Consider the following 288,358-nt stretch of genomic DNA (forward strand, 5'->3'; position numbering starts at 1 on the left):
CACATACACACAGGAAAGCAAAACATTTATATAAATAAAATAAAATTTTAAAACTAAGTTTTTGAAAAATAAAATATAATAATAAAATAGAAAAAAAGAATTTGGGTGTGGGCTGGGCAGTGGTGACACATGCCTTTAATCCCAGCACTCAGGAGGCAGAGGCAGGTGGATCCCTGAGTTTAAGGGCAGCCTGGTCTACAGAGTGAGTCCAGGATAGTCAGGGCTACCCAGAGAAACCCTGTCTCTGAAAAAGAAAAAATTTTAAAAAAATATGACTATACCATGAAGTCTTATTTAGCCAACAGTTTGCTATTGAATCATAAAAATATGGAAATATTAAAATTATATTTTAGTAGGGTTAAAAAAAGACACAAGTTTTTTAAAAGAAATAAAAAAGATCATCCAACTGAGGATGATCAGCTTAATGACTATTCTGGGTGGAGCTGACTACTTGAAAACTAGTCTGTATTCAGTTACCACCTTAAATCTCTGTGTCCGGACTGGGTCTGCCCCTAGAAATGAGAACAGGAGACCACACTTCCTCTGTATCATCTTTACGGCTAGTGCTGGCCTGGCTAGACTTCCTGCTTCAAAGGAAACAGTGTGTGTAGCGGTAGGGGCAGGGTGCCATTCGGCCTACTTACAGACCACACCTTGAGACCTATGAAAACCTTTTACTAATATTTTGATAGAGAAAGCTGCTGAGCTGAAATTATGGAGTGCAACATCTCACAAGAGCATCCTCTCTGCCACATCACATTCACTCTCTCTGAGCTTACTTTGTATTCTTGACAATTAAACTTCACTCAGCCTATTTGCTAGCATTACATACGATGTGTATCAATTTCAGCCACATTTTACTCCCCCAGTGGTGTTGGGGATAGACTCCCAGTCCTCGTTACAGGCAACCAGTCCACTGTCAAACTACACCCCTAGTCCCTGGATCACATTCCCTTTCTAACCAATGATTTTTTTCTCCCATGAGTCTGTGAACAATTCAGAATAACTGCAAACCTCAAGGAGTGTATTTTGGGTACAACACCTTCTTTAAAAAACAAAAACAAAAAGCAAAAACCTGTCTTTTGTGGCTGGAAAGATGGCTCAGTGGGTAAACTCACTTGCCACCAAGCCTGATAACCTAAGTTCCATCCCAGAATCCAATCATGGAAGGAGGTAAGTGACTTCTGCAGGTTATCATCTGACCTTCGCATGAATGCTGTGCCGTGCAAGTATATTTTTGACTCAAAAAAAAAAAAAAAAAAAAGATTGTGTCTTGCTGGCTGTCACCAGTGCATGCTTTTAATGCTTTTAATTCCAGCACTCAGGAGGCAGAGGCAAGTGGATCTCTGAGTTTGAGACCAGCCTGGTCTACAGAGTGAGTTCTGGGACAGCCAGGGCTACACAGAGAAACCCTGTCTTGAAAAGCAAAAACAAAAACAAAACAACAACAACATTATGTCCTGAGCTGGGAATGTAGCTCAATTGGTAGAGTGTTTGCCTAGATTGAAGGAAACCTGGAGTTCAATTCCCAGCACTCCATAAAACCAAGTGTGATGAGACATGCTTGAAATCCCAGCATGGCAGGTACAAGCAGGACGGTCAGAGGTTCTGGGCCATCTTCAGCTACATAGCAAGTTCAAAGGCAGCCAGGGATACACAAGATCCTATCTCAAATCTTGCTCCAATTTGTCCCCCAATCTTATGGCCTCAGAAAGGTGAATAAGAATAGTTTTTGGAGCAACTAAGTGAGTTCCAGATTAGCTGGGGCTATAGAGTGAGACCCTGTTTTTAAAAAAGAATGCAAAAGCAAAAGCGTAGAACGGGGTGCTATGGGTCCAAAGGAAAAGACTCAGACTTTCAAATGGGCCCCTCTGGGTTAGCTCAGTTCCTAGACTTGTTTCAGCGCTCTCCCTTTGGAGCTCACAGTATGGCAGAGCACTTTTATTCTTCACAGGGAGATTCTACGCTTGCCATTTTAGAGATATGCCCTGACACTTACCTCTGAGTCCTGTGCCCTACCTTCCCCAAGGAAAATCAGCTTGAACCTAAACGTTTCCCCATATCTTCATAGTTCTATCTAAACTAACAGAACACAGAAACCCCAGCATAACCGTTCAGTTTGGGGACTCAAAGTTTTACCCTTTTGTGAAACCTTTGCAATTTAAAATCCCCCTGTGCTGAACACACACACACACACACACACACACACACACACACACACACACACACAGAGAGAGAGAGAGAGAGAGAGAGAGAGAGAGGTATGTGTGTTCATGCATACATTTTATGCATACACACATGAACATGTTTGTGTACATGAAAGGTGCATGTAGAAGACTATCCAAGCATACCTATACACACAAGCATATGTGTACACAAATACTACCCTTCCAAAGCCACTAACCTTACACCAGTGTCAATAGCATAACCCATAGACTTTAAGTTGAACTTTCCAAGCTGAATGTGGGAGTGGGAGTAGGTGTGATCCCAACACTACACAATGAGTTTGAAGCCAGTCGGGGTACATGAGACTCTCAAATAAGCAAAAAAGAATGAAAAACAAACCAACAAACAACATCAACAAAACCCTTTAATCAGATCCAAATCTTAACATTGAGGTTTCTTCCTAATTGATCTCTAAGAAAGCAGAGGAAACTTCCTTTGTGGTATTTCTGTACAGATCAGCCCTAAAAACAGCCACAGGATTTATGCTTTCATACACACCATCAGTAGGTAGAAAATAAAACCCTACTTTTTCTAAGAAGGATCGTTATATAAATTTGTGATTGTAAGCATATAAAATACAACATATAAACAAACAGTAAATGTTCTACCTATTTATTACATATACCCCCTGCCGTGGTCACTCCCCAGGTTATAGTAACATTACCACCAAACAGAATATCCCCTTATTCTCATATCAATACCACCTATTTCTCTATTCGCCAAAACGTGTCTCCATCAAACACCATTACAACCAAAAGACTAGTCCTTTTCTCAGAACCTCCCTCCTTCCCTTCACTCTCTTGGATAGTTATTTCCAACTATCAGACATCTTCCTCTTAGGTACATTTGGGATCTATTTCAAACGCACCACAACTCAAATGGAATTCAAGGCATTCCCCTAGCTTGCTTCTTCCTCTGGTTAAGAACATCATTTATCCAACACATCCACTTAGGCGTCCCTGAGAATTACGGTCAACATTCCTTGCCTTCACTCTTCACATCCCCAAATTCCACAAGTTTCACGAGCTCAGTTTCCTAAAACACTCAAGACTATATTCTCACTGTCCCTAATTTTTTCCAAAATGAATAACAGCTGCCTTTGGCTACATTTCAACCTCCCTCATCTTCCCACAGCCTGCTTTCCCCCTAAGGCATCCTTCTACACTCCTTCCACTGTCATTCAAGATACTTAAACACATCAATGCAGCCTTTAAAAAGCCCGGGTTTCCCCCTGAGGCCTACAAAAGCCCGCTTTCGAATGCTAATGTTCACACATTGCCCTTCTTTATTTAGTCAACCTTTCTCTGATATGCAGTCTTTTCTGATGTGTGAAATGCACACTTCCAATCTTTGCTTAAGCACCCCCCCCCCCGTCTTCTTTGAATATTCCCAGTTTATCTAAATTCTCTTGATAACAAAAGCTCTAAAACACCTTATTGTGTACTTCCAAGGGATCAGCAGGAAGCTAACTTTCACTAAGGTGTTTATATGCACTATTTTAAGTGGAGGAAATCCAAGCAATTTGTACAAGATCATATTTTAAGCAGAAAAACAGTACAGTTCTTGTGTTTCTCACTCAACCCACGAGCCGCACACTCGACACGCTGGCTTCGGACTGCAGCACGCCACTGAACTCAGTCACGCAGTGCACCGTGTGTACTTTTGCCCAAGACGCTAACACCAAATAGTTGACCCCTTCGTGGGTCGGTTCAGAATTGCTCAGGTATATCGATCGCTTCATCTACTAAATGTTTTAGTTAATGAGGAAGCAGAGAAGGTGACTTAGAGGTTCTAGGTGAATACATTGTTTTTGTTTTTTTTTTTTTCTCCAGCGAGCTGGCAGAGACAGGAAGTGTGTGTGCACATTCCACGTTTCCTGTCTTTTCCCGTTAGGCCATTTTGACTGTAATTCATTTAGTTGTTGCAGAGTTGTGCCTCTTATCGTCACGGGAATAATGAGTGAGCGCTGGCCCGAAATATCCACATTACCGGTATTGGTGAATGTAAGCCACACGTTTGTTTTGCTTTCTCTCATAAGCTTTTCATTTTGCCATGGGCCTCCCCTGTGTGGAGGGCCGTATCCCCGGGGACCACCACCACCACCACCCCCGTGGAAGTTTCGGATTTTTTTTTGCTCGGATTTCTAGTTCTGCAAACCCAGAACTAGCCAAAGGCGCCCTTAGCGCACAAGGCCGACTCGGTCACGTCCGGTCCCTGCTCCAGTGGCGGGAGCGGGAGTGCGAGCGCCGGGGCCCCCCGCGCGGGGCGAGCAGCCTGAGCTCACTGTGTGGGGCCGCGTGGGACTGGGGCCTCCCCACGGGGGCCTCCGGGAAGCGGGTTTCCGCGGGAAGGCCGCGCGGGCGGGAAGCGTGCCCACGAGGCCGACGCAGCCGGGGCCTTTCGTAGGCCCCGCCAGGCCGCGTGGCGGGCGCTGTCCCGGCGCGATGGTGGCCCGGCCCTGGAGGCTGCGCCCCTAGTTCTCCGCCATGCAAGTGCGCCCTAGGGGGCATTTCCGGTGTGTTTTTTGACACCGCAGACCCTCGGCCACGAGGCCGGCGTGCACGCGAGTCTTCCGGCCCGAGGGTACCACGCGAGCGCGGAGGGCCGCGGGCGTGCCAGGCCCGGCCCCGCCCCGCCCCGCCCCCGAGTAACGGCCCTGGAAGCCCCGCCCCTCCCTATGGTAGCGCCCCGGGGCTGTGCGTGAGGCGGAGCCCCGCGTGGATCTCGCGAGATCCGGCTTGGCGCCGTGACCTCCATGTGGGAGCTCCGGCTCTATAAGTAAACAGTCCGCGCGGGGCCGAGACATGGCCTCGTCCTCGCGGTGAGGCGGAGGCGGCGCGGCCAGCGCTCTGGGCGGGTTCCGGTTCCCTTCCACCTCCCGGCCGCGCGGCGTGGGGCGCCCGCCCGTCCTCCTCCTCGCCCGCGCCGCGCCCGCGCTCGCCGCGGCGCCGCGGAGGACCGGAGCAGCGTCCCGGGGAGGGAGGCGGGGGCTGGGGGGGGGAGGGAAAGGCGGCGGGGGCCGGGCGGGGCTCGGCGGCCCGAGCCGAGCGCAGGGGCAGACAAAGGGGGCCGGACCCCTGTCCCCGTGCCGCCGCGATGTGGATCCAGGTCCGCACCATCGACGGCTCGCAGACGCGCACCATCGAGGACGTGTCTCGCAAAGCCACCATCGAGGAGCTGCGCGAGCGGGTGTGGGCGCTCTTCGACGTGCGGCCCGAGTGCCAGCGCCTCTTCTACCGGGGCAAGCAGGTGAGGCGCCCCGCGGGCAGCCAGCCCGGCGCCCCGGGGCGAGGCCGGGTGTCGGGGCGCGGGATGCGGGGCGCGGGATGCGGGGCGCGCGGGCCTGCGGCCGTGAGGGCGCCGACTACAGGTGCGCCTAGCGGGTCGGAAGGCCGGGGTGCGTGGGCCCGAGAGACCGATGGAGCGGGACAGCCGCCCCCGGCCGAGCGTGCGAGCTCCCCGGGTGCCTCTCTTCCCGCGCTTGCGGGGAATCGGAGCCAGGAAGGGCAGGCAGCGGGGGCTCGGGGCAGCCATGCGGGGGCACCGGAGGGACGAGCTGGCATTCTCGACAAGGCTGAGTCGACCAAGGACTCGCTTCGCTTCCCTGCCCCGGGCTCCCAGATAGGAGAGGAAAAAGCGAGGCGCCTTCCGCCTGTTCCCTCACTGGAAGGATGTGAGCACACTGAAGATTCGAAGGATCGCAGAAGGCTTGGCCCCTTTCCCTTGTTGCCAGTGTCAGACTGGGAATTTAAGAGTTTGGAGACCTGGGTTGAAAAGAACGATGTTGGTAGCCGGAAGTCGGGTTTGAATCTGTTGAGTGTAGGGACATTACCTCCCACCTTTGAGTGTCCCCGACGTTCAGGCTTTTAAAATTCATCCTTCAACATAACCAACAGTAACTCTAGAAACAGAAAATAGTTTTGGGCCCCAAGGGGCATCTCCGTTAATTTTAAGTGTGGCCCTGCCTGATCAGGATAAGACATTCCTATCCGTTAAGTCTCAGAGTCTGTGATTATATATCCAGACCCATCTTGTTTTGTTTTTTTCTTTCTCTTTTTGCCTTTGTTTTTGTGTTGTCTTTAGTCTACTGAAAAGTTGGCATCTTGTAGTCGATAGACCACAGTTTGGCTTCAATCCTGAGGTTTGAGTTAAATGCAATTCTCTGATTTGGTGGAAGTAGCCTATAAGCCACAAAGGGTTTGGAAGGAATATTTTTGTTCCCTTCACAGGTTTACAACTTCTAAGACTGGACAAACATTTCAAAGTAACGGATTATATACACTGGGAAAGGAAAGGCCAGGATTTTGTTTTAGTGTTTGGAGGGCCTGTCCTGTGGAAAACCTATAACACTCTCTGCTCTTGTTGTAGCCAGTTTTATATTGATTCTTTAGTGTTTGACTAGTAGAGTTCACTTTACAGGAAAGCTTTGTTTGTTTTTTTTAAACAGTTGTATCTTTAGTAAATGCTATACAGCATTGTATTATTGTGCCTCAGGTGGCTGATAACTTGTCCTTTTGGTTATCAGTGAAAGCTAAGTAGTCACATCTGGATTTTCCAAGTAGTAATAATACTGTACATTGATTCCCAGGATTCTTGGGCGACTTCAACACGATCTAGAAATAAAGGGTGAGAATATGTTCGTGGGCAACACTCCCAAAGTATAATAATGAAATAATGCTAAAGTAAGCTCATGTGGATATCTTAATATAAAGGGAACATTTTAAATTCAGTACTTAGAAAACAGGCTTTCACTAATATCAGAAAATGCTTCCTGGTTGAGGATTGATAGCTTCCCCCCCACCCCCAGTTAATCACTCACTACTTCCCTCTCCCCAGCTGAATAATGAACCAGTAAGGATGAAAAATAGAATTTAGGTGCCAGCCATTGACTTGGACACCAAAAAAGGGAAAACATTGCTCCGGACTATTTACTTTTTTATGAATGACAGCTAGTAGCCAGGGCAGTGGTTATCATCTCCTTTTGTCTTTGATACATTTGATGGAGATAGCAAAGTGTGCTTGTAGCAGGCAGATAAATGGTGCCACAGGGCTATCCATTTCCTGTAAAATGAGTTTATATTTAGTAGAAAAGAGCTATCCTTACTCAAGATGTTTATATAATGTTAGAAGTAAAACAGATTTACATAAGCTGGGCACTGTATTCCCAGCTACTCTAAAGGCTGAAGAGGATCACTGGAGCCCAGGATTTAAAGGACCAGGGTAACACAGTGAGACCCTGGTCTGAGCAAAAAAAAAATTACCATGTATCCAATTTTAGTTTGCCCCAATTTGTTATTTTTGATGGTTCGGTAGTTTAACCAAATTTCACAGGAACCCCTTTCTCCCCCAGGAAGGGTTCTTCTGTCCCCTGGCTGTCCTCACTCTGAAGATCAGGCTGGTCTCTAACTCAGATCCCAGAGATCTGCCTGCCTCTGCCTTCTGAGTGCTGGGATCAGAGCACCTCCCAACTTCACAGGAAATTTTTATGAACATCCGTGACTTTGAAATGAACTTTGAAGGGTTAGCTTCCAACTAGTTACTCTATTCAAAGTGTGCTTTCTGCATTCTCAAGGCCAACAGCATTAGCTTTGCATGGGTGCCTCATAGTGGTCTACTGAAGAAGAATGTGTGGTTTACAAGGTCTCCAGGTGCTCTGTATACAAATGAAGTTTGAAAAGCAGTGCAAGGAACTCCACTATTTTTTTTTTTTAAATGTGTATGGGTGCTTTGCACAAATGTACAACTTTGCACCATGTGCATGCCTGGTTGCTGCAGAGGCTGGAAGAGGACATTAGGGCATCAGATCTGGAACTGAAATTAGAGACATTTGTGAGCCACTATGTGGGTGCTGAGAATTTTGGTTCTCTGGAAGATCACCCAGTGTTAACCACTGAGTGAATCTTACTCATACACACCACACACCAAGCTTTGATCTTTAAATCTTTGAATTTAGAGCTCCTGTGATTTCTAAAGGAATTCCATTTCCCTGCCTTCTCTTGTCATCACTATTGGGATAGCCTTAAATAGATTATAGATATGGAATATGAACCATATTGGAAGAAAAACTGGACAGTTGATACTCGCCTCCATATTCTCTTTTTTTCACATGGAGTAAAGAAATGAAAGTGTTTGTCTATTTAAAGAACGTGTATGTGTATTTATATCTATTCTGTGACTGATAAATAATAGTTGCAATGTCCTCAACTTGTACCCTTAGTACTGTGGAAATTATTTCCCCTGTTGCTTTTTTGGCCACTGCCAGTTCATCTCCCATCCCCCTTGGTTTCCCTTGCATTGTTATTGCAGCCTTTCCTATTTCCTGGAATTTCTTCTTTAACACAGTAAAAATTCAATAGTATATTTTAACAAAGTCCTGACCATTTCTTTTTCTTCAGAATTGAAAATCTTGCTCCTTGAATTTCTCAAGGCGATTCTGAACTGTTTACTTCTATGAGACATTAATGGACTACAGTTATATACTTTAAACTATAGGTATTTGTAATTTCTAGGTCAGGGAATGTAAAACTTGTTCTACTTGGGATTCCTTTTGGCCCAAGAATTTTTTTTTTTTTTTAAAGACTGGGTTTCTCGGTGTAGCTTTGTGCCTTTCCTGGAACTCACTCTGTAGCCCAGGTTGGCCTTGAACTCAAAGAGATCCCCTTGCCTCTGCCTCCTGAGTGCTGGGATTAAAGGCATGTGCCACCACTGCCTGGCTTGGCCCAAGAAATTTTTATGCAACCCCGGGTATATAAGTATTGAAAATAGGTATGCTAGTCAAATATACTACTTATAAATAACAGTTCATTTTGAAATTATCAATATTCATATAATCTTATCATTTGTTAAAACAAAAGCAATTTTGCATGTTTACTAGATGGATATGCTTATTTTTATATAAAGAATTAAATCTTGAGTTTAATATTTGATACTGCAGGGCAGAACAGCTCAACATTTTTCAGAGTTTTGATTTTATAGTTAATGATGAGAATGCTGCTTTGCATAAATATATGGTACAAAATGACAAGTATGTCTAGGGCACTTCTAGAAAATGTTGGAAATTCTGTCTTAATCATAAATTCATTCAACACTTTAAAATGAATCAGGTCAATAATTCAGATAGAAGTCTTTAAAATCAGACATTTAAAGAAAAGAACAGCATAAAGACTGATTTGATGTTTACTTGCTGAGGAATGATGGCAGGAAAATACTGAATGTTACTTTTCTATAGTTAAGCCATTCTGTTCCTACAAAAGCAGAAAACCTTGTAGGTACAGTAAACAGTGCAGTTCATGACTTAACTGGCTTTGAGTCTGAACGAGGGTGTTCCAGGTAGTGTTCTTTGGCGCTGTATGTTACTACGGCATGCACAGTACAAAGTGCACGTTGTATTTCAGAACCCAGGCTGCAGTGGAGTCACTGCTATGCAGCATGGACTTATGACAGAGACACCTCAGTTTTAGACTTAACTTTTTATTTTGAATTAGTTTTTGGACATTGCACATTCAAAAACATTTACTATGATCAGTTTTTTATGTATGTGATATTCCTTTCCCCCATATTCAGTTTTGGGACCCCATATGGACTCACAACCAACAGTTTAAAAACCTGGATTCTAGATGACCTCATCCCTTTCTCCCTCTTTCAGAGCATAATTTGAGTAACAAATAACTTTAGATCTGCATTTTTATTAAATGTGGAAGAATGTAGTCTAGGTAAATTATTCCAGCATTCTTAATAACTCTTTAAAGAACATGAGACGTTACTGAATAAAACTGGGTCTATGCAGTGAAAAATAGTGACTTTTAAAAGAACTGGAATGTTGCTTATGAAATAGGAATGAGCGTATAATCTCTGTCTCTCTGTGTGTGCAAGCTATCATGAAGAAAGATGACTTTCTTATTAGTTTCTTGCCTTGATATGCTTAGTGTTTCACTCTAACTTTAGATGTTACTTTTCCTGTCATACCATGTTCAGAAAGCACCGCTGAAAGCAACTTAAAGTCATTCTTGGCAATTATTTGGTAGAAAGTAGTTAATGTTTGTAGGAGTCTTCACTCCTAAGGTCTCTGTGACTCTTGTGCCCCAAACATTAATTTTAAAAAAATGTGTTGGAAACATCTTCAATTCATAATTATTTACCATCACCACCCTTCTTTTTTTTTTTTTTTTTTTTTTTTCGAACGGTTTTCTGTGTAGCTTTGCCTTTCCTGGAGCTCACTTTAGCCAGGCTGCCCGACTCACGAGCCCTGCCTCTGCCCCCGAGTGCTGGATTAAGCGGCGCCCCCCCCCACCCCCTTCTAAAGCTAAGTCTCACTATGGGGCCCAAGCGGGCCTTAAACTTGGGATCTTCCTGCCTCACCCTACAGAGTGGAAGAATTATCTGTATGTTCCACAATATTTATCTTAATTTTACTTTAGTGTCTTGTCTGCTTTATTTTTGGGAATGGATTACTAGTACATTTGGATGTTGTATGCTATTTTAGAGTTTTGATTTCTTAATTTTAAAATTTTAAAGCAATTGTCATAATGTTCATTACATTGTCTGTACAAATTTGTACATTTTTAACTCTTTCAGAATTAGGGTGGTTTTTTTGGCTATTGAAAAATGTCAAAATGAAGGTATAAATAAAATTTTCTTTTTTCTTTTTTTAACCAAGCCTTGACTTTTATTATTTAAAAAAGCTGCATATTTATTTAGCTTTCTGACTGTACTTGCACATTCAACATTTTCACAGCAGTTTCTCCTGGATAAGGGAAGCCCACTTGATCTTGTCATGGACACATTTGGCACACGTAGACCCACCGTAGGCCCTGCTGACGTGCTTCTTTGTCTTAGACATTTTCATAAGGACTTTTGGTCTCACAGCACGAACCCCTTGAGGTCTGCCCGGGCACACACCACATGTGGATTTAGATGCTTTCCCAACCTTGGTATGAAAGTAAACAATCCTATTGCCAGTGGTTTGAGACAGCTTAGTTTTGTTCAAGGCTGTATTGTAGGAAAGTCTACGAGGGTATGTCAAACACTGAACCATTCTGAGTGCCTCTAAGCACTGTCCCTGGAAGAGAAAAGGCCATATTTTGTTCTTTTGAGTGTTTCCTCTCCTTCCCAGGGAAGGTTTAGGACTAGAAGAGTGCCTTTTAATTATTTTTACATTTATTTATTTGTGTGCATGTGCCATAATACATGTGGAGAATTACTTGCAGGAGTCAGTTCACCATGTGGATCCTAGGGATCAAACTCAGGTCCTCAGGCTTGGCAGCCAAACCTTTACTCTATAAGACATCTGAAAGCCCCCCCTCCCCTTTAAAACAAGTTAAAAGTTTTAATGTAATTTTATAATATTCTTCCCTCCCCAAAGTCCTTCCAAATCCTGTCCTAGCCTCCCAACTTTAAATTCTTTCTTAAAAAGAAAAACCCAGTACAACAACAAAATCCTCCAAGAAAACAAATAAAACTACATTCAGAAAGAAAAAAGAAATACCAAACTGTAACCAAATAAAAGAACACACACACACACACACACACACACACACAAAAAAAAAAAAAAAAAAAAAAAAAAAAAAAAAAAAAAAAAAAAAAAAAAAAAAAAAAAACTGTGGAGTCCATTATATGTTGGTCAGGTACTCCTGAACATGAGGCCTGTGCTGGAGTGATTTGGAGAAAACGATTTTCCTTCTCCCAGCAGGTGTAAGTTTTCCAGTTTAGTAGTGAAGCTTTGCCCTAATAGCTAGGTTTTCCATTCATTCATTCATTCATTCATTCGTTTTTTGAAAATAAAAAAAAATTAGAATAAGATAAAACAAAAACTATCACATCAAAGTCAGATGAGACAGACCAATAGAAGGAAGGGTCCAAGAATAGACACAAGTCACAAGGGTCAGAGACCTACTTGTTCATATACCTAGGAATCCCATAAAAACACTAAACTGGAAGCCATAATATATACTCAGAGGACCTGGTGCAGGCCATGTACATGCTGCTTCAAGTCTCTGTGTTCATATGAGCATTGATCATATTGATTTAAAGTGCCTTGTTTCCTTGGTGTCCTCCATCCCCCACTGAGCTCTGAGGTGGGATGATTTGATGGAGACATCCCATTTAGGGCTGAGTGTTCCAAGGTCTCTCACTCTTAATAATGTCTGGCTGTGAGTCTATATTTTGTTCCCATCTGCTGCTGGAGAAAGCTTCACTGATGATAGTTGAACAAGGCATTGGTCGATGTATATAGCAAATTATCATTAGGAGTCATTTTAACACCACTTTTTCTTTCCTTTTTTTACACCAGCATTACTTGGTTTTACCCTAGGTCTCTGGGCTATCTAGTCTCAGGTTCTTGCTCACCTAAGCAGTGTTGGGTATGGGTTCCATCTCATGGAGTGCGCCTTAAGTCAAATCAGATATTGGTTGATTACTCCCACAATTGCCACCATTGCCCTAGCATATCTTGTGAACAGTACACCATTGTAGATAAAGGATTTGTGGCTGGCTTGGTGTTTATGTTTTAAATATATTAATATGCCTATTCATTTGAAGGCTTACTTGCTTACTGCCTTTGGGTATTGAGTATGTGGGGTGTGTGTGTGTGCGTGTGCGTGCGCGTGCGCGTGCGCGTGCGTGTGCGTATGTGTGTGTGTGTGTGTGTGTGTGTGTGTGTGTGTGGTGTTGTTGAGGATTGAACCCAGGAAGAATACTGCCTTTGAGCTCCTCTGGTTAAACATGTTAACTAAGATGTGAGATAGTGCCTAGTTTAATTCCTCAATCCCTCCACCGGGAAGGTTGTGAAATTCTTGATTCCTTGTTCTGTCTAACAAATGTCAATACTTGTAACCTGTAGAATTGTGCTAGTTATGGTCTTAGGTCTTCCACCTAAATAAATCTAACATTAGTGAGTTAATAATTAAAGGACAGATGTCCTTCTCTGTAGTTGAATTCTTAAATATTATGTTATTTTATTACACAGTCATGAATGGTGATGGATATTGCATATAAGAATGGTGAATACAATGCTTAAACTGATATTTCTGAAGAAATGGTAGTTTTTATCTTTGAGGAGTTTAATTTTCTTATGTTAACTGAAATAGTCAACTGTTAATACATTTTTTGAAGAAACAAAACAGAAGATCCCTATCTTAATTAGGGTTTACTGTTGCTGTGAGGAGACACCATGACCATGACAACTCTTATAAAGAGAACATTTAATTGAGAGGGCTCACATACAGTTTCAGAGGTTCAGTCCATTATCGTCATGGCAGGGAGCATGGTGGTATGCAGGCAGAGGTGGTGCTGGAGCTGAGACTGCTACATCTTGCAGGCAACAGGAAATCAACTGACTCACTGAGCGGTATCCTGAGCATAAGAAACCCAAGCCCACCTTCATAGTGACACACTTCCTCCAACAAGGCCATACCCACTCCAACAAAGCCACACTTCCTAATAGTGCCACTCCCTCTGAGATTGTGGAGGCCAAATACTTCAAACTACCACAAGTAGTTTCCTAGATTGCTGTAACAGAGTACCAGAATGGTATGACTTAAAACCATAGAAATGTATCTCAGTAGTGGTAGTGGTAATAATTCAAGGTGTCATCAGTAGGAAAGTGCTCTCATAGCTAGATCTAGGGGAACTATCTTCAGTTTTTGGGAATAGTGTTTTTTAGCTTGAGGTTGTTAATCACTTCATTTACACGACTTTCTCTTCTGTCTCTTCCGTTGTCCTCCTGCCCTTTTTGTCTCTCCATGTTTGTTTTTGTAAGGACACCAATCAGACTAGATTAGAGGTTCACCTAGTGATCCCAACTTATATTTATTACCTGTTTAAAGCCCCTGTTTCCAAACTGGGTCACATTCTGAGGCATTAGAGATAAGGACTTTAGCATGTAAGTGTTTAGAAGACCCAAATCAATCCATAATGATAGGCTTTGAATTTCTTTAGTCATGTGCTGTCTTGGATTACATCTAAAGACCCTATTTCTAAATAAAATTAGGTTCTGAGGTAAGCTGCTCCCTTGGTGCTGGAAATGGAGTCCCTGAGTCTTATATATGTCAGGTAGGGACTCTACCACTGAGCTACACTCTCAGCCCTCTGAAGTACTGTGGAATAGAACTTCCAGTGTATCTGAATGTATCTTTTGGGAGGTGGGGGTGGCCGTGACAGTGGGCACAGATTAGTTCATAACCTGAATATATGGGTGAGTTACAAGATAATTTATGTGCTGTTTATCCTAGATTACTTTGTGACAAAAGTTGCTAATATTTGCAGATGGATAGAATCATAGAGAAATGGAATATAATGTAATTGGGATATATTTCTGATTTGTTTTTCAAAATCTTGCTTCACTTAAAAAGAATTATTAATTGTGCTTCAAAAAGATAAAGTGCTTGATAACTATTATTACATGCAGATTGTGAAAAAACAAAAACTGTTTTCAAAATCCATTTTCCCACAGTTGGAGTGGATTTAGTCACTGCTGATTAAAATAAAATGTGTTGAGAGAGCACCAGGTGTCATATAATCCTAGCACTTGGAAGACAGAGAGGATCACAGGTTTGAGGCTAGCCTGGGCTGTATAGAGAGACTGAAAAAAACTAGAAGACAACAACAAAAAGTAATAACGTCAGATGTAGTTTTAAGAGTTATTTTTGGGGAGTGGTTACAGCATGAGGTTGCAGCAGCTATGATACAGTTTTTATTTTAATGGCATGTAGTTTTACCTGTAGTTGATTTGGAGTGGTTCTTAAGAATTTATTGAGGTCCAAAGAGGGCGCTGATATTAGAAGGCATAAAGTAGTAAGAACCATTTCAAGATTAAGTTGTATGTAGTGTTGTCAATTTTAATAGTTTATCTAGAATATTTGAACAAACTAAACATGTAGAAATACAAGGTTTGAGATAAGCACTTCAGTATAGTTTTCTATTATTCTTTTTCTAGTTGGAGAATGGATATACTTTATTTGACTACGATGTTGGACTGAATGATATAATTCAGCTACTAGTTCGTCCAGACTCCAGTCTTCCTAGCACATCTAAGCAGAATGATGTTCAGGCTAAACCCTGTTCTAATAATCAGCCTAAAGTAAAGAAAACAGCAAGAGGAGGATCTTCCAGTCAGCCATCTACATCAGCTCGCACTCGTCTTATTGACCCTGGCTTCGGACTATATAAGGTATGTTATCTTTCAGACTTGTTAGTTGTGAGAATACAAATGTCTGTTCTCTTCAGGATACATTGAGTAAGTAAGCATCGATTTTCATTAAGTAAAGATTGCAGCTGTTCATATTCTGTCAAAAGTAGTCCTTGAAAATTTACCATGGGGCTGGGGATATAACTTAGCAGGTGAGTGCTTTTCTTACAGCTATGAGACTCTGGGTTTGAGCCTCAGCACTATTAGGAAGAAAAATTACTATAGTGGAAAAATGTAAACTGTATAATATGTACAGTTCAAAGAATAATAAAACAAACATACCTGTGTATTTCCACGCAGGTGAAGAAGTAGAATGATACCAGGACACTTTTTTAAAGGGTATTGCTTCCCTCCCCCATCTCCCAAGGGAATTACTTACAGTGACTTTTGAGTGCAAGTTTTCTTCACTACTTATATATGCATGTCTGTTTTTCTGTATAGCTGAATCTCTTCATAATGAAGTTCTGCTTTTCCTTGACATTGATGTTTCTTAGTATATAGTTGTAACATTATTGCTTTCTACTTCAACATGCTACCATATGTCTAGTATGTATTTATTAGATGCCTGGGCAGTGTTCCAGCTTCAGTGTTTAACAATGCTGTTTAACCCATATATACTCTGGTACACATACTCTAGAATTTTTTAAAATTCTATTTTTTTTTTTTAAAAAGGATGCTGATGATATACTCAAAGTGTGCTGCCAAGATTTTTAGGTTGTTTCATTGGTTTATTTGTCTATCCCTGGGCCCATGCTATTCTAAGGTCGGTAGCTTTACAGAATTTTTTGATAACCTCCTTTCTCCCATTTCTCACATGTAATGCCTCTTTAAGGGTTTCTTGGCTTTATGGTGCTCTATAAAACTTGCACTAAAAATTGTTAGAATTCGCTTGTATAAAACTACAAAGGACCTTACTGACATTTCAATGGAGATTGCCTCTGTAGATCAATTTATAGAATTAAAATGTTTACAAGTTTTTAAATTCATTGACACAGATCTCCATTAGTTTATGTTTTTGATACCTTTTAATGAATGTTTGACTTATTTCTGATAACTGTTTTTTGATGCTATTTAAATGGTCATTCATTTACTCTTACATAGAAATTCAGTTGGCTTATTTATCGACTTTTGTACCCAGAGTTTTTCAAATTCTGTCAATAAATTGAAGGACAGTTTTGTTTCATCCTTTCTGGTCCTTATAACTTATTTTCCTTCTGAGATAAATGGGTAACTAGACATAGCATTTCCAAGATTAAAAATTTGTTGGTGAAATAAATTAAGAAATAATTAGAAATAATTTAGGATCTGTGAAAAAATGTAGTCAAGAAAATTAGTAAAGAGCTGTACTTCAAGGGCAACTGCACTGGTGAATTGTTTTAAACATTTTAGGAAGTAGACAATTCTGATGTTACATGAATTGACCTACAGCATAAAGAAAGAAGGAAGCTCTTTATTGCTCCTTAAATTAAGTGAAGTACTATTACTAAAACATGACCAGAAGCAATTTGGTATCATAACACTGTTTGAAACAGTTTATATTTAACAAGTAGAATCAAGTAGAATTCTGATTATGTATTAAAAGCTATCTTGACAAAATATGATTTGTCAGAAAGCAGAGATAGTTAATTATTAGGAAATACTTTAGTATAAATTCAGTATTATAGTAAAATAAAGAGAATTTACCAATATAAAATATTTCCTCATCTAAATGCAAATTTGAGTCCATTCATGATTTTAAGTAGATAACATAGACGAATATGTTAAACCATACTTGGCATCATGTTTAGTAATAAAAAAAAAGCTAGAAATAGCCAGTCAGAAAACCAGTTAATGGGTCAGCATGGTAGTATACATTTGTAGTCCCAGCACTTTGCAGGTGGATGTAGGAAGTTCAAGGTCTTTCTGGGCTACATGAGACCAGCTTATGGGGGATATAGAGAAAGGATGGAAAAGAAAGCTAACCAAACCTGCTGTTACTTGGCATCTCTGGAAGTGCTAGATCAGTGAAGCAAGTGAACAAAATCACCATGAAAAACAAAAAAACAAACAAAGTCCCTGTTTATTGGGAAAGCTGGAGAAAATAAATGTTTTAAAACATGAATTATCAATAGGGTAGTCATTTTCAAAGCTAATATTGTAATACTAGTAGATTTCTTTGCTATACTTTATTATTGGGGCAAAGTAGTGCCATAAATTGTCTTCTGTCCTTTCTTCTCTTATTTTCTATCCTTCTTTCTTTCCTGTATTCTTTTCAATAAGTATTTCTTGGAGAGCACACAGTGTAAATTTGCTATTCCAGGTGCTGTAGTTAACATAGGCAAGCAACTTACGGAGATTTCAAAAGAACTACTTCTGTTGTATTTAAAGCACTAAAAGCCAACTAGCCATTTTGTCTGACCTATCCTTTCATATCTTGTAGACACCCATCTTAGTTTGTTTTCTTTACTAATAATACAGTAATGCAGAACAAGTAATGTGTAGAGAGGCTTATTTTGGCTTATGGTTATAGTGAAAGGTTAATGAGCTGCATCTGGTGATGCCTTTCTTGCTGGTGGTCCCCATGTGACAAAAAAAAAAAAAGAGACTGTGTATGTGATCTTTTTTGCGCTTACAAATTAAGCATCCACATTTATTATGAGAAATGGGTCTTGCTATGTTGCCCAAACTGTCCTGGAACTTCTGGGCTCCATTAATCATTTTGCTTCAACCTAGTCTTGAGTAGTTTGGACTACAGACACCATGTTTGATTGAGTTTCTATATCCTTCATATCTCACCTTGTGAGGATTGAACTCTAATACCAGCTGTAGAGGGGCAGACCATACTCAGACCACTAAGTACTAATGTTCTATATTCTTTTTTCATATTGTTACTTTTAAAGTGGACTTATTTAAAGTTTGTATTAGTTAGGTTTTATTGCTGTGGCCCAGTGCCTAACAAACAATTTAAAGAAGAAAGGATTTATTTTAATCCATAGTTGCAGGAAGTTTAGTCCATGGTTGCTTGGCTCTGCATCTTGACAGAGCATCATGGCTATGGGAAATTGTAGTAGGGGAGTTTCTTTGCTTATGATAGACAGGGACCATAGTAAAGTAGGAAATGTTGAGTTGGTAGAACCCAAGTGACCTGATTTCAAAGATGCTCCAACACCTAGTTTTTGGAACCTCCCTAAAGAGTGCTTTGAACCAAGAGTTCAACCACCAATGTAATGGAGGCATCTCATATCCAAAGGCTCATGGCCATCTCACAATTATGAATCTTTCTCCATTCTTTTAACAGTTCCAGCATTATTCACTAATCTTAAATTCAAAGTCTCCTGTGATATCGAAGGTGAAAACTTTACTGTGAGTTTTTGTCAGGTTAAAAAAAAAAAAGCATACTTAATACAGAGTAATCATTCCCACTTCAATGGGAGGGACAGAAAACAAAGGATTAGACTAAAGCAAGACCAGGACCCAAGGGTGCAAATATTGAGTCCCATAGCTTCATATCTAGCATATGAGGCACGTGATGTCAGCAGGTGAGCTGCCGTGGGCTTGGACAGCCTCACCCTTATGACTTTGCCATTTGGAGCCCACATGACTTCTCTCTGGTGACTTTACTAATCGTGGCTTTCTCAGCACATGTTAACGTTGATTGCATCTTCAATGCCCTGGATTCGTCACTGAGGCTTAGGTTTTACTCTTGCAGCTTTATGTATTGTTCCCTTGAGTTGCCTGCATGAATCATGCTCCTGCCACACATTAACTGACTTCCAGGCCTTCTTTTGAAATCGTGTTAGAAGCTTCTGCCACTTTTGCATTCTAGATCTCTGTAAAATCACATGGGCAATGTCAATGTCAAGGTCTGACACCAACTTGAGCAGTTGCTAAGTCTCCTTTGTCGGGGCTGCAGTGGCTTGGATTGATGAATGTAGGGAAATTCTTTTCTAGATGGCTCATCTTGGTATATGCAGGTTATCCTGGAAGTACTCTTCTACCAGAGGAAGATTTTTTTAAAGAAATTAAAATGGTGATATCCATTTAATCTTCAATGGGTGAAGTATGACCAATTCCTAACCTACCTTTAAAACATCTTTTCTATTGTCCAAGTATTTGCCTCCTTTTTAATGACACTAATCTAGCTATTCAGAAACGATGTGTTCCTTAGCCTCAGCTTTAAGCAGGCTTTTTCTGACCAAACTGTAGATTTTCTCAAACTTTTTTGCTCTAGTCAGTCTCCCTGAAAATTCAGCTTTCCACAATTGCTAGAGAGAAGGCTCAGTGGTTTGAGAGCACTTGCTTTTGCCGAGGACCTAGAGTCTGTTCTCAGTACCCATATGACAGCTTCTGGCATCTGTAGCTCCAGTTTCAGGGAATCTAGCTCTTTCTTCTGGCCTCCATGAACACCAGGCATGCACACTGTGTGCTTGCATGCATGCAAAACACCCATACACATAAAATAAAAATAGATATTTTAAAACGTTCAGCTTTCTACAAGTCTTAGGTCATGGACATGTGTGTGAGAGGTGGGAGTCTAGTCTGCATAATAGGCATCACTTCTGGTCTTCTAAGCTTATTCTAGAATTGCCCATTAAGTTGAGCCTACAGCATTTTAAAGCTTCTCTTGTTGGTGTCTCCAAACTTCCAAATCTCTCCCATAAACCAGTTTCAAAGGCTTAGAGTGTAGTCACATCAGTAAGCCCAAAAATTATCTGGTATGAGAGAAACAAGACACACATTCTGTAATGAATTTGAGACTAAAGAAAGTAGAAGTTTTTAATATACCACTCTGCAGAAAGAGACACCAGCATAGAGAAAAGCTAGTTCTGAAATGGATGTGCTGTGGGATGTCTTTCTGTATGCTGTGAATATGTGTTGTTCTCATTGGCCAGTAAATAAAGCTGTTTTGACCTATGGCAAGAAGGCTTACAGCCAGGTGGGAAATCCAAGAATGATAGAGAAGAAAGGCAGAGTCAAAAAAGAAATGATCCAGCCACCCAAGAAGGAAGATGTATGAAAGTACTGATAAACCACAAAGCCACGTGGCAAGACATAGATTAATAAGAATGGGTTGAATTAAGTTGAAAGAGCTAGCTAATATAAGCAGGAGCCATAGACCATACTGTTTCTCATTAATAAGTGTCCGCAGGTGGAAGAGATTTATCCAGACCCCTGGGCGGGACTGGAGAAACTTCTGGTTGTATGAATGGCCATGCTGATTTGGTACTAGACGGGGTTTGCCTTAAGGTTTCTGTTGCTGTAAAGAGACACCATGACCATGGCTATGCTTATAAAAGAAAACATTTAATTGGGTCTGGCTTACAGTTCAGAGTTTTAGTCCATTGTCATCATGGCAGGGAGAATGGTGGCATGCAGGCAGACATAGTGCTGAAGAAGAAACAGAAAGTTCTACATGTGGATCACCAGGCAACAGGAAGAGAGAATGAGCCACTGGGCCTGGCTTAAGCTGAAAACTCAAAGCCCACCCCGTGTGACACACTTGCATCAACAAGGCCAGACCTACTCCAACAAGGCCATATCTCCAATAATGTCACTCCCAATGAGTCTGTGGGGGCCATTTTCATTCAAACCACCACAGGGTTTATTTTTTTAAGTTATCTATTGTTTAAAAAAACAAAAACAAAACACAAAAAACAAACCTCCTCTCCTTTCCCAAAAGGTTGGTACTCCAGAGAGTTAGAATCTTTACATTCCTCTAGCATTAGCCAAACCCCTTCCCAAATTCTCTATCCCATTGGTTCAGGATGTGAAGTCATATTGAATATTCATTCTCAGTCTGGGGCTTGAGATTGTCCCCTTTACTGACAATGGACTCTGTAGCTAGAGTTTTCCTGCCTTGCCCACAGTCAGGACAAATCTTTGTCACCTGTCAGTCCCACAGCCGCTCAGACCCAACCAAGTAAACACAGAGACTTATATTGCTTACAAACTGTATGGCTGTGGCAGGCTTCTTGCTAACTGTTCTTATAGCTTAAATTAATCCATTTCCATAAATCTATACCTTGCCATGTGGCTGGTGGCTTACCGGCATCTTTACATGCTGCTTGTCCTGGCGGTGGCTGCAGTGTCTCTCCTCCTCCTTCCTGTTTCCCCAATTCTCCTCTCTCCTTGTCCCGCCTATACTTCCTGCCTGGTCACTGGCCATCAGTGTTTTATTTATATAGAACGATATCCACAGCAGGACTCAGTTGTAGCAGACTGCCTTCAATTTTCCAGCTTATAGAGTTCTAAGACAAGCACACACTAGTTTCCAGCTAGGAAGAGAAGGGTGTAGTGTCTCCTGCTTATCTGTAACTCTTTGATGGGTTCTGAGCCCACTTAACTCTGAAAATGGATTGGAATTCTTTACTTACTATGTGGTACCATATTGTATTGGTTGTTTTTCATTGCTCTGACCAAAGTACTTTAGAGAACAATTTAATAAAGAAAAGGATTTGATAAGTTTTAGAGGGTTGGGCCTATGCCTGCTTGACCCCACAAGCTTGATCAGCCATTGTGGCTGTAGGAATCCTTGGTGGAAGAGATTCTTTACCTCATGATGGACAGGAGCCAGAGTATGGGGATCAGTGTAGTTGGACTTTCCTTTGGGCCACCAGCTCACAAATAACAACATGGAGACTCATTGTTAATTATGAAATGTGGACTATTCCTTCACATTGTGTGGACATATGTTGTTATGATTGGTTTCATAAAGAAGCTGATTGGCAGTAGCTGGACAGGATAAGGTTAGGCCAGAGAACTAGACTAAAGACACTGGGAAGAAGAAGGGTGAAGTCTTGGGAGTCATCAGCCAGACACAGGAAGCAGGACGAGTACAAAATGAGGTAACAAGCCATGAGCCACATGGTAGAACTTAGATAAGAAATATAGGTTAATTTAAGTTGTAAGAGCTAGTTAGTAATGAGCCTGAGCTATTAGCCGAGCATTTATAATTAATATTGAGTCTCCTTGTGGGTTATTTGGAAACTGGTGGATGGGAAAGAAAAGTCTGCCTACAATGAAAGCTTGGGCTTAGCTTACTAGGTTTTTCCCCAGCTAGCTATTATAACTTAACCTGTTTTTATTAATCGATGTTCTGCCACATGACTCAATGACTTCTCTTCTGTACCATTATGTCTGACTTCTCCAATGTCTTGCTGGTATCTTTCATGCACCTAGATTGATCCCAAGTTCCTCTCTTTGTCCAGAAGTCCAACTTATTTTCTCCTGCCTAGCTATTGGCCATTCAGCTCTTCATTAAACCAGTTAGAGTCACATATCCTCACACAGTGTACATATCTTCACACAGTGTAAATTAATATTCTATAGCATTCCCCCTTTTTGTCTAAATAAAAAGGAAGGTTTTAACTCTTACCAGTAAAATTATATATAATAAGAAAAATTATCAGGTAAGAATTACATTCACAATTTCCAGTCCATTTGTATTTGACAATTTTGGAGAAAATACTCGATTTAATCTATCCTATCTTGGTGAGTCCAAAGTGTTGTACCTAAACCACTTTCTCTCATAACTTGTATTATCATCGTAAAAATATCTTTTTAGACCTTGTAACATCTTAGATAACAACTTAAGCTTTTATGTTTCTTAACCTTATTAACTTTACACCTACTTTTGTGATTTTTTTTTTTTTCTGAATTTGGTAACAAGGAAAACAACTATAACTATCTAGTCTTTAACCCCATCAGAGACCTAAGAATGATATAGTATTACCTGGGTAAACAGGAAGTGCAGAGTAAACAACTTCCCAAATTATAGAAATGACAAAGATAGCTGACTGCCTGGACAGTCACCCAAGGTGCCTCTGCAACATTGGGGCATCTGTCTTCAGCCTACAGGCCTGGAGGCAAGGGCAATTTCTTGCCCAATAGCTAGCTTTGCCACATAGAAAGCAAATTTTATATGGAGATTCTTTGATATCTATCATCCTCTACTGAAGTAGATTTGTGCTGCTAGGAACAGACGAGTCTCACTATCATGAAAAGCCTTATGTTATTAAAACATCTTAAATGATTATTCTGTAGGTGTCTGAAGTGTTTGAAGACCATCTGTTTAACATATATCTCTGTTTAATCTTGAAAACACACCTAACATGACTACAAGTTTGTTAAAGATAACTACTAACCTGCATTTCTTAATTGTCCTAAACAGTTTGTAATAATAGCTTTTAAGGACTAGAACTTTACATTACGTTTTTAAATGAGCAGATTAGGCACAATACCTTAAACAAGAGTAGAAACATATATATAGTATGTTATAACAAAAATAACCTTGAATTGGTATCGATATACAAAAGCCCATACCAGTGTAAAATATTTGAGACTAGTAGTTGCATTTTAGTCTAAAAGTAGATTCAGTAATCTAGCATTTTATCCTATCATTCCCATATCCCTCCTTTTCAGAAAGAGATCCCTGAATCTAACCTACTTTTGTTTAGTTTTTTTCCCCTGACCATTACCAATAACAACTTGATAAACAATGATAAAACATCCATAACCCAATGAATGACCAAAGACCACCTTCCCCACCTCTTGGGAATGTGGGTATTGTGTTCTTAAAATGACTTCCTGCTGTCTGGAGGTGACGGCATCTTTAGGGAACCCTGAGAAAATTGAGATAATGGTCAAGTCCTGGGAGAGCTAGCTATATTATTTTTTGTTTAGTCTCTGTGTGATGGGAAAGTGCAGAGCTTATTTGAAGTCCTAGCTGGAGTAGTCTATGAGGCTGGACCATCTCAGTTCGCAGCTTTGAAGTTGTTCTGGATGCAGAATTTTGACGAAACTGCAACAGAGGCATTCTTAGAGGCTAGATCACCTGGGCTATTTGTCTTCATTGGTGTCTGGTCCTTTTGTTCTAAAAACACACAAACTTTTAAAGGTAACTCACACATCTGCATTAACACAAGTATGGGATATGCGGTATGCATAAATCAGGTAGAGATGTTTTTTGTTCTGTTTGAGTGGTTAAAAGGCATCTGTCAACTTTATAAGTTTGTTTGGACTGTATACCCAAACTGTCTTGAGGACTCTGTAGCCAACAAGATTTATCATGTCTCATGCAGTCTCCGAGTTGTTCCCATGTTGAGGGATCAACATGTATGTTACTTGTCTTGTAGTTTTTCTTGTTTTTTTTTTTTTCTTCATGTTTGCAACCAAGATTTTTCAGGAGGTCTCCCCCAATCAAATCTGATCTTTACTAAATTTGAAGAAATCCATAGCTTTTGAAAAAAAAAAAAAAAAAGGCAAAACCTCTCCCTCAATGCAACATATTTCCTGACTTCCATTCTGAAATTAAGACATTCTTAAAATACATTGGTTTAATTTTGCATTCTGCCCCCGCCAAAGAATCCATTGTCTCAGTAGCATTTGCCCTTCACTTATCAACATTCAAAAAATTTAAAGTCAGCAAAGTAACATACAGGATCCAGTTGCTCTACATATTTCCCATCCTTATGTGGTTTTTTAAAAACAGCATATGTTACTTTACTCTTTCTTTAGAGATTTTATTTTTTTTGAAGTATTTATTTAGTTTATGACTGTCTATATCCATTGTTTGTTTTTCTTTCTTCAGCACCTATGTACATTTCCAAGCACACTGTAACCTATTCAGAGGTTTTCTCAGCCTGGACTTTTTTTTTCCCTCTGTGTGTTTACCCAGTACCTCAAGTCTCCGCTTAGCACATTGGGCTGGTGGCTGGCTTTACTCCCTTTGTGCCTCTGTACCCTGGAAGCCCCAAGCCTAACCTGAGAGACCATGATCACCAGGTGTTTGGAACTTTTTTCTCAGCTTTCTCAGGCCCTATGTGGATTTACTTTCTGCGTGTTGGACCCCAAATGTAGTTGGACTTTCACAAATAACAATACGGAGACTTATTGAGACTTGTTAATTATGAAAGTTTGGCCATTATTAGTTATGAAAGTTAGGCTTTCTCCCAACTAGCTCTTAAAACTTAAATTAACCTGTCTCTATTGATCTATGTTCTGCCATATGGCTTGGCTACCTCTCCTCTGTACTGTATGCCCGACTTCTTGAGTGTCTCACTGGCATCTCTGGCACACCTAGGTCATCCTGAGTTCATCTCTTTTTCTCTCTTGCATAGCTATTGGCCATTCAGCTCTTTATTAAACCAGTCACAGTGACACATCTTCACACAGTATGAACAGATACTCCGCAACAGACAAGGTATAATGCTCTGAGGTACATCCTAAGTGACCTGCTTCCTTCAACTGAAGTTCACAGACTACCTCCCAAAGTAGTGCTTTCACTTTGGGACTGACTAAGCATTTAATACATGGGTCTTTTGGGGTTATTTCATATTCAGACCATAATAGTCATGTAGCTCAGGACATAGCAGTTTTAGGTTTATAGTAAAATAACAAAGATTGTACAGACAGTTCCCATATACCATACACACAGTCCATCCTGTTATGTCTTATATCAGTATGACACATTTGTTATAACAAGTGAACCATATTTCTATAGGTTTTGCTTAATATCTTTTTTTCTATTCCAGTCTCCCACCCAGGATATGGCATCTTACCTCCTCGGGCTCTTGGCTGTGACACTTTCCTAGACTTCCTAATTTATGTATTTATTTTGAGACAGGGTCTGTCTGTGTACCCTTTGTTGACATGGAACTCAGAGATTCATATTACTTTGGAAACTGTAAGGGTTGCTCAAGAAGTTTTTGTAATTTGTCTCTTTCAGGACGTTATTTTTCTCATCAATGGACTAGATTTGTTTTTAGACAAAGTTTACAGAAGTGTAAAGTGCTATCTTCATCATATCTCATTTAGGGCTGGCAATATTAACATGCTGTTAAATATAATTTGGATTTTGCATCAGGAGTTTAATTTTGCTAATACTGTTAATGTTAATCACCTGGCTGAGTTACTGTTTTCTCAAGTTTTTCCACTGTTAATTTCTCTTTCCCTTCTATTTCATACTGAACTCTTTGAGAGGGAGTCACTATGTATAGCTTATGTTGAATATAGAGGGAGTTGTGTATTTCATTTGAGGACAGAGTATAAAGAAAAAAAGAATTTATCAACATGGGAGATTTGTCTTTTCTCACCTATTTATTATATTTTGGTCATTTTTTAAAACATGGCCCTTGTGTCTCCTTATTATACTGTTATTGTGAGGTTTCTTTCTGTTTTCTGGTACTGTAAGATGTTTCAGAGTCACCTTGTGTATTTCCTGTAACAAGACATTCTCTAAGAGGCACTGGTTTGTCTTCTCTCTTTTTCCTTCCTCCTCCTCAGAGTGTACATATGTGTTTATGTGGGTTTGTATGTACATGTGTGTATATGTACATATGTACATTTGTGTATTGAGGCCAGAAGTCAGTGTTGGGTGTATTTCTCATTACTTTCAACCTTATTTTGTAAGACAGGGTCTCTCACTAAGTCTAGAGCCAAGTGGTCTAGTAGGCTGACTGGTGGCAAGCATGCAAAATCTACCTGTTCCTGCCCCATGCCAAGCACTGGAGTTACAAGTGCCTGCCACCATGCCCAGCTAATCTTATGAAATTCTTAAGTAGAATAGTGCTCCAATATTAAATAAATACACTTGCCATAATCTAAATTTACATGTGTAGTGGTAGTTGGAAACAAACTACTTAAAAAAAGGTTAGGGAAATGTTGCCTAGTCAAAATTATAATAAATTTTTAAATAATCATTTTAAAAGTATTTTTTAATTATGTGTTTTTTATTTAATTATGTATGTGCAAGCAAGCATGCATACATGTATGTAGGCTATAGATTGAGGTAGGGTATCTTCTTTAGTAACTATCAACCTTGCTTTTTTGACTCACTGAACTTGAAGCCCACTGATCCAGCCAGACTCCCTGGATCTAGGGATTCATTTATTTCTGTGCTCTCTCCCCACACTTCCCTACCCGTGCTGGGGTTACAGGCATGCACCACTGTGTGTGGCTTTTCATAAGGGTTTTAGGCATCAAAACTTGGTTTCTCATGCTTGTACAGCAACTACTTTACCAACTGAGCCAATTTCTCAGTCCCTGTGGGTGTACTTGTTCCTTGTTCCTGGGTTATCAAAAGACTTGAACTGAGCAAGGAAATTTTAAAAAAGAATATTTTGTAAATGTATATATTCGCACATACTAATTTATATAGATATATATCTGAATACATGTCACTATTGAAGTCTGCATTAAACTTTAATTATTACCTTTTACCTTTTTAAAAAAGAATTTTTATTTCTATTTTATGAATATGAATGTTTTCTTGCATGTACGTATGTGTGCCATGTGCATGCAATGTCCACTGAGGCCAGGAGACAGCATCAGAAACCCTGGAACTGGAATTACAGACTGTTGTGTAGATGTAACCAATCGTCTTATTAAAATAAGAAACACAGAGCCAATGTAAAAGAGAAAGCCGAGAGGTCAGAGCTCAGAGATAAATTCTTACCTCCTGCAGTGCTCCTAACTTCCCTGAGAGAGCTACTTTCTGTTTGTCTGTGTTTAAATAGTCTTTCTGTTCTGCCTTCTCATTGGTTCTAAACCCAACCACATGACTGCCTCATCACTGCCTGTAAGTACCGCCCTCCAGGTCTTAAAGGCGTATGTCTCCAATACTGGCTGTATCCCTGAACACACAGAAATCTACCTAGCTCTTCTAACCACCACGCTCTTGCTATGGCTCTAATAGCTCTGACCCCAGGGCAACTTTATTAACATAAAATTAAAATTACATTTCAGTACAAATAAAATATCACCATACTGTTGTAAGCTGTCCTTTTTATATTAAAAACCAGAACTGGATCCTCTACAAGCACAGGAGTGCTCTTAACTGCTGAATTGTTTCTTCAGCCCCCTTCTTAACCTTTTTTTCTCCCATAGAGGGGTGGAATGATAGAGACACCATTATAGGCTTTTTTTGTTCAGTTGTTTTTCAGTTGTGTAAAAACAGTTTATAGCTGAGGCTGGTCTTAAAATCCAGATCCTCCTTCCTCTCCCTCCTGAATGCTGGTGTTACAGATGCACATCATCACACTTGGTCAGAAGCTGCTGCTTTTCAAGGCAGTGAAGAGACAAACTTACTTTCATAGAAGAAACAGTAATCATTTATGTACTTAACAGTTCTTTTGTTCTAGCAGACTTCTGTTCCTCTTTTCCAGATTACCGGAGAAGAGCTTCATAAGAAACAAGTTTGCTTGGCAGGTTTCTCCTCTTACTTTCCATGTTAATGCTTTGACTGTCAACTAGTTTGATGGTTTTGAGATAGTCTTCACTATTTGGTCTAGGTTGGCCCTGAACTTGAAAACCTTTTGCCTTATCACGCTTAAGTTTGGTGTTACAGGCTCTTTGTACCATTGTCTGGCTTTATTTAATGGTTCATATATTTTATGTTAATATATAATATAGCTCCTAAGTATCTTAACTTTGTTACTACATGGTCTGACCATTTGGGGCAAAAAGAGATTTCACTGTCAAAGCTCATTTCAAATTCTAGTTAAATTGTTCATTAGCTGTATTAACTTTTACAGGGCAATTTACTCTAGTTTTTCCATTTAGGAACAATGTGGACCTAGCATTTAACTCTAAATAGGCTACTGTGGTATTCATACTATTAATATTTTAAAATTGCATTTAATTAGCAGAAGCTAATGAGTTTGTTTTCCTTTTCAGTTTAAAATGAAATTACTATTAAGAATTGTTGAAATTTTGTCTAATGCTTTAGAAGTGCTTATTTCTGGATAGTTCATTTAATCCATGAATATTTGTATATTTAGTATACATTTGTTTAGGTATTAGGGACAGAGAAGTAGACAGATGATATTTTGCTCTACCTCCTGAGAATTTAATTGTTAATTTTTGTAGGTAAACTGAAAATACTTTTAAATGCTACTACTTGGGACTAGAAGGGTGGCTTAGCAGTTAAGAGTACTTGCTGATTTTGCAGAGGACCTGGGTTTGGTTCCCAGCTCCCACTTGGTGGCTCACAGCCATCTGTAACTCCATTCCAGGAGGTTCTGACACACTCTTCTGGTCTTTGTGAGAACTGTATGCGCGTGGTGCACATAAAGACAAACAGGCAAAGCACTCATACATACAAAAGTACACTTGGGGAAAAAGCTGTTACTTTTTTATTATTTCTGAATTTCTTTTCTTTAATGAAATTTTGATGAGTTAGGAAAGTACCTGGGCATGGTGGCCTTCACTTTTAATCCCAGAGGTAGAGGCAGATGGATTTGTGAGCACAGCATAAGGTTGAACTGGTCTACATAAGGAGTTTCTGGCTAGCCAGGGTTATGTAGTGTGAGAACCTGTCTTCAAAAACAAATAAACAATTCAGAAGCTTCCCATATTCTTGAATATGTGTGTGTGGGGGTCTATATCATTTTCTTTTGTAAGAATTTTTTTTAAGGGGGAGAGGGTGACAGTGCTAGGAATATAATCTAATACCTTGCATATTTTTAGGTTCCCTCTTTTCAGTGTACAGCTCTCTATAATTAAAAGTGCTTTGTGGCTTTCCCCTCTTCCTTTTGACTTAGATATTGTTTGGACCAGAGGAGCAGGTGAATTTTCAAACTAATTTTAAAGCTGGCATGAAGTTTTCATTACTCAGCATCATTATTTCATTGCCTTATTTGCTAACCTTGAGTAATACATGATCAGCCTTTCAGTTTGCTGCATGTTGCTGTGAGGAGCTAGTTATTACCAATCCTTTTTGAAGAACCTGGAGCTGTTTGGGTAGGAGCGAGGATTCATTGTACATGTATCGAATCACTGAAACTAGGTTATGAATACATTTATTTTCTGAAACATGGTGGGCCTTTGATAATTGAGTTGGTTAATTTATTTTGATTTGTGAATAAGGGAAGTTTCTATGATTCAAGTATCTTTCTATCTTTGAAATAGTTGTCATCCAGTCCAAATGATGTGTATAAAATGCTAAACACTTAAATTTAGCTGAATGTCTAGTAATTAATTTTTTTGCATGTCATTTTGTTCACTGGGAAATAGAGAAAAAAGGGAAATGATAAATAATCTATGTAAAGGTGTTGATGTTTTAGTATATTCTGCCTCTATTTTTCTATAGTACAATGTAGTTATGAAGTTGAATAGTAACATGCAAAGAACAGTTTATTGAAATACTATAAAGTAAATATTTCTAAACACTACCCAAATGATCAAACAGAATAGCATACCCCCAAGAATTCCCTGTGTTCCTTTTCCTAAGTGTAACTTCATATTCTTAGAACATTTTCTTTTTCTTTTTAATTATATATACACACACACACTCAGTTGTATATCTGTGTTTGAAGTAAGATAACTTGAGTCCTTGGGAAGAACAGTGAGTTCTCTGCTGAGCCCTCCTTCTCAACCCTAACGCCATATTCTTTTCTTGAAACTGTTACCCAAACATCTATCGTAGTCTTTTCTGTGGTCTTTATACAATTTTTAACAGCTTACTAACATTGAACCTGTTTATGCAATCCTAATTTAGCTGTTTCTGAGTTTTATGTAAATGGAAGCATATTGCATTTTTAAAATTTGTATTTTCAATTAAATATTATGAGAGAGTCATGTTTAGAGTTGGAAAAACCCATGTTCCCAACTTCACTTTATATGTTTTGAGCTCTATGTTATACCGGATGTATGTGTATGTTCATGTGCCTAAGTGCAGGTGCCATGGCACGTGTGAAGGTCGGAGAACGGCCTCAGGTGTTGGTCTTTCTTTTCTGCCTTTGAGATAGTCTTCTTGCTGTTCACTGTTACATACTTCAGGCTGGCAGGCTCACAAGCTTCTGGGAGTTCCCTTGTCTCTGTTTCCCATCTTACCATAGGAGCACTGGGATTACAGCTCTGTGCTACTGTGCCAGCTTTTATATGGGTTCCTGATATTCAAGCTCAGGTCCTCATGCTGGTCTCATAGGTGCTTTACTCAGTGAGGCATATCCCTGGCCCTTCACTCTATGTCTTTTGAGGACAAATGTGTTTCATGTCTATACTTTATTGTAAAAACAGCAATGATTTCATATTATAATTATTAAAGGAAGTACTTATATAATCAAAAATTGCTAATGTTTACTGAACAGATGATGGAAAATAAGATTGCCGAGTTTTAATGAATCAGTTTTATATGCTGATGCTTAGTGAAAAAAGACAATCTGTGCACATTACATGCCTACTGGGTTGGAATTTCTCAAATGCATTGATAGGTATGTTTTAAAACTTCAAAAGTATGAGACTGGGACAAAATAACTTTTTCAAGATTATACCTTTCAAAGATGTGAATGCTGATTTATCTGCAGAACTGTGTTTTACACAGAACAAAGAAAGTGTTTAGAAATGTATCTGGTGGTCCGAGCTACTTGGGAGGCTAACAGGATTGTAAGTTCAAGGCCAGCCTGAATTTTACATCACAAGTTTCAGGCAGCCTGGACGACACAGTGAGATCGTGTTCCCCTCCATTACCCTCAAAGACAAAGAAGGAAAAAATAAAAAGAAAACAAAACAAAACAAAGAGTTAGGCCTGGTGGTCAAATCTGTAGCCCTAGGTGTTCAGGAGGCTGAAGCTAGAGAATTGGAAGTTCAGTGCATGGGCACACAGTGAGGAGGTCTTTTTTCTAAAAAAAAAAAAAAATGTAATTATGCAGTTCAGTAGTACGGTACCTGCCTATATGTGTAGGTTCAGTGCCTAGTACCAGCGATGCATTCAGAGAAAGCATTAATCCTTCTAATACGTGCTGTTTTGTATTATCTAAGTTTTAGTTACCTTGCTTCTCATGCTTCAGTTTTTCTATCTTTCTTTTAAAAAGTTAGTGGTTTTAATTAAATATCAAATATGGGTGGCTTTTTCTATATGTGGAGATTATATATGTATGTGTGTATATATATTTATATTCATATATGTGTATATATGTGCTTTTGTGCTTATTTTCTATACTTTGAGACAAGATCTCAATATGTAACCCAGGCTACCTTGCACTTTTTGTTCCTCAGTACTGACAGAACTTGTATTTTAGGCACATACCATCGTCATGCAGAGTTTATACTTCGCTTTGAATGTTTTCTTTCAAAAGAAGGTTTATTTGTGATCCCTTTATTAACACACATACACACACTGGCTTTGATCATCTGAACAAGAAAGTAAGTTTTGGGTTTTTTTTTTTTTTTAAGCTTTTTATGTCTTTGTCTTTCAAATTGCAAATGGACATGTATGCCTTTTTTCTTTTTTAAACCTCATGGGATTACAAGTGTGTACAACCACACTGGGTGCTTACAGCTGTATGTTTGTAAGAATTAAGGCCAGCTCTAAATTTACAGGTTCATGTGAGTGACTTTTCCACTCCATCCCAAATTCTAGTCCCAAACAACTCTGTTCATTTCTAACATACAAATTTGTGGAGTTTTTAATTATATAAAATATTGTTCATTTTTTTTATATTTTGGCATTTGTGAAAAAACCTTACTGGCTGGGGAGAGACTCCCTTTCCTAGGACCAGAGAATTCCTTTCTTGTTTTGTGAATTCCTAGAAATAATCAATACATTGTCAGAAAGCATGCCTTTCATATACAGTAGAGTCCGTATCCTAATCACCCCTCCTTTCTCTGAAACATACTTTAAGACAGTATTCTTCTGTTCTTATCATTTATGGCATGGTGTTAGACAACTAGATACCTCTCCAATAGCCTGAGGCCCATTGTGACGCATTCATACTTGATAATCTTAGATCATTTGCCCTATCTCTCTTTCCTTGCTTTTTCCCAGAGTAGACATAGTAAAGGCACTGGGCTGTGATTGCTCCTAGTTTTTTTCTACCTCTTGACCAAACCTGCTGCTTTGCCTCTGTGGCCTTGAATTGAAATTTTTTTAAAATAACACTTAACATCTCTATTTTGCATTTTAATACTGTAAATTAAAATCATGTGGCTATACTTTGAACACTTATACTCCTACATTATCTTCCTCTTTTTGTCATGCTGTAGCTTCATGTTTTGAAACGGGGTCTCACTATGTATCTCAGACTGGCATTGTTCTTCCTTAGCCTCTCTTGGGCTGGGGTTACAAGAGCATGCTGCCAGATGTCTCTCTTAAGTTTTGCCATTCTCTTCTCATTATTTTGGTCTTCATTCCTACTAAGTTACTTGGAAGAGTATCATGAAAGTATTCTGTTTTTATATTGATTTTGTCTTTTAATAATTTTCTGAACTGTCATCAAAACACAGGCTCTGCAAGAGTTTTACTTCCTGCATGCAATTTAACCTATTTAAACTTCTCTGTAGCAGGTCTACGTATTTTATAATATATTCAGAATTTAAAAGCACTGCCAGCTACCTTTTTATATGCATTATTGTTGTAAATGGTTTGCTATGGTGAATAGGATAATAAAACTTCAGTTTCTAGCTGTAAATGTAGATTTTTCTCTACTCTAATAACAATCCCTATCTTTATGAACGAATAAATTTTGTTTTAAGTTATCTAAATATTCTATCTGCTGGTTTTTTAAATACTGCTAGGTGAATTTTAGCATTTCATTTTGACTGCTTACTTATCCATGTAGTAATATAGTAGTATAATGTAGTTTATAGCCTTTTTTATTTCTTTCTTTTTTTTTTTTTGGCTTTATTTTGGTTTTGAGACAGGCTCCTCCTGTATAACCTAGGCTGGCTTTGAACTTAGGGTCTTCTAGCCTAAGCTTCTAGAGTGCTAGGATTACATGTTACACTATCCCGCCCCACACTTGAGGCTAAGGGTGTATTTTTTTTACTGCTGTTGTTTTACTGTCAACCATATACTATATTCCCTGTTAGAATGATACAGTTGGTGTGCTAAAGGAAACACTATGTTTTGGCTTACTGTGAGTGAATACTTATTCTTACAAACTTGAGCATTGGTTATTTTTTTGTTGTTGTTGTTTTAGCTCTGTTGCTTACAAGAGACTGACTTTAAATTTGTCAGTTACAATTGTGGAAGAAATAAGTCTCTTATTCATTTAATATATAAATCAATTTATGTAGTGAATAGCATGTTCCATCTTTGATTCTTTGTTATACCTAACCTACTGGACCATTAGTAGTAACGGTGGTGGTGGTGGTGGTGGTGGTGGTGGTGGTGGTGATTATTGTTTCTCTCCCTTGGCCTCCCTCCCTCCCTCCCTCCTTCCCTCCCTCCCTCTTCTCCTTAAAGCTTCATTCTTATGTTGTATTAAACCTTGTCTTTCAAACTATTTCATTGCTCCTGTATTCACTTTGCATATTGCCTTTGGTTGAATATTGCACCAAGATGCAAATTACTGTTTGACTTACTTGTACTTTCTCCTTTTTATGTCAGCTTGGTGATTTGAAATTTAAGAGTGTGAGTGTGTGTGTGTGTGTGTGTGTGTGTGTGTGTGTGTGTGTGTGTGTGTATGTTTCTGAGCTTATCACTTAACCTTTGAAATTTATATTTACGTACTTTGTCAGGTTTAACAAGTTGCTTAGTATTATGGTGAAACCCACACTTTATTTCAGGGTCAAGATGCTTCAAATATCTGGATTTACATCTTGTTAGCTTTTGCCTACAACAAGCTAATGATGCCTTTGTTTCTTCATAAAGTCATAATTGATAGGCTCATTATGATTAGGCAGACATAAGTAAAAAACATTACATACTATCTGACACATGTGGATATAAGTAATAATAGTAATAATAATATTTTGGATTTTCGAGACAGTGTTTCTCTGTGTAGCTTTGAAGCCTGTCCTGGAACTTGCTCTGTAGACCAGGCTCGCCTCGAACTCACAGAGATCCACCTGCTGGGATTAAAGGTGTTCACCACCACACCCAGCGGGTATAAATTTTTTAAGACCATACTTTCCAAGCTATACCATCTGTATTCTAGTTTGCTTTCTGTTGCTGTGATAAAACATTGATCAAAGCAACTTGGAGAGGACAGAACTGATTTGACTTACACTTCCAGGTCACAGTCTGTTATTGAGGAAAGTTGGGACAAGAACTCAAACAGGAACTAAAGCAAAAACCATGGGAAAAGGCCACTTAGACTTACTTCTAGCTTTTTCTCTGTTAGCTTTCTTTCTTTTTTAAAAAATTTATTCTCTCATGTTACATCCCAATTGCAGTTCCCCTTCCTCTCCTCCCAGTCCCACCCCATCCCCCAATCTCCTCCCCCTCTTGTGTCCTTAACCCCCCTGGCTCCTATAATCCTTCCTTCCCCTTTCCCCCAAGACTTCTCTGAACTCTACCTAGTGTTTGGCTGTGGGTCCCTGGATCTGTTCCCATAAGTTGCTGGATGAAGCCCCTCTGATGATGATTGGGCTAATCACTGATCTATGAATATAGCAGAACATAATTAGAAATCATTTCATTGACACATCTATTCATTCATTCATTCATTCATTCATTCATTGCCAGTCATGTTTGGTCCTATCCTAGGACTCTGGGTTATCCAGCTTCTGGGTCCTGGCTCTACAGGCGGTGTCAGGGTTGGGCTGCTTCTTCTGGCATGAGTCTCAAGCTTGACCAGTCACTGGTTGGCCACTCTCTCAATCTCAGCACTACCCTTCTTACCCCAGCACATCTTGCAGGCTGGACAAATTGTAGGTCAAAGGTTTTGTAGCTGGGTTGGTGTCCTAGTCTCTCCACTGGAAGTCCCTCTATTATGAATCATCCTCATAGATTCCTGGGAGTTCCCATTGCACTAGGTTTCTACCTCACCCCGAAATGCCCCCCAAGTCCCATCTTCTCCCTCTCTTCCCCAACCTGATCTCTCCTATTCCTGTCCCCAGTCCACCCAAAATATCTATTCTAATTTCCCCTTCCCACAGAGATTTGTGTGTTCTCTTTCTGAGCCCTCCTTGTTACTTACCTTCTTTGGGTTTGTGGATTGTTCTGCTAGCTTCTTTACATATCCTATACCCACCTATCTAGAGATAGTGCCTCCCACAGTAGGCTGGGCCTTCCTACATCACTCATCAATCAACATTTCCATAGGCCAATCTGATTAAAGCAATTTTTGCATCAAGTTTCTCTCTTCCAGGTGACTCTACGTTGTGTCAAGTTGAAAATAAAAATTAGACAGCACTATCTGTTAGAATTATATTAAGTAGTCTCTTTTGCTTCAAGGGAAAGCTAGATTGATGAGATGATGATCATGTATTGGCAATTTCAGGTTTTCTTTGTAAGGACTGTAACAAAGCAAAGTTCAAGAGATTTCTCTCCTTTTACCTGAAAAAACAACAGCAAAAAAAAAAAAAAAAAAAAAAAAAATCCTCCGCCACTTACCAATGTCCTCACATTTTAAAAATATTTTGTTTGCTTGTTTTCAGAACATCCGAAGTTTCCCCTCCCTCTGCTCCTCCCAGTTCCTTCCCCCACTTCCCCTCCAGATCCACTCTGTTTCCTTCAGAAAAAAAGCAGGCCTCCTAGGGATATCCACTGAACATGACACATTAAGATACAGGCACATACCCTCATAACAAGGCAACTCAGTAGGAAGAAAAGGGTACCAAGAGCAGATGCAGATGAAAGAGTCAGTGATACCCCACTTCTACTGTTAGGAGTCCCACAAAACACCAAGCTAGCAACCATAACATATATGCAGAGGACCTAGTGCAGACCCATGTAGTCTCTGTGATTGTTGCTCCCGTCTCTAGGAGCCCTTATCAGCCCAACTTTGTTGATGTCTGTGGGCCATGTTCTCCTGGTGTCCTGACCCTCTGGCTCCTACATTTCTTCCTCCCACTCTTCCACGGGTTTCCTTGAGTTCTGAGGGAATGGAGATCTCCAATTTGGGCTCTCTCTTTCTCTTGGCCTGATAATTTGGCTGTAGGTTTCTGCAACACCTGACTTCTCATAGAGACTGTAAAAACCAGAAGGGTCTGAACAGATGTCCTGGAGACTGTAAGAGACTACAGATTCTGGCCCAGACAACTATAGCCAGCAAAACTTTTCAGTCACCGTAGAAGGAAAAAATAAGATATCCCATGATAAGTCAAATTTAAACTATTACAAATCCAGTCTAGCAGAAGGTAGTAGATGGATTTTTTTTAAACCTGCCTCTTTGTTAATTCTGATATACATACATTTTAATCACTGTTTTCTGTTTGTAAAAGTCGTTGGTTAGGTCTGGATCATTACTGGAAATCTTATGTTTTATAATTCTCTCCTTATGTTTTAATCTTTGTTCTCTGAAGTGATAAATGGAATATTTGCCTAGTGAGTTACTAATCCATGGCAGAACTTTTTCCAATTTGTATACGTTAATTTAGCAGACTCTTGCCATTGATCTTTATGAATAATACTCTCATTTTCTATAATTTCAATTTCAAGAATAATTCTTATTTTCACTTAACTTCTTGGACTGATTGTGTGAGTTATTTTGGGGGTTATGAGAAAATTAATAGAACAAATTGATGTCTTAATAACTAAAAGTGCTGGTTCTCTAATGGCGGCGTTCTTACTGACTCCTGCGTACATAATTACTGTTTTCAAAAGTAGAGTGTAGACTGGGCATGAAAGAATTAAAACATCTTCATCGAAGGAAATTGGGAAGAAGTTCAACTTTTATATTAGTAAATACCAACATTAAGATAGTACAATAAAATCTAAAAAGAATAGCTATGATCTAATCTATAAGCATTTCAAACATGAGTAGCAACAAATATTGTTTACCATAATAACTCTCAAATAACTTGAGTTATATTAAAGTTTTTGAAGCAGTAGATGAAATTAAGCTTCATTAACTAATTTTAAACTTTTTTTAGGTAAATGAATTGGTGGATGCCAGAGATGCCGGCCTTGGTGCTTGGTTTGAAGCACATATACATAGTGTTACTAGAGCTTCTGATGGACATTCACGTGGCAAAACTCCACTGAAGAATGGCAATTCTTATAAAAGGACTAATGGAAATGTAAATCATAATTCCAAAGAGAACACAAATAAATTGGACAATGTACCCTCTACGTCTAATTCAGACTCTGTTGCTGCTGATGAAGACGTTATTTATCATATCGAGTATGATGAGTAAGTGCTCATATTATTGAGGACTTCATTCATGTTTTCATGTATAGAAGCAAAGCTTTGCATTTCAAGATTATTTTGAATAGTCTTTCTGAAGAAATTATTTAGAGGTCATGTTCAATCTTTTTGTTTCTGCTTATTTGGTCATTGTTACCCAACAAGTAAGGGCCCTTTAACTGTCTGTCATCTCTGGCTTATAAGTGACTTTGTTTTTATCATCCTACTATTGGCTTATATTAGGACTTTCAGATTTCTCTTTGTCTGTTGGTTATATTTATATCTTAGGAAGCATTTTATAGCATATATTGTAATAGATATTAGAATGAGGCAAAAATATAGAAACTGCTTTTTATTAAGATAATCTACATACAGATTACTCATTTGAAGGAAGTAATTCATTGCTTTTTAATATGTTTGTAGGATTATGCATTACCACAAAGTTTAGAATTTTTACGTCACTCTTACCTGAAAATAAGAAATCTCATATGCATTGACAGTCATGCTCCAGTCTCCTCTAAATACAGTTATGTTCTGAAATACTATGATGGAACTTGGCCTTGAGAGCCCAGATTCTAGCACTAAGTTTTCTTATTGAAAGTTGTGGAACAAAAGTTATTATTTGGATACACTTAAATATTAAGCACACAGAAAATTCTTGCCACATACTATGAGCTCAAATCTTAGAATGAGTATGCATTTTTCTAGTACAAATTGGTTATAAGAAAACTTAGAGGCAGTTGGAAAGATGGCCTAGAGGTAAGGAGCACTAACTGCTCTTCCGGAGGACCCAGCCTCAATTTGCACATCATCAACTATAGTCCTCCAGCCTCAATTTGCACATCATCAAAACAGTCTCTAACTATAGTTCCAGGACATCCAAGGTCCTCTTCTGGCCTCGGGGGGGTGGGGGTGGGGTCAGGAAATCATGTGGTACACAGATACACATGTAGCCCAAACACCCATATACATATGATGATGATGATGATGATGATGATGATGATGATGATGGTGATAGAATTTTTAAAAAGGCAACAACTTGGCAGAAACTCCAGGATATCTGGGAGCAAAAGTATAGATACCTTTAATCTGCTTTTTTGATACTTGTGGTTTTGGCTAACCTACCAATACTACTTATATCAAATGAGACCTAATACTGCCTTTAATCTAGTCCACGGTAGTAGAACCAGTAGTGAGAATGCATATAAAGATATTGGCCTAGCTGGAATTGGCAATATTGGTGAATTGATGCTGGTATAGAAAGGTTCTAGAGTCAGTGAACTAATGATAAGCAGTCTCTGGATTTAATAAATGCTGTGGCATAGAACATGGAGACACATTACTAAAGTAGTAGACTTATCTACTGCCAACAAGTAATGTTTAAGTCCTTGAGAGAGTTTTAAATTTTAAAAAGTTTTTATGTGTGGGGGTGTTTTGCCTGTATGTATGTCTGGGCACTACTTGTGTGCCTGGTGCCCAGAGGCCAGAAGAGGGCATAGGGTTCTCTGGAAATGAGTTACAGACAGGGAATTCTGTCACTAGTGTCTGCTCACCAATTGAGAGGACCGCTTTTTTGGTCCAAGAGGTGGGGTTTTCATTGGGGATGGACTTGAGGAGAGGAGAGGCAGAACAGGGTGCTCTATCCTTTTGGGGCCCGGAATCGTCGGTGGCAGGGTTTTTCTGCAGTAGCTTACAACCTGCCTCAGGTTTTTATCATATATTCTGTTCTTTAGTTTTATAATAAATACATGTAAAAGAAATCAGTAACCTGTGACACCCAACGTTTGGCCTTGCTAAACACGCAAAAGCACGTCCACTTGGACTACTGTGCACCCTTCCACCAACCCCTTTGGCCTGCTTTCCTGAGTTGGGGGAGAGGGTTCTCAGGCAGCTCAGCTGGATTTGACCTCTGCTTGTCTCAAGACCCACTCAGGACTTGGAAGTTTGAAGCTGCTGCCGCCAGCTCACAGGCAGCAGGCAAGAAAAAGAAAGTCAAGGTGTTTGTAACATAGCCATGCCCCTTGAGCCAGTTCTGCCTAGCTGGTTGACCAAATGCCCCCAACCCAGTCAGTCACCATGGGTAGGCACCAGCCTGAGGGCAGTCAGTGTATAATAGAGTGGTGAGTCAGTGCAGCTTGCCTTGGTGCCACACTTGCTCTACCTGCTGGTCAAACATTGTCACTACATCTGAATACCATTGCACAGCCCAGCATTGGCTCCACCTCCTGGTCAAAAATCATCACTACATCTGCACAACCCAATCCCGAGGAACGGAACTGGAACTGGTAAGACACTTGGGAACTTTTAAATGATAAACTAGGTTATTAAATACATAAATCAATTAAAATAAATAAATAAGAATTTTTAAAAAGAAGGTGGAAAAGAGAATCTTAAAACTTCCCCATGTTAAAAGTTGGGAATATAATGCAGGGAATCAGGACCCTGTTCACTGCTCCTATGGATGGGATGCAAATAGAAAAACTTAGCTGAGATTAATACAATGTCAGTCATAATTATTTATCAGCCTGGTAATTATATTTTAACCTTAAAATGTTTGATAACTGTGCCTTATATGATAAATTGACTGATAAGATATAAGCGTTAGAAAAGTCTATTATTGATAATATACAAACTATACAAATAATTACTAAGGAAAATATAACAATTTTTACTGATAAAAGCTTTAGAAATATTTACATTTACTAATAAAGAAGAAAAAAAGACTCATAACCTGCAAACCTTAGAAAAACTTACTGTTCAAAATATACAAGCCTTAGAAGGTACAGGGCTACTACTGAAAATACGCAAACCTTGCAAGTAATTACTAAAGAGAATAATACATTTTTTATTGATAAGATAAAAGTTTTAGAAATATTTACAGATAAAGAGCAAAAAGGTGACTGGTAATATGTAAACCTTAGAAAAACTATTCAAAAAGATAAAAGCCTTAGAAAAGATTACTACTCATAATATGTGAGCCCTACAAATTACTGAAGAAAATACCATTTTGACTGAAAAGTTACAAGCTTTAGAAAAATTTATTAAAACAGATAATTAAAATACTTAAACACAGAAGAATTTAGAGGAAAACCAACCTCATCGGTACATTATGAAATTAGATTGGAGTAGCCCAAGGTGATTAGAAAACCAACTTTAATTTATCCATTTACCATTCAAGTATGACACCAGATGATAGGTATCCATCCCCAAGGGTATTCAGAAGTTAACTGGGATCCTATAGAAATGTTAGATTTGAAGAGATTTAAGGAAGAAATAGTTCTTTCTGGCATGCATTCACCTTCTGTGAAGCAGATGTTAAATTCATGGACCACTCAGAACAGAATTATTCCACGAGCCTAGAAAGATTTACTTACAGCAGTATTGGAAGCTGGTCTTCAGTTACAATGGAATATCTGGTGGAGAGCTGAAGTTAGGGCAGTAGAACAGCAGCAGGGTAGGGTGAGAGGTTATGAGATTTCCCAAGATCAAATCCTTGGTGAGGGCTGTTGTGCTGAAGTGGAAAGACAGATTACATTTGATGATCACACCTTGGCCCTCTGCTGTACAGCAGCTTTGAATGCTTGGGACAAGATTCAAGAATCAGGAAAGAGGACTGAGCCATTTACTAAAATTATACAAGGCCCTATAGAAACTTTCACTGAATTTGCAAAGATTGACTTCAGTTGTAAATAGAATATCAGATCCAGAAGTTAGACGAATATTAATTGATTCTCTGGCTTTTGAAAATGATAATTCACAGTGCAAAAGGGTAATTGTGCCTTTAAAGGTAAGATCAGCACCTAAAGAGGAATGGATCTGCTACAGTCACTATTGAATCTCATAACCATGATGATACTTGGATAGGAGAGGTAATTTCTAGTCTTGAAGAAAAATAAAAATGTCAGCTGTTTTAATTGTGGTAAACAAGGTCTAAAAAGGGACTGTAGGCAGGGAGTTCCTAGAAACCGTATTTTTTTCTAGAGATAACCCAAACAGAAGGCCACAGCCTTCAGAGTATGCAGTAGGCGTGGCAAAGGCTGACATTGAACCGATGAATGCAGATGAACAAGTGACCAACCCTTTGCCATTGGGAAATGCCTTGTGGGGGACCTCTTGCATGCCCCCATGTCAAATTTGGTTCAGTCATTTCCTGTCTCCACGGGGGAACTCCTCCACAGAGCAATTAAAGGACCTAATCTAATGCCTACATTAACAAAACAAAACAAAAACATACTGCTCTGGATGACAGAACAGCTTTAGAAGATAAAACAAAAATTTCAGGGGAAACCATAAAACAAATGTTTTGGCAAACTTCTATAAACAGTCAAAGACCAAAGTTAACAATACAGATAAAGGCATTAAAATCGAAGGTAAACACAGAGGCAGATGTAACTATAATCGCACGAAATTCTTGGCACCTAGTTGGACTTTTCAGGAGGTAAACACTCAGCTTCTAGGTATTGGAACTTTATCTCAGGTGAGACAAAGCACAAGATGGGTCGGTTGCATAGGACCTGAAGGACAGAGAGGAAGGTGAAAACCATATGTGTCCAACATAACTGTGAACTTCTGGGGACATGAGTTACCACAGCAGTGGAAAACACACATCAACGTTCCTCCAATCTCAGAAACAAACTATAAAAGAAAGAATGCTTCAGGGAGAAGTATTTAAAGGTATTCTTTAGAGCAGCCACAGACTGTTCAGGTTGTACATAAACAGGACACAACAGCTGGTGATCGAAGGTGCCAAAAGCCCTGCCTTTAAAATGGCTAACTATTTTAATAAACTTCTCTGGGTGGAACAATGGCCTTTGACATCAGAAAAGTTGCAGGCATTAGAACATCTGGTATAGGAGCAACTAAATGCTCAACATATTGAAGAATCAACCAGTCCTTGGAATTCTATATTTGTCATTAAAAAGAAATCTGGAAAATGGAGAATGTTGACATACTTGAGAGCCATAAATAAATTCAACTGATAGGCTCTCTACAACCTGGAATTCCCTTGCCTTCTCTATTACTTAAAGCATGGTTTATTATAGTGATTGATTTAAAAGACTGTTTCTTTACTATACCTTTACAAAAACAGGACAGAAAAATTTACCTTCATGGTGTCTACTTATAATTCACAGCCTGTTAAAAGGTATCAGTGGAAAATTTTCCCACAAGGGATGTTGAATAGCCCTACCTTGTGCTAATATTTTGTACAATTTCTATTCGAAATAATTTGTGAACAGTTTCCTCAATCTTTAACTTACCATTATATTGACGATATTTTACTAGCTGATTCAAACATAGATACCTTAGAAGAAATGTTTAAGGAAGTTAAGAAAATATTGTCTTACTGGAGATTGCAAATTGAGCGTGAAAAAAATACAGAGGAGATTCTGTTAATTACCTAGGATATAAAATAGGCTTACAAAAAAATTCAACCACAAAAAGTATAAAGCAGGAAAAGTCAATTGCGGACTCTTAATGACTTTCAAAAATTACTGGGAAACATTAGATGACTACGGCTCAGAAGTGGATTAACAACTCAAGAAATAAGTAATTTATTTCAAACCTTACAAGATGGCAAGGTCTTAAATAGTCCAAGAAAACTATTGGCTGAATCTGAAAGAGAATTGGCTCTGGTATAGAAAAAAATTACAGGATGCTCATGTGGATTGCTTGTATCCAGAGCTTGATTGTATCCTAGCTAGCTTTCAACTATTCTTCTATTGGGATTCTTATGTAGAGAGAAAGTAATACTCTTGAATGGATACTTTTACCACACAAACAGAGTGAAAAATTAAAGAAAGACCTGTTTAATAAAGGTTTCTGAATTTATTTTAAAAGGAAAATTGAGACTTCATCAGTTAATAGGAATAGACCCAGCAGAAATTGTGATACCTTTTACTAATGCTAAAATTTCCTCTTTATGGATAGAAAATGAACATTGGCAAAGATCTTAAAGTAATTTTTTTTTTGGGAGAAATTAACAACAAATATCCCAAAAGCAAGAGACTTCAATTTATAAAAAGAACAAATTGGGTCCTTCCTCACATTGTGTGGAGAACACCAATATCTGGATCCTCTACATTCTTTTATACTGATGCAAATAAATCAGGAAAAGCAGGTTATAAATCAGAAAATTTAAGTAAAGTGGCCCTTGTGATTCTGTTCAAAAGTCAGAATTATATGCTATTCTCATGGCATTGTTAGATATTTTTCAGAACCTCTTAATATAGTTACTGACTCTCAGTATGCAGAAAGAGTTGTTTTACATATTGAAACCACTGAACTTATTCCTGATGATTCAGAGTTAACTTTGTTATTTATACAATTACAGGAAATAATCAGGGATAGGTATCATCCCATAAATATAACACATAATCAAATCCCATATAGGTCCACCAGGTCTTCTAGCACAAGGTAATAATGAGATTGATCAGCTATTAGGAAATGTGCTGGAAGCCTCAAGAATTCCACAAGAAGCCCCATGTTAATAATAGCAAGGGTTTGAAATAGGAGTTTTCTACCACTTGGCAACAAGCCAAGGAAATTATAAGGAAATGTCCTACTTGTTCTTTGTATAACCAGACTCCACTACCTGCAGGAATTAACCCAAAGGGTACTCAAAGAAATGAAATTTGGCAAATGAATATGTTTGATTTTTCAGTTTGGAAAATTAAAATATATACACCATACCATAGATAACATATTCAGGATTTTAGTGGGTAACTGCTTTGAGTTCTGAAAAGGCTGATTCTATAATTATACATCTGTTAGAATTTATGGCCATCATGGGAATATCTGTACAAATTAAGACTGACGATGCTCCAGCATATGTCTCTAGTAAAATGAAACACCTTTTTTTTGCATATTTCAACATAAAACATAGCCGGGCGGTGGTGGTGCACACCTTTAATCCCAGCACCCGGGAGACAGAGGAAGGTGGTGGATCTCTGTGAGTTCGAGGCCAGCCTGGTCTACAAAACGAGTTCCAGGAAAGGCGCAAAGCTACACAGAGAAACCCTGTCTCGAAAAACCAAAAAAAAAAAAAAAAAAAAAAAAAAAAAAAACCCATAAAACATATTACAGGTAATACCACACAATCCTACAGGACAAGCATTTATAGAATTAATCTCACTTTAAAAGATATGTTTTGTAAACAAAAAGGTGTAATAATGATCCCCAGAGACAGATTACACAATACTTTATTGACTTTAATTTTTTTTAATGCTAATGAAAAGGGAACAAACGCTTCAGAGAGATATTGGATAATAGAAAAAAACCACTGAACTAATCAGCCAGTATATTGTAAAGATGTGTTGATTTCAGAATGGAAACCAGGTTGTGTATTATTTTGGGGAAGAGGTTTTGCTTTTGTTTCCACAGGAGAAGAAAAGCTATGGATACCATCAAAATTGAAGATTTGATTTGCCTTGCTTAGGAGAAGTGCTAGTTCACAAACTGATATGATGATTCAACCTCATGAAAAGGAAAACTCACCTAATTAGGGTCAGGGCAGGGTTTTGTTTTTGTCTTTCCAGGAAAATAAAAACATCTACCTGAGGAATCTAAAGACCTTTGGACAAAATGAAGCATTGAAAAAAGAAGAGAGAACCATCTGAAAAGGAATAATCTGGCCTAATGGTACAGATTATTTCTCGACATGAGACATATCTGTTCCTAGCGGTACCCACTGATCTACTTCAGTGGAAGATGATAGACATCAAAGGAAGTCCATAGGGAGTTTGCTTTCTTTGTGGCAGAAGCTAGCCATTAGGGCAAAATACTGCCCTTTCCTCGACTGCTAACAGTACGCTGTCCAAACTGACAAGCAGGACACAAATGTAACTGCTGAACTTTGCCAAGACAGGGTAGGACAGTCCTTCAAAATTTCCTACTTCTGAAAAAACGTCTGTCAGATATGCTAGGCCTATAGGCCAAAGATGGATGCCCCAATGTTGCAGAGGAACCTTAGGTGACTGTCTAGGCAGCCAGCTGTTTCTATTTCTCATATTTTTTTGGAAGTCTCTTGCTTGCACTTCCTGCTTATTCAGGTAATATTATTTCCTTCTCAGGTCTTTGATGGGGTTGAAGACTAGACAGCTACAGTTCTCCCAAATCTTGGCAAAATTGTATTAGGTATAAAACTTCGGACTCTTCAGAAGAAGACAGCTAATGGAGTAATCTCTATAAATTTGTCAATTACTTATGAACTGACATTGCAAACGTATTTCTTACTTGATAATTGTTCTTGTATGTAGTTTCATTTTTGTTAAAGTTACTACCCTCCCTTTCTATTTGGATAATACTTGATAATAATTCTTACTACATATAGTTTTACTATGTTAGACAAAAAGGAAAAAATGTTACAGGAATTTTGTCACTGGTCTGCTAGCCAATTGAGAGGAGGGTTTTGGTTCAAGAGATGGGCTTTTCATTGGAGATGCATGTGACCTTGAGGAGAGGCAGAGCGTAGGGTGCACAGTCCTTTTTGAGCCAGTAAGTGGTGGCGGCGGCCCGGCCTTTTTGTAGTTGCTTGCCACCCATCTCAGGTTTTTACTTTATATTTTGTTTTTTAGTTTTATAGTAAATAAATATAAAAGAAATTAGTAACAATAGACAACTACCTGTGAGCTGTAATGTGGGTGCTGGGAATTGAACCCAGATCCTCTGGAAAAGCAGCAAGTACTCAATCATTGAGTTACCACTCTAGCCTGGAGTTTTACATTTGATAACTGAAAAAATAACTTAGAACACTGCTACCTAAGATTTTATTCTGTCTAATAAATTATCATTTGGCAGAGAGTATCTTGCAGGCATAGATAGGAATAGGACCTGAAGCCTTAACCACAAAGTAAACCAGTGTTTATTCAATTTTATAATTTTAGAGGTCCTGGAAGATGGTTTAGAAATAACACTATCCCAAAATATCATAAGACCTGTGCTTTAGTTTGTTTTTTAACACAAAACATAAAAATCTTCATATTTTTTAGCTGAGTTTTTTTAATATTGAAATTATTCTTGATTAGAATTAATGCTAGAAGTGAGTCTAAATTAACATGCAAGTTTACAGTAAATCTTACATGATAGAATTAAATGCTTCAACTCTGGCAACTTAAAGATAATTATATCAGAAACTTTTATCAGAAATTTTTACTTACTACATTAAACTTTTGTGTTTTTGTTTGTTTGTTTTTTGGTTTTTTGGTTTTTTCGAGACAGGGTTTCTCTGTGTAGCTTTGCGCCTTTCCTGGAGCTCACTTGGTAGCCCAGGCTGGCCTCAAACTCACAGAGATCCTCCTGGCTCTGCCTCCCGAGTGCTGGGATTAAAGGCGTGGGCCACCACCGCCCGGCTTAAACTTTTGTTTTTAACTGCAGATTTAACTTTTGAGTGCTGCAGTGTAGGTTGGACAAGTGCAATAGAGCTGACATAAACTGATTTAACACAGAGGGAAATTTAACAAAGGAACCTGCCTTTGGAATTCTTAGCTGATAAGCATTCTTTGTTGCTTTAAAATTGAATCACTCAAAAGTTGTTTTGGTTTTAATTAATTACTTTGGAGGCAGAGTCCTCACACTTCTGGGTATGTGATCCAGAATGCTAGGGTTACAATACCTGGATGAACAACTTCCTACTCCCCATAGTGGAGGTTGGGGGTTGAACTTAGGGACATGGGCAAGTATTCTACTATTGATGTAAACCCTCAGCCCTTTGAAAAGCTATTTTTATAATAAAAGTCAGATTAGCTATTATCAGACCACATGTATTCTCAGTCATTGGTGTTTTCAAAAATTCTTTCGCTATAATTTTAATATATATACATGGCTAACAACAACTGTATTAGATTAATAGGTTTTTTTTTTTAGACAGGGTTTCTCTGTGTAACTTTGTGCCTTTCCTGGATCTTGCTCTGTAGACCAGGCTGGCCTCACACTCACAAAGATCCACCTGGCTCTGCTTCTCGAGTGCTGGGATTAAAGGTGTGCGCCACCAGCTTGTTTTTGTTTTTTGAAACAGGGTTTCTCTTGTGTAGCCCTGGCTGTCCTGAAACTCACTCTGTAGACCAGGCTATTCTTGAACTCACAGAGATCTGCCTGCCTTTGCCTCCCAAATGCTAGGATTAAAGGTGTGCTCCACCACCTCTCAGCTAGACTAGTAGTTCTTAAAGTATGATCTCTCACCATGAGCATTAGCATCACTTGTTATAAATGTACATAATGGTCTCAATAAAACATAGTGAATGAATCTCTAGGGATGGCCTGGCAAAGAGTTGAAGTCTTCTGAGTAGGTCTATGCATGTTAAATTTGACAACCACTTGTTGATGATTCCTTTGGACCCACCCTTAGGCATTGTTCTCAGGTCCCTGATACTAAAGAGAAATAAAGGAAATGGTTACTATATGACTACTTATCTAATGTAAATAGATTTTATTAAAGGCCAGGAGGAATATGAATTATCCCCTAAATCTTAGTGTCTGTTCTTACTTTAACATTTGAATTAATGATTTTTATCTTTAAGTGTGCTCTGACCAGTTTCAGGATTCTACCTGAATTATTCAAAAAGAAACAAATTAGCAATAGTATCATACCAAGTTTATGGCTATACTAGCACCATCAAACTTTTGAGATTATTAGTTTTTTTGAGATATTTCATACAAACAAGCCTAGTCAAAGATGTTTTTGAAAATGTCTTGCTCCCATTTCTCTAGTCTGGGATTACAAGGGTATACCACTGCACACCAATCTCTTAACTTATCAACAGTGAACTAGGAATTTATGTCAGACAGACCAAAAAACTTCAAATTGTGACAATAGTTCTGGTTTTTATAAACAATAGTAGAATTATTTATTATAAGACATACTTAAAAATTACAGTTATTTGTAGTTTGTTGTCCCGAATGAAGCATGTTTACAAAAATAGCTATTAGAATTATCAATGCTATGAATACTGTTAGTGTATTAAGTATTTAGTGGTATCTTCAGTAAAGTGGATGTTTACTCTGCAATAGGATGGCAATAATAGCTTTTAAACCTACTCAAATTAATGATGTGAACTGAAGTATTACAATTATAGCAGTTGAGAAGTTTGCCAGAATAATGGTGTAAGTCAGAATTATTAGTATGTGAAGCATACAAATCAACATTTTTATTATACTAGACGGCATCAGGACTTTTTGAAATTTTATTTTTTTTTTTTATATTTTCAGTGTGTATGTATGTGTGCACACATGCTTTGGTAGGCAGTGGTGTCAGAAGGAGGTTGGGTCCTTTGGAGTTGGACCTAGAGGTGGTTGTGAAACGCCTAGCTTGAGTGCTGGAAACTGAACTTTTGTCTTCTAGAAGAGCAGAAAATACTTTTAACTACTGAGCCATCTCTCCAGGCCCCAGTTTTGAGGCAGGGTCTCATGTAGCACAGGCTGGTCTTGAACTTGCTTTGTAGCTGAAGCAGGCTTAAATTCCCAGTCTACTTCCCAAGTGCTGGGGTTATAGAAATGTACCATTTCCAGGTTCACATTCTATAATTTTAGAACAAGGTTTAAGCCTCTATTATTTACCAAAGTAACTGACATCAGATATTCTTTTGTTTATGAGGAGACAGTAATGGGTATAAAGATGTGTTATATGTATACTGTTGGTGTTTTGAATATGGAGGCCCACAGAGGTTTCCTAGTGAGAACTTATTCAGGGTCTAAGAATCTGAGCTTGTTTTACCCAGCAGGCATGCATAAGGGGATGATTTGATCATGGGCGTTGTTGCCAGGTATTTGGAAGGGTCTACACTTGGCTGTGCAGTGTGCTTTGATCCTGAAAGGGGGAGGTCTTGTGCCCTGCCCCTTGGCATTGTTATAAAAAGCCCTTTGGAATAAATGGAAGAGTCCGTTGGGTAGTGACCCAAGCCCCCTGGAGCCATCCTGTGTTTCTGTCTTTCTTGTCATCCAGCTCTCTGTCTAATATTTCTTATCCCTTTCTCTTCCTAAGAACCCTAGAAAAGGTGGGATAGGTAGGAGCTGACCACAGACCCCTTATGTGTCAAAATTTTTTTCATAATATGTAAGTGGTCACATTGAAATTGGGGAGGATACTTGGTTTCATAGGAATTTTGCATTCAGTAGAAGTTGTATCAGTGTGTTCCTGGAACTTGGAAGGTCCACCTGTACCAGCCTCCTGAATTCTGGTATCACAGGTGTGTGATACTGAAAATCTCTGGTCTATGCAGATCATAAATTTTTGCTCATTTTCAAAGTTGTATTTATCCTAATATTTTTCATTCAATTAAGGTATAATATGCTATGGATAAGAATTATTGGAAGAATTAAAAAATGGAGGTTAATTGTAAACATTAAGAAGGAATTGAAGCACTGCTTGTTATTGCTCCCAGTGTTCATTACCATATTTAAAGCTATTCTCAGCCTGTAGTGCATGCCTTTGAGCAGTCTTATGTACGGCTACTGCATATAGAATCTGGTGAGTCAGTTGTGAATAAATCAAGAGGTGGTTTTAGATAGAAGTAACTTCTATAAAGTAGCAAAAAATGATTTTTTGAGTATTGATACTGTGATCTTTTAAAAATTAAAAAAATCTTGACAAATACAATGATTTCTGGATTTTGATAGAGAGCTTTTTCTTAATTGATGTTTGTTGTGTTGATCTTGAGTATAGGGAGTTAGAATCAGTTTTTCTTCTTGTTTATTACTAATGTGTTTACCAAAGATTTCCAAATATATTTTTCTAGTCTTCTATGAATTACAAGGCTCTGAATGGATGATAATCAAAAGGATACTGGGAGACATTAAATGTACGTGTGACATTATTATTCCATGCATTATTAGAGCACTTGGTACTCATAAAGAGACTTTATACATGAGTTGGCTTTGACGTGGCAAATAAACATCATTTCTTTACATAAGTGTGTCTTGCAAAATGGTCAGAAAAACTATATTTTATCCAAATAAAGTGTTTAGTATCTAAGTTCCTGAGGGGATCCTTTCTCATACCTGTACTAGATAGGCTTTGGGAAGGCCCAGAAATCTGTTCTTCAGATAGAAGCCCCAAGGGCTTATTAAATATACAAAGCAGTATGTATTATATTATATAATAAGCTGAGTATTTTGTTTGAATTACAAGTCTTCGGTTTATTGGTAAGGTTTTGTTTATTTTTTAATTATTTGAGACGTCTATACAAACATGTCTTGATAAAAATCAACATTCCATTCCATCCCTCCAACTTCTCCCACATCTGCACCACATTTACCTCCTAAGTTTATGTGTTCTCTCTCTTAAGCTCAGAGCCCACTTAGCGCTGCTTATGTGTGCATAGGTATAAGACCATCTGCTGGAGCTTGAGTAGCTTCTCGGGCTGCTTCTCTGAAGAAAAATTTACTTTCCTTCTCCATGTGCCCATCAATTGCCAATAGTTCTCATTCAGTGGTGGGACTTCATGGCCCCTCCCTGTCCACACTAGGCTTTTTGCTGGCTTGATCTTGTGCATGAATTCATAGCTGTTATGCATTCATGCAACGGGCTTGTTATGTTAAGCATATACTGTTCTGCTGTGAATATCTGTTACTTTTGGCTCTCACTTTCATCTTTCCATCCTCTTCACTATGATAACTCCTGTGCTTTGGGGAGGAGATTGTGATAGGTACATCCCATTTAGAGCTGGGCACTATGACAGTCTTACTCTCTACCTCTTAACCATGAGTTAAGTCTCTGTGAGTCTCTGTATTAATCACCATATGTCAAAATACACTTCTCTGATGAGGGACGAGAGATGCACTTATTTATGGTGTAAAGAGAAGAACTTGGGCTAGAGAATGTAGCTCAGTGTTAGTGTTTACCTAGTGAGCACAAGGCCCTGGGTTCAGGGTAAATCTATGAGTTTGAGACTGGCATGATCTAAGGAGGACTTCCAAGAGAAGAACTCAAGGCAGTTTAATATTGTGTACATTAAATAGAATAATATTTACTTGTTTTAAAACTTAACCATTCTTACTTAATTTCCTCCTGTAAGCATCTACTTGATGTATGTCTTTTTTCTTATAACTTTGAAAAAATACCTAACAATGGAATGCTCTGTCTTTTTAAACAATTGAGTAAACTTGGGTTATTTTGGTAAGTATTTTAAAATATTATATTTTTGGTTTAGATATTTAACCAAGTTGTGTTTTTACCTTTATAAAAATAGCAATTCATCATTGCTGATGTGTTTGAAAATGAGATGTATTGCCATATATAATTTGTAAAATCCCAATATAAGCAGTCCTAAGTAACCTGTTGTCTGTAAGCTCTAAATTTAAGGTGCAGGACATCATAATATTTTGTTAGAATATGAAATGTTTTCTTTTTGCATGCAGCTTGACATTAAAGATTTTCTAAACTAGAACATGCCTAAGATGAATGGTGTCCTTATTTAATCATATTTCCTCTGGGAAGCAATGTTTTGAAGAAATGGGGTTTCATTGGTAACTGCCTTGTTTAATAGTTTTTTGAGTCTTGGAATTTTTAGCTTACAAGCCACTTATTAAAATGAAGTTTCAGTATTGAATGCAAACCTGTTTCCATTTTCTTGAAGTAGAATTCTGTAGACTCTATTAATCAATAGCTATTAGTTAAAATGAGTTTATTTTAGTTGATAAATATGTCATTTAGTTAAGGATAATTAAAAGTACATACTCTGAAGGGTAGCTCAAAGAATTTCTTTACATTTGGGGCAATACAACTTCATTGGGAAAACTTCAAGCTTTTGGTTTTTTTAATGCTTATTGGAAATTTAAATCTCATAAAGTGCCTTAAAATCCAGGATTTACTAACTTGGACCTTTGGAATAATGCCTTGACTTCTATTTCTGAGAAACATTTAGGTTCTTCCTCTGATAGGAGTAGTGATTGGCCTCTTGGTACAGTAGTAAGAAAAGTTGACCTTGATCCATTGCTCCAGTTCCTTATGAATACATTCTATCATTTAGAAGTTGTTCAAGCTTCCATTTTCCATAGAGTAGTTGGTGTCGTTTATACAATCAGTTTTCATCAGTATAATTGCTGGAAGAAATAGCTGTCCGGACCAATTTGCAGTAACCTCAAAACTTACTGTTCCTAGGTTAGCAGTTGCCTACCCTTTATCAAGTTCTGGTATAATTAAAAGTTTAGCTACTTACAGATATTTTACTTGATATTTTAAGAACACTGATGACAATAGTTTAAGTATATTCTTAGCTCTGTATGGAATTCTGTTTCCACAGATACAGTTTGGATATGGCTTAAGTTTGTTACCCAGGGAGTCATGTGGTTGGCGCATATTGATTTTGAAAGAGCGAGAGATGTTTTGACCAAGCCTTTATAGGTTGGAAGATACTTTAAGTCTTTAGCTTGATTGGAGGAATGCCCTTGAAACATATTATGGGACCTAGTCCTTTGACTTCATATTTCAAGATGGGCTCACTTACTCTCATACATGCTGTCTCCATTGTGCTACATCACTGTGACAAATCTACTGTTATCTCTTCACTAGAGAGAAATCAGTGGAGCCCAACTGATCTTGGACTATGAACCCCAAAATACAAATTAAAAATACTTTTTAAACTTTTCTTTATGAAGTTATGAAACCTCAGCTGTTTTGTTACAGTGATGCAAAACAGACTAATGAGTTTACCACCTAAGTACTTAGGTCAAGGATTCTTAAGAGGAATAGCATAATCAAAATCAATTTCAGATATAGTAATTACAATGTATAATACTTGATTAAGAGACTTTGTGCTGAAGAAATAGCTCAGAGGTTAAGAACAGTTATTACTCTGGCATAGGACCAATGTTTAGTAACCAACACTCACAAGATGACTCAGAACCATACATAACTCCATTCCAGCCAGGTTGCCCTCTTCAGGCCTTTCAATACTACCTGCACATGGTCCACATACATACATGCTGGCAAAACACTCATATACATGAAATAAAAATATTTTTAAAAGGTCTTAAATTATGTAAAAACATTTTATTTTACTTAACGTGCTGAACATGTTATTCTTCAGTGTGTTATATCCTAGGTGTCGTAAAGTGCAAACAAGCTACCTGCTTCTCACTGAAAACTTGGCGTTTACCCTGTGGGTGCTGTGATAAAATATTTACAATTAGAGTACAAGCTAGAAAGTGGTGTTTTTGTGATTTTGAAGAGGAGCAGTGGGAGAAGCGTAAAGTGATCTTCAGAGTAGATGCATATGATTAGATTGTCAAGGGTGTGTGGTAAGGAGAAAAGACTCTAAAGATAGATTTTAAAAATTATGGGTATAGTGGTACTTGGCAGTTCCAGTACTTGGAAGTCTGTGGGCAGAAGGAGCATGAATTTGTGGCCCAGCTGGGTTACATAATGAATTCCAGGCAAGCCCAGACTACTGCATTAAATGACAAATAGGTAAATATTTCCAATTAAACATCCAGAGAAAGATGCATCAGGATTTTTTGTTGTTGTTTAGTTTTACCTTTTCTGTACATCCCTAGAAGACAGTAAAAGAATAAGTAAATAATCCTTTTCTTGTGAGGGGAGAGAAAAGAGAAAGCACAAAAATTTGAAAGCTAAGAAGGGTTGAATGGCCTTAGATGTTCTTTAGTGACCTTAGTAGAAACCCTGCTTTTATATCCAAAAAAGAATTCTAATGAGCTTCAAGAGTTGAGTTAGCTGATAACCATCACCCATAGTGCTTTCACAGTGTTTGAACCAAGTTTTGCTCTCTACTGGTGTTCCCAGGTGGTGACTAATTGGGACAACTTCTGGGGCCTGGTAACATTCCAAAGAAAGCTGAAATACATGGACTAGAAACTAACTGGCTTTGGAGAACACTGGAAAGGCTCAGGCATTAAATTTACTGGGTACTTTGGAAGTAGGCATGTGAATGGGACCTGGGATTATTGATGTGGTTAATTTTGTTAGTTTAGCCATTTCTACTGTGTTGTGTTTAACCCAAGGAAGGTGTGAGAGTGTATAAGAAATGTATTTGACCAGCAAAACACGGAAGGAGATACCACCATGAAATATTGGAATTGGCACAGGCCATTCAGATTGGAAAAGACAACATTCTAGGAAAGGAATTTTGAAGATACCAAATGATAATTTGTAGAGAATCTTTAAAGAAAAATAAGTTTTATAATTGGCAGAATCTAGAACACTAAGTAAGCATCAACCAAGAAGAAAAGTTACCAGAGAGAAAACAAAAAAATCGAATTAAGCTATACTTTATTACTTAGCTGTGAATACTATTAAGTCAACGTGTTAAAAATACTGACTTTAAAAGCCACATGGTATAATGTGCTCATAAGAACAAGAAGTTTGTCAGCTTATGTTTAAGAGTATGGGGTCAAAAACGATAAGCTTGAAGCATCTGCTTATCTTGTTTTTAAATAAGTTATTTTACTTCTGCACTTCATCTGCAGGATTAGGATAAAATGACTACTTTCTCTGTCATGAACTATTATAAAAATATATATCCATATTAGAATAACTCCTGGTGTGTGCTATGTAGAAGATATGAGGGAACAGGAAATTGAGGGATAGAGTAACCATCTGAAATTACAGAGTAGCATCTTATTTGAAGATGTGGAGATGGTTGGGAAATGACTTTGAGGATGGAGGTAAAACTCAGTGGTAGATTGCTTACCTAGTATGCCTAAGGCCCTGGTTTGAAATTTTCTTAAGCATCTTCCTCGTTATGTCCTACAAAAAAAATAAATAACTAAGAACTAAAAGCAATTGCCTAAAGGAAAACTTGTAGAAGTCAGATTTGTGATGGACTGGGGCAAAAAACTGCTTGTCCTTATAAGCATTGAATGTTAGCACGAATTTTCTAAAAATGTGGAGAGTCTTTGTGTTTATATTTTTAACTTGTAGTGTTTTTGTTTTTGTTATAGAAATCTGTAAACAGATTGGCAAGTTGAGAGAGCAACAATGAATTGTTTAACTTCAGGCATTATCAACTCATGGCCAGTTTTGTTATTATCTGTAACTGCATACTGAGTACCAGAGGATTATTTTGAAGAGAGTCACAGTTTAAATCATTTGAGGAGTAAATGGCTTTAAATGCAGCTGTAGTGTCCTTGGTGGGTACACTGCTCAGAGCTCCAAGAAAGAATTCTACCATCAGATTCAAGAAGTTGAGTTAGTTGATAACGTTCATCTATAAGTATAACATTTAACCAAGGTCATACTCTTTCTGAGCACAAGAAATTCTAGGGCCTCTGGTTGATTTCTATACCTGCGTTCAGTATTGGTTTGGCCAAGACTTCCCCAGGTCTCCAAAACCTTTCATGTCCGAAACTCCCCTTTTCCTTTCTATACAGTTGACCACAATCATGGTCTAAAGGCCCTTAATGCCTAGTTATGATACTTCTCCATATCTTTAGAGCTGTCACCTTCATCTTTACATCTGCTTCCCAAAACATCAGCCAACAAAATATGTAAGAATGATTCTTCTTAGCATTTTCTAGGAAAGAACTGACATCAGCTCTCAGACTACGTTCTATAAAGGTCTATAAATATAATATAAAAAGGTCTGTTTATAGATTTTTAGGAGAATTTAATTTTTTAGTACAATTTAAGTTGAATACATGCTTTCTCCCCAATATGCTTTGGAATTTTGATATGCACTGAGAGACCCATATGGCCATCCTCTAATAACTATGTACACTCTAATGTGTTGACATGGTAAAGTATATTTTGCATGTTACAGTCTGGTTGGAAGGAGCATATCCTGTGTGAAACAGGATCTTCAAAGCTTGAATCTGCTGTGTCTTGTTTCCTTTGGTTGTAGGAGATCATAGCCATCAATGGGCTGCGTTCTGAGGAGTTCTGTGAGTCTGGTGAATCACTTGCCTATGAGAACCCTAACACATAATGTATAATCACAAATCCTGCACAAAGCCTGGTGATCACAATAGGAGTTAAACTTACCCATGTTCAGAATTCCTTCCTATGTAAAATAGGAGGTCAGTTGTTGGTACATGACTGTAATCCCAGCACTTGGAAGGCCAAGACTTGAGGATTGCAAGTTGATGAACAGTTAGTTTGAGCTGCAAAGTAAGGCTTAGCTCAACTTAACAAAAACTAGCCAAAAAGAAGAAAATCTTTGTTTGAGATCTTTAGTTTTTCCAAAATGTTTACATTCTGAGTATGTACGTTTTGACAAACCTAGACATATGGAGGGTGTTTTTGCTATTGAAACATGCTTTTTTGCTAATTTTTTTTTAAATTCAGACTGATGAATAACGTTACGGTATCAAATTATAACTTTCACATTATAGCTGAAAAAATAATCCCATCTGATGCAGAAACTTTCATCTTAAAAGGAGGCAGAAAATGAATTCATGATTTAAGAATTAAAACATCTAGTTAGCTGGGTTGGTGGTTCACATCTGTAATTCCATTATGAGTTCCAGATAATGTGGACTACAGTGAGACCCCCATCTCTAAAAGAAAGCAAATCTAACTTCTTCATTTTATATACTGAGGAAAGTTCTCACTCGAGTTATTTCTATATTCGGGTTTGGCCACTGAACTAGAAGAAGAGAACTATGGATGCAATGGGCACTTGTCAAAGAAGGCTCCTTTAGGGTTGTTTTTTTGTTGTTGTTGTTTTTGTTTTTTATAGCTGTATTAAGCACCTCAGAGGTCCTAAAATGTTTAGTTTTTAAAACTACCAAATGAGGCACTAAGTTCATGTTTTTATGGATGAGGAGTAGTCACGGAGATTTAGGATAGCTTTCCCAAGGGTACACAATAGCAGAAACCAAATCGGAACTCTAAACCCAGGCAAGGTAAAAAAGGAACCTATTTTGAATGAAGACCCAAGGATAGTAAAGAAATAAAAACTTGGGTATGTGCGTTAAAGGAAAGCCACTAAAAACAATACGCCTTGGAAGAGAACATAATTGAAGGTGGTAGGGGGATTTAAGGCTGTAAATGCTATTTCTCTTCTGAGGAGAGTGTGAGAATTTCTTCATGGGATTAAGACATGAATAAATTCCCAATGCTTACCTCTGGTTCTGTATCAACTACCTTCTCTTTCCTTTATCAGAACTGTCTGGACAAGGCTTTCCTTCCATCATTTACTGTCTGAACAGAGGGTAATTATTTGAAAGGTTTGCCAAAGGGAATTACAGCATTGAGGATAAATGGACCAGAATGTCTCTGGGGCCCCCACAATACTGGACTTTTCCTCGTCCAATTAACTGAAACTTGGAGAACTGATTAAGCTGGGTTAGTAAAGATCTCATACATACAGTGTTGGACTCATTGAAGGCAAGTCAGATATGTTGTGAGAGTCATGAGCTTGCATAGCCCTTGTTTGATTTGGAAGAACCACGGCAGTTGCTGGGACAGCTTCTGACTTCAGATCAGCTGGAATCTGAACACGCTACTCTTACTCGGCTCAAGGCCAGGTTTCTTCCCTTCATTTCTGCTTGCTTGCTTTTTGGTTTTGGTTTTGTTTGTTTTCAAGACAGGGTTTCTTTGTGTAATAGCTCTCACTGTCCTAGAACTCACTTTGTAGACCATGTTGGCCTCGAACTCAGAGACCCTCGTACCTCTGCCTCCTGAGTGCTGGGATTAAAGGCACGCACCACCACCACTGACAATTTCTGCCTTAGTAATGCTGATTCCCAAGGATATAATGAATATTTTTGCATTCGTATAGGATGTGGTTAACTTGACTGACTGAAAGGATTTGTAAAATTTAATGTTAAGTCTCACTTCCTGAATTCCTTACTTGGGCCTGAAGTATAGCACGAGAATGTGTTTTGTAGTGAGTTTGCAGATGGTGGTAAGACCCTACTTTGTATACCACACTCTTAAGAACCATGGCAGTGTGGTTCATCTCCGTTGATTGAACATTTTAGTAGTGGAAGTAGGCGCTACTCATTTCTTTGTAATCAATAATGCACAAAGGCTGCAGCAGGATCTAATTTTATAGAAGCCAGGGTGTATTGCTTGATTGCCGTCTTTGGCCTGATGATGTCAACAAGTTGGAGTTAAAAATTTTTTTTTTTTTCAAGACAGGGTCTCTCTGTGTAATTCTGGCTGTCCTAGAACTCACTATGTGGCCAGTCTGGCCTCAACTCAGATCTGCCTGCCTCTGCTTTTCAAGGACTGGGATTAAAGGCATGAACCACTATGCCAGGCTTAAAATAAATCAGAAAGCATTGAGGTCAAGGATTATGTTAGGTGTCTCCCTTGCCCCCATGGTTCTACTTCCTGCTACATATAAAATTGTGGGGTTTTGTTTATTTGATTTATTTATTTTTGGTCTTAAGCATTACTACATTTAAGAACAATAATTTTAACAGGAATATTTTCCTGGGGAAGTGGAAGCTGCTGGGGCATGCTAGCTAGGTTCATGAATGAAGCAAATTATGACACTTGATGAACTGGCTCTAAGATCAGGGAGAAGCTGACATCGAGGCTTGATAAAATGATGGTGATAATTTAAAAATTCTTATTTTTATTTTATGTGTATGGGCATTTTGCCTGTATGTATGTCTGTGTACTGTGTATATGCTATGTGCTTTGTGCTCATGATCTCAGAAGAGGGTGTAGGGTCCCTTGGAACTGAAGTTGCAGGCAGTTGTGAACTGTCATGTGGGTGCTGGGAACCAGACTCCTCCTTAAGAGCAATGCTCTAATACAGCAGTAAGTGTTCTTTGTGGCTGAACCATCTCTTCAGTCACTATTGACTTTATTTATTTACTTATTTAATGTATTTATTTCATGTGTATGGATGTTTGTCTGCATGTATGTCCCTGTACCATGTGTTTGCCAGGTGCCCACAAATACCAGAAGAGGGTGTGGGATTGTGAGCTGCCCTGTGGGTGTTGATAATTGAACCCAGGTCCTCCGGTGCCCTTAACTGATGAGGTATTTCCCAGCCCCCATTGATGTAATTCTTAAGTATGAAATGAGTTTGTGTTTTAAATACTCTATCTCTTAGCTAATGATTAGCATCTTCCTCAGCTTTTAAGAAGAATTCTCTGGTAATTAAAATCATTAGTGCTTATCATTTAAGTATCAAGAATAATACAGCGTCTCTTTTAGAATATTATAACAGTAATAAATGGCAGGATACGTTCATTACATAAAGAAACCCCAGGGTTTGGAGATGTGACTCAGCAGTTAAAGAGTGCTTTCAGCTTTTCCAAAGAATTTGGGTTGTCAAAACTGCCTGTAGCTTGAGCTCCAGGGGATATGATGGCCTTAGCAGGCACACATGTGGTGTATATTCACACATGCATGTACACACAAAGAAAAATGAGTCTGGAAAGAAACTCCAACTTAATATGATGATGGATACAGAACATGGGACGTACACTCTGAAAGCCTTGAAAAAAGGCTCCTGTCCAAGGCTTAGTTGAGTTGTGGAGCGAGTTTATTTATGTTCACATTTATACATATCAGCCTGTGAGTGTCACAGTACAGGTGAGAAATGTACCCAGTAATAACAGATGTTGTTACCTGTATATGTTTTAAGGTATAGTCCAGGCTGATCTCAAATTCATTGTCCTGCCTCCATGTCTTTAGTCTATCCTACCAGCATGTGCCACCACCACCACTGGAAATTGTACTTTTTCCTCTCAACTCTGCAAATTAGGTCTTTCTATACATTGCATACAATTTTAGCCTCCTGTGAAAATAATTCTGAACTCTGTCATGTGGTTTCTTTTCCTGTTCCCTCAGATATCCAGAAAGTGGTACACTAGAAATGAATGTTAAAGATCTTCGACCACGAGCAAGAACCACTTTAAAATGGAATGAGCTGAATGTTGGTGATGTGGTAATGGTTAATTACAATGTAGAAAATCCAGGCAAAAGAGGATTTTGGTATGATGCTGAAATTACCACACTGAAGACAATCTCAAGGACCAAAAAAGAAGTTCGGGTGAAAATTTTCCTGGGGTAAGGTTCTTGTCACTAATACCATTTAGTTATTCAATTAGAAATGTAATTCTCAGATGTGAAGCACATATTCCTATTAAAGAAGATGGAGTTAAAGAGAAATTTCCACTTTATAAGAGAATATTTTTATAAAGTCTTGAATTTTTATTAAGACCTAATGTATCTTCATCTCTAAGGTTAAAGATAATTTTGGATAATTTTAGAGAAGCCTATGCTTCCTAGAATTCTTTGTTTGTTTGCTTTATTGAGACAAGGTTTCTCCATTATAACACCTCTGGCTTTCTTGGAACTTGCTTTGTAGAACAGGCTGGCCTCAAACTCACAGAAATCTGCCTGCCTCTGGCTCCCGAGTGCTAGGATAAAAGGAATGCACCACCACAACCCAGCTTAGAATTATGATAATATAATATAATGTAATTCTTACAATAATATACAAAAAAAACACTTAGGAACCATGTTAACGTATTCGCTGTAGATAACAACTTAACCTCTTTTCTAGCTTGTAACTTTGCAGGATTTTCCTCAAGTGATACAGTAGTAGGCATTGTCTCATAGAGAGCTTTTACAGCTGGGAAATTACTACTGCTACCCCTCTCCCTGCTTATTTTTTTTAATTTACTGAATAATCACTCAGTTGCCTTTTAAAAAGATAATATGTAGTAAGGAGTTTCTAAATTTTCCTTATAAACTCTTTCTATGTACATTTCTTTTCTTTATAATGAATATATACAAGATTTGATGAATTGAGCAGTGAGAATTTAGCATGACATTTACAGATTTTGCTTAAGAGAGTCAAATTGAAATAATTTTATGTTTTATTTAACTGGATTAGTGGCAAAAGGTGACAAATGTGGGAGTAAGCAAACATTTATTTGTGATCAGTAGAAAGCAAGGATGGATAAAGCACAGCCCACTAGCTGCTTGTGCATGTAAATAAAGTTTTACTGGAACACAGCAGCGCCCGTTGATTATTATCTACACTGGTTTTGTACAAAACAGCTTTGAGGAGCTGCAACTGAGATCGTCTGGCTGCACAGCTTAAACTGCTGATTGTCTGACCCTTCATGAAAATAGTTGCTAACCATGAGATCAGGATGAAGACTGTTGGAATGTGCTGAAGAAAGCTTTTACTTTATTGTTTTCATATTAGAATATTAGAATCAAAGCTCATATTTTAGAAAACAGATTTCCGACCTTTGTACAGAACTACAAATGTGATTGTTACTCAAATAAGGATGTAATTGAATTTATAAACAATTTAAAATTCAGATGTATATACAATTCTGAAGAAACCACCAAAATAACATGACTATATAGGGAACCTTATACTTGGATTGTAGGAAGTATAAAAAAGGGTGTGTACAACAGGAGATAACAAAACTCATAGCATTGAGCTTTAGAAAAAGAAATGATCTGAGATATGATGGTGCATACCTTTAGATCAGAGCACTGAGAGGCATAGGCAGAAATATTTCTGAATTCAAGGCCACTCAGGGCTGCATAGTGAGACCCTGTCTCAAAATTAATTAATAAATAAATAAAATTAAAGGAAAAGAAAATTTTTTTAAATTTTAAAAAAGTTTTTAAAAGATCTAAGTGACCCTCAGTTAGAAAATTACATTGGTGACTAAACTAAGGATGAGTGGAAAGACGGACAGGCAAATTGGATTAGTTTATCAGTGACATTATAGCTTTCCCAACCACAGAACACTACTAAGTTCTTACTACTACAAGAGTTAGGAAAATAAGAGTAGTAAAAGCAAGGATGGTTTGGGGATAGGTATTTATTTCATAGTTAAAAGTCTTCCTAGAGGCTTGAGAGATGTCTTAGGAGCACTTTCTGCTCTTGTAGAGAACATGAGTTTGGTTCCCTACGCCAACATAGGCATCGCATAATCAGTATAACTGTAACTCTAGTTCCAGGGAATCCAGTGCCCTCTTCTGGCCTCTGTGAGTTCATGCACACATGTAGGTTGTAGAGTGTCTTTAATTTTATCACTTAAGAGTGATAACTTAAGTGGTCACCATTCCCTGGGAATGCAAATGTCAAAACGAAGACTGAGAAGCGTTTGAATAAATGGCCAGTGTTTTTAAGCAATTGCAAGGAAGAAAAAGAGGATATGAGAATTTGTAGATTATACTTAGTGTATGGGTGAAATTATTCCATATGTTTAGGGAGGTAGACAACAACAAGACTACAGAAAATTAAGGTAAGTGTAACCTTGAGAAGATGTAAAGAAATGATTACTTCTGAGGTAGTGTGACAGTTCTGTCTGCTGTCATCACTGATGACAACAAAGGATATGTTCCTCACAGTTGCTTCAGTTATCCATTTACCTGTATAGTTTTCTGTACTACATTTGATATTAAATTTTTAATAGAAAAGGTAAAGGTGGAGAAAGTCTTAAGTAAATCGATGCTACTTTCTCTTAAAAAAAATAGATGTTGTAGAATTCACTACAGGAGCCAAAAGCAAATAAATAAAAGCCTTAAATCTATGTGTACCTAATAACATGTCTTCCAAATACAAAGCAAAAGCTATGATTAAAAAGGATAAACAGGGCTGGACAAAAAGCTCAGTGGTTAAGAGTACTTGTTGCTCTTGTAGAGGACCCATTTGAATCCATTCCATGTCAGGCAGCTCACAACCTTCCTATAACTCCAGCTCTGAGGGGATTCAGTGCATCTAGCTTCTTCAGGTACCTGTATTCATGTACAATACTTACACAAACCCTACACATTCACATAATTAATAATATTTTTAAAGGAGAAACAAGTTCACAGTCATAGTAGGAAACTGAAGAATTTGCAAATAAATATAAATGAAGTAACTGTGGCTTCATATTGAAACGATACCTAATAAAGGACACCTTATTTTTGCCTAGAAATATTAGAAGTATAATTGAGTCTTATTTTAACTAACAGGAGAGAATTTTACATAGTCTTTATGCTAAGTCTATAAGACAGATTCTTTTTACCAGATAATCTAATAAAGCCTCTGACTTTCTTTTTTCCTAATATTACTCTGAAGTTATTATTTTTCTCTTATGAAAATTTTGTTTATTCTCTTGATTGAGAAGGAATACACTATTATACTTTGAGATAAAAAAAAATCTTCTATGTGAGTTCCTTTTTGTCCTTAAGAAAGTTTAAAGATAAAATCAAAGTGAAAAGAAAATGTGAGAATGTTATGACTTGGAATTTATTGAAGGAAATTATTGACCCCTGACTCTATTTAAAATTATTTTCCTCAATCCATGATTTTTTTGCTTTTAATTTGTTGAGACTAGGTCTCTCTGTATAGCCTTGGCTGTCTTGGAACTCACTCTGTAGACCAAGCTGGCATGGAACTCAGAGATTCATCTGCCTCTGCACACACACACACCCCAGTACCAGGATTAAAAGTGTATGCCACCACTGTCTGGTGCCTGGCCCATGTTTGAATTCTCACAAATAAAGAATTTATTTGTTTTTATAATAAAGAAAATCTAGTCCCATTTCTGTGTTTGCAAGCACATTTGTTTCACTGGCCGTTTTAAACAACACATATATTAAGATTGAAAATAACCTTGATACCATTTGAGTTTAGGAAAAATGATTGGGTGCTCAGTTTCTACCAACACACTATAAAGGTTAAAAACAGTATTGAAATTAAACGTTATATATTCAGTCCTGAAAGCATACAATATGTGAAACTAGAAGATGGTGTTTCATATTAAAAATGAAGATACTATTAAATATTGTAACACAAATCTATAACTCAGTGGTATCCTACACATAGAAATTATGACTGTATGTAGAGCCTTTGCATACAATGGTTGAAGGGGCTTTATACTCAACTCCTACCTATATGTTTCCTTTTAACAAGATGTTTTCTGTTTAACAGAAATGAGAAGTTATTGCTGAAGTTACATATTACTTTGAGGATTAACTACTACTAAAAACAAAAGACCAGAATAATTATAATAGCTATAAGCTTAGTCAATTTATATTTTGGAAAAATGAATTTTCACAGTGACTTATAATTATTATTTTCACATAATTTAAATTTTGCTGATAGAAATTAATGTTTCTTCCTCTTTTTAAACAGGGGTTCTGAAGGAACATTAAATGACTGCCGGGTGGTATTTGTAGATGAAATCTTCAAGATTGAGAAGCCTGGAGCCCATCCTATTTCCTTTGCAGATGGAAAGTTTTTAAGTATGAGTTTCTCTTTTAGGCTTAGTCTCAATTTGCTGTGTAGTGGAAAGTTAGTTTTATTGACCAATGAATTACTTTACAGGAGTTATAAAATAGTGGACCATACAAATTTAGTTCCTTTTAAGGATGCTTGTAGTAAGTTATTGTTGTTTGTAAAATGGTCTTTCAAATGCTTATCCATGTGTGTTCTTTTTTTAAAAAAAATATTTAAAATTATTTATATATGTGTGTCCCAGTGTGCATGTTTATGTCAGAGAACTACTTTAGGAAATCTCTTTCACCTTGTGGATTCTGGGATTTGAACTCAGGTTGTCAGGCCTGGTAGCAAATGCCTTTGCCTGATGAACCATCTCACTAGCTCTCTGTGTGCATTACTACCAACAATTTCTCTGTGTCCTTATCCATCCTTAACATCAGAGGCCTAAAGGCTCTAGTGTTGTTGTTTGTTTCTTGGCTCTTGTGAGGGGGCCTGCCACCCTGCTCCCAAATAATCACACACAGAGGCTTATTCTTAATTATAAATGCCTGGCCTTAGCTTGGCTTAGTTTCTAGCCAGCTTTCCTTAACTTTAAATTATCCTATCTACCTTTTGCCTCTGGGCTTTTCCTGTTCTCTTACTTCTGTACATCTTACTCTTATACTGTGGCTTGCTGTGTAGCTGGGTGGCCTCCTCCTTCTCTGGCTCCTAAATCTCCTTTCATTCCTCCATCTCCTTTTTTCCCCTGTTTATTCTCTCTGCCTGCCATTCCCACCTGTTTCTCTCTCATGCCTTGCTATTGCTGTTCAGTTCTTTATTAGATCATCAGGTGTTTTAGACAGGCAAAGTAACACAGCTTTACAGAGTTAAACAAATGCAACATAAACAAAAGTAACACACCTTAAATAATATTCTACAACATTCTAGGATATTAGATAGTACCTCAGTGAGTTCTTTGAACTTCCCATGGGAATGTTGATGGACATATTGGGAAATCTGTGAATCAATAGGCATATAATACAATTGATGGCAAAGATATATACTGTTCCTATGTTTATTGCCATTACATCCTGCCTCCCACACACGCTGGTTTACTCATGGGCTCATTTCATGAATTTCTGATTTGAGTAAGTCGGGTCTGAAGCATTTTGCATTTCCTTGTTCTTTTTTTTTTTTTCAAGTATGCATGTGTATGTGTATACATGTGTGTTCCAGCACAAGTGTAGAGGTTAGAAGACCCTTGAAGTTAATTCTGTCATTACATCATGTCGGTTATGGGGATTGAACTCAGGTCACCCAGCTTGTCAGCAGATGCCTTTACTTACTAAGCCATCTCTCTAGCCTGCAGCACTTATCAGATCTCACCCTGGGTTATTCTTTTTAGTACATTTTTTCTTTTTTCATTTAAAAAATAAGTTTTATGCTGTTTCAGTGGCTTTTTCTTTATGAGAATAATAGATACAAAAAGATAAAACTTCTAAAATTTGTTCTTTGTAGGGAAAAATGACCCTGAATGTGACCTGTGTGGTGGAGACTCAGATAAGAAATGTCACATGTGTTCTTGTCATAAATGTGGAGAGAAACGGGATCCCAACATGCAGCTTCTGTGTGATGAGTGCAATATGGCGTATCATATCTACTGCCTGAGTCCACCTTTGGAGAAAGTCCCAGAAGAAGAGTACTGGTACTATCCTTGGGTTTAGTCTTTTTTAATTATTGTTTTTCTACAAATAAACTGATCTTCTAAGAGTGGACCTTACCCTCCCTCCCTCTCTCCCTACTTCCTTCCTCTCTTTACTTTTCTTCAGATAGTTTCTTATGTAGTCCTGCCTGATCTGGAACTTGCAATGTAGACCAGACTGGCCTCAAACTGATAGAGATCTGCCTACATATGTCTCCCAGGTGCTTGGGATTCCAGGACTGTGCTGCCAGGCCTGGCTAGACATGAATTTCTAAAGCTACATAGTACATTAAAGTCTTTAAATGTCATAGGTAACTGTCACTTAGCACTGACACCTGATCCATTTACTGTAATAACTCTTGAGTTGGGTTCTGATTTTATAGTTTTATCTTTCTGGTCATACTCTGGTATGGAATCATTCAAAAGTACAAATTTGATTGTTAAGCCTTTGCTTCAAAGGCCTTAAGTTGTCTTTAAAGGAACTGGAATGCTATGACTTAGTTGTTTTTCAGTCTATATGGCATACTACATCTCTTCCTTATTTCCCTAAATACCCTACATTCTAGCCAGATTCAGTCTCTTTCAACTTTTTTAAGTAGTATTCTTTTCTCTGTTTTCAGACTTGAGTCATTTTCTTCTTGGAAGCATTTTCCTCTTATGCTAGCTTCAATATAATATTCATCCTTTAGTTTTTACTTATGTCTAGTCAGCCTTTATATTGGCTCTCTATCCCTAGTATGTTGGATTTACTGTTATGTTCTTAGTAATTAAATACTTAATATATACTAAGTGTTTTATATTGGATATTGTATCTAATCTTATGGAGTTCTTAAATAGAACAAGGTTCCAATATTAAATAAATATACTTATCATTATCTAAATTTACATGTAGTATGATGTTACCAAGTAGTCTTTATTCTTTTTTATTCCTTTAAGGTATTGTCCTTCCTGTAAAACTGATTCCAGTGAGGTTGTAAAGGCTGGGGAAAGACTCAAGATGAGTAAGAAGAAAGCCAAGATGCCGTCAGCTAGTACGGAAAGCCGGAGGGACTGGGGCAGGGTAAGAATGAAACTCCCTCTCATTTTCCCACTAACATGTCACAGTAAAGTGTTTCAGTAGTGGTAGTATAAAAGATTAAACCATTTAATTGGTTATATCAGTGATAATTAAATTGCATAAATAATGATTTTATTGATCCAGTTATTTCATTCACATCTTATGAGAATAGGAAATCTTCAAAATATTTTCCATAATTGATTTCTCCAACATCTTATTTTGTGATTTATAGGGAATGGCTTGTGTTGGTCGGACAAAAGAATGTACCATTGTCCCTTCAAATCATTATGGACCTATCCCTGGTATTCCTGTTGGATCAACTTGGAGATTCAGAGTTCAGGTATGTTTTGAAATTGGCTTAATTGAAAGGGTAAAATTTGTATAATTAAAATTGAATTAATACTAACATTTGTTTTAAATTACAAATGGGTCGCAATTAAGTAGCACGGGACATTTCGTTTGTTAGAATGAATTCTTTTCCCAGACCGGATCAGACAGACGAGCAACCATTAGAGTGAGGTGTCATTTATCTTTGTTATCACTTGGCTTTATTCTGTTTTGTGTAGGTACTGGTAAGCTTTCTCTTTTAGAAAAATTTAATATTTAAAAGAATTTTATATTATAAGTTCTTATTTAATGTCATTAAACTTTAGGCTTCATTTCTAACATTTTTTTTTCGAGACTTTTCTTGAATAAATACTAAGCTATTGAGGCAGTTAGTGCCAGTTAAATCCACTACTAAAATTCTTCACCTTTCCCCACCTCTTCTGCCTCTTAATTCTTTCCATCCCTTCTTGGCAATGTTCCCTGAGTCTTGGAATGCGTCATACAGATGACTTACTTATGGCTGGACTTTTAGCAGTCATTTGTTCTCAGTGCTTTGGCCATGAGGAGTGTCTGCAGTGAACACTGGCCACTGCAGAAAAGAAACTTCTATGACAGAAGCTGACAGCAATAATCTTTGGGCATAAATATAGCTATTTAGAAGGCAATTTGATGGGTAAATCATATCTGTGTGGCAAAACAACAACAGCAGCTTCTCTGGTAGGGTCTTTGACCTCCCTAGCCATTATCTTTTGACCAACTTTATAATGTCAAGAATTACTGTTTTCTAATGAAATCCACAGCTCGCCTAAACTGCTAGTCTAGTCTTGCTAGCCAGCCTATTCTAGGGGTTCCCTATCTGCCTTCTGAGGCAGGAGTTAGAGGCAGGCCACTATACCTACCCAAACATTGGTCTTCTTGCTTATGTGGCACTAAGCCATCTCTACAGCCCAACCAAAAATTACCCATATGGACCATTCTGAACCATGTATGGTGGCTCAAGCCTGTGATCCCAGCACTTGGAAGGCAAAGGCAGAAGAGTGCTGCAAGTTCAAGACCAGCCTGACATATAGTGAATTCTATGCCAGTCATGGCTACTTTGTAAGACTCTGTGTCTAGAAATAAACATATGAAAGGATCATTCTGTTTATGATAGAATGGTTTTGAAAGGAACAAAACCAGACAGTGTAGAAGGGTCTGTTAGTGTGCAGGTCCCAAAGCAAGATGTGGGACTAGAACTGGGGAAAAAAAAAAAAAAACCTAGGACTTTCAGGATTTATTTGGGAAAACTAAAATGAGAAAGCAGACTCTAGGTGAAACATGATTGGGCTGTAGAGTTTAATAATAAATACGAAAGCATTTTGTAAAGCTAACTCAGTTGTTAACTCATTTATTTTACACAATTTCATACATACATAATTTACTTTGATCATATTTTTCTTTTACCTGATAGGTGAGCGAAGCAGGTGTTCATAGGCCTCATGTTGGTGGCATTCATGGTCGCAGCAATGATGGGGCTTATTCTCTTGTCCTGGCTGGAGGATTTGCAGATGAAGTTGTAAGTAATGATATGATCTTTAGAACTTACCTTGATCATTTCATAAAGTACAAAATTTGTACCTAAAATATATATATATAAAAGCTGTCCTTTTTTAGTATAGTTTTTGTTGAAGTGATTGGTTCTGTATGGTATAAGATTTAGAAGTGTCTACTTTTTTACATATGCTAGTTTAGCCTACACAGTTGACAGCTAATTAATATGAAGAATGTATATACTCTGTGGAGCTTATTTCTTTTAAAAATTAGGCCTATTTTGAAATAATTGCAGTTTCACAATTAATAGCATTAGAAATGATATCCATTCTCTCCCAAGAGTAGTGCTTTGCTGAATTATTTACCAGACACTGTCATAGCCAGGATTTTGACTACGACAGTCAGGATGCGAAATGTTTCTGCTTTCACAGTTTCTGTTATTATATTGTCCTCAGGCCCTCTAACTGCTGATAACTGCTAATCTGTTTCCTGTTTGTATAGTTTTGTCACTTCAAGAATTATTATGCATGGGTCATGTAGTTTGTAACTTCAGCTATAGATTTTTTTTTTTTTGTGATTCAGGATGATTCTCTGATGTGTACTAATAGTTCATTCCTGTTTATTTTTGAGTCCATGGTATCAATATATCACCCTTTAACCGTTTACTATTTACCTATTGAAGAGTACCTAGTTTAATTTCGGTTTTTAACTGTTACAGATAATACCATAGTCAACGATTGTATATAGTGCTTATGTCAAGAAGTAATAATTTCTGGGTCATACAATATTATGTTTGTTTTACAGGCATGGTAAGAGAGTATTGTGAGATAAATTAAGGCTGTATCTAGATAGCTTTGAACCAATAATTAGGTGGGGAAGTGAAGATGAAGTTGCTGGTCTGTGTGATTAGGTTGATTACAGGAATTGGGACAACAGTCTATTTTTAGGTAGCTCCTTTAGCAGATTGGGAGGTAGAGTAGAGATTGGAAAATTGTGGAGTGGGAATGTAGCTCTGTGGTATAGTACTTGCCTAGAGTGCACAAGGCCATGGGTTTGGTACCAGGGTTGGGGTGTGGGAAATTCTGCTACTTGTGGTGGCAGCGTCATATCCTGGAGCGGGTACAGTTTTGTGTGCACTCTCCCTAGGCAGCAGCCTTGCTCAAGCTACTTTATAGCCCCAAAAACACAAGTCTAGGCTGACCTTTTTTTGTGTGCCATAGTGGAAAGCTTTTGTTGGCATAATGATTGAAATACAAAAATGTTAGTGGTATGGTGTAGAATTTTAACCATTATTTGGTTTTTTTACTACTTGAAGAATGTTCAGAATTATTTTTCTTATTCTGTTTTAATCACTGTTTAGCTTAGATTGTGCTTTTTCTGCAACTTGCTCACTAATTTTACTTTATAGCACTCATTATTATAACTTGAAGACTTGGTTGTTATGAATTTGGGTATTCTGAAGTCAAACCAGATGCAATGTGAAAGATTGTTTCTTATCAGTTTGGAAAGTATTTTAGTAGAGCATGGTGGCACATTCCTGTTATCCCAGCACTGGGGAGATAGAAGCAGAAGAATCAGGAGTTCAAGGTCATCCTTAACTACACAGTAAGTTTGAAACCAGCCTGAGCTTTGTCTCAAAAACAAAAAAAGATAGGAAAGAAGAAAGAAAAGTGCTCTGGGCCATTATAGATGTATTTGTTTATTAAAGTTCCTTCAAATGGAATACACAGTATAGATTAAATTTAACTCCTTATTTTAAAAAAATGGAGCCCTTACACATCCCATTATCAAATGTGAATAGGGTTTGGGAGCTAATAGAAGCATTTGTTCATTGTGGAGGCCAAGCTGGTCCCCTAGTTGAAGTCTCGTTTCTTTCCTCCCTTGTCTCAGTGCTGGGGTTACAGTGTGTACCACCATGCCTGTCTCATCAAAACACTTAGGAAGCACACAGTCTGAGTTAGGGGTGAATCAACGAAAAAGCAGTATGGAAATAGGCAACCTTCAAAAAAGTAGGAATTTAGTAGAAAAAAACATCCTTGTGGCAAGTTCATCTTGATTTTACAGTAAAAAAAAAGAATACTGGGCTATTGGGTAGAGGCACTTACACCAGACCTGGCATCCTGAGTTTGATTCCCAGGACTCACATGGTAGAGGGAGAGAACTGAATTTTATAAGACTTATATAACTCTGACCTATACATGTGTGCCCCACCACCCAAACAAATTATAATATAATTTAAATTTATAAGTTATAGTATAATTTAAAAAGCCAAATAACTACCCAGCTAGTATTGTTAGAATAAATTATAGACTGATACTTTTCTTGAGTTATTTTGAGTTTTGAATCAGCTAAGTTTTGAATGAGCATATTTATCTAATTTAATAGATATTAAATACTGCATTTAATTTTCAAGTTATTTTTCAGGTTTCTTTTTAATAATAGTAATGCTTATTTTTTAAACCTGAGTGTACCATGGATGAATTCATAATATGAAATATGGAAAAATTACTATGCCATTATAACCATAAGGTGAAGCTTTTGTGTAAACTTAATTTATAAAATTTATTTAATGTCCAATTCAAAATTTGAATATTCATCAGAAAAATTCCATATGGTATAGATGACTGCCAAGAATTCCATCATGAAATGTTTCTGAAAGTGACACTATTCATAAAGAACCTGCAAACTATTTGTCAGTTACTACTGAATTAAATAAAATGTTTCTAACCCATAAGCCCTTACTTTGTAAAATGCTGTGGATTACTTAGGTACATACACACATGAGAATAACTGTGTTTGAAGATGTTGGAAACTAGAACTTTGAAGCAAAATCTTTAGATCAAGTGATAAAACTTGAAAGTATACTACACACATGATTGTATTTTGCTTTATTTTGGTAAATTCTCTGAGAAACATGTCAATAACATCTTAACTTAATGTTCTGACTCTAAAATGAAAATTAGTGAAATTATCCTTAGGTTTAAGCATCTCACTGTAAAAACAATCTTTCCCTGTAGGACCGAGGTGATGAGTTCACGTACACTGGAAGTGGTGGTAAAAATCTTGCTGGTAATAAAAGAATCGGTGCACCATCGGCTGATCAAACCCTGACAAACATGAACAGGTGCTGTTCTAAAGGCTCTGCAATCTATGGTTAGATCCTGTCAGTATAACTTGGTATTTAAGTTATAGGGCAGCTCTTCAACTAGGAGTTAACATGAAATTAAAATTCCATTGGTTAATTTTTTTATACTGTTAATTTTTAAGTGGCATTATTCCCCTCCGTACTTGATATATGCGCTATACATGATGAAACATGTTGACACCTTTGAAAGAAGGGAACCTATATGATTTAAGTGAAATTGAAGATGAGGTGGCATGTTTAGTGAGTGCCCTGTAAGTCAAAAGCTAAAGTGATGCTGTCCTCAACACATTTATCTTTTTTTGTGCAAATTTATTTTAGAAGTGACTCACTAATGTGAAATAGCCTAATGAGAATAGGTGAGTGAACTATTAGGTAACTTAAATCAGTCTGCACTCCAGGCACTTTTAAGATTTATATTAATAGTGACTTCTAAGTTAGTTATAAAAGTAATCTTTTTAACTATAATACATTACAGTCACATTGCATTGAGTTTTAATATTTATGGCATCCTTACTACCACAGGATATAAATTTTAATTTCTAAGTAATTTATTTTGTAAATGCATGCTGATGTTAACAAAATAACTAAAACCCTAGCTAGCAAATATAGCTTTATAACTTGTCATAGTAAAAATTTTGTGAACTATATAAAAGTTAAGAATTTTTATGTCCTATAAAGAGTATTTTGGCATTGAATAAAAATGATTATTTTTGTACTTTGAATATAAAGCACTAAGTTTTAAATAGTGTCCCTTTATTTTATTACCATGTCAAATATACCAGTATTATTTCAAGACTTTATTGCATATCAAGTAACATAGAATCTTGTGTTCATATCCTGTATATTATTTCTGACAGTAGGATTATTTTACTGAACTAGCAGAGGAGACATGTCAGATTTGCTGGTGAAATCTCATTCCTGAGATAGGAGTATAATCCTTTGCTGTCCTTATCCTACAAAGAAGGCGACTCTCTAAGAGGAATAACTTTAGAAGTCAGAAATAGCTTAACACATTTTTGTGAACATGCATCTTAAATTAACAATGGCTTAAGTTGTCATGTGTAAGAATTATATTTTTTGATACAAGACTCCGCTTTAGTGAAACGTGGTATACATGGATAATCTAGTAAGTAATATTACAACCTCCTTAGAAAATAATTGGCAACAATAAAAATGTTTGCTGTTAAAAAGATGATTGTAAAAATGAAGTAGATTGAAAACTATTTGGAATAATTGGCTTGTCTTATAGACCTTAACATCTACTTGATTACTTTAGACACTTAGCTGTGTGTGTGCCTTTTGATTATGAGTCTTCTAAAGAAACATGAAATCTTTAAACATAAAAAATGGAATGAAAGGACTTCAGCTTGGTCCCCAAACATGCACTCTTTACCAAGCAGTGTATGATACAGTTCATTCTTTCTTCTCTGCTAAGAGGAATTTTGACACTTTCTTGCTTCTGAGCAGTACCTATTTCTTCCCAACTCTTCTGCTTCAGAAGGTGAAGAGATCATCAAGGTATCCCATCTGTTCTTTATGTCAGGGCCATCTGAAGCCATTGGTTGCTAGAGTTTTATATATAATAATAAAAGGACTTTATTGCTTTTCTTTTGCCTTGTTTCATACTTCAGACTCTTTTTACAATTTTCAGGAGTCTGTATACTTATATGAAGCCAAAAGTGATTGACAGTGCCATGTAGTGATAGCAGTAATTATGATTAATGGTACCTGTGAATGTTAAAGTATGTCACTCAGTGATATGAAGGTATTTATTCTACCTCTTTTAAAAGATGAGTGATCATTTGCTATATTTTTAATATTTAAAAATTTTATTTTATATGTATGGATATTTTTCCTGCATGTTTGTTTGTGTGTGCCTTGTGCCTGAGGAGGCTAGATGAGGACAGTGGATGTTGTGAACCATGATGGCTATATTTTATCCCAGCTCCTAGTGTTTTAAAATGTCTGCCCTTTAGGTAAAAGAGAGAACTTTAGCAAACTGAGTTTTCAGCACATCTGGAAAAGTTCCTCTCCATTTACTTTGAGAAGATGACTGTGTTTAAGAGATCCCTTGTCAGTAGGTCAGTGATAGTCTTGAGATTTTTTTTTTTTTTTTAGTTTGAGCCTACAAAAAAGAAATATAGCTAAAAAAGCATTTTGTATTATATCTGATTTTTATCAAGTTGGCTGCTTATGTGCATGTATATTTGTTTGTGTCCCCCCCACCACCATTTTTGTTTTTCAAGATAGGGTTTCTCTGTATAATCTTGGCTGCCCTGGAACTCACTCTGTAGACCAGGCTGGCCTCAAACTCACAGAGATCCACTTGTCCCTGCCTCTTGAGTGCTGGGATTAAAGGCGTGTGCCTTTTTTTTGGGGGGGGGGGGGGGAAGAAGGCCTCTTATTAGCCTGGAATTCACCAAGTAGGCTACACTGGCTGATCAGTAAGCCCCAGGGATCCACATGTTTCCATTTAGCAGCACTGGGATTATAAACACATTACACCAGTGATTTTTTTAAAAATACACCATTTTCATCAATTTGAACATTGCATACATGACACAGGTGTTTGATCACACTGGCTTCCCACTCTCCCCATTAGCATCTCTTTGGTTCATCCTGTTTTACCAAATCCTCCCAGTGCATGTTAGTCCCATTTATGCTGCCCACACACTCGGGGTTATGACCTGGAAGTTTTAATGGCGGTTCTAGGAACCCAAGCTTAGGTCCTCCTACTTCTAAGGCTGCAGTTCACCTACTGAGCCAACTCAGCTTTTAACCCTTATGTGTTAGCAATGTTATTCTTTCACTGAGGTTAGGAAGTAGATGTCTTAAAGGAGGATCCCAACTTGAGTAGACTGTGCTGTTTTAGAACTAGATATTCCTCAGAAGTTCTCATAACCTCTAATGTAGTCACTGATTTTCCACTGCCTGCTGAGGGCAAGCTTCAGCCAACACATTCTCCTTCCCGCACAACGTCCCTCCTTGGCTGTGTATCATCTATAAACCACAACTATCTCAGGGAACCTAATCTCTTCACTGTCATGATTTCCCTGGCATTTTGATGCACTTAAATTTATCCTTCTGTGGAGGTCTTCAGAGAATATGCTCTGGTCACACTTGTTCTTAATATCCTTTAGACTTTTCAGAATTTCTACTGTCTGGAATGTGGAAAATCTAGAAAAACTATTTGTACCTTGCTGACAAATTTATTTTTCTGGATTTCTTTCTACATTATTCCAGCAATTTACCTCATTTCATCAAAAATTAACTGTTAAAGCAATCACCTCCTTTAGTTTCCCAACGTTCTCCCCTTTCTCAACAAACATTATTTTAAGCAAATTCCATGTATTTCTAGTTATTTTCTATTATACGTGGCACAGATGTTATTACTTTCAGAAGAACCCTACAGGCTATCTGAGAACCAATCCCCTGGCTTGGGGGTGACATCAGAAAACTGATTTGTCTTCTCTGCTGGTGGGGGAAAGCATAATCCTATTGTCTGGAATAATATGGAAAGAATCATAGAATCTTAATCGTCAGGTAAGGCAGAATTTACCTTTTAATTGAGCTAATGACTCAATTATGTACTTGAGGAAAGGTTGCTTGGTATAAAGACTTTGTTTTATCTATTGTAGGGCATTGGCCCTAAACTGTGATGCTCCATTGGATGATAAAATTGGAGCAGAGTCTCGGAATTGGAGAGCTGGGAAGCCAGTCAGAGTGATACGCAGTTTTAAAGGGAGGAAGATCAGCAAATATGCTCCAGAAGAAGGCAACAGATATGATGGCATTTATAAGGTATACCTTGTCTCTATCTGGCATGCCGTCTCTTTGGTCATTCTGGGTCTTAAGACAGGGAACTACTTTGTGTGGGCTAGAGAAAGGATAGGCTAGCTAATTCAGTTGGCATTTCTACTTCTAGAAATGTGTAAGATAAATGAAGTGAACTTTAAGATTTTGAAAAAGGGCTTTGAAGTTCCTAAGGCAGAGTTCTAATTTGGGTCCAGGAGGTTTTCTTTTTGTTTGTTTTTTGTTTGGCACTGATGGGGCTCTAACCCATGGCTTATACACACTAGGCAAGCACTCCACTCTAGACCCAAGAGTTCTGTATTTAGTATATAGTCTATATGACAAAACCATTTAATTTCACCATTATTTATCTTGGCTACTATGTATCTTTAAAATGTTTTTAATTTTAATAATTAACAATAGTTTTTCAAGGCAGAATACATAACATTATAGCATTAAAAATGTATTCGTGTCCTTAGATACAGAATAAACAAATTAGCTGCCACCATTTATCTCCACCTAATTTGCAGAATTCTGTTATTTTGTTACTATGTTAAATTTATAGTATTATATCCTTATGTGGGAACTATCTTGATAGGAAATAAGCTCGTCACAATGTGTTAATAATATTGATTTATTTACTGTTCTTAAAACAAAGCAAATCTTCTGAAGTTGCATTTAATTATAGCAGATTTATTTAAACTACTAATATGATGGTATTGTGGTTAGTCTAAACTTTAGATCTCAATGTAATACTGAAATATTATGATATAGGTAGTGAAATACTGGCCAGAGATTTCATCCAGCCATGGCTTCTTGGTTTGGCGTTATCTTTTAAGAAGAGATGATGTCGAACCTGCCCCTTGGACCTCAGAAGGAATAGAACGATCAAGGAGACTGTGTCTGCGACTGCAGGTTAGATCTCTTGGTCTGTAATGCTCATGGTTAGGAGAATGTACAGCCATCTCTGGGCCTTTAACACTGTACACAGAGCAATTGTCCGTAGACTATGAGAGGTAAAGAGTATATAAAGATACAGAAGGAAACCAGACAAAAGGTGGCCTCTTGGGTATCACACTACTGTGTGACCATGCTGGGAAAAAGCTGGACTTGTCAGTGAAAAGCAGAGTGTATATATATATATAATATATATATATATATATATATATATATATTGCTTTTTAAGTTTCTTAATTCTTCTCTCATGTATTACATCTCGACCAGTTTCCCCTCCCTCCATTCCTCACAGTCTCTCTCTCACACACATCCCCTCTTCTCAGATCCACTCCTCCTCAGTTTTTCTTAAAAAAAAAAAAAAAGCAAGCCTCCCAGGGATATCAACCAAACATGCCATAACAAATTACAATGAGGCTAGGCGGGGCAACTCACTAAGAAGAAAAGAGTCCCAAGAACAGGCAAGAGTCAGAGACACCCACCCACTCATCCCAATCACCAACTCTTAGAGAGTCCCACAAGAACAGCACAAACTGAAGCACCAAACTACACAATCATAATTTTTATGCAGAGGACCTAGCTCTGACCCATACAGGCTCCCTGATTGTCAGTTCAGACTCTGTGAGCCTCTAGAACCCTGTTTAGTTGATTCTGTGGCCCGTGTTCTTGTGATGTCCTTGACCCCTCTGCCTCCTACAGTCTTCTGTAGGGTTCCCCTGGCTCTGCATCTCTCCCATTAGTTGCTGGATGAAGCCTCTCTGATGACAGTTGGGCTAGGTACCAATCTATGAGTATAGCAGAATATCATTAGGAATCATTTCACTGCCTTTTTATTTTTTTGTCAATTGTGTTTGGCTTCTGCTTCCTGGCTCTCCAGGCAGTGTCATATGTGGGTTCCCTCTTGTAGCATGGACCTCAAGTTGGACCAGTCATTGGTTGGCCACTCCCACAAGTTCTGTACCACCATTACCCCAGCACATCTTATAGGTAGGACAGATTGTAGGTCAAGGTTTTGTGGCCGTGTTGATGTCTGAGTCCCACTGCTGGGAGCCTTGCCTGGTTATAGAAGGTGGCCAGTTTGGGCTCCTTAGCTCCCATTGCTAGGAGACTTCACTAGGGTCACTCTCAGATTCCAGGGAGTTTTCATTGCACTAGGTTTCTGCATTGCCCCCTTCATGCCCCCCAGTTCCAGTCATCTCTCTCAGTACTTTCTCTTCCACCCACTCCCACCACCTGAACCTTCCTGTTCCCATCCCTACTTACCCCCAGTACCCACAAAAATCTATTCTGTTTCCTGTTCCTGGGAAGATCCATGCATCTCCCCTTTCCCCTTGAGCACTTCTTGTTAGACTCTCTGGATCTGTGGATTGTAGTATGAGTATCCGTTATTTAATAGCTAATGTCTGCTTATGAATACATAACCATGTTTGTCTTTCTGGGTCTGTGTTACTTCTTTCAGGATAATATTTTTTTTTTTCTGTTTCCATCCATTTGCCTGCAAACTTCATGATGCTGTTGTTTTTAAGACCTGAGTAATACTTCATTGTTTAAATGTACCACATTTTCTTTATCCATTTGTTGGTTGAGGGACAAAGTTGTTTTCTAGTTTCTGGCTATTATGAATAAAGCTGCTATGAACATAGTTGATCAAGTGTTCTTATAGTGGAGCATCCTTTGGGTATATGCCCAAGAATGGTATAGCTGGGTCTTGAGGTAGATCAATTGTCAATTTTCTGAGGAACTGCTATATTGATATCCATAGCGGCTCTACAAGTTTGCATTCCCACCAGCAATGGAGGAGTGTTCTCCTTCTCACATCCTTGCCAGCATGAGTTGTCACTTGTGTTTTTGATCTTAGCCATTCTGACAGGTGTAAGATGGAATCTCAAAGTAGTTTTGATTTGCATTTCCCTGATGGCTAAAGATGTTGCATGCTTGTTTGTTTCTCAGCCGTTTGAGATTCTTCTGTTGAGAATTCTCTAATTAGAGCTGTATCCCATTTTTAATTGGACTTTTTGTTAGTTAATACCTAGTTTCTTGAGTTCTTTATGTATTTTGGAGATCATCCCTCTGTCGAATATGGGGTTGATGAAGATCTTTTCCCATTCTGTACAAGTCTGCTGCTTTGTCCTATTGATGCTGCCCTTTGCCTAACAGAAGCTTTTTAGTTTCTTTTTTTTTTTTTTTTTTTTTTGGTTTTTCGAGACAGGGTTTCTCTGCGTAGCTTTGCGCCTTTCCTGGAGCTCACTTGGTAGCCCAGGCTGGCCTCGAACTCACAGAGATCCGCCTGGCCCTGCCTCCCGAGTGCTGGGATTAAAGGCGTGTGCCACCACCACCCGCTTTTCAGTTTCAAGAGGTTCCATTTATTAATTGTTCGTCTTAGTGCCTGTACTGTCTCGGTGTTCTGTTCAGGAATTTGTGTCCTATGCCAGTGTGGCCAAAGTGTTTCTCCACTTTAGGTTCAGTGTGTCTGGTTTTATGTTGAGGTCTTTGATCCACTTGGACTTGCATTTTATGTAGGATGATAGATATGGATCTATTTGCATTCTTTTACATACTGTCATGCAGTTAGACCAGCACCATTTGTTGAAGGTGCTTTCTTTTTTTCCACTGTGTATTTCTGGCTTTTTTTTTTTTTTTCTCAAAAATCAGGTGTCCATAGGTGTTTAGATTTACATCTGGGTCTTTGATTCTATTCCATTGATCAACCTGTCTGGTTTTATGCCAGTGCCATGCGGTTTGTATTACTATAGATCTGCAGTATAGCTTGAAATATGGATGTTCTTTTATTGTACAGAATTGTTTCAGCTAGCCTGGCGTTTTGTTTTTCCATATGAAGTTGAGTATTATTCTTTCAAGGTCTGTAAAAAATTGTGTTGGAATTCTAATGGGGATTGTGTTGAATCTGTAGAGGAAAAGCAAAGTATTAGTTTGGCACTTGAAGTATGTTTTGGTAGGGGAAGGTAGAGTTATGTCTCATAGGAATGCTTTGCTTTTTACTCTTCTCACTCTCCTCATTCCTTTTCTCTCTTCCCAGCAAATGTGCTTTCCTACCCTGCTACCACTTGAGTTCTTTGTCTTTTCCCCCTTAGCACATGCTTTCATGTAAACCCATAAGAGGTTTATGTGGATGTGGATGATGTAGCTGCATTCCCCTAAACCACCTATGTGTACTGGACTTTGTTCCTGACTTGATTTTCAGGGTGTGGTTTAAATCATCTCTCATTGTCCCTGTCTCTGTTCTGCTCATGAAGCCAGCCAGCATTGTTCTTTCCCTTGGTTCTGCCCACACTGCATGTGGAGGCTGGACTGTGGCCAGTGTCTGAGCACCCATGCAGGTGAATGTGTGTCTTTGAGTGCAAGTCTGTTTTTGTTTTTCTTATCTTTTTAAACTCCTGGAAATAATTCCTTAGATGAGACCCATCAGCTATTACAGTAACTAAAATAATTCATTCTATGATTTTTTTTAATTTGCCAAATCCATTTTGGAAGGTTTTTTAGATCCCAGTGTTGGTCAAATTGATTAGAGGAACCTGAGTAGAATTATGAAAATATATCTACTATGATGGGTTAATAATAATGTGTTGAGACCCAGAAACACATTGAGCTTTAAACATGGGCATTATCACAAAGTCGTCATACCTTCCTTCAAAAATAGGTGAAGAGGTAGAATAATACATTCTACCTATACATCTAACCTTTAGGTCATAGAAAGTTTAATTTAGTTACATTTGATTTTCTGAAATCTCCTTCCATTCCATTGTTTTGGGAGATGAGAAATCTGGCGTTCAGTTTTTTATTTGAGATTGAAGCCACAGTTTTCATCTTGTCTTTGAATATTATTTTCTGTGCTCCATGTTTGATCCCCACTTCATATCTAATTTTTCTTTTTTTAAAAATTTTCAAGTCACCAACAAAGCCTGTGAAGATTTTCTTCTCTTAGACCCAAAGATAAGATCATCAAATTAAAAAGCATTGTAACAATGCAAGCTGCAAGGCTTTAAGCAGAATTTGAGATTTCAATTGTCTTTTGCCTTTGAATTCTTTAAGTGTATATTTGCTTTATATAAATTAAGTATGGAGAATGTATAGACAATTTCCCCCTCCCCTCTAAAACTTTCCCATCAGGATGTGGAGCCTCCACCCTGTGAAATTTGAATCAGCATTGTTTTTTTACATCCCTCCTCAGTATCCAGCAGGTTACCCATCAGATAAGGAGGGGAAGAAGACAAAGGGACAGTCAAAGAAGCAGACTAATGAAACCACCAAGAGGCCAGCTTCTGATGGTAAGTAGCAGTATAGAGCATGCATGTTAATATCGCATTTTCATGAAGAGACAGAAAGAGAGGCTAAATTGAGGGTTTATAAACAACTATAAAAATAGGATTAGTCGGGCGGTGGTAGTGCACGCCTTTAACCCCAGCACTCGAGAGGCAGAGACAGGCGGATCTCTGTGAGTTCGAGGCCAACATGGGGCTACCAAGTGAGTTCCAGGAAAGGCGCAAAGCTACACAGAGAAACCCTGTCTCAGAAAACCAAAAAGAAAAAAAAGGGATTGAGGGGGTGTTTGTTTGATTTTGTTGTTTCCTGAGGGGATTGGTCTCTTTAATAGTGTCATAACCATATCAGCAACAGGTAATTATCCTAGATTCAAGAGGATAGTGCTCCATGTGCTCATCTTCCTTCTAAACATCACTGGTATCAGTGAACCTTTGTTACAGTTTCTAAGCAGAACTATGTAAGTCTACTGACATATTTTATAAATAAACCTAGATGAGTGTCCAGGTGCCTCCAAAGTGTTGAAGACATCAGATTCAACAGAAGCAGTAGAAGCCTTCCAACTCAGCCCTCAGCAGCAACGCCTAATCAGAGAAGACTGTCAGAACCAGAAGCTATGGGATGAAGTGCTGGCATCTCTTGTAGAAGGACCGGTATAAACTTTTTCTTAAATAATAATGTTCTGATATTAAAAATGGAAATAATGGTTTTCTCAAGTCATTTCAAACTGTATCTTATGTAGTTTTCTAATTCATTTCCTCCACCTTTCAGAACTAACAGGGGTCAATAAATTTAAACACCTGTAAATTTATTTTAAACTTCTAAGATATTAGTTTTTAATCATGAACTAATAAAACTTACATTGAGGCACTTTTGGGGGGGAGAATTTTCAGTTGTAAAAATCAACTGAATCTAAAACTCAGCAGAAAGATTTTTGCTATAGTTCAGAGATATCTAATAGTGTAAATCTTATAGTTTGTATGATTTTCAAAACTTGTATGTTCAGCTTTAAAGTAAACCAGTCGATCTATTTAAATATTTTTCATTCATGATTGGACAGGTGGCTCCGTGCTTAAGAGCTTGTAGTACTCTTGAAGAAGACCCAAGTTCAGTTACTAGCAGAGGTTGAGCAGCTCACAACCACCTGTAATTCCATCTCTAGGAGGACCATTGCCCTCTTCTGGACCCCTTTGGGCACCTGCCCTCACATATGCACAGATACCCCACCTTACATACACATACACATATACGCATAATTTTAAAGATTTTTAAATATTTTTTTTTTCTTCTTGATTTTGTAATCATTAAATTTTAAAGTGAAGCCTGCCTGGGGGTACATGCCTTTAATCCTAGAACTCAGGAGCCAGAGACTTGTGAGTTTGAGGTCAGCCTGGTCTACAAAATATTGAGTTTCAGGACAGCCAGGACTACATAGAAGAGACCCTGTTTCAGAGGGGCTTGGGGAGAGCTGATAAGGTTAATGTGTGGATTTCATGTTAAGCTGAGCTCACCAAATGCAAAAGCTTCAGATGGGAGCTATCTACTCCTTTGGTTTATTGTATCTCCTGTTTTGTTTGTTAATTTGTTCTCCTGTGTATGATGTAGTTTTATATCCTTCCTTCTAAAGTAGGATGGTGGTAGCTGTGAGTGAGCGCTAGGTATATTGTATTTTGCCATCTCTTTCTGATTTTTCTTTCACTGTTGCCTTTATTTCCTTCTTTTGCAACAGCTAAAGTCTCCTGTGTCTGAAGGGAGTAAAGTAAGGGGTATCTGCCTCTCATCTAGCCTGAAGGGACTCCTGGGATTGGTTTGCCTTTTTGGTTGAGAGGTAGTTAACATTATTGCATTAAGCTTATTAGAAAAGGTGATCAAATATTGATTGGCTTTATGTCAGAAATCTCCATTGCCTGTAAATGTGATTGATGTCTTGAGTGAGCCTTGATAAAATAAGGCTTAGATTTTTTTTTTTAATAGCCTGAGTATAGTGGTTTTGTTCTGTGAAGGGTATTTTTTTTTTAGGCAAGGGACCCAGATATGAAGAGAGAGTGAGGTTGGACTCATTTCCCTCAGCCACACTTAAATACTTCAGTTGTTATTCATGACTTAGGTTAACAATTAGATACTCCTGGTTAATGGTAGATAACATCAGTGAGCTCTCCAGATAAGGATGGACATGGGACAAAGTAGCAGATAATATTGCTCTGGGAAAAGCCACCTGTAGCTCGAATTCTTATTGGTCTTAATAAAATCCCAGAGTCAGGTGTCAGGGTAAATGCTGAAAGATCAGAGAAGTAAAAGAGCCAGCCAAAGTCAACCTCTTACCTCCATGACTTCTCAGACCAAAAAGGACTGAGCTCCTGTCTCCTCCCGCCTCATATTCCCCTCTCTGCCCAGCCATTTCACTTCCTGTCTCCACCTCCCTAGTGCTAGGATTAAAGACAAGTGCCTCCCAAGTACTGGGATCAAAGGCATGAGATCCCAAATGCTGGGATCAAAGACAGGAACCTCCACCACTTTGCTCTCTCTTTTAGACTGGATCAATCTTGTGTAGCCCAGGTTGGCCTTGAAATATGGATCTTCCTGCTTTCTCCTCCCATGTGCCAGGATTAAAGGTGTGTGCCACTACTGCCTGGCCTCTGTGGTTAACTAGTAATTAGCTCCGCACTCTGATCTCCAGGCAAACTTTTATTTGTTAGAGCATAAACAAAATATCACCACAGCCACCTGAGTTAACATGAATGTGTGGGCATGGATGTCTAGTTCTTTTTTTTTTTTTTTTTTTTTTTTTTTTTAAGACAGGGTTTCTTTGTGTATCTTTGCACCTTTCCTGGAACTCACTTGGTAGTCCAGGCTGGCCTCAAACTTACACCACCGCCCGGCATTTCTTTTTTTGTTTGTTTGTTTGTTTGTTTTTATTTTTCGAGACAGGGTTTCTCTGTGTAGCTTTGGAGCCTGTCCTGGAACTCATTCTGTAGCCCAGGCTGGCCTCAAACTCACAGAGATCCACCTGCCTATGCCTCGCGAGTGCTGGGATTAAAGGCGTGCACCACCACCGTCCGGCCGATGTCTTGTTCTTAATAAGATCTGACATGTCTGCATCCAACTGTTATGACCTGACAGCTAATAATTACTGTGAACATGTAGTGGCATATTCTTTTAATGTATCACATTAATGGCTTGTTTGTAATTCACTTAACTTTCATAGTCTTATCTTAAAATACCATTTGGTGTCAAGACATCTTTTAAAGTGTAGCATTTGTTGATGTTTTAATTTGAAGAGTTTATAAATTCTATTTTTGTTAGTAAAAAGGAGAAATCTTAAAGAATATCTATTATTACTATAAAAACCAAATGGATGATCACCTTTATGACTGTTTGAAAACCACCCTTTTCAAATTTAAAAGATAACAAACAAGCCAAGCATGGTGGTACATGTGCTTAATCCCAGCACACAGAAGCAGAGGCAGAGGCAGGCTGATTTCTGAGTTCAGGCCAGCCTGGGCTACATAGGGAGACTATTTTTTTTTGTTGTTTGTTTGTTTGGCAATGTCTGGAGACACTTACATTCTTTTTTTTTCTTTCTTTTTTTTGTTTGGCAATGTCTGGAGACACATTCTTTTTTCTTTCTATATATATATATATATACACACACATATATTTTACAATACCATTCAGTTCTATATATCAGCCATGGGTTCCCCTATTCTCCCCCATCCCACCCCCTCCCTTTACCCCCAGCCTACCCTCCATTCCCACCTCCTCCAGGACAAGTCCTCCCCGAGGACTGCGATCAACCTGGTAGACTCAGTCCAGGGAGGTCCAGTCCCCTCCTCCCAGACTAAGCCCAGTGTCCCTGCATAAGTTCCTGGTTTCAAACAGCCAATTCATGCAATGAGCACAGGACCTGGTCCCACTGCCTAGTGCCTCCCAAACTGATCAAGCCAATCAACTGTCTCACCTATTCAGAGGGCCTGATCCAGCTGGGGGCCCCTCAGCCTTTGGTTCATAGTTCATGTGTTTCCATTCATTTGGCTATTTTTTTTTTTTCAATAATTGAGTAAAACTGAAATTTATTATATGTCACAGTCGTCCTAGGGACCTCCATGCTATATATATAGCCTCTATGGTTCTATGGGTTGTGGTCTGATTGTTCTTTATTTTATATCTAGAATCCACCTATGAGTGAGTACATACCATAACTGTCTTTCTGGGTTTGGGTTACCTCACTCCGGATGATTTTTTCTAGTTCCATCCATTTGCCTGCAAATTTCATGCTTTCATTGTTTTTCTCTGCTGAGTAGTACTCCATTGTTATATGTACCACATTTTTTTCATCCATTCTTCCATTGATGGGCATCTAGGTTGTTTCCAGGTTCTGGCTATTACAAATAGTGCTGCTATGAACATAGCTGAGCATGTATCTTTATGGTATGAATCAGCATTCCTTGGGTATATGCCCAAGAGTGGGATGGCTGGGTCTTGAGGTAGTTCGATTCCTAATTTTCTGAGAAACCGCCATACTGATTTCCACAGTGGTTATACAAGTTTACATTCCCACCAACAGTGGAGGAGTGTTCCCTTTGCTCCACATCCTCTCCAACATTGGTTGTCATTGGTGTTTTTGATCATAGCCATTCTAACAAGTGTAAGGTGGTATCTCAGAGTCGTTTTGATTTGCATTTCTCTGATGATTAAGGATGTTGAGCATTTCTTTAAATGTCTTTCAGCCATTTGTAGTTCTTGTTTTGTGAATTCTCTGTTTAGCTCTTTAGCCCATTTTTTAATTGGACTGTTCAGTACTTTGATGTCTACTTTCTTGAGTTCTTTATATATTGTGGAGATCAATCCTCTGTCAGATGTGGGGTTGGTGAAGATCTTTTCCCAATCTGTTGGCTGTCTTTTTGTCTTATTGACTGTGTCTTTTGCCCTGCAAAAGCTTCTCAGTTTCGAGAGGTTCCATTTATTAATTGTTGTGCTCAGGGTCTGTGCTGTTGGTGTTTTATTTAGGAAATGGTCTCCGGTGCCAATGCGTTCAAGAGTACTTCCTATTTTCTTTTCTATTAAGTTTAGTGTAACTGGATTTATGTTTAGGTCTTTGATCCACTTGGACTTGAGTTTTGTGCATGGTGACAGATATGGATCTATTTGTAATCTTTTACATATTGACATCCAGTTATGCCAGCACCATTTGTTGAAGATACTTTCTTTGTTCCATTGTATAGTTTTGGCTCCTTTGTCAAAAACCAGGTGTTCATATGTGCATGGATTAATGTCAGGGTCTTCAATTCGATTCCATTGGTCCGTATGTCAGTTTTTATACCAGTACCAAGCTGTTTTTATTACTATAGCTCTATAGTAGAGTTTGAGGTCAGGGATGGTGATGCCTCCAAGGGTTGCTTTATCGTATAGGATTCTTTTGGCTATCCTGGGCTCTTTGTTTTTCCATATGAAGTTGAGTATTTTTCTTTCCAAGTCTGTGAAGAATTGTGTTGGGATTTTGATGGGGATTGCATTGAATCTGTAGATTGCTTTTGGTAAGATTGCCATTTTTACTATGTTAATCCTACCTATCCATGAGCATGGGAGATCCTTCCATTTTCTGATATCTTCTTCAGTTTCTTTCTTTAGAGATTTTAAGTTCTTATCAAAGAGGTCTTTCACTTGTTTAGTTAGTGTTATTCCCAAGGTATTTTATATTATTTGTGGCTATTGTAAAGGGTGATGTTTCTCTGACTTCTTTCTCAGCCCTTTTATCATTTGGGTATGTTGTACTTTCATTTTCATTGAATTCTAGGAAATCTTTAATTTCTTTCTTTATTTCTTCCTTGACCCATTGATGTTTCAGGTGGGCATTATTCAGTTTCCATGAGTTTGTGGGTTTTCTATAATTTTTGTTGTTATTGAGGTCTAACTTTAAGGCATGGTGGTCTGATAAGATACAGGAGGTTATTCCAATTTTTTTGTATCTGTTGAGATTTGTTTTGTGACCAAGCATGTGGTCAATTTTTGAGAAGGTTCCATGGGGTGCTGAGAAGAAGGTATATTCTTTTGTGTTAGGATGGAATATTCTGTAGATATCTATTAGGTCCATTTGAGTCATAACATCTGTTAGGTCCTTTATTTCTTTGTTAAGTTTCAGTCTGGTAGATCTATCTTTTGTTGAGAGTGGTGTGTTAAAATCTCCCACTACTAATGTGTGGGGTTTGATATGCATTTTAAACTTTAGTAGTGTTTCTTTTATGAATGTGGGTGCTTTTGTATTTGGAGCATAAATGTTTGGAATCGAGACTTCATCTTGGTGGATTTTTCCCGTGATAAATATGTAATGTCCATCCTGGTCTCTTTTGATTGATTTTAGTTTGAAGTCTATTTTATTAGATATTAGGATAGCTACACCAGCTTGTTTCTTAGGTCCATTTGCTCGGAAAGCCTTTTCCCAGCCCTTTACTTGGAGGTAGTGTCTGTCTTTGGAGTTAAGGTATGTTTCTTGTATGCAGCAAATGGATGGGTCCTGTTTTCTTATCCATTCTGTTAGCCTGTGTCTTTTTATAGGTGAGTTGAGACCATTGATATTGATGGATATTAATGACCAGTGATTGTTAATTCCTGTTATTTTTTGTGGTTGTGTTGTGTTGTCCTTCTGTGGTGTATGTTGGTGTGGGATTATCTATTGCTTGATTTTTCATGGATGTGTTTAGCTTCTTTGGGTTGAATTTTCCCTTCTAGTGCTTTCTGTAGGGCTGGGTTTGTGGACAGGTATTGATTAAATCTGGTTTTATCCTGGAGTATTTTGTTTACTCCGCCTATGGTGATTGAGAGTTTTGCTGGGTATAATAGTCTGGGTTGGCATCCGTGGTCTCTTAGTGTCTGCATGAGGTTTGTCCATGATCTTCTAGCTTTCATAGTCTCTATTGAGTAGTCTGGTGTTATTCTGATGGGTTTACCTTTATATGTTACTTGGTCTTTTTCCTTTGCGGCTCTTAATATTTTTTCTTTGTTCTGTGTGTGGGAGACCTTTTTTCTAAAAGGAAGGAAGGAAGGAAGGACACACACAGCTAGGGTAAATAGGAACTAATGAAGGCTCTTGAAGATGCGGGGCATCATTTGATTATGTTCACACTTGTACTTCACTTTAAATAAATATTATCCCCTAGGAAATACAGGATTGGAAGTTGAGGCAAAATAGTGCAAAGCATCTGAGGAAGATAATAGGTTTCTTATAACACTGGACACTAGAGGTATTGCCTAGTGCTGTTTTAGTTTGAAAAATAAAAAACAAAGCCAAACATTGTAGCTTATTACAGAGAAAGACTGACCAGCTAATCCATGTCATTTGCTGAAATCTGCAGTGGAGCTTACAGAACCAAAGGACACAGCACTGATTGGCCTTCTGATGAGCTCCCTGTTGGCAGTTGTGTTGACAGTGCTGGGCAAGTGGTGTACCACTGAACTAGCCTTCCGTGGGCACGTGGGGTGTGTGTCTGTCTGTCTGTCTGTCTGTCTTAGTGTACCTCTGGAGGTCAGAGTATAACTCACAGAAGTTGGTTCTCACCTTACACCATGTGGTTCTCAGTGGTGAGTCTCAAGTTGTTAGCTCGACATGAAGCTCCTTTTCCACTGACCATGTGGCTGTTTCAGACTCTCCCATCCCAACTCCTTTAAGGCAAAAATAGCTGCTCATGGTAGCACATTCCTGTTATCCCAGCACTCAAGAGGTAGAAGCTGTAACTGTGCAGAAAGGAAGACTAGTTTGCGGTCTGCTCTGTATTAGGAAAGACCTCTCTTGGTTAAGCACAACACCCAAAATAAAAGAGGAGCAAACAAAAATAAAGTAGTTGCTATCACTAGACTGGCAAGTTTTGAGGGATGTCGATGGAAGTTTCCTTAGTTTCTTTCATTTAAGTTAGTTTATCTTAGGAAGTCACTACTTGATTTTCTTAGTAGGAAGCATATTGAATGTGACAAAGATTTCCTGTCATCATTTAGAATTGATTAGTATGTTTGAGCTATTAATCTTTTTTTTTTCTTTCTTTCCTTCTGTTGGGCACCACTGTAGAATTTTCTGAAAAAACTGGAACAATCTTTTATGTGTGTGTGCTGCCAGGAACTGGTGTATCAGCCTGTCACGACCGAGTGTTTTCACAACGTCTGTAAGGTATGTACAGTGCCACTTTCCCTGTCGGTCTGCCAGCACAGTAGGTGCCACCTGTTTTAGCATGTGAACAACCATTTTCCCATGAAGGATAGTTACGAGCCATTTATTAGCTAGAAAACTTTATTTACATCTTGATGGTAAGTGCAACTTAAAATTCATAATAACAGTAATTTTCATACATATAGTTAGAGTATTTTCCTGTGCTTGGCACTGAGGAAGGGTAAAAGTGAAGGATAAGACACCATAATGCCGCCACTCTTCTCTCTGTAATAGTGAGTATGTGTTTTACAGACAGTATTGCAGACTGAAAGAGTTACATATATTTTATAAGAAGTCCTTTCTGGCAGGATGCTCAGGTGATTGACTGAGCTGTCAGTGTACTTGAAGACGAAAATCAAGGTTAGCCAAGGCAGGTTAGAAGCTTTCTGAACCCAAGTGTGATTTTTGTGTGCTGATCTAACTTCAGAATTTTAGTTTCCTGTGTGAAATGGAAACATTGTCTACATATGTATTCATGCCTAACCATGTCAGCAAGCTCTGGATTTAGTAGAACTAAGCATACTTCAGAGGACCTATTATCTTTAATGATTTGATAATGTATTTTAATTCTGAGGAGCATAACCTTAATTTTTTCAGGGTTCTTTCAGGATTAAATCCAGCCTTACAGGTTAAGGTAGTGGGAACCATGCCTGCTCTTCAGCACTCACTTCACTAGATGAGGAAATGGAAGTGTAAGCTCCTTGAGTCATTTACTTGACATCTTAGTCTGTCTAAGTAAAGCTATGACGGTAGATGGTGCGGTGCAGATTCGGGCCTTCAGAACTGGTCATCCTACACCTTGCTCTTGTAGTGAGCACTAAGTGTCTAGTTTTTATTAAGAACCTAACTGGTGAGTGATTGTCCATATAATTGTAGCTGTTTTCTCCCTCTTTCCTTGTTTTCCCTTGTCCCCCTCCCTCCCTCCCTCCCCCCCCCCCCCTCCCCTCATGTGTATTTTCTTTTGTTTTTACCTTAGGATTGCTTACAGCGCTCCTTTAAGGCCCAGGTTTTTTCCTGTCCTGCTTGCCGGCATGATCTCGGCCAGAATTACATCATGATTCCAAATGAGACGCTACAGACTCTACTTGACCTTTTCTTCCCTGGCTACAGCAAAGGGCGGTGATCTGCGTGCTTCTGTGTTGTTCCTGGTGGCTTTTGGACAGTATCAGTCTAAAATGAGTGGGGAGGGTTAAAGCAATGCTGGACCACGTCTCTCATCTGGAAGCAGCTGCTCCTCTTTCCCACAGCCATCTTCCTGTGTGTGTAGTAAGAGGCCCATTCTCAACTGTCTTTTAGATTTCAAAAAGTAGTTCTTCTCTGTAACAACTCATCTTAATGAATGAAGAGTCAAAGCCTCCACTGTAGTTGATGCCCAGTTTATGATTTATTTTGCAACTACCTCAGGACAGAAAAGATTTATGGGGGTTTGAAAAATCATTGACTAATAGTTAAATGAGATTTTAGCTACACACTGCCTCCCAAATATTAGTTGTGCCTGTTTCTTGTAATTTGCTTTTCTAGGAAAGAAGACAGATGAGATTGTTGGAATGAACGCAGCTTCTGTGATATGCATAATACTTTTTTAATGTGTCTATTTCCATCACAGTGTGTTTTACAAGAACAGGTTCACTTTTTAACTCATTTGTGATCTCCATTGTGGTTTTTTTCTGGTGTTTTATGCAAATTGACTACTAATGACTAATGAGAACAATATGAATGCATTGTTGCTGCATTAGTGTAATGTGGTGTGGGTTTGCAGTGACAGAGGTGTCCGAAGCTCTAGTTGTAAATGTTTATGAAAAGCCACATCTGTCGTAGTCTGGCCACTTTTAGTCATTCTTACTAGTTGTTTCCATCTGCAGATTATGAGGGCTGAGCTGACTTTGGAGAAGATTGAAATTGCTTCACATTGTGATCCTAAATTTTATATTCACTATATTCCTTAAGAGTATTCCTTAATAAATATTTTATGATCAGACAACGGCACATTTAGCTTTACTTGTTTACATTCTTCTGACTTGTTCTATGGAGTTTTGTAAGTCAGTTTTTGGCTTTCATTGTATCTTATTGAAATACTTTACTCTGATTTTGGTATGAAAACTAGAATGAAGTCTGATATACAGTAAAGACACATTTCACCTTTGGCTTAATTGTAAATGGGGATATTTTTCAAAAGAACATGCTGGTGTTCTATGATATGCAACTACTTCTTGAAGATTTTCATTAATTTTTATTTATGGGTATATATGTGTTCTTGCATGTCTGTATATATACTTTGGGCATGCATGCATGTGCCCACAGAGACCAGAAAAGGGCATCACATCCCCTGGAACTGGAGTAACAGGTGATTAGGAGCCACCCAACGTGGATGCTGGGAACTGAACAGCATGTGCTCTGCCTTGCGGAGCTGTCACTCCATCCTTTGGTATATGCAACTTTTATCTTCCGTTTTTTTCTTAGTATTTTCAGTGCTACTTCATATTTCAGAGGTGAGACTATTTCAGAAAGTGGGTCAAATACACACAGATGTTTACACACATCTATTGTCAACAATTTATTAAGTTTTTATTAATGAATATTATTTAATATTCAGTATGAATGTTGAAAGTTGTATTATCCGCCCCCCCCCCTTTTTTTGAGACAAGGTCTCCCTATGTATCCCTGGCCAACCTGGAACTCACAGACATCTGCCTACCTCTGCCTCCTGCATGCTGGGACTTACATATTTTTATGTGTATTAACATAATCCTTCCAACCATTAAGATGCAGGTATTATTAAGCCCACCCTTGTTTGTGCAGTAGACTGGGGTAACTGCAGTTCTAACCTGTACTTTCATCCTGTGTAGGCTCTCACCTCAGGATAAATGGAAAACTAATTTTTGTTTTTTGCTTTACTTCATTCAATTCAAAGTAAGGTTCTGGGGAACACAGTGTCATCATTAGCTGTTAAAATTGCCAACAGAAAGGAGTGATTATTGCATACCCTTTCACATGAATCATTAATCAAGATGCCCCACTTGTGTGTTAGGGGGTGCATTTTCTCAAGTGAGGTTCCCTCTTCCAAAATGACACTAGCTTGTTGTCCTTTCTATTGGCAAATTGAATAGCTTGTTTGTCTCTTATGGAGAGTATTTTCTCACTGTCTTTTGAAATAGCCTCTTTTAATCAATTAAAGCATCTAGATTTTTCTGTCTGGGGAAGCTTTAATATTCCTCATAGTTTCTGTGTTGTGAAGCATGTTGACTCTACCATTACCCCCATCCTTTATGCCAGACTTACAAAGAATGTTTGCATCTGGGCCTGTGGCTGCTCAGAAAGCTGGCATCAGTGGGGGTAAAACCCTCAGCTGCAGCACCACGGGGGAAGTCTGCCTTTTTCTAAGGATGACTGACCACTCCTGGGCCTCTGCATATCACCCTGTTCTCTAGGAGTTCGTGACTTCAGTTGTCACATAAAAGCACTTTGATCTCACCAAGTTTTTTGTTTTTGTCAATGATCTTTCAAAGCACCTTCTATGGCAAATGAAAACTGTCATATTCAGAGGTACACACATGCTTTTACGAGTGCAATGAAAGTTCAGTGCACAAGACCGAAGCCGCACTCAAGTTTCTCTTGTGTCTGCTGTGAAAGCATGTGGCCTGTTAATTGCACCAGTTGATTCCTTTCATGCAGTTCCATTAAAAAGCTCTTTAAATTTGAAGATTGTTTGCTTCCATGGAAAGACATCCCACACTATCCAGGGGCTTTGATGGATCCCCTTTCTGCTCCTCACCTCCCACCTGCTCCAGAGCCTCCACTCCCTCGTCTGCTCAGAACTCTCCTGCCATTGTTTCTGTGGACTTGGTCCAGTGTTTTCTCCTATGTGGAACCACAGTGCAGCTTCCCTACTCTTAGAAAGGGTCCTGGATTAACACACTTCAGTACTTCCAAGCCCAGCCTCTTGGATAGACCTGAGTGGGGGTGCCCATCAGTGCTCTCATACCATTGAGTTCTATTTATTTTGTTTACTAGAATAAAGCTCTAGATTTTCCACAAAGGGCAAGAGGTCAGATGAGTCAGACATGGACTGAGGTGCTTGTGATAACACTGCTCTCTGCTGAATAAGGACCTGTGGGGCTGAGGCGATGGCTCAATTGGTAAAGGTCCTGACAAGCAGGCGTGAGGACCTGAGTCCTCTGGAACCAATGTAAAAGGCCACGATGGCAGCATGCACCTGTGTCCTGGGGAGAGGAGGAAACAGGTGGCTGGCTGGCTAGCCTAACTGAATTGCTGAACTTTATGATTAGTGAGAAACCCTTCCAAAAAATAAAGCTGGAAAACCATAAGGGAAAGATCCATGACATCTGCCTTTGTCCTCTACACCTGCACTCATATCTACAAGTACAAACAGTAAAAGTGATCCAAGAAGCTATGAAAACAGGTCTTTAAGTTGTGTGACAGGTTGAATATACACCAAAGGGCAATAGGGTGGCATTTTATTGGTGGGATATTATTAATGTAGTTATCAATTTCATCTGGATCCTTTGCTACCCGGACATAACAAATTAACCTGGGCACTTTGTATGGATTAAACTCACCACAGGAACCATAAATGATACGTGGAGCCAGGCAAGCAAGGTAACTGTTGACACTGTATGGTCAGTGTCACAGACTGTGTGTGTGTGTGTCTGTGTCTGTGTGTAGTGTCTGTGCTGTATGTGTCTGTGATTCCTTGATCCGAACCTCAGAAAGTAGGTATATGTCTTTAGAAAGTAAGGAAATGAGATTCATAATACACAGATTGCTCCTTAAATAGGCTTCAGCTTTCAGAGCAGTTTCAGGTTTGCAGGACTGAGCAAGAAAGTACCCTGAGCTCTGCATCTGGCTCCCTTCCATGCCCTCAAGTCCCTCTGCTTTTATTACTTCATTAGTGGTATTTTGATTCCAATGGATGAACAAATATCGGTTCATTCCTAAAATTCATAACACTAAGGCTCATCCACTTCAGATTCTGTTCAAGAAGAATTATAAGCTCTCTCTAATGTTCATTCCAATTTGCTTACTTATGTTTGCATGTTTTGCTTTGTAGTGCTAGAGATTGGACCCAGGGTCTCAAATGTGCTGGTAAAGGCTCTGGCACTGAGCTACATGCACAGCCCAACATCTCACAATTAAGAAGTTAATTTTTAACAGAGAAACAAGGCATCTTCTTTGATGGGGAATAAATTGAAGTGTTTAATGGATTTGTACAAATATTCCCCTTGGCAACAGTGATGTAGAGGAAAGGGTTGGGCTACCAGGTTGCCTATCAATGTCACCCACTATCATTTAAAAAACACTGCTTTTATGGAAAACCTTTGCCAGTTCTTGGCACCAGATCTTGCCTCCTACCACATTTTCTGAGCATACCTTTGTTTGAGTCATTAGAGAGAAGAAATCTAATTCTAAAATAGCAGAGATTTTTTGCCCTCCCTGAGAAGTGGGGGAGGCTTCAGGGGACATGCTTCTAAAGATGCATGAGGCAACCCCTGGGAGACACTTGAATAGGGACTAAGAGTGTGTCAGGGTCCTCAGGAGGAACAGAACAGACAGAATTATGAAAAGGGATTCATTAAATCAGCTTATACAGGAGAGCTGGGTAGTCTCAATGACTACACTGGAGAGGCCAAGAATCTGTAGCTACTCAATGCAGTCTGCTGCTGAAGGCCTGTAGGATTCCTGGAGAACCACTGGTCTTTAGTCTTTTGTGGAAGACTGAAAGAAGTACTGGATGGCTGCAGCCAAAGCCACAAAGCAGATGGAATCACAGGCAAGGAGCTTACATGGGCAGGCAGAGTGGGACTGCTTCACATCTGGGCTGCTGATCAAAGGTGTTGTGCTGTGGAATAATCCTCTTGTACACTGTAAGGATTTGTCACTGGAATTGGTTTAATAAAATGTTGATTGACCAGTAGTCAGGCAGGAAGTATAGGCAGGGTGACCAAACTAAGAATGCTGGGAAGAAAAGCTGAGTCAGAAGTCACCAGCCAGATGCAGAGGAAGCAAGACAAGAATTCTCTACTAAGAAAGGTACCAAGCCATGTGGCTAAATATAGATAAGAATTATGGGTTAACTTAAGTGTAAGAGCTAGTTAGTAATGAGCCTGAGCTACTGGCCAAGCATTTTTAAATAATATTTAAGCCTCTGTGTGGTAATTTGGGAAGCAGCTGCTGTGTATTTGGGAGTTGCTGGTGGGACAGAAACTTCTGCCTTTAGTGTTGCTATTACTCCTTTCTGGAAATACCCTCAAAGACCTGCCCAGGGACAGTGTCTTAGTTGATTTCTAGATCCAGTCAAGATTAACCATCACAAAGAGTAATAAAGGTGACATGAAGTAGTCAGTGAAGTCAGAAATCACATTATTAACAAGGGACACCAGCAAGGAAAAAAGTCACATGATCATAAATCTTAGGGTACCCTACACTTAGCTAGCATTGAACAATTGGTCCTTTAGTCCCTTGGGGTTTCTTTGATGATCCCGGGGCCCTTGTCACCAACACTGCTCTCAGATCACTGCCTTCTGGATTTAGTTTTCAAAGTCAGGGCTTTGGGACATTCATTCATGTCTCCAGCATCCTTAGCCATGTCCCCAGGTTTGGGCTCATGCATAGTGCCCTTCCAATTGTATTACTTGGTTGGAGATAATGAACCTGGTGGTGGTGTTTCCCTGACTTGGTTCAGGCAGGATTGAGCCTAACAGATCAAAGTGCACAGTGAGTGTCAATACCTTATTTGGAAGCAGCTATGGAAGCTTCTGGATCTCTTAAAGCAGTATAATTCACCTTAAAGGGCTGAGGATGTCACTCAGAAGTAGAGGGCTTGTCTAAGACAAGGAAGGCCTTCAGATCCCCAGGATTCTCCTGGCCCACCCCACCCTATACCACAAATTGGCATAAGACTGACAAAAATCCAACCTCTGAAGACTCATCCATTGAAGACCTATGTTCTAGAAAGATCTCTATAAGCAAAGAAAGATGAAATACAGTCTTACCCAGAAGAGGGGCATGGTATATCCAACGGCAAAATACATATTTTCTTGGCCACATAGAATTTAAAGGGTCCCTTTCTGGGTGCAAAATCACTCGAGATAAGTAGTTTGGGAACTAAAACATCAGCTCTTTGGGTGGTCTGGAGAGCATTGGGCTAAACACTGAATCAGGTATGCTTCCAAGCATATGGAGTTCATTGTTTCCATTATGAGCCAGGGCCCTCTTGGGTCCTTGTATCCTTTAAGATGAGGACCATGAGACAGAGGGATGGCCAGTTCATAGGACACAGGCACAGGCCTTTTAGAGACTCCTGTCTAAAACAACTCAAAGACACTTCTACACAGCTTTGTACTTTATTTTTGCAACTTTTTATTTATGCAATTTTACTGTACAGCTAAGAATAGCTGGAGGGCTAAACTTTAGGATGTTTTACCAGAATAAACAAAAACTGTTTTTAATTAGGGGCACATTCTACATGAAGCCAGAGGCTGTCTTTAAGACTTGGTGTTTTTGCACATAACTTAGAAAGATCTGTTCACAGCAGACGTTGTAAGTACTGGTTTCTATGGAATGAACACAACATAGGAAGCCCTCGGTGCTAAGAATGCTGTTGATGACTGCTGTTCTCAGGGCACTTATTCTATAAGGCAGAAAGACAAAAAACTGAGTAACAAAAATAGTTTTTTAAAAAGAGGGAACAAACTGCGGAGATAGAAAATGAAAAGTTGCCCATTTCTCAGGGATTCAAGGAAAACCTTCACGAGGTACTGAGGGAACAGGAACCAAGACAAGTGTGGGGGCTGGGACTTGAGGGGGCAGTGCTCCAGGTGGAAAATCCCCTGCAGGCCAAGACCCAGAGGTGGGAGAGGACCAGCAAAGCATGAAGCACATGAGGCATGATCCTGCAGGACAAGTGGTCACCTGTGTTATGTTCAGAAAACAAGTAATAGATGGCCAGCTGGGGAAACGGCCTTAGCAACCAACCACAAGCACTTCAGCGAAATAGAACACTGCTTTTGGCTCCATCTAATTTTCACATGCTGGTACTTCGGAGAAAGGACCATTGTGCTTGGATGCTCGCCTATGCTCAGAAAATGGTTTCCTCCTTGGGAAAGGCAGTCTTCAGGTTTGCTTGTTGCCATGGCAGTGTGAATTCCTGCTTGGCTGACAGGCACCAGAACTAGGTTCAAATGCTGGCTTTTTCTCTTACATCAAGTGTGACCTCAGGCATCTTGGCATATTTTGTGAGGATCAAATGTGACATTAAGGTACTTAGTACCTGAGAAATGCTCAATACCTCTTATTTATTAGTGGAGGGGGAAAAAAGGAAACCAGGGACTCCATTGCTTTGGCCCTGTTTTAATTAGGCTAAAACAAGTTGTTCTATATGCTTTTTATGTGGGAGATTATGTGGACGCTTGCACAGAATTCACAAGAGCACACAAACCTGCTCAGGTCACTAGCTAGCATGAAGCTTAGTGGTTGAGTAATTTTTGCGGTGAGCTACCTACAAGGAGGCAGAGAGCATCACAGCAACATAGTAGCTGTCAGGTAAGAGCATCATAAGTGATTGCTATTTAAAGAGCAACTTATTTGTGGCAGGTAGGCTAGCTGCCCACTGCAAACTCATCCTTTCCCTTTTCTTGATAAACATTTCATCTCGGGCAGCAGCATGCCCAAATAGAACTCTCCATATTCCCTTGTAGCAAGGAGTGAGGTTCTTGTTAAAATGTAAGCAGAAGTTACTGGGTGGAACTGTTTGGAAAGATGGAATACGCCTTTTGCTTTTTTTTCTCTTCGTCTAGCTGGCATATGTGATACCTGGATATAGAGCAGCCATCTTAAGGTCATAAGGTGTGGACTATATGCAAAAGATGCGGGAGAACATGATTGAAGGGTTGGTGCATCCAGAATAGCTTGGCCCTGGCAATCTGACTGAGGTGACAAAGGAATGGACAGTCAGGCAGACAGACACACTGGCTCGGGGGGCCATGCTTGTTCTGATGAAGTGGTACCAACTACATAACAACCTGGAACTTCAAGTTTACTATACACAGCATGAGAAGGAGTTAGTTGTCTCAACAGGAGATCTGCGTAGGGAACAGTCTCGGATTACAGTCACCCAGGAAGAGTAAGCTGTGATCTCTAGTTTCTACACACACTACCAATATGTGCACAAGGACAAGGAACTCGGCTAATTCCCTGAGCTTGGTTGGCATGGATAAGGCTTTGTCAGTTCCCAGCAGTCTGACGCACTGGTCCTTGTCAATAACACACATTCACTTAGGACTTCATCCACTCAGGACCACCAGTCCTTGGCTTATCGACTCTGGACTTACTACCAATGAGTCAAAGCTATGTGAACTTACTCTACAAGTTGAGGTTAAATTACAAATGGCCCATAATGAAAAGGGCCAGCATGGCCTTCTCTGGTAAGCAGGCATCCAAACTGTCTTCAGCCAGTCAAAAGCAAGGGTAACAATGTAAATGTAGCTGTTGGATTGGGTGCTCTCACTGCCCTTCAGTTCCCTCTGAGTCTGGGGCATCATGGGTATAAAAATAAAATGGGAAGGCATATTCAAATTCAGTTTTATTAGAACACTAATAAAGTGGATAAAAAAAATCCACACAGTGAAAGGAAAACACTCAGAAATGCTATGACAGATCAGGCACATTAGTGAGGAAGAATTCTTCAGTGTATACAAAATGTAAACATTGGCCCTGGGATTTCCCAGAGGGCACAGTCCACAAGGACTTATTTGGAACAAAAAGAATGTCTATCGAATTCCCAGCATAGGCTCTGACCTCTGCAAACTTCTTGAATTAAAAGGTTTAAAATTGCTAGCACACCCCAAAGTTCCTATTTATAAAACTAAATGGCTCCCAATCAAGGCAACAGGAACAGCAACTGCCTTACAGCAGGTAGCTACCACTCACCATGCTGTGTTTACATTACCTTGAAAGATTACCAAAATATACAGCATATAAACCTTCTGTTTGAGCCATGGGCAGGAGAAGAAATATCCTTGCTTGTCAAATGCTCCAGAAGGAGACTTCAAATCAGTCCTTTGAACTCAGGGAGGAAGGACTAAGAGGAGGCCCTTTTCTGTTCAGAAAATGGAGACTCATAGACCTCCATGCGTGGGCAGGTGCAAACCAGGTGCTGATCTCCATAGATGTCATCGATCCGAGCAATGGTTGGCCAGAATTTGTTCTCTGGTTTCACAAAGGGCTGAAATGGAAAAGATGCAAGTTCTGGGATGTTCTGAGTTTTCCTTTGGGGGAAAGGAGGATGCAGCAATTGATGTTCCCACAGCCCAAGGCACCACTGGCCCAACAAGTGCTAAAAACCACATTTTTCACAATTTCAACTTTCGAATCTTGTGTTTTTACCTCTGGAACTAGAAGGAAAGGAAGGGGGCTGGAATGATAGCTCACTGGCTAAGAGCATTTACTGATCTTGAAGAGGACCTGGGTTTGGTTCCCAGTACCCAGGTAGCTTACAACATCCTGAAATTCAAGTTCCAATGAATCTGAAATATCCTTCTCACCACGACGAGCTTCTGTGTGCACAGGGTGTACACACACACACACACACACACACACACACACACACACACACACACCTTTAAAAGAAAACGATCACACAAGTCCACCTCCCTGCTGGATGCAGGAGGGAGCACACTGCCCCACTAATCAGGATTGCTGCTAATCCCCTGCTCCTGTGGGTTCCCAGGCCTGTGACTGATGCCCTGAGGGAGCTCAGGTGACCCTCGAAGGCCAAGTCTTTCCCTGTTCCTCATCACAGTCCACATTTCACCTGCCGTCCCGATTCGCTTTTTATTATGAGACCGTAGGAGGGAGACCCTCAGGGGCAAGGGGGCTATGATAACACCATGGTTAGCAGAATTCAGTTTGGAGGACTTACCAGTGGAAATGCTGCCACCTCTCTAGAATAGGGCCGATCCCAGTGGGAGGATGTGACACAGGTCAAGGAGTGTGGAGACATCTGGACAGAAATGGTGGCAGAAGGTCAGGTCAGAACAATGTGCCACCTTCTCCCACACCTCACCCCAAGCACAGAGCTGATGGAAGCCCACAGAGAGGAAGCTTCTGTTTTGGTTGATCTGGGGAGTGGGTGGAGGTGTTAGTAAAATTTTTATGAGGAAATACGTCAAACAGAAAAGCTGGATAACCTACTGAGCATATCTACCACCCAGTAAGAGCAAATGAGCATTTCCCCCCTAAGAATCACATTTGCTTCACCTTTTCAAGTAAAATAGCAGGCACAGCTGATGCTGTCCACATGCGCACTTTGCCTCTCCATCCCCATCTCCACCCATGATGAACACTAATCCTGAACCTGGTGACTACCATTCCCGCTGTTCTTATACCATGCACGCAGAGCGTAAGTTGGTACACTTGACGATGTAACATCATCCTATGAGGAGTATTCTCCCTTCAGTGCAGTATTTCAAGCAAGGTCCTTGCCTTCTAGCGTCTCCACAATGCACCTCCAGCCAGGTAGTTCTGAACATACCCCAGCATCTCATTCTCTGGCTTATAGCCATAAAGATGCCACTGCTGTCCACCATGTGTTCTCAAGCCGTCTCCTCCTGATTAATGTTTACACTGAACCAGAAACATGGGCCACGAAAAGTAATGCATTTTGGAAGAGGTTGGGGGAAATGTTGAACTTTCCTCCACATGGGCCATAAGCACTGCAAAACTCCCAGGCTGAATCAAATACCAGTTAGTTTGTTCTCAGGTTGCTGTGCCAACACAAAAACTATTTCTACAGGGTGCTCAGGAAGGAAGTGAACAAATTGTACCAGGACACACTCTGACTATACTGTACCAAACAATGATCACTCCCCAACCTGGTAGCCTCCTTCCTCCACTCCCTCCTTCACAATCAGCTGAGTACAGGCGGAGTCCACAGCTCCTACAACCAAGGTCCAACCGACTAACCGCCACTGTGCTGTGCCATTCAAGAAGATACAAACAGCTAACTGCGTTCCTTGTATTTGTCTCATGCTAGGCAAGAATCTAATCTTCACAGAGAGTTCAGGAAGGGTCAGCACACTCTTCAGGTACCACTTTCAATTCTGTGGGATGCTTCAAATAAATCACTAGCACCCGTGTACCTTCAGGGGGTTGACCCTAGGGTCAATGCGGCCCTCCTCTATGTCGGCGATTTCTTGCCGGATGCTGATCATAGCGTCACAGAATCTGTCCAGCTCTGCCTTGTCTTCTGACTCAGTGGGCTCAATCATGAGAGTCCCTGCCACAGGCCAGGACATGGTAGGGGCATGAAATCCTGCAAAAGGAGACCAGAAGAATGTGTATAAGTCAAAAGATAAAAAATTACCATTTTTTAATATGGCATTTTACAAGGACAAGTATTGAAGTGTTAACAGGCCATCATGAGAAAATTGAGTGGGATTTTCATTTCACTTGGTGTTTTAGAATCTTTCTAGACTGAAGTTGACACTCAGCTGCAGAGCATATGCTTAGCATACCCCAGGTCTTAGGTTCAAACCCCAGTACCTCAGAAGGAGGAGGAGGGAGAAGAGGAGGAGGAGGAGGAGGAAGAAAAGCACCGTTTTATAATGGTGTGTTGCAAAGAAGAGAAACAACCTATCAAAATGTAATGAGAAGGCAAACAAATGTCACTGTCCCCATTGGCCATGTGAAGAAACGAAGACTTGGTCAGTACGTGTAAAACTTTTGCTGTTTTCTGAACACAGTATAAACACACCTGAAGTTTCTATATAAGTTTGCATTTGTAAGATGAGTAAGAGTCAAAAAGAGATTTTCCTGGATAAAAGAACACAGCTTCCCCTCATTTCACAGACAATTCTGTGGGCCTGTTTTGGTGGATAGAACTAGAGATTGAACCCAGGGCCTTGTTCATGCTCATGTAGATTTCCCATCCCATCTCTGAACTGACTTCAAGATGAAACATGGCCCTGTTGATGCACCTCCCAGAGGATCTCGCTCCAGAGAACAGAGGTTCCCAAGTTCTGACAGGTCTTATCATTACACGGGATGCTATTGTCATGCCTCCATGCCTTAATCGACTAGCTTCCCGATATTCTTTCAATAGAAATATTCAAGTACACAGGTATTTTGTATCAAGGTAACCACATAGCCCTATAGATTCTTCAATGATGTCTGCTTTATCACACATCCATCCATCTTATTTTTAAAAACTGTTTATGTGTACTTAGCATGTCTGTGAGTGTACCTGTGCATGTGTGCGCGTGAGCGCGCATTCACACATGCGTGCGTGTGCCTGCCTTTTGGGAATTTGCTCTTAATCCACCATGTAGGTCCCAGGGATAGAACTTAGAGCACCAGGCTTAGCAGCATGAGTCTCTACCCACTGAGCCATATTGCCAGTACCATCTTATTTTTTATGTAGTTCAAAGAACACTGCACCTATCAGGACACTTCATTTTGTAAGCAATTCAGAATGTCCATCAGTAACTCAAAATCAATATTCATGCATTCTGTAATAAACCTCACAGTGAAATACACAGATCTTAGCTAAACCATTTAATGGGCTTTGACAAAAGTATACATCTGTGTCACCTAACCAGCAAGGAGTTGTTTTGTCCTTTAAAGCATAAACTGATTCTATTACCCGTTAAAATCTGTCCTCAATTCCTTATATGGGCAAATTTAACCCATATTCTACTTTAGTGATTCCCACATCTGGAACCATTCATACCTGGAACCATCCACATACTATTCTAGAAACAGATTCCTGGGTCTTGACCCTAACTCAGGAAGGGAGGTGCCCAAGGTAAAGCCTGAATCTTAAAAACTCTTGGCAGATAGAGATAATTTTGAAAAGTTGGTCCCAAACTAGGGTGCCCCAAAGGCTGTGAAGGCGACTGCATAGAGTAGTTCCTAAGAGTACAGGTGACTAAGCTCCTCTGAGATTCCGAGTTGTCAGTGTCTCAGTATACATGGCTGTTTATTCAATGTCACTTAGGAATATATGCTATGTGCTAGGAACCTGGACAATTCTGGGCTTTGGACAAGTGTAGAAATTTTTCCATCAAACATCAGAATTGTGTCAAGGTCAAGAGACGTGGTAGGACTTGAAAACAGTGGTAGTAACTTCAACGGCCACTTTTCTCAGCGCCTCCTCTCCCTGTGCGTGTGCTGCGGTTAGCTGCGTGACTAGACAACATATCCAAGAACTGCATGTGCTGCTCCCAACTGGCCATTACTCAGCCCCTGGCCAGGAGGTGAGCCAAAAGGAACGGAGGGGGGCTGCTGCTGTCAGCTCAGAGGGGTGCCAGGAAGAGACAGTGAGGAACCGATTGCTAATTTCATTACTAATCACTTTCTCTGATATTCCCGTCTATTGTGTGTAATTCTGCACAATATGATCATCCATTTATGCGGAGTCATGTGTGGACCTCTCATTAAGATGCATCAGGAAAACTGTAAAATTTCCCAATCCACATGTCTTCTTAAAACATGTCATTAAGGAGCTGGAAAGATGACTCAGTGGTTAAAAGCACTTCCTGCCCTTGCAGAGAACCTGGGTTCAATTCCCAGCATGTAGTACCCATATGGTATCCATATGGTGGCTTACAACCAACCACCTGTAACTTCAGTTCCAGGTGATCTGATACCCTTTTCTGACTCTGGCCTGGGCACCCATGTGCTACACTTACATACATGTAGACAAAACACAAACACGTTGGGGGAAAAGCCATTAACTTCAGATAGTGCTCCACATGTATTCATAGTCAGATGGATCAATTAGTAGAGTACTCGCTGTGCAATCCTGAGGACTGAGTCTGGTCCCCAGCACCGACAGGCACAGTAGCACTCATCTGTATAACCTTGGAGCTAGAAGACAGAGAAATGGATCCCCAGAGCTTGTTAGCCAACCACCTGAGCCAAATCGGTGAGCTCCAGGTCCAGTGAGAGCCTGCCTCAAAAGTCAAGTGGACAATAACAAAGGAAGACACCATGCCAACTTTTGGCTTCCGCATGCATGTGGACACATGTGCAAACAAACACCCATGTGCACATAAGAACTTGTACTCATTCATACACCATAAACACATATAAAAGCTAAAGACACCTTCCCTCCCCCATTTTTGAGAGCTGAATGTAGCTGGAAGTTTCTCCTGCCCTGCCCAGCCGCAGTCGGGACAAATCTCTCCCACCCACATCCCACAGCCTCTTCAGAGAAAGGAATGTGCAAAGATGTGCAAAATACAAGGCTGCATTTCATCTCTGGAAGCAGCTGCAACAGCCACCCTCATGCCACCCGGCTCTCCACTGGTGCAGGTGACTTGTTCGGATCTACTGCCCTCCTCACTCTACCGGCTTACCTTTTCACAAACTGTTTCCCGGGCCCAGGAGAGGAGTGAGGAGTTATTAGACAAAAGGCAATCGCAATCATTTTCTTTGGGATTTCAATTTTTTCTTGAGACAGGGTTTCTCTGTGTAGTCCTGGCTGTCCTGGAACTCACTCTGTAGACCAGGCTGCCCTCAAACTCAAGAGATCCGCCTGTCTCTGCCTCCCCAGTGCTGGGATTAAAGGTGTGTGCCATCACCTCCTGGCTAGGATTTAAATTTTAACAAGACATCTTGACTGTTTGAGGTTCCACAAGATGCACATGGACACCCTTTGAAGGGCAAGAGTGTGTAACCACAGGGGCAGTCAGTTTTTTACTGTGATTTTTGAAGGTGGTCAGTAAGTCCAAATTCCCCACTTATACCGGGGTTAATTTATCAGGTTTTTGGACCTCCATTTGTGCTTCCAGGAAATGGTCCATAATCTATAGGAACAACTGTGTAAATGTCAAAAGCCACTTACCATAATCCTGGAGCCTCTTGGCAACATCTACAGCCTCAATATTGGCAGACTTTTTGAAGGGTCTTGTGTCCAAAATAAATTCATGAGCCACATACCCTGTTGAAGAACATGATGTCAGCTGAAGTTCAGTACCGACTTGTTTCACTCAAGTGAACAACTAAACAATTCAGCTCTTTATGGAGGTCGATGGGGACCAAGAGTCTAAGAGAACTTGAGAAGGTTATGGTTGGCAATGAAGACTTCATTTACTCTATCACACATGTGTCTGATTTTAGTTCACCACACACCGGCGAGCCTGGCGATGGATGGATGGAGGGAGATAGGGGGTATTACTAGAGTGCTGAGCAGGAGATATCCAGAATTTTTATTCTGAAGACCTAAAATCTATTTGAAACAGTTAAACACAATCCTGATCCTTTTTTATACAGATTCTTTCTAAAGCTAAAATTCATGGATGAATGCAGCAGCTTTACTTTCAAAGTTCAACAACTTCATCAGTAACTACATGTCAATAAACATATATTCACAGGACACATGCATAGTTTTATGTGATTCTTCAGAGTGTCAAAGGCTACAGACCAGGAATTAGAAATAAGCTCTGCTAGCCAGATGAGGTGGTGCCTACTTATAATCCTAGCACTAGGCAGAGGCAGGAGGATCACACATTTGAGGCTGTAGATCAAGACTTTGTCTTAAGACAAAACCCAAAAAGAAAGAATAGAAGCAAGAGAAAGAAAAGAAAGAGTTCGGAGAAGGGGTGGGGACACTGTCAATCAATCAACAAGCATCAATGAGACCGAACTCTACGGTGGTCAGTTCCCTTCGGCCTGGTTTACAAACAGACTGCTCTTCTAGACCTGTCAGAAGCTACTGAGGACCCAACCATCAAGAACAAACTAGGGATGGTGCTGGAGAGATGGCTAAGCAGTTAAGAGCATTTCCGGTTCTTCCAGAGGACCTGGGTTTGGTTTGCAGCACCCATGCCAGGCAGCTCACAGCTGTCTGTAACTCCAGCCCCAGATCATCTATTACCTTTTTCTGGCCTCCGAGGGAACTGCCTTCTGCAAACCCTACACTCAGGCATACACACATATACATAATTAAAATACTATAAATAAAATCTTTAAAAGAATAAACAGTGAAAATAACTCATCTTTAATAACCAATCGTCATTCTTGGGAGCTTCCCAAATTCTACAACCCACCTGTTGGTAAGTTTCCTAAGTTGGTTTTTATCAGCCTAGGAAGACAGGCCAGTGGGTAAGAATACTTATCACACGAGGACCTGGGTTCAAATCCCCAGCACCCATGTAAAATCTGGGCACAGCAATGTATGCCTGTATCCTTCATCAGGGGTGGCGGGTTGAGGGGAAGTGAGGGGGGTAGAGATGGGTAGTATCCAAGAACTCACAGGCCAGCCAGGCCAGCATTGAGATACCATCTCAAGGCAATAAGGCAGAGAGCGACAAAGAAAGGTGCCCAACATCCTCCTGAGGCCTCCCTGTGCATGTGCCTGCCTACCCACACACAGGGTACATATACAGCCCCAGAAATACGCACATCAACCCTAACCAAATAACCTGCTTTACCGGCTCTCAGCCAACAGTGAACCTATTGACAAACTCCAGCCTTCAAAACTAACTCCAGTCGCTAACAGCCCCTGAAGGCGGGCTGAACCACTCTGATATATATACATATATGTATATGTATATATATATATATATATGTGTGTGTGTGTGTGTGTGTGTGTGTGTGTGTGTGTATGTATGTGTGTATGTATGTATGTATGTATGTATGTATGTATGTATATAATTGTGGTGGTATTCTAATTGTACTGAAATGTGATTTTGATTGTATGTTAATAAATAAAGTTGCCCGGGGGTCAGAGCTATTAGAGCCATAGACAGAGTGTGGCAGTGGTGGCGCACGCCTTTAATCCCATAGATCTCTGTGTGTTCAGGGATACAGCCAGCATTGGAGACATATGCCTTTAAGACCTAGGGGGCTGTACATTCAGACAGTGACGAGGCAGTCATGTGTTTGGGTTTACAACCAATGAGAAGGCAGAATGACTGGAAAACCGACTTACACACAGGAAATAGCTCTCTTTCGGGAAGCTGGGACAGCAGGAGGAAGGGTGAGATTTTAGCTCTGAGCTCTGACCTCTCGGCTTTCTCTTTTACATTGTTTCTGTGTTTCTTATTTAATAAGACTGTTGGTTACATCTACATATAATGGATCAATACATGAATTTAGTCTTTAAACTCTAGTCTGAAAACAAGAGTATGAGACTGTGTGACTGCATATCTGAAAACTGCCTATTTTTAAAATATGGTTTCTAACAATAAGAAAGACCTTGGTTAACAATGAGACTCAAAACCAGAAAGGTCTATTTGTGGGTGAGTAAACTTAGAAAAATGTGCCTAACAGAATAACCATTCGATGGCGGTTTGAGGAGGAAAAAAAAAAAAAAATCACAAAAATCCCTGAGAGCTTCTCAAGTCCTAATTTCAGGATTCATAGTGCCCAGGGTCAGCCTTTGCCATTTCTCTTCTGCCTGCTACCCTGGGCACTGCAACACCAGCAGGAAGATGGCTAGTGATGTTTACTGTTCTGAAGGGCATGTGGCTAGCCTGAGGCTGGGAACATACGTCAGCAGCCGAGGAGTCATTTGTTGGCAGGCCCAGAGGAGACTCTCACAAGCAGAGATTCAGTGGCAATAGCTGAAAGTCTATCTGACCAAGCCAACCCTGTCCAGCATGGCTAAACCCAAGACTCCCATCTACAGGGCCACCACCACAGACAAGTGGTTTGGGAAGAGCTCTGTTCCAAAAATGAGGTTCAGATGTTATTTTCTAAATGCACACTCTCATCCTGTGGTGGTATTCTAATTGTACTGAAATGTGATTTTGATTGTATGTTAATAAATAAAGTTGCCCGGGGGTCAGAGCTATTAGAGCCATAGAAAGAGTGTGGCGGTGGTGGCGCACGCCTTTAATCCCATAGATCTCTGTGTGTTCATGGATATAGCCAGCATTGGAGACATATGCCTTTAAGACCTAGGGGGCTGTACATTCAGACAGTGACGAGGCAGTCATGTGTTTGGGTTTACAACCAATGAGAAGGCAGAACAACATACTATAAAAAAAAACGAACAGACAGGATATAGCTCTCTTTCGGGAAGCTGGGACACCGCAGGTGGAAGGGTGAGAGTTTAGCTCTGAGCTCTGACCTCTCGGCTTTCTCTTTTACATTGTTTCTGTGTTTCTTATTTAATAAGACGGTTGGTTACATCAATATCATCCAAAGAGCATCCCTCTCTTTTAAGAGGCCTCAAAGACATAGCATTTAAGCTTGGGGACTCTCAGAGGTGGGACCCCAAGATGTCCTTCTTTCTTTGCAGACTTCAGAGAAAGATGTCCAGATGTGGCATATGATAAGTTGGGGCAATAGCGGCTGTCTCCTCTAGGCCTAACCAGGACAGTAGCTAAGAGTGTGACAGACACTACGTCAGAGGAGCATGAAACGGGAAGAGGACGGGGATGGGAAGATTGGAAGAGCCACTAGTCACTGAGGAGTGGAACAATAGCATCTTCTGAACACGACAGGACCATCATGAACTCGCAGCGGCTGTGGATGCTTGCACAAGACCTGCAGAAAAACAAAGCAGCCCACATGCCTAGCTCAGGAGGCTCCTCTCAGTCCAATGCTTCTGGGAGGGAGTCTGCGGATGTGGTCCCTGGTAGGTGAACTGCATAGCATTGTGTGGCATCACATCTGTGCATAAACTGGACTTGTTGAGTTGCTGGTGGGGTGAGGGGTGGGGGTCAGAGAGAATAAAACAACCCAAACTTGGGAGGAGGTAGGAAGATGAGGGTAAATTTGGGGGAGGAGAGGAGTTGGGAGTGAATATGGTCAAAATACATTGTATATACATGTATGAAATTCTCTTAGAATTAATGAAAATATTAAATTATATTATAATAAAAAAGAGGAGGGTGAGACATTAGGAAAAGTAAAACGACGTGGCCTGTCTCCAGTGGTGACTGTCTTCAGAACAGCATGGGAATGCACCACAGAGGCTAAGATTCTCCAAGCTCCCCTTGAGAACACAGCCTGGGCTACTTCCACAACAACCTCAGAGACTGCCTCAAGATGCTGGAACTAAGTTACTTTTGGAAAGCCTTGATGGTCAATCAAAGAACCTCCTAGTTCTTCGGTGGTAAACTGAGACAAAAATAAAAACCTCCTCACTTTTTCCTGGGAATGAGGTCAGGCACTCTGGGCCCCTGGTCACAGCATGCACCAGCCAGCCAGTGAGGCCACTGCTCACTTTCAAAGGAAGTACCACCTGAAAACCTTCGGGGACAGGAATCCACAGCTCTTGGTTTGCCCATGATGAAAAGCAGATAGAAACGTCAGTAAAATGCTGATATGTTAGCAAAGTCTCTACTGACAGGAAGGCTCTTCAGAACACATTGTGAACTCAGCCCAAAAGACGAGATGCCTGTTAAGTGTGACAGTTCTTTCTCTCAATACCATCTTTAATCGCAGCACTGAGGAACCTTAAGACAGATCAATCACAAGGTCAAGCCTGCAGGAGCTACACAGTGAGACCCCACATCAAAAGCAAAGCAACAAAACCAACGAACCAACAAAAAACCCTCCAAAACATCTAACAAAAGAGACCGACCAACACCACCCACAAAACAATAACCCTACCTAAAGCAATTCCTTTTTCTCTTCTTTGTAGCAGAACAACTACTTGGGCAGCTTCTCTCCCTAACCCTTGCCCGTCATATCCTTGCTTGCTTCAAAAGCCACTAGCCTAGACCGTGTAGTTAATATTTCAATTCCAGAGAACCAGCTCATGCTGGCAAGCCTGGAGTTCATTAAAATGATTGCCTCACAGGCATCTGTAATTCCAACGTCTGATTTAGGGATAGTAAATATGATTAAGACGAACACTGGTCTTCTAATAGGGCCGCTGGACACGTTAGAATACAATGTGATTATTGAAAACATGGCTATTTTGAGTCCCCAGAAGGCACAATGGTGCTGGTTTCTCAGGCTCCAAAATATGAGATTTCAAATTGTGTAACAAATGTGTTTAGTGAACCAACATGAGCCAATGTTTGGTTTGACGAACTTTGGGATTGAGAAATCAAGTCTATAATCACCAATTCACTTCAGTGTGGGATGAGAAATGATACTTGCAATTTTAATTCTGGGGTAAAATGTCAAAACAAATGGAAATTTCATCCATCTTTTCATACTTTAAATCCCACAGGATGGGGTGAGGCTCTGCCCAAAGCCACTACATAAATGCTAAGAGTATGGTGACATCTGACCTTCTCTCATGGGAGCCAACCACCCCCATTCAGTTTAATTCACATTAATTCCTGCTTTTAAAACTAGACTTTGCAATCAGTGAACATATTAAAAATTGCTAAATTATGCAGCTTAAATGAGTAAACTATCTGAAAAGGTATACTAATTCTATCTCAGTAATGCTGCCAAAGTTAAACATAATATAAAAAACAATTAAGGGCTGGGATAGCTCATTGGTATAGTGCATGCCTAGCAACCATGAAGCCCTGGGTTCAAAACCTAATACTGCCACCAATAATTAATAGAGAAATCAAAGAAAAACTAAAGTATTGTAAATTAAAACAATATTATCTTTCATTCATGAAACTGGCTCCTATGCCACATCTATACAGGCGTCCTCAGAGGTCACATGAGGGCATTGGATCACCTGGAACTGGAATTACAGGTGGTTGTGAGTTGCCTAACCGGGGTGCTGAAAATTCGGCTCAGTACCTCTGGAAGAGCAGTAAGTGCTCACAACAGCTAAGCCGTCTCTCTAGCCCCCTACTTGGTTCTTACTTCTATCACCTATCACTTCTAGGTTGGCTTTGTTCTCCTACCTCTTGGTACCTCTGATGTAAGCCTAGATGTTTACCCAACACACTGCACTAATGAGTAACTATGTCCAACTGATTATACTTCCAAGAACCCATTACTCTCACCTCCTTGACAATTTTCAGCCTTTTAATGAATCTAATCATGTCTCTCCTCAAGCTGGGAAGCCTTTAATGGCTATGGTATGACTCAGGAGTTCTAAGTCTAGATTCTTCTGAGACCTTCAAGGCACCAAGCTGTCTTTTCGACCTCATGTCATTGGTCCACTCTCCTCCTATCCCACTTCAAATCAAGCACACCCGACAGGAACTCCTCTTGACCTGGCTGGTTCCTGTGTGTTTGCACATATTAAATAGCTATGTCCTTTATCAAACTGTTCCACCCTGGCTCTGCCCAGGCTAAGTGGCTCGACTCTTTGAGACACCTTTATAACACTGTGAACGATCGGCTTGTGGCGTTCATGTGAACATCTCTCTGTATAATGTAGGCCCCTTGCCGAAGTAGGCTGTGTAGACAAGGCTGGGATAGCCTTGTACATAGTAATGAGTAAGTTGGCTATATTTCCAAGAATTCTACATTTTCCTTTGTATATGCTAAGAAATACAAGCCTCCCTCCCACCTTACAAAATCACATCTACATTAGGCATAGTTTGCTTATAGGGACAAAAATAGAAAAGAAAGAAAAAATAAAATCAAAGAGTTGATACTTGCCTCTTGCACCCCTAAAAAGGACTCTGTAGTGTTTTTCTAATCTCTTGGCCATGTAGTTGGCATTTAAAATAGCAATTTCTGTGGCTTCTTTGAGGCCCTTTCCTCCCATCATCTGCAACAAAGAGAAAAAAAGGGCCATCAACCACTGAACTAAATGGTAAAGTGAATGGTCAAGATACTAAGCAGATACCCCAGTTAAACTCATCCAAAAGAATTCACCAGCTCACCACCACTGCAGATTGAAAATGAATGGAAAAATTCCAGGAAGGAGATCTGTCAGTCTACTCTATGATAAAATAATTTTTGTTCTTTAAGCACTAATTTTACTTGGTTGTTTTTGTTTGGGGAGGTCATAATAACAAAGCAGGGCATAGCTGACTACACACCACTGCTATCTAAAGAGGAAAATGAACTGTTCTTTAGGTTAGAAGTGTTGCAATGTTTATTTTTTGTTTACTATGAATTTGAGATATAATGACAATTCTGAGGAATCTGATGAGATCTTGGTCAAAATCCATCACATCAGTTTTGTGTGGTTTGCCTTTTTATTGTCCACAGTGGGGAACATAAACAATATTCATGTTCATGTTTGCCAACTGCCAGATTCAATCTTTTCTTATGCTGGTGGTTGAGTCCCTGCTGTCATACAAGATAAAAGTCACTAAGAGCAGAGGGTTTAAAAATCTAGATTACACCAATGTTCATGACTGAGGGACCTCACATCCAAGTACATAAATGAATAAAACAGTTGGTACGAAGTCCAAAGTGAAGAGAGAAGAATGTGGGCCCAGGTTAGTCAAAGTAGGCTTTCTAAAGAGAAAGCTGAACTTTACCATAAACTTGAAAAAGTGAGTACATGAGTGGAGGTTAGATCTGTAAAGGGGAAACATGCCAAATGAGAGGACCAACAATAACCCAAGTGTGGGAAAGGCAAGTGACTGTCATCTGGAAGTCACCACAGCAACATGGATTGGGACCTCACGTTCTAAGCCTTTGCTTTGACATGGACTTGGTCTAGCCAACTGCTGCCTGTTGTGCTGCATGTCAGAGGTACCCAGCACCATTCTGGAAACGCCGGTGGTTCTAAGCACAAGTCTACATCAGTTGGCTTTCATTTGTTCGCAGTGAGATGGGGCCAAGGCACGCGCTGGTGAGACCAGGGAGTGAAGGTAGTAGGAAGCCAGGAGGGGCATGTGGGGCATCAGGGAGAGACTATCCTTAAAGAGTACCCACAGGGGATTGCAGAGGGGAAGGGGAAGAAAGCTCCAGCTTGTGTCAAGGGGAGAAATAACAGCCTGAAATAAAGCTCAAAGAAACACTAACGACTTACTTCGTTTTGAAACTCATACTCTGTCTGGTATTCTAGGCGTATGGCCAAAACAGCCTTAAGGGCCTTTATTTTCTATATGTAAGAAGCCATTTCCAGCCCAAATATGTTTGCATAAATCACGCATATTTACAGAACCCCTGGATCAAAGGGAACTGGGGATTTGGTTATTTGCAAAGAAGCAGATTTTTTTTCTCTTTTCTTTCATTTCTCTAGTTTGCAAACAACTTGTATGACGTTTTAAAGGCAGCTTCAAAGCTCCGAGGTACAGAACTGTTGCTCTTGCTTCCAAGAAACTTTCCATTAAGAATCATAAATGAAGCTGGCCATGCATGGAGACACATGCGTGTAAAGCCAGCACTTGGCAATATAGACAGCTGGATTAGGTGCTCAAAGACAGCCTTTATACATGTGACCCTGTCTCAAAAAGAAAACAAAACCAAGAAGGGGGGACAAAAAAAGAATCATAGGGCTGGAGAGATGGTTCAGCAGCTAAGAGCATTGGCCGCTCTTCCAAAGGACCCTAGTTCAATTTCCAGGACCCACATGGTAGCTAATGCCTACCTGTAATTCCAGCCCCAGGGGATCTGATGCAGCCAAAAGACAGCATAGATATGGTGCACAGATATACATGCAGACAAAACACCCACACAATACAATACACAACGTCTCAAAATATTATTTTAAAAGGAATCAATAAATACCAGCCAGCCACGGTGACCCATTCATGCCTATAGTGCCATACTTAGGAGGCTGATGCAGGGCTACAAGCTTGTGTCCAGATTGGACTGTATAAGGAGACTGTGTCTCAAAATAGAAAATAAGCTTTAAAAAAAGAAGAAGAATCATAAATGCCACAGCATTCACTAACAGCCAGCTAGCTCATAGTTACCCAGCACAATTTGTATAGCCGGGTTTGGGTTTTGTCTCATCAGCGGCCACCCTTCCTTTAACAAAGGCCATTGGCTAGAAAAAGCTGCTCTAATTAGCAACTGAGCAAGAGTGCCTATCCACAGACTTGACATTCTAGGAGGTGGGCAGACCAGTCTTAACAAGCTGCATAAAATCAATTCTGCTTTGAGTGTTTCCGTGGAGAAAGACAAGGGGGTGGGGAGTAAGCCTGAAGCCCAATTACCCCTGAAAACACAGTTCCCCAGGCCCCAGAGTGCAGCGCTTTGGAAACCACCCCCTCCCCCCAAAATTTCCCGTTTCTTATCTCATCCTCCAAGCCGACAAGAAATACAATGGGAAGTGAAATGCACCCTCACATGTACCCCAGGATTTCAGCAAAGTGTCATAACAACTATGTGCATGGCTTTTTGCTGGTGGCGTTGTCTGAATCTGACAGGAAACCACATGATGTGGCCAGAACATGCACATGACTCATGGAGCTTAGTTGTGTCTGGAAAAATGTAAACCCATCACGAGAACCCAAAGGAACAGATGAGACAATTTTAGATGGCCTTCTAGAGGATTTCTTCCACCTCAACATTGGCAGTGACCCCGGTCACCAGCAGTGTTCACTGGCTCCCACTCCCAAGTCACAGATTCCTTCACATTTTTAACCCCTCTGAGAAAGTATCAGGCCCCACTTCTCCATAGCAACACAGGTTCCCAGGCCTCACCTTAATATAAGCCCATGAAATGGGCAAGATGGAACTGGAGCCCCACGGAGCCGCACTGACAGTCCCCACTGGCCAGGTGTCTTCATTTGGTTTTATGGAAACAATGGGATGACTGGGCAGGAAGGGAGCAAGATGCTTCTTCCTGTGTTGGTTTTAAAGTCCACATTGAAGTGATACACAAAGATACAGTTGAACTAAAGGGGCAGGTTCTCCAGGAACTCTGTTCTTAGTAGGGGCACACTGATGGTGGTAGGGACCTGACCCTTCTAGGGACTTACAAGAAGTTAACAGCTAAGGCGAGATCTCTCAGTTTCTTCCTTCCTTTTTCTACTACCTAACAACTTCCAAGAACTGTGGTGGAGGACAGGGCAGAGGTGGCCCACAGAGGTCCCTCATAGCAAACCCCACATCTTTCTAAGCTGTCTACTGAGTATGGAAAGTTGCTGAAGAGATGCCCTGGGCACTCCACTTGGAGGCTAACACATGAGCATCGCCCCATTTCACTTCCTCTGAACCACCCAGGACACTCATTCACTATACAGAATACAAATCAAAAGGAAAGGCAAGAAAGCCAGGCCCCCAGCAACCCTGAACACTGCCCTTCCCGGACCACCACCACACATTCTGAAAACTCCAGAAGAGCCAGGTGGTGGTGGCACATGTCTTTAATCCCAGCACCTGAGAGGCAGAGGTAGATGAAGCTCTGTGAGTTCAAGGCCAACCTGGTCTACAGAATGAGTTCCAGGACAGTCAGGGCTGTTATACAGACAAATCCTGCCTGGAAAAACCTAAATAAATAAATAAAAAAGAAAGAAAACTCCAGAAGCTCTGGATAAGACTATTCTTACTATAGAGAGGAAGCTATCAACTGCTAAGAAATATTTCTCTAGTAAACAGTGACTTCATCCAATTATCTCTAATAATAAAGTTTGTTTCCTCCTTACTTATCACAGATGTAATAAAGATTAAAGCTGTAAGGAGTTATGTGCCTTTCATCCAATTCACTCTCAATATTATTAGCTATATATGTATATATATAAAGATAAAATATGTGTGTGTATATATCTATATCTACACACACACACACACACACACATATATATACATATATACACATATATAAAGGAAACAAGTTCAAATAAATAAAAAGCTCTTGGAAATCTAGGTGCAACCCTCTGTGACATTTACAGGAACTCACACTCCAGCTCTGACCCCTCATACTTTAGAAAAGTCCCCTGCTCGTGACTGTTAATAAGCTTGCTTGAGAACTCGGTGAGGCCAGGTGAACACGGTGAATCCTAAGACAAGTTAGCACTTTTCTTTGGACACACTCTAAAACACACTCTGGCCCAGCTCTGCACCCAGCTGCTCGAAGTGCACTGGATGTGAAGGTATTCTTGATACTTGAAGACTCGGGTGGGAAGAATGACAGGTTTGGGGTCATCCCGCTTCCAAAACACGATCCTGAAGCCAGCAAGCCCACAACTCACACTCCGATGGGCCCCATGCCAGGGCCACCTCCTCCATGGGGAATGCAGAAGGTCTTGTGAAGATTTAGGTGAGAGACATCAGAACCAAAGTCTCCAGGACGGCAGATTCCCACCTACCCCGAAGGGAAAGAGCGGAAATAAATGGCAGAGCTTGGCAAGGCCCTCCCGGTAAGGGGAGGGCAGCTGTTCTGTGCTGTTTGTCTCCCCAGGAAAGGAAAGGAAAGGCAGAGCCACATCCACAAAGTTCACAGAGGAGGCTTCCTAGGGAGAGTGAGATGGCCCAGTGGATAAAAAGGTGTTTGACAACCTGAGTTTGATCCATAGGACACACGTAACCAAGGATCGGAAGAGAGCTGACTCCTACAAGTTGTCCTTTGGCCTCCACACGTGCGCGCGCGTGCGCGCGCGCGCGCGCGCGCGCACACACACACACACACACACACACACAAAGTAACTTTAACATATCAACAAGAAAAGGATTCCTAAAAGTTCTGCTGTCGGCCGGGCGTGGTGGCACACGCCTTTAATCCCAGCACTTGGGAGGCAGAGGCAGGCGGATCTCTGTGAGTTCGAGGCCAGCCTGGGCTACCAAGTGAGCTCCAGGAAAGGCGCAAAGCTACACAGAGAAACCCTGTTTCAAAAAAACCAAAAACCAAAAACCAAAAAAAAAAAAAAAAAAAAAAAAAAAAAAGTTCTGCTGTCAACCTGGCCTCTCACAGGCAAAGTGACTGTGGTTTCTATGGAAACAGCAACTGACCATTTAGCCCCATTCAGATTTAAGATGCGTACTTGGGCAGACTGTACCTAAACATCTACCTTAAGAGGGAGGAGAGGCAGTGTCCCTAAGCCTGAAGTTAGAGCACGTTCATTCTATTGAACAGGCAGCTTTTACAGTGTCAGTACTGTGAGGGACCCATTCCCACTTTTTCCCCCAGAGTACTCTTGAGGAGTGAGGGATAAGAGATGTAGGTAGAAATATAGAGAGCGGAGAGACAGACAGAAACACAGGATGACCTTCTGTCTCTTCTAAAGGGCTTAAAAGGAATGCCAAGGGGTGAAGCAAAAGACCTCCCCCTAGCACATCCAAGTACAGATCCTTCCAAACACCTGGTAATCATGCCCATGGTCAAGCCATCCCCTAATGCAGCCCTGCTGGGTAAACCAAGCTCAGAGCTCACTAGGAAACCTCTGTGGGCTCCCACACATCCTCTGGCCAATTCAAGGCTGGGTATTTATTATGTGCATAGTAGATGGCCTAGAGCAGTGGTTGTCACCCTTCCTAATGCTGGGACCCTTGAATACGGTTCCTCATGCTGTGGTGAGCCCCCCAACCATAAAATTATTTTCATTGCTACTTTGCAACTGTAGCTGTGCTACTGTTAGGAGTCATAATGTAAATATCTGATTTATGATCCCACTGAAAGGGTTATTCAACCCCAAAAGTTCATGACCCACAGCTTGAGAACCACTGGTCTAGAGGCTGCTGAACTGAGGAAGTAGGAGTAAGGCTGCCAGTTTTCCTGAGACAGTTCAGATATCTAGCTACAATATTCAGCTGGTAATCCTGCCACTTTGACTCTGGACAGATACCTTTGCTTTAGGCTGCTGAAGCAGGAGGCTATCCTTGGATGACACTAAGGAATGAAATTAGACTAAAGAAGGAGAAAGGTAAGGGGGCAGGTGTTCACGTTACATAGGCCCTCAGTTACTCCTGCAACCCAGGTAGGCAGGATCGAATCCCTTGGGGTCCTGGTGAAGTCAAAACTTCAGGGCAAGTGGCTTGTCCAAGGCCCATGGGAGCCTGGCATCTATTGTGGCCAGAACTTGGCTCCAAACTCCATCAGCTAGGGAATCAGGAGACCCTGCCCAGTAACGTCCCCAGAGGAACAGCACTCCCGACAATAAACATACTCATCCCTGGTGCTGCTTTGGCTCAACCTTTGAACCTTGTCCACCCCATCACCTCCTCTAGGACCTATAATCCCGGTGGAATTGCAGTGCTCTGTGAGAAGCTGGCAGCTTGAGTGGTGAGCTTGAGCAGCCTCATGGCATCACCTACAGCCCTGGGTTTAATTCCCAGCATCCCAACAGAGGAAGAAAAGGGAATGAGCAGAATCCTGGGTCTGAATTCAGTGTCGTGTATTAAAGGGGACTCTCAAGAAGCCAGAGAGAACGGTTTTCCTTGCTGGGGATCAGTTTAGGGCCTTGCTTTAAAAGTCAAGACAAAGCTGGCCTAGAATGCTGGCTCAGCAGTCAAGAACATGTACTGCTCTTGCAGAGGACCTGAGTTCAGGTCTAAGCACTCACACGGTGTTTCACCACCATGTCTAAACTTCAGTTCCGGGGGATCTGATGTCCTCTTTTGATTTCCGTAAGCCCCAAGCACACTGTTGCACATACATACATTCAGGCAAAACATTCATACTCATAAAAATTGATCAATCTTTAAAAAATTGAAATAAATAAATAGAATGTCATTATCCATTTTCTCAGTGTGCACTAAGTGTCTGCACCTGGGCATTCATATTTGCCCCGTCGAGGTAGACCTGTCCTCCATGTTGGTGAATAAGGGCGCACACATCACTGATAGTCTCTTCGAACACACCATTGGTAGATGGATACGTGATCATGATGGCGGCCAGGTTCTCTTTGTGTTTATCCACCTGTGGGGAGAAGAGTGATGGGAGGAAGTGATCCTTTCTCAGCCAAGCCTTTGCTTTTTATTTTAAACGATTGGGGAAGGCAAAGTCTTGGTGGTTGAATTCTTGACAACATCCGCATCTACAACAGTGGATAAAAGGGCAGTCTGTTGCTCCTTCATAAATCGTCCCAAAGTTGCAGCAAGGCTTCTCAGGGTTTTATCTGTGGTCCAGATAAAGACACCAAGCTTTGGATGTGGCCTGGCTACTTCGCCTAGGATGCACAAAGCCCTCGGCTTGCTCCTTGTACCAAATAAAAAACTAGGCATAGTGGAACACTTCCATAACCATGGCATCCAGGAAGCTGGGGTATCCTTGGCTACACAGCAACTCCGAGGGTAGCATGGGATACATGAGATTGTGTCTCAACGAAATTAAATAAAAAGCAAGAGATTGCTCAGATTTTTGGGTGTTTTGGGTCCAGTTCTGTAATATGGTTCTGCTTTGGTCAAGCCACCTCATTAACCCCGGAGTATTGGGAGGGTAGGGGAGGTGTCCCTGCACATGGTTAATCTTCCAGCTAGCCTTTCTGGTTTTTTGGGGTGTACATTTTCCTGCCTTTCTTCCAACAGACTCTTGAGAAGTGTTTTAGTTTTGATAAAAATCTCCCCTACAATGTTGTGTTTTGGAGACAGGTTCTTATACAGCTCAGACTGACTTCCAGCTTTCTGTGTAGCCAAGGATAGCCTTCAACTTCTCGCTCTCCTTTGAAGTGTTGGTATTACAAGTATGTGCTACTAGGCTAGCGGTTTTCAACCTTCCTAATGCTGTGTGACCCTTTAATACAGTTCCTCATGTTGTGGTGACCCCCCAACCATAAAATTATTTTTGTTGCTACTTCATAACTGTAATTTTGCTACTGTAAACAACATAATGTAAATATCTGTGTTCCGGTGATCTCAGGTGACCCCTCTGAAAGGGTTGTCTGACCCTTTCTATGGGGTCGTGACCCACAGGTTGAGAACTACTGTACTATACCTAGTTCTCTCACTTTTTTCTCCCCAGAAAGCAATTGTATAAACAAAGGATAATTTCTAGTTCAGGGTAATGTGGGAGGAAAATTAAGTCATATTCCATATATTCTATATTAGACAAACTTAATAACTATAGTTAGTGACCCAGAATATTTGTGGCCAAAAAAAGGCAATGGAAGGGGAGGATGGAAAAGATGAACAGGGCTGTGTATTTTCAGTGTCCTATTAAAGGCTTTTGCGTAGGTTCTCAGTACCCATGCCTAATAACCCTGACAGAATCACATCGTTATTCCACCAATTTCCCTTCCACTTAAGATGCAGCCTCCAGCCCACTGGTGGAAAACAGATACGGTTGCTAGGCAACCTCTTCCTGGAGGTTGAGAGACCGGGAGTGGGGGTTGGTGTTGGAGGAAGCAGGGTAGAATGTTGCCTGGAATCCAGCGCAGCAGGGCCTGGACAGTTACAAAATCCGCATGCGTCGTGCGTACTTTCGTTCTCCGCGCAACTGTGACTGACCGTGAAGGGAGGACAGGGAAGCGGCCCCTGCAGTCTTCTCACTATGATATCACAGTGAATACTTCATTTACTACAGTTCAAGTGGAAGAATCAGGGTGCGGAGGGGTCTGTGAAAAGGCCCTTCTATCTTCGAGGGAAGGAGGGGGATAGCAGACATGGCCAGTTTTAATTGGGGATCAAAAACACAATTGCTTTTTATTTTTCTCTTTCCCTTAAAGAGATTGTTGGGCTTTTTTTTTTTTTTGGACTCTTTCCCCATAGACCCATTCAGAGGAGGAATTGTTGTCTTTCATTAGAATACAAGAGAAGACAATGTTTACACCATCCATCTACTTCCCCTCTCCCATCACCATCACCTGTGCCTTCCCAGCCCAGACCTCTCCAATCTGTGGAGGGGAGAGTGAGTACCATGGCCTTGAGGTGAGCAGCATCGATGTTCCCGTATCTGTCCACCTCCACAGGCTGGATCTTCATGCCCGCCATGTAGGCACTTGCTGGATTCGTTCCATGGGCTGACTTAGGAATGAGACAAACCTTGGGAACACAAGGAAGAGAGAAAGAAAGAAAAATCATCAGTGTTTCAAGTTGGAGGAAGTCTCCTAACATGCGTAACACACATATTAGGCGCCTTGTGTTTTCACTAAAGCTGGCCACTAGTGCCTTGAAATCTGCTGTCATCAGTGCTGTTATTGCAAAACAGTGTCCCCAAGAGGAGTTTCCATTTGAATCCCCAAATACTTTCCTAAAGATGTCAGAATGCCTTCCCCTATCCAGACCACAAAAGACAGCCTGTGCCTTTTCTAACCTTCTCTTGGGTGTAATGTATGGAAAGCATCTCTAAGAATCAAGATCAGAAGTTGAACTCTAGGACTCCAATGCCACATCACAGCTTCAGTGGTGCTCCTAACTGAACCAGGACAGACAGACAGATGACAACGACAGACATACCCCAGGGCTCCCTAGGTCAACACAACTGTGCCAACACTTACTGGGTGCTTACTCTGCTGTGAATGATTTGTGTGAGGATCAGAAACTCTGGGTGGAAAATGATCAACACCTGTCCTGTGCCCACATGACTCAGTCCTTAATGACACTAGCACACAGAGAAATAAATGCCTACGATCCACAGAACAGTAGGTAACTACAAAATGGGCCATGGCGTCAGTGGACAAAATGACAGTGTCTCAAGACTACAGATGACACTAAACCAAAAGACCTGGTGGATTTTGGTCTTGGCTTTCAGTGCTGGGATGAACATGTTGTGCAGCTGCTCTACCACTGAACTGCATCCCCAGTCCCTTGACTGGATGTTTTTCCTGGAGCAGGAGTAGGTAGAGCATTGAACCTAGGGTCTTATGCATGCCAGGCAAGCCAAGCACTCTACCACTGAACTGCAGCCCCACAAAGGATCTTGATGGGGGGTGGGTAGATGGTAGGTCCAGGGCTGCAAGCCCGGGTTCCTACCTCCGTTCCTCTACATCATGGTGTGAGTACAGGAAACTTGCAGTTTGCAGATCTCAGGGAGAACCATAACAGAACAGGACAGGGCAGAAGTTCCCCAATAGAACTCAAGTGGAGAAGCCAGCCTACTTTGAAAATCACAGAACCAGTATGGCAACTCCTCTGGAGAGAGCTTATAAAAATGGGCTTCAGAAGGAAAAAATGTGGCTTCCGGCTGATTCCTCCAAAACAGTGGTCAACTTAAGAAAAACATGTGTGCAAACACACACACCAACCCATATACAGACACACAGATATACTCAATACACAAACATACACTCAAATACACAAATGCACTCACAGAAACTGGAGAAGAGGACTGGATAAATGGCTCAGCAGTTAAGAGTAGGTACAGCTCTTGAAGGCAGCCTGAGTTCCAATGCCCTTGCTAGCTCCAAGGATCAGATAGCTCAACTCTGTAGGCACCTGCACGCGCACACACGCACGCGCGCACACACACACACACACACACACACACACACACACACACCATCCCCATCAGAACTTTAAGCAAATGGCAAATGGAATTAGTTTCCACTCTCCTGTTAACTGACTAAGCTCCTTTTAAATTGCTATAAGTCATATACTGTGTAAGCTGAACTTTCTCACTCCTTTTCTATGTTTAAACACTTCTTTTATGTGGTTAAACTTTTTTTCCCCCTTCATTTATCAGGACCAAGGCTGGAGGCATTATCCTTTCTCACAAGTTATTTTTATTCTACATCTGAGGATGAAAGTAACACTTTAGGACAGAATATTGATAAAGAATGGGAAAGGAGGATGTTAAAAATGAATACAAAGTATTCCCAGTGGGTCAAAATTAAGAATTCATACAAAGGGTTTGCCGAAACCAAAATAAGAGCTGAAAATGTCAACTGTCCTGTGTTTAGGTGAGTAACATTCTCCCAAGTTTTTCATGCCCAAGGCCTGGGAACACCTGGGGTTAGCTTCTATGGCAGAAGAGACTGTAAGACCCGGAGGTGAGAGGATTATTCTGCATTTGGATTTTCAGCTGTGCCTAAGGGTACTCACAGGTATCCATCATAGGGAGCTGGCGCTAGAGGGAGGAGCTGTGAGGGACAAAGCAAGAAGAGGCCATGAGCCCAGGAGGGAAGGCAACAGGTCCTCCCTTGCTTGGCTTAAGGAAAGCACTCTGCCAACACCATGAAGACAGTTTCCGATTCTGGCCTCTAGCTGTAGGACAGTCCCCAAATGCTGCCACAGACACTAAGTTTACAGTCATTTGCTAGAGCAGCCATGGAAAAACAATCCTACCCTGGAACAATGGAGAGAGGTACTGTAGATACGCTTGTGTTCTGTGGAGTCTAACCACCTTAAGTTACTTCCCCTCACTTTAAAATCACAGTGTTGTGCTGGACACAGAAGTATGAGGACCCAGGTTTGATGTTTTCTTCAAGCCTTAGACTCTAAGGTGAACCTAACTATGGTACGCTTATATCCTTTAGGAGGATGCTTGTCCTCACTTCCAGGAAGCTTGGTGTAGACCACAGATTTCATCCCCAAAGAACTGCTGAATGTATGACAAGTTAAAACTTCTGTGTTTTACCAGATGGTGGTGGCACACGCCTTTAATCCCAGCACTTGGGAGGCAGAGGCAGGCGGATCTCTGTGAGTTCAAGGCCAGCCTGGTCTACAAAGCAAGTTCCAGGACAGCCTGGGCTGTTACACAGAGAAACCCTGCTCAAAAAACAAAAAACAACCTCTTTCTATAAAAAACCTAGTCTCTAGTCAAAACACTTGAGTTGAGGTTTGACCAGCAAAGTGAGATTAGCTGTAAAGTGCTTTGTGCCTGGCACAAGGTGACTGTTAAATATGTTTACTAAATAATTTATTTTTCCCACATTAAACTATGAATCATGAGCTTGGGCATTCTATTTCAGGAGCCTCCTAGACTTGACCAAAGAACAAATGTGAAATAACTTCCAAAAGCAGCTTGAAGGCAGAGAACCATCGGGAAGCTGGGCAGTTTTATAGCACATAACATCTCCAACTCCTTTTCAAGAGAGAAGGATATGTTCAACTGAGCTCCATTAGAGCCTATTGTGTGAGAGCAGCTGCCTTAGACATCACTAATGTGGAAAATCTTCTCTGGCTATTTGAACAACAAGTCATTCTTTTCTTCTCTAAAAGGGGGCTTGAATTAAAACTGTTTGGTCTAAGAAGGATGCCAGTGTTTCCAGACTGTTCAGTTCTGTTGTGTTTCTGAGCTCAGCAGCTGGGGGGCTTCCCTGCCTTTCTCCTCTTACTGTCCAGTGTGCAAGATGGTGCCAGGGAAGATGTCACATCCAGGACATGGGGAGTACAGAAGGAGGATTGGGATGTTCAGACAGGGAGTGAGAGCCACAGACAGCCAATCACCGAAGATGGAGGGCTACCCAATTCAGAAGATCCCTCATTTGGAGTTTCTGGCGTGGTCCCCAACTCCTATATCAAAGCAACTATTTCCAGGTGTCAGAACACAGAAATAGGTAAATTTGAGGTTTGGAAAGTACCAGAGAGGGGAAAGAATCTGAATTCTGGCTGGCCCTTTATCACAGCTTAGTCATGGGCCTTCCACAGACACTGTCGGTGTGGGTTTGGTGCAATGCTTCTTAACCTATGGGTCAAGACCCCTTTGGCAAACCTCTGTCTTGGAAAAATATTTATATTATGATTCACAGCAGTTGCAAAATTCCAGTTATGAAGTAGTCACGAACAACTTTATGGTCGTGGGTCAGCACAGCATGAGGAACTGTTAAAGGATCTCAGCATTAGGAAGGTTGGGAACCACTGGTTTGAAGGTTTCTGTCAAGCAATGGCTCTGCGGTGTGGGTAGCCTCACAGTGAGACTTTCGAGACCCAAACACACAACAGTGAAAGAGTCAATGACAAGGCGCTCCAAGGCTGATGATGGGTATTTGGGAACCATGAAGGAGCCAGGAGTGGGTTATCTGGTATTCTGTCACTGGACATCTCAGCTCCATAGTTCCCTTTCTAATTCTCTAAGGCTCTGAGGTCTAAGAACATTCCTAGGTCCCACTTTTTCCTCATAGTTAAGAGATGAAAATCTCAAGAAAACTGAGTGAACAAATCCAAATTCGAATATCTGTCTACTGTATCATCAGATCTCGGGCCACCACACTCCTCCCCTGTGCATGCCCAGGGTCCAGGAACTTCTGAATTCATCAATGGCTTGTTTCAACAACTGTTAAAAGTCAGTTCGATGACAGGTATGATAGAACACACTTGTGAACCCAGCGCTTAGGATACTGAGACAAAATACTTGCAAGTGCAAGGTCAGCCTGAACTAGGTTCTGAGACCCTACCTCAACTCATATGCAAACCAATCAAAATGTCAAAACAAGGCTAGCCTCAACTATGTACTGAGACCCTACCTCAACTCACATGCAGACAAATCAAAATATCAAAACAAGGCCAGTCTCAACTAGGTTCTGAGACCCTACCTCAACTCATATGCAAACCAATCAAAATATCAAAACAAGCTGGGCATGGGCTCAGAGAGAGAATCTCAGCACCTGGAGGTGGAGGCAGGTGGTCGAGGGAGTTCAAGGCATTCTCAGTGGGACAGAGTAGGAGGCCAGCCTGGGCTATATATGTCTGTGATGATGATAGTAAACAAACAAAACAAAAATTGTTGATACATTATTGTACATTATTGCCCCAGTGTGGGAAAGGCCTGAGTTCAATCACCAGCACCACAGGGGGAAAAAATTCTATTCCCAATGGGAAGACACAGGGAGATAATATTCCTTCTCCATTTTTTTCCAAGGAGGAAGTGAAAGTTTCAAAATTCTTCATTGCAAAATCCAGACTAGCCAGAAAATCCCTTCAACTTCAAAAAACTCAGAAAGGACCTGAGCTTGGACTACCACTCACTGATATTACCTACTTAGGTAAGAGCCTTCTGGAACTCTCCTGGAATGGTTGGGGCCTTTGCCTGCTCCTGACACCAACCTCACAGCTGAGTAGAAACACTAGCACAGAGCTGGCCTCCAAAATGGAGAGACCAGGAACAGAAGCCTCCTTTGGCCATAACTAGAGGCTTTGGTTAGATCACAACTTCTGGGAACCTAGTGGTCACCAGCTGGTCCCCAGAAAAATCTGAGAGGAGTCATTTCTGCACACTGGATCCCATGCCCTAAGCAAACAGTGTAGCAGAAATGCATCTGCTCCCCATCATGGTTGTTTAGAGCTGAGAACAATCCCATGGGGAACATATTCATTCAATGGGTATCTTTTGAGGATACATGTGACCCAGACCATGCTCAAAATTGCTACGGTCTTAGGCCCAGGGCTAGGGCTGAGCCAAGGAGGTGGACAGCACTGGTAATGATCCTGCTGCCCGCCTCCCTCTGCTCCCTAGAGAGCACTCCCATGGCCAGCTGGATGACTCCATATGCTGGGTTTGCACAAAAGCCTTTTATGTCTGGGTGTTTTCCATTGCAATGATTATGTGGGATGTCTTGGAGTCAAGGACCATGATGGTCAGTTCACAGAAATGTGTTTCTTGATATTTGCTTCCTTGTTCACTTCCAAGAAGACTGGAAAGGCAGATCCCACAGAACAAAAGGGACCCTGGGATCTGAGCCTGTGACCACCCACAGGGAGCAAAGCGCCCCCTGCCCATGCTCACCGTTCTGTGCCTCTCTCCTTTCTGGTCTAAGTATGCTCTGATAGTGGCCAATCCAGCGTACTCCCCTTGGGCTCCACTGCAAAGACAAGAAGAGTCAGGGCTGTGATCTCACTTGTTCTTTCAGTATTTACCAGATACCAACTACACGTTAAGCAGCCATGGTCCTAGGGTTCATTCAGTATTTACCAGATACTAACCATGTTAAGCAGTCATGGTTCTAGGGTTCATTCAGAATTTACCAGATACCAACCATGCATTAAGCAGTCATAATCCTAGGGTTCATTCAGTATTTAGAGATACTAACCATGCATTAAGCAGTCATGGTCCTAGGGTTCATTCAGAATTTACCAGACATTAACCATACGTTAAGCAGTCATGGTCCTAGTTCATCTAGGATCTTTACTAACCAAAGGAGGGGGAGTTGCTTATCAGCTCAGGACATTCAGACAGACCTGGTTTTCCTAAGGGAATCTGACTGGTAAAATATAAGGAAATATAAGGAACCCATTACTCAGCTTTAACAAGAGGGAAATTTTGAAATCGTAAGAAAATATAAGGATTAGTTTATGGTAAATCTCATTTTTAAACACATGTTTAATTAAACCCTTTTATGCTGAACTAAGCAATTATAAAACAAAGCTCAGGCTCATGTTTCATTAGCTCAAACCAAAATGTATAATTCAAAGGAAAGCTATTTTAAAATCATAACTGCAACAAAATGATCACACCTAGAATAATAAAAATTTTTCTAATATTAATGGATACTGAGTCAGACAAAGGCCACACTATCTCCACAGCAACTTTCTGCTGTTGCCATGGTATCATCCTTGAATCTACATAGCCACTAGAAGCTCGAACATTATCTTGTAGGCACCACTTAAAGAGCATTCTTAATGACTAATGTTCCTGTGAGCCATGTTGAGTCAGCCGCAAATGGGTCAGTGTCCTGGGACGCTGAAGCAAGGCGCGGGAAATGAGCAGTAAGTCTCTCTGTTTCACTCACAATGCTCTGTCCTCCACTCTACACTCCCTGAGATCTAGCCCACCACACCCTCATTTTACAGCCAAAGCTGAGCTTAGAGGGCCACTCATGGGCTAACAGTGACTGATGGACAGTTTAGAATGGTATCCGCCCGTGTCAAGGAGACACAGGTTTCCTTTGCAAACAGAACTGCTCTTTGAGCATGTTAGTGACCCCAGGGCTGAAAGTCACAAGAGCAAACTCCAGGATGGGGGCATGGACTGGGGTAGAGTGCTTGCCTGGCAAGTTCGAGGCCCTGTGCTCAGTCACCTGTGAGGGGTGGAGGCATGCAGGGAAGACAGACAGTGACTGGCTAAACTGGGGGCTTTAGTTAAATGCAACAAAACAAAACAACATGTCTGCCAAGAGCCAAGACACCTAGCAGCTGTCCCCCAACACTGAGTCAGCTTTACCCCCTCTGCTTTTCCACGGGCAAAGGCTATTCATTGGCTTTATGGACTTCTGAACCCAAAGTACTAGCACACAACACCTTTTATTATTGTTGTTGTTATTTGTTTTTTTGTTTTTCAAGACAGAGTTTCTCTGTGTAGCCTTGGCTGTCCTGAAACTTACTCTGTAGACCAGGCTGGCCTTAAACTCAGAGATCTACCTGCCTCTGCCTCCCAAGTGCTAGGATTAAAGGCGTGTGCCACCACTGCCTGGCTGATGCCTTTTATTTCCAGAACAAGGAAATGAACATCTCACTATGAAAATCGCTGTCATCACTCGTTACATGGTCCCCCTGTGCTGCTCTGTCATCTCCTCAATGGAGATTAAAAACCAAGCAGATATCATTGAGTGGTGAGGAAATCACACAAAGAGTGTATCATCCAATCCTACCCATTCTTCAACTTGTCCAACTTTACAAGCCTTCCCAAAGCCACCAGTCCAACTCTTCGTCAAGGCCATCCCAGCCCCAGTCCTGTGCCTTTTATATCAATTTCTTCTACTAGCCTCGAGCTGCCTAGGCTACCCTCAAATTATATCAAGCCAATTCTCATGCTGGAGCTTTCAGCACAAGGTCCTTGTGCTAGACTGTGTCTCCAGATCCTAATGGTTGACTTCTTTTCATTATATAGGCCCCCCAAAGGCTATCCTTGAAAGCAAAGTTCTTGTCCACTTTGTTCTTAACTTTATTTTCTGTGCCAAGTATGCTGATGAAAAGGAAAAGGATGTTTGATAAACACTGACTGTTGAATGACTAATCCCCTTCTTTCAGCACACTCTTATTGCAGGGGCTAGAGAGAGAGTTCAGCAGTTAAGAACATTTCTGCTCTTTCCAGGGGATGGTTCAGTTCCCAGCATCCACATTGAATAGCTTCTAATTGCCTAAAACACATCAGCTCTGGGGCGTTCTGATACCTTCTTCTCACTTCCTTGGGGGCACACACAGACACACACAGACACACACACACACCCTTTAAAAAACAACTCATTTCATCTTACTTCCCATGCTCACATGACCTAAGGTCAACCTGCACACCTACTGCACATGGAAAGTCACTGTAGTGCCCACACGGTGTGCCTGCCTTATCTCAGCTAACCCAGACCCTTGCCAGCAGGATCTGGGTTTAGAGTTCTGTGCATTCCCCTACAAAGAATCTAAACAATTCTATCTTTATGAGGTGGCTCCGTAATAAACCCTCAGGAGATTTGTTCCAAATAGAATTCTATCCTTCAGCCCAGGCAAGTCACATGCAAGTCATCCTTTTGTGAGAGCCAAAGTTACGTTTTAAGTTTTAATTACTGTGCCTAAGAGACCCATGAAACAAATATGCCTTTGATCTGCAAGCCTCTTGCCCAATGACAGATAGTTCCTGAAATGCTGGAGGCTACTGTTTGTGGGCGATAACAAGCTACATGTTTTTCATGCTCCTAAACAAGTTTGTTTGATTCATCCACATTGATGTGCTTGATCACATACGGGTGGGAAGTTTGCAGGATGGAGGTATGTCAGGATGTATGCTTGCCACTGATTGACATGATGGGAAATGCAATGAATTATGGGTTTCCCTTCTTAAGTGGCCACAAGCTGTGATTCTGGACAATTTCCTGGGAACCTGGGTATGGACCTGGCCAGAGCCCATCCACCTGGCCAGTACTTAATTAAAGCTTGCTTCAAATCTGGCTTTAAACTGTGGTAGTGATCTTTTTCTTGATCGGTGGGATTAACACTTTCCCCTGTAGAAAAGGACTTTAAAAAATGTATAGTGACCCTCATATCCTGGAGGTAATCAAGAGCTGTCTAACTGAACTGAAGACCTGCCCAACAGGAAGGAAATCATGCATGATACTAGAAACCTGGATCTTGGGAGAATCTACAGCTGCCAAGTGACTAAACCAGCACAATCCCTACTACATTCTCAACACTCATCCTTACACCCCAGATACATGTAGCTTTCACCCCTCATCAAAGAAGCTTCTCTTTATGGCAGATGGAGATCACTGGAGAAAACCACAACTTGTCAACATACAAAGAACAAGAGATCATAGGTGCCCAGCCTCAGTGAACACATCTACAACCGAAAGCTGGGAAGACTGAGGAAGAAGGGCAGAAAGACTTGATGAGGAGCAAGAAAACTTGTGTCTCCTAGAAATGACAGGGAAGCCACACCTACAATACCTCAACAATATGGCTGCATAAACACGAGATGAACAAAGACAACACCAATAGACACGCTAACATGGAAGGGGAAATTTCTTATGGGACTCCTCTCCTAGACAGAGAACTACAAGCAACTAGTCTTCCCTAGGGATAAGCTCCCTTGTTAGTTATTTAACAGAAAGAAGTCAGTCTTGAAGTCATATACACACCAACCACACTAAACAGACTCAACAGATTGTGTGTGTGTGTGTGTGTGTGTGTGTGTGTGTGTGTGTAACAAAGAAAAAAGAGGACATGAATTTGAAAGGGGTCAAGGGATGAAAGGAATTGGAAAGAGGAAAAGTGGAGGGGACGATGCAGATATATTAAGAAAACAAAATTCTTAAAAATGTATTTTATGTTTACCCCCAGCTTTTTCTCATATCATCCGCTCATCTTGTTTTGTGGCAGAGTCAGCCAAGGTATAGTTGAGAATGGAAAGAAGAGAATGGGAGATGGTGGGAGGGGCCAATGAGTTAAAGAGGAGCTTGCCACCAAGCTTGATGACCTGAATTTGAGCCCCAGGCCCACATGGTGGGAAGAAAAAGAGAATCGACTCATGCGGATTGTTCTCCAACCACATGGATGCTGTGGTACATGTGTCCACACACATAAGCTTTCTCATACACAAATCAATAAATAAATATAAGTTTTTTCTTTTTTCTTTTTTAAGATGACATTGTTTGGACCTAAGAGCCAGTAATCCAATAGGAGAGCGCTATGTGAAAGGCTGGAAATGCTGAACGGTTTTTGCCTTAGATATTCTTAGTATCAGCTGGCTCGTCTAAATATCGCAAGTATGTTTGAATGCCATGTGAAGCTTAACTACAAAGGACTCGTTAAACAAAGTCATGAGTGCCATCTTTTGGTGAGAAAGTATTATGAAAAATGCACATCTGTATAAACCAGGCAGAAGCCATCAGAAAAGTATCTCATGTACAGGGAACTTCAGACCGTCGTAGATTTAACATCTATTTGAAATGAAAAGCTAAGGGCCTGGAGCTGCATGGCAGGCTGCAGGAAGTGATGTTTAGGGGTGGCAAGCCTTAGACCCATCGTGCTGAGTGAGCAGTGGCTTGGGCTGTCTCTGCGGCCACTCAGAGGGAGGAGTGGCTATGTATTTTCCCTGTTTGATGCACAATGAAGGGCAACCAGTGGAAAACATCATCTAAAACTAATATGTATCCTTCCAAGAATCCCTAAGAAAATTCAGTATGTTAGATGAAGCCGGAATAACTGATCAAGAACCAAAGAGCTGGCAAGAGGCTGGAGTTGAGGAGACCCCACTGTTCTTCAGCTAACTAAAGCCTCCCTACCCAGGTGTATGGAAGCTGGTGTACAAGTACAGCTAGTCAGTGTGTGAGGAAAACCTCAAATAAAAAATAACAAATTGTACACAGAGACAGGGAGGCAATTCATTAATAGCTAAAATGGCTTTTCCTAAGAGTGGAACAAAAATGTAAGACTATGTAAAGCTCAATGATTTTTTTTTTATTAGAGCCCCCTTGTCAGGAATTCTGGGTGAAAGCTTGAGATTTAGAAGTAGCTGCCACATACTCTATGGTGGTATTCTAATTGTACTGAAATGTGATTTTGATTGTATGTTAATAAATAAAGTTGCCTGGGGGTCAGAGCTATTAGAGCCATAGACAGAGTGTGGCGGTGGTGGTACACGCCTTTAATCCCATAGATCTCTGTGGGTTCAGGGATACAGTCAGCATTGGAGACATATGCCTTTAAGACCTGGGGGGCTGTACATACAGACAGTGACAAGGCAGTCACGTGTTTGGGTTTACAACCAATGAGAAGGCAGAACAAAATACTATGAAAAGACGGACAGACAGGATATAGCTCTCTTTCGGGAAGCTGGGACACGGCAGGAGGAAGGGTGAGATTTTAGCTCTGAGCTCTGACCTCTCGGCTTTCTCTTTTACATTGGTTCTGTGTTCTTATTTAGTAAGACGGTTGGTTACATCTACAATACTCAGCTTAGTTTTATCTCCGTTTGTACATTTAGTCCTTCCTTGTGTCTAAAGAAGAACATGATGTTTAATTTCATGGACACTATAGAAATTTCTCAAATGAAAGCTGCTTTGGAATATCTGGAGAAAGGTGACACTCCAGCCAGTATTTTTATGAAAAATATTTCTACATATTACACACACACACACACACACACACACACACACACACACACAGGAACATAGAACTCAGGAGTGGAGAACACACTAAGCGGCAGCTGTCCCCAGATCTCCCACTGGGTCTCATGTTGCCCAGACTGGCTTTGAACTCCTGCTCCTCCTACTTCCATCTCCCAGTGCTGGGACCGTGGGAGTGCACCACCATGTCCAACTCAGGATGTTGCGGGTTTTTTTTGTTTTTGTTTTTGTTTTAAAGATTTATTTATTAGGTATACAGAAGAGGGTGCCAGATCTCATTATAGATGGTTGTGAGCCATCATGTGGTTGCTGGGAATTGAACTCAGGACCTCTGGAAGAGCAGTCAGTGGTCTTAACCTCTAAGCCATCTCTCCAGCCCGGATGTTGCATTTTTTATGAGTCAAAAGGTATTAGGAGTTAGCAAGTACCGCAGTGGTAGACTGCAGACTTAGAATACATGAGGCCCGCAGTCAAACCCAACACCAAAAAAGACAAAAAAAAAAGACAGGTATGGTATCATACAGCTTTAATCTCAACATTCAGGAGGCAGAGGCAGAAAGATCTTTATGAGTTTGAGGCCAGCTTGGTCTACATATTGAGTCTCCAGGCCAGCCAAGAACTACATAGTGAGATCTTATCCCAATTAATTAATTAATTAATTAATTAAAGAGTTTAAAATATTCCCTGAAGAAAAGGTTATATAATAGACTATAAAAGTTAAAAAGCTGAACCTGACCTGGTGGCTCAGGCCTAAAATTTCAGCATTTGGGAGATTGAGTTGAGAAAACTGCTATAAATTTGAGGCCAGCAAGACCTTGTCTAGATTTAAAAACAAACAGACAAAAAATCCAAAGCAAAACAAAAACACCACCAACAAAAAACCAGTAATAGATTCTGGGGAATCTGCCTCCATCTGACTATAGGAGCCCTGGGTTGCTACCACGTCCTCATGATGGCTCAATAGGCCCTTGATCATCGACCCATCTTCCCAACCCATTTGCACTTTCTCTTTTCAAAAGCAACTGTCTTAGTGAGGGTTACTATGGCTGTGGTGAAACACCCCGACCAAAAACAGATTGGGGAGGAAAGGATTTGTTTGGCTTACACTTCCACGCCACTGTTCATCGCTGGAGGAAATCAGTACAGGCACTCAAACAGGGCAGGAACCTGGAGGCAGGAGCTGATGCAGAGGCCATGGAGGGGTGCTGCTTACTGGCTTGTTCCTCATGGCTTGCTCAGCCTGTTCTCTTATAGAAGCCAGGACCATCAAACCCAGAGGCAGCCCCAACCTGGAATGAGCTGAGCCTTCCCCCATCAATCATTCATTAAGAAAATGCCTTACCAGCTTGTCTATAGCTTGATCTTATGGAGGCATTTTCTCAGCAGAGGCTCCCTCCTCTGTTGACGACTATGCCTTAGGTCAAGTTGACATAAAAGCAGCCAGCACAGGAACTCCCTCAGCTTTAGAAGTCAAATACACTAGCAATAATTTCAGCTTGTTTCACCCTGTGTCCCTGAGAGACATACTTCTTGTTTCTGTTTGCCTTAAACATTGTATCATAATTCGGAAACCAAAGGTTTCTAGAGTGAATTTGTTCTGTGCTATTGAGTGATTTTTAAGAATGGCAAAAAGAGTTCTGGGAACAAGTCGAAGCAAGCCATGCTGGGCTCAATGGGAAATGGAAAGGCAATTAAATATTATTAGACTTTTCTTGGCCAGGCTGTAAATGTCCCCTGGGTTTATACTTTAAGGAAATAAATGGAAAAGCAGGGATTAAACAAACAAATAGGATTAAAAAGACAAAAAACAAAAAACACGTTGTAGTCAAGGTTGGCCTGTAATTCACTATGTAGAGCCATGCTGGCCTTGAACTCACAGAGCCCACCTACCTCTACCTCTTGAATGCTGTGGTTACAGGTGTGTGCCACCATGCCCAGCAAGGATAACTTGACATTTTTGCATTTAGCATCTAAATTCCAAGGAAGCAGAAAAACCAGTGATGACTTTGTTAGTATTATACAAAGTCAAAATTTATGGTTATTATGCTCACTCATAGATTCTGTGTGGATAGTTCTGATACAAAATAAAAACATCTAAGTTGATGTACCATGTTTCACTTTCAGAGCGTCCTGTGTGACTTGGGAGGCTGGGCCTGAAACATCTGTAATTTTGCATGGTTTCACCTGGAACATTCTCCTTTGAACTCAGAAACCTGAGTTCAAGAGAGGCACTTCTCTCTAAGGAAGCCCAAGGAACATCAGGAAGAGGTCCATATGGTGAAAAAAACCAAGGCCCTATTCAATATTTCTCTTCCAGACCACACATGATCACCAAATTTTCCACTATGTAAACGAGGCCACCTTGGACTTCTGGCCATAACCCTCCAGTAGAGTCTAAATGCCCAGTCAACTTAGAATAATACGTAGTAATAAATGATAAAAATAGGATACATAGAAACAACAATTTTCGAGCTGGGCGGTAGTGGCACACGCCTTTAATCGCAGCACTCAGGAGGCTGAGCCAGGCGGATCTCTGTGAGTTTGAGCCTGGTTTACAGAGCGAGATCCAGGCCAGGCACCAAAACTACACAGAAAAACCCTGTCTCGAAAAATCAAAAGAAAAAAGAAAAAAGAAAGAAAGAAAAGAAAAGAAAAGGAAAAACAATTTGCTTTTTGGAGGTGGATATTAGATAGCTCCTAACAAGAGGAAACAAAATCCCTTACCTGTTAGGCTGAAAAGAGACTTGGTCATAACCTGTGAGCTCACACAGATCCTTCTCCAGCTCTTGGAAAAGCTGCTGGTATCCCTGGGCTTGGTCCAGAGGCACAAAGGGGTGGATGTTAGCAAATTCTTTCCATGTGATGGGCTGAAGAGCAAGAAGAGGAACATAAGCACGTGTACACTGTAAAAGTAACAACGATTTTAATAATTTTGGTAATGACAATATACCAACACTAAGAATGGCACCAAGGAGCCAGGGGCTGCCAAGGCACTTAAAATATATATGCATTCAGTTTCTCTGCACAACCTAAGGAAATAGGAACTATTACTATCTACATTGTACAAGTGGAACACAAAAGCCAAGAAGAAAACTCACACAGAAATCCGATTCTATCTATCCAGGAGCAGAAAGGTCCCAGAACAGACTTATTGAAGCAGTGAGTTTGGTCCAACTCTTACATGTGCACACATGCATACATATCATTTTCTTTTCACTGAGCAGAACCAGACATGAACAGAAATGCCAATAGGAAAGATCTCCTTCCTAACACAGTCCCAAATCAGTTCCTTTGCTTGAAACAATTCGCAATATCAGAATAATCCCAAGAGATAAAAGGAATATGTTAGCTCTGCTGAAATGATCTTGGCCTTATAGAGATGAGCACATCTCACAACACCATGTTAATCAAACTCCTGTTGATGCAGATAATGAATTGAAACCTCAAATCTCATCCTTCTGACACTGTGACTGGATTTACAGAAAGAGGTATGTATTTTTTGTCTGTTTGGGTTTTGACATGAGAACCCAAGGTACTGCCTTTGCCTTCCAAGTGCTGGGATTACAGGCATGTGACTGTCAGAAGTTTACTTTAGCCCTTCAATTTTTCTCTCTGTTGTTGTAACTAAGAGGCAAACCATGGATGCCTGGCAAGTGTTCTACCACAGAGCCAACCTCCAGCCCATGCTTAGCATTCTTAAGTCTGCCTTGGAGGCTAACTACAAATTGGTAAAAATAGAAGTTTTTTAATAGCCCAGATTTAGAAAACAAAAAATAAAAACTAGTTACCTGTTTTAATTTAAAAAAAAAAATTAATTTTACGGAGTTGGCAAGTGAGCAAGTGATGCAGTTGCCTGATGACCTGACTTGATCCCTGGGCCCACACAGTAGAATGAGAGAACCATTGTGCATTGCAGCATGCATGTACACACACACACACACACACACACACACACACACGCACACGCACACGCACACACACGCACATGCACACACACACACACACAAAACACACAACAAAACCATAAAAGATAGTAATAGCAATAATAATCTTATAATAATCTTACATAACTGGGCATGATAGACATGTTTGTAGACCTAGCTATTTGGGACCCTAAGCTGGGACAATCACTTATATCGATGGCTTTAAAACTATCATGAGGTAAAACTTTGATGGTAAGAAGAATAAGTTTTAGCCATAAATTTTGTTGTTGTTTTGTTTTGTTTTTTGAGGCGGTTTCTCTGTCCTGAAGCTTGATTTTTATACCAGATTGGCTCTCAACTAAGAGATTTGCCTGCCTCTGCCTCCTGAATGCTGGGATTAAGAGCATGTAGCACCACACCTGCTTTATCCATAAATTTAACTGATTAAGTTGTGAGAAATATCAGAGTCTCTGCCATGACTGCAGAATGGCAAAGTAAAGGATCATTAAAGCACATAGACACAGTCCAGGGAGGTTTTTTTCATCCACTTCTGTACAAACTGGAAATCTGCCCCTAAGTATCCGCTTCGTAGACAAGACCTACTTACTGTGAGTTCGGAGGCGCTATTGAGTTTCATGGTGCAGGATCCCTTGAAGAAACAGAGCCAAGAAGCATCATCACATTAATGACCATCTATAGCCCATCTCTCAACCCTCCCACCTCCCCACAAGGCACTGCTTCTTTCCCCTTGCATTGTATTTAGATACGATGCACAGGAGGACTCGGGATGGGGCTAGTGCAAAGAAAGGCCACAAACAGCTACCAATGGAATCATGCTGTGAACAAGGGAAATGTCTTTGTTTTCTAGTTTCTTCATATACCGGACAAGGTTGGTTTCTGAGTGATAGCTGTGAACATAAAACATAAGGTCAGAGCCATTGAATTAGAGTCAGGCTGATCCTCATACAAAATAAGGAAGGAGTCGTACCCCAAAGCCATGGTAATTGTATGTCATAGGGAAGGGCAGAGACTCCAGTGGATCTCAAAGCACACCTGGTACAAGAAGCTACCTTTAAGAAGGAGAGAACCCTGGGAAGAGGCTGGAGTTCCTGAGACCAACTTCAGCCTAGCAAATACATCTGCAAATTCCCCTCCCCATCACAGCCCCAGCACAGTGGAGCGGCCACAAGACAAGGTATGCTTGGCTCACATGAGGGATGGGTTCTATCTGACATGGATATATTAGTGAGCCTGGCTGAGTGGCAATAACCCAGGACCTAATGGTCAGCATCAGAAGCAACACCCTCCCAGGCTCCCTGGTTCATTGCCAGGACACAAAATGCAGAATTCATTGAAGCCACACAAACCTGTTGAACACCTGATGTGTGAGAAATGGGCTGCTTCTCTTGAATGAAGACCCCAGAATCCCTCTCCTTTCCTCTCCCATGCTCTCAGCTACCAACTCCTACAAGAAAGACCGTGGAAACTGAAGGACATGGCATGGCTAAGCTTCCAGGCTAGATTAAAAATCCAAAAATAACATATCAAGACATTCATTTAAAAGCCAAACTAATTGAACACTTAGAAGAAAATAAAGGCACAGATATACAAGACCTATGATTTAGCAATGGTTTCTTGTTCTTTGTTGTTTCTTGTTTGAGACAGGGCTTCACTATGTAGTCCTGGCTGGCTTGGAACTTGCTTTGTAGATAGGCTGTCTCTGAACTCACAGAGGTCCACCTGCTTCTGTCTCCCAAGTGCTGGGATGAAAGGTATGCATTGTGCCACTATGTCCAGCTTTAACAATGATTTCTTAAATACTATAACAAAAGCATGAGCAGCAAAAGCAAAAAAAAAAAAAAAAAGATGACCTGGGTAGGGGGCATGTAGGTCTTCGTGCTCACAGCCATGTACTAGAGAACCTGAAATGTTAAGCACATAGGGCTGTTCCTTCAAGGGAAGCAATGTAAAACCTGTTTTCTGCTAGGAAGGCTGGAGCAGATGGGCTTTCTAGCCTGGTGACTTTCGTGTGCTATCCTCACTGTCTTCATGGCTGGGGACTTTTCCAGCACTAGACCCTCTTCCAGATCCTTATTGTGAATTTGTTTTTCTCAATAAATCATAAGCAAATCTGTTTTTCTCAGTTAAATTCTAGAAACTATCTTTATGGACTTTACAAAGAGTTTCGATGTCATCACATAGGATCTGTATTTAGCTTAATTTGCTCCTCAAGGAGATTTATGCATTCTTTGTTGTATACTCAGGATTGAGTTACTCATCACCAGAATAATGTTCACCATATTGTGCTGTGCTTAAATACGCCTAAAATAAACTACTTGGGGTCACACTCCCAAAGTGTGAACCAAAGTGGCAGGAGCTGAGGAGCGTTGAGTAGTCAACGTGCCTTCTTGCCTCCCTCGGTTCATCTCTCTGCTGCCGTGAAGGTCACAGAGATCGCTGCAGACTTGTATTTCACTAACACTGTAAACATTCGAGGGGCTGAGTTCGTAGCTCCTTTGGCAGAACGCTTCTGAAGCATGCAGGAGATCTGCATTCTGTCCACAGAACAGCACGAACTGGAGGTGTGGTACCCACCTACAATCCCAGTACCAGGGAGGCGGAGGCAGGAAGATGAACGGTTCAGTCTTTACGAAGAGGGAGAGATGGCTCAATGCTTAAGAGCACTAGTTGCTTTTCCAGAGACCAAGGTTCAGTTCCCAGCACCACATGGTGGCTCACAACTCTCTGTAACTCCAGTTCCAGGGAATCTGACACCCTCTTCCGACCACATATATTCATACAGACAAGGCACTCACATAGGTGTAAAATAAAAATAAATAAAATCTAAAAAAAAAGTTGTTCAATTGTTGGTTACACTAGACTTTGTCTCAACAACAACAACAGCAACACCAGATTAAAATCAGAACATTTGAGTTGTGGGTGTAGCTCAGGACCAGATCACTTGCCTTGTGTAATAAGCAAGGCTCAAGTTAAAAACCTAGTACACTCCGCCTGAAGAGCAGCAACCAAGAGCTGTAAACGAAGAGCTATAGCTCAGTAGTCAAGTCCTCACTTGTCCAGTGTGTGTGAGGTTCTGAGTTCAATAATTAGCATAAGGGAAATAAATAAGCAAAAATAAAAACATTTGTTCATCAGTGATATTATCCAGAGAGCCAAGAAGCTGCTCAAAGAAAGGGAGAAAACGTATGTGAATCTTAAGGATTTTCTATTTAGAAGATCCAATGAAATGTATCCTCTTCCCTCTCTCTGCTAATAGCATCATGAGCAGGTTTGTTTTAGTTGACCCAAACTAAAGTCACTTGGGAACAGAGAATCTCAACTGAAGAATTGCCTCCATCAGATTGGCTTGGAGGCAAGTCTATGGGGCACTTTCTTCAATGAGGATTGATGAGGGAGGGTCTGGCCCATGGTGAATGTTGCCACACTGGGCAAGAGGGCCTGGATTGTGTGAGAAAGCAAGCCAGTAAGCAGCGTTCCTTCACGGTCTCCATCTATATTCCTACCCTGAATTCCCTCGGTGATGTACTGTGCCTTCCTGCCCCTAACTTGCTTTTGGTCAGAGGGTGCCATCATAGCAAGAGAAAACAAATGGAAATACAGTTTGAGTCTCGTATTAATGACTCCAGAAACATCCCTCAGGTGCGTACAGGTCAATAATCTCAGGGAACACTCAATCCAGTGTTCATTCTATGGGGGAAGGAGTTTACTTGATCCTATTTAATTAATAAAATCTGTCATTGGGGGAACATTGTGAAGCTTCTTAGTAGTTTATAATTGGTATCTGGTATAATTGGTAGCTGAATAAGGTTCTCAAAAGAATCCAGACAGCCACAAATCACCACTCAGTACTCTGGAAGGTATTTCAGCTTCTATAGTAAAAGCTTTCTTTCATTGGCTCACTCAATAAATATTCCATAAAGTCATATCCATGCAACAAGCCATGGAGAACGTGTGTAGAGTGCTCTGGGTGGGTCTTCCCAGAGGTCTAGGGAGCCACTGGCTTCTCTCACTTCAATCCTATGGAAGAGTAACCCCATGCCTTGCTCATCCCTAGTAGGCCACTGCTGTGGAAAGCCACTCAGTCATGCAGAACTGCGTCAGTGTTGCAGGACTATCTCTCCTCCTGGCCTTTATGGCTGTTTCCCCAGGACAGCGAGGACATCTGAACCCACCCTCCTCTTCTATCACACCATCTTAATGTATAATAACTCACCCTCAAATTTCAGATCTTAGTGTAGGAAATTGATCCAAGCCCCAGTGAGAAGCTGATCTATTCTGCTCACAGTTTCCTCACAGACCAGGCTGGATTTTGTGTCTGGCTCCTCACTGGTCTATACACTTGGTGGAGGGAGGAATCGTGTCTGATTTGCCACCATAACCTCAGGGCATAGCGTAATACCTGGCACATATTACATCCTTGAAAATTACTCATTAAATGAGTGAGTATAATAAATTTCCCAGAATACAATGTCACAAATCTTTGTATTGAAGTCAGGGTGCCGCATCACTGATAATCCACCTGGCCTGGATGTACTGGCCTCGACAGGGTCTGTTAACAGTGACTTTTAGCTATCAACAGTCACAGGAAGAAAGGGACAGGCAGTGCCATAATTTGAACACGGGGCTGGCCATTGCCACACTTGACCCTGTTCTCACTCACATTCAGCCCACAAAAGGCAGAGCAGAGCCATCCTGGACACCACATCTAATAATCATTATGAAGACAATGCAGTCTTTACTTACTGCGGAGGACTCACAACCAAAGATCCACAGCAAATCATCCAGATCCTTCTCAGTGACTGTTTCATCCAAAGAAATGCCAAGCTACAGAAACAAAAACCAAAAGGAAATCATCCAGACCACCAAGGATAACTATAGAAAATGCCAAATTGGGAGAAGGTTCTGGTCAAAGTCCTCATCCACTCTAGAACACAAGGGTATAGTTAGGATCACATTGATCTCTAAGGGAAAGTGACTAGATCAGTCTCCAACTTGACAAGCTTTAGAGTTGGGCAAGCCACCTGTGGACACTAACAGTGCCGAAAGTCTTGTAACTTCTTTGGGGGACATGGCCTGAGAACAGCATGAACAGGTTCTCCTGGAGGCAAGGCCTGGAGAATTTAACCCATTTTTGGTAAGGCCAATGGATAGTTTGCTGCATAAATCTGCTCATGACCCCAGGAGCATGTGAGCTACCTGCTCTCGTTGCTTTCCTTATACAAATCATATTGCTGGCTGCCTCTAGTTTTACTTTCTCAGAGGTATGAATGAAATGGCTACTGCATTAGGAAAACTTCTCCCTGGTGAATCTCCTCTGGGTGAGTCAGAAGGGATGTTGTTAAAAATATGCAGTGGACCTGATTCAGCTGCTAAGGTTTTGAAGTTTCAAGTGTGACCATGAATTTGGGATTCTTAAGAACAGGATGGTACCTTCTAATGCACTTTGTGACTAATCTGAAAGAGTGACAGTAGTTCATGACATTACAAATTTGCATAACTGTTCTGGAGAGAATGATTCTAACCACAAGAGTCTAGGAGAAATGCAAATGAATAGATGATATCGAGAGTTAATGGGAACAGTCTGAGAACAGGGAACGAAGCAGAATCCCAGGAAGCCATAGTGCCCTCTTTCCTGATAGCTGAGAGGAAGAGGACATAAAAACAAGAAATACACAATGCCAACTATTAAGAGTAAGCTTTTAGGTTATGCAGTTTACAGGATGATAGGAGAAAAACATGGTATATCCCCCATAGGAGATAGAATAGTATAGAACGAAGAATGAATTGATTCAGCTTTGGCGGATGAGTCAATCGTGGGAGCTCAGATTTGACTAGAGGTAAATATTAACCACTAGAAGCAGAAGTCTCTTTCCCTTTGCATGCCGCTGGAACCGCACACGCTGCCCGCTGAGCACCCTGTTCCGCCTGTGGGTGTGCCTGATTAGAAAACGTCCTTTGGGGCTGGCTGTGCTGCTTATACGTCTAATCTGGAAGCTACGAATCAAGTAGGTAATGATTCCCGGAGGGAAAGTTGGGGGGCGGAAGGGGAATGAGCTGAGGGAACAAACTGGAAGCTATTGTAATTATTATTAGAAACTGAAGGAAACAGATCTGATTGTAAAACTGTTCATGCAAACCATTGAACCTGTATAAATGAAAACGGTGCAGGCCATCCAAGGCCACTTGTTTGAAACAGGTGGTCAGAGTTCTACTCATTTCACCGACTTCGCGCATCCGTCCCAGGTCATCGGACCCGTTAGGATCAAGGCTCCCAGCAGTCTGATGACGTCAGGATGCTCCCTTAGGAACTAAATGTGGTAAGCTTTCTCATCATTTAACTCACTTTGTTATCTAACTTAGAGCCTTAATCATGAACAGTCCCCACATAAAAAAAAGTCTTGGGAAAAGCAGAGGATAACTTATTCGTCTTTGAAAAAGTCACAGTACAAGTCGGAAATTAAAAAAACGTTACCAAAAAATAGGCTCCAAATCCCTAGGGTTGTTAAACAAAATGGAAGGCGTTTCATGAGAGAATCCAGGAAAGCTCAAAGAACGGGTCAGAAGTACTGAGCAGCTGACTCACTGTGCCATCTTCGAAGAGCCGAAAGTTGATTTGCCTCTGGGCTGCTCTGCCCAACACCTCCTTCACTGAACAGCCACACCGAACCTTCAGAGTGTCAAAGAAGAGGTCATGCTGCAGCTGGTGTCCGGCTCGTCTGAGACCTAGACAAGACAGGGGACACAGTCGTCCCTGACAGAGCTCTGCGCAACAGTCGCTGCCATCACAGACACCAAGAGGTGACCCTACTAGAGGTTGTTCCTCCCCTGGCCAGTATGTCGGTGGCTGTTTTAAAAGGGTATTAAGTGAATTTATTACTATGTGATAGAAAATCAGGAAACACTTATCAAACAAGGGAAGAAAAAAAAATCACCAGATCAACCAGAAATAAATTTTGATGTACATATTAGAAACAGCTGTAACACGTGTGTGTTTGCTTGTCTATAGATCAGTTCCCACATAATTATTTTCAATAACTATATAGTAGTCAAATGTATGGATGCACAATTATGTGTTGTTGAGCATTCAACCTGCTTCCAAGACTGGGCTATTTACTGTAAACAAGGTTTCAAGGGACAGTCCTTGCACACTTATCTGAGAACTTCCCTTAGATAAATTCCTAACAGCGGGGTAGTTGCATCAAATGGCCGGCACGCTTTTTCAGTTGGTTTTTGTTACTGTTTGGGCAGCTGGAAGTTGTTAGTCTCTGCATGTCATCTCCTCACGTCTCTGCGTGTGCAATATGTGTGTGTAGAGGCCAGAAGTCAACCCCGAGTGTCTCCTCCCAGCCCGGCCTATCATTTGTTGTTGTTGTTTGACACAGGGTGGAACTGCGTCTGAAGCACACCACCTCAGCTAAACGAGCCGGCTAGGAAATACCAAGGACCATTAGTCAATGCTTCTCCATGACTGGGATCATAGCCATGTAATCTGAACCACACCTCAGCTTTTCAAGAGGGTCTGAGCACCTGAATTATGAAGGGACACTAGTCCACTCGGGCCCGTGGCTCTGGCAGACCTTGCCCTTCTCAGTTCCCTTTGCCTGCTAAAAACCCTTGGATTACATTTCTAAAGACAGGCCCCAAGCTCTAGTCCCTTACTTGGCTACTTCCTTCTCCTAAGGCTGACTACCAAGGTCCAGCTATCAACGTATTGAAGTCCAGCAATCAGAAGTCCCCTTTGGCTCACCTAATTAACATGCCCAATTAAAATTGAGTACCTCATCCTAATGTCATGCTTCCCCTTTACCTTTATAAACCGCCATTTTCCTATGTGCCACGTCTGTCTCCTCCCCATCCAGAGGCAGCCCTTTGTCCTCTGGGACAACTACTGCCCCCTCTCCCTGTTCCCTCCCTTTCTCCCTCTTCCTCTATCTCCTGTCTTTGTCCCTCATCTCTGCCCTCTGTCCTTCTGGGCCAAATAAATCTCCTTGTGCTGAGAACTGGTCTGAGAACCTCATCTTGGGAGATGTCTTGAGCCAACTTCAAGTTTTTCTACAAATTCAAGGCCTGTGTTTATGATGCCACCTTCCCCACATCAATTTAAGAACTTTTGATACACAATATTTGACCGCCATGCATAGAAAGCTATGCCAATAGGGTGTTGACATTTCTGAATCTTTACTGAGGGAAAGGTGCTGAGAGCCTAACTCAGTGGTAGAGTATGCACAGCGTCCTGAGCTTCATCCCCAGGATGATACGAAAACTAAAAGTTAAAAATAATAAAACAGTGTGCATGGGTGGCACATGTCTGTAACCTCATCACTTGGAAGGCACAGACAGAGGATCATGAGTTCAAGGTTATTTTCAGCTACATCATAAGCTTGAGGCTGTCTGAACTACACAAGACTTTGTCAAGAACACAACAAAAAAACATAATAGGTCCTGGATTAATAATAAGGTTGAAATTATAGGGGTTCACTGGTCATTTATTTGTAATATTTATCTATTTCTAAATTGTCATCTATTACAAATACCAACACTCACTGAGTGTGGTGACACACACCTTTTGTCCTAGTACTCAGGAGGCAGAGACAGAGGTATCACTGTGAGTTCAAGGCCTGTTTGGTTTACATGGTGAGTTGCAGGCCAGCCAGGGCTACATAGTGAGACCCTGTCTAAACAAAAGAAAAGAAAGAGGAAAAAAAAATAACAGTCTGTCATACTGTCATAGATGTTGAAAATATTGTCCTCTTTTTTATCTGACCTCTATTTGTATTCAGTGTTGGACACACCCCAAGTCTTCATGCTTGGTCATCTGTAGCAATCTTGTTATGCTGGGAACATAACCGACTCACCTTCAGACAAAATCAGAGTGGCATTATGAACCCTTTTAGCGATATGCTTCAGCCCATGGGAACCATGATAAATGGCAAACATGGCAGCCATGTTGGCTAAGAGTGCCTGAAACAAGAAAGAGCATTTATGGAATCAACAATGTGCAACAACGTACTGGAAGACAGGTTGTGGTGGGGGAGGAATAATCATTCCTCTTAGTCTTAGGATGCCCAAAACGAAGAAAAATGAGCCAAAATGACATTCTCTGTGACAATCAAAGACCATTTATATAGCCTGAGGGAAACAGCACTAAAGTCATCATACTAAGCCTTATGAAAGGGTCTCACTGGCACAACAGGATCATGTCAGTCAGAAGAGGAAAGCAGGCCGAAAGCAGGCTGTTATCAGCATCAAGCAATAGCTACTGTTGGAAGACAGTGGAGCAATGAAGACCTCAATGAGGAAAAGGGGAGATCTGGGGATTTTATGCACAATTAAACATTTCTTCAAGAATCAAAACAACAAGCAATTTTCAAACACTCAGAAACTCCAAGAAAACATTTCCTCTGAAGCTAAACCACAAGAGACTGAACTTCAGTGAGGCCTGGGGAGAGGGCTCAAGGGTAAAGCATTTACCCCCAAAGTGAAAGGGCCCGTATTCAGATCTCCCAGAACCCTTATCGCTTCTCGGCCTTTTGGCTAAGATCAAGTGCAGATCTCCCAGAACCCTCATAAAGACCGACACAGAAGTGTAACACCTGATACCAGGGGCTATCTCCTGACTGCTACACAAGTGTCGTGGTATGTCTGTGCCCACATTCATACAGATACATTAAGTAAATAAATTTACTTAAATAAATAAAATAAGTTATTTTAAAATATTCATCCATTTAATATTACATGTATGTATGTGCACCACATGTATTCAGGAACCCATGGAGGTTAGAAGAGGAATTGGATCCTCTGGGACTGCAGTTCCAGACAGTTTATGAGCCACCACATAGATGCTGAGAACTGAACCCAGGACCTCTTCAAAAGCAGTAAGGAATCTTAACATAGAGTCATCATTCCAGGCCCTATAATTATTTGGTTTCTTGTTTTGTTTTGTTTTGTTTGAGACAGGGTCTTTCTATGTAACCCTGGCTGTCCTAGAACTCAGTATATAGACCAGGCTGGCTTCAAACTCACAAAAATCTGCCATCTTCTGCCTCCTGAATCCTGGAATTAAAAGCATGTGCCTGTGGTGGTATTGTGTCCCCCAAAATATTGTGCGCCCTAAAAAACTTATCTGGGGTCAGAGACAGAACAGCCACTAGATACAAAGGCTAGAAAATGGTGACACACACACCTTTAATCCTAGCATTCCAGAGGTAGAAATCCCTCTGGATATCTGTGAGTTCAAGGCCACATTGGAAACAGCGAGGCATGGTGACACATGCCTTTAATCCCAGAAAGCGAACCTTTAATCCCAGGGAGTGGTGGTAGAAAGCAGAAAGGTATATAAGGTGTGAAGACCAGAAACTAGAAGCATTAGCTGGTTAAGCTTTCAGGCTTCTAGCGGCACAGTTCAGCTGAGAGCCATTGGGATATGAGGACACAGAGGCTTCCAGTCGGAGGAAACAAGACCAACTGAGAAGTTGGCCAGCTGAGAGGTTAGCTGTGGCTTGTTCTGTCTCTCTGACCATCCAGTGTTTACCCCAATACCTGGCTCTAGGTTTGATTTTATTAATAAGAACTTTTAAGATTCCGGCTACATGTGCCACCACACCTTGCAGGCTCTGAAAATTTTTTAAAGTAATACGTGTGTGTGTGTGTGTGTGTGTGTGTGTGTGTGTGTATTGACCTGCACACCTTTATATTTATCTAATACACCATTTGTGTGTGTGTGTGTGTGTGTGTGTGTGTGTGTGTGTGAGAGAGAGAGAGAGAGAGAGAGAGAGAGAGAGAGAGAGAGAGAGAGAGAGAGAGAGAACAGCACATAGAAGCAAGATGTTGATTCTTGGGAGCCAATCATCTCCTGCTACTTTGTGGGCAATGTGGTTGAAGCTTGGGTCATGAGGCCCGTGTGCAAGGACAGCCCACTGAACCATCTCATCTCTGTTACCTTCTTCTATTTTATTGTTATAGGATCTTGCCGTCTGACTCAGGTTAGCCTTGGATTCAGAATCCTCCTGCCTCAGTTTCCCTACTGCAGAGATTTCAGGCATGTACCCTCTACCTGGCTTTCTGGGAGACTTTTTTAAAATCTGTTTTCCATTCCCCTTTTTAAAAGCTTTGCTAGCTGGGCGGTGGTGGCGTACACCTTTAATCCCAGCACTTGGGAGGCAGAGGCAGGCAGATCTCTGTGAGTTCGAGGCCAGCCTGGTCTACAGAGCGAGATCTAAGACAGCCAGCACTGTTACACAGAGAAACCCTGTCTCAAAAAAACTAAACTAAACAAATAAACAAAAAGCTTTGCTTATACAAACACATTCTGATGAGACTGAATATTCTTTGTTCCAGATTCAATCCTCTGACCTCTGATTTTCTTTGTCTATGCTTTGCCTAGACGTTCTCCTGCCTCTTGTAAAGCACATACATCATTTTATATATTGAAACTAAATCTGTATTATCTCTCTTTGGAGAAAGTGGTCTTATCATGCTGCCTAGGGCGGTCTTGAAATCATGATCCTCCTGCCTTTACCTTCCAAGTTCTAGAGGCTGGAAGAATCAGAAATTTAAGAGTATTCTTAGTTATATAGTGGTTTTGATACATGAGACCAATTCAAAGAAAAAGGGGGAAAAGGGGTGGAACACAGAACAGGGTGAGAATTTTTTTATACTGGTTAGGCCACAAGTTTATAGAAAGATTTAAAATATAATCCATTAAAAGACTTTCAGAGATTAAAAAAAAAAATAGCCACGCTCTATCAATGACGCAAATCTAAGAGAACTTCAGTGAGGACCAAATGATGCCACTTGGGAAGATGCAGGACTAAGAACAAGCAACAGTTGACAGAAGCAGCAGCAGAGGACAAAGATAGCACAGAGGGGAAAGCGCAGCAGAGGTCAGCCACGTCTTAGCAGAAGAGCAACTGCCTGCTTGCAAAGACACGGGAGTACTATGAGCAACCAGAACAAGTCGGGAAAAGGAACAATGAAATGAAAAACTAGACAGTCAGCAAAATGAAGAGATAAAAACCAGGGAAGACAGACCACGGCCATCCCCAGGGCAAGCATGATTTTCTTTCTTCCTTTCTTCCTTTCTTCCTTTCTTCCTTTCTTCCTTCCTTTCTCTCTCTCTCTCTCTCTCTCTCTCTCTCTCTCTCTCTCTCTCTCTCTCTCTCTCTCTCTCTTTCTTTCTTTCTTTCTCTCTCTCTCTCTCTCTCTTTCTTTCTTTTTCTTAAAGATTTATTTATTTATTATGTATATAGCATGTATGACTGCAGGCCAGAAGAGGGCGCCAGATCTCATGACAGATGGTTGTGAGCCACCATGTGGTTGCTGGGAATTGAACTCTCAGGACCTCTGGAAGAGCAGTCAGTGCTCTTATCCTCTGAGCCATCTCTCCAGCCCCTGATTTTCTTTATATATACACCATTCTCATAACTACTGAAAATATACAGAAAAATGATGACATGAGCTATACACAAACTAAAGGAACTGCAGATGAAGCAACCACATAACTTTGTTCATTGTAGACAGGCCAGTATACTTGGAAAATTATTTTCAAATTTCAAAGGAAAAAGGCCAGTGAGATGGATCAGGGGGTAAGAAAATTGCAAACCTAATGACCTGAGTTTGATTTCCAGACTCTACAGTAGAACGGGAGAACTAATTCATGCAAGTTGTCCTCTGACCTCCACAAATGTGCAGGACACACATGCATCTATCACGTGCATGCATGCATAAAATTTGAAGAAAAAAGAAAGAATGGGTGCTGGAGAGATGGCTCAGCAGTTAAGAGCACTGCTTACGCTTCTAGAAGATCACAGAGACCTGCCTGTCCCTGCCTCCTTAGTGCTGTATAAAGACATGTGCCACACCTGGCTGTGCCTATTTTTGGTGATGTGTGTGTGTGTGTGTGTGTGTGTGTGTGTGTGTGTGTGTGTATGTGTGTGTACTGCTGTGGTCTTGGCTGAGTCTCTAAAGTCTGACTCCATCCCTGAAGCAACTTCAAGGAGGGCAGAAGCTCCCGAATCACTATCTTTATTCTGGCAGTTTCAGGAACCCTTTTATGACCCCCAAAAGAATGACTACCAGAAGATACCAGTCTGGACCTTCCCCTCCATCACGTCACCTCTGCCCTCCTGGCCTCCTTCTTAAAGATCTTCCATTGTAGCTCAAAGAGATGGTGCCACATTCCCACACATATAGACTGCCCCATGGTTAAGAATTTGAGAGACCATGAGCCCAGTACTTCATAATAAACACACTCAAAGTACATGGAAATTAAAGGCTATCCCTTTATCCTTTCCCTGAACTTAATCAGTTTAAGATGTTGAAGGTGTGATTTTAGGCAAAAAAACCCACAATGATGTCTTTTTCTTCTTCTTCTTCTTTGAGATAGGGTTTCTCCGTGTAGTTTTGGTGCCTGTCCTGGATCTCGCTCTGTAGACCAGGATGGCCTCAAACTCATAGAGATCTGCCTGCCTCTGCCTCCCGAGTGCTGGGATAAAAGGTGTGTGCCACCACCGCCCAGCTCAATGATGTCTTTTAAGATTTATTTTGATTCACCTGTAGGTGTGTTTGTATGCATGTGTGTCTTGGTGAATGCATATCACATGTGTCTGAGTGTGCTCAGAGATCAGAAGAGGGCTTTGGATCCACTGGAGCTAGTGTTTCAGGCAGCTATGAATCTCCCAACATGGGCTCTGAGAACCCGACTTGGATCCTCTAGAGGAACAATAAGCACTCTTCACCACTGAGCCATCGATGAAATGAATGTAAAGGCCAAGCATGTGACCTAGAATAGCAGTAAGATACAAGACCAGGCTTTTCTGTCAGTAAGATCTGCCATCTCTAGTGTACATGTGGTTCAGCAGATGGTGTGTAGTCAGAAGATTTTCTGTGCCCCACCAAGGGCTGTGGGATGTCTTTCTGTATGCTGTGAATATACATGTTGTTCCCATTGGCTGATAAATAAAGCAGCTTTGGCCTATGACAAGGCAGCTTAGTGGCAGACAGGAGATCCAAGCAGAGATACAGAGAGTTGGGAAAGATACCAGCCCACCGTCCAAGGAGGAACATGTAATGGGACACAGGTAAAGCCACAGAACACATGGTGATACATAGATGAATATAAATGGGTTGAGCTAAGTTATAAGAGCTAGCAAGAAGCTTGAGCCATAGACCATATAGTTTGTAATTAATATTAATCCTCTGAGTGATTATTTTAGTTAGAAGCGGCTGCAGGACCTTGGGTGGAGAGATTCCTCTGGATTGTGGGGCCAGGCAGGACAGGAGAAACTTCCGGCTACAGTGGTGAATGAATGAGGAAAGAAGAGAGAACCAGTGAGATCCCCGCATCATTCAGCAGTCAGGAGGGATGTGGCACGTACCTGAGCGGTACAGATGTTGCTGGTGGCTTTGTCTCTCCGAATGTGTTGTTCTCTGGTCTGAAGAGCAAGGCGATACACTTCTTTCCCTGTGGCATCCCTGGATGGAGACAACGCATCCAGTCAGCACAGATGACCACAGCACCAGGATTCTCTTAGATGAATTTGCTTCCCAGCTGAAGGGAATTCAGTAGGTTTGGGGGCCGGGCAAGTGCATAAAAATCCAACTTCCAAATGTCCCTTTTCTAAATACAACAACTTATAGGTTTTTAATTTGAACTTTGAGGCACTGAGACAAATATACTAAAGCCTGGAACAGTGGAAGGGTATTTCCCAGGAAATCTTCTGTCGAACAGGTAATAAGACAAAGGAGCATCTGTCACTCGATCTCCATGACTGATAGAAAAGGGAGATAAACTGAGAAAACAGAATTTTTTTTCTAGAGGTTTGAAGAGACTGAATACTTACTAAGAAAACAGAAAGGAATGCCTACAGTCTCACTACTTACCTCACAAACACTTCCCCTGTTTAATGTAATAGAGAGATAGAGAGATAGATAGATAGATAGATAGATAGATAGATAGATAGATAGATAGATGATAGATAGATAAGTAGATGAGAGAGATGATAATTGATAGATATAGACAGATTATAGGTAGATAGATATAGGTAGGTTATGGTGATATTTCATTTGTATTAAAATGTGATTTTATTTGTATGTTAATAAATAAAGTTGCCTGGGGGTAAGAGCTAATAGCAAGACATAGCAGAAGTCTGGCAGTGGTAGCACATGCCTTTAATTCCAATCACATGACAGGCAGATCTCTGTGTTCAAGGATACCACCAGCATGGAGACACATGCCTTTAATCTCAATACTAACCATAGAAGACCTGGAGGTCTGTATAGAAGGGCAGTAACGAGGAGGTCATGTGGTTGGGTTTACAACCAATGAGAAGGCAGAATAGAAAGTCTATAAAAAAGACAAACACTCAGGAAGTAGGTCTCTTGGCTGAAGAGGATAGCTGCAGCAGTGAAGGGTAAGGTTTTTAGTACTTAGCTATTACTCTGACCTCTTGAGCTTTCATTTCTGCATTGGCTCTGTGTTTCTTATTTAAAAAGACGGTTACATCTACAGTAGGTGATAGATAGCTATAGATATGGATGACAGATATAGGTAGATGACAGAGAGATGGTATAGATATAGATATTAGATGATAGATATAGATAGAGAGAGAATAGACAGATAGACGGACAGACAGACAGACAGATAGTTTTTGGAGACTAAGATAAATGGAGATTTCTCCAGTATAAATCTTAACCTAAGAAGGAACCATCAAAAAAAAAAAAAAAGCTATCAAGACTTAAAGCTACATGGCAGAAACCTCCAGACACCCATTGGATCACACTCAGTTTGTGCTTTTAATTCCTCTCTGCACTTGTTTTTGGTGTGTGTGTGTGTGTGTGTGTAAAGGACAACTTGCATAAGTGAGTTCTTCCTTCTACAATGGGATACTTAAGAAACTGGTTAGGCACAAACCACTTAAAATACACAGGCCTCCATCAACCGAGATTGCCCGTACATGACTACACTCGTATCTTACATAGGATGCAAACACTTTTTCATACTGTCTGAATTACAGTGTGCAGAAGTACTGGTGTACTCCCCAGATGGACGCTCTCTTCTTAATTTGTGTTGTACTTGTCTGTAATCACTTGACATGGGCCGATTAAATTTGGAGTGAAATCAGAGAAAAGAACAGGGAGGGGCAGGGTGGGCTGGAGAGGTGGCTCAGCTGTTGAGCACTTGCTGTTCTTCCAGAGGACCCGGTTTGTTTCTACACACCCACACTGGGCAACTCACAACTGCCTATAGCCCCAGCTTCAGGGGATCCGATGCCCTCTTCTGGTCTCCTTGGGCATCTAGACATACATGGCTTACAATCACACACACACACACACACACACACACACACACACACACACACAGAGGCACACACACGTACAAAATAAAAATAGATCTTTAATAAAAAGGAAAGGAAAAGAATAGGGAAGGTCATAATCACAATAAGGGGGTGTGAAACTTTACCTTGTCACCCCCACCATCCTTCCGGGCATCATCCTCACCAGGTTTTCTCTGACAGCAAAAAAGGCCGCATGTGGTCCCCCATAGCCCAGTGGCACTCCAAATCTCTGGGAGTTGCCCAGGGCAATGTCCACTCCAAACTCTCCAGGTGGCCTCAAAATACACAGAGCTAAAAGGTCGGTGGCACAGCAGGTCAGGCTCTGGAGAGGAAATGGAGAGGAGGTCAAGGTTATTACCTTCTCCTGAGTTGTGAGGCCACAGGAGCTCTCTCTATTACAGACACACGGGCAGGGAGGGTGCATTTCTGGGGATTCCATTTGCTTGTGCATTCATGCAACAACTACTTACTGGATGCCACTGAGCACCACAAACTAGTGATTGACATTAACGAGGAGGAAGGAGCAGGGCAGGAGAATTTCACCATTCCATGTGGTAATTATAAAGAAAGTGAAATACACCACAAGGCAGACATGTAGGAGAACTGGGACATACCTTTCTGGGCTGCCACAAGGGGCTTACCTACCCCAGTCTCATGGGCTCTTTCCACGAGTTCTGTGAAGTCCTCCACCTTCCCCTCGGTGTCTGGGTACTGGAACAGCACCCCACTGACATCTCTGCCACTGAAATCCATTTCATGGGGTAACTTCAGCTCAACAAGCACCCCCCTGTATCTGTAAGTACAAGAGGAAATTTGTTTTCTTTATTATTATTATTATTAGTGTGTGGTGCGTGTGCGTGTGTGTGTGGTGCGTGTGCGTATGTGTGTGTGTGATGTGTTTGTGAGTGCAGATGCTTACATGCCAAGGCACATGTATAGAGGTCAGAGGACAACTTTGGAGAGTGAGCTTTCTTTCTGCCATGGCTTCTGGTGACAGAGCTCAGGCTGTCAGGCCACCTGAGCCATCTCTCCAGCTGCCATGCCTGCTCAGAAAATGTAACTAGCACCAGCTTATTTCCGGTGAGACTGTATTCATTTCCTGGGCGTCCCCTCAGTGTCCTTCCAGCCCCACCTCCTCTCATACTTGACCTTTCCCCACACCAACTCATGTGCATGCCTCCCTCTCCTGTCTCTTTCTTCTGTCCTTCCCATTCCTCTCCCCTCAACTCCCCAACCTACTCCTGAGAGGGGTATCACCTCCGAGAGCTAAAGACCCAATACCTACAGCAACAGAGCTGACATTTACTCCGGGTCAGCTATGGTAAATGAAAAACACCCCGATGACAGGAAGGACTTCCTTGGGTTCTCAAAACCCTCTAACAATGACTCAAAATCCCTTCTGAAGGGTGGTACGAGGCAGAAGCATGCCCCACATTTCCAAGGTAGAAAGTAAATCCAGTGGCGGCTGAGCTGGGGATGTTTCCGTTGCTTACAGAACTAATCAGAGGCAGAGGCACTTAGAGCTACTCACTGCGCTCCTCTAGGTGTTGGGTGGATTCCTGAGAATCTCCATCTGCAGGAGGCACACACAAGACCCTAGCCGTTGTGTGTGAGTTCTGTTTTCCCAACCATCCAAAACACCGCTGAGGTTACTTTATTTCACTTTTTGTGTATGTATTTATCCACGGGGACACAAGTCCTCTGACTTGTTTCCTTCATGGCTCCAGGGATCGAACCCAGAGCCTCACCCACTCGGCACAAGTGCCCTCCTGCTGAGCTATAGCCCTAGTGTCTATTTGGGACAGGTTTATACCACCTGGCTCCTTCTTGCCTCAGACCTGAAATCCTCCTGCCTCAAACCGATTTTAATATTTTAAGTTTTACTAGAAGATTACAGTAGCATGATAACTTGCTACAGGGCAAAGGCAACTAAACTCACCATGTGCTTGTCCCTCAGTACTCACAAGGGACTTAGCAGGGGCGTCCATGGAAGGAAGTGGGGGAGGAAAAACAACTCAACAAACTCGGTGTAAGGCAGGTTCACTTCCAATCAGACCGGAAGTGGGAAAGAGAGATGAGGCAGGTCATATGATATTACCCTTGGTTCAAACACAAACTTAATCAATTACTTGGCTCGAGTCTGGACAACAGCTATTGTCTGTGGGTGGCAACGCGGATCCACGAAAAATTTCTTCCTCTTGTTGTGTCTGTTGGAAAGAAGAAGCACGTTCAAACTTGAACATTCCCAAAAGACTTCGAAATATCAAGTTTTCGGCCGTTTGTTAGTTTTTGTTTTCTTTTTCCTTGTTGAGACTGGGTCTTGAGTATGCCAGCCTGGCCTCTAACTAAACTTCTGGTCCTCTTGCCTCCCGCAGGTGTGTGTCACTAAGACTTGGAGAGGTAGTGCTGGGGCTTAACCAGAGCAAGTTCTCTATCAACTGAGCCTCTTCCCCAGCGCTAAAATCAGAGTTTCTAAGAAGGCAAAGCAGTGAGGGGAACTCTAAGCACAGTGTAAAAAGAACTGAGTGGTTAATGGCTGGTAGTTCCTACTGCGACCCCCTGAAATTCAATCTTGTTCTAACATAATTTAACAAAAATCAATCCAATTTAAAAAAAAATCTCTATCATGATAAAAAGAAAAGGGTAAGTATTAAATAGAAGAGGAAATTGAAACCACTACCAAAAAAAAAAAAACTCTTCTAAAGTAACACATCTTAGAATTTTGTTATCACATGGCATACTTCATCTTAGAGTCTTGGTTGGGCAAAACAAGGCAGACTCTGCCTCAACAGAGTGCAAGGAGAACTGACTCCAGAGATCCAGAGATCTCTTCCTAGCCTCTCAGCACACACACACACACACACACACACACACACACACACACACACGTGCATACACACATACAAAAGTAAACAAAAGTACAAAAGAATTTAAGAAACAGGAACACTTAGAGATGATCTAAGCCAAGTGTCCTCACCAACACCATGGGAAAGAACCGAGGTGAGATACACACAGGAAGACCTCAAGCTGAGCTGGGTGGGCTCTAGGGTGCAGTTGCTGGGACATTTTCCCTTTCTATGGTTTCAGGAAACAAGACCAATGTGACTATATAACAATTCAGGTACCAAGTGCGTATCTGGACAAAGAAAAAAGGGCACAGAGTGTATACAATTGTGTCATGCTACGCTATTAATTTCCCAGTAGATAGATACACAATGGTTCCTTTGGAGGCTTACCCTAGAAAACAGCATGTTTTACTTTGAATTATATTCCACTCAGTTGATAGATTTTTTTTCATTAAATACAGGTATTATTTTTGTATTACATATAATTTGTTTTATTGTTTGTTTTGTTTCTGTTTTGAGATAGCATCTCAGCCTAGGCTGGCCCTGAACTCACAAGCAGCTTCTTGCTATAGCCTCCTGAGTGCTAGGATTATAGCATATACAATTACATTTGGCATAAATATCAACTTAATGAGGGAATATGTCAAGTTGGGGTGATTAAAACAAAAATTACCTAGTGGGAAATACTTCCCACAGTTTGAATAGAAACAAATTGGAGAAAATGTTAATAGGGACTCAATGACCTGAGTCAACTCTACAATGACTTCTACAGGTGAAAAGCAAACGCACGTACCAAAGCTAATCTAGATGCAGCCCCCCCCCCCCACCCAAGGAGAAAGGAGAGAAGAAGCAAGCATTACTGAGGGGGAGCAGCCCATCACCTCAGCTAGAGGTAAGCCATGCAGGGCAGGTAGGAAACCCTCAGCCCAAACAATCAAGTAAGCAAAGAACAAAAACCTTCACTTTGGTGGATGTAAGATAAAGGCTACCACTGGGGGCTGGGATGTGACTTAGTTGGTAGAGGGCTTGCCTAGCATGGATGAGACCCTGGGTTCCATCCTCAGTGTGACATAAACTGGGTGTGGTGGTGTGTGTCTATAACTCTACCACTTAGAATATGAAAACAAAAACATCAGAAGTTTAAGGTCATCCTCAGCTATCCAGTGAGTTCCAGGCCAGCCTAGGCTATGAGATCCTGCCTGAAAGAATAGAAATAATTTTAAGATTTGAAAGGAGGGAACAAAAATTATTAAAAATCAATAAAAAGCTGAGAATAGTAACTAAGAAGATATGTAAATGACAACCCTATGTGCCTGTGTGTCTCCATGAGGAACCTGAACTTACCCTCAATGCTGCTGAAGAAGCAGAAGGCTCCAGATGGGCTTCACCACGAGGATTTTTATACCTTGAGTGAGTCTATACCTGCCTGCACCCTGATAGTCCCACATATGTGGGAGCCAAGTAATAAACTCATATGGGCACTCACGGAGAGGCACCAAGTCTTAGATGACACCATGTGGCAGATTTCCCAACCTACATGAGAATTCTTCCAGGAAGATGTGTTCCAATCGTCTTCCAAGGCAGAGCGTGGAGGAAGGTGAACTGTAGAGTGATTGTTAACTGTGCCCTGTGACCCAATGATTTCTGGAAATGGATCCTCAGCAGAGAATTAGAATTTCTGGGACAGCTTTATTTCAGGGATGCACATGGTATGTTTTCAGTAACAGAATATGGTGAAAACAAATTAAATGTGTAGCAGCAGATGTGAGGTTAAATAACCATGGCACTTCCATGCAACAGACACAAGTCCTATTCTAGGGGCTGGAGAGATGGTTCCGTGATTAAGAGCACTTGCTGCTCTTCCAGAGGACCCAAGTTCAGTTTCCAAAACCACTTTGGGTGGCTCGAAGGGGATCTGACATTCTCTGACTTCTATAGGCACTTGTACACAAGTGGCACACACCACATACGTGCACACAAATGCACACACACATGCACACACACATGCGTGCAAAACAAACAAAAAACCCAAAGCCCTATTCTAGAAAGCTAAGAAAGAATGAGGTGTTCAAAATACATTGTAAAATAAAAAACAAAGGCAGGTGGAGATGCATATGCCTGAAAGGACAGCACTGAGAAGGGCAGGAACATCTCAAGTTCAAGTCCTTATGGCCTCAAAAAGCCAAGGACTAGGAGTACAGTTGAGTGTCAGAGCATACCTAAGGCCCTGGGTTTATTATATACAGCACAACAAGTGGGGAATGGGTGTGGGGGGCATAAAAAAAACAACAAAGGAAAACAAGGTAAATTTCAAACATAGAGAAGCCTTCTGAAGAAGTGTTGCTGCTCCATTCCACAATGGCAGCCCCTCCCACTATCCACTCCTCCCAGTACAAGTAACAAGGGCAGGAACAGGCCCATCCATACGGAGCTTCTTTCTCCAGGTCATATGAAGGAAGGGTGGTCAGTGAAATAAAAGTGAAAGCTGTTGAGTGACAGCTCTGTAGAGAGGCCTCTGATTGGCTAGAAGTCCCTCTAGGTCTCCGCCCTTTGCTTCTTCCTGAGGGCAGATCTCGCCATCATGGCTAGAGGTCTAACGTTACCTACTGTTGAAATGTTATGCTAAAGATGGCAGGCAGACAGGGACACCTGTCCTTAATAACACCTCAGGGTTGTCCAATAAGTCACCTTCGGACTTACATAAGAAAAACAATGTTTTTCTGTCAAGCAATTAGAAGCTTGGGAAAAAAAACCTATTGTAACACTTTATTAACTGTTAATATTATCTTTCATATATATATATGTATGTATGTATATATATACATATAAATGTATGTGTGCGCACAAGTGCCGATGCACATACATATGTGTGTAAGAGAGAGAGGGAGAGAAAAGAAGGAGAAAAAGAGAGAGAATTGGTAAGCCCCTCCAAGCAGGGTTTCTTATTCTTAAGACTTTTCAACTCATGACTCATTTTTGTCAGATAAATCTTTCCATGAGAGAATGTGTATAGGTATAGAAAATACACATCCAAATCAAACATTTGGTGACAATTAAGCATAAAGAAATTTATTTTGAAACAACCCTAATACCTAGATAGGAAGGTAAGTAGATAGATAACAGACAGACAGACAGACAGATAGATAGATAGATGTCAACTGATAAAAGCAAATTTTTTTATTTAATTATTTTTCTGTTGGGATGCTTGGCCCAGCTGCTAAAGCAAATATGCATATTAATAAGGTAAATGTGCTTATTTTTTACTTATAAAATTAAATCTTAGTTGAATGTTTGATCACAGAAAATGTAGAGTGTCTTCAGTGTTCCTCAAGTTGGTGGCCATTTTGACTTTATGATTGTCAATACTAAGATACCTCTTGATATTAATATAGCACCATATGGCGGAAGCACCTCTAGAGCCATTTAGAAATTGTTTCAGATTCTGTCTTTACCCCAAGCCAACATCCATCTAATGTTTTTATGAAATTTATCAGCAAATAAAACTGCAAATTTCTGAAATCAAGCATTCTAACATAGTGTAATCCAAAGATATGCTAATTTGCCATTACATGCTGAGAAATAATGGCAGGAAAATATTAAGACTTTGTCTTTTGTAATGAAACTATCATGTTTCTATGGGAGCAGAAAACTTCTGATGTACGGTAAAAAGGACCATAGTTCAGCTGGACATGGTGGCTCCTACCCATAATCCTAAACTTGGGACCCATTATCCTAAACTTCAATCCTAAAGATGAAGGGAGGGGAATCAGAAGTTCAAGGTCATCCTCAGCTATACAGCCGGTCTGGGGTGCCAGAGGTATGACCAAAACCAAAAATCAGACAAAACAAACAAACAAACAAAAAAAAAACCCAACAACAACAATAAAAAACCCCACCAAAACCAAAATCCCCACTCCTATAATTCATATCATGCAATAATCTTGAACCTGAGCCAAGATGTTTCAGGTAGCATTTGTTGGTGTGTGACTTGAAGGCATGTGAGGTGCAAAGTGTACATGTGTCCTGTGTATTGAGGACCAAGGCTGCAATGAAGTCAGATGATGCAAGTTCTGCCAGAAATACCTCAGATTCATTAGTGTGGTATTCTAAATTAATTTTTGGTTGACCCACATTCAGAAAAAATTTTTTATACTGTTGTCAATTTTTTTGGACAAACTCTACATTCACCTATGAAACCCCACCTGAGGTTACAAACCACAGTTTCAGATGCTGGGGACTAGGGGATGGACGGCCCTCTCCTGGAGGGGCTCTCCTCCCGCTGAGCCTCTCACCTGTGACACAGCTGCATCGCCTCTGCAGCCGCGGTTGCCTCATCCAGCAGCGAGGCGTTGGCCATGTCCAAACCTGTGATGTCAGACACCATGGTCTGGTAGTTGAGTAAACTCTCCAACCTCCCCTGAGACACCTCTGGCTGATACGGCGTGTACTGGGTGACCCTGAGGGGGAAACAGAAGACCGTGTCCAAACTGTGCCTCTCCTATCCAGAGAAGTTCACGAAATCCCTTTGTTTTCAAATTCAATGCCGAAATCTCTTGAGAATTATGTAACACATTGATCAGCAAGATTGGGACAATCAATTTGATTGAACTTAAAGTCGCTTAGAAAATCAATGAAGTACACATCTGAGTGTGTTTGTATGGAAGTTTCCAGAAAGGATACACTGAGGTAGAAGACTCAGCCAGAATGTGTGTGGGCAAAGTCCCACCCTGGATGTGGACAGCACCATCCAATAGGTTGGAAGCTTATTGGATTGAAAAAGAAGGCGGGTGGGTTCCTAGCTGCCAGGACACAGACTGCTCTGTCCCCTCACTGATGACAGACTGACTTCTGTGATGAACCAGGTTAATAGCTCAGCAGGTAAAGGTGTTTGCCACTAAGCCTAACAACCCGAGTTCAATCCCTGAGACCCAAATGATAGGAAGCAATTGACTTGGCAAGCAGCCCTCCTACCTCCATGTACATGCTGACGACATAAGTCTCCAGGGAGCAGAGCCCCTGACCCCCAGCACACTGAATACATAAATCCCTGTGCCAAAATAAACCATTCACCCTAAATTACTTATTTAGTTGCTGTGGTGATATTTTGTTTGTGCTCTAACAAATAAAGCTTGCCTGGAGATCAGAGTACTTAACCATAGAAGCCAAGCAGTGATGGCACACTTCTAATCCCAGCACTAGGGAGGTGGAGTCAGGAAGTGATATGGCTAGGCAGAGAGAGGAATATAGGGTGGGAGGAGACAGGAACTCATCCCCTTTTCAGGCTGAGGAGTTGGGGAGGTAAGAAGTGGCTGTGGCTTGCTCCTTTGTCTCTCTGATCTTTCAGCATTTACCTATATATCTGACTATGTGTTTTTATTATTAAGACCAATTAGAATTTGCATTACAGGTCACAGCAATAAAAAGCCAAATCATGGCATGTTTTCTTTGGGTTTTTATGGGGAGAACAGAACTATTATAGAAACAATATTCTTTGGGCACAACCAGTACCTTTTTTCCCTCTGCTTTCTTTTTTTTTAACCTACTTCATTTTACATGTCTGAATGCTTTGCCTGCGAGTGTGTATGTGAACTATATGAGTGCCCATGGAGGTCAGAAGAAGTTATCAAATCCCTTGGAACTGGAGTTACAGATAATTGTGAGCCACCATGTAGGTGCTGGTAACCAAATCTGGTTCCTCTGCAAGAGCAACAGTACTCTTAACCACTGAGTCACCTCTTCAGTCCCTTGACAGTTTGTTATTATTATTTTTAAACACATAATCTTGCTATGTAGCTCAGGCTACCTGTCACTCACTCGGTAGATCAGGTTGGCCCTGGTTCTCCTTCCTCAGCCTCTCAAGTTCTAGGATTATAGGCATACACCACCATGCCCAGCTCTCTACACTATTTTTTGTTATATTACTATTTTTTTTAAAGATTATTTATTATGTATACAATGTTCTGCCTGCATGTATGTCTACAGGCCAGAAGAGGGCACCAGATCTCATTATAGATGGTTGTGAGCCACCATGTGGTTGCTAGGAATTGAACTCAGGACCTCTGGAAGAGCAGTCAATGCTCTTAACCTCTGAGCCATCTCTCCAGCCCAGTTATATTACTATTTTAATTATCTTTATTTTCTAATTACATGTATTTTATATATGTGCTGTATGTGAATGTGGAGGGCAGAGGTTAAGGCTGGGTGTCTTCCTCAGTTTCTGTCCTGCTTATTTTTTGAGACAGGAACTCTCACTGAAACTGGAGTCCATCAAGCTAGCTCGGACCCATGAGCTCCAGGGATCCGTCTACCTCCTCTTCCTCAGCACAGGAATTGCAGATAAGCACAGTGGCCCTCAGCTTTTACATGGCTGCCAAGGACCTGAACTCAGGTCCTCAGCAAACACTTGACAGAGCCTTTTCCTCAGGGTATCCATGGGTTTTATTATAAGCAGGCTCTAAAATCCATGCCTGCCCGCTTTGCTCCCTGTGAACTGTAAGACCCCCCCCACATAAACTCTTCTATAAGTCGCCCTGTCATGGTGCCTTATCACAGCAATAAAAAAAAAAATTAACGAAGACACCAAGCCAAAGAGTTTTAAGTGATTTATTAATGGCTTTGATTTTTATATCCTTTTTATTTTCTCCTGTTCTGGTAATTACACACAGGCTTTGAAAGCATTGTTACGTTGGCTTTACTTAACATGGTTTATGTTTGAAGACAGTCTTAGCTCACAGTACTGTATCAGCACTTTGAAATAATTTTCTCCATCTTTCACTGGTATAACTGAGTGTGTGTGTGTGTGTGTGTGTGTGTGTGTGTGTGTGTGTGTGTGTGTGTGTGTGTACAGCAGAACACATTGTTAATTCCCTGAACAGCCTGGATTCGCCATTGTAAAGGCAAATTCTATGTGACTGGTGAACTGGAATGGATGACTCATACAATGAACACACAGGGCAGGCCATTGAAAGGGAACAAGAGAAACAAGGTCACACAAAAGCATAGACAATGGGCACTGGTGATGTCTGACCAGACAAGACCGTCACACACAGCTCGCTATTAGGAAGACAGATGTGACACTGTTCCTGCCATATGCTTAGACTGACTGCCCAACAGGACACTTTCATTGTGCTCAGAGCCATCATTTGAGATGTAGACAGATCATCAGACATATGCACACCCCCAGAGGAATATATGCATGGACCAGCTACCCCAACTAATGAATAGGAAAGACTGAACATATCCTCAGGAATAGAATATACTAGGAGAGAGAAGTATTCCCAAAGAATTCAGCATGGAATAAATATTGTAGAAAAAAATAAGTAACAAACTGTGTGACTGTTAAAAGGGGGATTGTGGGTGAGGAGAATTCCACCACATGTGCATATTGCTTGCAGTCATTGAAAACAATGCTATCAATGTTCCTAACATTGAGACAGTGCTCATGATATTAATTTTAAAAGGTAGAGCATTAACTCAAACAAACAACAGGAATAAAAGACCCTAAAAAAAGCAAAGTATGAAATACCTCATTCTTATAAGCTTATAAAAGCAAGCAAATGAACCAAAATGTAAACAGCGATTTTCCTCGGGATGATCTTTTTCTTTTCCCCAACCCATCAGACCAACAGCAGTTGAGCTTTGTATTGAACGTTAACAAAAGAGGTTTAGTCAAAAAGCCCAAAGCCCATGTCATTTAAAAATATGACATGCTTCTTAATTTGTGTGTCATCTTTGCACAGGTGCCATGCAAGTCTTCTCTGTAGAATTCTAGTTTTAGTATCTGTGCTGCAGAGGTGAGGGCTGTGTGGTGATACTAAAACCAATATTTAATTTATTATTGCATATCCCAAATGTCAGAGACAACAGCTACGATTTATTAACCAACTTCTCTGTGTAGGAATTCTGTATTACCCTTTTTTGTGTGAGCATGTTAAGCATGTTCATTATAATTGGTTGGAAAAGCAAAAAGTGCCCCAAATCCCCAAACTTCAAGATAACTTGTAAGAAGCAGAATTACAATCTGTGTGAGGTCTTATTTTTTTCTTCAGTTAACATTCCATGGACAATTTCTTTCTTGTTTGGGTTTTTTTTGTTTTGTTTTGTTTTTAGAAAGGGTCTCACTGTGCAGTTCTGGCTGGCCTTGAGCTGTCTATTGTGGACTAGGCTGGCTTCCAACTCAGAGATTAAATTCAAAGAGCTAAGATTAAAGGCATGCTTCACCACACCCAGCTGCACCTAATTTTTTTTCCCCTCTGGGACAGGGTTTCTCTGTGTAGCCCTGGCTGTCCTCAGACTCACAAAGATCCGCCTGCCTCTGCCTCCCGAGTGCTGAGATTAAAGGTGTGTGCCACCACTGCCCAGCCTAATTCATTTTAAAGAGAAAGACAGTTGTTATCTGGAACAGATGTATGAGGGGGATGGGGAAATACCTTGTTAAGGGGGACACACTGTCAAGATTAGTGGCAGGTTATATGAGGTCTACACAAACAAGCATAAACACATGCAAACTTTTTTAAGTTAAAAAAAAAAAAAACAAAAAAAACAGCTACCAAAATGTTTTTGATTCAGAAGCATGTGCAGTCCTTCTTACAGCTGTTGTGTTCTTGAATAGCAGTGGGCAGCAGCTGACACTTCCATAGAAAGTTCCAGGCCAGCTAGGGCTAGAGAATGAGATGCTAGAAAGACCAGGTGTGACGGCACATGCTGTAATCACAGCACTTAGGAGGCCGAGGCAGGGGGATTAAAAGTTAGAGGCTACCTCGACTAAACGGCAAGAACCCCATCTCAAAAGAGAGAGAGAAGGAAGAAAGGAAGGAAGGGAGGGAGGGAGGGGGAGGGAAGGAAGAAGGAAGGAAAAGGAAAGAAAAAATGAAACCCCCTACACACACGCACACGCACACAGACAGAAACAAAGAGGGAGACAGTGAGACAGACAGAGAGTGTTTTTGGGACTTAAAAAAAACTCTCAAGGCAGCGGGACATGAGATGACCATTTGTAACTGCCGGTCTGGAGGATCTCACACCCTTTGGTCTCCGTGTGGTACATGCTAGTCACACATACACACAAAATGAAGACAATAGAACCTTAAATGTCACATTAACTTCAAAAGAAAAAAGGACCAGGTATGGTGATGCATGCCTTTAACCCCATCGGGGGTGGGGGAGGGGGAGGACAAAAGCTCAGAGTCACTCTCCACTACACAGTGAGTTTGAGGTGAGCCTGGACGGCTTGAGACCCTGTTTCAAAAAAGCCTAAAATGAAATCACATAAAATCATTTAGATCCAAATAAGGACACCAATCTTCCAGTGGCCTCTGTACCTGTCCAGCCCTTCGTCACTGCCTTATTAATCTGCCAGTGTTTAACTATGAAACATTTGAGGGGCAAATGTACATCTTTTGACTCCCCATTCAAATGTCTACGGCAAGGCTGGCAAGATGGCTCACTGGGTAGCGACACTCGCCATCAAGTCTAAAGACCTGAGTTGGGTCCCCAGAACCAACATGGCTGTCCTCTGAGCTTCACATTTGCACCCTAGCATATTTCATAATCCCAAACACACATGCACAGAGTGAATAAAACGAACAAAACCCAAGTATCTCTGATGGCTTCCCACTACCCACGGGAAAAAGCCACAGTTGTTCCTATCTCAGATTGCAAGGACCTGTGATCTCTGCCAGTGGAGTTTAATAATTTCCGTTTTCATGCCCAGCCTTCCTGTTAACCCTTTTTATACTCCAAGGTTGAGTTAATATAACCACCGCTCCTCTGAAAGTCACTTCTTTTACTTCAAACTTTTCAATAGTTACGGGATTTTTTTTTTATGCTGAGGAAATACAACAGGCATAAATGTTCTTCTTAGCAATGGCCTGTGAAGGGAAGTAAAGATTAACCCACACATTTTATGGTTTAAAAAATGCTACCAAGCCAGTCATGGTGGCACTGGTTTATTCCCAACACTTGGGAGGCACAGGTAGGTGGATCTCTGAGAGCGCCAGACCAGCCTGGTCTACAAAGCAAACTTTAGAATGGTCAGGGTTATAGTGAGATCCTGTCTCAAAAGAAGCAAAAACCAAAAACCAACACAAAACAAAAAGCTATCAAAGGGTGCCTGGAGAGACAGACAGTTCAGCAGTTAGGAGTATTCACTAGCTGCTCTTCTAGAGGACCAGGGTTTAAGTCCCAACACCCACATGGTATCTCACAAACATTTGTAACTCCAGTTCCAGAAGGGCCTGATGCCCTCTTTTGTGGACCCCAGCCAGACATGCATGTGGAGCAGAGAGGCACATTCAGGTAAGCACCCATACACAACTGAAATAAAAAAAAATTTTTACATATTAAAAAAAGATTTCAAAAGATGTCACCCAAGTGTTGCTATCAAACACACGGGGGGAAAAAAACGTGTTTAAAAACAATTGTCTGAGGAACCGCAGAGGTTGCTCAGTGGTCCCTAACAGTGACATGTGTTCAATCTCAGGTACCCGGAAGAATTAAAAAGAGAAAAAATGGTGTCTGTGATCCATGAGTATGTCTTAATTGACATTAATTCAAATGGTTTCTTTTTCTAGATGCATTTTAATATATGTATTTTAAAAGTATCTCCATATCTAAGAAGGCTTATCATTCTGAATTAGATTATTTGGTAATATATTCAACATGATATATATTGGCATTTATTCCAAAATAATCAATTTTCTCTATCATTTTGGTTATGTCTTTCTTTCAGAATTGGGAAAAAGTAGGGGGCTTTCAGAAGGACTCATAAAACTCATAAAAGGCTTGTTTTAATCTTACTGCCAAGATCATAAAAACCAGAAAGCCACGGGGGAAAAGGCAAATGTTGGTATTTGTTAATGATGTTATCAGCAACTGATACTTTGGGATTGTGGACCACATGAAACAAATTCTAGATCCAGCGTACAGTTTCTTTTAAGAGCCCAAATGTTTGTATTCTTTCGAGTCTATGTGACCCATTTATTTTCACCTCACGTCACCGGAATTTGTTGGTTCCATCGCTATGGAAACCATTCAGAAGTATAATGTGAAGTCTACCACCCACGTGCTCACAGCCCTCCCTATCAGCATGGCAGGGTGCAGTATCCCTCTAGGGTGCAGACCAGCTTTTGGGTAATGCAAAGCAGCAATATTTAAAATGCGCCCAAAGCCAGAGACGGAAAAACAGAGTATTGTCTCCCTCTCAAAACACTGGCTACCCCCAAATTAATTAGCATACTAGCTCACAGCCAGAGAGAAATATGGCAGATATTCTGTATGGTCACTGAAAGCAAAGGCCAGAGCTCAGGCAGAGAATGCTGCGGTCCATTCACAGGCAGCAGCAGACTTTGATTTCTAAGGGGGAAGAGAGAAAGGCTATTTGCTTTTGAAATCACCCTTCGAGTTTACCATGTAAACTTTTACCAGAGCCACAGTGAAAAACAAGCCCTCAGCAATGCAAACACACGAGCAAAGCACATTCATGCGCTGGAAAACTGAAGCACTCGCTCTCTGGATGGGCCTGCTTTCCTGTAATCTTATTAGTAAGGAAGCTGAGATTATTGCCGTGAAAATCTCCACACAGGGGTGGAGTCCAGGCAAGAGGGTGCCAGCAGACCTGGTTCCTGTAAAGATGGGACAAAACCAGCAGGATGGTCAGACAGACGTGGCCACACCAGTTCCATCCCCAGACCCCTTGGTAGAAGAGAGCTAACTCCTGAAGGTCGTCTTCTGGCATACCTAACTCCCGGGGGGAGGAGCAAATTATCTGATTGGCAAGGTGAGGTGAGAAGAGGAAGCTGGCTGCGCAAGCGCAGACCTGTCCACAGACGACATCCGTTCCCTTTCTCATTAAGTTGTGCCAATAAAGCTGACGTTACTGTCTCCGTTCTTCTGACACTACGTCACTTCATTTCTATTGGTTATGGACCAAGAAATGTGGGGAGAAGGGGAACATGAGTAGGGTCCTTTGAAAATCCTGGCCAAAGACAAAAGGCTGTAATACTGAGCAACTAAATTCAGACACAGTCTAAAATGCCCCAGGGTCTCACCAAAGAGGAATGATGCCTGGCCCAAAAGCAGTATAGAGATTCAGGAAGAGATCATCAGACCTGGACTTTTGGAAATGAAAGGGATGAGAATCTATTATAACACCCTGTAAGGAATTTCCCAGCCAGAGAAGTCAGGTGGGTTCCTGGAGCTTAGAGCGCAGCAGAGGGCAGGTATCAGTGTGTGATTTCTGAGACACAAGGACCACAAGTCTAGTAGTCCTGTTCTCTAATGAGGCGATACATTACCATCCAGAATTCTCCAGTAAGTTCCGCAAAATGGTCTGGGGCACCGAGCAGTTATAATAGCCCATGCCAATATACGATCTCCAGATCTGGTTTTTGCTTGCGATGGCATGCAGAGTTGCAAGGATTTCATTCTCACCTGATTGTGGGGGAAAAGGAGATAGGTTACTAGAGAAAATGCCCCAGCAGGGAGCTCCACCTACCATTTAAAAGCCTCATGTGGCTTGGGTGTTCTTATCAGGAGAACAGCTATACAGAAAATACAGTCATCCATCCAACCATCATTAAATAGTGTATATGGAAACCTGGTGGGAGGGTCCCCTAATGGCACATGGTTTCTCAGCTTTAGTCCCTCATCATTCTCTCATCTGTGTATCTGCATGTTTATATGTGTACACATGTGTGTAGGTACACATGCTTGCTTGTGTGAATGGAAGCCAGAGGCTAATGTTTTCCTTGATCATCCTCCAGCTTACTTTGGAGACAGGGTCTCTTACTGAACCCAGTGCTCACAGATTCAGCTAGACTTCCTGGCCAGCAAGCCCCAGGGACCTGCCTGTCTCAGCCTCCAGGGTACTGGAACTACAGGCATGCTCTGTCATGCTTAGCTTTTATGTGGGCGCCAGGGACCAGTCTCAGGTCCTCATGCCTCTGTGACAAGCACTTTACCTACTGAGCCATTCCCAGACCCTCAGGATTCCTTTTAACTCCTTTTATTTCAGTTCTCTCTTTCTCTCTCTTCCTCCTCCTTCTTCATACAGTTCTCTGTCCCTCTGAGACAACACCTCACGATGTAGTCTTCACTGGCTTGGAACTACGTAGGCCACCCACCTACCTCCGAGGTGCTGGAATTGAAGGTATGTACCATCACCCACAGCATCTTTAGTCAACTCTTAACAGTTGCCTAATTCTATGTTTCTTCGGTCTCTTTTTAATTTCTGCTCTATTTCCTCTAAATAAAAAAATAAAATAAACAAACAAATAATCAGCTTGCCCACCGAGGTTTCCTATTGGCTTTACCCAGCAGGGCTGCATAAGAGGATGATTGGACCACGGTCCTGGGTACCAGGTGTTTAGAAGGGTCTACATTTGGTTGTATCTAGCAGGGGGAAGTCTTTTTGCCTCGCCCCTTGGCATTATTGTAAAAAGCTCTTTTGAATAAAGTTCTGGGCTGGTGGGTTTTGACCCAGGCCCTCCCGGAAAAAAAAAAAAAAGTGTCTTCTCACAGTAATATTATATTTCTTCTATTATAAATTTTACTATTATATCTTATTTGTTTGTGTGTTTTATGTGTGTGTGTGTGTGTGTGTGTGTGTGTGTGTGTGTGTGTGTGTGTATGTGTGTGTGTAAAGGTACCCTCAGAAGCTAGAAGCAGCTGTTTGACCCTCTGGATCTGGAGCTGCAAGCAGTTGTGAGCTGCCCATTGTGGGTATCAGGATCAAACTTTAGGTCTTCTGCAACTACAGTAAGAGCTCCTAACTACTGAGTCACCTCTCTTGTTCCTTCTTCCTTCTTTCCTTCCTTCCTTTTTTTTTTTTTTTTTTTTTTAGTTATCTTATAGTCTCTGGAAGCAGGCAGCCTTATATAATGCATGGCTTACATTTTGTTTATAATTGTTCTATTGAACTGAATATCTTCCCTTTCTTTGCCATTTGAAGAGCAAATAAAAACAAAACCAAACCTAGTACCCTAAAACATAAAAGAACAATCATAATGGAAAACTCACATGAACTCTCAACTAGTGTTCCCCTGAAGGGACCTAGTTAGAAAATTCTTGAATGCAGGAAATCCAATCACTTCCCAAACAATCTTCCTAGGGGCAGAGTGATTGATTCAAAAGCCCAGTAGGAGAGGAGATTAATTAGCAGTGGCTGGCAGGCCAGCCCAGCTTCAATTAAGATCCTGTGCAAGATGGACAGGTCCCTGCTCCACATTGTACCGTCTGGACAAAGGGCTGGCTCTCAAATGAGAACAGTCTGAAGGGATTTGCTGGTCAAATCAGGACTTTAGATGTTATAGAGTATTTTTTATTGGGAGAACGTGACTCTGTACTATGGGAAGATCGTTCTACATAAGGTATGGAGAGTCCACTGAGAGAAAGAAGATTCTGGTCATGGGGAAACATGGTTAGAAGTTAGCACCACAGTCCAGGAGGGAGATGGATGAGAAGAGTATTGTCAATTGAATTGTCTCTCCTAAAAAATACACTCAGCCCGGCGGTGGTGGCGCACGCCTTGAATCCCAACACTCCTGAGGCAGAGCCAGGCGGATCTCTGAGTTCAAGACCAGCCTGGTCTACAGATCGAGATCCAGGACAGGCACCAAAACGACACAGAGAAACCCTGTCTTGGAAAACCAACAACAACAACACATTGAAATCATAACCCATGGTATCTTTGAATGTAACCTTGCTTGGAAATTGAGAGTTCATAGATATAATCAAATTAAAACAAGGTCATAATGGATCACCGCTATCTTTCATCCAGTAACTGGTGTTCTTACAAGAACATGGCAGTTTGAGCACATTTGACAGTCACTCAAAGAGAATGCCATCTTACGTAGAGACTATGGTAAGACAGAATCTATAAGTCAAGGAATCCCAGCAATGACTAGAAGCTAGAGAGAGAAATGGAAGAGCTTCTTCCTCAGAGCTCCGGCATGGAACCAAGCTGCCAACACCTTGAATTTGAACTCAGCCTAAGACAGAACAAATTCCTTTTGCTTGAGCCATCCAGGTTGCAGTGTGACATGTCATCAACCTTAGCAGAACATGGGCATCTGATCCGATGTTTTCTAGAGACGCTGTGGCATAGCGGGGCCCTTCTGGACACTTACACCACACCCACAGGCCAGGGTGGTCTCCAGGTCTTCACCAGACAAAAAATGTCCATACATTATGAAGACTCTACCACCCAAGGTAATCAACCCAGACGGTTTAAAAGATGTTTATCCGCTGGCACTATGGTTGGCACTACATTTCTGAATGCACTGAAAATCAAAAGCCAGGCAGCACACACTTGGGGAGAGCAAGGCAAGAGCATCAGACTTTGAAGCTGACCCAGGCGACCTAGGGAGACACTGTATCAACAGAAAAGAAAACCAAGACAAATCCAGTCAATACAGATGTGCAGTGCTTCCTACATCACCTCAAGGTGACCTGGACAGATGCCATAGTCAATTATTCAGCCCAAAGATCCACCCGGAGTCTCAACACTCTGGAGGTAAGGGCAGGAAGACCTCTGAGTTTGAGGCCAGTCTGGTCTACATACAAGTTTCAATATAACCAAGACTACAGATGAGACCCTGTCTCAAGACAAATAAACAAACAAAAAGATCCGCCCTGGGCAATACTCATTCTTCTTCACAGTATAATGCTGGGGAGGCAGGAAAATCTTAAAGTCATGTTCTACAAACAGCTGAATTGGGATAAGCAATTCAGTTCTAACTGGCTCCATGCCTGGCAAGAATAATAGAATGTTAATTGACTTGGTTAGAAATAACTATGGTGAGATGGACAAGGTAGCTCAATGGGTAGAAGTGCTTGCCACAAAAGCCCAAATACCTGAGTTGGATCCCCAGACTCCACAGCAGGAGGGAACTGATTTGTGGAAAGGTGGTGTTTGGCCATCACTCCTGTGCCACGGCATGCATGCACCTTCAACACAAGCAAGATGCTGGCCAAGTGATCCTTCTTGGGTTTTTCCCCCGATGAATTAGGTTTTGACACAAAGAACTAAACCCCACGTTTTAGTTTTCTCTGGAGAGTCTTGAAAGAACTGGAGCAGAAAAGGGGTGTGGAAAGGGGGTGTCCTGTGGGAACACATGAGCCTCACAGCTAGGGAAATGGTTACTGTGCCAAGATCCACAATTATGGAATTATGGACCCACCTTTCTCATTAAGTTAAATTATCTGAAAAATGCTCTCTCTCTCTCTCTCTCTCTCTCTCTCTCTCTCTCTCTCTCTCTCTCTCTCTCTCTCTCTCGTGTGTGTGTGTGTGTGTGTGTGTGTGTGTGTGTGTGTGTGTGTGTGAGTCTGCCACAACTCATGTGTGGAAGTTAGAGGACATCTTCAAGGACTCATGTCCTCCCTTTCTACCTTTACATTGCTTCTTGGAAGCAAATCCAGGTCTCCAGGCTTACAGGGCAAGCACCCTTACTCACTAGGCCATCTTGTTGTCCCTCAAAAATATGCTTTTAAAACTCAAAGTCTCAGAAGCAGCTCAGGAAAGTGACAGGAGCCCTGGAGCTCAGTGGCAGAATCCAAGAAGACTGCCGAACAGTCAACCCATGGACCTCTTCTCCTGGAAGAGTAGACACGGCCTGGTCACCGCTGGTCTGTTTTCTTTAGCAGAAAGTTAATGCTCTTCCTGGTAGAAGAAGCTTCAAATGTGCTGTTTGGATTTTTGCCATCAGACCAGCAGTAATTTTCTCTTTATTCTTTCATTTTATATTTTAATTTTCATAAGGTTTCATTTTCTAGTCCTATGATGATCTGCTGTGTGCGCTCATTCCCAATGATACCAAAGACAGTTTCTATTACAGATAGATCTGCAGTAGAGGACCCTCCAGAGGAGCAGTAAGAGAGGTGGGCCAGTTTCCCCAAGGAGTGTATCTAGGAACCTTGGAAGAAGATGTTGCCCGCACTCCCTAAAAGTAGTCCAACAAGACCCGACTCTCAAGACAGTTGAGACTAAATCCAATGACAGTCATACGGGAGATAAAGTGGTAGGACCATCTTTTCAGTTGACATAGGAACTAAGATGGTACTGGACCCTTAGAATGGAGCAGAAACCTAAATGTGAAGATGCTCATAAAATGTTTGTGTGATTTTTAAAAGGCAATTCAGCATAAACAAGGAACAAAGTAATTATACTCAGAAGCATAAAAAGGCATGTCTTTAATCTCAGCATTCAGGAGGCAGAGGCAGGCAGATCTCTGTAAATTCAAGGGCAGCCTGGTTTACAAAGCAAGTTCCAGGCCAGCAAGGGCTACATAGTGAGGTCAATGCAAAACAAACACACACATTTAAAAAAAAAAAATCTCAAGTAGAACATTCAAGTTGGAAGGCATGAACACTATCATGGGAAATGCTGACATTTCTGGAAACCCTGGACTCTTGACTAGAATAGTGAAGGAGCCCGAATGTTCCTTGTACAAGAAAATCAAACATTTAATACTTCAAGATATGATGGGGAACACTAAACTCCAGTTGACAGAGTCTAGTTCTCATCTCTCTTCCTTCTGTATTCTCCCACCTACCTACAGGAAAAGGTTGTACCTACCAAGTTCATGTTGATTCTGCTCCTACCTCACTAGGGTCAATATGAATTCTTCCCTATGCAAACTGATTATAGCCTGATCTTTATGCTCTCATTTCCTTTCTGTTGAAAGCAAAGGGAGGTAATAGAATGAGTTATGCTCTGTACGTCAAGATAACAGACATTTGTGCCATGGTTAGTACAGTAAGCCAGCCATGGTGTGGCTTGTGATTGCTAGCTCTCAGAAGACAGAGGCAGGAGGTTCTTAACTCTGAGGCCAACTAGGCTATAGGGCAAGACCCTGTCTTTAAAAAGCAAAGAGCTGGGGTTGTATCTCAGTAGTACAGCAATGTACAGGCCCTGGGTTCTATCCCCAGGACAGGGTATTGGTAATTGACCCAATCTTGAATCCTCTGGGAAGGGAGCATTAATGAGGCATTCACTATGCACCACTCTCTGCTCTTGACTGCTGATGTAATAATGTGGCCAGGCATCTTCATGTTCCTGCTGCCTTGGCTTGTGCGCAATGATGGACTGTAACCTAGAGTTTTGAGCCAAATAAATCCCTTCTTCCTTTGAGTTATTTGGTCAGAGTATTTATTACAGCAACTGGAAACTAAAATAGAGTTCTTGGTCACGCTTCCTAAAGTGTGAATGTTGTGAGGAGCTGTTCCCATTCACTCATCCATTGCTTATCATAACTGAAACTTTCCAACTAGAAGCCAGAACATCGCTATGATAAAAATCTAAGACCTCAGGCATCCTCACCCACACATAAGAAAAACTATTCTCTGAACATAGAGCTTAGTGTTGGAAGAGTTTCACGTGTTTGCTCACTGGCTATCGTTTCTCATAGCCATTCAGAAAAATGTCCCTTGAGTCATTGTGACATGTCCACATAGTAACAGAAGGAAAGAAAATGAGAGAAAAGGAGATGTATATGCCAAGTATAGACATGGCACAAATGTCTATTATCTTGATATACAGAGCATAACTCATTCTATTACCTCCCTTTGCTTTCGACAGAAAGGAAATGATGGGGAACACTAAACTCCAGTTGACAGAGTCTAGTTCTCATCTCTCTTCCTTCTGTATCCTCCCACCTACCTACAGGAAAAGCCAAAACCTACCAAGTTTATGTTGTATATGTATGTATATATCATAGAGATGTATATGCTGAGTCCAGACCAGTTGAGATGGAACTGAGCAGAATCATGTCTCAAAGTCTAAGATTTGGACCACAATCAAATCTAAATACAATTTCCATTGGAAGAACAGTGTCCATCACTGTCCCTTCTCATCTGCCTTGAAAAGTGCCTCCCTTTCTCCAGAAAATAGATCTCTAATCCCAAAGTGGCAGCCTTTACCTCCTGCCTAGTAAGAGAAGCCCCCCACAGGAGATTGTGCCATCCAATCTCTGGGAAGCTCATACCCAGGAGACTGTGGACAAAAGAAAGAGGGGGAAAAAACCAGATCCCTTGCTCTCACACCAGAGCCCACTCAAGAAGGTGCACATTTCTCACGCTTTTCCTCCTAACTTAACGCAAAGATGGTGTTCCTAGGCCCAGGAATTGACTCTTGAGTGTGGACTACAGTTACACTAACTAGGAGAGGAATGAGATAGAATGAGGAAGGAGACATCTATTAAAAGCCAGGAGGCCAGGCGCTGTGCTTCATGCCATTAATCCTAGCACTTGGGAGACAGAGACAGGAGGATTGCCATGAGTTCAGGGCCAACTTGGGATACACAGTGAGCAAGAGGCCAGACTGAGCTGCACAGTGAGATTCTGCCACACACACACACACACACACACACTTGGAGGCAAGCTGTCATTCTCTTTTGCCTTCAGCCCTGCAGGGCTGCTCACAGTGTGAGCCCCCCACCCACCGTGTACTCCCAAGCCTGCAAGAGCTCAAGCAATCTTTCTCACATCGAAGCAGCACGTTTTCTACTTGTGGAACAAACCCTACTTCTGACCTGTTTAGACCTCTGCCTCAGAGCATTGCATAATGCCCTGGTCCTGATGGCCAGAGAGCAGAGTTCAGTGCCCTCTGGGCTTGCTCGGCTTCCTAGGAGCCTCCAGGCGGGGACCTGCAGTGTCTTCTTGGAATTCACTGAGTACACCTTCTTCCTCCTTACGTAATTCCCCGTGAGAAAGGCTTCCTAATGGCAGCTTCCTTGCTGTGTGTGCCTGAAATACCCAGAACTTTGTGCCAAATGAACTTTTTCTTTTCATTTTGAGAGAAAGTCTCACTACAGAGCTCTGGCTGACCTGGGACTCTTGCTAAATAGACCAGGCTGGCCTCAAATTCTGAGATATGCCTGCTTCTGCCTTCTAGTGCTGGAATTAAAGATATGTGTCACCACACCTGGTTCAAATAAATGATAGGTTCTTTTTTTTTTTTTTTTTTTTTTTTGGTTTTTCAAGACAGGGTTTCTCTGTGTAGCTTTGCGCCTATCCTAGAACTCACTCTGTAGCCCAGGCTGGCCTCTAACTCACAGATCCGCCTGGCTCTACCTCCTGAGTGCTGGGATTAAAGGCGTGCACCGCCGCCCGGCTAAATGTTAGGTCTTAGACACTTGACCCATTTGCTATGGCTGTTGAGACTTTTCAGATAAATGAATCTGTACAAGAAATGCCTTGAAATTGACAGGTAGGCTATGTGCGTCAACATGTGTATTGTTGCCTAAACACACGCCTACTTGAACACATGCTCTTCATGGAACTCGTGACAAAACCCTATTTTTTTTTAATCTTAATTATATAGGCAGATACATTCATGCTTTGCTTTGCCCCCATAATCTGAAGATGGCATTCCTGTGGTCCTATACAGTGTTCATATACACTGCTCAGATCATGATCATGCCCTTTGTTTCTCTCTCTCTTTGTGTATGTATGTATGTGTGTGTGGTATGAGGGATTAAACTTAATGTCCTTGTTTAGAATACTAAGCAAGCATTCTACCCTGAGCTAAGTCTAAATTTTTATCATTCATATTTTCAAAGAATAAATACACCACGAGTGTGGTAATGCATGCCTATAATCCCAGCGTTTAAGAAGCTGAGCCAGGAAGATTGCCCTGAGTTCAAGGCCAACCTGAACTAACTAGTCTTGTGGAAACAAAACAATAGACCTCAGCCAGTAAAGGTGCCTGCCGCCAAGTCTAATAGCCTGCTTGTTGAGTTCAAACTGTGGGACCCACATGGTGGAAGAAGGAGATACCCAAGTCCCATCCACCCCTACAAACTGTCCTCAAACCTCCACACATAATCTCATATACACACAAAGGAAGTAAATAGATAAAATAACAACAGAAAATAACCATGCACGTGCTTGAACTGAGGGGGACATCTCTGAGATGATGCACAAAACGTTGAGGTTGGAGGGAGAGTGGGATCTCACTTTCCCTCAAAAGTCTTGTGCTTCTGACAAAGATTAAGTGATGGCATCATTCCTGGAATGCAGTAGTCTTTGGGAAGCAGAGCAGTGCAGGGCTCTATGAGTGATGGGACAACAGCCTCCGCACAGAGCAGACAGCAAGCTGTGTCACAGTCGTCGTCGTCGTCGTCGTCGTCGTCGTCGTCGTGCCCCCCCCCATTGTCACACCCGCCTCCACTTGGCAAGACGCTAAGAAAGGCTCCGAGGGAATCGTCAGCGCTGAAGACCAACACACTCATATTTGAGTTTGCCCAGACAATTCACCAGTTTGAGAAAGGTCTTTCTTTGCCAGAGGCTGAAGGGAAAAGCTGGGGACAGACTGTGAGGGTGGAGATTGCCTTGGCAGACTTTTCTTGCCAGCATGCATATCCCTTGGTTCCAAAGCTGTGTGGAAACCACGGAGGGTGGGGGTTGGGTGGGGAGGGCAGGAATCAACATGATAAATATTTCATGATCATTTCATATCAATAGTGTATATTAGGATTTTCTGGGTAAAAGTCAGAATTAATATTCAAATTCTGCCTAAAAACATAGCCTTTTTCTCATATCACCTAGTCATTTATAACATCCTTTTTATCCTGCCCGTAACCACATGGCTTAAGCCCACACAACCAGTCCATGAACCTGTTGGTGTCAAGTTTCCTCCCTGGGCAGTGGAGGGTTTCATGCCCAAGGTCTGTTCAATTACAGAATTTTTTCATCACAGGAAGCCAAACCACACTAGTTTCTCTGGCCACTGTAGAGCGGGAACTCAAAGGGCAGGCCCTAAGCTACAGGCCGAGGATTAATGTCTTAGTTCCACTTCGTGGTACATGGATTAAAAATACCTGCACTTTATAAACACAGCTTTAAAAGAAAGAGTAAATCTGGCCCGCAATTCCAGTTGCAGTCACCATGGGGAAGTCAAGGCAGCAGGGATGTGGGACATTCACTCTTCTTAAGTCAACAGTCAAGAATAGAGAACCATTAAACAAAAACCTGTACACCAGTGCTCCATCATTCCCACTCTTAAATAATACAGGATCCTCTGCCGAGGAATGATGCCACCAATCAAGGATGGGTCTTTCTACTTCCCATTAATGTAGTCAAGATGATCTCTGCCCCTAGACACACCTGCGGGCTAACCTATCCTTTCCCCTTAGATATTCTTTTCCTAGGTGATTCCAGACAATATCAAACTGATAATTTACATGAAAAATCAGTCACTATGTGGCCAAGCAACAGGAGTACCACATTGGTCTGACCTCCCCTCCAACTTCCATTGTCCTGATCTGGTCAGACTCTTGCAATCAGCAAAGCACCTGACTCAGTCTCCCATAACTCCTCACTGCGCCACCACCAGGGCGTCTGTGTCTGGTGGCTCCTTCCTTCCCATCTGCAAAGGAGAGTCCTCCTTTGCCGTGGGCCCTGCTCAGCTGAAAGACACACAGCTTCAGGATCAACAGAACAGCAGCCACAGCGGTAGAGAGAAGATGGGGAACGTCAGATCCGTTCTTCCTCAAACTCAAGTCTCTCCTTTCTCAGAGAGGCCACCATCATGGCCTCTTTTTTTTTTTTTTTTTTTTTTTTTTTAAAGAAAAGCAAACATAGAGAAACATTGCAATTCATAATATTTATCTAGAACACCAGATGACCTATGTATTCCTATTCGGGCCAGATGGTGAGATTGAAATGGGAATCCGTGGAGTGCTTGTTTTTCCTCTTCTCTACCCCCTGGGCACACTGTTATGCCCTGCAGAGCGAGAGCACAAGGGAAGTGCATGTTCTAAGAGCTTAACTCAAACAACTTATCCTGCCCGAGGGAAAGGCAAATGACAACTTCTTACAGATCAAAGGGACAGTCTATGGAGCGAGGTCTGTGGCTTAATTTATATTCTCACCAAGGAACGAATTGTAATCTCTCCGCAGACAGGAGCATGGCGGGATTGAGACCAGCATGCTGCAGTGAAAATCACCTAAGCCCTCCCATGCAGGTAGTTCAGCACACCTAGTAACTGACCTATTACAGAATCCATAGTAGGCTACTACAATATTTTAGCTTATAGTTCTATAAGCTAAAGCTGTGGAGAAACATTCATAAATGGAAACTTGACACAATTGGCAATGTTCTATCAGAGCCTATAACTTTAGATTGTCGGAGATTTCATTTTTTCATAGTTTAATCAGCATGGAGAATCCTTACTAAAACTCTCAGTTGGTACTATAAACATTTCCTGGAATTATAAGCAAAACAGGCCCAAGCAGTGAAAATGAAATCTGAGGGGCTAGAGATGGCTTAGTAGTTATGAGGACTTGCTGCTCTTGCAGAGGATGAGAGATTAATTTCCAGCACCCACACTGGGCATCTTACAACCATCTATGGCTCCAGTTCCAGGGGCTCCAATGCCTTCTTCTGGCCTCTAAGTGCACACACAAGCGCACATACACATAAATAAAAAATAACAATAATTTTTTTTTTGGTGGTGATTTGTTTGTCTGTTTGTTTTTGAGACAAGAACCCACTGTGTAGACCAGGCTGGCCTCGAAATTACTGAGATCTACCTGCCTCTGCCACCCAAGTGCTGAGATTAAAGCCAGTCATATGTCTGGCCATAACTTATAAATAAATCTTAGAAAGAGATCTAAGTCTTCACCCACCATACAACATACATAAAGCCAGGCACACAGCTACCAGGCAGGTGGTTTACCAAAGACCCACGGAAGTCACAACACTGATACTGAGAGCAACACACAGCCTTGCAATCTAGCGCTTGCCCAGGAGCCTCTGATTCAGAATTTGTGTGCCGCTCACGCCTTTGACCCGTTTCATGAAGTTGGCCATTGAACCTCTAGGTGCAAGGTGGATGAGCCTCTCCATCTCTCTCCGAACCCAGTGACCTGAGCTGACTGGTAGACCTTGAAGTATTTGGCACTCGATGATGCCAATGCTCAGCCTCACTTGAACTCAATGACCACATTTCTTGGTTCTTGTTCCAGGATCACTAAAGGATGCCTGGCAGAACCAATGCCATTTGACCTCAGCAGGCTCTCTGTGAGGGGTGACCTCCATTTTTACCTCCTAGACAGACATGCTGACTCTTTGGAAACTCCACTTTTGCCTAATTCAGTCTTAATTCTTCCTGCTTACCATGCAAAGAGAACCTGCAAAGGGCAGGCAGCTTCCAAACTCCTACCACCCGAGGGGGGTGCTCTTGATTCTGTGGCATTCTTCCTTCTTGGACCTAAGAGAGGTCCAGCACTCAACACAGGGACCACAAGACTTGTGGAAAATTGTCTTCCTGACCCTGGTGATACTACCTAACTGTTCTGTTCCCCCTCTCCATGCTCTACTTCCACACGTTCTGCTTCTTTCTTCTCTGCATTCCACTGGGGAAGTCACTCATTCCCACGAAGTCACTGCAGACTCTTCAGTCTACGACAGTACCTCCCGTCTTTCTCTTGAGCTCTATATGCCTTTCAACTCCTACCCTTTCCAGATTTGCAGTCTTCCTATCACCTCTGTTCCACTCTACCAGGATCAGACCCTCAGCAGCCTGCGGGCTCCCGTCATGCCCTGCTTCCATCTGTGTGTATTTACATCATCTCGGTGTCTGTTTCCAGGTAAAGTGAACTATTTAACATATGCCATATAAACTTTTTGGCTCTGAATCCTCCAGAGCGGCATCTCATTTCTTGCTTTCCATACTCCCCAGCCACTAGTCTACTTATGGTTTATCCACCATTCCTCAAATGGCCATGTGTTTTTTACACTTTCACCTCTGCCCACGCCATAATCTCGGTATCCGTCCTATTTGCAGAATATTCAGAATATTCAGTCCTGCTAGGGACCTTATCTTTATTATCACTTGACTCTAGTACATCCGGTAGTAGTACCTGAGTAGTACCTTCCATAGAAGCCTTTTGATAAATGAGACAGAAAGTTGAGGGAGGAAACTATGGAAATAGATCTGGTAATGGCAGTTAACCACTTACTGATGACAAAGGCCATAGGAAACACCAGTTCAAAACCCAAAAACCTGAATAGTCCAGGGAATTTCATATATGGACAAAGGGTCTGTCATACCTTAGTGATCTTCTAGGATAATACTGTGTCTACAATGTTATAAAATCATAATAAGTGATTTTGATAGCACTGAATATTTTTGATGCTATATAAAATTCACCGTAAGTTAATATTATATAGGAAATATGTACAAAGTGGGATAAATGAAGCAGTTTTAGGATTGTGTCTGTAGATTTTAAGGCAGTGGAACTATTCTGTCTAATATTGTGATCAATACAGGTCACTGTACAGTTCCAAACTCCCAGAACATACAGTATCATTCATTACCCACTGCTCCATAAGAAATTCTGCTAAGCCCCATGTTAACTGTGCTCCACAGGTAAACATTGATATAGATCCATCCATGGTGGTGCACATCAATTCTAGCATGCAGGAGGCTAGGGCAAGACAACCACAAGAAGAGGCCGTCATGGGATACACAGAATGAAGAGGAGGAAGAAAGGAAAAAGGGGTCCATTGATGGTAACAAACTGACCAAGCTGGTGGGAGGTGAGAGCAGGAGATATACAGGAAAATCTGTGTCAAAAACTCTATCTGCAAATATCTTTAAAAATCCTTTTTAAAAATGTGTATTAGTGGTTTTGCCTGCACACATGCCCATGTACCATCTGCATACCTGGTGCCCAGAGGCCAGAAGAGGACATCAGCTAAGTCCCTGGGATTCGGAATTCTAGTGGTTGCAAGCTGCCATGTGGGTGCTGGGACCCAAACCCTGTTTCTCTCCCAAAACAGCAAGTGCCATAACCACTGAGCAATCTTTCTAGTCTCTCTACACTCCCTTCGGTGAGTAAAAACCAAGCAAGAGAAAAAGTTAAGGTGCTCGAGCAGGCCCAACAGAACCTCACGGCAGCTCACAGGGACTGCAGCTTGTTATTCTTTTAGAGAAACCATTGAATTTGGCAATAATTTCTAACAATGGATCACCTATAGTTTGTCCCAAACAGTCCACTTTAAAAAACAATGTTAAGGAATGTTACTTATGCAAAATATAATCGTTGAAAGACTAGTTTGCACTTAGTGTGTGCTCAGAGAGCATGAGAATGTCATATCAGAGAACAATCTGTGCGGCTCATTCTCTCCTTCAGCCTGTAGGTCCTGGAGGGGATTGCTCAGACTTGGCTGCACGTGCCCTTACACACTGAGCCAGCTCACCAACACACAAAATAATAATAAAAAAATGTATACATCTTTGTTGATGCTTGATGGGTTCTGGGATCCTTTAAGAAGAGGCTGGAGGCTAGAGAGATGGCCGAGATATCCTCAGTACCCAATCAAGCATCTCCTAACCATTCCTCACTCCAGTTCCAGGGAATCCAACACCCCTCTTCATACTCCAAGGGCACCTAAACTCGGGTGCACACCCTACTCCCACACCTAATTTTTTTTAAAAAAAGAAAACACCATATTTAGGTATTTCTTTCAACAGTGTGGTTAGCATGCTTCCACATATCAAAACCCAAGAAAACTTCAAATACTTTAATGTTAAAAATAAATGGTATAAAGACTGGGATTCCTGGGCTGCCTAGCAGTCCAGAGACCCTGGGTTCAATTCCTAGCATTGAATCGACCACTTCCAGCTCAGGAACAATCAAAGGAAGATGTACATACAGCCTAAACTCATCTCTGTCGAAGCTGTGCCTTGAATCTATGCCTCTCATGAGCCCTGCTATAGTGTCCTGAAAGCCAACAGCCTCCTGCTGGAACATCCCTGAAGCTCCCTCAGCTCCACACTGTAAATATATTTTTTTTTAATTTCCCAAAACTCAAGTCTAATTCTTACTACAAGTTCAGAATAAATAACCTTGACTTTGTCACTTGGCCTATATTATGTCCCCAGGTATTAGATTAAAAACAAAAAAGCAACACTGAAATGATCCTAGTTATAAATGAGGTATATTTATCTCCGTTGGGAATGCGAGGAGCCAGAAATAGCCGAGAGCCTTGGGATAGACTGAGGACCCTGCTGCAGGCAGGACTGATTTGGGAAGGATAGCTGCCCCATTCTAAGAGCTCAGAGCAGCTCAGGGACGACATAACCCTCCGGGGATAAAGTCATCACTTTCACACACATTGCACAATGCCCCTCCCTTGACCACTGCCCTCCTTGAAACATTTGTTTAAAAATTCATTCTGACGACACGCCTTAGAACACTGAGTTCCCACGCGCCCATCAGGACTCTCATTCTGACAGCTCAGCTCCAGTTGAATAAGTTGAGCATTAGAGGGTTCGCTTCTCCTCTCTCCCACAGCATGCCCAGGAAAAGCAGGGTGAGATTTGGTGTAAACTTTAATCTCCGGCCGTTAGTCCGGTTTAGTTCAGGCTAGTTTAATCTGGCTCCTTAGAGAGGATGACTGGAAAGATTACACAGCAAAACAGAGCATGACTCAAAAGTCATCAGTTTGGTTTCTGACGTACTTTTTAATTAATTAGAACATTAATAAGATAGTACTACAGTAAATACAAAATAATTAAAAGACAGCTTGTATCGTTCAGAGAAACCAACGTTCCCACTAAAATACATTTCCTAAACTAATTTATTTATTATTTATTTCGGTGCAAGGTTGTGACTTGGGGAGGGAAACTCACCTGAGAGGAACTAAGCTGACCGGATTTTGAACTGAGTGGCACTGCTTGCTCCTTTGAATAATGACTTACTGGGAGACTGATACAAATTTTTTCAAGTATTTTTCAAGGCACTTTCTGAAGTGTCTGAGAGGAAGGCTCTCTTCCCAGACTGATGGAACCCTTGGTGCTCTGTCCGTTGCTTGCTGGTCCTTCTGCCTGCAGGATCATCCTCTAGGATTGTTAGCAGGGGGTTATTTCCCCGTCTAGGCAAACGCTGGGCCTCAATACTAACTACACCGCCGCACCCTGGTGGTGGGCCTGAGAGCGCCCACACTTATACGCTCGCCCTCATCATGGCGTCTCATTTCCACTGGGGCAAGAGTGACTCCAGTAGCGGGACTGGCTTTGTGGCCCTTAGAAGAGTCAGGACAAGAGTTCTCCGCTTTGCCCGGATAGAGCAATGTCATGGTGACTGGAGGGGGGGGGGCGGGCATGGAGGCAGATGGCCTGAGTTTGCATCCTGCTCCCCCCGGAAAGGTCACTAGCTGTGACCTTGGCAAGTTAAAGGGCCTCTGTACAGCATGGCTTCTTCCCTTTTGAAGGGGAGAGTTAGTGACTGCATGGTAGTGAGGGGCTCCAGTCCTAGGCACCTGGGAAGGGAAGAAAGAACCACTTGAGTCCAAACTTTGTGACCAGCCTGGGCAACACAGTTGAGGTTCTTGTCTCCAAAAGAGAGGAGGAAGAGGGAGAAAGATCAACTTGGTTTGTGGGATTGTAATGAGGATTGAATAAACAATACAAAGAAAGCACTTTTCAAAAGTGCCCATGGGGAGCACTATATAAACGTTTAAGATTACTTAGTTATGCTAAGGAATTAACCAAGTGTCTCCCTAATTAAAGACAGAGGCTGTTAAAGACAGCAACCTGCTCCTGTAGCCACCACAGCTGACAACCCCTGCTGCAGAATTCCTCCCCAGTCCAGAAGAGCATCAGTACTCATAGGAAGCTAGGTTTGGGTACGGCTGCTCTACTCCAAAATGCTCCCACTGGAGACAGCAAGAACCGACGGGCTTTCCTCAGAGACTATTCGTTATCCATGGCACAGAACAGTAAAACCCCCCAAGTCTTGTGAATTCAGCATCCCTACCCCTCACATCACCCTTGCTCCTTATTCCAACATGCAAGCTTTGCAGAAAAGAGCAGGTGGGAATTTTGATTGTACAATATTTTCTCCAGGTCACTTCAGACTAAGCAGATGGAACCAACCTAAAATCTTGCAGAAGCCACTAGGTTTAAGGTCTACACTCAAGTTGCAAAGTCTTGGGAACCTGTTCCAAGGGATTGGGGGTGGGGTAGGGGGACTCTTTATGGAAACGTTAGTCATCTGAACTAAACAACCACAAAACCAGTTGATCTTTAATCCCAGCACTCCCAGCACTCAGGAGTCAGAGGCAGGTGGATCTCTGCATTTGAGATAAGCCTGGTTTACAAAGTGAGTTCCAGGCCAGCTCCAGAGATAGGGAGGGAAACCCTATCTCAAAAAAGAAAGAAAAAGAGACAATGCTGATTAATTTCCCAGCTCTGGCCGGTGGCGGCGGCGGCGGCGGCGGCGGGGGGGGCGGGGGGCGGCGGCGGGGGCGGCGGCGGCGGCGGCGCACGCCTTTAATCCCAGCACTCGGAGGCAGAGCCAGGCGGATGTCTGTGAGTTCGAGGCCAGCCTGGACTACCAAGTGAGTTCCAGGAAAGGCGCAAAGCTACACAGAGAAACCCTGTCTCGAAAAACCAAAAAAAAAAAAAAAAAAAAATTTCCCAGCTCTGAAAAGAACGTCTTACTTTGAAGCATATTGTACTATCTAGACATTCAGACTTTAAAAGCCTCAGAGGGCATTTATTTGCACAAATATCCACCAATGGCTTCCTTTAAACATACACCCCTTTCATCCCAGCTGGTCTATACAGCCGGCCAGCCAGGACCACACAGTGAGACCCTGTCTTTAAAAAAGAAAGACAGAAAAGAATCACGCCCGCAAAACAGCTTGCTCAAAAATAAATAATTGTTCCACATTACGGTGTACATATAATATGAGTGAAGACCAGGGAATCACAAGTTTGCAGCTTGCTTGAGCTGCAAGAAAGTCCTTTTTCCAAAAAAACAAGCCGACCTCTCTGTTTTTGCCACATTTGATGTCTCAGAATTCTGGTTTCCTGAAATTGAGATAGATGCAGCATGTGGCTATTTCTAGGTCTTAGGCAAGTGGTTTTCTTTGTGAGCAAGCTCCCTGCCATCAGAACCTGACAGCAACAAGGGCAGCAGTTCTAGGCAGAACTGAGGCACAGCATTCATTCCCCAGTGTCAGCCAGAACAGGTTCACATCATCTTTTAAACAAAATCAGGTTTGATCTAAAATTCCCTCACACAGAAACCAAACCAAAGAAACAACAGCAAACAAAACAAAAACCCAATTGCCCTAGTAAAAGAGAAATATCTCTACGATATGAGTAACAAGGTGAGGAAGCTTGATGGGTTTTTTAATCTTAAAGAGTTCTTCAACTCTGACCACACCCTTGATGTCTAGATTCTTCCCTCACTAGAAGTCAATACCATATAAAAATACCCCCCAAAACAATATTTAGACCATTAAAAACATTCCTACTGAGATGAGCTGGAGAGATGGCTCAGCAGTTAAAAGCATGTGCTGCTCTTGCAGAGGACCCAGGTTTGGCCCCCAGCACCTACATCGGGCCCCACAACTGTCTGGAACTCCTTTTCTAGAAGATCCAACACCCCACGTGGTGCACATGGATAAATGCAGGCAAATCTTTAAATAATTAACGTCTATAAATAGCCGGAGATCTTTTAATCAAGCATAAACCTTATTTGTGTGCTTTTCTAGAAAAATCATTTGAACTTTGCAAAGCACTGCTGCCTTTCAGTAGGTGTGTGGTGGTGTGTGTGTATGTCGGGAACCAGGCGGGGGTCGGGGGCAGGGTGGGGGTGGGGGACAATGCAAAGAACTTTGAGAAGTCTAAGCTTCCTTCTGAATGCACGACCTCAGGCCTCAGGTGATTTCCTTTTTTTCCTTCCTGAGTCTCACCTGATCTATGGAGATAAGAACACTCCCAGCTCAAAAGACCTCAAAGCCCTTCCGGTAGTGGTGAATGAAGAGTCCTCCATATGTGTTTTGCATGGCCTTCCTTGGGAATCTTATAGGTAGGTACCTTCCCCCGCAGCCCAGGGATGAAGACCAGGAAAGGGGCTGCATAGATTCTTCCCGGGAAGAAAAATCCCACCGTTTCAGGGCCTGTAAAGTACTGCATATTTTCAGTCCGGAGCAATCCTACCCCAAAACTGGACCATCAGGGATTCTAGAAGGCAAATAAACCAGAGCAAGTGGAGCCCCAGGGAGTCCTCCTGGCCACTTACAAACAGGGTCTTCCATTTTCAATGGTCTTTTCAAGCGGATGCTGGCGGGGACCGTCTTCTCGATGAGTTCATCAATGCTCTAAAATTAAAAAAAACAATGCCAGCTGGTGAGCAAGACAGAGTTATAATGCCTGAATTAAGAGAGCCACCTCTGTTTTTCATCTTCAAAGGCTGGTAGGAACCTCATCTAAATCGTCTAATTAGGATTTCTTTTAAAGTAAAACTTCAGGCAACAGAAATCTTTTCGAGGCAAAGAAAAAAAAAAATGATGGAGCCGGGTGGTAAACCCGCCACTCCGGGTTCGATTTTAGTCTGCAACTGAAAGCTGGCCGATTAATGCACTCTAAGCAGGGGGTCTTCCTCCTGCAAAATTAGGGTTCGTCTAGAGTTGCGGACATTTTTTAAATGCACTTTTAAAGAGCGGGAACAGCAGAAAAGTTAAGGTGGGAGGAGGAGGAGGCACCAAGATTAAGAGCGAGCTCGCACCGAGCTGGGGCCCGGGACGCCGGAGGAAGGCAAGGTGGGAGTCCGGAGGCCCCGCGGGCTGAGCTCCGCGGGGTGGAGGGTGGAGGGCCTTACCGCCAGCCCCAGCGCCTGCAGCATCTCCCTCTGGTCTTTGTCTCCCGGGCCGATGTGTCTCCGAGCGAAGTCATCGTGTCTGGGCAGGAGGCGCTCCAGGAGGCGCGAGGCCCCAGCCGCGCCGCGGTCCCCGCCACCGCCACCGCCGCCGCTGCTGTCCCGGCCCCGCGGCGCCCAACTCAAGCCCGCGCCCCGGGCCAGGCGGTGGCCGCCCCCGACTCCGCGGCCCAGGCGCAGCCCCCATGCCCTGGCACACAGCTGCATGGACGCAGCCGCCGTCACCTCCCCAGCCCACGAGGGTCAGCAGCGCTCTCCGGCCCTCCTCTGGCCCCAGTGCCCCGCAAGTGGCCGCTGCAGTCCTCGGGTCCCCTTCCCGACGACTGCGGGCAGGACGGGAGGATGGACGCTCGCAGGCAATGAATGAGTGCAGCGAACGGCACTAACTCTGGCAAAGTTCGTCCTCCCCTGGAGGCACCTGCTCCGCACACTTTAAGCGTCGCCCGAAGGCGGGCGGTAGGATGGGGCCAGGAAGCCTTTAGCCAATGAGAGTGGATTGCGGGGCGGGGGCGAGGCAGGCTCCTCCCTTTCTCTCTCCTCTACTCCACCTCCTCCCGCTTCTCCCTGCTCTTCAGCAGCTGGGTGGAGTCCCCTGTCTGATAGCAGGGGTTCCGAGGTCCCCAGTCTCCCTTCTTACATGGGGTTCCGAATGCTGATGTGGGATTCAGGGTGCTCCATGGGCTCGCTCGCTGGCAAGATGTAGGGCCCGTTGTGGCACCAAGGCAGCCCTAAAATCCGTAAAGTTCCTGGACCAATCCACTGAGACAGAAGGGAGACTCCAATAGTTTTAGTTGGTCTCCACGGGTTGATTTTAGGATCACATCTCCTGAAAAGCATTATAGGCAAATGAAGGTTCTTTAATAGTTATGAAATTCTGGGCAAAGAGCACAGCCTCTAAACCTCTTACTGACTCATTTTAACCTTTTTCTTAAAGATTTATCTTATTTTTATTTATTTGTTTGTGTGTGTGCATGTGTGTGCTTGTGTGTGTGCGCACACGCGAGCGCACGTTCTCAACCCCACATTATGTTTGCATGCATGCACATCATATGCTTGTGCTTTCAGAAGTTACAAGTGGGCATCGGATCCCCTCCAAGTAGAGTGGCATGATATGGTGAGCTGTCCTGCGGGTGCTGATAACTCAACTCAGATCTTCTGTAAGAGCATCAAGTGCTCTCAACCACTGAGCCATCTCTCCTGCCCGCCCCCTTGGAGATATGATATGATATGATATGATATGATATGATATGATATGATATGATATGATATGATGGGGATCAAACCCTGGGCCTCCAATGTACTGGCAAGGGTTCTAGCACTGAACTACACCCCCCAGCAGCTATCTTTATTAGGTAAATGGATCTCTCTCCCTCCATTCCCACCCCCCTGCAATGGTTTGATACGCACCTATTCCTGAATTAAATCTTCCTTTGCTTGAAGTACTTGAGTATGCTGTTGGTATATTGAATATATTTTGTTTTCCTGAATAAAACTAAACAGAAATTGTAACTCCAGTGCAAACATCTTCAGGAAACTGACTCCCAAAGACAGAAACCTAGTACTGGCTACGTGACCTTTATACATAAACTTGACAATGACTTTATAGTCACAGGGAAAAGAGGAAATGGTGGGTCTTAGGAAAGAGACAAGAAACAGTCTAAACTCTCAGGGGTGACTGAAGTGCCTGTTATGGCCAGGTCTTTGGTAGACAAGATAGTTGCTAAGTTAGGTCTTTCCATTGGAAAGGAAAGGTTAGGGAGGGTTAAGAATGCTGAAGAATTTGTAGATTAAAATGATAGGTCAGAAAACTGGAGACTTCAATGCTCTGAAGGAATCTCTTCATTCCTGTTGCTATGGAAAATGTTTAATAAATCATTTAGACCTAATCATTTGACCCTGTGGATTACCAAATTTCCATGCAAGCCGACTTCATAACTTTATTTGGTCTTTTATCTGAACGTTGGAATGAGGACATTTTAGTAGTTTGGGATGTAAGTGATTATTCTGAACAGCAAATTCTATAGTACTTGGGAGGTGGAGACAAGTGGCTCAGGACTTCAAGGTCATCCTTGGATACAAAGGGAATATGTGTACAACCTAGCCTGTATGAGGCCTTGCTTCACCCCCAACCTAATTTTTTTCTTCCCTGAGTCTCCCTTGCTTGCTGAACCAGTTCCTCCTTTGTTGGCAAATTGTATGGCCATACCTTCCTTGAAGGTCAATATTTTGTTCACCATAAAGACATTAACGCTGCAAGGACCTGTCTACATCTCTTAGCTTCCAGACCCATAACCTAAGTCAGGTCTTAGCATACTCCAGGAAGGTGAGCAAGACACCTAATGCCAGATGAGAAGTTTTTACAGGGAACAAATCACAAGGTGTTGCTCATCTGCATTATCTTGACAGGATTTCTGCTTGAAATCTGACACTGAATTCTAGAGGAAGTGAAAAATCGAGGTAATATGGAAATTGCTGATATGTTTGCAGCACCAGAGATTATGTATTTAGTTATGTGATGATTGCTATTAATTTTCAACTTAACCAAATCTATAATCACTTGGAAAGAAACCTCTGGGCATGCCTGCTTTGGATAGGGTATCTTGAGATGTAAAGATCCTTATTCTGTGAGTGGCTCCTATTCCCAGGGCTGGTATCCTGGACTGTATAAAATGGAGCAAGTGATATAAAAGCGGAGCACAAGCATGCATGTGTCTCATTGCTCTTCTGACTGTAGACATGTGACCAGCTGCATCAAGCTCTTGATAACTTTTCCACCATGATGCATTGTAACCTGGAACTGTGAGCCAAAGAAACCCTTTCTCCTTTATGTTTCCTCTATGTGAAGAGTACTTCTTCACAGCAACAAGAAAAGGCGGGGGTGGGGAGGGGTGGGGGGCTGGGGGGTTGAGTGGGGGTGGTAAGGCAGTACAACAGCTCAATCAGGAATGGCTCTCAGTCTGCTAAATTGGTTGGTGAAATCCAACACAATGATTTCTCCTGTAAACTGGGCTAACATACCCTGATCCTTGGTGTAGTTGAGAAGGGAGGATCCGAAACGCTGATGGAAAGGAACATAAGAGTAGAAATTTCACATGCAACACAATCTTTCAGAAGACCGTCCTGTCGCCAAAGCTTCCGGAAGTCCTTTGGTAAGCGGAACAGCAGCAGTGTTGGAGGCACGGTACTTGCTGTCCTCCAGGGGTGCTCATAGTGTGAGACGGTCCTGAGGAAGTGCGTTCCTGTATTACAGGGCAGTAACAGTGGACCCCCAGAGTGGTAGAAGCCAGTGACAGCACTAGCCAGCAGAAAGGTGGGAACTTCAGCCTAACAGGCAGTGACCCCGATGACCTACAGGGTTGTCCAGCCTACTAACAGCTTACTTGATCTGATAAACTAAAACTGGAAAAGTCACTAAAACAGAGACCTCACTTGAACTGTGACCCAGTACTTAGGTGCCTCTTAGTTGAAGTGGTCTTGTAAAAGGATCCTGCTGCAGATACACTATACACCTTGCTTCTGTTCTCCACCAGCAGAGCTGTGGCTACTTACCAAAGAAACAGAAAATATCCAGACTCTGGGTGGATTGTTATTACCTGGTTCTATGAGGACCCTAAGTCCCGCAGAGCTACAGAAACAGACCACAGGCCACAATGAGCTTTGAAAGACAGCTCACCAATGGAGACCGGGGCTTACGGTTATAATTCCAGTTTATACGGGGCATGAGGTCATTACACCCATCCTTGCCATAAGAAAAGGCCAGACATGCTTTTTTTTTTTAAAATCAGTTAATTAATAAATTAATTTTTGTGAAATAACGATGTAACTGCAGACCTCCAAGGTGACAGTGTAAGGCAGCATCATAGACCCTGTGATGTCGGAGTACTTATGGGTTCCCAAATATGGAATGCTTCGTGAATTTACATGTCATCCTTGCACACAGGCTATGAAAACCTCTGTATCTTTCAAGTTTTAGCATATGTCATGACATGAGAACATTATTATTATTTTTTAATTGGGGGCTGGAGATATGGCTTAGCGCTGTTCTTCCAGAGGACCCTGGTTTCATTCCCAGGACCCACAATCATCTTTAACTCCAGTTACAGGGGATCTGGTGCTCTTTTCTGGCCTCACACAGCACCAGGCATGCACATGGTACACAGACATACATGCAGGCAAACTATCCATAGACATAAAATAAAAATAAATTCAAAAACAATGCCTGGTGTGGAGACACATATCTTTATGATATGAGGGAAATTCGCCCCCCCCCCCCCGGAGTTCTTAGTGTCCTTAATAAAAGAATTTAAGAATGGAGTCAAGTGGAAGCACAGGCACTATTATTAGAGTTTAAAACCTTAGGTCAGGCACGCTGTAAAACCTCAGCAGCTGCTTGGGGGGGGGGTGGTGGTGGTGTGGAGCTCAGACACAGGACCGCCAAGCATCCACTTGGCAGGGAGGAAGCTTTAGAAAGTAAAAAAGCCAAGATGTCAGAGAAAGCTTGCTTACTGAGGGAAAGAAGAAAAGGCAAAGTTACAGCCTTACATGCGGTCACAAGCTACTGCAAAGAGCACGCAGAGATTCTGGGGAAGCAAAGTCCAGTAGTATCTCATTCAAGGACCGATTGTTCTGCCTATCTCTTCAGCATGGCTTAGGGTGAGTACACCTTCCCTGAGGGGGTCCTTAGTCAAAGTGAACCAGCTGGAATGGAAGGTCTCCACCCCAAGGCCAGACCGTCCATTCTTCTGACCAGTTTTTCTACTCTAAACTGCCCCCTAAAATCATTTAGAGTTCCAAAGATATTTCTGACGTTAGCTTAGAAAAAAACTGGTTACTTTTCTTTGGAGTCTTTTTACTCTGAGTAGCCAATTTCTTTCTTTTTTGTTTTTGTTTTGTTGTTATTGTTGTTTTTCAAGATAGGGTTTCTCTGTGTAGTTTTGGTTTCTGTCCTGGATCTTGCTCTGCATACCAGGCTGGCCTCGAACTCACAGAGATAACGCCTGGCTCGGCCTCCCAAGTGCTGGGATTAAAGGCGTGCACCACCACTGCCTGGCTAGTAGCCAATTTCTATCTCCTCTGTCATCGTTTAGTTCCAGCACTCAGGAGGCAGAGGCAGGCGGATCTCTGTGAGTTCGAGGCCAGCCTGATCTACAGAATGAGATCCAGGACAGACACCAAAACTACACAGAGAAACCCTGTCTTGAAAAAAACAAAAAAAACAAAAACAAAAACAAGACAATTTATTGTGTGTGTGCTCATATGTTCATATGTCACAGCACATATGGGGAGGTCAGAGGTCAACCTTGTGGAGACAATTGTCTCCTTCCTTCTTCCAGGGATGGAGCATGAATTGTCAGGCTTGCACATAAGTGTCCCTACTGGATGAGCCATCTTGGTGGCCGGAAAAACCAATTATATATATACACTGAGATCCCAGAGAAAAATACACTTCAGTGTTTACAAAGACAAGGCCAATCTAAAGAAATTCAGCAAGATCCACTTAACCAAAAGAGAAACTTTTGGAGCTACAAACGTGTACAAATGTATAAAAGATACTTTTGGTGAGTTGCTGGTCTGACTTGAAGGGAATGTGGTCTTGGAGTGAGGGTGGGAAGGCTCCCATACTTACAAGGGCTTTAACTTCCAGGGACCACACCAGGTTTCAGGGTGAAGCTTTGAGAACTATCTCTCTGTTAACAGGAACAGATTAAAGAGAACCAAGGTGAAGCATGCATGGAATGTGTACTCCGTTTCCCTCTCTTTTCTTCCTTTCCTCCTCTCCTCCCCTCCCTCTCCTCTTCTTTTCTCTTCTCTCTTCCTTTCTCTCTTCTCCTCCCCTCTTTTTCTTATCTCTTCCTCGTCTTTTCCCTCTTCTTTTTATTTCCTCCTAATCTTCCTTCTCTCCTCTCCTCCCTTTTCTTCTCTCCTCCTCCTCTTTTTTTTTTTTTTTTTTGTCCTTTTTGAATAGGGTGTCATATAACCCAGTCTGACCTCCAGTTCTGGGTTGACCCAAGACCGGCCTTGAACTCCTGATCCTCCTGCCTCCACCAGCCCAACACTGGAATCACAGCCCTGCATCACCACACCCAGTGTGCCGAGAACTTTCTTCATAACAAAAGCCTGCTCTCCCCAAGAAAGGACTTCACCAGCATTTTATTCAAATGGAGGAATGGAATTCCCCTCCTTCTAACCTTCCCAGGCATAGCAGAATAAAAGGTCATGATCCACAGGGCTAAGTACTTGAGGAAAAATCAACCGGAACTCTGCAGCTAGGGAAAGAGGAGGCGGGGAGTAGAAATGTTGAATCACACAGAAACTCAGAGAAACGTCACAGCTCAAGACCAAGGCCGTGAAGGCACCACTGTGATCAGAACACCATAGAACTCTCACTGTCCCCACAAATTACCACAAGTCCAGTGAGGCTCCCATAATGGCAGCTGATGCAGAAAACCTTTCAGAATATCGAAGGAGATACACAAGCAAGGTCACTAGAAGAAATGGAAGCACTCGTCATCTTTACCCATAGAAAACTAAACACAGCCTAACTTCCCAGCAACATTAAAAGAATCTTAGGCTGAGAGATGCTCAGTTAAAGCATGCTTGCTTCAAAGTCTGATCAATCCAGCACATTGCTCAAACATCTTAATGAGATCTGATCTTTTGCCTCAGGATACATGCAGGCAGAATATTGTATACATAAATAAATCTTTAAAAAAAATTAATCCTTAATCTGACTTTACATAATGTCATATACATGACACACATGCACACACACACACACACACACACACATACACACATGCATATGTATATGGCATTGTGTATATATTAAGCATACAAGGGAATAAGAGGTCCAAAGATATACTTGGCTTTAGTTTAGAAATAAATTGGTTACTATTCTTTGGAGTCTTTTTTACCCTGAACTAAGTAACTAATTTCTATCTCTTGTTGTCATCATTTGGTCCCAGCACTCAGAAAGCAATAACACATATATAGCATGTGTGTATGTGTATATATGATACATAATATATTAAACATTATATACATATATATTATAAATAGGTACTTTTTTTAAAAAATGTATTTTTTTATGGCTGGCGCACACCTTTAATCCCAGCACTCGGGAGGCAGAGCCAGGCGGACCTCTGTGAGTTCGAGGCCAGCCTGGTCTACAGAGTGAGTTCCAGAAAAGGCGCCAAAGCTACACAGAGAAACCCTGTCGTGAAAAACCAAAAAAAAAAAAAAAAAAAAAAAAAAAAAGAAAGAAAAAGAAAGAGAAAGAAAGAAGGTAAGAAAGAGGGGGGAGAAAGAAAGAAAGAGAGAGAGAAAGAAAAACAAGAAAAGGAAGAAAGAAAAAGAAACTTGGGTTGTACTTTTGTCAGGGAACCACGACTTGCTCAGCGGGATTATCTGGACTGCTCAGCGGGATTATCTGGATATCTTCAAGGGCCATAAACTGCAGACAGAATGTCTGCAGGAGCATACTGCTCTATATCTATTCCAGTTGTCATGGCACATTCCTAAGGTCCCTTCTGGAACTGAGCACAGCAGGAGGTATAAGATGGTGGCCCTACCCTTAGATGGGGGCTGTATTGCCTTCATAGCTCCTGTGTTTATTCGCTATGTTTCCTTATAAAAGGCTTGCTTTGTCCACTTCCTGTCTCTTTTTCTTCCATGGCCTTTATCCCCAAAGACTGGTCTCTGCCCTCTTCTCTGCCCTTTCTCTTTTTCCTCTTCTCCCCTCAGCTCTTGTCTCCCCAATAAACCCTCCACATGAGTTCTGTTGTGTGGTGTGACTTTCTGGGGCCCCTTGGCTCCAACCTGCCATGGTCGCCTACCACTGTTTTTAAATACATTGTAACACACATTCCTCTCACAGCCAGTTCCAAAGGCCTAAGAACCACGTGGTCAGTTTTACCACAGCGATGATCCCACTTTCAGCCCCAATCTGTATCAATTACTTTTCTCGTGACCGAACACCTGATAAAAAGCATCTAAGGGAGGAAGTGCTTATTTTGGCTTATGGTTGGAGGGGATGCAGTCCATCGTGGTGGAGAAAGCATGTTAGCAGAAGGGTGAGGTGGCTGGTGATGTGTCTGCATTTGGCAAGCATAGAACAGTCAGGAAATGGGCTAGAGTAGAGAACTTCAAATCTTGCCGCTAGTAACTCACTTCCTCCACTGAGGTTCCTCCTACAAGTACAGGCAGCCACCAACTGGTGACCAGCTGTTCAAACACATGGACCTATGTGGTACATTCTCATCCAGTCCACAAAAACAGTGCTCCATCTGTAGAGCCCGTGGGAAACTGATTCCACCTGTGGCCTGTGATATGGCCCAGGGACTGAAGTGCCAGCTGCCAACCTGCCAACCTGAGTTTGATCCCATGGACCCACATGGTAGAAGAAGAGAAGTGCCTGCTGCAAACTGTTCTCTGATTTCCACAAGTGGGCTCTGTGGAAATGTGTACACACACCCACACACGCACACCCAATCCCATACATGCACACCAAAACCCACACATGCACACCAAAACCCACACATGACACACCCAAACCCACACATACACACCAAAACCCACACATGCACACCAAAACCCACACATGCACACCAAAACCCACACATGCACACCCAAACCCACACATGCACACCAAAACCCACACATGCACACCAAAACCCACACATGCACACAAAAGGAAAAAAAATTGATTTTTTTCTTGTATTATTCCTTTTTTTCTTTTGTATTATTTTGTTGTTGTTGAATTTGCATTGGTTTTACTTTAGTTAATCAATTAATTAAATTTGAAGCAGGGCCTCTGTATAGAGCCCTGGCTGTCCTGGAACTCTATATGTAGACCAGGTTAGCCTCAAAACATTGTTTCTATTTTTTTTTGTTTTGTTTTGTTTTTGTTTTTTTGAGACAGGGTTTCTCTGTGTAGCTTTGCACCTTTCCTGGAACTTGCTTTGGAGACCAGGCTGGCCTCGAACTCACAGAGATCTGCTGGCCTCTGCCTCCCGAGTGCTGGGATTAAAGGTGTGTGCCACCACTGCCTGGCAATGGTTGTTTCTATTTTTATTGTTGTTGTTATTTCAGATTTTTGAGGCAGGGTTTTATGTAGCTCAGGTTGGCCTCAAACTCACTATGTGTTTGATGATGACTCTGAACTCCTGATTTTTCTGTCTTCATTCCCCATGCACTGAAATTATAAGTGTATGCTACCACAGTTGGCCAAAGTTTTATGTATGGAAAAAAGAAGCTTTTTATAATAAAATGCAGTGGTTTTTTTTTTTTTTTTTTTTTTTTTTAATGGAAATGGTATCACACAGATGATGTTCCTACTCTTGCCGGAGTGAGGGCGCTGCTCTAAGCAATGATCTCTGCAGCTCAGCTCTCAGTCTCCTTGGCTGAGTCCGCCCGTCTCTTCTGCTTTCTGAAAGCATACATTGCAGCAAATTGTTTAATCTTGCTATATCTCTGAACATCATTTGTAAAATACAATAATTTCAAGCTATTACTGTTGCTTTGTTAAGGGGAAATGTTTGTGCACATCCAGGTATCTTATCACTGTATATGTTCGCTCTCTTTGCAGTGGACAGTGGTTACTGCAGAGACTTCATAGCTGGTCAAAATGATAAGAAAACATGAGTGCTGAATACCCAGCTTTAAATGGGACAGCTAGGCCACTCCTCCAAGCCTCAGAGTGTAACAGGCCCCCAGACCTTAGCACAGCTGACGCCATGATACAAGTGCCAGTTTGGGCCATACAATTCAGCACGTAGACAGCACCACCTGCCAAAGCGAAACAAGGACCTAATCCAGCCAAGTCCAGAGTTCTGGGAAAGTCTCTAAATGCACTCACCTGGTGTTTTGGCTTTTGTAGTTCTGCTTCTGATTAACTGTTCTTGTTAACTAAAGTGTATAAACCCAGAATATGTTTTTTGTCCTTAAAAGCTCACCCTGAGAAAAACTTGGGGCTACACTGGGATCCTAAACACCTAGTGTAGTCTCTGGCCCGCTAATAAAGATTTTCTTTTTCTTTTTCTTTTCTTTTCTTTTCTTTTTCTGGTTTTCTTAGACAAGTTTTCTCTATATAATAGTCCTGACTGTCCTGGAACTTGCTCTGTAGACCTGACTGGCCTCGAACTCACAGAGATCTGCCTCTGCCTCCCAAGTACTGGGATTAAAGGCATGTGCCACCACTGCCCAGCTAACAAAGACTTTCTATTGGCTTAAACCAGTGTCCTAATTGTCTTCTATGGAGGATGCTCTATACCAAGAGAGCATTGTCGAGGAGGGAACAGAATAAATGTAGGAGCCAGAGGAAGCGGTGGAATGGTGTGGAACACTTTCTTCCATTGCACCCAGGAACTCACTGGGCTGTGATTACTTCCACAAGGTCGAGCCCATCACATCATATCACAGATGAGAGAAGGGCTTCTGAGGCCCTCACTCCTCCCTGCAGACCCATTAGCAGGTAATGCCTACTGAGAGGAGAGGGAGAAAAGTTCTTCAGTGGTGTAGCTAGCCCATGTTCCCTCACCCATGCTCATTTTAAAGACCCGGTGGATCTTTAGAAAGGGAAGTGAAGGGTCAGCAGGCTGACTCAGTGGTCAACGACCCTTGCCACAAAAGCCTCAAGGATGAGTTCAATCCCTGGAACTCACACAAAGGTGAATGGAAAGAACTGACTTCACAAAGTCCTCTGATCCATGTGTAGCTGTGACATGTGTGTGTGCCACCCCTGGACACACACACACACACACACACACACACACACACACACACACACTAATAATACTAATAAATATGAACACAAAATAAATAATAAAAAGAAGAACAAGTGTTGGATAATTGAGTAGGAGCGGGAAAGAAGAAGTAATGAGGGTGAGTATTATCAAAGTGCATTATATCCACTTATTAAAATGTCCAAATGAACCTATTACTGTGTATAACTAATATATGCTAAGAGAATAATAACATTGAGGTACAAGTAAATTTTCATTACTCTTCTTCTTCTTATATTTCCAATGTGTTAGGCTTCACACTGCCAAATATTTGAACAGGCTACTCTTCCTATTTGCTTTCAGCACGCTTTCCTAACTTGGGTGAGTCAACATGATGCAATGAGAACAAGACCTTTGGGGTCATTTGCTGGCCTCAAATCTTGTCATAAGTACCACAGGATGCAGAATGGCAAAAGCTGTATCATTCCAAAGATCTGGGGCTACGGCAAACCCGAGCAATGTCAGGTATGGGATAATGGATGCCAGGGAGACAGGGCACTTGGACATTTTTCTTACCTCTAAACCCCAATGCATATCTCCATTATTAGCTAACATGGAAGGGAGCTGTATGTAGTGATGATTTGACGGCTAACCATTTCAGTATTAAACAAGATGTAAAAATCTCCCCAAACTCGTCTTGTAATATCCAAATGGGGAGTGGATGACTGTCATTCTGCCCTGAGCACAGTCCTAGGACTTGAGCTGTCAGGATGAGCCAGCAGCAAAGCCCCTTCCCCCATTTTACTAAATAAACAGGCACTTAAAATTAGCCTGAACTCAACTTGCTTTACTCTCTCCATAGGAGCGTAAAAGAACAAGTCAGAGTGCTAACCCCACTTAAAAATCGAACGAAAAACAAGCAAAGACGAAAACAAGTCCAGTGTGTTAACTTACGTGGATTTCTGTGTCTCCAGCAGGCTCTGCTGCATGTCTGAGCTCTGGAAATGTCACATCACAGAGATTAAGGTTCCAGGCTGGGCCAGCTGTAGGTAGAAAAGACATATTCCAGCTCAGTCTGGACCTCCCTTTTGGCATGGAGAGACTTGTTAAAAAAAATGGTCATTTCAACAAGGTGTGTTAGCACACACCTTTAGTCCCAGCACTCAGGAGCAAAGGCAGGTCTACAGAGTGAGTTCCAGGACAGCCAGGGCTACACAAAGAAACCCTGATAAACAAACAAACAAACAAAAAGTTTTTTTTTTTTTTGAAAGGAAGTGATCCTGACCTTAGAGGCTGAGGAATAGTTCCGAACCTTTACAATGATTCAAGGGTGTCAACAGTGCCTGATGGCATAAATAAACGCAAGTGGTCCCTGAAGTCATTTACCTGAGTGGCTTTCTGATATTCCTTTTCAGAACTACATAAACCAGAACATTATCTGGGAATTCTATTTTAATGACTAAAAAGATACATACATGTGAGCTTTTGTTTCCATCAAGACTACCTCCTTCACTCGGGTATTTTATATCTTCTATGGATGCTGGTCCAGCTCGGCTTTCAGTCTGAGTTAAGGCATTGCTCAAAAACTTTTGACCACCAAGTGGCTTGCACTCAAGTGGTCCCAAATAGCTCAGGCTGTCTTTACTTATACTTAAACAGAAGGTTTTTTTTTTTTTTTTTTTTTTTGGTTTTTCGAGACAGGGTTTCTCTGTGTAGCTTTGCGCCTTTCCTGGGACTCACTTGGTAGCCCAGGCTGACCTTGAACTCACAGAGATCCACCTGGCTCTGCCTCCCGAGTGCTGGGATTAAAGGCGTGCACCACCACCGCCTGGCTTGTTGTTGTTTTAACCAGGGTTACATGAACAACTTTATTATTGGCTTCTTTTTTTTTTTTTCAAGAAATACATCCTGTTTAAGGAATACATCATGATCATTTTGAAAGCCCCCATTGTTCCCCTTTATGCTTTCCTAAATATACCTTCCCACCCCCTGCATAACCTTAGTCTACACATAGAGTTCAGCATTTTTTCAGGCTTAACTAAATACCGAGCCAGACACATCCTGCTCTGCAGCACTTATGTCAGCTGGCAGTTACCGTGGTTACAAAGTTAAAATGTAATAGACATGGGCACGATGCTTTAAGGACAACAATATTCAAACTCAGACAATTCTTTCATTTCTGCAAGATATACTTTTATACAGTTCCCTTTTTCTACAAGAGGATCCCATGTCTCAATCTCTCTGTAAAAGGCAGACTTTGACAAATCACTCGTTTCCCATCCATGTTTCTTCCGCCAATATAAGCTCCTATGTATGGTAAAGATGGATCTATCCATCCCATATTTTGCATTGTATTTTTCCTCTTGCAGCATGCCAGATCCTACCAATGATTCTATGCCTGGTGTCCAGGGAACTTACTCTCAACAGCTGGCACCATGTGCATCCCTGAGGTTTTTTTCCCTAGTCTGTGTGTGCATGCCCTGCTCTCCTTTCCAGAACTGTGAGACATGGTTAATGTTCCAAGTGTCATTTTCTCATATGTACCTAACTGTCTCCATTGAGTCAGAAGAATTTCCAGGATTAGGAGTTGTAGTCTGTGGTCCAGGCTGTTCTGGAACTCATTACATAGCCCTAGTATTGGCTTTGAACCCATAGTAATCCTCCTGTCTCAGCTTTCCCAGCACTTAGATTCAGTTGTGAGACATCATTTCCTGTCTTAAGCAGTCTTTTGAGATATAACTCTAGAAGCCACCAAAATCCTATATATGGATATCGCAAAGACTTTTGAGCTGGGTTTTCTTTGAGAAGCCCCTGCCCACACTTGGGTTGTGCAACTTTTCCCTAAATGCCTCTTTTTCTTTCAGCCTCCATGCTTGAGCTATTTTAAAATCCCTTCTTAACAAACTTCAATTCTGCTCCCTCCTGGCTCTTCCTGAAATTCTTTTCTGTAGCAGAGTCAAGAATCCCAGCTTCAGTGGTTGGAGAGATGGTTCAGCAGTAAAAAAACACTTGCTGCTCTTTCAGAGAACACAGAACTTAAAGCATTCGAGTGGTGACGCTCAACTGTCTGTAACTTTAGTTCCACAGGATCCAGACACTGGTCATGGACATGCAGCACAGATATATATATATATACACACAGGCAAAACATTCATACACATAAGTCACAAAAAAAAAAAAGAATTGGAGCTTCATACACAAACACATAAATAAATGTAATTAAAGAAAAAAATGTAAAACATCAAACACTTGCTAGGGAACTTTTTCCCTTTCTTTTTTGGTAAAATAACCAGTCTTCCTGGCAGAAACTAAGATATTCTAAAGAAACACGTGTTATCTCTTTAGGTTGGAGAATAGCTCAGTGGTTAAGAGCACTTACTGCTCTTGGAGAGGAACTTGGTTCAGTTCCTAGCACTTACATGGTAGCTCACAACCCTCTGTAACTCCAGCTCCAGGGGATCTGGCATCTCTTCAGACCTCTGTGAGCTCCTGCACTCAGGTGGTAAACATCCATGCATATACTCAGACACATAATACACAAAAATAAATTAAATTTTTTTTATTAAAACTTTTTTATATATTACATTCTGATCATGGTGTCCCCTCCTTCATCTCCTCCCAGATTGACCCCACCTCTCCACCATACCAGCTATTACTCTCTTAAGAAAACTAACAGACAAGTAAAACAAGTAAACAAGAGTAAAAAGAAAACAAAGAAAGGAGCCTGAGAAACACACATACACATCACATACATACACACTCATGCACATGCATGCACAACCCATAAAAACACAAAATTGGAAGCCATAATGTATAAGCAAAAGACCAGTAAAATAAAAAAAAAATACCCAAACAAAATAATATGAGACGAAAAAGTCTCCAAAAATACCTTTGAGTTCATCTTATGTTGGCCATCTACTGCCTGGCATGGAGCCCTCCCTTAAGTGTGGTTTGCACACTCAGTGAGACTCCCTTGAAGAAACGAATTTTTCTCTGTGAGTAGTTATCCACTGGAGAGAGCTTCTTGGTTAAGGATGGGAGCTTGGGTCTGATTCCCTTCTCAGTCCTGGATCCCCATCTGGCTTGGACCTGGGTAGGCCTTGTGCACACTGCCATGGTCTCTGTAAGTCCTGTTGTATCTGGAAGACACTGTTTCCTTGATATCATCCATCCCCTCTGAGTCTTACTACAATCTTTCTGCCTCTTCTTCCATACAGTTCCCTGAGCCCCGAGAGGAGGAGTTTGATGAAGACATACCATTTAGGACTGAGTGCTCCACGGTCTCTCACCCTCTGCACATTGATTTTTAAACAGGTGTGCCCCCTTCTTTGGCTGTCAGACTATTCAAACAACAGACCCACTAACTGGAAGAAGAAAGCATTGGAGGGCAGCCCGGGGAGGAATTTGCCTCTTGGAGATTTACAACTTGTTAGATGATCTTGCAGGAAAGAGTTGGAGCTGAGACAGTGATGGGTGGGACCGCCCCTTGGCTGGACTGTTTAGTCCGCATATCTCTTACCTTCTATTTAAACCTTACTCTCAGGTTAGGAGCCTGAAGATGGACTTGTGGGAATCATTGGGTCTTTGTCTTCCTTTCCAATATGACTATATTTTCACCATCAATTTGGCACTTTTTCCCCTCTGAGACAGGGTTTCTCTGTGTAGCTTTGGAGTCTGTCCTGGAGCTTGCTCTGCAGACCAGGCTGGCCTCGAACTCACAGAGATCTGCCTGCCTCTGCTTCCTGAGCACTGGGATTAAAGGTGTGTGCCACCATGGCCCGGCTTAATTTGACTCTTTTAATTGGCTTATCCAAGACAGATGGTTGAACCTGGCTTATTGGGTCATAATTTGTGACCCTGAGTCCTATAAAAAAGATCATAGAATGGTCCCTTAGTTGTGTTGGATAAGATTATAGCTGATAAGCTAAAACTGAGGCCACAAGGGATGCATAAGGCAATTAAGACATTTTTACAGGTTTATTTGTGGAACTCCCAGAAAACTGCTGGTTTAAATGTGGGAAAGGATTCTTTCCTATTTTCCCTATTTAAAAAAATCTTTAGGGGCTGGAGAGATGGCTCAGCGGTTAAGAGCACTGGCTGTTCTTCCAGAGGTCCTGAGTTCAATTTTCAGCAACTACATGGGGGCTCACAACCATCTGTAATGAGATCTGGCGCCCTCTTCTGGCCTGTAGGCAGAACACTGGCATACATAATAAATAAATCTTTAAAAAAAAAAAAGTTATAAAAAAAAAAAAAAATAAAAAAATCTCCATGTAAAGGGGATACTGTCTCTTCACAGCAAGTCTTGTTAATTGTGCCGGAATTCTTGATTCTCAGCTGGAGAGGCTTCAACAGAGCTCTGGAGTGAGGGTCTCCTTCCCATGTCCCCTAACTTCTCTCTGTCCCATCTCAGCTCCACATAAGGTGTCCTGGCTGCTGCTGGCCTGTGGTGTAATTCAGTACTCTATGGTCAGAGTTTTATACCAACAGGTCCCACGAAGTCAACTTCAAAGGTCACTCTGTGGCCAGCTTGTGAAAAAAGCAAATAAAACATGGGTGGCCCATGACGTCTACATAGACCTCTGGAAGAGCACACGGGTCTCCTCTGGATGTTTTAGAATCCAGGCACGTTGGATTTAGAAACTTTATCTTAGTTTTTATAAAGAATAAAAATAAAATGATGTGTGTGTGTGTGTGTGTGTGTGTGTGTGTGTGTGTGTGTGTGTGTGCTCTGAGAAGTCAGGAAACAATGTGAGAGTCAGTTCTTTCCTTTCCCCACGTGGATCCTGGGGCTCAGAATGCAGCCTTGGTGGCCAGTGCCTTTACCTGCTGAGCCATCTCACTGGTATGGATTTAAATTCCTTATAAGACGATGAACAGTTCAACCACATGTGGGCACGGAGCCCAGATAGTCTTCAAGTTAATGAGGGGAGCTAGGTACAGCCAAAATTGAGGACAACGATAGGAAAAACAACCTTTCCCTCCTTTATTTTCAGGTTCTCTAGCTGCAACCACGGAAGACAGCAATATCAAACTGGTTTATCAGCATCAGCATCTCCTTGGAACACATGGGAATACCCGAGATGCAATGCAAAAATGTGTTTAGAAATCTGGGTTTCGTAAACGTAATCAGCACTCGAGCAACACATCTGTGAGTCGACAGCTGGCTACAATGACTCCAGAAAGCAAAGACAAGAAAATGTTGAAAAAAAAAAAAAAAAAAAAAAAAAAAAAAAAAGAAATCTGGGTTTCTAAAGTATCACGTGCTACACTCAGGGGTGCGGGGAAGCAAGCAACTGGGAAGTTGACGAGGGAAAGTATGTGAGCAGGATTGTTCAGAAAGTTTGTTCTGCAGATTTAAGTTGCAGCCCTCCCTATTGATGGGCCTTAAGAGCAACACCCGGAGGGCCAGGTGGTGGCGCACGCCTTTAATCCCAGCACTTGGGAGGCAGAGCCAGGAGGATCTCTGTGAGTTTGAGGCCAGCCTGGACTACAGAGTGAGATCCAGGACAGGCACCAAAAAACTGTACAGAGAAACCCTGTCTTGAAGAAGAAGAAGAAGAAAAAGAAAAAAAAAAAAGAGGGACCCTGAGATACCGTCTATAAACGCTCATCTCATTTATAGAGATAAATCTTTATAACAAAAGGAAACCCTCAGTCTTATTGTCACCGGTGCTCAGGGTGTGGTGGAGTGTTTCCAGGTTCTTGTCCTCTTATCCAAAGAACTGGCTCACGCAGATTGGAAAAGAAGCAATGGTACCAATTAGAGGACTTGCTTTCTAGATTGACAACTGGCCACATAAGGAGGGTATACAAGGGCTCTATTGTTTGGGGTTTCCTTTTATGGGGTTCGAGAGGAAGTGGAGGAGTTTGGTTACTAATGGGCATCATGAGGGTGGGTCTCTGTTTTGATTGACAGATTTAGCCATATAACCATTTTTCCTGCGGCACATGTCCCTTCCTCTAATGCATCTGATTTTAATCATATGCATGCCTGATTGTGCACAGGTATCAGATGATGAACAGGGGAATTCTGCTGGAACCTTTGCTTGGAGGGCAATTTGCTTTACTGCATATGCATCCAAAATTGGTTCAGGCCAGATCTGCCTTTCTATTTCTCATAATTAGATAAAGTAGGAATATATTTGAATAGAAGCTATCTAGCTTGATCACCCTGGGAGGAGAAACTTGTGCCATTATTCAGAGAGGCATGTATGGTCAGTGCATTTTTTTTGGAGATGGATGTATGTGGGTATTGGTATGTTTAGATAAAGGAGGTAGGCTGTCAAGTGTACTATTGAGGGGTGTGTGTGTGTGTGTGTGTGTGTGTGTGTGTGTGTGTAACCCAAACCAAAGTAAGTCCTAGGTTAATAAGCTTTTCCCTGTGCTTGCCTGACTCACTATATCAGGATGGCTTGCTCTCAGTGGCCTTTAGTTTAAAATAACCTGCATGCCAAAGGGGCATATTATATTCTGGTGCACTTCCAGCACAGATGTAAACATCTGCCTTTGTTAGGGCCAGCCTGGCTCCTGGTGAAAAGCGAGGCTTCCTGATGAAGAAAGCTGTGGATAGCCTTTGGGGGGCACGTAGGGAGGTCCATGGGGCCAGTTTGTAACTCAAGGGGTGACTTAAGGGTGGAGTTGGTCCTTCAGGGGGTTGGAATCTGAGACATTGCTAGTGGAATCTGTGTGGCAGGAAAGATTTTTTTTCCCTGCCAGCACTGGGCATTTGCCCTAGGGCAGTCTTTTAATTTTATTTTTTATGTTACGGCAGGCTAGCAAGCAGGAGCTTCACAGAAAGGACTAGACACTTGAAGTTAAGGAAACAGCATACAGCTTCAAGCCTTGGGTGCTAGGGGTCTCCATCACTCAAGTCCTGGTGTTACAGATGTGTGCCAACTCACTCAGCTTCCAGCTGGCTAATGAGCCAAACAGCTTATTGATATAGACAGATGGGATGTGCTAGGCATATGCACCCATCACGGTAGTCCTAAGAAGGACTGTTGGCATCAATCCTGACAGAGTTCCTCATGGAAGAGAAGTTATTCTTGTGCCAATCACAGGCCTTTTGTTGGCTCATCAGACCAAGTACTTTCCTTCTAGTCTGAGTGAAAGTGACTAGCAGGTCATCTAGAGTTCACTGAGCCTTGTGATGGCAAAAAAATGTGAAGCAAACTGTTTGAGACCGTCACAGTATCTATTGGAACTGAAGTTGTTCTTCAAGCGTAAGCAGCTATAATTTTTCTGTAGCTTCCTCGAGGTGTCTATGGAGTGCTCAAAGTAGCCACTCTAAGTGTGAGGACAGTCTTGCTGGTGGCTTGGCTGACAGTCTTTCACTCAAGATAACGGGGCACCAGAGTCAAATAATGCTCTTCTAATGAGTCAAATCACCCAGGTTCCCACCTTAGCCTATTTAAAGGAAAACACACACACACACACACAGGAGTGCATATAAAGCCAGGCTTGGTGTACTTTGTAGGCGTCACCTGTCTCTGAGGAGTTTTGCTTTGTTATTTGTTCGCTTGTGAGAGATAGTCTCTCTAACATAGCCCAGGCTAACCTTGAACTGCCGATTCCTGCTCTAGAGTATAGGAGTTGCAGGCATGTACTTTCCCATCCGACTCAGGGGATGTTTTAAAAAAAAATTCATCTGCTTAAAAAAAAAATGGCTGTTAGTCATGCAAGCTTCCAAAAGAGGGAAGCAACCAATAGCCCTACCTAGCTATGATGCATATGAACCACAGCCATGACCAGCATGGCATGATAACCCTAAGGCTACAGTAGTAACATGTATACCTTGGTGGTAACCAACAGCTCTCTAATTGGACTTCAGACCTGCTCAAAATGAGGGAAGTCATGCCTGGTACTGGAAACCTCACCAACTACCCAGGGCTTGTTAAGTCATGGATCTTGGGAGAGAATCCACGACAGTCACCTAACTAAACCAGCATAATCCATAGCTGTATTCTAAATATTCCTCCTGTATCCACCCCTCCTGTATCTTTACCCTTCATGAAAGAAACCTCTCTCTGCAACAGATGGAGACCATTACAGAGAACCACAGCCAATCAAAATGCAGACTTGTGGAGCCCAGTCCCTAATGAGACATCTACAACACAATCCCTGCACCCAAGGCTCAGGGATCATTGTGGACGTGGAGGTGGAAAGGCTGTAAGAGCAATTTTAAGACTGTAAGAAATGGGCAATTTAGCCGGGCGATGGTGGCACAACGCCTTTAATCCCAGCACTCAGGAAACAGCCAGGCGGATCTCTGTGAGTTTGAGGCCAGCTGGTCTACAGAGCGAGATCCAGGACAGACACCAAAACTACACAGAGAAACCTTGCCCTCCACCAAAAAAAAAAAAAAAAAAAAAAAAAAAAAAAAAAAAAAAAAAAAAAAAAAAAAGAAACAGGGAATTTGCTAGGAGATTGTGTCTACTAGAAATACCAGAGATGCTATGCCTACGAAGTCTCACCAACATGGCTGCCTAAACATGACCTGAACTAGGAGGACACCAATAGACATGCCAAAGTGGAAGGGGTGGGGGGAACTCATGAACCTCAACCCTAGACAAAGGACTACAGGCAACTCAGGAATTCCTGAGAGTGGGAGAAATAGTCTTCCCCAAGGAAGATGGTTATCCAATACTAATTGTTATTGATCAGCCCATACCACACATACAAGTAACGTTATACAAGCAGGTTGTATTTATGTATTTAGAAATATGTTCTCTGTGTGTATGTATATATGTATGTATGTAACAACAGTTAAAGAAAAAGGTCATGAATTTGAAAGAGAGTAGTAGAAGGGGTTGGAGGGAGGAAAGAGAAGGTGGGAAATTATATAATGATATTATAATCTCAAAATACAAAAAAATTAAAAATGGCTGTTAGCCTAGTATGATCTATAACTGTAACCCAGCATTTGGGAGGCTGTGGCACTAAGACAGGAGAATCATGAGTTCAAGTTTGACCTGGGCTATATAGCAATACACTGTCTAAAAAGGGGATGGGGCTCTGTTTATGCATATTCCACCAGACTGAATACTTGTTTTCCAGCCCCACACTCTCTGGACTCTATGTGCTTTGTTATACTATGTCTAGATGCTTTTTTATATCACCTGGCTATCAAAACTTTGCCATCCTGTAAGGTGCATATAATATTGTCTGTCTGGAAAATAAGTCTGTTTTATTGGGGGAGAAAAGATGAGGTCTCCCTACATTGCCCAGGTTGGTGTTGAATTCATGGACTTCCTGTCTTTACCTTCAGAGTATCTGGAATTAATTCCAGGTACTTATCACATCATAGTGCCTAGCTGTATTGTCTTTTCTTTTCTTTTCTTTTTTTTTTTCTTTTCTTTTCCTTCCTCCCTCCCTCCTTCCCTTCCTTCTTTCCTTCCTTCCTTCTCCCTCCTTTTCTTCTTTCTCTCTTTTTTTGTTTGTTTGAGACAGGGATCATTATGTAGTGCTGGCTGGCCTACTCACTATGTAGAATAGGATGGCCTGTAATGTGGAGAGATCCGATCCACCTGCACATATTTGGGTGTGCATGTGGAGGTCTAAAGACAGCTTGTGGGAGTTGGAGAGAACCAACTTCTGGGGGTCAAACTCAGGTCCCCAGGCTCAGAGATAAGCCCCTTTCCCTCACCATCCCTTGCTGCAAATGGTTTTACAGCGAGAGCTTTTAGAATATGCGGGAGATCAGCCATTCTGGCTGGAACTGGTTTTTGATTTTGAGACAGGGTGGCTCACACTTAATACCTTGATCACAGTGTACTTAAGAAATAGTTGTGGAGGAGCTGGAGAGATGGCTTGGCAGTTTAGAACACTGGCTGCTCTTGCAAAGAACCAGAGTTTGATCTGCAGCACCCACATGCTTGCTAACAACCATCTGTAACTCCAGTTCCAAGGGATCCAACATCCTCTGCTGGCCTTTGTGGCACCAGCATACAGGTAGTTCACAGACACACATTCAGGAAAAACACTCATATATATACAATAATATAAATAAATATAAGAGAGAATATTTAAAAAAGAAACAGAAATGAGATTAAAACTCCATGACCTTTCACTACAATGAAGATAAAATCACTTCGTGTTCATGTTTTATCAGTAGAATGTATTCTTATATGTATGTAGACACACACACACACACACACACACACACACACACACACACACACACACACACACACAAGTATTTATATAAGGATACTTTTAGGCATGTCCATCTGGGTCTTGTTGGGTCTCCAAAGCCCTTAATTGCTCTTTGAAAAAGAAGTGCTTAAAACAGTAAGTGCTGGACACAAACAAATGTCAGAAAGTTTCATTTTTACCCTCATCTCTCACGCAATTTAGTAATTGCATTGACAAACACTTTCCCTCAATCGAGGTTCCAAGTGAAGCAATCCAGATGACCGGAGAGTTTGTGGGCCATTGGAGTGACCTGAGGGAGCATGCCGCCAGATTCAGAACATCCTTTGTAAATGCTGCCATCTAGTGTTCACTTTCCCGAATCATACCTACTTGGCGAGGACAATTTTAATACTATTTTGGTTTGGGATACCAGATTTAAGATTTAAGGAAGTGAGACAGGAACCTGGATTTCCAGCACTGCGCCGACCACCCACCTCTACTCAAAATCCTTTGTTGGCTGCAGTTCAGAGGTAGAGTGCTTGCCTGGCATGCATGAGGCCCTGGGTTCAGTGCTCTACCTACCCCTCCTCCCCCAATACAAACATTAAAACAGGGACTGAGTGTGTTGCTCAGTGGTAGAGCAGCTGCCAAACATGTGTGAGGACTGTGTTCATCCTAGCACGGAAATCCCCAAACAAAATTCAATAGGTCTTTAGACTACAATGTAGCCTGTAATCTTGAGACACTTCCCTTTGATTTCTTCAACTGAAGCCACGCCCCATTTTGTCAGTTATGTACTCGACTGTGGGCACTAAATACTTTTTCTCAGTGTGCTAATGTTACTAATGAATGAGTCCTGTGAACACAGGGCAGGTGTTGATCATTTTTCAGGCTGAATTTTTGATCCTCCCACAAATCATTCACAGCAGAGTGATCCCAGTAAGTGTTGGCACAGTTGTGTTGACCTGGGGATTCCTGGGGTATGTCTGTCGTTGTCATCTGTCTGTCTGTCCTGGTTCAGCCAAGAGCACCACTGAAGCTGTGATGTCGCATTGGAGTCCTAGAGTTCAACTTGTGATCTTGATTCTTAGAGATGCTTTCCATACATTACACCCAAGAGAAGGTTAGAAAAGGCACAGGCTGTCTTTTGTGGTCTGGATAGGGGAAGGCATTCTGACATCTTTAGGAAAGTATTTGGGGATTCAAATGGAAACTCCTCTTGGGGACACTGCTTTGCAATAACAGCACTGATGACAGCAGATTTCAAGGCACTAGTGGCCAGCTTTAGTGAAAACATGTGGTGCCTAATTTGTGTGTTAGGCATGTTAGGAGACTTCTCTAGCTTGAAACACTGATGATTTTTCTTTCTTTCTCTCTTCCTTGTGTTCCCAAGGTTTGTCTCATTCCTAAGTCAGCCCATGGAACGAATCCGGCAAGTGCCTACATGGCGGGCATGAAGATCCAGCCTGTGGAGGTGGACAGATACGGGAACATCGATGCTGCTCACCTCAAGGCCATGGTACTCACTCTCCCCTCCACAGTCTGGGCTGGGAAGGTGCAAGTGATGGACTATAGGGCCTGATTGACTGTAAACATTATCTTGCAATTTCTCCTCTGAATGAGTCTTCAGAGAAGCAGTATAAAATCTGAAAACCTAACATTTTAAAAGGAAAAGAGAAAAATAGAAAGCAGAGGTCATATTTCAGTCATTAATAAAACTGACCACGTCTTTTGTGCCTTCTACAGAGAGAAAGTCACTTACATTGACCTCTCCACCCCAATTTTTGTCTGTGTAAGATATTGAATGAATTATTCATTGTGGGAGGAGGACTCTGAAAGGCCTGCCTGCCTTTCCCGCCCCCATCTTCCCCATCCATCCCACCTTCTCCCATCAATAGTCAAATGAGCAAATAAGTCACAGTTACACTCAATCTTTTTTTGGTTTGGAATTAAAGTACACATGTAGAGTTTGCAGATGTTGTCTCTCCCAGCCATGCTGTGCTGGATTACAGGCCACATTCTACCCTGTTTCCTCCAACATCAACCTCTATCCCCAACCTCCAGGAGGAGGAGGAGGTTGCCTAGCAACTGTATCTGCTTTCTACCAGTGGACTGGAGGCTGCATCTTAAGTGGAAGGGAAATCAGTGGAATAATGATGTGATTCTGTCAGGGCCATTCACCATTGATGCTGGGATTCTGCACAATGGCCTTCAAAGGGAAGCTAATAACACACAGCCCTGTTGGTCTTTTTCACTCTCCTCTTCAATGCTAAGGGTTTTTTTTGGTAAGAAATATTCTGGGCTAGTAGTTGTAATTTTTAAGTCTCTCTAGTATAGAATATATAGAATATGACTTTATTTTTCTCTTCCTCACCCATTCTGTACTGATAGCAAGAAAAGCAACTAGAAATGATTCTTTCATATACAATTGTCTTCTAACTAAAAAGGAGAGAGAAATGAAATAAAAAAAATGAGGGAAGTTGGTTCAGTGGCACTGGAGCTGGCATTACAGGTGCGTTTAGCCTCCATGTGGTTGCTGGGAATTGAACTCGGGTCCTCTGGGAGAGCAGTGAGTGCTGTTAGCCACTGAGCCATCTCTGGTGGCCCTGAAACAATATTATTTTCCACAAAAGGTATGGCGTATGTCTATCTACTGCTCCTCCAAACATCGGCTGTGTATAACATTTTGATACAATTAACCTAGCAATGAGGGGGTTATATGGAGAGGTCAACAGACAAGGAGAAAGAGACTGACCCTGCCTTTTCTCTGTTGCGTCCAGACAGGAAAGCAGAGCTCTCTGTATTTATTTGTGAATTTTCCCACACCTAGTGGGTGACTTGATGATCTGATACAATGCGGAATTAAAGGGAGCGGCTTGTTGTCCTTCATACTGAGGCACCAGACTCTGTCACAACGACAGGAAAATTGTCATGTGGACTTGGGTACTGTAACGACTGACTCTTCTGGCTGCGTGGTGGGTAGCTGAGCTGGAAGACAGCATTTCAGACATCTGAAAATCAACTCAGTGATGGCACACCACCACTGGGTGCTCTCCAAAAAGACGCCCGGGAAAGGCTGGGTCTTATTATGTCATCCGGATTATCCTGAACATGCTATATAGACAGAGCTGGGCTTGAACTCATGGAGACCCATCTGGCTCTGCTTCTCAGGTGCCAGGGCTAAAGGAATGTGCCACAATGCCACGCTCTTTTTCATTTTCAATTACAAAATTATATGAGGAATCAACAGGACAAGAGACATAGGACATATCATACACAGAGTAGGAATGCTGGTAGGTCCAGAGATTTATTCAAATTAGCTACTCTAGAAAAAAAATAATTGTTTGCTTCCTTGAAAAAGGATTTAACCTGAAAGTGAAGATTAACAACCTAAGCAACTGAGGTGTCATTTTTAGGTCCCTTGCTTGCCCAGAGCACAGGGACTGGTCACATATAGATACTCAGTAAACCACAGGGCCTTAGTGTTGACGACACAGAACATTCAGCCTCTCTGTACTCCTGCAATAAGTGAATGCTGGTACCAAAGCGTAGAAATGAAAACACTGATTGACAGTGCAGGGTGGCAGGAAAGGGTGGGGGTATGAAATATGCGAGCCCCATCCAGCTATGCCTCAGAAGCTGGGAGCACTGAGTCCTTAGGAGTTTCCCCACAGGCTCACAGGGAGCCCCAGGATTGAGGAAACACATGGGTGTTCTCAGTGAGGACCAGTTGTCAGGTAAACTCCCTTTCAGGGCGTGCCACATTCTGTCCATGGTGCTGAAAGCCAGATGTCTCACCGGGTGCATGTTAAAACCCGTCTCAATGCTCCAGAGCTGGGAGAGTTGAAGTTTATTTCCCCAAGTGCCTCCTTTTTCAAAGGAGAAAACGATGGTCCAGAGAGGAGAAGGCATTCACTCAGCCATAGCTCGGTTCCTAGAGGACTCTGTGGGAGACAACCAGGATCATCATGGGCTGTGACACTCCAGGTAACACTTCCCAGAGATGTAGAAGTCTGCTGGAACCGCACAGCATGGGTTCCTCTCTGGGCGTGTCGTTGGCTGTTTTCTTTCTTTCTTTCTTCTCTCTCTCTCTCTCTTCTCTCTCTCTCTCTCTCTCTCTCTCTTCCTTCCTCCCTCCCTCCCTCCACCCTCTCTTTTTTTCTTTCTTTCTGCTTTGCTGTGCCTCCCCATTTGTCCATCCCGGACAGGGTATACATGCTGCAGCTTTTGCACCAAGCTGGACGTGTGCTGTGTAGCAATGTACTCAGAATGTAAACATTATCCACCTGGAGGGAGGCTCTCATGTCTCAGGAAATAAACAAGTGGCAGTCTCAGGGAGTCTCTGAAACTTACAGGATCCACCTCCAGGTTATATAAGCAGTAAAGACTGATGGCAGGGATGAGACTTCCTGACCTGGCCAGCTGTCTGCAAGAGGAGCACTCCATCTATGCCGGGGGTGCTCCCTTCAGTGATGCCTGGAGTCATCCATGCTTCTGTAATAAGCACTCACTCACACTCCTGTAAAGAATCCAGTAAACTCACTGGTTCTTCAAGTTCAATTTCTGTGGAGTTGCTACTTCGAACAGTGTCAGAGGGGGTTATTGGGAGCAGTGTTGAATAGGTTTTTCAGGGTAGACCTCTTTGTATGAAATTCCTATTTCAGTGTCCACAGATAGAGTGTCAATGAAGTATGCAATGCCCAGTCATGCACGTGCTGTCAGTGGCTGTCACACAACAAAGACAGAGTCAAGCAGGGGGCAGAGAACATATGGACCCAGAATATTGGCTAGTAGACTCTTGACAAGAAATGGTTGCCAAGAGCCTTTTGGGAATGTCATCCTTGTTCACATGACAAGAGCAACCCAAGGCACTGCTGTTCTGATGGTCACCTGGACCCAACCAATGTTTCTTGAGCCAGCTGTGACTTCCTCAGAGAGTCTGATCCCATCTCCACACACCTCCATGAACTGTCTCAGACATCACCCCTTATTGTCATGGGAGCTTACCTCACATGATTTGCCTGTGAGAAATCCTGGTTTCTCTGGATTCTGCTACAGTCATCTCTTTGAAAACAAGTCTTGACAATTCCTGGATCCAACGTCTATCAAGATGTGTCCTTCAGAAATTGCTCAGTGAATGTTTGTGGACTGAATAACTGACTGTGGTCTCACACCATGCTCAGGGTTAGAGGTTAGGAGCAAGTCCCCAGTGGTACCTTTGCATGGCAAGTCTTGTTTCTTTTAGGCAAGAGGGGAATTGGACCTCGAAGTGAAGGAGTGATCTAAATCCTCCCTGAAGAGAAGCTGAGTGTATGTGAGAGGAAAGCATGAGCATGGACTTTGTAGGAAGTGAGGCACACAGGACATGTGCACGTTCACCTCGGATTCCACTGCCTTGGGCATTTCAAGAGACCCCACTGGGAGGCATCTCCCAAGGCTCCTTGGAGACAGCAGCCACACTGTTACCACCTGCTCAATAAACAGAGGTATTTTCCATGACAAGTGTAATTGGCTGGTGTCTGGTCACGTGGCCAATAAAGTTGCACAAGTCAGGTCCCAGGGTTGGAATCATGAGTGAGGGTTTCAGAGACTGTTGACAACTTCGCCAACTTAAAGTCAGAGCTCTCACTAGAATGGCAGAGGGCAGAAGTGCTTCCTGAATCCTTACCTAACTCCCAGGTGTAGCTTCACCCCATGTTACCTGCCGCTGCACCTGCTGATTTCACGCTTGCCTTGCCCTGCTTGAATGTCTACACCATTTTGGGTGGGGTTTTCTGCTGTTGGCTGCTGAAGCTCTGACTGTTCTTCCCAGCTGCATAAACTGAGAACCCTGAGCTGAAAACCTTGACTTTCTACTAGCTGCTGGGGTACAATTCCTTCCTAGCACTCAGACACAAAACAGATGGCCACTGAGTCAAAACTGGAGACTTGATGGCTTTTGGAAATATCCGATATGGGACTGTTTCTGGCCAAGTGTTCACATCTTCTGTAGCATGAATCTTAAAAGGTCTTATTAATGAAAACACTCCCAGAGTCAGGTACTGGGGTGAACCCTGAATTATCAGAGAAACAGAACATGCCACATCCAACCTCACCTTGCCAATTTCTCAGCTAATCTTGTTTCCTCAGACTGGAAGCCTCTGAGTCCTCATCTGAATAGATCTCAGCTGAACTGCTGCTAAAAGCCTCAAAGCTTAGCAGACCTAAAAAGCTTATAGTTCCTGGTCCTCATGCCTTATATACCTTTTTGCTTACTGCCATCACTTCCTGGGATTAAAGGCATGTGTCACCATGCCTGGCTGTTTCCAGTGTGGCTTTGAACTCACAGAGATCTAGACAGATCTCTGCCACCTGAATGTTAGTATTAAAGGCATGTGCTACCACTGCCTAAACCTATGTTTAATATAGAGGCTGTTCTGTTCTCTGACCCCCAGATAAGTTTATTAGGGTGCACAATATATTGGGGGACACAATATCACCACAATCTCCCAATCCTCAAGGGACAAACCTGGTAAGATACAAACCCAGGTCCCCTTTGTTAAAGGACAAAAAAGGCTCGGGGAAGGAAGATCTACAGCAGTCAGCAGGACAGTGATGGGCGTGGACTGAAGGTATTAGTGATTAACTCCAAGCCACCAATGATGCATTGGTGTAGATGTAACCAACAATCTTATTAAATAAGAAATACAGAAACAATGTAAAAGAGAAAGCCGAGAGGTCAGAGCTCAGAGCTAAAATCTCACCCTTCCTCCTGCTGTGTCCCAGCTTCCCGAAAGAGAGCTATATCCTGTCTGTTCATCTTTTTAAGTATTTTGTTCTGCCTTCTCATTGGTTGTAAACCCAAACACGTGACTGCCTCGTCACTGTCTGTATGTACAGTCCCCCAGGTCTTAAAGGCATATGTCTCCAATGCTGGCTGTATCCCTGAACACACAGAGATCTATGGGATTAAAGGCATGTGCCACCACCGCCACACTCTTGCTATGGCTCTAATAGCTCTGACCCCCGGGCAACTTTATTTATTAACATACAATCAAAATCACATTTCAGTACAATTAGATTACCACCACATTTCCCCTCTTCTATTTTAATAAAAAGAAAAAAAGCAAAAGGTTATAACTAAAAAAGAAAAACTATATACAAAAGTACAATAACTATATACAATATATACAAGTAATAAATACCTAAATAGGTATTTGACAAATCAGAGAAAATAATTCCATTATCTATCCTATTTTGGTAAATCCAAGATGTATCTAATGCACTTTCTATCCTAATTAATTTTCAACTATAACTAACTAATCTTCAACCATAACTAACTAATCTTCAACTCCCTCAGAGACCCAAGAAGGGAATAATATTAGCTAACAAAAATAAAAACAGGAAGTGCATGCAAGCAACTTCCAAAAAATTTGTGAGTTGACAGAAACAGTCAGCTGCCTGGACAGTCATCTGAGGTTTCTCCACAGTGTTGGGGCATCATCTTCGGCCTATAGGCTTAGTGTATCTGACAGACTCATTTGTGATGTAGGATGTACACAAGGTCAACAGTTCAACCTCACATTGGGTGAGAGCAGTCCACGTACCAGAAATACCTGAATTCCACTAGTGTCCTGTCATGATTCAGGATTTTAAATTCTGGAAATTGTTGACAGTTTTTGAATTCAGCTGTCCATTCTTCTTGGCTGTGTATATATGGCTTCATCTCAGCATCCCCTTCTTCTCCACATCCCTCTATTAAATGCCAGTCTACTATAGAGAGGTGTGAGCTTTCAGCTGCTGTTCCACTGCACAACAGAAGCCATCGGCCCTCTGCCTGTTAAGCTGCCTTCGAAGAAAAGGGCACTGTACCTTTTCCGGATTGCGAAGGCCACTTCAGGGATGGGGCCATATTGTCCTGGCCTCAGAAGATGCCTTTTGATAAAGCCATAAACACACTTGTTTTGGCAAGAATCAGTAGTCCCTTGTTTTGTGTTCTGTCTGTCCATTTTGTCCTGTTGATTCGAGGATACTTTGTTGTCCAGTGGCTAACTTTTGCTACAATGAAAGTTGACTCCATATGCAGTTTCTTCAATGCCCGTATTTTCTCTGAAGTAGATTGGTACTGCCAGGAGCCGACATGTCTCAAAAAAGAAAAATTTTCTAAGTTATTAAAACATTTTAAATGCCATATTCTGTAGATCTCTGAAGGGTTTGAAGATGACCTGTCTAAAACATCTCTGCTCAATTTTTAAAACATATCTAATATGACTACAAGTTCTATTGTAATGTCTAACTACTAACTTTCATTTCTTTATATCCTAATAGTTGGTAATAATAACATTCAAGGATCAGAAATTTGCATTACATTGTTAAATGAATGATATAAATACAATTAGAAATATACATATAGCATTTTCTAACAATATCAGTTTCAAATTTGTATACAATATAAAACAATCCAATCCAATGTAAAGTATTTAAAACTAGTAATTGTCTTTTTCTTTTCTTTCTTTCTTTTCCTTCCTTTTTTTTTTTAAAAAAAACAAGAACCTTAAATCTAATCTCCTTTGCTTAGCCTTTTTCCTAACCCTTGACAACAACTTGTAACCAACCCCCCTAAATACTGAAAATTATCCCAGACCCAAAACCCATTAAAAAGACCAAAAAGCCACCCGCCCCACACCACCTCTTTGGGAATGTGGGCGTCGTATTCTTAAAATTGCTTCCTGCTGGGTATGGGCGAAGTTTTCTTTATCCTGAAAGAAAAATTTTAGGTTAATTGTCAAATTCTAGGAAAGACAACTATATCCTTCATTATCCAGCCTGTGTATAATGCCAAAGTTCAGGGTTTATCTCAAGTCCTTATTCAAGTAGTCTTTGAGACTGGATCATCTCAGCTAGTCATCTCAAAATTGCTCTGAGCACCTTGTAGTTCAAAGCTGATCTGTGGATGATGTTTGTCAGCTTAATGATATTATTATTGTCCACGTGGAATTGTTGTTGTTGTGGGGCCCCATCTTCTTTCTGGAGACTTCAGTTGATGTTAGGCCTGGCCATGATTTCCTGCAGAAAACTGATAAGAGACTCGAACACAAAGACATATATATGCAGGTAATTGAAGCCTTTTTTTTTCTAGAATTAGTTAGTACTCTATATGACCATTCATATCTTAACAAAGTTTAAAATGTATAAATATCTATATATATATTAATCTTGTAAATTTTGATATAAAATTCATACTTTAAGAAGAGTTTAAAGAATCAGAATAGAATCAAAGAGTTGAGATTAGTAATAGAATAATCCCTTAATTAATTTTGCTTTTGTCCTGTACCATAGCAGAAGATGGCTCTTTTATTCTGGCATGATACAGGGAGTTTGCATTTTCCTTTTGACAACATGCTTGAGTTTAAAGAAGGAGAGAGCCATTCTCCAACTCCAAAGTCAGCTTTAAATTTTAATTGAACTGGGACTATTAGAAAACCAATAGTGTTAAATCTTTAGAGAAAAGCAGAAACAAACATTTAGGAAGACAAATTTTTTTTAGATAATATATACCCATACACCGTTTCACTCTGTTTCTTGGGATAGATGATTTGTCCCTTTTCTTCAGTTGTCTCATTTGTCCAGTGTTCTTCAGATTCCTTAACCTTCATTCTCCTAAAAGACAAAAACAAAAACCTTTCCCCAAGATTAATTTTGGGGATGTTTCCTTTTGGCAAGTTATTATCTGATTAAATGAAAAGGCATGTGTTATTGATACAAGTTAATTTAAATTGGATGTTCATGCTGGTTGATGAACTATCACCTCCTCTAATTAAGAGGTCTCTTTTGTTCAAATCGAACCTTTATCAATTTTGATGGTACCCACAGCTTATCTTCTCCTGTAGAAACAAAAGCAAAACCTCGTCCCCAATGTAATACATACCCTGGTTTCCATTCTGAGGTCAGCACATCCTTAAAGTATATAGGCTGATTTAATTCTGTAGTTTTTTCTATTATCCAATGTCTCTCTGCAGCTGTTGTTCCGTTCTTATTGGCATTCAGAAAATTCAAAGTTAGAAGAGCATTATGCAGTCTATTTCTGGGGGTTTTTGTTACCCATTTCTGTTTATTTAGCATATCCTTTAGAGTTCTGTTTGATCTTTCTATAACTGCTTGACCTGTAGGATTATGTGGTATGCCTGTAATATGCTTTGTATTGTAATAAGCAAAAAACTGTTTCATTTTAACAGAGACATATGATGGAGCATTGTCAGTTTTGATTTGTGCAGGTATACCCATGATGGCCATAACTTCTAGCAAATGAGTGATTACAGAATCAGCTTTTTCAGAACTCAAAGCAGTTGCCCATTGAAATCCTGAATAAGTATCGATGGTGTGGTGTACATATTTCAATTTTCCAAATTCTGCATAGTGAAACATGGAACTTTGCAGGCGGGTTTAGGTACCCGCCAGCTAGGGAGGAGAGGGCGGGAGCTGCCCAGGCCTTTGGAGTTTGCCCCTTGTGAGCGCCAGATATTGGAGAAATTATTTTGGCCACTCCACGTAGTTTAAAGGATATTTATTTAATGGCATAACTCACAAATGAAGTAATGGGTAGGTCGCAGGGTCTGGGGAAGGTGTAACGCAGTCCAGCGGTGTTCTCCGGAGCTCTGCACAGTCCACCTTCACTGGTCAGTGTCCCGGCACCGAGAGAGCGCACCGAGAGAGCGCTCGCCCATCCAGCTCTCGGGTCCCCAGGCGCCTCCCCTCGCCTCCGCCCCGCCTCGTAGGCGTGACAGTTGCCAGAGTCTCAATGGGGGTTGGAACTTCCAGATCCAAGCTGGAATGGCTACCCACTACATCATTTCTCTGAGTACCCTTTGGGTTACATCCTGCTGGTAATGGCATTTGATTGTAGAAGGAACAAGTAGGACATTTCTTTGCTATTTCTTTGGCTTGTTGCCAGGTTATAGAAAAATCCTTTTTTAAACCTTTACTATTGACGTGATGTTTTTTATGAAATTCTGAGGCCTCCAGCACATTTCCTATCAATAATTTATCAATCTCATCATTGCCTTGTGCTAGAGGGCCTGGCAGACCAGTATGGGATCGAATGTGAGTTATATATAAAGGATGATTCCTTTTCCTGATTGTATCTTGTAATTGAATAAATAGTGAAGTTAATTCTGAAGCATCAGGGATAAATTCTGCGCTCTCAATATGTAACACCACTCTTTCAGCATACTGAGAGTCAGTTACTATGTTGAGAGGTTCTGAAAAATCAATTAATACCAACAGAATAGCATACAATTCTGATTTTTGAACTGAATTATACGGACTTTGAACCACTTTACTTAAATTTTCTGATTTGTAACCTTTCCTTCTTTGTTGGCATCTGCATAAAATGTACGAACTCCAGAGATGGGTTTTTGCCGTACAATTCGAGGCAAGATCCAATCAGCTCTCTTTATAAGATCAATTCTATTGCTTTTGGGATATTTGCTGTTAATTTCTCCCAAAAAATTACTGCAAGCTCTTTGCCAAGGTTCACTTTCTGTCCATAATTTTTCAATGTCCTCCTTAGTTAATGGTACGACAATTTCTGCTGGGTCTATGCCTGCTAATTGACGAAGTCCCAATTTTCCTTTGTAAATCAAGTCAGAGATTTTTTCCACATAAGTTTTTAATTTTTTATTTGGTTTATTTGGTAAAAATATCCATTCCAATATAATATCTTCCTTCTGCATTAATATTCCAGTAGGAGAACGCCTAGAAGGTAAAATAACCAAAATGCAATCCATCTTTGGATCAATACGATCCACGAGTCCTTCATGCACTTTCTTTTCTACCAAGGCCAATTCTTTCTCAGCTTCAGGTGATAATTCTCTTGGACTGTTTAAGTCCTTGTCACCTTCTAAGGTTTTGAACAAATTAGTCAGTTCATCATTTTTTACCCCAACAATAGTTCGTAGATGAGAAATGTCTCCAAATAATCTTTGAAAGTCATTAAGAATCTGTAGTTTCTCTCTCCTAATTTGCACCTTTTGGGGTCTAATTTTTTTGTAGCTCCATTTTATATCCTAAATAATTAATAGAATCTCCTCTTTGTATTTTTTCAGGAGCAGTTTGTAATCCCCAGCAAGGCAAAATTTTCTTTACTTCTTCAAACATTCTTTCTAAAGTATCTGCATTTGAGTCAGCTAGTAAAATATCATCCATATAATGATAAGTTATAGATTTAGGAAATTTTTTACGTATCACTTCCAATGGCTGTTGTACAAAATATTGACACAGAGTTGGGCTATTCAACATTCCCTGTGGGAGGACTCTCCATTGAAATCTTTTAACCGGTTGAGAATTATTATAAGTAGGTACTGTAAAAGCAAATCTTTCTCTGTCTTTTTCTTGTAAGGGTATTGAAAAGAAACAGTCTTTTAAATCAATAACTATGAGAGGCCATCCTTTTGGTAACAGAGTAGGCAAAGGCATCCCAGATTGTAGAGAGCCCATTGGCTGAATTACTTTGTTAATTGCTCTAAGGTCTGTTACCATTCTCCATTTACCAGATTTCTTTTTAATAACAAATACAGGAGAATTCCAAGGGCTGGTTGATTCTTCAATATGCTGAGCATTTAACTGTTCTTCTACCAGCTCTTCTAAAGCCTGGAGTTTCTCTGTTGTTAAAGGCCATTGCTGGACCCATACAGGCTTGTCTGTTAACCATTTTAAAGGTAGAGCTGTTGGTGTCTTTGGAAGATTATCAGTTATTGTGCCCTGTTCTTGTATAATATGGATGGCTGGTGACCACTCATTAGAACAATATCTTCTAATATTTCTCTCAGTAACATATGCTAGTTTATGATTTGTTTCTGAGATTAGAGGGATGTTAATCTGAGTATTCCATTGTTGCAACAAGTCTCAACTCCACAGGTTCATAGTTATGTTAGCCACATATGGTTTTAATTTTCCTCTCTGTCCTTCTGGACCTATACATTCGAGCCATCTTGCACTCTGTTTCACCTGAGATAATGTCCCAATTCCTAACAGTTGAATGTTTACCTCCTGAAGAGGCCAAGTTGGATGCCAAAATTCTGGTGCAATTATGGTAATGTCCGCACCTGAGTCTACCAGACCAGACAACAAAACACCATTTATTTTTATCATTAATTTTGGTCTTTGTTCATTAATAGAAGTTTGCCAAAATTTTTTCTTTATGTTTTCTCCTGAATTTTCTATTCTCTCTGTTTCATCATCCTGACCAGAATGATTTATTCCAATAGGCATTTGGTTATTTAATCGCTCTCCAGAGCAGGCATTTCCTCTATGGCTGCAGGAAAGGTTTGAACTGGATTTGCACTGGGGGCCTGCGCGAGGCCCCTCTGGGAGTTTCCCGAAGACTGAGGCAAAGGATTACCCTGTCTGTCCTTTGTTGATCTACATTCGTTGGTCCAGTGTTTTCCCTTACCACCCCTGCATACTCCAGAAGGAAGGGGCATTCTGTTGCCATTGTTCCTTGAAGAAACATTGTTTCTCGGAATGACCTGTCTACAGTCCCTTTTCAAATGTCCTTGCTTTCCACATCCAAAACATCTAACACTCCTCAAACCTTTTGAAATTACTTCTCCTACCCACATATCATCATGCTCATCAACCTCAACATTAATTGTTTCTCTAATCCAGTCTTCCATAGGTGCAGATCTTGCCCTTAATGGCCTGATTATTCTTTTGCATGCTGCATTCACATTCTCAAAGGCCAAAGATTCAATTATTGCCTTACCAGCTTCTGAATCCGAGACCATTCTCTTTACTGCTGAAGCCAGTCTTTGTAAAAAATCTGTAAAAGACTTTTGGGCCTTGCATCACCTTTGTAAATGACTCAGATTTTTTTCCTGGTTCCTCAACTCTGTCCCATGCATTCAAGGCTGCCGTTCGACATAAAATTAGGGTTTGAACATCATATAAACATTGTGTTTGTACTGAAGCATATTGGCCTTCTCCAATAAGCTGATCCTGGCAAACTTGTATTCCTTTATCCCTCCATTGTTTTTCTATGTTTTTAGCCTCCTCCTTAAACCAGGTCAGAAATTGAAATCTCTGGCTGGGTTCCAGAACACCTTGTGCAAGGTCCCGCCAGTCCTGTGGTAGAATCCTATTATATGTTGACCAAGAGTTTAACTTTTGCTTTACATATGGGGAATGAATGCCATAAGATACTATTGCCTCCTTAAACCTTTTTAAATCCAACATTTCAATTGGAGCCCAAATATTTTGTGTAGCCTGTGGGAGCCCGTTCTGGGGTTCCTTGTGGCTTTACCCAGCAGGTCCGAATAGAGGATGATCAGGACCACGGGCCTGAGTGCAGGTGTCTGAGATGGCCTGCACTTGGCTGTGCTGGGGGAGGAGGTCTTTTGCTCCACCCCCTTGGCGTCTCTATAAAAACTCTGGGCCAGAGACAGTCGGGGCCCGTTGGAATAGGTTCCAGGCCCTCTCGAGGCTATCCTTTATTTTCTATCTGTTTATCTTCGCAACATTCTCCGCTATAAATCCTTCTATCTAATATTTCCTGCCGCTCGCACTCAAGAAAACTCTGGGAAGCTGTGGGGGTGGTGGGTAAACGCCCCACAGTAGCCATTTGATCAGGCATCTGCTGTACGGTTACAGGATAAATTAAGGGTGACTGTGTGAAAACAGGCTTTCTTTCTATAACCTTGTGATCCAGATTTGAAACAACTTCACTGTTAATTTCTTCTGTCTGAATTTTTACAGGTTTAACAAATTCTTCTAAAGCTGTTATCCTGGCACTTAAATTGACTATCTTTTTAAATATTAAAATGAGGATTAGCATAGTGAAAAACTGCAAAATTGCACCAATACTCATCTTCTCATATAGTTGTTCCATTGTCAGACTGCCTAAAATTTCGAACAAAAACCAATTTTCTTCCAATGTACACATAAAACCCATTTTTTTTAATGTGGAAAAAAATTCTTTTAGATAGTTTCCTTTAAAATATCTGATATGTTATGACTTACCAAATCTGCGTAGAACAGTAGAAATCCGAGGGGATTTTCAAAACAGCCACTTAGTATCCGAGGTGTAAATCCAGAGAGAGAGAGAGAGAGAGAGAGAGAGAGAGAGAGAGAGAGAGAGAGAGAGAGAGAGAGAGAGAATGCACAAGAAAGCGTAGCCGGCTAAAGCTTAAATCCAGCCATGTGTTCCCTCTTGTGCCGAGTCAAGGCTTGGTCTGGCTTCCTTAAGCTCCAACCACGTGCGTTGGCTTTACAGGCAGGGCCCTGTTCGGCAGGGCAGGTCTGAGTTGTTTGTAACACCTGTGACACTGGCTTTAAGCAAGCAGTTCACAGTTAGTCCAGTCTGAGGTCAAGCAGACCTAGACCCGGGCTAGGAAGCCGCTGCTCGGACTAAGAAGCCGCCGCTCGGACTAGGAAGCCGACCGCTAGGCCTGCTGCCCTTGCGGGAAAGAGGACCTGCCGCCAAGCCAAGCGGTTTTTAATGGATTCTTGCCCCACGTTGGGCGCCAGATGTAGATGTAACTAACAATCTTATTAAATAAGAAATACAGAAACAATGTAAAAGAGAAAGCCGAGAGGTCAGAGCTCAGAGCTAAAATCTCACCCTTCCTCCTGCTGTGTCCCAGCTTCCCGAAAGAGAGCTATTTCCTGTCTGTTCATCTTTTTAAGTATTTTGTTCTGCCTTCTCATTGGTTGTAAACCCAAACACGTGACTGCCTCGTCACTGTCTGTATGTACAGTCCCCCAGGTCTTAAAGGCATATGTCTCCAATGCTGGCTGTATCCCTGAACACACAGAGATCTATGGGATTAAAGGCATGTGCCACCACCGCCACACTCTTGCTATGGCTCTAATAGCTCTGACCCCCGGGCAACTTTATTTATTAACATACAATCAAAATCACATTTCAGTACAATTAGATTATCACCACACATTGGTGTCACATTAAGTAAAGAAGTAGAAACTCTTCCCCCTTGGTTTACAGAAGAGTGAGTTCGAATTTGCAGTCTCTATTTTATGTTCCCTGTGTCCTTCATCCTCTGTCCATCTATTGGGAGTCTGAATCTGTGCCTACCTGAAGGCTGGTCTTGTGAATCTGCTTGTCCTTGTCTCTGTCCCTATGTCTATGTGTGCCTGTATGTCTCTCTCTGTGATGTCTGTTGCATGAGCTGTGTGTGTTTGTGGTGTGTGTGTGTGTGTGTGTGTGTGTGTGTGTGTGTGTATGTGAGTGTTGTCTGCCTCTAACAAAGGGCTCTGCTCTGTATTTCTTGAACAGCACCAGAGAGCATCACATGGGGGAAGGAATGGGAAACTTTACAGATATCTTTAACAGAGTTTTACAAGGGATTAAGTCAATGGCGCCAACTGATCCCAGCTGACCTAGATAACAAATATCATTGTTTATCAACCAGTGTCTGTAAATGGATGGTAGATTTTAGGAAGTTGCTTTCAATTTATGTATTTGCTGCTTCCAGTAAGTTGATACACATGGGTCAGGGTTCTGGGTCAGGAGCATGTAAGATAAGTACATGAGATTATAACTATGCATTAGCTTATGTTGTAAACATTGCTTGTATGGGAATTTCAAGGCAAGCAAAGTTGGTTGTTACATTATTCTCTTAAAGGCAGGTTAAACAAACAGGCTGAGTCAATAAACAAAATTGACTTCAAGATGTATTATTAACTTTGGCTGTGGGGTCTGGAAAAAGTTCTGGTCTCTTAGGATGTAAGATATTTTCAGACTATTGCATTTCCAGTGATAGCCTGAAGACCATGTGTGTTCTAGAAAGCCACACACTGGATTACATGAGACTCAGCAGTCATTGTGTATCTGTGGTGAGAGTCACAAAAACCCCTTACTTGAAGGAAGCAAGGGAGAGGAACCTGAGCCTTTTCTATGATGCTCTTGGTTGCCTGCCTTCACTAGCCACTCACACTCAGCTTCACCTTCTCTTCCTTTGCTTGGTCAGGGCAAAGTCATCATCCTGTGTGACGCTCAGTTTTTGACACTTTGACACAAGCTAGACTCATCTTGGAAGAGGGAACCTCAACTGAGAAAATACCTTCATAAGACTGGTCTGTAGGCAGATGTGTGGGGGCATTTTCTTAACTAATGATTGATATGGGAGGGCATCGCCCACTGTGGATAGTGTCACCCCCTGGGAAGGTGATCCTGGGTTGTATAAAAAAACATTCTTAGCAAGACATGGGGAGCAAGCCATTAGACAATGTTCCTCCATGACCCCTGTTTCAGGTTCTGCCTTCAGGCTCATCCTCTAGATCCTGCCTTGGCTTTCCTGATGACAGATTGTGGCCTTTAAGCCAACTAACTAAGCCCTTTCCTCCCAACATGGCTTTTAGTTGTGGTGTTTATCCCAGCAATAGAAAGTAAAACTAGGACACCATGTGACGTCACGGACAGCCCCTCTTCACAGTAGAGGTCAGAGCCCTTGGCCCTTGCCACCCCTGGGGTCCTCTCAGCAGAGCAGAGCCTTGCTCAAAACTTAGGGTCACTCCAGTTGGAAAGAGAGATGTCTGTCCTGCCTTTGCACTGATGTCTGTATGCACAGCTCAGGGGGTTCCTCCTTTTCGTAGCAAACCCACAGCAGCCAAGGCAGGGGCAAGCAGGGAGCTCACTACAAGCTCAGCACCAGTGGGCACGGAAGACTCAAGTGTGACGGGTGGATTCAAGTGAGGCTGAGAAGTCACTGGGGCCTGGGCACAGCACCTGCACCACAGACGTCCTAGGGCATTTGATTGAAGCATCTGTACATGTGAGGAGCCTGGTGGTCCCTGAGGTGCACAGAAGACTCCATACGCAGGCTCTAGGCACATAGGGAAGAAAAGGTCTACCTCATTGGAGTTCAATTCCAAATGAGACACAGATAGGCACCACCAGACAGACAGGCAGCACCGATGAGCCGCTTCCCTGGACAAAGAATGCTACACAGGCACAGGGACGTGTAGCTGAGGTTATACAATTTGTAATGAGCCTCAATGGCTCACACAGTTAGGAATCTGTAGCTGCAAACACTAGAGTGCTTTGTAGGGTAAGCCTGGCTCATGTCACAAAGGCATATAAAGTGCCGTGTTACTGATGAGGCACTCAAGAGCCAGATACAGGCAGTTTGGGTTTGGCATCCCAGCAATGTCATCAGTGGCCCCAGTTGACACCTCTCTCTCCATCATTAAGCAGCAATGGTTGGTGTCACTTCCTTATTATTGTAAGATGGCTGCTTCCACCCTAGCCATCACATCTATAGTGCTACTGCTCACCATAAGCTAAGGAGGTCTTGTCTTCTCTGACACTCCTTCCTTCAGGAGGAACTGAAGGAGTTAGTCACTGTCCATACTTACAATTGGCTGGAACTGGGCCACAAACTTCTGCCCCAAACCATCTCAAGCATGAAGGAAAGAGAAGGCCATGGCCAACTTGGACCAAATGTGGTTCCTCCAAATTGAGTCCCATAGAGGAAGGTGAGGGAGGCATAGATTGATGTATGAGATACCCAGCATGACCTGTGATAAAGGAACCATATACAAGGGAATGTGCTTCAAAGCTATAGGGGACATTGAATAAGAACACACATCTGAAGCATTTACTTATATTGTTCTATTATTAATAAACACTTGGGAGTCAGATATTGGGATAAAAACCTGATAGATCCAAAAAGTGGCAGAGGAACAATTAGCTGACCCTGCCTCTTCAAGCTTCCCAGATTATTTGAAAAGGCCATGAATCTCTCTAAACCCCTCCTTATATCTTCCTGTGCCCTCCTGTCTGGGTCCTCCAAAACCTCTATGGCTAATTCCAGTCAGCCAATCACTGACTCCACCCTCTGATTCAGGGTAAGCTTTATTGTCAGTCTCAGAGTGTCAGTGAGAACAAATTTGCTGCAACATACATCAGGGTGGATGAGGGTGAGTGGTGAGTCTGGGGGACCACCTCAAGTCCCTGTGACAGCCCTGTCAGTTCAGACTACACCTCTAATTCCATTCGCTCCTCTGTGCTGCATTGGCCTTATTTTATATGTATCTTTTGGAGTCTATTCAGCTACCTTCTCTGCCTGGAACATTCTTTCTCACATATTGTTTGATCTGATCTCTTCATCTACTTTGCTCAAGTCTCATCCTCTCAAAGAGGTCTACCCTGAATACCCTGCTCAACACTGTTACCTACACCCTACTCAACACTGCTACCAACACCATCCTGAACAATTCTATCAACATCCTGTTCAACTGTTCAACATCTTGCTCAACATCAACACTTCTACCAACACCCTGCTCAACACTGCTGCAACACCCTGCTCAACACTACTGCTAACACCTGGTTCAGCACCATGACCAGTGCCCAGAATCCTGACTTTCTGTTCCCAGTTTCCCAGTTCCACTTTTCCTTTTTTTTTAACTTTTCATTTTTTATAGTCCTGTCCTTTACTGATTGAACGCATATTGTCTCCTCTATCCTCCACTTACATATAGGTTCCATGAGTGAAAGATCTTTGTTGGCTTAATTCATTGATATATTCCATGTCTAGATCATATGATGTAGGCTCCAGGTATGTGCCTAATGAATCAATAATTCTTCAGTATGTACTGTCTGCTGAAACAAGGTTAAATAAAGTCTTTAAACCCAAATCTTTAAACTGACATTGTACATCAAGAACAAACAGCAATCATTCTCTTTTACAGCTGAGGATACTCCACTTCTTTTATTAAATTTTCTTTCTCTTTCTTTAAGCCCTTTCAATAGTTTTTCCCAGTTAGAGACATGCTCAGATGTCTGATTCAGTTTAATCTTTGATGCATGGAAGGTTCTCAGACTACTTTAGTGACCAAGACAGTTTCAACAAGGTGATAATCATGGAAGGTTTCCAGGGCATGCCGTAAAAATGGAGGACCGTTGGCAGGATCTGGGTTAGCTCTCAGTATGCCCAGCCTGGGAATTGCAGAAGAGTAAGATGAGGACAAAGTACTTCTTTAGAAGATTCCTGATGTTCTTCAACCTCCTGTGGCCAAGTCATTGGAACTAGTTTTGTTCTTGAATCAAATTAATTGGGCAAGGCTTTGCCATTACAGGCGGGAATCATAACCATAAATGCCTAGACAAGATTTAAACATCTTATTGAAGGGGCTGGAGACCCTTCAGCAGATGGAGCCTGGTGCTATGAATGTGTGGGGCAGAGGCGTGTCAATAAATGTTATACCAGACATGAATCACAAGCAAACCCACAGCTTACCTAGTGTTTATGGTTATTTGTAATAATTGTTTGCTTGAATTAGTTTAAGAACATACACAATTGCCAGGTTTAAAGAACAACCATTGTGTGTAATAGAAGCTCAGAGTCTAGAAAAATGGATGAGAAGCCATCTTTGGTAAGTGATTTATTTGATGATCTTTATGAGTGCTAAACTACCCCCTCCCACCATGAACTAGGGAGTTCTATGTACAATACTTGCCAGATTTTATAGGGTGATTAAATCTATAATTGTGGGATCTAGAGTTAGCATAAGGACTATTTTAAATGGAAAAATTTGAGATTCAATAGCTACAGGTACATTCCAGCCTTTTTCATTTATCTAAAAGTAGAAATATCCAATGAGTGAGGACTACTGTGAATTCCTCTTCATAGTGACTTCTACTTTTAGGATAAAGACAGGAGAAAGTGATTATAAACCCCTCTGTAGGGATTTTGTGATTTCTAAAAGGATTTTATTTGCATAAGGACATTATTTCAAAAAATTGAAATGTGCCATTTGTTTTCCTTAAGAAACTTATTTGTTGCCAGGGGTGGTGGCACATGCCTTCAGTCCCAGCACTTGTGAGGTAGAGGCAGGGGGATCATCTCTGAATTCCAGGTCAGCTTGATCTACCTAGTGAATTCCAGGCCATTCAGAGCTTCATAGAGAGACGCTGTCTCACACAAACAAAAAGGAAGTTCCTCGTTCTTCCCAGTTTCATCTCGCCTCCCCACTCCTTTTCTTGGTTGTTAGGTTTATAAACCCCCACTTCCCACCTCTTCTTTGAATGACTCATTCACAAGCCTCTCATGTGCATGTGCATTGTGCACAGGACCTTTTTTCTTATATTAATTTTTCTTATATTAATAAGAAAATTTTATTTTTCTTATTTTAATAAAAATTAATTTTTAAAATTTTTTCTTATATTAATAAAAACTTCATTTTTCTTATATTAATAAAAACTCCACAAAATTTTGTGGTTCCCTGCTCTATTGTGATGAATGCAGTATGTACACTAGCAAAACTGGGACTTGGGGACGTGGTGTACTGGATTCCATTAGTGAATTTGGTGAAATTCTGTCAATCTGCCTTCTGGAGTTGTTCTAACAATCTTCTTTTCTCATAGTGCAGCATTGAGGAGCACTAAGAAATATGTGATTGTAAAAGAAAATATGTTCATCATGAAGGTAAGATTCATGGTACCCATCTTCTCTGGTGAAGTGAAAGAAATAAGGCTATTCTGGGGCTCCATATGCCTTCCTTTTGGAAAAGTTCCAGCATAGTTCTTTTTACATAGTAAACATAGTGTTTATTAGCTATAAGAAATGTGTTCTTAGAAGGTATAATATGTTTATGCTGGATAGAGCATGCATCACTCAGTTCCTTCTCTTGTGAGATGGAACAGGATGGTACGTTCTCTGGGTTCCATCCATTTCTCTTTTAGAAAATCTCTAGTAGGACAGATATGGTGGCACACACCTTTAACCCTAGCACTTAGGAGACAGAGGCAGGTGACAGAGGCTCTCTGTGAGTCTGAAGCTAGCCAGATCTACATAGTGAGTTCCAGGCCAGCCAGCCTGGTAGAGCGTGAGCCTATCTAAAATAAACATCTCCATTTGCACAGGAGACATCATGTTTATAAGCACAAAGCCTATATGCTTTATATGACATAATGTGTTTGTAATGAAAGCTATATACACAAAAGCTCCTCTCCTGTAATTAAAGAGGACAGCACATTTCTAATATTCTGTAAACCTGCCTTTGGGAATGTTCTGACAAGTTGTGTTCACAGAGTGATTATAACATCTATGAGCAACAACAGAATGTGCGGTTGAAATGGAACATGTTCACATAGAATGAATGGCGTACCACTGGCTGCAGAATGGAAGGAGAATATATATTTGTCTTGATTACTTTTCTATTGCTGTGACAAAACACCATGATCAAGGCAACTTATTAAAAAAGTGTTTTATTTGGGGCTTACAGTTGCAGAGGGCTAGAGTCCCTGACCATCATGGCTGGAAGCATGGTAGCAGGTAGGCAGGCATGGTGTTGGAGCAGTAGTGGAGAGCTTACACCTTGATCCACAAACACGAGGCAGAGAGAGTTAACTGGGAATGATGTGGGCTCTTCAAAAATGCCAAAGCCGCACACTGTAGCTGGACATTTTCCTGCGTCCTGCCCAGTCCTGCAGCCACTAAGACCCAAATAAACATACAGAGGCTTATATTATTTTCAAACTATATGATCTAATGGCTCAGGCTTCTCACTAGCTAGTTCTTACATCTTAAATTAACCAATTTCTATAAATCTATACTTTGCCATGTGTCTTGTGGCTTACCAGTACTTTACATCTTGCTTCTCCTGGTGGCGGCTGACAGTGTCTGCCCCACTCTCCTTTCTTCTCTCACTGTCTCTCTTGGATTTTCCCATCTAGCTCCATCCTGCCCTGCCATAGGCCAATGCAACTTTATTTATCAACCAATCAGAGCAAAACATATTCACAGCATACAGAAAGACATCCCACAGCACTTCCCCTTTTCTGTCTAATCAAAAGGGAAGGCTTTTACTTTAACATAGTAAAATTACATATAATAGAACAGTTATTAAGCAAGAATTACAGTGACAATATCTAGTGTATTTGTTGTTGGCAAAATTAAAGAAAATATTCTATTTATCCTATATTTGTGAGTCTAAAGTTTCATATCTAATTTATCTTTTATCATAACCAAGGAAAATTATAACTATCTAGTTTTCAACTACATCAAAGACCCCAGAAGGATATAATATTACCTAAGTAAACAGGAAATACATTGTAAGCAACTTACAAAATTCTGGAAATGACAGAGATTGATGCATGCCTGGAAAGTCATCCAAAGTTCTTCTGTAATGTGAGGGCATCCATCTTTAGCCAATAGGTCTAGAGTTTTTTAGTTGCTTCTCCCTGTGTTCTATAGAATGTTTGGCAGTCTCCTCTGTGAAGCAAGAACCTGAAGAACCATTTCGTCTTGCAAAGTTCAGTGGTCACATTCCTATGGGTCTTGCATGTCCAGTTTACATAAGATATTATCAGCAATCCAGGCAAGAGCAGTTTCTTGCCCAAATAGCTATTTTTGCCAAGAAGAAGATAAACTCCATATAGAGTGTCTTTGAATGCCTATCCTTCTCTTTGGAGTAAATTGGTGCTGTCAGTAGCAAATGTGCCTCAGTGTCCAGAAAGTCTAAGTTTTTAAAACATTTTAAATGCCATATTCTGTAGGTCTTTGAAGTGTTTGAAGGTTACCTACCTAATTGAATTATATCTATGTATACCTAGAAAACTAACAAGACTATAAGTTTGACTATCATTGAAGACTAATTATTAATCTGTATTTCTTAATTATCCATTACAATTTAAATGAGTTATATAAACATAATAGCTTAAACAAGAGTAGAAATATATATACAGTATAACAAAATTAACCTTAAATTTGTATCAATAAACTAAATTCCATATCAATGTAAAACATTTTAAACAGGTTGTTACTCTTTATCCTATCATATCTGTATCCCCCTTTCTTCTTTAGAAAGATATTACATTTATAATCAACTCCCTTTAAATAAAAATAAACATTTATAAACGATATTTTGGGAATTTGGGTGTAGCTTCTCATACTACTCCAGCAGCGTGTAGTCCAGGAACATTTTTTGTCTGTACTAGCAAAAGCTAAATCTACCACATAGCACACTGCGTGGCTTGGAGATGCCTCTGTGTACTGTGGCAGGAATCCATCATGCTGCAGGTCAAGCCCACACGCTGCAAACCCTCATATAGCTCATGGCTTGCCTGAGTGACACATTTAGGAAGCTGTTTTTAGCTCCATTTTAGAATCTTTTTTAAAGTTCTCTCAAGTTTTAGGTGGAAAGTTGAGCCAACACATTGGACGTCAAATGTTGTCCAAAGTTTTCCTGCATCCCACCCAGTCTTGCAGCCACTCCTAACTATTTTGAATCATCTTGACAGTATAACATTTAGCAAAACAACAGCAGATGCCCCCCTCTCTCTGACCAGGGAAATGTGTCTAACTGCTTTGAGTAAGTTAATGCCATGGTTTAGCTTTCCTTGAATTAGTCAGAAAATTAAAGTTACAGGAAACTTTGTTGATTTTCAGTGTGATTATCTTTTTTATGGGTATCATAAGGATAACATCAATGAGTTCCAAATTCTTCACACTGCAAAATCGAAACCTTGTTGTGGAATATTCAATCACACTGGGAACCCCGAGTTTACATTAATTAAATAAAATCAACCATGGGTCAGGAGGCAGAGCCAGCAACTAGTTGACAGGAAGTAATCATAGAGAGTCAAAGGGCATCTAGAAGACAAATAGAGAGATGTACAGGAAGTAGTAGGGAGGGACTTTGAGTGTGGCAGTCTTTTTTGTTTTTGTTTTTGTTTTTGTTTTTGGCAGAGTGGAAGGATGCTCTCTTTCTGAGACACTGGCAAAGAGGGAAGGTCAGCTAGTTGCTCCTCAGCCTCTCTGAGCTAGCAGGTTTTCACCCCAACCTCTGAATCCTGAGTCTTATTGGTAACTGGAATGATAGAGTTAAAAACTACATTTGGTGGCAGTGGCAGGAGGCAGATCTGTCCTGCAAGGCTGCTGCCTGAGAAAGCAGGCCAGTAACTGCAGAGCCTCAGTCACTGGCTGAAACAACAGTCGATCCAGGTGCAGCTGCTGTGCCAACAAAAACAACAAGGTTTCTTTATGTAGCCTTGGCTGTTCTGGAATATGATCTGTAGACCAGACTGGCCTCGAACTCACAGAGATCTGCCTGCCTCTACCTCCTGAGTGCTGGGATTAAAGGTGTGCAGCACCACTGCCCAGACAAAGAAATTTTTATGAAGCACTTCTGAGTCTAAGTTGGAGTACAAATTAGATGTAACAGCAAATTATCAGTTCAGAAATGTGCTAAGATCCCCTTCACATCATACATGATAATACAGAATTTAGTTTGCTATATGTTATTTGTGTAAAAACAGGTTTATAAAAAAAAAATAGCACCAAAGAGTTTATATGAGGCTAATTTCTCAAAAAGTAAATAACAAAAGAAAACAAAAACCACAAAGAAGCCCATTTTAGCAATGTTATATAAAGAATTCTTGGGGGCTGAAGAAATGGCTCAATTCCCTTGCAGAGGACCTAGGTTCAGTTCCCAGAATCCATGGGGCAAGCTCATGCCATCTGCACCTCCAGTTCCAGGGGATGTGATGCCCATGTCTTGTCTCCTCAGCTCTTGCATGCTGGTGCTGCACATAAATTCATGCATGCACACCCATACACAAATAAATTTAAAAAGTCTTTTAAGAATCATTAAACAACACTGTCAATTTATTTCATATAAATGTTTATACTCTGCAATTTATAGACACAGGGCCAAACTAGTGACATCCCCCCAACCCCTGCAAAAGAAAAAAAGATCTGAATGCATTCAAAAAGAATCAGTTCATTCTTTTCTTCCTCTTTCACTTTATGGGATTCTGTGAGAGAGCAGTAGAGCCTACCTATAAAGGATAAATGAGTGATTCAGGGAAAGAAATGGCTGATGAATGGACTATCATAAACATTGTTCCAAACTTCTAAAATCCTTCATCTCCTACCACATTAGAAATATTTATGTCTATTCAAAGTAGTCAAGTTAGATTGGTGTGTTTATAAAGCTGCCTAGCCTTTCAATGCAAATCACCCCAAATTTCAAGGTAAGGAAGCTCTGGGAGGTGTACTGTATTATTGCCTTTGCTACAAATCCCATTAACTCCATCTGCAGCCTCTGAATGAATGGAATGAGGCTTCAGTTGTCATTTGAAAGTTGCATCTGTGTTCTGCAGGAACTGCTTTTTTTTTTAAACAGTGGTATAAACTGTAATGAAGTTTTTTATATTTGCCTTTGATGATAATGAGAGTGATGATAATAATACATGGCCTGTGTTGCTCCTAATGTTGTAAAATAAGCTACAATAATGATTTGGTAATATGCATGTATATAAGGACACAAAGACTTGTATATTGCTGCTTTTTGTCTGTCTGTCTTTGTTTTTTAGTTTTTCAAGAGAGGGTTTCTCTGTGTAACTCTGGCTGTCCTGGAACTTGATTCACAGACCAGACTGATCCACCTGCCTCTGCCTCCCAAGTGCTAGGATTAAAGACTTGCACCACCACTGCCCGACTATTGCTGTTTCTTTTTAAATAGGTCTCATAGGAAAAATATTCTTTTTCAGTTTTATGGCAGGATATCAGAGAAGGGATGATTTAATTAGTTATATAGAAATTCAGTTTTACCTTTGTGTGACAGAGAAATATAGATTAGTTGGAATAGAAATGCATTGCCACCAAGAATTATACTGATATTATCATAGGGATGGGAGTTCACTGTTGTAATTCTTATCAGAAATATTATATTTTGTGCTTAGGGTTTAATTTATAGCATAATTTTAAAGTCATGTGTTTTTATACAAGTTATAAAATTATTCTTTCTCATACTGAATAGCACATAAATTATTTATAGCTAAATGGCAATAAAGGCCCAGGAAATATGTTTACCTCTTTAAACAAAAGTGGGATGAGACCCACGGACAACATTCAGTTGTAGCAGCAGAGTGAGAAGTTTTTCCAACTTGCTGTTTTATTATGAAATTGTTGATTAACAGGATTTTTTAATATACGGCCGATCTTCATTAAATCTATTTTTCTAGAAAGAAGGGCAACATTCAACTGAAGGCTGGACATTGAACCATCGACATATACTTTCTCCAAACAAGGACAGAAAAATGATTAAAAGAAAAAATTGACTCCTCCCCATCATATAAAACTTTATCATGACCTTCTAGTGGTATTTTATACACAGAGATTTCTCTAGCACTTTGATTTCAGGAAACAAGTCAGTGATCACCCTTGCTCATTGCTAGATAGTGTTCCATTACAATTTGAATCAAGTGTCTTTCCAAAACAATGCAAGAGAGAATGATCAGGCACAGGCCATGTTAAATAGAAAAGTCCAAAATAGGATTCTGAAGTCCTTCTAACTCACATCATAAAGATTTAACTCTGGAAGGAGGACAGACATGATGAAGTAATGACTACAAGACCATGGCTTCTGGCTTTGCTTTCCAACGCTCGCTTGCTCTTTCTGTATTTCTTAATTAGGACACAGAGTCATGGATTTCATTACAGCATTTCCCACTGATCCTCATCCATCCTTTCTATCCCTCATCCTTGGCCCCCACCTGAACCCTTCCTACCCCGTAGTTTCCTCTCCACTTTCATGTCACATGTGTTCCATTAGCTTCTTTTTCATCCCTACCCACTTCCTCAGAGCCTGATTTCCCCTTTCTCCATTGCCTTTCTAGTTTCATGGTATATACCCCCCACACATATGTGCACATATAACAATTAAAATCTAAGATCTTTATTTGAGAGAGAACATATGGTATTTATCTTTCTGAGTTTGGGCTACCTTACTCAATATAATAATTTCCACATTCATTCATTTTCCTGCAAATTTCATAATTTCAATTTTATGTTTGGCTGAATAAAATTCCATTGTGTATGTGGGGGAGATGGAATCTCAAGGTTGCATTCTACAAATGCCTAAGAATATTGAAGATTTTAAAAAGTACTTGTGTTTCTTCTTTTGAGAACTGCCTGTTCCATTAATTTGCCTATTTATTGAATGGCAGTTTTGTTTCTCTAGAGTTAATTTTTATGGCTTAAAAATCTATATCTAGGTTTGTTGAGGCTGCCTCCCACCCCACCCCACTCCGGGTTTTCTCAGTTCAGCTGGGTCCAGCCAGGTTCTCTCGGGAGAATGTACAAAGAGGAGCATCGGTTCGAGAATCGCTGCTCTGAGGGTGAGACAATCTAATAATAATAATAATAATAATAATAATAATAATAACAAAACAACAACAACAACAACAACAACAACAACCAGACCGGGTCCCAGCGATAGTGGAAAAAGCTTGGATAGGAGATTTGGACAAAAATACCTGGTGCCTTCTGATCTTACAGTGGGCCAATTCTACTTCTTGATCCGGAAGTGAATTCATCTCCGTGCTGAGGATGCATTGTTTTCCTTTGTCAGTTACATGATTCCACCCACCAGTGACATGATGGCCAGCTATACCAGGAACACCACGAAGAAGAGTTCTTTCTATACACTGCCTACAGTGAGGAAAGCATCTATGGTCTGTGAAGCTGCTGTTCCTGAGGTGGGGGTTCCATTCTATAAAGAGGTGGCGCTCGCTCCTTCCTGGACATCCACTTCCTCCTTCTGGCAAAAACACCCTCTCCCTTCTTCAGGACCTGCACTTCATGTTGAGGCCGTTTCTCCAGTCCCTCTCAGCAAGAGGGGGAACGGTTCACAGTCTCAGTACACCTCCTTTCTCCCCCCTTGTCTGCCCTCCATGCCCACTCTGCTTTAGACTTCTTGATTGTCAATCTCTGTCACGTCCGTTGTTTTGGTTTCTGTTCCCTTTCTAACTGCCCAGCAGGCTCAGAACCCCAACAATCCCTTCCTTCCACTATCTTCTTTTTTGGGGGTAGATGGAAGGGATTGACATTGTGTGTGTGTGTGTGTGTGTGTGTGTGTGTGTGTGTGTGTGTGTGTGTGTGTAGGGGGAGGTAGGAGGCACACCAATAGTGAAGAAACCACTGAGCTAAAAAAAAATCTCTATCTAGATATTAATTTCTTCTCCGAAGTAATAACTAGAATTTTTCTCTTCCCTCCCTTCCTCTCGCCCTTCCTCTTGCTCCCTTCCTTCTCTCCCTCCCTCCCTCCTCCTCCTCCTCTTCTTCTTCTCTCTCTGTCTCTCTGTCTCTGTCTCTGTCTCTCTCTCTTCCTTTCTTGGTCAGGGTCTTCTCACTATGTAGTCCTGGCTGGACAGGAAGCTCATTATGTAGACCAGGCTGCCCTTGAACTAACAGAGATCTGCCTGCTCTGGTTTCTGAGTGCTGGGGTTAAAGTTCCACATCGGTCCTAGAGGCTTTTTTTCACTTGCTCTGCAAAGGCCTTTTAATGTACTCTGTGTCAATTCTTGATTTTATTTCTTGTGTTATTGGAGTTCTTCTCAGGAAGGTTTTCTAAAAAAAAAAAAAAAAAAAAAAAGGCCAGAGAGATGGCTCAGAAGTTAAGAGCACTGGTTACTCTTCCAGAGGTCCTGAGTTCAATTCCCAGGTCACAACCATCTGTAATGAGATCTGGTGCCCTCTTCTGGCATGCAGGCATACATGCAGGCAGAACACTGTATACATTAAATAAATAAACAAATCTTAAAAAAAAAAGAAAAAAAAAGAGAAAGGTTTCCTACATCTTAGAGTGTTTTAATTCTAGCAGTCTCTGTGTTTTAGGTTGGCTTTTAAATTTATTATTTTTATTTTATGTGCATGGGTGTTTTGCCTGCATGTATGTCTGTGCACCACCACATGAATGCATGTGGAGACCAGAAGAGGACATCAGTTCCAAGGGACTGTAAGTGGTTGTTTAGCTGCCATGTGGGTGCTAGGAATATAATCTGGGTCATCTGGAAGAACAGCCTGTGCTCTTAAACATAGAGTCATTTCTCCAGCCCCGGGCTCTGGTGTTTTTTTTTTTTTTTTTTTTTTTTTTTTTTTTTTTTTTTTGTGTGTGTGTGTGTGTGTGTATGTGTGTGTGTGTGTGTGTGTGTGTGTGTGTGTGTGTGTGTGTGTGTGTGTGATAGACTCTCATTACATATCAATGGAGACCCTAACCTCTTTCTCTTTGCAGAGTTGCTGTGAAGGTTAAAGAAACAAAACAAAAACAAAACCCCAAAACAAAACCCTGAAGCCTGGCACTGAGATGTGCACAAAGAAGGTTCCAAAGTGACTGTTTGCTCGAGTCCCCTAGTTTCCAGAGGGTTCTCACTTTTGGGAAGACCTCTCTGGTTTCCCACCTCTCATAGCTAATCCTTATAAGGCCTGCAGCCCCAGTTTGCCTTGATGACAAGAATATCACAGTAGCGTCAAAACCAACAGATCACGTTACTGAGATGAAGGGAGCCTGGCACTGAGGGGCCACATGGTCACAGCCTTACTGAAGCCCTTAGTGCTCTCTCCCCCCACCGCAGAGTCCCAAGAGATCCTTTCCCTTTAACAGAAACGGTCCCAACATTGCATGTACTCATTCATTAGTGGGAATTAGCTGTAAAATAAAGGATAACCACGCTACAATCCACAGCCCCAGAGAGGCTAGGTAACAAGGAGGGCCCAAGGTGGGATGTATGGAACTCCCTGGGAGTGGGAAACAGAAGAGATCTCCTGGGTTGACTGGGGGCAGGTGGGGATGGGAACTTGAGGGGTCAGGTTGGGGGACGGATGGAGGGGAAGAGTAATGAAAGAGATGACTGGAAAGGGAGGCATTTTGGGATCAGGTAGAAACCTAATGGAAGGGAAACTTCCATGAATCTATAAGGATGACCCCAGCTAAGCATCCTAGCAATAGTGGATATGTAGCCTGAACTGGCCATCTCCTGTGACCAGATTGGTGACTACCCCAATTGTCATCTGAGAGGCTTTGTCTAGTAACTGATGGAAACAGATGCAGAGACCCAGAGTCAAACATTAGGCTGAGCTCAGGGAATCCTGTAGAAGAGAGGGAGGAAGGATTGTAGGAGCCAGAGGGGTCAAGGACATTACAAGAAAACCCACAGCAATGACTAACTTGGCTCATAGGAGTTCACAGAGTCTGAACCAACAACCAGGGAGTCTGCATGGGACCAGCCATCTACACATACATGTGACAGTTGTGTAGCTTGGTCTACTTGTGGGACTCCTAACAAGGGGGACACAGGGACTGTCCCTAACACTTTGGCTCTTGAGAACCCATTCCTCATACTGGATTGCCTTGCCCAGCCTTAATACAAGGGGATGTGATTAGTCTTACTGCAACTTGATCTACCATGCTTTGTTGATACCTGTGGGAGGCCTGCTCCTTTCTGAACAGAAACAGAGAAGTGGATTGGGGTGGGAGGGGAAATGGGAAGAGGGAATGGCAGGAGAGGAAGAAGGGGAAACTGTGGTTGGGTTGTAAAATAAACAAAAAAATATTAGGGTGTTTGGCCATCCCATCACCAGAGTAGGTCAGTCCCGGCTGTCTCTCAACCATTGCCAGCAGTCTTTTGTGAGGGTATCTTTGTGGATTTCTGTGGGCCTCTTTAGCTCTTTGTTTCTTCCTTTTCTCATGTGGTCTTCATTTACTATGGTCTCCTATTCCTTGTTCTCCCTCTCTTTTCTTGATCCAGCTAGGATCTCCCGCTCTCTTTCCCTCGACCCTCGCCCTTCATTGCTCCCACTCATGTCCAGGCTGTTCATGTAGATCTCATCCATTTCTCCTGTCTTTCTTGGGGTCCCGTTTTCCAGGTAGCCTCACTGGTGATGTGAGTAGCAGTCCAGTCATCCTTGTTCCACATCTAGCATCTTCCTATGAGTGAGTACATACCATATTTGTCTTTCTGAGTCTGGTTGATCCCAGTCCTCGGGGAGACCTTGATCTGGAGGAGGTGGGAATGGGGGGTGGGCTGGGGGGAAGGGGAGGGGGGCAGGAAGGGAGAGAACAAGGGAATCTGTGGCTATTATGTAGAACTGAGTAGTATTGTAAAATAAAAAAAAAGGAAAAAAAATAAATAAAAAAATAAACAAAAAAATAAATGTTAGAGAAAAAGGAAAAGGAAAAGGAACTGTCCCATTTAGGTCTCTGTTCTCCCTGCTGAGTGGTTTCTGCTGGGTGCAGAGGAAGGTGTAGTATTTCAACTGTTCTCTGCAATGTATCCGCACACATTGTCTTGAATCCTGCCTGCTGGGCAATAAGGGACTTGTCTTCCGTGTTTTCCTGTGGAGCAGGACCATGCTTCTGTTGTCAGCAGTAGCAGAGGCCAACAGCTCCTTACCCTTGCGCCTTTCCACCAACATCATTCCCAGTACTTGAGGATAAGACCTTGCCCTCCAGCAGGGTATCCTGCAGGTCTGGGCAGTTCTCAGGCAGCTTTCGGTGTTGACTGCTGTCCCCGCAGCTCTGGTTGTGGATTAGTGACTGCTCTGCTGACTTAAATCTGTCTCTGATCCACTCTGGCTGTTGCTATCAAAACTCCATCAGGAAAATGTCCTGCCTGGAACCTGAACTTTTAAGAGTTCTCATCATCCCCGGAACTCAGAAAAAGGTTTTATTGAACCTAAACTGTGTGAACAATGTGACTCATGGTAAAGTCCTTGTGTCCTTCCAGAAGTCTGGGATTTTGGTATGTGCTATGCAGAAGATTCATGCTAAGCAGAAAGTGCATGCTAAGCATAAGGTGCATGCTAAGCATAAGGTGCATGCTAAGCAGAAGGTGCATGCTATGCAGAAGGTGCATGCTATGCAGAAGGTGTATGCTATGCAGAAGGTGCATGCTAAGCAGAAGGTGCATGCTATGCAGAAGGTGCTTGCGATGCTGCGATGCTTAATTTTTATTGTCAACTTGACTGGATTTCATGGTGCACTCTGGATATGTCTCTGAGGGAGTTTCCAGGGAGGCATAGCTGAAGGAAGACCTACACTGAATGTATGTGGCACCATCGCACTGGCTGGGGTCCCACAGTGCATAAAAAGGGAGTCAGAAAGAATCCATTGGGAGAGAACCAGCATTCATCTCTTTCTGCTTCCGGATTGGATATAATGTGAACAGCTATTGCTCACTACTATGCCCTTCTATGGTGAGGTATTTTATCCCTTCTAAACTGCAAGCCAAGATAAACACCTCTTTCTTAAGTTGTTTTATCAGTTATTTTTGTCACAACAGCAAAGATAGTGCCTCTGTGTGTCTGTATCTAATAAATACTGAGGACATTAAGACGAGTGCATTTTCCTGGGGTAATTTCCTCCATGTATCATCACAGGTTCTTGCTGGGGAAATTGGGTGACCTTTCTAACTATACAGGGAAGGACCCTCAGAAGTGTGTGCCTGGTTTCCTCGGACTTTGTCCTATGCATTATTTCCCATTGCTGCTTTTGTTTTGTATCCTTTCTCAAATCATGGCCACAAATGTTATTAATGCTGAATCATGTAAGTATTTCTGTGGATCACAGAACTTAGGAACGAAAGTGATATACTGTGAGCCATTTCAGGGTGTTACAAGAATTAAGTGAGATGTTGCCCCTAAATTCAACAGCAAAGAAAGACGTACCTTAGGTACCTAATAAATGCTCTTGGTGCAGTTTGGTTTATTGCAGTTCACAGTATGGCCAGAAGATGGCAGGGATGACCCATAGTATCCTTTGGAACACACTAAATTTAGTTCTCCCAAGTGTTGCTTTTTTGTCTCCTCCTCCTCCTCCTCCTCCTCCTCCATCATCTTTTATAGAAGAAAAGGTTTACTGGGCTTACAGTTTTAGAGGGTGAGTCCATGACCACCCTGGTGGGGAGCATGAGGGCAGGCAGACAGGCTTGACGTGGAAGCAAAAGCTGAGCGCTTTCTTCCTCCTGGGACTTTCTTGGACTCTCATTTACTGGTGTGCTCATCTTCACTCTCCTTCCAAGGTCGAGGGTACAGTCCATCACGGCAGGGAAGTCACAGCAGCAGGAGGCCGAGCTGACTGGTCACGTTACATCAAAGCAGCAGTGTGTCAGCTCTGCCTCAGTGGCTGTGGATGGCTACTGGTGCCTCAGCTTACTGACGGCAGGGTGACAGAGATTGTGTCTTCATGTTGTGTAACTCCTCGGCTTTAAAACAGCTTCACAAATCTGGACAGCCTGATGAAGATCAGAGAATCTGTACACTCAGTTGTTTGTCCATTGCATATCAGTACAATGAAACTGGTGAGCTTCTGGAAGGATGTGATGTGCGTAAACGGAATGCTTTCTTTCAAATGATTCTTTCTTTCTTTCTTTCTTTCTTCTTTCTTTCTTTCTTTCTTTCTTTCTTTCTTTCTTTCTTTCTTTCTTTCTTTCTTTCTTTCTTTCTTTTTGAGAAGGGCTTCTCTGTGTAGTTTTAGTGCCTATCCTGGATATTCTGTAGGCCAGGCTGGCTTTGAACTTACAGAGATCCGCCTGGCTCTGCCTCGTGAGTGCAGAGATTAAAGGTGTGCGCCACCACCGCCTGGCTTAAGGCAAGCACGTTGAACCCTCACTGTGGCTCCCAGAGCCAATATAGAGCTGCCTGTGAGGACAAAAACCTTTCCTTTCTACTGTTCTATGAATCCTTAAACAGAGGAATCAACATGGGTAAGTATCTCTCCATCAGTTCCACTTAGGTGCTTCCATATGTCTGCCACCTTCCATTCAAGAGAGCGATTTCCTTTTGTGAATGACAAGGACTTCCTTTTCTTGTGAATAGAGGGAATGATCAGACAGTGGAAACTAATGTAAAAAGCTCTTGTGGATGTTACAATTTAACATCTTTTTTTTTTTTTTCTCCCGAGACAGGGTTTCTCTGTGTAGCTTTGCGCCTTTCCTGGGACTCACTTGGTATCCCAGGCTGACCTCGAACTCACAGAGATCCGCCTGGCTCTGCCTCCCGAGTGCTGGGATTAAAGGCGTGCGCCACCACCGCCCGGCCCGATGTCACAATTTATCAAGTCATAATAGATTCAACTTAGAACCCTGGATAGGGCTGAAGAGATGATGCAGCTTGTAGATGTTTTCCTCACAAGTGTGAGAAGCTAAGATGCCCAGGTCCCACTCCTTATTGCCATGTGGAAAAAGACAGGTTTGGTGGCATAAGCCTGGAATCTGGGTGATGCTTAGATGGGAGATGAACAGGCAGATCCCCAGAAGCTCCTAGGCCAGCTAACCTGGCCTTTATGGTGGCATTTCCAGGCCAATGAGAGATCCTGTCTCAAACAAAGGATAGAAAACGCTTGAGGAGTGACCGAGGTTGTCTTCTGACCTCCATACATGAGCCATGAGTATTTGTACCTTCCACATGAATGCACACATAGATACACATGTACATTATTATATTATAATAAACAAATAATTGTGGCTGGGAAACCAGAGCTATGATCCTTGCCATCATAATGGCCAATGAACAGAGAGGAACTGAGTCTTTATATTGCCATTTATTCTGAGAGCCTACAACCTGAGAAGGCAGCAGGTTAATACCCAGAACACTGCGTTACATCTCCTCTCTAGAGAGCAGAAATACTCTCAGGTCCTTCTCCCAGTGATCCTAGAGACTGTCAAGTTGGCAGTTAACTACTGTTGTTTTGCTAAGGGACACTTAGCAGATTGTCTTCAAAGCACTATTGTTATCTTATTGATGGAGAAAAATAAATCAGAGAAACTATTTTTGTTTAATTCTCATAAAGAAGTAGACTTGCTCTAATTAGTGGCAGCCTAAGTACTCAATGGGCCATGGCATTTTTCTGAGTATAGAAAGGACGGTGCACTTGTGTGGCATTCTAGAGTCAGGCACATTGCACTGACCTCTCTGTTTCTTCCATTCTTGTTTGCCTGTGACTGTTTGACATGTTTAATACAACCTGTACAGTTCAGTTTTATGTGTCAGAAAGACTTACCATTTTTCTTTTTTATGTCTGCCTGTCTTTCCTATTTTCTTTCTCTCTTCCCTGCCTCTCTCTCTTTCAAGACTGCCCAGGCTGTTTACATAGCACAGGCTGTGCTGGAACTCACTTTGTAGACCAGGCTGGCCTCAAACTCACAGAGATCTGCCTGCCTCTGCCTCCTGAGTGCTGGGATTAAAGGCATGCGCCACCACTGCCCAGCTGTTATCCTTTTTCATTAATACTAGAATTCCTATTTCTAGTCTCCCAACTTGCACCTGTCCAAGTTTCTAGGCTTGGAATCCTGGTCATTCTACTCGAACTCTGTTTTCCTAAGAAGTTCTTCAGCCAAATACATCCCGGTTATGCTTAGCATTTAAATTAGTTTATTGTTCATTTTAATATTTCTCTTTTATTGCTTTTGTGTCATCTTCTGCCCATTTTGGATGGCCAGAATCTTCACTTGTTTCTTCATTGATGTTAATTACTTTATGTTACTTGTCTTGGTCCTTTCTGATGATTTTGTTTGAGTTAGTGCATCTTTCTGGTCCCTTTCTTCCTGCTGTGCTGGCTGAACTCCTTCATATTGATGTAACCAACCGTCTTATTAAATAAGAAACACAGAAACAATGTAAAAGAGAAAGCCGAGAGGTCAGAGCTCAGAGCTAAAATCTCACCCTTCCTCCTGCTGTCCCAGCTTCGCGAAAAAAGACCTACTTCCTGTCGGTTCATTTTTTTATAGTATGTCGTTCTGCCTTCTCATTGGTTGTAAACCCAAACACATGACTGCCTCGTCACTGTCTGAATGTACAGCCCCCTAGGTCTTAAAGGCATATGTCTCCAATGCTGACTGTATCCCTGAACACACAGAGATCTTATGGGATTAAAGGCGTGTACCACTACCGCCACACTCTTGCTATGGTTCTAATAGCTCTGACCCTGAACACACAGATATCTATGGGATTAAAGGCGTGTGCTACCACCGCCACACTCTTGCTATGGCTCTAATAGCTCTGACCCCCAGACAACTTTATTTATTAACATACAATCAAAATAATATTTCAGTACAATTAGATTACCACCACACCTTCACCCTTCTCTTCACAGCAGTGACCTTTGTCTTCCACAGGCGTCACCCTCTGCCTGATGACCTCTGCCAGGTCTTATTCTGTAACCCTCCAGATGAGACAGGACTGACCCTGGACATGGAGACATACAAATGTAAATGAGTTGAATGTATGTTGCCCTTGCCAGAAAGCTCTCATTCTCTCTGTCTCTGTCTCTCTGTCTCTGTCTGTCTGTCTGTCTGTCTGTCTGTCTGTCTCTCAAATGAGAAGCAGGGGCAGGACAAGAGGAATAACTGTCTGAGAGGGCTCATAGATCTGCATAGGATCTCATTGCTGTGGCAACAGGGCAGTTCTTTACTGTCCTCCATTCAAAGCTTCCCTGCACTAGTCACTCCATGTTCAGATCTACGTCACAGGCAGGCATTGTCTCCCTCTTGTGGGACATGTGATCGCTCCCAGTTCATAAGTGCAGGACATAGGAACCCGTGACGTACTTTGGAAGGTGTGGCTGCTATTCATCTTTGCTGAAGAGGTGTGCAGCCTTTTTAGCTTTGCGGTATTCATTAGCAAAAAAACAAGCAAGGAAAAACAGTATAGAGGGAAGCGTAGGAGAATGCGAGATGGAGAGTGTGAGAAGAGCAAACAGTTATAAAGGACACCAGCGACAAGAAGAGCATCTCTCTCTGCTGTCTCTCAGAGCTGAGCCACAGGTATTCCCCACCGGACATCAACATAAATTAAAATCATTCTGAGATCACATCTGCACAAACCACAAGGGACACTCTATGAATTACACAACTGGAAAATGTGCCCCTGTCCTGTCAGGCATGAACATCTGCCACGGTTTTACAAAGCACAGCAGCTTCCCTGTTCACTCTGCTTTTGTCCTAGATAGAATTGAGATACTCAACCACAGAGTGAGCAGCTTTTTACCAGTGCTTGTACAGAATAGAGAATAGACTTCTGCTCTTAAACTTATCCCTAAAGCACCTAGAACAAAGCCAAATCCCACAAAAGTCTTTTGACAATCTGTAGCCAAGAAAGCCCATGGTGCACATCTGTAGCCAAGAAAGTCCATTATGCACAATATCCTTTGTTGGGAACCATGCAGCCTAGTCTCAGATCAGCATATGACTACCTGTCCAACGGGTTTCCTCAGGATAAGGCACCTGTAGAAATGGACTCTCACTTGGCAAGGACCACTAGTCCACGGGACAGCCTAGGAATTTGCAAAATTCCTGCAGTTTGTAGGCTCTTTTCTCTCTCATTATATTGGTGATTATTTGGGCAGTTTTTAGTTTTACTTTGTCAGTCACACATGCAACAGTTCTAATTTCCCTGGAAATTCTGCTTTCTCCTAAGATTCAACAGGGGGCTAATGCTTCTCAAATCTCTTATCTGGAATTACTACCTACAACTCCTAATCCTGGGAACTTTTCTAATTCAATAGAGACAGTTAGGTACACATGAGAAAATGACACTTGGAACATTAACCATGTCTCACAGTTCTGGAAAGGAGAGCAGGGCATGCATACACAGAGTAGGGGAAAAAACCCTCAGGGATACACATGGTGCCAGCTGTTGAGAGTAAGTGCCCTGGACTCCAAGCATAGAATCATTGGTAGGATCTGGCATGCTGCAAGAGGAAAAATACAATGCAAAATGTGAGATGGATAGATCCATCTTTACTGTACATAGGAGCTTATATTGGCGGAAGAAATATGGATGGGAAACGAGTGATTTGTCAAAGTCTGCCTTTTACAGAGAGATTGAGGCATGGGACCCTCTTGTAGAAAAGGGAACTGTATAAGAATGTATTTTACAGACAAGAAAGGATTGTCTAAGTTTGAATATTGTCCTTAAAGCATTGTGTCCATGTCTATTACATTTTAACTTTGTAATCACAGTAGCTGCCAGCTGACGTAAGTGCTGCAGAGCAGGATGTGTCTGGCTGGGTATTTAGTTAAGTCTGCAAAATGCTGGACTCTATGTGTAGACTAAGGTTATGCAGGGGGTGGGAAGGTGTATTTGGGGAAGCATAAAGGGGACCAATGGGGGTTTTCATAAGGATCATGATGTTTTTCTTAAATTGTGTTGTATTTCTTAAAGTTAAAAATAGAAGCCAATAATAAAGCTGTTCATGTAACCTTGGTAAGAAAAGCTCCGTTTAAGTATAAATAAAGATGGCTTGAGCTATTAGGGGCCACTTGAGTGCAATCCACTTGATGGTCAGAGGTTTTCCTTGCACTGACACTCCTTCCCCACCTCAGGACCTGAACCCGAGTCAGGGCTGGACCCTGGCAACCCTTGCTATCTTAAGTAGGGTAAAGAACTAAAAACCAAAATTAAATTGCTTATTAAACTTTGAGTATATGTGTGTTCTTAATGGTTTTTGCTTGGAAGAGACAACCCTGTAGAAAAGAGAATGAAGCTCGAAATCTTGTTTTTTTTCTTCCTTAGATGCAAAACCAGAACTTCAGCCAGAATATATGGTTGGTCTAAACTCTCAGGCATGAGTTAAAACCAAGTCTTCTGATCCCAAAGGCTTTTCCGATGGTCCCTTCAGGTCCCCTGCTTCTGAGGTGAGAACACCACTGAGCAGTCATCCTGGAGAAGGCAAAGACCCCATCTTCATAGGCTGTCACTGTAAATGCGCTGTATGCTGTGAGTAGGGACCCAACAAAGGCACAGACTACCCCACAGCCAAGGTGGCACTGTCCTCTTACACAGAAGAGGGGACCGAGTATATAAGGCAGGAGAACCTGGCCAGGAAGTGTCAGAGCTGGGAATCCACCTTAGCAAGGAGACGATGAGCAGGTAGTTTTCATGGAAGGTAGAGAGACCATTATCTTGTTAGCCTGTTGGGGTGAGGTGGATTTCGGGTAGGGTCACCAGAGTGGAAGCAGCGTCAGAAAGGCCCAGAGATCCAGAACAAATGCATGCCTTGTCTGTGTGGAAGCAGGTGACAATGGACACGGACAAGGAACTCTTGTAGCACAACAGCCTTATGAAAGCCTGGAGGGGAAGCTGTTCACATGAACAGCACTTGGTTGCTCTGTGCTTAGCTGGCATCTTGACAGCCCATCCAGATGTCTTTCCCCTTCACAGCCTATTTCCGGGAATGGCAGGGTCAGGGTCTGAAAGGCAGTTTTCTGACCTCGGAACTAAGTACACAAAAGCAAAAAAAAAAAAAAAAAAAACAGACACTGTGATCAAAGACAGCACTTCAGTGTGACCTGGTTTGGACTATTGATCTTACCTTTTGCCACTGAACCAGCGTCGGGGGTGGGGGGGGGCAAGCTCTGGCTTCAAATAACAAGAGACGTAAGAACACCTAAGAGACACAAGCCAAGCTGCTTCCAGTCTTTTCTATGCCCTGAAGCAATAGGCATTTGCTTTAGCCGTGCGGCTGAATACCACCCTAAACAGTTTTACACTCACGGGGATACATCTGCAGGAGTTAAGGAAACTAGGTCCTTCGTAAGCCTGATACTGGTTGGAAGGGACCTGGAAGGGCATCTCAACCATATTTATTCTGGTGTTTGGTGGCCTCCACCACACCACCCGCAGTCTCTGTGTGAAACTCTCATAGTGGGTTCCCTCAATACTCCTGGCTAATATGGCTTTTTCATGGCAGCTGCTGTGTTTAGATCTGGAATGCCTCCAAAGGTCCTTGTGTTAAAGACTGAGGGTCCAGCCTGGGGCAATATTGGCAGGTACTGAAACCATTAAGATACGGAGACTGGTAAGCAGTTTTAGGTAACTGAATAATACTCCTAACTAGATTGTGGGAAGCTGGTCTTTTCCCTCATCTTCTCATTTTCCGGCTGTAAGATAGATAAGCTGTCTTCTGCTTTTAGTTCCCACCACTTGACACTGACTCATCACAGGCACAGAAGCCAGAGGAAAAACTGACCATAAAGTCAAAGTGAATTTTTTCCTCTTTATAAGTCAGTCATCTCAGGTATTTTATTAGAGTAGTGAAAAACGGGCGGACACAGAAAAAACAGCTCTTTGGAAATGTAGTTCAGGGGCCAGTGGGATGGCTCAGTGAGTAAAGGTACCTGCAGCCAGACTTGACGACCTGAGTGTGAGTCCCACAGCCCATATGGGGGAAGAAGAGACTGCTACAAACTGCCCTGTATCTTCTGACTTCTATATGTGTATCATAGCATGCACATGTGCCCACACACACATGCACACAACATACACAAATAAATAAATAAATGTAAAAGAGAAATGTAGTTCAGAACTTACTGAATTGTACTTCTTAAATGTATTGTGCCATTTCTACTATTCTGTCCCAACAAACCAACAAAGCAAGACTATTTGCTCACAAGATATTCACTGTCTTCTCCTTCTAACACCACAGAATAATTATTGCATGATTCCAGCTACATGCTCCATCTGAAATATTTAACTTCTTAGAGACAGAAAGTAGAATCACAGTTATCAGTGGTGCTAAAGAGGGGAGTGTTGGGTCGTTATTGTTTAATGTGTAGAGTTTCAGTTTGGGATGAGAAATATTGTTGGAGATGGGTTCTGGCAACCTCATAAACAGCATAAATGTTCTTACTGTCTCACGCAGTTAATAATGGTCAAATGATATGTTGTATACATTTTACCACAATAAAAATGACTATAATATAATGTATTGTAATCAATACAAACAAACACAGCCTAAGGTAAGGGGATCAGGTAGAACTATTTTAGATAAGATCACAGTAAATTTCTTCTAGACAAGAATCCTTTAATAGAAGAGAAAGAGCCAGAGAGAAGAGCACTAAAGAGGGAGGATACCCCAGTTAGAAGACAGTAGTGTGGAGTCTAGAAGTGTTCTTCACTTATTGACAGCAACAAAAATGTCCAATGTCCTTTATACTGTACGCATGTGCATGTGTATATAGTGGGCTTGCACACAGTGTATGCATGTGTGTGTGTGTGTGTGTGTGTGTGTGTGTGTGTGTGTGTGTATACAATGGGTGTGCACAGAGCATGTGTATGCTTGGGTATGTGTGTATTTCTGTATTGGAAGCAAGGAAACTGGCAGGACTAACCACTTCAATCTACACATTATGGTAACTCAGTCATGAGAATTAACAAAATGGATGTCAATGGAAGGGGCAAAGGGGCTGCATTAAGGCAGACAGCCATGTCGCACTCATTGGAGGCCTCTGGGAAATCCTCCCAAGGAGCATACAGTACAGTCCTAAAGAGAGTTGTTTATTAATCTGGGGTTGAAGGTCAGCTGGGATTATCCCTATTTATCAGGGTTGGCTCCTCCCTCACTTTGAGGCATCTGCCGTATTTCCAGGTTGAGTGGTGGCTTCCTTGCCACTGAATCCTTGCTGTGCCAAAGCCCTGCAAGTCATTTCTGGTGAGTGGGTTTGGGTTCCTATATCCACAGTCTAGGGATTTGTTCATCTCCGGAGGCCTGAGGTAAGAGGCAGGTCAGGCAGAAATCATGTTGGTGGCAGTACTTTCTCTGCTTGCTGGGATGTGAGTTTTCTCAATTATGTTGGCAAAGAAGATGTTACAAAGGGAGTGCCCTGGGATCTGAGACCTATAGGATGGGGATGTTGTGGTTTCCTAGTGAGGAAGAGCTGGGAGAAAGTCTTGAAGGACAGATGTGGTGTTGAGAGAGGGATTCTAGGCAAGTTTGTCTAATTGTCAGCAGTTTTGGTACACAGAATCTAGGAAGTAGAGAGGAAGTCTACTGGAGAGAAATTTATGGAGAAAATGCTTTCCCAGAAACCCTGTCTTGCTGTATGGAAATGAACTGCCAAGAAGTGCACTCAAGCTCCTTCTGGGCTGGGCTAGCAGACTTACTACAGGATTGGGGTCTGGCCCTGTCTCTTCTTATCACTAGTTTATTGTTGTAAACTGGGGAAAGGGTAATTAACTGTTCTTGGGGAGAGTTGGGGGAGTCTGTTGGAGTCCAGCTCTGACCTGTGGAAGGGTTCTTTGGGGAAGGAGAGAGGAATGAGGAAGTGTTAGATAGAAATACAGGAGGAGACGACAAGAAAGACACAGGATAACTTTGGGAGGGCCCTGGGTCAATACCCAGCTGCCTCAAGGTTTATTCCAAAGGGCTTTTTATACAATGTCAAGGGGCAAGGCAAAAGATCTCCCCCTTTAAAGATCAAAGCACATTATACAGCCAAGTGTAAACCCTTCAAAACACCTGGTAAACATGCCCATGGCCAAATCATCCCATTATGCAGCACTGCTGGGTAAAGCAAGCTCAGATTCTTTGACCCTGAGTAAGGTCTCACTAGAGAGCCTCTGTGGGCCCCCATAGAAAGTCATCCGTTCTAGTATAAAAATAGGATTTGGGCTGCAGGTGGTGTCCAAGGGTAGGTAGGCACTCACAATCTGTCTACCTGGGCCCTAGTGACCTCCCTCAGTAGGGCCGTCACTGCATGTTATGCTGTTAGGCCTATTTTTGTTAAAATACCAACTGCATAGTATCATAGGGAGTGCTTGCTTTTCAAAATACCCAAGTATGGACACTAGGAGTGAGTAATTCATCTGTACAATGTCTGTCCCCAACTTATAAGACAGAGGTCAGGTTGGTAATATATGTGCTGATTAACTGAAAAGGATGAGATAATCTTTCATGATTTTCTCCACACCAAGGGGAGGACCATGTTCCTGTTTCCATCTTTCCTTCTCCTGGGTGTGGTAACAGCATCTTATGCAGAGCCTGTAACTGAAGGTGTTCAAAGCTCCTGCCCTGTGATTGCCTGTAGTTCTCCATGCCTGAATGGCTTCCCAGGCAAGGATGGACGGGATGGTGCCAAGGGAGAGAAGGGAGAACCAGGTGTGGATTGAACTGTTTTCTTTGCTCTTAAAAATAGTTTTGATTATGTATGGTGTGTGTGTGTGTGTGTGTGTGTGTGTGTGTGTGTGTGTGTGTGTGTCCATGTTCGTGCACTCCTTTGAGTGCAGGTTACTTTGGAGACTAAAGACATACAGTATCCTCCTGGAGCTGGAGTTACAGGCAGTTGTGATCTACACAGCATGGATGCTGGGAACTGAACTCAGGTCCTCTGCAGTAGCATTACATGCTCTTAACCACTGAGCCATCTCTCCAGTCCCTTTCTGTGACTTTACATTCCAGAGGAAACTGATTAGAGATGCATGAAAAGTAAAGTCTTATTAGGCATACTGTACTTTCATCAGCAGCATACTGTAATTCCAAACACACAAAGCTCCAGTTCTCTGGCATTCTGGACTACCACACAGAGTGTGTGATGGTTGTCTTGCCTGTCCTGGAAAGTGGACCTCATGTCAATCTGTCTCATGGAACACAGGACACTTACCTCACCACAGGAAATAAAGCACCAAGCCTTTGGAAAAAGAGCAAAAGCATAAATATTGACCCAAGTTTTGTTTGTCTTCCTACAGGTCAAGGGCTCAGAGGCTTGCAGGGCCCTCCTGGAAAGGTAGGACCAGAAGGATCCCCAGGGACTCCTGGGCCAAAGGGAGCAGTGGGGCCGAAAGGAGACCGTGGAGAGCGTGGGGGTAAGGAGATCATTTCAGAACATCTAGGATGACGACATTCAGGGTTCTGGAGGCTAGAATACCGGTGGGGTGTGGTGTTTCTTGATGCTGCAAGGGTAGATGTCCAGCTCTGCTTCCTGATCAAGTTCCCTTATCATTGGCTGGTTAATTACAGCCTCAGGGAGTTTCTATCAGTGACTAAGTATATATTTGCAGATCTTTCAGGAAATCCTATTTTCAGGCACTCTGTAAGGTATGGAAGTCCAGATTCTCTTTTTGCTCAGACTCCTACAGCTGGGTCTCTGACTTCAAGGAGAAAATACTGTATCTAAGTGTGGGTTTATTATGTCTGTTTTACTTAAAGTGCATTGACAGGCATGTGGACTGTATTTCACTTCTAAGAAACCAATCCAAAACTCAGTAGGTTAAACTACAGCCATTTACTTAAACAGAACCTCATGGGTCAGTCACAGGAGGTCTGATTTCAGTTGGGCTTGCACTTATGCCTGTGGTTTACTGATGGCCAATGGTCTCGCCCACACTCTGGCTTCCGTTTGGGTGTCAGCTGCTGTGATAAGCGCCAGTGAACCACAGCATTTTTATCACACCATAGGCTATCCAGGGCTTGGCCAGGTAGCGGTGAATATACAATTCCTAAGACAGTAGCTTCAAGGCTTTGTGGGGTTTGGAACACATCCACAGCGACTTTCGCCATGTTCATAAAGGACACAGTCCAGCCTAGAATCAAGGAGTGTGAGAAAAGACTACATTTCTTTTCTTTTCTTTTCTTTTCTTTTCTTTTCTTTTCTTTTCTTTTCTTTTCTTTTCTTTTCTTTTCTTTTCTTCTCTTCTCTTCTCTTCTCTTCTCTTCTCTTCTCTTCTCTTCTCTTCTCTTCTCTTCTCTTCTCTTCCCTTCTCTTCTCTTTGAGACAGGGTTTCTCTGTGCAGTTTTGGAGCCTGTCCTGGAACTCGATCTGTAGACCAGGCTGGCTTCGAACTCACAGAGATCCACCTGCCTCTGCCTCCCAAGTGCTGGGTTTAAAGGCGTGCGCCATCACTGCCTGGCAAGACTGCATTTCTTTTTTTTTTTATTTTATAATTTAATTTAATTTTACATATCAGCCATGGATTCCCTTGTCCTCCCCCTTCCCCCTCCCCTCCCCACAGCCCACACCCCATTCCCATCTCCTCCAGGGCAAAGACTCCCCTGGGGATGGAGTTCATTTCTTAATGAGAGAAGCTGAGACCATGTTACAGCTACCGAGTCCACAGGAAGTAGCACATGCTCTTCCCGTTTGAATAATGAGGAACTCAGAGAGAATATTGCTGATTTCATGCATGACAAATTTCAGTAAAAACCAAAACAGAACCGGAATCAAGGTGGTGGTTTGGTAGGTAGAGTGCTTGGGTTTGATCTTTCAGCAGCCACATGAGAAAGATGGGTACAGCGGTGCTAGTCTATTATCCTATCACTGTGGAGGCAGAGGCGCCCACACTAACGCACGCCCATGGACATGCATGCACGCGCGCACACGCACGCGCGCGCGCACACACACACACACACACACCAACCACCAAAACAGCAAACACTCCCACCTCCACCAACAAAACAACTGAAGGGCAACCACAACAACAACAAAAATTTCTATAGTGACAAAATCTCTCTAGTGGTTTCAATCAATAATAACTTCTTCAGAGATTTGTTTTAGCCATAATAGAACAGTTTGTTTGGAAAAGAGTCAAGTACTCATTTGTGGATTGTTATCAAGCAATGTAATCAGTGAGTACATTAGTGTGCTAGTGAAATATATATGTACATGAAATACCTTTGTGTAGATGACTAGAATTTCATTTGATTAGTTGATCAATTTATTTATTTTTGAGATAGGGTTTCACTCTGCATCCCTGGCTGGCCTGGAACTCACTTACACACACCAGGCAGCCTTGAACTTGTAGAGATTCACTTGCCTCTGCCTGAAAGGCATTTGTCATCACTCCTGGTTCTGACTAGAATTTTTAGGATAAAAGCCTGGGCTTTGGCGGCTCCAAAACGCTAGGATTGGCCACATATTACCATAAACACAGGAGTATTTGAGAGAGTAGCAACTGAAGGGGTCCCTAGTTCTCAGTCTGTCTTCAGTTTAAATGTAGGAGCAAACAGACTAGGTGACAGAAAGGACACACAATTGAGCAGTCCTGCCCAAGGTGTGTTTTCATTGATGACTGTCCCCAGTTCTGGTTCAGAGAGGCAGTCTAAAGGAGTCCTTCTTGCCATTGTCACTTGAGGGGGCCAGTCTGATCCTCCAAGGGGATCATTTCTGCTCTGTAGTTTTGTCTTGCCCTCATGGGTATCTGCCTTATCTTGGGAGGTGGTCTGCCCTGTGAGAATTTGATCATCCTGGAATCTGATGAGGACATCCTTGCACTTGTAGGTTAAAAAGACAGTGTGTGACCCCCAACCTGCTGACGGTGCAGAGGTGAGGAGGAGGTCCAAAGGAGAGAAGGCGGGGATGACAGGTGTGCTTTCTCCCTTTGTATGCCTTGTAGTTCTAAGCAAGCAGTCATGCCTTGCTTAGCAAAAGTAGCTACCAAGTGCCTGTTTGAGATAAAGCATCAGGAATAGATTGATGTTTTAGGCTGGGTAAAAACAGATCTTTTTCCTTTAATGTATATCAATGTTAAAAAATAAGCAAACCTTATTTAGTTTCTTTTTTTTTAATCTGAAAAAGATACCACACTCCCTAACATGCACAGTTTGCATCCTCATCCTAACAGTACTTTTCACTGTTTACTTTTCTAGAATGTGATACCAGCAAAATCGATGCAGAAATCGCAGCTCTACAAGCAGAGCTGAGAGGCATTAAGAGGTGTAAGTATCCTTCCTCTCTTGTTCAGGCAACTTAAAGTTTGGGGGTGGCAGAAGGCAGAGAACATTCACTGCATGCATATGATTTTCTCGGACCTGAAAAAATCACTCATATTCCGATCTCCTGATATCCTCCTGACAATCATTCGGGAGAAACAGAAGCAAATGGGAATTAAATTACTTACTCAAACTCACGGAGCTCAGTGGTACAACCAGTTTATAAAGTGCAGTGAGTCTGACTCTGGGACCACAGTCCTGTAGGGCCAGATCTTTGCTCACCAAAAATGGGATGTGGGCCACTTTGTAATCCTGGGATCTAGACCAGGCAATGGAGCCAATCATGTTTCTCCAAGTTGTGGCCAGATATTCCCAGACACTTTTGTTTAATTGTAAGCTAGCAGTATGGTAGAATTCAGAATTCTAGATTACATGTGCTCCACAATGCAGATCGAAACATACAAAAGCTTTGTGTCAAATGGGGCCTGGGTTGGGAGGAGAAGACTGGAGGGGCGGGAGGAGGGAAAAAGGGGATCTGTGATTGGTAGGTAAAATGAATAGAAATTTTTTTTTAATTAAAAAAAGACTGTAAGGAAAATAAGATAATAGTTAAACTCAAATTTTAGCTAAACGAAGTGTGTTTTGATTTGTGTAAGCATTTCATAAGGGGTCTCATGAAGGAAGACATTCATTGTGGTATACGCCACCAGAGAAACTGCAGTATACACCATTCAATTTGAATTTTACACCATGAGTGGTCTAGAAGATAAGCTGGTGTCACCCACGTTTTTATATTTTAGGGGTGCTCTTCTCTACGAGTGAACGAGTTGGAAAGAAGTACTTTGTGAACACTGGCAGAAAAACGAGCTTTAATGAAGTGAAGGCTCTGTGCTCCCAGTTCCAGGCCTCTGTGGCCACTCCCAGGAACGCCGAGGAAAATTTGGCCATGCAGAAGGTGGCTAAAGAGATTGCCTACATAGGCTTGACAGACGAGAGGACTGAAAACCAGTTCTTGGACTTGAAAGGAAACAGACTGCAGTACACTAACTGGAATGATGGTGAACCCAACAACACGGGGGATGACGAAGACTGTGCGGTGCTCCTGTTAAATAGCAAATGGAATGATGTCCGCTGCTCGGACTCCTTTTTGGCAGTCTGTGAGTTCTTGGACTGAGGGTGTTTGTGTCTTAGTCCTCCTTGATGCCTTATTGTGCCCCATAAGTCCACAATTTGTTCTGAAATATAAACAAGGTAAAAATATAAACAATTAAGCATTAGTTGCCCAATTAAACTATACTGCTTTTTTTTTTTTTTGGAATAGTATTTCCTTGTGAAGATGTAAAAATAAAATGAGTTTGGCTTCTTCGTTTATGACAAACACGCGTGCTCTGCCGAGTTCTCTTTTCTCTTTGGGTAGAAGGCTTCCAGGATGTGACATCACTCTAGCTAATTCCGTAGTTTCTCAGCCCAGTCTCAGTTATTAAAAAGGCCTACTTAGAGCTTTATTTCAGAGATTTACCTCCTTCCCAATGGGACATTAAACTAGGTACAGAATGTAAGTCTCAAGTGAACAGATTAATGAATTCTCTCTCTCTAACACACATAATATCCATCCATCAATATATCATCTATCTATCTATCTATCTATCTATCTATCTATCTATCTATCTATCTATTTATCTATCTATCTATTATCTATCTATCTATCTATCTATCTATCTATCTATCTATCTATCTTCCTACCTATCTACTTATCTAATAACATCTTGTAGGTAGAGGTATAGACACTTCCTTGACCCTAGAAACCCCTTAATTACTTCTCCTAGATACTGTTCCCAAAGGTAAGTGTGATTTTGATCTGCATCGTAACAGATTGATTTTATCTGTTTGTAAAATTCATAGAGACAGAATCATACTGTATGCACTGTTTCATGTCTTATGCTTACTTCATTCAGAATTAAGCATCTGATATTCATTCATATTGTCCCAGACAGCAGCAGTTTATTCCTCCCATTGCTGTACAGAACTCTCTTATATTAAAACATCATGATTTACCTTTTTATTCTTAATAGACACAGTTGACTTGCTTTCATTTTTAGTCATTAAGAAAAAACTCTTGGGCCTGGAAAGTTGGCTCCACTGTTAGGAGCAGGTATTGCTTGTGCTGAGGACCCAAGTTAAGGTCCCAGCACTGTTATCAGACAGTTCACAAAGTCCTGTACCTCTAGCTACAGGGGATCTGACACCCTCTTCCAAACACCATGGACACATGCATTCATGAGTGCATGCCAACACATACACACATAGTTAAACATAATAAAGATAAGTCTCTGAAAAGAAGAAGCCTCATGACCCTTCTTTTGGTAGAAGTGTGCACTTACTTGGTGGTTGGTTGTCAGTGGTAGGAAAAGCAGGCATTTAGATTTAATTAAAGGGAGCCACACTCCCATCAACAATGTATGTCAGTTGTAGACGTTCTACATCTCAGGAACAGGTTGTACTTTGGTTCTTTGGATTTTGGCCATTCTTGTAGGTATAAAGTGATGTTGCCGTGTTTTTATCTTGTTTCCCCAGTGTGTTATAATGATGAAAACATTCCATGTGGTAATTGCTAGCCTACACATCTTTTGTGATCTGTTCAAAGATTTGGATTTTGTTGTAATCAATCTGTACTTTTCACATAGACTTATAGGTATTTTTTTTACATTCAGAATACAAATCTCTTCCATTGTGTCTATCATAGGCACTTTCCCATAGTTTTTACTTCTTCTGTTATTGGCTTTCAGTGAATATAAGAGCTTAATAAAATAACTTTTGTGTGTGTCTGGGTGTTTTGCCTGCATGTATATTTTATGTATACCACATGATTGTCTGGTGATGGTTGAGGCCAGAAGAGGTTAAAGGGCCCTCTGAAACTGGAGTTACTGATGCTTGTGAGCTGCCACGTAAGTGCTGGGAATTGAACTCTGGTCTCCTGGAAGAGCACTTGGTGCTCTTAACCACTGAGCCATCTCCCCAGCACCAAGAACGTAGTATTTTCTCTAATCTTTGAGATTATAATGTAATTACACAATTTCTGCCCTCCAATGTGAGGAGGTACTTTGGACATTGACACCCTCATCAGAGGCCCAAACCAGCAGACTTACGGCTTGAATGTCCAGAAATGTAAGCCAAATAAACCTTTTTATTTCATATACTGCCTCAGATGTGCTGTGCTAATGCAAAGCTGACTAATTTAATCTCCACTCATTAGTTCTAAATTACCACTTCCTCTCCCAGGGAAGATGCAAACTCCTTGTTCTTTTTGTCACAAAGACAGCATCAGGAGGTTGTGAGCCATTGGATCTGGATTCTGGGAACTGAACTTAGGTCCTTTGGAAGAGCAGCAAGTGCTCTTAACCACTGAGCCATCTCTCCAGTCCACATAGACTGGTTTAAGTCACAGTTCGGGAGACATCCAGGACTTCCGGCTGTTCCAGGTCTTCCTTACTTCCATTTCAGAATGAAGTACGTTGGCATTGCATTTTGTTGCCTCTACCTGCATGGCTATTGACATATGATTTTTCTTCCTGTATAGGAAGATTTCCTTTGACAGCAACAAATATTTTACACAAAACCAAGAGAACTTCAAGTGTTTGAACTACCACATTATCATATACTACTGTCTCCTACTGCTTCCCAGGATACTTTGCCATAGAATTCTTGTGAATTTCCAGGATCGCCACACAGTACAGATCCAAGGTTAGATGGTCAGACAGTGGGCAGTGTCTGTTATATACCCAATTCCTCTGATACCAAGAATTTAGGACATAGCTCCTCTTGAAGACTTCACTAAAGATAGTTGTGTTTGTGATCCACATGAACAAAGCTTCTCCTGTTAATTCATGTGGCATGCCTTGTCCTGTCTCTGAAACAAGATGTTTTGTCAAAATACCAAAGACTTTACTACCCTACACTGGCATTCTATGTTGCCAAACGTAATAGGGATTTAAAAAAGAACATGAATTAGACCTGTAAGCATGGAATGTCTCAGACTTTCAGACTCATGCCAGTGTTGGTCCACGTCCACCAGCCCTCTCCACATATGTGGCTTTTATATTCCAAAATTCAGGGCTCTCAAATACAGGCTCTGGGCAGTATTTGTACCCTCAATGACTTGGGAACTAAAACTTGAAAGAATAATGGCTATGAACCTGCTGCTGCTCACCCCAGTTCACAGCTATGAATTCTTCAGTCCTGGCCCTGGGTTTGGTCCCACTTATTGGAATTGACCTTGGGCAGTGATCTTGGTTTTCTGAAGAAGAGGCAGTGCCAAGTTCTGTGAGTTGTGTCTCCAATTAAGGGTCACTGGATTTGCTTGAGGCTTGGCCTTTGGCCTCTGGGCTACTGTGATACTTGACTTTAGTCTCAGGACGTTAGCTGGCTTGCCTGAGCTATGTTGTGGTGATTTGCAGAGCCACGACACTGTGAGTTTGATTGAATCCTTCAATATTATCTCCTCCTTACTGGTTCATTGTTCTTTTTCTGGCTGTGGTGTCAGAGCTTCAGGTTCTAGGGCTTGCAATGAAGCTACGATTTGGGAACTTAACTGATGAAAAAAAATTGGATTATAGCCTTGTCCTTTAGGATGAGGAAAGTATTAAATCTTAGGTTCTAGGTTCAGGATGTGAGTTCTTGTATTTTGATTTTGAGTCTGTTACTAGACCCAAGGCTTAGTGTTCTTCCTCATTCTGAGGGAACATTGGCACAGGGTGGGAGATGGGATGTTGAATGTAAGACAATGGAGATGATTGATTCAGCAAGATGATAGCAGTCGATGGATCAATCACTATCTACTTGGTAGACCTAAGTTCCAGATTAGGGTCTGCTCTATCTGGAACTAGATGTCTTCTAGAGTTCTGATCTTTACTATGAAGTTGGTCTTCCCACACTTATGGCCTCACTTATCGGCAATACAGAATCTTTTTTTTTTTTTTTTTTTTTGACATCAGAAAAATTACAGGCATCAGAGCAGCTAAGTGTTCAACTTATTGAAGAAGTGACCAGTCCTTGGAATTCTCCTGTATTTGTTATTAAAAGGAAATCTGGAAAATAGAGAATGGTGATAGATCTAAGATCTATTAATAAGGTGATTCAGCTAATGGGCTCTTTACAGCCTGGAATTCCCTTGCCTTCTCTATTACCTAAAAGGTGGTGTATTACAGTGATTGATTTAAAAGTTTGCTCTTTTTTTTTTACACCTTTGCAAGAACAGGATGAACAAGATTTTCCTTCACAGTGCCTATTTATTATAATTCCCAGCCTGTTAAAAGATATCAGTGGAAAATTCTTCCCCAAGGAATATTAAGCAGCCCTACCTTGTGTCAATATTTTGTACAATAGCCATTGGAAATAATTCATAATAAGTTTCTAAATCTATAATTTACCATTATATGGATGACATCTTACTAGCTGATTCAGATGCAGATACCTTAGAAAAAATGTTTGAAGAAGTAAGAAATTTTGCCTTGTTGGGGATTACAAATTGTTCCTGAAAAAATATGAAGAGGAGATTCTATTAATTACCTAGGATATAAGATAGGTTTACAAAAAATTCAACCATAGAAAGTAAAAATCAGGATAGATCAATTATGAACTCCTAGTGATTTTTAAAACTTTCTGGGAGATATTAACTGGCTATGGCCCACAATTGGATTGACAACTCAAGAACTAAGTAATTTAGGGCTGTAGAGATGGTTTAGCAGTTAAGAGCACTGGCTGCTCTTCCAGAGGACCTGTGTTCAATTCCCAGCACCCACATGGCAGCTTACAACTGTCTGTAATTCTAGTTCCAGGGGATCCAATAGTCTTACACAGATGCACCAATGCAAATAAATAAATCATTTAAAAAAACTAAGTAATTTATTTCAAATCTTACAAGGTGATAAACACTTAAGTAGTCCAAGAAAATTATCAGCTGAGGCTGAGAGATAATTGGCTTTGATATAAAAGAAATTACAGGATGCTAAATATGGTGGCACACAACTTTAATCCCAGTACCAACCTGGAGGTCTGTATAGACAGGAAGTGACAAGGAAGTGTTGTGGCTGGGCTTAGAGCCAATGAGAAGGCAGAACAGGAAGGCAATAATGGTGCAGGTTAGACAGGAAGAAGCTCTCTTGGGAAGCTACAGCGAAGTGGTAAGCTAAGGTTAGTTGGTGGCTATTGCTTTGATCTCTACAGCTTATATTTCTGTATTTGGCTCTGTGTTTCTTATTTAATAAGACTGTTTAGAAATTTGTCTAGATGATAGTTCATTAAACAGCATGACCATTCAATCTAAACTAACTTGTAAATTTGACAAATGCTTTTCATTTGATCATATATAACTTGCCAAAAAGGAAACTCCCCAAAGTTAGGTTTGGGGCAGGGTTTTGCTTTTGTCTTTCCACAAGAATGAAGGCATCCAACTAAGGAATCTGAAGACCACTGGACAAATGAGACTTCTGAAGAAAAAAGATGAATCATCCAAAAAAAATGTCTCAAGAAAAAGAATAAATTGGCCTATTGGTATATCACATTTCCAACACGATAAAGTTTCATAAATCCTCCTAAATGTTTGTTTCTGCTGTTCTCTACAGACATATAGGGCAAATGGTCTTTTTGTAGTCCCAATTCAATTAAAAATTAAAGCTGGCTTTGGAGTTGGAGCATGACTCTCTCTTTCTTTAAACCCAAGCATACTTGTTAAAGGAAAATCCAAAATCTCTGTCTCATGCCAGAAGAGCCACCTGATATGGGACAGAAGAAAAACCAAAATTAAGGGACTGTTCTATTGACACTAAGCTCATAATTTTTTGGTTTTATTTTGACTCCTTAAAATGTTTTTTAAGGTATAAATACTATCTCAAAATTTAGAAAATTAATATATGTATATATTTTAAACTTTCTGTCTTGTTATTAATGGTCATAAAAAGTACTAATTCTAGAAAAAGCCTTCATCTAGCTTCCTGTATGTAATTTTGTGTTTGAGTTTCTGTTAGGTAATTAGGAATTAAATTTTTGTTCTCTGGATGTACTTAACAAATTATGGTCCTTTACCCTTTTCGAGATCTGCTGCATATGAAATTTAAAATGTTTAAATTTTCTGCAGTGAACTGTGACCATTCCTAAAACCAGTCTTTGAAGGCTCCGAAAGTAAGATGGGGCCCCACAACAATGATTCCACTTAGATTGTGGTAACCTCACTAAGCTGACAAGCACCATCCAAGAATCAGTTTTGCACTACAAACTGCTCAGGACAATTTCAAGGTGATTAGTTGAGGTGTCCAGCCTCATGCACTATTCCAGCCAGGATTTCAGATAAGCCCATCACACAGAGACTTGCAACAAAGGACACAGTTTGCTCTCTCAGGACTTGACCATTGTTTTAATTTTCTCAGGGCCCCTAGAGATGCCATTACTCCCAGACAACAGGAAGTAATTTTAGAAACACAACACTCACATTCCCAAGAGGTGGGGTGCTGGTTTTTGGTTGTTCAGTGGGTTATGGATAATTGTCATCGTTGTAGGGGGGTTGGTTACAAGTTGTTATTAGGAATGGTTAGGGAAAAAGCTGAACACAGGAGATTAGATTCAGGGATCTCATTCTGAAAAGAAAAAGGGGGATATAAAAATGATAAGATAAAATGGTAGATCATCAAATCTACTTTTAAACAAAAAAAAAAAGAAAAACAACTACTAGTCTTAAATATTTTACATTGGTATGGATTTTTGTATATTGATAAAAATTTGAGATTATTTTTGTTATACTGTATATATGTTTCTACTCTTAAGATATTTTTGTATATTGATACAAATTTAAGGTTATTTTTGTTAGAACATAGTATACATACATTTCTACTCTTGTTTAAGGTATTATACCTGTGCAGCTCATTTAAGAATTCAATGTAAATTTCTAGTCCTTGAAAGTTATCACAATTTATTTAGGATAATAAGGAATGCAGGTTAGTAGTTAGCTATCTATTACAATCAAACTTGTAGTCATGTTAGGTGTGCTTTCAAGTCCAAACAGATATATTTTAGATAGACAGGTGGTCCTCAAACACTTCAAAAATCTATAGAATATGGCATTTAAAAATTTTTAGGAACTTTGACTTTCTGGACAATGAGACATGTCTGCTCCTGGCAGCACCAATCTACTTTAGAGAAGATGATGGGCATCAAAGAAACTCCATATGGAGTTTGCTTTGTTTGTGGCAAAAGCTAGCCACTGAACAAGAAACTGCCCTTGCTCTTCAATTTCTTTTCTTTTCTTTTCTTTTCTTCTTCTTCTTCTTCTTCTTCTTCTTCTTCTTCTTCTTCTTCTTCTTCTTCTTCTTCTTCTCCTCCTCCTCCTCCTCCTCCTCCTCCTCCTCCTCCTCCTCCTCCTCCTCCTCCTTCTTTTTTTGAGACAGGATTTCTCTGTGTAGCTTTGTGCCTTTCCTGGAACAAACTCACGGAGATCCCACCTGGCTCTGCCTCCTGAGTCCTGGGATTAAAGGCGTGTGCCACCATTGTCCGGCTTTGCTTCAACTTCTGACAGTATGGTGTCCAAATTAGACAAGTAGTACACAAAAGAAAGTGACTGATGAACTTTGCCAAGACAAGGTGGGACAGTCCTTCAAAATTCCTGTTTCACAGAAAAGTCTATCAGGTATTCTAAGCCTATAGACTAAAGATGAATGCCTCAGCATTACAGAAGAACCTTGGGTGACTGATCAGACAGTCAGCTGTTTCTGTCATTTCAAAGTTTTGGAAGTTGTTTGCTCTGCAATTCCTGTTTACTCAGGTAATATTACATCCTCCTCAGGTCTCTGATGGAGTTGAAGACTAGATAGTTATAGTTTTTCTTCTTACCAAATTCAGAAAAGAAACATTAAAAAGACAAAAAGTGTCCTCAACACCTCTGGCTCCTACAATCCTTCTTCCCCCTCTTCTGTGGAATTCCCCTGGCTCTGCCTAGTGTATGACTGTGGGTCTCTGCATCTGCTCCCATCAGTTAACACCTCTCTGATGACGATTGGGCTAAACACTGATCCATGATTATAGCAGAACATTATTAGGAATAATTTCATTAACTTTTTTGGGGGGGCAGGGGGTGGGCAGTCGTGTTTGGTTCTATCCTGGGTCTTTGGGCTATCCTGCCTCTGGTTCCTAGCCATCCAGGCAGTGTCAGGCATGGCTCCCTCTAGTGGTGTAGGCCCCAAGTTGGACCAGTTATGGATTGGCCACTCCCACAAGTTGTGAGTCACCATTGCTCCAGCACATCTTGTGGGCAGGACAAAGTGTAGGTCTAAGTTTTTGTTGCTGGGTTGATGTCATAGTCCCACTGCTAGGATCCTTGCCTGTAAAGAAGGTGGCCATTTCTGGCTCTGCATCTCCCACTCCCAGTAGCTTTTGTTAGGGACACTCTCATAGATTCCAGGGAGTTTCCACTCAACTATGTTTCTATATCACCCCCCAACATGCTCCCCATTTCCAATCATCTCTCCCCAGTACTCTCTCCCTCCATTTCTCCCACATCCTGCCTAACCCCTCCTAATCCCATCCCCACCCACCCCAGGCCCACCTGCAAAATCTATTCTATTTGCCCTTTCCAGGGAGATCCATGTGCTCCTCCTTGTTACTTAGCCTCCCTGGGTCTATGGATTATAGCATGATTGTCTTTTACTTTATAGCTAATATCCACTTATAAGTGAGTACATACCATATCTGTCTTTCTGGGTCTGGGTTACCTCACTCAGGATGAGGTAATGCATCTACTTGCCTGGGAATTTCATGATGTCATTGTTTTTAACATCTGAGTAATACTTCATTGTGTAAATGTACCACACTTTCTTTATCTATTCTTTGGTTGAGGGACATCTAGGTTGTTTCCAGTTTCTGGCTATTATGAACAGAGCAGCAGTGAAAACAGTCGGGCAGGTGTCCTTGTTGTAGGATGGAGCATCCTTTGGGTTTTCCCACCTTTTTGTCCAAGAGTGTATTAGCTGAGGCTTGAGATAGATTCCCAGCTTTCTGAGGAACCGTCATATTTATTTGATTTCCATAGCCCAACTTGTCACTTTGAACAGGTGGCTGGAGACTTAGATATTTTGATTTATGATCCTAACTTTGATAGTGATATGAGCTTGGTGGACAAACTACATGTTCTTACATAATAAGGCTTCTAACACCATGCTGGTGTCCTCCCCCCATCATGTAATACAGAAGACAAAGACAGCAGAAATGAGTTTATCAAAGAGCTGTGATCAAAATCCACCAGCAGAGAGGCCAAGTTCATTTTGGGGAAACCTTTGTATAAAGGGAGGCATACAGCATAGGGGGTCAGAGGACTGGTTAGTAGTAGTTTGTTGAAAGGTGTATGTGTGGAGTTTACGCTTATGCACTCTAATTTTTTTTTTTTTTTTTTTTGGTTTTTCGAGACAGGGTTTCTCTGTGTAGCTTTGCGCCTTTCCTGGAGCTCACTTGGTAGCCCAGGCTGGCCTCGAACTCACAGAGATCCGCCTGGCTCTGCCTCCCAAGTGCTGGATTAAGCGTGCGCACCAAGCCGCAATGCACTCTAATTTTTGAGGACCCGAGACAGTGAAGTTTTAGTCTGAACTGGGTGTTGTCAGAAAGCTGAATGTCTTAACCATTGTGGAGAACTGGTAAGGAACTGAAAGAATTTAGAACTCACACTATCTAGGAAGGGATGTATTGACCATAGTGTGTTGTTCATCATGACATTTCCTGTCTGTGCTTAAACATGATTCCAGACATGATTCCTAAGTGGTCTTGATTTTGTTTAAGAGAACTCTGTCCTTGAATAATGGAGATATAGCTCAGTAGTAGAAACTTACTTAATGGGAGATGCTCTAAGTTCGACTTCCAATGCCACCAGAATAATGCTGCTGCTGACAGATGGCTCTTCATCTTTTTAACTTTATTTTGTATCATTTTTAATACATTTTATTTTCCAAGGAATCCAACTTTAAAAATTTATTGATGTAGTTCATAGCCATCCTCTATAATGCTCTGGTCAGTAGTGATAGCTCTTTTTAATTAATGATATTATTTTATCTCTGTCAGGCTCAAAGGGTCTAACAGATACATTTTGACCTGCTGCCTAAGATTACAGTTAGAAAATTGGCAAACTCAACAAAACAACAACAACAAAACCCAAACACTCCCCCCCCCAAAAAAAAAAACTGGAACAAAAATTCAGGTGCCCTTATCACACAATTTTAAAAACAACACTTACCAAACTCTTTCTTCAAATTAAACATTTTTTTTCCCTGAGTTTTGGAGCGTGTCTTACAACTGGAGTAAAGAATCACACAAACTATAAATAATATAGAAGAGATAGAAGAGATGTAAGCACCAACAACATCTATATATTTACTTCTTCATCCCCACAACATTGACAGGCTCTGGTCTCACCCCTTGACTGCTTATTATTATTTGAAATGACTCATACTGGAAAAAAAAAACTTTTGTGGTGACAATTTTCATTAAGACAGCAGAGGGCGATCTCCTCCTGAAGTATTACACAAGCTACCAGGAAATCCATCTCAAGTCGCTCACTGTGTAGCAAGAAATGTATTTTAGTAAAATCATTTTTGTGATGTCCTTCAAATTGCTGTTTTTCAAGGGAAACAAGTTTTGAAATGTAAGTAACTAGTGTGGTATTCCTGTTAATTCAGTCGCCACTGGAAACATGACTGCAGCCCTTCCAAAATAATAACAAGTTACTCATTTATGCAGAGAGAAAATTGTTGAAAAATTTAGGGAGACGCTAAACAAACTGTGATTGCCGAAAATAAGCCAGGCAAATATTGCAGGTCATGCTTTGTTGTGGAAAAAAAAATGAACATAATGTCAAGAAAATAACATGACCAATTCATTAACTCTTCCTGACATCCCATTACCCCCCTCTCTGCCTACCCAGTGATTTTAAACACAGTTTGTATTTTATCAGCTCTACCATAAGTTATGTATTTCAGAACAGTAACGCTTTCTATTTTCCTCTCCGCCTCCTTCTCCACTTCTTTTCTTCTTCTTTTGTTCCTTTGAGATATCTGTCACTCTCTAACTCAGGCTAGCCTAGAAATTACATTGTAGCCCAGGCTGGTCTTAAACTTACCATGATCCTCCTGCATAAGCCTTCCAAATGCTGGACTGCAGATGTGAACCACCATGCCTGACAGAACATTTTCCTTAAACATGACAGCCAAGAAGGAGGGGATGGATGTAGCTCAAATGGCACAATGCTTGTCCAGTGTGTAGGAAGCCCTGGGTTCAATCCCCAATAACACACCAACTAGGCATAAAGTGGCATAGTCCTGTAATTCCAGCTCTTGGGAGGTGGAGGCAAGGGGGCCAGATGTTCAAAGTCAGGCTACATAGTAGGTGTAAGCCAGCTTGGGATAGATTAGACTTTGCCTTAAAAAAAAAAAAAAAGAAAAAAGAAAAAGAAAAAGAAAAACAATACCACTACTTTTAAAAATTAAAACAATTCCTTAAGCTTATCTAATGTTGTTATTATTTCTTCATGTTTTAACCTTTCTTATTATCTTTGTTATTCAATGTATCTAGGAAAAGATGTACACTGTACTTGATTCTCATTGTCTCTGGAGCTGCACTTGATGTATTGGACTATATATATATATATACACATATATATATATATGTTTGATTGTTGTGTATTTATCATGTATGTACTTGCTGGCAGAGTCCAGAACAGGGTGTTGGAGCTTCTGGAGCTGGAGGTATAGGTGATGTGAGTCATCATGTGTGTGCTGGAAATTGCAAGTGCTCTTAACTGCTGAGCCATCTCTCCATCCTCTTTCGAATTATTTTTTTGGTCTGAGTTTTATGGATTCTTAGTCCATGAAGTCATATGTCATGTATCTCTGTTCCATGCACTTCTGGCTAACTTTAAGATCAGAAAACTGATAGAATTATGTATTATTTCCTGGCAGGGCTGCTTCCCAGGTGCTTCATTTATTTGCATGGTAACTAGTTTTTCCTTTTCTTATGACATTATCAGCTCTTGAAAATCATTACCTTTCCTTTGTGTAGTAATTTAATTCAGGGCTTACAAGGCAATGACATGGTAATCCTAGCATTTTTTCTTTTATTAACAGAGATTAGAGAGGTTTTCCTTCCCTTTTTTTACATTTGAAATAAAGTCCATATAGAAATTGTAAGCCAAATAAATGCATGATACTTTAAAGTTGAACACTACTCCTCCCCCTTCTCTGCTGCCTACCTATCTATCTATCTATCTATCTATCTATCTATCTATCTATCTATCTATCATCCATCCATCCATCTATTCTCGAGACAAGATTTCTCTGTGTAACAGTCCTGGCTGTCCTGGAACTCTCTTTGTAGACCAGGCTGGCCTCAAACTCACAGAGATCCATCTGCCTCTGCCTCCTGAGTGCTGGGATTAAAGACGTGCGTCACCACAACCTGACCTCCTTCATCTCTTTACATCTCACAAAACATGAGATGAAGACAGGCCAGATGACTGGAACTTAACCAGCATTTTAAACTAGAAAGAAATCACAGCTTGGGGCAGGTTAGAACTCTATGTGTTTGCCTCTCACATACATTTTAGTAGTGGTCAATGAAGTCTTCTTTAAAACTTTTGTATAACTTTTTTTCCTTGCTTATTTCAAGAGACTACTTCTCCCCACCCATCTTTTCTCATGTTCTTCATCTTTGTTTCCTTTTTTTCCTTTTTACTTTTATTGATTCTTTGTGGATTTCACATCATACATTTCAATCCCGCTTGTCTCCCTGTCCCTCACATCTGCCCTCTGCCCTTGCAACTTCCCCCCCCAAAAAAGACCAAATTTAATAGAAAAACCAAAAACCAAACCAAACAAAGAACCAAAACAAAAATAAAAATGGAAACAAAAACAAACAAACAAACAAACAAACAAACAACAACAACAACAAAGAAGAAGAATCTTGTCATGGAAACTGTGAGTCACACAGTTTACCCTTTAGTCCATTCATCTTTACTTGTAAGTGTTCATTTGTATGAATCATTGGTCTGGTTCAAAGCCTCTGGTTTCTGCCACACCACCGATAATGGGCTCTCACTGGGGCTCCTCTTGGATATCCTGTTGTTGTCCTGTGTCATGGAGATCCTGCTGTTTTGGATCTGTAGGTTTGTCCCCTTCACATGCTCCAACAGTTCATAGATGGGATGGATGTTGGGTGGACAACTCATAGCCCTGCTTCTGGGCCTGGGTGGTAGCTGGGCTGGTCAGGTTGCTAGCTTTCCCTCATTGTCACTGCCTGGATGAGCTCTCCAGCACAGCCCGGCTTAGCTCACCCAAAGCAGCCTACAGCAAGCATCAGGGCTGGTTTGCTGCTCTCTGGCCCTCAGACTCAGGTCCTCCTCACTCATATGGCCAGGGCCAGCTCTGCTGTTTTGCCCAGGCAAGGTGCAGAGCCCTTTCTCCTGATTGCTGTAGAGGATAAATAGGGTGGGGGTGGAGGTGGGGATAGGCAGGGGGTATAGGGAGGTGAGGGAGTGGGGGTTGGGGGATGGGGTGAGATGAGGGGATCAGCACTCCTGTTCTCACTCCCTCAGGGCTGGCTCACCTGTGTCCCCATAACAGACAGCATCAGCTCTAGTGTGCTGCCCAGATGGGAAGCAGAGACTACTTTGTCGGGCAAAATCTTAACAAAAACCCAAGTTCTACATATAAGCCATCAGTTTGAGTAAGGGATGTTTTTGTTCTAAGGAACAGCAAGAATGAGTTAAGTTCCTGCATCACATACAATCTTTGTGGTCCTCAAATAAGGTTTAGGTTTAAATAGAGGGCAAGAGGAATGCATCTCTAAGCTGTCCTAGTCAAGGTTTGTGGTCCGACTCATCACTGACTCAGTGTTATCTTTGATCTTGTTTCTCCCAAAAGGTGGTCTGAGAGGTTGTTAGAACTCTGTGAAATCTTTCCCCGGGAGACAAGAGAGCCAACATAAGTCAAATCACAATGGAAAAGACCTTTTCTGGCAGTGGTAGATGCAGAGAGACCCACAAGGAACTTCTGCAGAAATCTAGGCAAAGATAATACTGCTCTGGAAAGCACAAGGACTTGGAGGCAGGATGGATTATTTTACATGGAAATTTAAACAAATACACATGCCACTGCAAAGAAAAAATTGAATTTTATAGAACAAATCAAATGTTTTATTTTGATATTTTGTTGTGGGCAAAATGCCTAGCAGTGAGCTTATAAAGCTGATGGGAAACAAATCATTTTTTGTAAACAATTGGATTCCTTACGCATGCATGGAATGTACTTTGATCATCTTTTACCCTCTAGTGCCTCTTCATACTCCCTCTTACATTTTCCTCACTCTATTTTATTTTATTTTTTTTTCCCCTTCCTAAATTCTACACGTGAGAGGTACTTGTCCTTGTGAGCCTAGCTTGTTTTGCTTAACATGGTACTCTCTAGATTTTCATGATGGGCTGGTTCTGTAACAGGCTATGTGAATAGTGCTACAATAACATAAGTCTGCAGGTATGTCTTTAAGGCAACTTCAAGTCATTTTAAACTGATTTCTGAGACTAGGCCTCATTATGCAAATCTAAAATCTATGTGCCATTCACTGAGGCAGTTGAATGAAATTACAAGATAGGTTTTTATTCAAAGTGAAACAAGATTAATTTTAGTTAGATTGACATTCAGTTTACTTATTTTTTATTCTTCCACCTATTCATTCAATATTCAAGAATACAATGGTAGGTAACAAACACTTGGAAGAGAAGGGAAATATATAGAAATATTCATTCTTTCCATAGAACTATTACACTTTAGGGCTGTCTTCTTCTGAATGTGGAATGGGCTTTCATCTTTTTTTTGTTGGCCTTTCACAAAAGCATTTTCTGTTTGTTATCTTAAGTGCACCTCCAACTATGATGGCCAACATATCGCTGAACTGAAAGTTTTAGTTTTTCTCAAACCAAGGATTTATCGCAACTAGAAAAAGTATGAAGTGGGGCTGGAGAGATGGCTCAGAGGTTAAGAGCATTGGCTGCTCTTCCAGAGGTCCCAAGTTCAATTCTCAGCAACCATATGGTGGTTCACAACCATCTATAATGAGATCTGGTGCCCTCTTCTGGTGTGCAGACATACATACAAACAGAACACTGTATACATAATAAATAAATCTTTAAAAATTTATATAAAAAAAGTATGAAGTGGAAACTTTATAATGTGTGGCTCAGCCATGAACTCCTACCTCATGAACCAGCATTTATATATCCTCCTGGTTTTCTTCATGCTATAAAAGCCGTACAGTCAAATAAACCAATGGCTGATTGTAACGAAAACTAATCATCTCTCAATAAATACCCGTTGAATGCTTATTTTATACCAGACACAGCTCTGATGAATGTGAAAATGGATCTTAAGATTCTCACTTGTTCAGGAAGATAATTTAGAAAGCATCCAAACATAATCTATATGTCTGAACGTCACGAGAGGAAATATAATGAAAGTGGATGTCACCAATGCAAGTGTACCACTGGACCTTTTTACCTAATCTTACTAAGCCTGAAGATTTTCACCTAAGAATGAAGACACAAGACAATTATTTTAAGGATTAAGAGAGTAATGTGAATGTGATTCATAAAAAATGTTCAGTAAATTTACTTTTTCTATTGAGATAAAAATATTTCAGTGTAATAGAAGCTTACTAAGATGTGTCCATGGGCATTCAGAGGTGGGAACACTGCTTTCCTAAGTGTTTACATACTATGTTATTATGAGGCAACAAAGCCTAAAGGAATCAATAGACTAATGAAAAGCACAGTATTTACACTCCAGTAAAGCAAAGAGTTCAAATTTCAGTTGTGTCTTCTTTTGGGCGCCCTTGCCAATTTACTGACATTCTCTGTGAAGGTTTCCTCTCATACACATCGAGGTAATCGGAAGTGCCTCATACAGAGCTTGACACATGAGGATTTTCCACACAACAAGGTAAGTGTGATTATTAGCACCATGAATGTAAACAAAGCTGGTATCAGGGCCTCAAAATTTCAATCAGCGTGTTTTTTCTTTCACCTCTTGATGTATGAGACCTTGAATCACAGTGGTGTCTCCATAGCTCACATACTTTTCAGTTTCCACTTTTATTCAATGTCAGTAGCATTGAGGAGTCTTACTGTAAGCCTTTTAAGAAAGAGATGGAATAAAATCTTTGATTCTTAGCTGTTATTTGAATAAGCAGCTCCCTAAAAACAAAAACAAAAAACCAAATATCAAAAATTAAACCCTCAGTTTTTACTTTTTTCAGCTTAAAGTTGGAGGTCATTAGTTGTTATCTGCGTCCATGTTCAAATATGAAGAATGTCACATTGCCACAGTCCTGGGAGGGAGGGCCCTTGGGTTATTGTAAAGCTAGAAGGTTATGATGTATAGTTGAAGCTAATGAAGGGAGCCTTCCAGTCAGGATGTGGAGTCACTCCCTGTGGTGAGGTTGTTAAATGGCCAGGAATGAGACATGTCTATAATTAGAGAAGCATTAGGTGTTAGTGATCTCAGCGATCAGGGAGCCTGTACCCAGTGCACTAGTCAGGCTGACTATTTCCTCCATCAGTCAAAGTCAGAAGCAATGTAATGAGAGGCAGACTAGTAAATTCCACAGAGCTGAAACTATCTATTAAAAAGAGAACTCAAGTTTCTGAGGAATGGCTTTGGAAATGACACATGCTCAGAGCAAAACATGAAGATAACGCAGTGAAGCGACAGACAGAAAGGTAGGGCAAGAAAGAAAAAGAATTCCCCGAGCCACGAGGAGCAAATGAATGGAAGTAATAATGCACATTTTCTTCCTAAATATTACTCTTTTTGGAAAATAGGAGAGTCAAAACGTGCAAAAGGTCATTACACTTTTCTGGAAAATACATTTGTTAAAAGCATAGAAAAAATGTTGTCAGCAAGTCCAGCAGACTGGGGCTTCTCTTAATGCTAATCTTCCTTTTTTTTTTTTTTTTTTTTTTTTTTATAGAGGAGAGCAGCAAAGTGCAGGATTATAAGGATAATTAATATCACTAAAACATCATTAATAAAAATACATTATTTACATTAAACATTTCTATTCTGTCTTATCTGGTTCCCATTCCTTAATGAAGTAGTGAAATACTATATTTTATATTTGAGTAAATTAAGTACCGGAGAGGATTGTCTATCCTTGAATCAGTTGCTTCCAGGTCCTGTGCTTCTAATAAATACATATAATATGCCTTTCTAAGATCTTATCTATGCAGGCAGGTCCTATAGTATTGTAACAAGCACTTAGAAGCTGCTTTTACAAAATTATTTAAGAGGCTAACAGAGATGACTCAGTGGTTAAGAGTATCTGTTGACCTTCCAGAGGACCCGAGTTCAGTTCCCAGTACCTATATCATGTGACTTACAACTTCCTGTAACTCCACTTGCAGGGGAGCTGATGCTGCCTTCTTGCCCCACCAGGCATTCACACATGTGCATCCCCCCCTCCTACTTGAAATAATCTGACCACCTACCTACTTGGGTCTATAGAAAATTAAAAGCAGATTGAAAGCCTGGTGCTTCTGTCTTAATTTTGTACCTGTATTTTGGCTGAAGACACAGAGGTAAATTATTCTTAATAATTATTGTCTTCCTCAGTCACATTGAATTTCAGAACAAACCCTCCCAGGACAGACTTTCCTTTCAGGTGAGGACAAATTAAATTATCTCTGAAGGCAAGGTTGCATGCTAAGCAGTGAAAAGATCCATAATTTAAAAATTTCAGGCCAGGTGGGCCTAGACAATGATGATGGGTCAATGATAGATAGGACCACACTTTCGCCAGGACTACTTGACTACCTCTTGCCTTCTATTTAAAGCTGAACCTCATGTCAGCACCTTGAAGATGGACTTGGGTCACTAGATCTCCTTAGCCATTCTTTTCATTGTGGCCACATCCAGCAATTCCTCTTTCTGCTTTTCACCATGGCTCATTACTTTAATTGGAATATGGGGACCAGTGGGTGAGTCTAGATTATGGGGTTTACTGGAGTAGACTTTCACTCTAAAAGCTCTGGTAGCAGTGTCTTAGTTAGGGTTTCTATTGCTGTGAAGACACACCATGACCACAGCAACTCTTTCAAAGGAAAACATTTAGCTGGGGCTCACTTACAGTTTCAGAGGTTCAGTCCATTATCATCATGGTGGGGAGCATGGTGGTGTTCAGGCAGACATGGTGCTGGCTACACCTTGATCAGCAGGCAACAGGAAGTGGACTGTGACGCTGAGCAAAGCTTAAGCAAAAGAGACCTCAAAGCCCGCCTCCACAGTGACACACTTCCTTTAACAAGGCCACACCTACTTCAACAAGGCCACACCTCCCAATAGTGCCACTCCCCATGAATTTATGGGGGCCAATGACATTCAAACTCCCACAAACAAAAACATGATGCCTTGTGCTTCCTCCAGAAGGCCAGGCTGTATTCCTGTAAGTACACTTATGTATATTTGTTTGCTTATATTTGTGGAAATTAAGGAAAAATATGCTTTAAAAATGCCCTGTAAGGGTTGAGTTCACTTAGAACTAAGATATCAGGGACAGTGCAAGAACAGCTGAGGACGCAGCACCACCCCCCCCCCCCGGTTCTACCTACAGTACCTTGAGGACTCTTGTTCTGAGACCCCGACTGAAGGGGAGTCAAGATTCTTGACTTCACCACAGGAAAAACCAGTCTTGGATGCTGTGTTCATCCAAAACAGATGTGGAATTTATTAGGAAGCTATGTCAGCACAAAGAAGAGCTCAGGGAAAGAAGAAGACAGAGTGTGGTGTGAGATCCTCAAGAGAGCTAATCATGCTTAAGCTAAGTAAGCAGCAGTGTATTTGAGTTTGGTGGCCCTCAAGTGACTTCTCAGGGGGCTGACAAGGAAGGTTTTGTTTTCCAGTAAATGAGATAATAAAAGTGATTTCTGGTGTTCTTTGGATGCCATTACTGTTGATCAAGTAACCCTAGGTCATAAGGATGGCACAGGAAGTTAAGATTTTGTGTCTCTGTGTGCATGTGTGTATGTAGGTATGCATGTGTACGTGTGTGTATATGGACACCAGAGGTCAATATCAGGTAGACTCCTATCACTCTTTGTTTTATTTTTCAAACTAAATTTATTCTTTGACAATTTCATATATGTATGCAATACATTCTGATCTCACCCACCTCCTCCCCACCCCCACCATCAATCCTGCTTTCCCTACTTCATACTTTGTGTTTTGTTATTATTTTGAGACAGGATGACTCACTGAGCTTAGAACTGATGGCTTAGTTAGACCAGATGGTTAGTGAGCTTGTAGGCTCACTACAAGCCTTCTCAAACCCTGGCTGAGGATTGCAGGTGTGTGTGTGACACACCGACTTTTCTGTGTGTATCTGAGCACAGTTGAGCACACTTGCATGGCAGGCACTCTGCTGACTAAGCCATCTCCCCAGTGTGCTAAGATGTTTTTACTGTAAGCAAAAGCTTAGAGTGTTTGTGGGATTCCCAGAGAATATCTGGGAAAGGAGTAAGGTCGCACTCGAAGGTCACATAAGCTCAGCCTTTAAGCATGGTTCATTGATGTTTTAGAATTCTTATTTGAAGTATCTCTAAATAAAAGGACTAGTGCCACTATGCAGATGACCTTCATAGAAAATGTTAATTGTGCTAGAATTCTTGATTCAGCTGATCAGAGATGTCAAACAGACTCCCAGATAAGGGTCTCCTTTTAAATATTTCTACAGTTTTCAATATTTTCTTTGTTAAATTATCTCTTCTGTTTACAATTTAAAAATTTGCATTTATGATAAACCAGAGTTCATCTACATCAAGCAGCACAAAAAATTTTAAAGGTGTTTTATTATTGGAATTTGAGCCTTTCACACATGTTAAATTAATTGGAGAATTGTTTACCTCCTGAACTTGGCATCTATAGCCAGGGAAGCCGGGAAACTCAGGCTAATTATTTGTAACTATTCTTGGCTGAATCCATGTACACCAATTTCTCATTATATCCAGAGGAATATAGTCTTTTCTGATTGATTCCCATATTTTTGGTGATTGTTTATGACTATGATCTTATGCTCCTGTTGACTATTATTATTTTTAATCTTGATTCCTTAAATTACCAAAAGAAATAAAAAAAAACTCTCCTTCTTTAAATATTTTGACTAGAGAATCCTGTATTTTGGCAGTGGAATTGCCAATTCTACAGGATTTTGTTTAAGGAAATAGATTCATAGTAGAGCCACAGAACGTGTCTCCTCATTTCTCTGTAAATGGGCGTGGTTTCTTTTGGGTCAGTTTTAATGGTTTTGTCAACCAGTCATCTGAATCACTAATGCTATTATTATAGGTCACCCAAGCTCTATTTATTTCACATTCCTGTTCCATCAGGAAGAAAGAACTTCAGTTTCATACTAATTAGGCCAGCCATGTTTCCCCAGACACAGGCAATGCTGTGAGTGGCAATTTAACCAAAAATCAATGTGTGTGTGTGTGTGTGTGTGTGTGTGTGTGTGTGTGACAAGACAGTACAATTTAATGAAACAGAAAAGATATAATATTCTCTATGTAATATACAATATCTCTTTTGTGTCAGACAGGATACTTCAAAATTATTCCAGAGTGCTAAATCAACCTGAGAAGGTTTGTGTATGTGTGCATATACATACATATATATCATGTAAATATATATGATAAAACACATACACATATGATGTAGGTTTCTGACTCTTTATTAGACAAATTGTCGACAAACAGTATAGAATTGGTATCATTCCTGAGAGAATGTATCTGTTTTTTTGGCTGGAAGTTGAACCAGACATTACGAGAAGGCTACAAATACAGATTCATTTTGAAAAAAGAATAAACAAACAGACAATTGTGTGTTCGCTGGACATAAGCATTTTAGTAAGGACCACGAAGAGAACAACTCAATAACCTTACAAATGTATAAAAGGCAAAAATTCTGTGGCTTAAAATGCTCTCAGCCATAGTATTTATATCACCCCAGCGTCCCAAGGTTACGGATGCTGCTATTTTTAGATATCCTCAATTTCAGTACCACCAATTTTATCAGATGATTTGGTTTACTTGTAGGTGGGAACATTATGTTCAAATTGTTTTACTCAGAAAACAACAGCGGGTTTGTCTAAAGTTCATCTTCACAGATGCATATCAGAGGAGGGCTAGAAGGATAGTGCAGAAATCTATGCAGGTGAAGATCTCAGGACCACGGGAATATCGAATATGCCTTGTGAGAGACAAAAGTGAAATGAAATGTGCTCTCTTTAGCACACCAAGAAATTCCCTGGCAAATCACACAAACTTGAAAGTGGTCCATCCAGGAAACCAGCCACGACACACAGGCAGCCGTGACAGTTAAACTTGGAGCTTTCAAAAATGTGCTTGGCTTTCTGAAGACTGGATCCTTTGCAGAGTGAGGAAACCAGGGCCTTCAAAATAATCTGTCCTTTAAGACGTAATAGTCAAGCCATCAGCCTCTAATTTGTGATGTGTTAATTTGCAAAAGCTTGACTGTTTGAAACCTTTATATTTGTGTGGGTATATCCTGGTCTCTGCCTAAGAAAATTAGCCAAAACTATGACATCAGGTTGAAAATGAATACTATAAATAGTTGAAAACTTGACAGAAATTTAATAAAAAGAAGTGTAAGGTTTGTTTGTTTGATTTGATTTTTTTTTTTTTGCAGTTTTTTATTTTTCAGAACAGGGTTTCTCTGTGTAGCCCTGGCTGTCTTGGAACTCTCTATAGATCAGGCTGGCCCCAAATTCAGAGATCCACCTACAATTGCCTCTCAGGTGCTGGGATTAAAGGTGTAAAGGCATGTGCTGCACTATGCCTGGCTAACTTTTTTTTCTTTTTAGTATCGTACTAAACACAAGATTTGTAATAGGTAGTAGTAAAGCTATATATTTGTGTGTTTTTAATTACTGAAAAATTGGAAAAGAATTAATTTTTTCTAATATAAGAGCAGCATTTTTTTTTTTTTTTTTTTTTTCAAGACAGTTTTTCTCTATGCAGCCCTGGCTGTCCTCGAACTTGCTCTGTTGATCAGGCTGGCCTCAAGTTCACAGAGATCCACCCACCTCTGCCTCCCAAGTTCTGGGATTAAAGGTATGTACCACCACCACCTGGCATGATTTTACTTTTTAATGGCTGAAAGTATTGTGTGTTTGAACCACATTTTCTTTTTCTGTTCATTTGTTGTTGAATAAATAGACTTGTTCTATTTCCTAGATATTTTGAATAGTGCAACAATAAGTGTGGATTTTCTAGTGTAAAGATTCACATTCTTATTGTTTGAGACTTTCATACCTGCATGCATGTGTTTTTTTTTTTAATTTAAATTTTATTTTTTGGAAGAATTTCATACATGAGTGCTGTGAAATAATCCTTTTGTACACTGTGAAAATTGGTTTAAGTACACTTGGATTGGTTTAATAAAAAGCTGATTGGCCAGTAGGCAGGCAGGAAGTGCAGGAGGGACAACCAAACTGAGAATGCTGGGAGAAAGGAGGGTGGAGTCAGAGGAGTTGCCAGCAGATGCAGGGAGAAGCAAGATGGGCATGCTGTACTGAGAAGAGGTACCAAGCCATGTGGCAGAGCATAGATAAGAAATATGGGTTAATTTAAATGTAAGAGTTAGCTAGTAACAAGCTTGAGCTATTGGCCAAGCATCTATAAGTAATAATAAGATGCTCTTGTGGTTATTTGGGAAGTGGCTGCCAGGAATAGAAACTCCCCCTACACATGAGCACTGTATTTGCATCCATTTCACCATTCCCTCTCCTCCTTCCAACTCCACCTATATCCCCCTGAATCTCTCTCAAATTGATGATCTCTTCTTCTCAAGATTACTATTGTTACACACACACACACACACACACACACACACACACACACACACACACACAGCCAATGAAGCTCATTTAATGTTGCTTGTATGTACATATGTTTAGAGCTGACTACTTGAACACCTATCAGGGGACTCATCCCTGGAAAAAAAAGATTCTCCTTCTCTCAGGAGCCATTGATTGTCTTTATCTCTTCATCTAGGGGTGGGACCTTGCAAGATTTTCCTATCCACATTGGCATGTTGACTAGTGGTGTCATTATGCAGGTCTTGTTTAGGCAACAATATTGTTGCAATTTTTTGGGTGCAGCTTCCCTGTCATGTCTAGAAGACACTATCTAGAAGCAGGTTATCTATCTAGGTTATCATGGTCCTCTGGCTCTTACAATCTTTCCTCCCCCTCTGTGATATTCCCTGAGCCTTACATGTCGCACTGCATTGTAGATATACCAACTGGTGCTGGGCATCTCATCGTCACTTACCCTCTGCATTTTGACTAGTTGTGGATCTGCAATGTTTCCATCTGTTGCAAAAAAAGAAGTTTATTTGATGAGGGAAATGAGCTAACCTCATCTGACTGAGCTGTTGCAAAGGCTTTGCACACAATATGCTTTGCTCTCAAGTTCACCTTATTCTTTTGGCATCAGTGATTCCTTCTCAACTTCATTTGTTCTTTCCCCCTCACTAAGTCCATTAAGCACTGCAGTTATATATTATGCCAGTGGGGTTGTTCTCCTCCTTTTCCCCACTAAGTCCTCACAGTACTGCCAGTATGTGTATGGGGACAGGGGCAGCTACTAGAGCAGTGGTTCTCAACCTAGTGACCTCTAGCTTCAAAAATATTTACATTATGATTCATAATGGTAGCAAAAGTACATTTATGAAGTAGCAACAAAAATAATTTTGTGGTTGGGGCCCACCACAACATGAGGAACTGTATTAAAGGGTCAAAGCATTAGGAAGGTGGAGAACTGCTGCACTAGACCATGAGTAGCTTCTAGGTGGTCACATCATTGAAGAAACTGACTCTCCTCCCAGAAGTCATCAATTGCCCGCGGCTCCTCAGCTAGGAGTGGGACTTCTTCCATCAATTGGGATTTTGTTGGTTTTGTTTGACTTGATCTTGAGCAAGCCTTGTGCATGCTCTGAGTTCATGTGTTCAACTACCCTGTTGTGTCCTAAAAACACTGTTTTATTATAATTAATTAATTAACCAATCAATTGATTTTTTCCTGTTTTCCCTCCCTCACTCCCTCCTCTCCTCCAAGTTCCTCCCCCAGCCTCCCCTTTCACCCCCATCTACACCTCCTTTCACCTCAGAAAAGGGCAGGACTCCCATGATCAGCCAGCCGTGACATATCAAGTTGCAGTAAGGCTAGGTACCTTCTCTCCTATTAAGGTTGGACTAGGCAATCTGGTAGGAGGAAAGGGTCCCAAAAGCAGGTAACAGAGTCAGAGACAACCGCCAGAGTCCTACAGGAAGACCGGGCTACACAACTGTAACATATGTGCAGAGGGCCTAGGTCAGTTCCATGTAAGCTTTCTGGTTAGTGGTTCAGTCTCTATGAGGCCCCATGAGCGAGCACAGGTTAGTTGAGTCTTTGGGTTTTATTATGGTGTCCTTGGCCCCTTTGGCTTCCATAGTCCTTCCTCGCCCTCTTCCACAGAATTCCTTGAGGTCTTTGTAATGTTTGGTTGTGAGTCTCTGCATATGTTTCCATTAGGTGCTGGGTGAAGCCACTCTGATGGCATTTGGGCTAGGCAACAATTTATGAGTATAGCAGTATAGGAATCATTTCATTGACTTTTTTTTGCCAGTCATGTTTGGTTCTATTCTAGGTCTCTGGACTGTCCAGCCTCTGGGTTCTGGTCCTCCAGGCGGTGTCAAGGGTGAGCTTTCTCTCATGGTATGAGCCTCAAGCTGGACCAGTCATTAGTTGGCCACTCACAAAATTTCTGCACCACCTTTACCCCAGCATATCTTGTAGGCAGGACAAATTGTAGGTCAAATGTTATATGGGGTAATAATCCCTCTACTGGAAATTTATTACCTGGTTATAAGCCAGGTCTGGCTCCATATCCCCCATTGCTAGAAGTTTTAGACAGGGTCACCCTCATAAATTCCTGGGAGTTTCCATTGCTTTAGATTTCTAGCTTGTCCCAGAGATGCCCCTGATTCCGGTTGTCTTTCCCAGTAATCCCTCCCTCCCTCCTCACCCCACCTGATCCCTCCTGTTCCCATGTCCAACCCCCACCCAGACCCCTCTCCACCTATGATGTCTATTCCATTTTCCCTTCACAGTGAGATTCACATGCCCTCCCACCCCTGAGGCCCTCTTTGTCACTTAGCTCCTTTGGGTCTGTGGATTGTAGAATGGTTATTCTTTAATTTGTGGCTAATAGCCACCTATAAGTGAGTATATATCTTGTTTATCTTTCTAGGTCTGGGTTAACTCACTCAGGATGATTCTAGTTTCATTCATTTGCCAGCAAATTTCAAGATGTCTTTGTTTTTAACAGCAATTCCATTGAGTAAATATACCACACTTTTAAAATCCATTCTTTGACTGATGGACATCTAGGTTGTTTGCAGTTTCTGGCTATTATGAATAAATCTGCTAAGAACATAGTTGAGCAGGTGTCCTTGTGATATGGTAGAGCACCTTTTAATTATATACCCAGGAATCTATAGCTGGGTCTTGAGTTAGGTTGATTCCCAATTTTCTGAGAAACCACCATATTGATTTCCAAAGTGGCTGTATGCAGGGAACCATGGGCATATCTCACAGTAACTTTGAAGTCTCCAAAAAGAGGATGGGATTCCACAACGATGATTTCACATTGACTATGATAAAGCCATTAAATTGATTAACACCACCCAAAGATCGGCTTTGGACTACAAACTGCTCAGGACAATTTTGAGATGGCTAGCTAAGATGATCCAACCTCACAGACTACTCCAGTAAGGACTTAGACAAGCCCTGCACTTTTCCATTATGCAGAGACTGGACAACAAATGATACAGCTAACTCTCCCAGGACTTGGCAATTAACCCCAACATTTTCTTTTCAATATTCCCTAAAGGTGCCTTTCCCCCCAGACAGCAGGAACTAATTTTAAGAACACAATGTCACATTCCCAAAAGGTGGAGTGGCTGGTTTTTGGTCTTTCAATGGGTTATGGATAATTGTCATTGTTTAGGATGGTTGGTTACAAGCTATTAATTGTTAGTGGTCAGAAAAAAAGCTACACAAGGAGATTAGATTCAGGATTCTTGTGTGGAAAAAAAAAGAGAAAAGGAAAGAAAAAAGAGGATGTAGATCAGAAGTAGATTACTGAATCTACTCTAAAAAAGATATAGAAATGATGAATAAAGGATAGATTATTGAATCTACTCTGAAAAAGATAGAAATGATAGGATAAAAGGGAAGATTATTGAATTTAATCTGAAAAAAAGAATATAGATATAAGACAAAAGTTAGATTATTAAATCTACTTTTAAAAGGCAACTACTAGTTTTAAATATTTTTACATTGGATTGGATTTTTGTATATTATATACAGAATTTGTATTGGACTCACTAAAATAGGATAAATAATGAAAAATTTTTCCTGAATTTTTCAAATGTTAATGGACTGGACATTGTTAATGTAATTCTTGACTATATATTGTATGTATTTATTGTATATAGTTTTTCTTATATTAGTTATAACTTTTTTATTTTAGACAAAATGGGGAAATGTGGTCAATATATTGTGCATCCCAATAAACTTATCTGGGGGTCAGAGAACAGAACAGTCACCATATTAAACATAGAACTTAGGCAGTGGTAGCACACGCCTTTAATCCTAGCATTCGGGAGGCCGAGATCCGTCTGGATCTCTGTGAATTCAAGGCCACACTGGGAACAGAGCCTGGTGTGGTAACACAGACCTTTAATTCTAGCACTTGAGATCTCATGTCTTTGCTTAGGAAGGACACATGCCTTTGATCCCAGGAAGTAATATGGCAGGACACAGAAAGGTATATAAGGTGTGAGGAAACAGGGAATCATTGCTCTTAAGGCATGAGGACCAGGAAATAGAGGCTTTTAAGCACTTCAGCTGAGATCCATTCAGGTGAGGACCAGAGGCTTTCATTCTGAGGAAACAAGATTTGCTGAGGAGTTGGTGAGGTAAGGTTGGCTGTGGCTTGTTCTGTCTCTCTGCTCTTTCAGAATTTACCCCAATATCTGGCTCTGTTTTTTTTTATTATTAATAAGACTGTTTAGCAGTTTATCCTACAGCTGTACAAGTTTTCACTCCCACTAGCAATGGAGGAGTGTTCCCCTTGCTCCACATCTTTATGAGCCTGAGCTATCACTTGTGTTTTTGATCTTAGCCATTCTGACAGGTGTAAGATGGAATTTCAGAGTCATTCTGATTTGTATTTCCCTGATGGCTATTGATGTTGAACATTTCTGAAGTGCTTCTCAGTCATTTGAGATTTCCCTGTTGAGAATTCTTTGTTTAGACCTGTATCCCATTTTAAAATTGGATTATTTGGTTTTTGATGTCTAGTTTCTTGAGTTCTGTATATATTTTAGAGATCAGCCATCTGTCAGATGTGGGGTTGATGAAGATCTTTTCTCCATTCTGTAGGCTGCCATTTTGTCCTTTTGACAGTGTCCTTTGCCTTACAGAAGCTTTTCAGTTTCAGATGGTCCCATTTATTAATTTTTAATCTGAGTGCCTTCACGATTGGTATTTTGTTCAGGAAGTTATCCCCTGTACCAATGGGCTCAATGCTATTCCTCACTTTTTCTTTTATCAGGTTCAGTGTATCTGGATTTATGTTTTTGTCTTTGATCCACTTGGATTTGAGTTTTGTGCAGGGTAGATATGGAACCGTTTGCATTTTTCTTCATGCTGACATCCAGTTAGAACAGCACCATTTGTTAAAGATGCTTTCCTTTTTCCATTGTATATTTTTGACTTCTTTATCAAAAATCAGGTGTCCATAGAAATGTAGACTAATGTCTGGGTTTTAGATTTGATTTCATTGATCCCTACCCCCTTTTTGCCAATACCATGCAGTTTTGTAATAAAAACTATTGCTCTGTAGTACAGCTTGAAATCAGGAATGGTGATACCTCTAGAAGTTTTTTTTTTATTATAAAGGATTGTTTTAGTTATTCTGGGTTCCTTTTTTTTTCCGCATGAAGTTGAGTATTGTTCTTTCAAGGTTTGTAAAGAATTGTGTTAGGATTTTGATGGGCATTGCATTGAATCTGTAGATTGATTTTGGTAAGATGGTCATTTTTTTTCTATGCTAATCCTACCAATCCATGAACATGGGAAATCTTTCCATCTTCTGATACCATTTTCACTTTTTTTCTTCAGAGACTTTAAGTTCTTGCCATACAGCTCTTTTACTTGTTTGGTTAGAATTACACCAAGATATTTTATATTATTTGTGGTTATTGTGAAGGGTATTGTTTCCCCAATTTTCTTCTAAGCCCACTTACTGTTTATATATAGGAGGACTACTGATTTTTTAAATTAATTAGTTAATTAATTAATTTTAGCTTATTTTGTCAGCTGCCATGTGGTTGCCAGGAATTGTACTCAGGACCTCTGGAAGAGCAGCCAGTGCTCTTAACCTCTGAGTATCCAGCCACTTTGCTGAAGGTGTTATCAGCTATAGGAGTTACCTGATAGAACTTTTGGGGTTTCTTATGTGTACTATCATATCATCTGCAAATAGTGATACTTTGACTTCTTCCTTCCCGATTTATATCCATTTGATCTCTTAAACGTCAAGTACCATATTGACTAGATATAGAGAGAGTGGACAGCCTTGTCTTGTCTCTGATTTTAGTGGAATACCTTTAAGTTTCTCTCTATTTAATCTAAAAACACTATTTCATTGTAGCCCTCTACTGCTTCTGGCTCATAAACTTTTTGCCCCCTCTTCCTCAATGATCCCTGAGCCTTGAGAGGAGAGGGCATGATATAGATGTCTCACTTAAGGATGAGTACATTGCAGTCTCTTGTTTTTTGAACATTGACTAATTGTGGGTTTCTGTGCTAATCACCACCTACTGCAAAAGGAAGCTTCTTCAATTCAGAGTTGCAGTGTGTTAGTCCATGAGTATCATGATAAAGCCTTAGGATTCAGTTTAATAATATGTCCATTTAGCAGAATGATACTAGTCGGCTATACCCTGGAGCCTATTATCTATACAGTTACAGGTGTTTGGTCCCAGAATTAGTCCTAGCTTCTGGAGTGGGCCCTAAATCCAAACTGAAAGTGTTTGGTTACTCCCATAACATTCATGCCGCTGTTGACCAGTGTGAACTGTCTGCAAGACCAATCACTATTGTAGCTTTCAGGATTCACAGATGGGTAACATTGATGAATACTTTTCTCCTCTGGGAAGCAATGAATACTACCTTCCAGAGGTATGAAAAACAGCCAGTGGGGACAAAATTTCCAGGTTAATACCAGTTTTATTCCTCCGTGTTCCATGACTCAAGTATATGATATCTTTAGCAATAGGGTATTGCCGTCAAGTCCTGGAAGGTAGGGAAGAGCAATGACAACAGCCTGCATGTTTGGGTGGTAGATGGGATTCCACTGACCAATACCTCTAAAAAAGGTAGCACAATGGTGTCTTGGAGAGGTAATGCCCCTCCTTATAGGGTAACTGCATTTATATTCTTTATATTATGTACATATTTTAAGAAGCTTCTACAGTAGTAGGTTTCCACATGAGTTTTCTAATGGTCTTTAGTGTTAGTTATCTCTCCCTATACTTCTTCTTCTTATGTCTCAACATATGTAAATCAATAAATATAATCCATCTCATAAATATATTCAAGGACAGAAACTACATGATCATCTCATTAATTATAGAGAAGGCCTTTAGTGTTATATCTCCCCATATTTCCTCTTCTGATATTTCAACATACATAAATCAATAAATATAATCCACCACATACAATATTCAAGGACAGAAACTACATGA

The 288,358-nt window shown here is 41.3% G+C and overlaps 3 protein-coding genes, 1 non-coding gene and 1 pseudogene across 4 annotated transcripts; 2 read left to right on the top strand and 3 right to left on the bottom strand.

The window, feature by feature from the left end:
• The first annotated feature begins 5,232 nt into the window (after positions 1-5,232).
• Positions 5,233-92,442, top strand: Uhrf2 (ubiquitin like with PHD and ring finger domains 2). Its single transcript, XM_028894679.2, has 16 exons — positions 5,233-5,475; positions 15,158-15,391; positions 38,147-38,406; positions 61,103-61,321; positions 65,412-65,521; positions 66,996-67,182; positions 68,116-68,239; positions 68,469-68,576; positions 70,014-70,118; positions 73,111-73,217; positions 76,877-77,039; positions 77,805-77,945; positions 82,174-82,270; positions 82,758-82,915; positions 90,319-90,417; positions 91,433-92,442. Exons 1-16 carry the CDS (start codon positions 5,323-5,325, stop codon positions 91,577-91,579), a joined length of 2,412 nt encoding a protein of 803 aa, XP_028750512.1. The 5' UTR covers positions 5,233-5,322; the 3' UTR covers positions 91,580-92,442.
• A 7,594-nt stretch (positions 92,443-100,036) lies between these two features.
• Positions 100,037-188,798, bottom strand: Gldc (glycine decarboxylase). Its single transcript, XM_028894684.2, has 25 exons — positions 188,307-188,798; positions 187,728-187,806; positions 168,980-169,115; positions 160,979-161,143; positions 155,970-156,047; positions 154,486-154,633; positions 153,966-154,162; positions 151,882-151,978; positions 146,362-146,467; positions 144,090-144,229; positions 142,250-142,330; positions 138,853-138,950; positions 138,309-138,393; positions 138,093-138,134; positions 136,287-136,429; positions 127,739-127,814; positions 121,993-122,118; positions 119,909-120,058; positions 117,396-117,508; positions 115,906-116,047; positions 112,954-113,065; positions 106,319-106,414; positions 102,612-102,784; positions 101,393-101,473; positions 100,037-100,696 (listed from the first exon to the last, which is right to left on the bottom strand). The coding sequence occupies exons 1-25, from the start codon at positions 188,568-188,570 to the stop codon at positions 100,553-100,555; spliced, it is 3,072 nt and encodes a 1,023-aa protein (XP_028750517.1). The 5' UTR covers positions 188,571-188,798; the 3' UTR covers positions 100,037-100,552.
• On the bottom strand, positions 164,382-164,487 carry LOC114711007. Its single transcript, XR_003737113.1, has one exon. It is a non-coding gene; the product is annotated as a U6 spliceosomal RNA (small nuclear RNA).
• A 3,458-nt stretch (positions 188,799-192,256) lies between the features above and the next one.
• Positions 192,257-192,357, bottom strand: LOC114711013 (annotated as a pseudogene).
• A 59,974-nt stretch (positions 192,358-252,331) lies between these two features.
• Mbl2 (mannose binding lectin 2) lies at positions 252,332-258,984 on the top strand. The gene is made up of 5 exons (XM_028895200.2): positions 252,332-252,424; positions 253,687-253,870; positions 254,458-254,574; positions 257,354-257,422; positions 258,217-258,984. The coding sequence occupies exons 2-5, from the start codon at positions 253,696-253,698 to the stop codon at positions 258,588-258,590; spliced, it is 735 nt and encodes a 244-aa protein (XP_028751033.1). The 5' UTR covers positions 252,332-252,424; positions 253,687-253,695; the 3' UTR covers positions 258,591-258,984.
• The last annotated feature ends 29,374 nt before the right edge of the window (positions 258,985-288,358 follow it).

The sequence above is a fragment of the Peromyscus leucopus genome, chromosome 1, assembly GCF_004664715.2.
Source record: "Peromyscus leucopus breed LL Stock chromosome 1, UCI_PerLeu_2.1, whole genome shotgun sequence".
NCBI lineage: Eukaryota > Metazoa > Chordata > Mammalia > Rodentia > Cricetidae > Peromyscus > Peromyscus leucopus.

Excerpts from the sequence above, each read along its gene's own strand:
- Uhrf2 (XM_028894679.2), top strand. The coding sequence starts at position 5,323 with ATGTGGATCCAGGTCCGCACCATCGACGGCTCGCAGACGCGCACCATC. Across the intron at positions 61,322-65,411 it reads CGGGTGAAAATTTTCCTGGG|GGGTTCTGAAGGAACATTAA; the intron begins GTAAGGTTCTTG and ends CTTTTTAAACAG. Across the intron at positions 82,916-90,318 it reads CATCTCTTGTAGAAGGACCG|AATTTTCTGAAAAAACTGGA; the intron begins GTATAAACTTTT and ends GCACCACTGTAG.
- Gldc (XM_028894684.2), bottom strand. The coding sequence starts at position 188,570 with ATGCAGCTGTGTGCCAGGGCATGGGGGCTGCGCCTGGGCCGCGGAGTC. Across the intron at positions 151,979-153,965 it reads AGGATGGTGGGGGTGACAAG|GGATGCCACAGGGAAAGAAG; the intron begins GTAAAGTTTCAC and ends GTCTCCATCCAG. Across the intron at positions 120,059-121,992 it reads CTGCTCACCTCAAGGCCATG|GTGGATAAACACAAAGAGAA; the intron begins GTACTCACTCTC and ends TTCTCCCCACAG.
- Mbl2 (XM_028895200.2), top strand. The coding sequence starts at position 253,696 with ATGTTCCTGTTTCCATCTTTCCTTCTCCTGGGTGTGGTAACAGCATCT. Across the intron at positions 253,871-254,457 it reads GGGAGAGAAGGGAGAACCAG|GTCAAGGGCTCAGAGGCTTG; the intron begins GTGTGGATTGAA and ends GTCTTCCTACAG. Across the intron at positions 254,575-257,353 it reads AGACCGTGGAGAGCGTGGGG|AATGTGATACCAGCAAAATC; the intron begins GTAAGGAGATCA and ends TTACTTTTCTAG.